Source organism: Paramisgurnus dabryanus, chromosome 17 (genome assembly GCF_030506205.2).
Source record: "Paramisgurnus dabryanus chromosome 17, PD_genome_1.1, whole genome shotgun sequence".
NCBI lineage: Eukaryota > Metazoa > Chordata > Actinopteri > Cypriniformes > Cobitidae > Paramisgurnus > Paramisgurnus dabryanus.
In genome coordinates, this window is record NC_133353.1 from 3,649,807 (window position 1) to 3,938,164 (window position 288,358).

General features: G+C 37.7%; 10 protein-coding genes and 1 long non-coding RNA gene across 24 annotated transcripts in view; 7 read left to right on the forward strand and 4 right to left on the reverse strand.

Annotated features, from left to right (window-relative positions):
• Positions 1-2,463: 2,463 nt before the first annotated feature.
• On the forward strand, positions 2,464-5,151 carry LOC135734129 (uncharacterized). The gene is made up of 3 exons (XR_010527177.2): positions 2,464-4,723; positions 4,856-4,947; positions 5,061-5,151. It is a non-coding gene; the product is annotated as an uncharacterized lncRNA (long non-coding RNA).
• Positions 5,152-13,820: 8,669 nt separating this feature from the next.
• Positions 13,821-32,552, forward strand: wdhd1 (WD repeat and HMG-box DNA binding protein 1). Its single transcript, XM_065244720.2, has 26 exons — positions 13,821-13,981; positions 14,548-14,646; positions 15,078-15,189; positions 15,298-15,449; positions 17,759-17,870; positions 17,991-18,041; positions 18,169-18,264; positions 18,408-18,500; positions 19,523-19,629; positions 21,054-21,207; positions 21,603-21,804; positions 22,037-22,209; positions 23,608-23,792; positions 24,174-24,415; positions 24,743-24,880; positions 27,076-27,232; positions 27,337-27,451; positions 27,532-27,663; positions 27,799-28,016; positions 28,320-28,462; positions 29,249-29,305; positions 29,542-29,573; positions 29,652-29,819; positions 30,050-30,189; positions 31,150-31,285; positions 32,028-32,552. The coding sequence occupies exons 2-26, from the start codon at positions 14,570-14,572 to the stop codon at positions 32,190-32,192; spliced, it is 3,357 nt and encodes a 1,118-aa protein (XP_065100792.2). The 5' UTR covers positions 13,821-13,981; positions 14,548-14,569; the 3' UTR covers positions 32,193-32,552.
• A 2,014-nt stretch (positions 32,553-34,566) lies between these two features.
• On the forward strand, positions 34,567-51,189 carry gch1 (GTP cyclohydrolase 1). Its single transcript, XM_065253025.2, has 6 exons — positions 34,567-35,016; positions 38,445-38,554; positions 42,404-42,459; positions 48,860-48,891; positions 49,002-49,086; positions 49,338-51,189. Exons 1-6 carry the CDS (start codon positions 34,674-34,676, stop codon positions 49,462-49,464), a joined length of 753 nt encoding a protein of 250 aa, XP_065109097.1. The 5' UTR covers positions 34,567-34,673; the 3' UTR covers positions 49,465-51,189.
• Positions 51,190-53,204: 2,015 nt separating this feature from the next.
• samd4a (sterile alpha motif domain containing 4A) lies at positions 53,205-119,166 on the reverse strand. 4 transcript variants are annotated; one of them, XM_065244713.2, is made up of 13 exons: positions 118,564-119,161; positions 117,063-117,620; positions 81,269-81,793; positions 77,470-77,724; positions 76,306-76,415; positions 73,538-73,624; positions 71,195-71,426; positions 69,496-69,581; positions 68,466-68,578; positions 67,536-67,728; positions 65,445-65,571; positions 61,800-61,883; positions 53,205-59,209 (listed from the first exon to the last, which is right to left on the reverse strand). In XM_065244713.2, the coding sequence occupies exons 2-13, from the start codon at positions 117,256-117,258 to the stop codon at positions 59,181-59,183; spliced, it is 2,037 nt and encodes a 678-aa protein (XP_065100785.2). In that variant the 5' UTR covers positions 117,259-117,620; positions 118,564-119,161; the 3' UTR covers positions 53,205-59,180. The 4 variants fall into 4 exon arrangements, with proteins under 4 accessions (XP_065100785.2, XP_065100784.2, XP_065100783.2 ...); XM_065244712.2 differs by having other exon boundaries at positions 67,536-67,731; positions 118,564-119,159; XM_065244711.2 differs by lacking the exons at positions 53,205-59,209; positions 61,800-61,883 and adding an exon at positions 63,044-63,469 and having other exon boundaries at positions 118,564-119,166.
• Positions 119,167-119,902: 736 nt separating this feature from the next.
• Positions 119,903-128,452, forward strand: ero1a (endoplasmic reticulum oxidoreductase 1 alpha). The gene is made up of 16 exons (XM_065244714.2): positions 119,903-120,277; positions 120,557-120,676; positions 120,798-120,881; positions 120,962-121,000; positions 121,089-121,165; positions 122,217-122,290; positions 122,410-122,530; positions 122,619-122,665; positions 122,750-122,761; positions 122,843-122,869; positions 122,953-123,045; positions 124,607-124,853; positions 125,077-125,146; positions 125,228-125,314; positions 125,408-125,544; positions 125,635-128,452. Exons 1-16 carry the CDS (start codon positions 120,191-120,193, stop codon positions 125,696-125,698), a joined length of 1,386 nt encoding a protein of 461 aa, XP_065100786.1. The 5' UTR covers positions 119,903-120,190; the 3' UTR covers positions 125,699-128,452.
• On the reverse strand, positions 128,440-158,882 carry gpr137c (G protein-coupled receptor 137c). 2 transcript variants are annotated; one of them, XM_065253112.2, is made up of 7 exons: positions 157,978-158,882; positions 137,821-137,870; positions 136,194-136,422; positions 135,762-135,911; positions 132,449-132,574; positions 132,103-132,227; positions 128,440-130,278 (listed from the first exon to the last, which is right to left on the reverse strand). In XM_065253112.2, the coding sequence occupies exons 1-7, from the start codon at positions 158,362-158,364 to the stop codon at positions 130,053-130,055; spliced, it is 1,293 nt and encodes a 430-aa protein (XP_065109184.1). In that variant the 5' UTR covers positions 158,365-158,882; the 3' UTR covers positions 128,440-130,052. The 2 variants fall into 2 exon arrangements, with proteins under 2 accessions (XP_065109184.1, XP_065109181.1); XM_065253109.2 differs by having other exon boundaries at positions 128,440-130,281.
• A 176-nt stretch (positions 158,883-159,058) lies between these two features.
• On the forward strand, positions 159,059-181,217 carry txndc16 (thioredoxin domain containing 16). Of its 2 annotated transcripts, XM_065253079.2 has the most exons (19): positions 159,064-159,476; positions 159,564-159,646; positions 160,418-160,491; positions 160,572-160,646; positions 160,728-160,849; positions 160,934-161,024; positions 161,230-161,386; positions 161,485-161,651; positions 161,753-161,813; positions 163,824-163,950; positions 164,299-164,445; positions 164,533-164,592; positions 165,157-165,325; positions 168,299-168,435; positions 170,419-170,503; positions 170,667-170,805; positions 173,885-174,054; positions 174,231-174,421; positions 179,586-181,217. In XM_065253079.2, exons 1-19 carry the CDS (start codon positions 159,323-159,325, stop codon positions 179,804-179,806), a joined length of 2,430 nt encoding a protein of 809 aa, XP_065109151.1. In that variant the 5' UTR covers positions 159,064-159,322; the 3' UTR covers positions 179,807-181,217. The 2 variants fall into 2 exon arrangements, with proteins under 2 accessions (XP_065109159.1, XP_065109151.1); XM_065253087.2 differs by lacking the exon at positions 179,586-181,217 and having other exon boundaries at positions 159,059-159,476; positions 174,187-174,319.
• A 22,044-nt stretch (positions 181,218-203,261) lies between these two features.
• On the reverse strand, positions 203,262-214,099 carry ptger2a (prostaglandin E receptor 2a (subtype EP2)). Its single transcript, XM_065244706.2, has 2 exons — positions 212,659-214,099; positions 203,262-208,083 (listed from the first exon to the last, which is right to left on the reverse strand). Exons 1-2 carry the CDS (start codon positions 213,463-213,465, stop codon positions 207,796-207,798), a joined length of 1,095 nt encoding a protein of 364 aa, XP_065100778.2. The 5' UTR covers positions 213,466-214,099; the 3' UTR covers positions 203,262-207,795.
• Positions 214,100-216,152: 2,053 nt separating this feature from the next.
• nid2a (nidogen 2a (osteonidogen)) lies at positions 216,153-260,449 on the forward strand. Of its 7 annotated transcripts, XM_065253119.2 has the most exons (29): positions 216,153-216,495; positions 217,531-217,833; positions 224,045-224,286; positions 224,366-224,838; positions 225,104-225,253; positions 229,406-229,651; positions 229,926-230,126; positions 230,361-230,588; positions 238,898-239,044; positions 243,321-243,449; positions 244,136-244,261; positions 244,336-244,566; positions 244,884-245,120; positions 245,415-245,651; positions 246,021-246,257; positions 246,545-246,781; positions 247,261-247,491; positions 247,715-247,945; positions 248,169-248,405; positions 248,629-248,859; positions 249,073-249,309; positions 250,141-250,371; positions 250,453-250,622; positions 250,708-250,837; positions 250,976-251,147; positions 257,441-257,598; positions 257,709-257,832; positions 257,923-258,033; positions 260,200-260,449. In XM_065253119.2, the coding sequence occupies exons 1-28, from the start codon at positions 216,286-216,288 to the stop codon at positions 258,029-258,031; spliced, it is 5,895 nt and encodes a 1,964-aa protein (XP_065109191.1). In that variant the 5' UTR covers positions 216,153-216,285; the 3' UTR covers positions 258,032-258,033; positions 260,200-260,449. The 7 variants fall into 7 exon arrangements, with proteins under 7 accessions (XP_065109191.1, XP_065109200.1, XP_073668438.1 ...); XM_065253128.2 differs by lacking the exon at positions 246,021-246,257; XM_073812337.1 differs by lacking the exon at positions 244,884-245,120.
• Positions 260,450-261,771: 1,322 nt separating this feature from the next.
• rtraf (RNA transcription, translation and transport factor) lies at positions 261,772-267,046 on the reverse strand. Its single transcript, XM_065253146.2, has 8 exons — positions 266,879-267,046; positions 266,072-266,196; positions 265,875-265,974; positions 264,175-264,258; positions 263,486-263,574; positions 263,325-263,393; positions 263,188-263,236; positions 261,772-262,216 (listed from the first exon to the last, which is right to left on the reverse strand). The coding sequence occupies exons 1-8, from the start codon at positions 266,937-266,939 to the stop codon at positions 262,062-262,064; spliced, it is 732 nt and encodes a 243-aa protein (XP_065109218.1). The 5' UTR covers positions 266,940-267,046; the 3' UTR covers positions 261,772-262,061.
• A 545-nt stretch (positions 267,047-267,591) lies between these two features.
• LOC135727064 (zinc finger MYM-type protein 4) overlaps positions 267,592-288,358 on the forward strand; it is a 37,894-nt gene continuing 17,127 nt past the window's right edge. For all 3 annotated transcript variants that reach the window (XM_065244698.2, XM_065244699.2, XM_065244700.2), the window contains exons 1-22: positions 267,592-267,730; positions 268,522-268,567; positions 268,649-268,876; positions 269,034-269,135; positions 269,256-269,311; positions 270,470-270,643; positions 270,724-270,775; positions 273,114-273,510; positions 275,461-275,623; positions 277,142-277,348; positions 277,643-277,790; positions 280,774-280,889; positions 283,337-283,633; positions 283,726-283,876; positions 284,033-284,205; positions 284,548-284,689; positions 285,199-285,318; positions 285,729-285,772; positions 285,856-286,003; positions 286,119-286,249; positions 286,822-286,951; positions 287,439-287,630. In XM_065244698.2, coding sequence (XP_065100770.2) covers positions 268,555-268,567; positions 268,649-268,876; positions 269,034-269,135; positions 269,256-269,311; positions 270,470-270,643; positions 270,724-270,775; positions 273,114-273,510; positions 275,461-275,623; positions 277,142-277,348; positions 277,643-277,790; positions 280,774-280,889; positions 283,337-283,633; positions 283,726-283,876; positions 284,033-284,205; positions 284,548-284,689; positions 285,199-285,318; positions 285,729-285,772; positions 285,856-286,003; positions 286,119-286,249; positions 286,822-286,951; positions 287,439-287,630 — 3,184 coding nt within the window. In that variant the 5' untranslated portion in view covers positions 267,592-267,730; positions 268,522-268,554. The remainder of the gene's footprint in view (positions 267,731-268,521; positions 268,568-268,648; positions 268,877-269,033; positions 269,136-269,255; positions 269,312-270,469; positions 270,644-270,723; positions 270,776-273,113; positions 273,511-275,460; positions 275,624-277,141; positions 277,349-277,642; positions 277,791-280,773; positions 280,890-283,336; positions 283,634-283,725; positions 283,877-284,032; positions 284,206-284,547; positions 284,690-285,198; positions 285,319-285,728; positions 285,773-285,855; positions 286,004-286,118; positions 286,250-286,821; positions 286,952-287,438; positions 287,631-288,358) is intronic.

The following is a 288,358-nucleotide window of genomic DNA, read 5'->3' on the forward strand; positions in this document are numbered from 1 at the left end:
TGAGTTAAATCACTCCTCAACTTGGCTCATCTTTGTTTTCACCGTCTCAACCGGAAATACCTATGACGCAGTTTTTTTACCTGACGGGAGGGGTTCTGGTGGACCAATCACAGAGCTTGCGGTCCGCGTAGAGTCGACGCGCTGTTAGGAATTTTGTGAGGTGCGCGTCAGGCTACGCAGAGCTACGCACAGGCTACGGGTAGCACCTACGCACGACTATAAATCGCCCTTTAATTTTCAACACATGACCGTTATTTCCTCAAGAATCTTTCAACGTTTTCTCCGCATTTAACATTATTATTAACATGTAAATCATATGATTTGTAAACATTACGTCTCTGTTCATTTATGATATGTTTTTTAATATAATTGGCGGGTTTAAGTTAAAGCGAGTTTGTCTGTCAGTGTGTTCGTCACGATGTTGGTAAGTAACGTTATTAAATATAGCATTTTGTCATGTTAGAAATACGAATTAATTTACAGATATAAATAATTTTACAGCTAATTCAACCGACACAATAAATTAATTTAATTATCAAACCACTCCACTATAAACTTGAAGGGTGCTTTTGTGAAAATACGTTAATTCGTCTATGTAACGTTAACTTACTCCAAGCAAGTAGGGGCGGCAAGAGACATTTTATTAAATTTATTACATTTTATTATTAATGTTAAGTTAAGCAGGGGCTGTTTTAGCTAACCCCACCAAAATTTAAGTTACGTTCGTGTCTTGTCTTCAGGATTTGCAGCGGCCTGGTTGATATTGGCTTGATAAACTCTGATAAAAATGTAAAACATATAAGGCAATCTATCTTTAGATAAGATACTACAGACATAACATATGTAGGTTAGTTACCTTAATACTGATTAAACTAGTCAGCGTTGCTGCTTCACCTGTTGGTTTTGGTAAATCACAAAAGGTCGAAATTCGAGGTGAAAAAGAGGAAAAATCGGTCTGCGATAGTTTGACACGACGATACACCAAAGCCTCAAAAACATCATGATATACAAACACAACTGGATTAGAGCAGCCCTTAAACACATCTCCAAAGTGTCCGCCTTTATGTAGCACTGCGCAAACCGATATGACATCAAAGTAAGTTACCGCGTGATTAAACTTTTCCTTGGCTTTTGAATGACTCTCGCGGTACTTCGATGTCATGTTATACTGTTGGTCTGCGCATGTCTGCATGAAATCAAACACTCGCACGTTTTTAGCTGGGGTAGCGTTTGTGTGTTCAGTGATTTAGGGTGTAACATAAAAAGATTATTAAATGAATATAATCAATAAATATTATAACAAACCTCTTTTTAAATGAGAAGGTGTCATTAACAAACTTTTATTTAAAACATTAATATATGGTACGTAAATCATGAAATGCATAACATCAAAATTCAATGGGAAAACAAACAACAAAGTATTTTAGATGAGACACATTCAGCATTTATTAATTTTTTGCATTTTTTGTTGATCTACTTTTATCTACAGTAGCCCCTCCACAGTAGACCGAATGTATGATGATCAATTATTAAAATGCACTAGGATTCATAGGTCAGTAAACAAACAAACAACAAAAAGGTAGTGTCTTAATAGAATGGCTATGCATTTTTTGCTTTTGTTACATAGTTCATACATCAAAATCCTTAAATGTTAATAATTATGGATTCCAACTTGTTGCAGCTTGACGACATATGTAGAATTTGAAGGAGAAGGGACAGCTGAGTAACAAAGCAGTGTAATGATGATGGAGACACGAGCCAGAGAATGGGTGGATCAAACACCAGGTCATGAGTCAGGTAAGCATAATGAGTTACACCAGTGATTATCAACTCTGTTCCTGGAGTCCCACTGCATTTTGTATGTCTCTTTAATCTAACAGACAGAGGTTGCGTTGATATACCAGTTGAGTGCATATACACGACAGAAAGTAATTGTGCAAGACTGTCCCATCATGTTAGAAAGCAGTGTTTTCAAACTCCAGTCCTCGGGCCCCCCTCCCAGAATGTTCAGATGTCTCCATATATAAAACACCTGATTTAGTTTATCAGCTTGTTAGGGTGTTAATTTAGGAAACGTTACAAACATTGGCTGTGTCCGAAAGCTTAGGCAGCTGACTTGTTGCCTCGGAGCCTCATGAGGCATAGGCTTCGGTGGCATGAAGGCAGCTCCGGGAAACACTTTCGGACACCATATAACTACATTCAACACTCGTTTTCACTCTTGAGACACTGGGGTGACCACCAAGAACGAGTTACCTACAAAAACAGTAATATTGTGTCGTCAGAAATGTGACGAGAAAATAGTTTGTTGCTGGTATCTTGAATGGTCTGAATAGGACTCGGCTTTAAATGTAAGTTTGTTAACTTGTGAAACTTACTTGCTCCACCATTTACAGCTCCTGTGTGTGCAGATCATCAAACAGATGGTTAAAGTGTTGATCCACCTAACATTCAAGGTAAAAGAGTATTTGTTCACAGCATTATCTAAGACAGCATATCCCTTGATATTACAATATTGATGTTATTGTCTGACTCATACAAAACAGAATTTTTTGTCCTGTGACCCTCGGCTGACCATCAAGAAAGTACACAGTAAGTTAACAAGAATCTGTCCTCACTTTTGATAATTACTAAATGATGGGAGTACATTGCACATTTAAGGACTGTCTCAGTAAAGGGTAACACAAAAAACTCACAGTAAATAATATAAAGAATCAGTTGAAATGCATGAACTTGTTAATGCAGGGTGTTAGATCTGGTCTCCACACAACAGACAAAATAAAAAAAATGATCCAGCCCGGGACACCAGATCACGTCAGAAAATTTAAGTTTACTTGTTTAACAGGCATTTGTCAGTTAAAAGGTTGATCAATCGTTGCTAAAAGAGATCATAAACAGAGTCGTGAGACGGAGGTTTAGATGATAAAATAGAACAGAGTTTTATTGATGGACAGCAGTTTCAGATGCATATGCCTCAATGTTCTATCCAGGAATATATAGCATGCACTGTTATATTACAATTGCTCAGCTGAAACATCCCTTACTGTGCATTCAGACCGCCACCGGCGAGAGCGTCAATAGAAGCTCTGGCTGCCCTGACAACGACGCTAAAGAAAAGTTTTAGTGGACGCCCTGACGCTCAAATGCATTCTCTGAACTCCTCTCAGGCGGAGGTTTCCGCCTTCCGATTGGTTGCCGGTGAACATTTCCGCCTTCCGATTGGTTGCTGCCGAACCGCGTCATATCTCATTACCATAAAGTTGAGCTGATTTCAACTCTCGACGCTCACGCTGTACGACGCGGCGCGCCGCTACTCGCCGCCGGCTTTCATTGAAAATTAATGACTTCTGGCCACTTTGACGCTCTCGCCGGTGGCGGTCTGAATGCACAGTTAGACCTTGGGCTTCCATAAACATTCTCTTTATCTATCTCTGTTTACACACAGACAGAACAGCTCTATGAAACTTCCCAAATGTAAAACTGAACCACCAAGAGACATATAAAATTTAGAAATACAATGAATTAATGAATGATATAATAAAATATAGAAATATAATAATGAATAAATAAATAAAAAACAATAATGTAATAACAAAAATGATAATAATAAAATTGATAATGATAAAATAATATTAAGTAATCAAATACAATAATTAAATGGATAATAACTAATGATTATAAAATGATTATGTAAATAAATGATTAAAGATAAAAAACACAATAATAAAAACATTCTTCATGTGAGGATCTAAGGTAGGATCCTTCAAGTGGTACCCAAACTCTGTCCTGTGGGGCGGTTGTCCTACAGGGTTCAGCTCCAACTCGCCTCAGCATACTTGCCTGGAAGTTTCTATTATGCTTAGTAAGATGTGTTTGATTAGGGTTGGAGCTAAACTCTGCAGGACACCCACCGAATTTGGGTACCCCTGTGTTATAATGTCAGTTGACTTGTAATGATTCAGATGAGTGCTGAAGGTATCATTTGTCTATTGGTCTATTAGAAGGCACTGAATTCATCAGAGAATATTGCAATGTTTCCTTTTAACATTTGTAATTTCATGTTTTAAACAAAAAAATACGTTTAGCTGTAAATAAAAAATTACATTGTACTTGAGTGTTTGCACAAACAGTTTTTATTAAATTTTTTATTTGTATTTATAGACCTTCTTCAGTGAGCTGTCCACGATCCCTGGGACTAACTCCTCACAAGCGTCCCACTTGTGCTTCACAGGTTAGAGTTTTACCAGAGCCCTTATCATAACTAGTGCCACGTTACAAAGTAATTGAATGTGCATGTATTAATTCTCTGTTTTCTGCATTTCCAGCCAAGTGGGACAAAGCTAGTTGAGGAGTTCCCTCCAGGAGGTCTGTTGGAGGCTCGAGTAGGTTCTGTGTCCCGCGGTTTGTCCCGGGGAGTCTGTAAGTTTGAAATGTTGTAATACATATTTATTAAGATTTGAGGGCTTCACAATTGTTCTTTAACTTGTAATTTTTATTCTTGCTTATCAGATTTTGGACAGCCCAATGGGCGAAGGTCAGGCCCGGGCAGGATTCAGTCTGCGAAAATCTAGCAGGTTTAAATTTGATCATAACTAGTTCAATTTTAAGTTAAAAAGTAGTTTAATGATCATTTGTTAATTCTCAGTTTGTTATTTTTCTTGCAGACTGTTACTGTGACATGTGAGGAGGTGGATGCAAGCTTTAGGCAAAGATCTAATGCTCCGTGAGTTCAGCTTTTAACCTTTTGTTTTACTTAATCATTTGTAATATTTGTTTTAGCCATGTTTATGTGAATATGTAAACAGCAATTGGGTAGTCCCTGAATATTTTTATATTTATTTATATATATATATAGACCAGTACGCCCCCTCATATGTCCGGTACCTGCCCGGGTTACCAGACGACCCATGGCCGCTCGTCCGCCGGTCCGGTCCTCAGAGGACATCTGTAAGTTATTAAAAAATTCATTTAAATTTCAATCAGTTTTTCTTATATGCACAATTGTTCTTAAAATCGTAACTTTTAGTGTTACTGACATTATTTTTATTCTTGCTTATCAGGTTCAGCTCAGCCTGAGACTGGGTCCGCCGGTGCGACTGGCAGAGGTCCGCCAGAGGGCCGGCAGAGGGCATGTCCCGGTCGCGCCCGCTCCTCTGGGGGTTGCTCCTGCTCCTCTGGGGGCCGCGCCCGCTCCTCTGGGGGTCGCGCCCGCTCCTCTGGCGGTTCCGGCCCTCAGCCAGTCGTGCCGTCGGCCGGTCCTCAGCAAGTGCTGCCATCGGCCGCTCCGTTGCTTGTCCTGCCGACGGCAACTGCTGAGCAGGTCCAGAACTCAGAGGACATCTGTAAGTTATTAAAAAATTCATTTAAATTTCAATCAGTTTTTCTTATATGCACAATTGTTCTTAAAATCGTAACTTTTAGTGTTACTGACATTATTTTTATTCTTGCTTATCAGGTTCAGCTCAGCCTGAGACTGGGTCCGCCGGTGCGACTGGCAGAGGTCCGCCAGAGGGCCGGCAGAGGGCAGGTCCCGGTCGCGCCCGCTCCTCTGGGGGTTGCTCCTGCTCCTCTGGGGGCCGCGCCCGCTCCTCTGGGGGTTGCTCCTGCTCCTCTGGGGGCCGCGCCCGCTCCTCTGGGGGTCGCGCCCGCTCCTCTGGCGGTCCCGGCCCTCAGCCAGTCGTGCCGTCGGGCGATCCTCAGCAGGTGCTGCCATCGGCCGCTCCGTTGCTGGTCCTGCCGACGGCAACTGCTGAGCAGGTCCAGAACTCAGAGGACATCTGTAAGTTATTAAAAAATTCATTTAAATTTCAATCAGTTTTTCTTATATGCACAATTGTTCTTAAAATCGTAACTTTTAGTGTTACTGACATTATTTTTATTCTTGCTTATCAGGTTCAGCTCAGCCTGAGACTGGGTCCGCGGGTGCGACTGGCAGAGGGCCGCCAGAGGGCCGGCAGAGGGCAGGTCCCGGTTTTTTTACAGCCACACACATTTGATGAGGGGGAGGTTGAGGCAAAAAAAGCCAGAGTAAGTCTCAGTCTCAGAGGTAGAAATTTATCAGAACCCTACACACATCTACTGCCAATTTATGTGTAGTGTAATATACATGCATTAAATCTCTATTTGTTTAATTAGCTGCAAAAGAAGAAAAAAAGAGGAAGGAGAAGACGGGGGACGGCAAAGTCTAAAGCTCAGTAAGTTTTAGCAAAATAACTTTAACATTTGTAACATGCTTTTTATAGGCAGCATTTGGTTAGTGTTGGAATATTTGCAGCAACAGCTCTTAAAAATATTGTTTTATTTTATGTATTTATAGACCTTCCTCTCCACAAGTGCAGGCAGCACCAGCATGTGCGCCCCACAAGCGCCATGCTGATGCTATGTCACAGGTAAACATTTGTCCTAAACAAAACTAAGGTCAATCTATATGTAAAATGTAGTGTAATATACATGCATTCAATCTTTGTTTGTTTATATTTACAGGAGATACAGACTAGAAAAAGGGCGAGAACTACGCCTCCAGCTCAGTATGTTTATCAAATTCTCTCTGTTTTAACTTAAACATTTGTAATGTAATGTTTAACTGTTTCAACATTTTTATAGACAGCAGTTGTTTTAACGTCTGAATGTTTGTAAAAACAGGTGTTAATTATATTGTTTTATGTATTTATAGACCTTCCTCTCCACAAGTGCAGCCAGCACCAGGGCCTTCATCTGTTCTTTCAGAGGTAGAAATTTACCTAAACATATCTACTGCCAATTTATATCTAATGTGTAGTGTAATATACATGTATTACATCTCTATTTGTTTACTTTGCAGCAAAAAAGACGAAAGAGACAGAAGAGAAGGCAAAGGCAAAGACGAAATCGGGCTATTAAAGCTAGGGTAGGTAATGTTTGAGAGCTAGCAAAATTAGAAAACGGCACCTCTTCTAAGCTACACCCCCTCTCGTTAGCACTCTGTCCAAAGCTACGCCCCCACAAACATGAACGCGCATCCACAGTCGGAGTCAGCTGCAGGTGTTGGACTTTAAGGCGTCCATTTGCATGTTCATAATTTAGAGGAAAGGCACAAGATACAAATATCTAAGTTCAAATATTTATTGATCAGATATGAAAAAGTTTAACAGCGCTGGGTCCTCTCAAGTAGCGAACAACCAGCTAAGGAAGTAACATGCTTATTTATAAAATATGTGACGTCGATGTTTCTTCAGAAAATCTCCACCCACAAAGGCCGTTCCCCTCGTCCATCTGACTCCATCACCACACCCAATTTTAGCCTGTAGGCAAAGATGGACACACATAGACAAAGAAAAACAAACTGTTCTCCTCTCATCCCTGGGAGCCCTGCCGTTCCTACCTAGTACTCCTCCAATTCACATAGCATGTTATAATGCTTTCTTAAAAACAAATCATTAATAAAACATTCATTTATAAAAAACATAAGCTGTAAGATGAAAGTGATTATTATGTAAAACATATTTCAATATCATGACATCATTTCATTATTTGTAAAATTGGTTATATGAATAGGGCACACATTAACTTCTTTAGATAGATAAACACATATTAAATCTTTTATTGCAATACTACTTCTAAGCAAACACTTTAATCATTATTAAAACCATCTGTTAGGAAAGAAAACACACACACACACACACACACACACACACACACACACACACACACACACACACACACACACACACACAGGAGATTCTGTTCTTCAAGGTTGAGCTGCCCTGCCCACATTAAGTTATTCTATATGCAACCTTCATTTCATTGGTTAATACAAATTTATCAAAGACAACATCTTATATTTATTACATCAATTATTCAATGATTAATACTGATTAAGTAAGAAATACATTGCATATTTTATCCTGTGAACATTAAGGCATTAGTTAATGACATAGTCGCCTGTTTGCTTTCCCCCTCAGGCCTCTCTCTTATCTTGATCAATGCCAGATGTAAATTCCTAAATTCCTCCTTGCAGCACACACACAAAAACTGGTAACTCTCCACTCTCAAACATAAACACCTCATTTCTACATAATAGCTCAGTGCATATATGAAACACACAATGTTTATAGAATAAAATGATCAATTAAAGAAATATAAAAATGGAACAAAATCAATTTCCACAGTCCTTATTTGGACATCTTTGTAACTTTAACACTTTTAGCAATTAGCAAGATTAATAAAACAACATAAAAATCCCACACAGGTCACAGGAAAACCGAGTATTTCAACACATTATAGGCATCAACCAAACGACTTCATGTCTCATTCACCTGTAACTCAACTGATTTACACCGACAGAGAATCTAATGTTAGCATTGGGCTAATACTAGCTACAAAAATAGCTACGTTGCCTAACGTAACATTTATCATGGAAATAACAAATCCCCCCGAAGCAAAACAAATTATTACCTGTTCAGCAGAAAGACCGCAACCTCGGCATCGCTTTTCAGGCCCTTCAGCTCCCTCAGTTGTCTCCACCGTTCAAATGCTCCACCGATGTTTACGCGAGTTTGTCCTCTGGCTTTATCCTGTACCTGTTTAGTTGCAGCCTTTTCTGCCTCAGATTTTCTTTTTCTAGGTTTTTTATTAGGGCGAGCAGTTACCAGCAAAGCTGGCAGTGGTAGTTTTGGCTGCTTTTTATCTTCCATTGTGCCGGTGCCGCAAACTCCTGCTTACTCGGTGTAGTGTTCAGGGTGACGATGACGTGATTAGTGCACGCAGGGCAGCGCGCGCAGTGGGGCTGGGCCACGAGACATGAAGGCATCTGATTGGTTCTTTACACACGCACCGAATGGCAGTGATTGGTCGGAGTTTTTACTGTCCTGCAGCTGCTACAGAGGTCTGATTGTTTTCATTCCGTTTTCTGAACACATAATGTATTGACTACTCTCAGGATAGAAGGACCATTTCACCCAGTATAATAAAAAATGTATCTGAACAGGATTACCTACACTAGCTTTAAGTAAGTCTCAGCAAAATCTCAGTTTTAACAAAAGTTTAATGTTTGACTATTTGCAGAAATGAAGAATATTGCTGGTCATTAAGAAATGTGTTTTATGTATTTATAGACGTGCATTTCAAGCCGCCCAGAGAAGTGCTCCTACTCCCCAGGCTTCGTCTAACGCTGCGGTCTCACAGGTAAAAATTTACCAGAGCCCTGAATATAACAAGTGTCAAGTTATATTTAATACGTAGAGTGATGTACATGCATTAATTCTCCATTTGTTTTATTTACAGCCTTCAATAAGCAGTGCTATAGACAGCCTAGAGAGAAAGCTGTTTGTTTTGTCCGTTCACAAAAAATGAAGTTGAGGGGAGCAGCAGCAGAAAGCTTCAATGAAGCACCCCCCCCCCCAAATATAATTAAACAATTTAAAGACCTGAAACTTGAGATCATTGGTTTACAACTTTTTAAACTTATTACTCAGCTGGATTTCATTGTTTTTTTTTTTGTTTTTTTGATCTATTTGGTTCTGAGAATCTCATCCTGTAGTTGCTGTCAAGCAACAGATTCAAACGTTAAAACCTGTCCGGGATCAGGTTTAGTTCACCAATAATGACAGCTTATCGGTATCAGAGGTGATAGGGGAAGTCTGTCACATGCGTGTCCTCTCCATGTTATTAAGAGCAATCTGTGGATGGTGTGATATGAAGAGCTTTCTGAATTCAACGTGTAAAATGAGAAAAAAGTTGAGAGAGAGAGAGAGAGAGAGAGAGAGAGAGAGAGAGAGAGAGAATTGATGAGAAAAATGAGAAAGAATTTGACTCAGACAAAAGGTCCTCTATTCTTTTCTAATAGTAACATTTAAACAGGTTAGATTACAGATGAGTACAGTGTTAAAGCTTAAAATCAGGTAAGCAATTCAAGATGTCAGGATCTACAGCCATACATTTTACATAACATTAACATTAACTCATTAGCAGATGTCATGAGTTGCAGGGTTTCTTCTCATGGTTCCCAAATGGCTACAGACAGACAGCTGTATATTCTGTTTGATAATCGTATATCCTCCAGCAATGAAGAAACTCAAAGCTGGACGTTTTATGTGAAGAAGTGACAGACAGAAATACTAATCGTGCATCATGGAAGTGTTATACAGTGAATTATTAATGCGTTTTGATTCGTTTTAAATATTTAATTTTATAAATTTTTTAATTGTTTTGTCGAAAGTTTTGAATGAAGTTTTGATTCCTTTACACACTCGATCAGTCTAAAGACTTGTATGTTTAACCAAGCGTTCACCTGATTTATTGCCTAAACATGTTTTCACTTCAATAGTGAGCTTGACCCGAACCAAACGCACATCTATCTCACTGTAAAACCTGTACATTATATCAGCAGCCTTCAAACTAACTTGTTTTTTCTGCATTTCTCATCCTTTTGTTCCCAAAGAGCCATGAAGAGCGTGACAGACCCAGCTCCGGTTCAGTGTGATGCTCAATGATGACTGCAGCCATAGAGTCAACTAGAAGCAATGAAATATGTGATGATCAAAGCCTTTAACTTTGCATCCCATGATCTGCCGCCAATGAATGTGACGCCATTGCATTCATTTTGTCATCTTACATCCGGCTGAGAGGGACTTTCGGGCACACAAAGATATTCAGATATTGATAATGACTTATTAATCAACATTGGAGTTAGATGTTGTGTGTATACTGGCTTGTTTTTAACTCTCTGTTCTGTTTAAGCATGGGTGCCGTGCCCATCATATATTAATTTTCATGATGTATTTTAAGTACTAATGTAAAAATATGTTTATGGTTTTATTATTTTCACAGATAAGTGATGTGGTGTGAGGATGAGACCTTCCACATGCTCCTGAACTGTGATGCAGAAACGAAATCGGAGGATTTATCCGTCTCTGACCACAACTACACCTCAAAATCACAGCTGAACCTGAAGCCACCTACATCTGATATGACACAACAGGGCTGTTTCCCAGACGGGCTTATCCTAGTACCAGACTAAAATGCATATGTGAGCTGCCATCATTTTGTACTGACATCTCAACATATATCAGTGTCATTGTTTTGTCTCAAGATGCACACCAGTATTGTTTTTAATATTGTTTTTTTAAACTACTTAAATTTGGTCATATTTTTTGTCAACAAACGACATTTAAACCATTTTATTTGATTAAGGGGCAGATTCCCAAAAGAGGGATTAGATTAATCCAGAACTAGGTCTTAGTTATATTAAGACATTTAAGTAGTTTTTACAAACATACCTGACAAAATAACAATATTGGGTGCATCTTAAAACAAAACAATGGCACTGATATATGTTAAGATATGTCAATACAAGAGGTTTTTAAATATATTTAGATTTTTTTTTTTTAAATCATGGCAACTCAAACATGCATTGTAGTCTGGGACTAAGATAAGCCCTGTTTGGGAAACCACCCCTAAATATCTACAGTATCTAACAGGTGGTAGAGCCTCTTGGCCTGTTTAATAAAAATATAGAATTGATGTTATTTCTTGACACTAAACATTTCTGTTGGTTTTCATAGTGAGATCCAAATAATTTTAATGTTGGAGCACACACGCATAAATATTTTGAATGACATTTTATTCATTATGTTTAAACACTTTGTGGTGATTTCCCGGACAGGGATTAGACTAGTCCTAGTCTGTCCAAATTGAGGCACTTTGTTTTGCCCCAAAATGCACACAAGTAATGTTTTAAGTAAAAAAAGCATGTTGGTAACACTTTACAATAAGGTTCATTAGTTAACTACATTAGTTAACATAAACTAATAATTAACTGCATTTATAAAGCATTTATTAATCTTGGTAATGTTAAATTCAACAATTACTAATACTTTATTAAAATCTTGTTGACGTTAGCTAATGCACTGTGAACTAACATGAACAAACAATTTAAGCTTTATTTCTATAACAAAAATGTATAAATACTGTAACAAATGTATTGCTGATGGTTTGTTCATGTTAGTTAATACATTAACTAATGTTTGTTAAAACTAGTTATATATATAGCTTAAGCTAATCCCTTTCCGGGAAACCATCCCTTAGACTTTCAACAAATACATAAACAGTTTATATAAATAAAGTAGATTATTGTAAATAACTTAAAGATTTACTCATATATAAACAAGTAATTTTGGATAAACAAATAAATATTGAAACATTTGAGCCATAAGAATAATTCAGATGTATGTAGGCCTAATATATGGTTATCAGCTGTGCATCTTGACATCAGAGGTGGGTAGTATTGAATTACATTTAAATTGTTATATTTTCTTGAGTATTTGTTTTGTAACTAGTACTTTTAGAGTATATATAAAGATGGATACTTTTACTTAAGTACATTTCTAGTGGAAAAAACTGTAATTTTATTCTGCTACTGTCAAATGGTAATGATTAATAAATATCAATATAGCCACCTGAGTCCCAGCAATTCATTTTTGTCTTCTGTAGTGAACATGAGTTTCAGACCTCTAAGTCAAGCACAATTTGTTCATTTTGAATCATACTGTTCGGTCAAGAGGACATCCTCTGGGTCTTATATGGGGACACAAACTTTCTTTTCAAAACAATGACAGTTGTGATTTTCACATTTTCTAGCAACAAGGGAACTAAGTAATACTTTTCTGCAGAATATATATTTGATAATCATCTTCTTTTTTTTTTCAAAATGAGAGTCTATTTAGCTGTATTTAAAAAATGTAGACCATAATTTCGACCCTTACAAAGCAAAACTTTTATTTGATGTCCTTTGTAGTGGACACCAGAATTTTGTTCTTATGTTTGGTTCACTTAATAGGTAGTAACTTTTATGGCAGATGTTGAGAAGTTTTTAAATAAAATAATTTTTAACACTTATACTGTAAAATACTTATATTCTGGGTCCAAAACATTTCCTGGAGTAGATACATTTTTCTTGTATTCTGTTGCCTTTTCATGTTTTTATAGCCTGAGCTTTGTTTACCTTGTTTTGTTGTAGGAGCGCAACAGGCGAAAGTAGTGAAAACACGAAATGGAGTTTAAATTATATCGACTCTAATGGGCCAAATGGAATGGATTTGCGGAAGCAGCACCGTGAAAGTCAAGGCTGTAGCTAAAACGCGGAACGGAGATTAATTTATTAGATCATTTATTCTTTAAAAAGTGCGTATATGACTCCGATGCGCATTGTTCCAGCAAATCTCTGAAACTCTCACAAAATGTGAGTTAATAAAAACATCTCTATTATGTGTTTGCGTTTTATGAGATGGTTTTAGGGTGTTGTTAATGTCAAGGGGTGAAACAATAAAACAAGAAGCATATAGCCATCATATTTTAGGATATTGGTAATCATCATCTCTATTACATTTACTATGTGTGCTCACATTGGAAAACAGATTCTCAATTGAATGAGGCAGAAGCCATAACTATTGATCTTCTAAACCCAAGGATGTTAAATATTTATGTTCCTGCCATGATCAAATCTTCATTATGAAATTTTACCTTGAGAAATAGTTCATGCTTGTTTGTTTTATCACAGTATTTGGTATTGCATTTCACCCTAAGCAGATACAAACGCTGCTTCCTACATTACATGAGGTATAGGACTAAGTTACATCAAACAAACCCCAGGATGTATTCATTATTAATGCCAGTTTTGCTACAGGCAACCATGAAAATGATATTACATTTAGTTAGCGTCTATAATGGACTTCCAATATTTATAAAGGTATAATGTTCAAATTATAACAAGAGAGAATAATGCTCGTTGATCAATTTTATGGTCTTTAAATTTAGAACAATCTGAAGTATGATATCGGAAACGTCACTTACGTCACACGCGGGGTGGGTTCAAAACGCGCGACTCGGCCAATAGCGTTGGAGAAAACGTAAAAGTTCGTCCCACTTTGCCACGTCATTTTTTTCAGCGCGGGAGATGCGAGCAAGCGCGTCGCATAATACTGAAAGTTGCCGCCAAACCTAAGCTGTAAGTACTGTTTTATGTAAACATTTATGGATCATTTATCGATGTATTGTTGTTCGATGATAGGTGTGTAATCTGATGCGTAGCCAATTATAGACTCGTTTGAAACACGTGTTGTGTGCCGTTTGTTATTGTTAATATGCAGAGAAGGAAATGCGCTGCTAACGTTACATTTAAACCCTCTTTATGCTTCAAATATTGATTTTAATAACGGTCTATAAAGCGTTTCGGTGTAATTTGTTTGTAGAAAAGGTTCTTCGTGTCTTGAATGACTTTCCTCCGCTGTCTTGACAAATAAATTCACAAGACATTATGGAGTAAAATAATACTGAAACAAACCCACGTGACTAAAATGGTGTCAAGTGGAAGTAAAGCTTTTTTATGTACGTTACATTACCAAGTAAACTTCTAGTTATCGTAACTAGATATGTTGTGTGAGTATACTGGAATATATTGTATGCTATTGGAAAATAACTATAGAAATAAGTGTTACCATATTAATATAGTTATGTATTTAAATACATTGCATGTTTGTTGTGATATGTGATTGATAATACACATTCCTGCAGCCATAACTGACCTAAGAACATCATGCCGTGTGAAAGAAAGCCCATGAGATACGGTCATTCAGAGGGACTCACTGACGTTTGCTTTGATGATGAGGGAAAGTGAGTATTTCATTAAAGGGATAGTTCACTCAAAAATAAAAATTCTGTCATCATTTACTCATTGTCATATTGGCACAACGGTTTATACATTTGCTTTGTTCTGATGAACACAAAGGAAGATATTTGAAGAATGTTTGTAAACCTATTCCTTTTCATAGTATTATTTATTTTTCCTACTATGGAAGTAAATAGGGCTCATGATCGGTTTGGTTACAGACATTCCTCAAAATATCTTCCTTTGTGTTCATCAGAATCAAGAAATTTATACAGGTTTGTAACAACATGAGAATGAGTAAATGATGACAGAAGTTTCATTTTTAGATGAACTGTCCCTTTAAAGCTACATTTTAGTCAGTTTTAATTTTAAATCAGGAAATTTAAGGCACCTTTAAGTCAGAAGTTACTTAAATCTATCATTTGATCTTTTCCAGGTGTATTGTCACCTGTGGAAGTGATGGAGATGTCCGCATATGGGAAAGCCTTGATGATGATGATCCTAAATCTATAAATGTCGGAGAGAAGGCGTTTTCAGTAGCCCTGAAGGTTTGTTAACCGGTAATTCTTTAAAATAAGCACATTTTAATTGTAAGCGCTGTAGAAATTTGCAATGAAACAATCATTTTCTAAATCAGTGCTTTTTTTCCCTAACAGAATGGAAAATTAATAACTGCAGTTTCCAACAACACAGTTCAGATTCACACTTTTCCAGAAGGAGATCCGGATGGAATTCTCACTCGATTCACCACAAACGCAAACCACGTCACATTCAACACCAGTGGCTCACGGGTGGCTGTGGGCTCAAGGTTTGTTTTTAAGTTGCTATCAATTACATTTAGGCATTTAGCAGACACTTTTATCCAAAGTGACTTACAAAAGTGAGGAATGATGTGTTCGTGTAGCTCAGTTGTTAGAGCATTGCGTTATCGGCGCAAAAAATTGTGGGTTTGATTCCAGGGACCATTCATGATGTAATGAATACATTGTAATGCATTGCAAGTCACTTTGAAAAAGCATCTGCCAAATGCATAAATGTAATAGGGCTGCAACAACTAATCGATAAGAATCAAGTTTCATTATCGATTAGTTGGTCTGTGACGTCACATGCTCCCACACCACGGTCAGACAGCGCGGACACGCGTCTGCTTTATACAGTGCGAACTGTGCACTTATAAATAAGGTCAGGCGCTGTTTCTTCATACGCTTTATCAGGTGCTGCTGCTTCTCACTGCGCAACCAGCTTGGTCCTGGGCCTTTCAGCGGAATTCTGAATTAGGCTACATTTAAACTATTTCTGCAGGTTTAATTTCATCCTTGAATAAGGTCATCAAGGTCTACACCGGGCTCCAAACTTCCACCAAATGGTGGCATTTTGCCACCAAAATTTAACAGTGTGCCACTGAATTTTACATCCAGTCACACGTGTGCGACCAGTAAATTTGACCTTTTTTTTTGTGATGTGACACTGAAGTTGAAAACAGTACATTGTACTTTCTGCATCTATCATTAAAGTATTTATTAGTAATACAGTGGAAATTAGTAGAAATGTGTATATTTGGTTAGCATGTTGATTTACAGTGTGTGCCCCTAAATTTTCTGGTTGTGCCCCTAAAATTTTCAGTTGGGGCCACCTTGCTCCTAGTGTTAAAAGTTAGTCTGGAGCCCTGCTACAGTGAAAGAATAAAATAAACTTAATTAATCTGTGGGAAAATTCCCTCACCGGCACATCCCTGAAGACTTGTTTGTTTATATTTTGACATTTAAAAATATTTTACTATTGTTTTTTTTTACAAGTTTTTTATTTAAAGGCTTAAAGTTGGGATGCATAACGATTAATCGCAATAAATCTATAGCAGAATAAAAGTTTTTGTTTACATCATATATGTGTGTGACCTGTGTATAATAACTTTGTATAGATAAATAAATGCACACATGCATGTATATATTCAAGAAATGTTTACATGTGTGTGTGTATATACATTTGTATATTTATAAATAATTATGTGTGTGTGTGTGTGTGTGTGTGTGTGTGTGTGTGTGTGTGTGTGTGTGTGTGTGTGTGTGTGTATATATATATATATATATATATATATATATTTTCATATATAAATATATTTTTCTTAAAATTATACATGCATGTGTGCATATTTATATATAGATAATTATTATACACCGTTTACACACATATATGATGTAAACAAACACTTTTATTCTGCTATAGATTAATAGTTATGCATCCCTAGCTTAAAGTATCAAAAACAAAAATATTAGTAAAATTCTAGTAGTGTGGGACTTTTGCACTTTTAAAATTCCATGTTAATACCCTAATTTAGTGCCTTAATAAGTGAAAAATCGAATGATGTAATTTGTTTTTATTCGATTAGTCGAAAAAGAATCACTCGATTAATCGATTATAAAAATAATTGTTAGTTGCAGCCCTAAAATGTAAATGGGGCCATCTCTGTGTTTTGTATGTGCTACATGTTTGTCACAATTTTGTAAATGAATATTATTTTAGTGCTACAGGGTGTCAGATATGACTCATAATAGCATCCCTTTGCTTTTGGCTGGCATCAGTGCAGAAAGCAAACCTCTTTGATCGTTCTATGATTAGTTGTATTTTGGGCTAAATGGCCGTTTGCTGGATATATGGATTGTTTGAAACCTACGCATCACGGGGACGAAGGCAGGAAGCATGTCATAGCATTGATTGAGCGGTTTTATCCTCTGGCGTCTGCTTGAATATTGATGCAGGTGTCGTTGGCAGCTGAGCCTCCAAACAGGTTATTTGATTTCTCTTCGGAAATGAGTTTTCATTTATTTTCCCGCTTCAGATCGGAACGGCCGAGCTGTTGCAGAAAATAGGCAGGGCTCAACATAAAGGACTGCCCGGTGGCCCGGGGCAAGCGTGAGAGACGTTCGGGGCCAGTAAAAAGTATTGTCACTTGCCCGATCGGGGCAGTGCGCCATTAAAATATATTTTCATCAATGTATATTATTTAATATTTGGTAGGGCAAGTGAAAACCTGAACCACTGGCCCGACTGGGCCAGTATAACAAATTCTTTGTGTTGAGCCCTGATAGGGGCTGCTAATTTTGGCATTCTGCTTTCTAGTGACTTCCTGGTGAAGATAGTGGAGGTGACGGACAGCAGCCAGCAGAAGACTTTGCGTGGTCATGATGCTCCTGTTCTCAGTGTGGCCTTTGACCCTTCTGATGAGTTCATCGTAAGTGTCATTGTACCCTGGACCTTTGGAAATGGGGTGCTCCCATCCACCTCTGAACAGTATTTTATGTGTTCTCAGCATTTGTTGTACATTAACACATATGATGTCACTTCCTAACAGGCTTCTTCCAGCTGTGATGGCTCAGTCACTGTGTGGTCCGTCGAATCACAGGTATGAGGCGTAATAATTGAGTCTTGATTGATCTATTCTGAATGTACTATAGGTTTTCTAATGATAATGTCAATACAGCAGTAAAGCATTGTGTATGGTCGTGTGTAAAGGTTATTGTATGTTCTAGGCTCAGGTTGCTCAATGGAAAGTGCTACAGAAGTCAAGTGATGTGAGCAATGCTAAATCACTCTGCAGACTTGCTTGGCAGCCTCGATCTGGACGGGTATTGAAAATTTTGCACACTTTTAAGAAACCTCAAATGTTTTCTCTTGCTTTGCATATAACGGGTATTTCACACAGCAATCATAATACTGAGATTTAAAGAGAAGTTAAACCAATGTTAACATTTTGTGTCTTTCTTTGTAGCTGCTTGCTGTACCAGTGGACGCAACCGTGCAGCTGTACGACAAAAACACATGGGCACAAGTTAGCACGCTATCAGATGATCTTAACACACAGGTCAGTGGACCAATAATCACACCCATTCACTTATTTTAAATGGAGGACAGTATAATTAGATGATTATTATTTGCCGTTATGATTGTGTGTTGATATATATATCAAGAGTTAAAGGATTAGTCTATTTTCTTAAAAAAATCTATATAATTTACTCACCACCATGTCATCCAAAATGTTGATGTCTTTCTTTGTTCAGTCGAGAAGAAATTATGTTTTTTGAGGAAAACATTCCAGGATTTTTCTCACTTTAATAGACCCCAACACTTAACAGTAAATGCAGTTTAAAATTGCAATTTCAAAGGACTCTAAACGATCCCAAACGAGGCATAAGGGTCTTATCAAGCGAAACGATTGGCATTTTCGGCAATAAAAAAAGCACTTTTAAACCACAACTTCTCTTCTTCATCCGGCTGTGTGACGCGCCAGCGCGACCTCACGTAATTGCGTAATGACGTTGAAAGGTCACGTGTTACATATATAAAACGCACATTTGCAGACCATTTTAAACCATAAACTGACACAAAGACATTAATTGGTATCATTTGACATACAACAACGTCGGAATGGTCCTTTTTCTCCACACTTGTAAACACTGGGGCGTAGTTTTGTATACGTCATCCGTGACCTCTTGACATGATGACGTATAATGTGAGGTTGCGCTGGTGCATCACACGACCGGAGGAAGACGAGAAGTTGCATTAAAATTGCATGATTTTTATATTTCTTGCCAAAAATGACAATGGTTTCGCTAGATACGACCCTTATGCCTGTTATTGTTTAGAGTCCTTTGAAGCCGCAATTTTAAACTGCATTAAAACTGTTAAGTGTTGGGGTCCATTAAAGTCTTAAAAAAAGTCTTCTCGACTGAACAAAGAAATATATCAACATTTTGGATGAATGGTGGTGAGTAAATTAACTGGATTGTTTTTTAAGAAAATGGACTAATCCTTTAACTTAGGTATTAGTTAACCTTATTATAAAGAGTTACCATAAGTGTTATTCCATGACTCTCTTTTCTTCAGGTTGTTAATGTTGTGGTCTGGTCACCATGTGGGAAGTTTCTGGCTGCAGGAACGATTGGTGGAAACCTGTTAATCTGGGACGTGGAGGCCAAACTATGTGTCGAGAGGTACAAGTCACATTTTTACGATGTCATTTAAAGGATAATTCCAGTATTTAACACTTTGAGTCTCATTTCTGGTTTGTTTTGGATGAACTACAGTGATGGACACTGAAATTTTGACAATGGGTCGTGTCTTGACTTTTTGACTCGTTTAGAAGCGTCTCTTGACTGCTTCAGAATGGAAGTCAAGGGCCATGCACAAGCATGTCATTAAAACAACACTTAACGTTCATTTTCAAAACTGTGCTACTCACCGAGTGGTTCGTGGTGTTCGTTGATGATTAAAAACAAATATATCTGCGCAATGTATGATTTCAATCCGTGTCATTTGCTAAAGTGGAACAATTTTTTCAGATACCTCACAACCGCGTATATACTTCCGCTCTGTATTTGAGTCTGAAGCGATAGCACACTCCCAACCACTTGATGGCGACAAACACTTTGCCGTACAAGGACATAGCGTATAGACAGTCACAATCGAGCTCAACTTTAAACCTAAAGCTGGTCACTGAGCCATCAAATATGTGAAAAATATCTTCTGAGAGAAACCAAGCGAAAAAACTACAACCACATGTAAACAGACCCCTTTTCCGTTTCCGGCGGCGGAGTGATATATCAGCGAGCAATTGACTTCCAAGAGAAGTCAATGGAGTTTTACAAAATGCCAAATAAAACACGACAGAAACTGTATTTCGCTACACAACTTGTTTTTAATCATCAACAAACACCACGAACCACTCGGTGAGTAGCACAGTTTTGAAAGTGAACGTTAAGTGTTGTTTTAATGACATGTTTGTGCATGGTCATTGACTTCCATTCTGAAGCAGTCAAGAGACGCTTCTAAACAAGTCAAAAAGTCAAGACACGACCCATTGTCAAAATGTCAGTGTCCATCACTGTAGTTCATCCAAAACAAACCAGAAATGAGACTCAAAGTGTTAATACCGGAAATATCCTTTAAGGTTGCCTCCAAACTAGGGCTGGGTGGTATATCAAGCTTTAGTAATATATCATCAGTAATATTTCCCAGCGGGATGAGGCGATAGAGTCCGTATAGGTATGGTCTGATAAATCTAGAAGATCTGTTAGAAATGTACACTGTGGTCAGACGTAAGCTTTCCAACCAACTCACATCTTGTGCTGCTGTATATTTTTTATATGAGGAAAATTTTATTTTCATCATACTCTCTTTTAAAAACTTGTTTTTGACATGGCACATGAGACTTGGATTTATTCCACATACAAAATACAGATATTTATCGTATATCGCCATTCATCCCAAAATTACAAAGATGTGAATCTTGGTCAGGTTTGCCCTGCTCGTATCCAAACCAAACAGAATGTGCATGTGGGTCTTTACCTGAGTAAGGGGAAAATGGTTAAGGACTGTTTCTTTATTTTATTTTGATGTTTATCTCATTGTTTAACAGACAGAAACACGAGAAAGGGTTCACAGTGTGTGGGATGGCATGGCATCCCTCAGGGGGGAGGATCGCTTACACTGACACCGAGGGCTGCCTCGGGCTCCTGGATGGAGTGTCTTCCTCCTCTTCCACCTCCTCATCGACCACTCCAAGCACCAAGGTCAGTCATCCTCTCATCACCGTTTCTTTCCTGCTTATACAGCACCAGAAATGACATCACTTACTGGATGTCAAGAGATGGTTTAAATGAACTTTAGGTGACCTTCCCAGACCATTTTCTGCTTCTGAAATATTGTTTTTAATATAAATTGTGTAGTTTAGTCACTAAGTCTGGCGGAAGTTGATAGGATCTTTTAATGACATTTCGTTCCTGCATCTCAGTTGGTAGAGTATTGCTTTGGCAACACAAAGGTCATGGGACTGATTAACTGGAAATAATTGCTAGTTATTTTGGATAAAAGCATCTGCTTAATCCATAAATGTAAATGTTTAAGTGTTATTGGTTATCATATCTGCATGTGTGATTTTTAAAATATGTTTTTGTTTAATGTTTAGGCAACCGCAGCCAAAGAAACAAATGATTTTGACGGCCTGTTTGATGAAGATGATGACCAGATGTTGGACGATGGCATGAGTGAGTCACGGTCTCCAGTGAAAAAAGCCTTAGTGGAGGAGGAGGATGATGATGACGACCTCATGCCTGCCACGGGCCGAGCACGAAACAGAGGAACGTTTCTAGATGATGACAATTCTCAAGGTATGACAAAAAGAAGTTACTTCTAAGTGGAAAAAATATTTTGAATGACGTTCAAAAAACTTTTATAATTGTGGTAACCACAAATGTTTCCCAATAACCAATAAAATTTATTTGTACAAATGCATATTCATCTATTCGTTAGAACTGCTCAAATATATAGTGTAATTTATTCTGTTTATTATTAACAAATCAAATTGTCCACATAAGTCAATTAATAAATGTGCAATTACAGATGCAGTGTTAGCAAACCTGGATAAACTTCCAGATGATGATGGCAGCAGTGCCATTCTTCCCGCTGTGGTTCCTGCTGTGTCCCGTCCAGTCTATGAGGGTCCCATGCCAACACAACCCCAAAGGGCTTTCCAACCAGGATCTACACCTGTGCACCTCATGCATCGCTTTATGGTGAGAAGAAACCTGAGCTGTTTCCAACTTTAAAAAAATGTGCTACAAATTATTTTATCTGATAGGGTGTCATTATAGGGACATTTAATTTTTTCATTTTATTTAATGCTGGTTAAATAAATTATTTGCCCAAAACATTTACCTCACAATAATAGAATTTAATCATTATAAAATTTAACACTGCATATAGGGGAGAGTGGGCACCTAATGCTTTTTGGTTTTGGCTCAATCATTCAACAAATCTTTGAGTTGGATTTATTATATTTTTACACAAGCAACACACACATCTCTGCTACAAATGAACATTTGACGTTTGTTTCTAGTACTTACCATTCTTGGACAATTACACCAAACGTGACAGAAGTGCAAACGTTACAACTTACCCCATAGGTGGGGTTAATTGTAACAGGCAGGGGGTTAGTTGTAACACTTGCTAAAACTTAAGTTTGCAGGCAAATATTTCAATACTATTTTGTCTATACTTGAAGTGGATATTGTTTATATATCTGTTTATAATAGACAGGTATCCACACTGTATTCATTCACCCAGCCCTTTTCTAACAATAGTTCAATTATAAATGGATACAAATGTCTAAATATGTGAGAAAAAACAGAACAATTATGACAAAACTTTTTTTTTATATGTGACCCAGTCTGTAAAAACCATACTAGAGTTTCAAAAATCAAATTCTGAGGTAATGAGCATCAAAGTCTGATTTTAGCCATTTAATTTTTATTATGATTTCAATCTTTGATGTGACCTTATTCCATCAATATTAAAGATATGAACAAAAATAAATTTGACACACGATTTTTGATAAGACAGGCACATTTATTTTGTTGGGAGCCAACAATCATTCACGTGTAGCCTATTTAAAACAACGGCAAGAATTAAGCTAATGTTAGCGGTTTTCATATCGTTATTGCTGAGGGGTTAGTTGTAACAAAGCGTTACAATTAACCCCGCTGGGTCAAAATATTTTCAAGCCCACCAAAAAAGTTGCTAAGAGCTGCAGACATATTTCAAAACGATGCTATGTTTTACTCAACAAGACACTGATTAATATAACATAGCATTGGATTTGGTATCTTACACACCCAACTTAAAAACCGAAAAAAAAAGATGAAAAAATGTACTTGCATGCCACCAAAATTCTCGTTCATTAATAACTCTCTGGAAAAACATTATACATTTCCAATAATTTGCGGGAAATCGTCTTTTGGCAGCGTGAAATTATAAACGCTCAACCTTGTGCTACAATGTTGTGCAACAGTCCGTGTTACAACTAACCCCGCGTTAGTTTTTGCCCCACGCACCCCTACAGTATATATAGTATGTGTGTGTGTGTAATGTAAAATTTAATGGCCTTTGTTAAAGTTTGCTTTTTTCTCTTTCAGATGTGGAACTCTGTGGGTATCGTTCGCGGCTATAACGATGACCAGGACAACGCCATTGATGTTGAGTTTCACGATACAGCAATCCATCATGCCATGCACCTCACCAACACATTAGGCCACACTATGGCTGACCTTTCCCAGGAGGCTGTGCTGCTGGCCTGTGAGGGAACTGATGAGCTTGCTAGGTAAAACATTCACAAAAATTTTTCGTGTTTCACAGGTCACATATTTTGTATCAGCTGGTCTTTGATCTTTGTTCTGTAGTATTGTTCCCCTTTGCCCTTAATTGCTTGTCTATCTCTGTTTGCAAGGCAAATTTATAATACTACACTACTGTTCCTCTACCTGTGATCCTTATGATCTAATGAGTCAACTAATAACTCCAGTAAAGTTCAATAAAGTGTTCCTATATCTCCGTTTGGGATAAACATTGTGTTAGCATTGCAAAGGTTAATGGGTTTGATTACCAGGAAAGTCGCTTTGGATAAAAACGTCTGCAAAAAGCATTATGTTGATTTTACCGTAAGTATTGGGCACTCATTGTGATCATCTCTTTCTCTTAACAGCAAGATCCAATGTTTGCATTTCTCCTGCTGGGACACGCATAAGGAGTGGATGGTGGACCTTCCCAAAGGAGAAGATGTGCGTGCATTGTGTTTGGGTCAGGGCTGGGCCGCTGTGGCCACCAGTACCCTTATGGTTAGACTTTTCTCCATTGGTGGCGTGCAGAAGGAGATGTTCAGCCTGCCTGGAGCTGTGGTCTGCATGGCGGGTCACGGCGAGCAGCTCCTCATAGTCTATCACAGAGGTAGTTATAAATACTTCTGCTTTCCCGATACAAGCAAATCCTTTACCAGAAGTATTACACTTTGGCGGATGAGTTGTCACACCTCATTTGTGCTGTGTAATGCTAGGGAGATTTTGTTATCATAACAACTGGCACCGTCTGTATAACTTTGACAAAAACATGTGAATCCAGTTTAGACAATGAACTGTTTCACTAAAATAGCTTTACTATTCCCAAAAGTCCTTTCTTTTCAGGTACTTCCTGCTCGGCTTACAGTAAATTCTGTAATTAATTAATGTAAACTTTTTAATGGAAGTGGTTGAAATCAGTTGTCTTGTATGGTTTTAGGTACTGGATTTGATGGAGATCAGTCTCTTGGGGTGCAGCTGCTTCAGCTTGGGTGGAAGAGAAAACAGGCCATCCATGGAGAACCGTTGCCTCTTTCACAGAAGTCTTACCTAGCATGGATGGGCTTTACTGCAGAGGGTGAGTCATTTATAGGGGTGTCACGATTCTCCAAATCTTCGATTCGTTTACATTTTCGATTCTAAGGTCATGATTCGATTCGACGTGACATGGGGGTGTGGCAGCATCGACGATTCCATTTTTTTTATTCGAAGTTCGAGGTTGTGACTTAATTTCGATCAATTTCGATTTAAAATCAAAATCATGACACCCTTAGTCATTTATGGGGTTTATAAACCTGCATCAACGGCTTTTTAGGCTTAAGGTGTCATAAGCATTAAACCTTGTGTTTTTGGTGTTCTTATGTTGTAGCTTATTTACAATAGCAAAGGATTTGGGGAAGTTGTCTTTAGAGGTCTTCTCGGGTGCAAAAAAAATGTACCGACCTGATTTGACCAAATACCTTTTTACCCAACGTGCATAAATAATTTTTTAAAAAGGAAGACCCTACCCCAGTCCGACCCGTCCCAGTGGCAGTTTTTTTTGCGGGGGGGTTTAGGAATCAATGCTCACACATGAGAGTTTTTGTCTTCTTAGGGTTGTTCGGCAAAAACACATTCATTTTAAATTACCAGAGCCTGCTTATATTATACCTGGGTCGGACCTCGGGTTTTCAGATCTAAGTGGACCGCTTGCGGTGTGAAGCGTGTTCCGCACTATTCTCCGAGATGTTTTATCAACTGGCTAGTTATACTCCAGACAGTGACGATCCGGAAAACTTCTTTCTCATTTCGGCCGTGTGGCACGCGCGCCCTCTCGCGGTGTGAAGCGTGTCCGTGCTATTCTCTGAGATGCACTTGATGGCTTTTTTTATGGGACGACCTAGTTAAGGCGGTAGGGTTTCCCAGCTTAGGCGGGCCGCCCAAACTGCAAAGTGCTGCGGGAAACCCTGCCATAACTCTGTCTGACGCATCCACCGCTTGCCTAGCTTAGTACAAAGACTAGAAAATGGCTTCAGCTATAGTGCTCCCAATAAATGACAAAATAATGCCAACATTTTCCTATTTATATGTTGTGATTTGTATAGTCACAGCGTGTACAAATAACAAGGTCATATGAGACACAGCCATCTTTTAACCGTATACATACTGGGAACTATAATCTCAGAAGGCAATTAAAAGATGACTGTCTTATATGACCTTGTTATTTGTACATGCTGTGACAATACAAATCACAACATATAAATAGGAAAATATCGGCGTAAGCTCAATGAGCTCGATTCTGATAAAGTTGGCGTGTTCCTTTAAAGGAATATTCCATTTTCTTAAAAGAAAAATCCAGATAATTTACTCACCACCATGTCATCCAAAATTTTTATGTCTGTCTTTGTTCAGTCAAGAAGAAATAATGTTTTTGAGGAAAACATTCCAGGATTTTTCTCATTTTAATGGACTTTAATAGACACCAACAATTAACACTTAAATCAACACGTAACAGAGTTTCAAAGGACTATAAACGATCCCAAACGAGGCATAAGGGTCTTATCCAGCAAAACGATTGTCATTTTTGACAATAAAAATAACAAATATACACTTTTAAAGCACAACTTCTCGTCTAGATCCGGTCCAGCGCGACCTAACGTAAATGCGTAGTGACGTAGGGAGGTCACGTGTTACATATATAAAACGCGCGGACCATTGTAAACAATAAACTGACACAAAGACATTAATTAGTATCAGTTGACATATAACAACGTAGGAACGGTCCTCTTTCTCAACACTTGTAAACACTGGGGCGTAGTTTCGCGTTCGTCCTCTGTGACCTCTTGACGTCATGACATATTGCATGGGGTCACGCTGACGCATCACGACCGGATCTGGATGAGAAGTTGTAGTTTAAAAGAGCATATTTTTTTTTTTTCTTGTCAAAAATGACAATCGCTTCGCTAGATAAGACCCTTATGCCTCGTTTGGGATCGTTTATAGTCCTTTGAAACTCCGTTGAAAAAAACTGTTAAGTGTTGAGTTAAGTATTAAGTGGTGGTGTCCATTAAAGTCCATTAAAATGAGAAAAATCCTGCAATGTTTTCCTCAAAAAACATAATTTCTTCTCGACTGAACAAAGAAAGACATCAACATTTTGGATGACATGGTGGTGAGTAAATTATCTGGATTTTTCTTTTAAGAAAATGGAATATTCCTTTAAAAACACTGTTATAAACTGAAATAAAAGGATCTTTTAAGGTGTTTCGAAAAGCTTTTCCTTTGTTTTTACAGGAACCCCGTGCTGTATTGACTCTGAGGGGGTTGTACGTATGCTGAACAGAACTCTTGGAAACACATGGACACCTGTGTGTAATACCAGAGAAAGCTGCAAGAGCAAATCTGACCATTATTGGGTTGTTGGAATTCACGAGAGTCCGCAGCAGCTCAGGTACGCCTTTCTCTACTTATTACAAAATTCCCAGCTTGGGTCTGTTTGGCTGCTTAGCAAGTTTAATTCAGATTGAAATTAAATGCAGAGAATCTCTCCCTTAGGTGTATCCCGTGTAAAGGTTCCCGTTATCCACCCACCTTACCTCGCCCTGCTGTGGCCGTCCTGCCTTTTAAACTACCCTATTGTCAGACTGCCACAGAGAAAGGCCAGATGGAGGTACTACCTCAAATATAAATATGACTATAAACATCCTGAATGGAATCAGATTGTAATGCTTTGTTGTGTTTGTTTTGTAGGAGCAATACTGGCGTTCTCTGCTCTTCCGTAATCACTACGACTTTCTGTCGTCCAGCGGTTATGAAATCGACAGCGAAGGTCAGTCTCAGGCTGAGAAAGAGCAGCAGGAGCTGTTGATGAAGATGTTCGCTGTAAGTCATTCATAAAACCGGAAGATGAGCACTGCTCCTGGCTAAATTCATTTCCGTATGCCTGGATTGCATTTCTGATTTGATTGTATTCTGTTTCTTTGATTGCATGCATGCGTGTGTTTGTTTGCCCGGCAGCTGTCATGTAAACTGGAGCGAGAGTTTCGCTGCGTGGAGCTGGCAGAGATGATGACTCATAACGTGGTGACGCTGGCCATCCGTTATGCGTCTCGATCCAGACGCATGGCTCTGGCACAGAAGCTCAATGAACTCGCTCTGGAAAAGGCCAATCAGCTACTGGAGGAGGATCAGGAGGAAGAGGAGCCGGCCTATCAGAGCGTGGGACGGAACTCTGGGTAATATTAAGTTATTTTATTTACATTTTTTTTTTATGTTGTTATTGAACAAATCCTTCTTGCCGTGCTGTCATTATTTTAAATGGTTATAGTTGTGATGTCTAAGCTCCAGAGGATTTCCATGAACTTGAAACCCTAAATGACTTTTAACTTGAATAATATTTCCAATCTCTATAAATTATTTATTTGATTATGCAATAATACCCAACCAGAAGAGTGCTTTCTTTCAGGGTTCCCATACCACAAGCATTAAAAATGTTTAAAAGCTGTGACACTGACATATAAACCGTTTTATGTTTTTAGGTTTAACCATGTCAGTAGAGAATCGAGTCACATGAACGGCAGACAGGTTGATAATGGCTGTGTTGAGGAAGATGATGTGGAGGAAGAATATACACATGAAGAGGAAATGGATGCAGAGGAGCCATCAGAGACCAGGAAATCATGTAAATATTTGCTTTTGTAGATATACTTTACCCTGAGTCAGTCATTTATGGGTCAGTGAAAGTTTGGCAAGATGAGAAATTAAATAAAAAAACTTGTTATAAAAGTGTATTTGTTAATTTTATGCAATAAAAAAAATTACATTTGCACCATTTTTATGAAAAATAAGACTGAATGGACCTGAACATGGCAAATGGTGTAACACCAATTGCTCCAAAAAATGAGAAAAATGTAATATTTTATCCACCTTGATGGCATGTAAGTGTCATTATAAAAAACATTTTAAAATATAATTTTATTAGTTATTTCTAAATTTAAATTTTAATGCCTATTTGTAAATTTGTCTTGACATATGCTGAAAACAGCTCTGTTTTCTAAATAATATTTAACAAATGTTGTAAAAATCTTATTACACTAAACTAGATGATTATATTTTATTCCACATTTTTTATGAATATATTTTTATTTAAAAAAATACTAGTTACACCAATTGACACATACCGGTTACTCCACATTGACATTTTTGCAATTATTCCAAAAATATTCTTTCAAAATGAAATAAAACCAGAAATTTTAGACTTGGTCCTCAAAAAAGAGAATGTATGCAAGTAATCTGAAATTTATTTTGAAATTTTAACCCTTTTACATTTACACAAGATAAATAATCAACGTCTTTGATCCTGTATGTAATGGTTATTGGGATCACATACCTGTTCTTAGTGTACAGAACTACAGATATGCTCACTTGTCGCTTTAGTTTTGTGTTTAAATTTTTTTTGCCATTGCAGGCTTAAATCCATTTAAAAAAGGAGGAAAATCCCCTGAAAGGCCCTCCCCCAAACCAGGTGAGTGCTTTGTAATGAGGACTCGATCGGTCAGTTGAACGATTATGTATAATATTTTAGATAAAATGTATATAATGCCTTTAAATTACAATAAGTATAATTTAGTTACAAAATATATATTTTTAAAAATGCATTTTATAATTAATTAGTATTATTTATCAAGTTTTTTTATTGATTTTTATTTTATTTTTATTGATAGCTAGACCTCAGCTAACGAAAATAAATCTTTGTTACAGTAAACAAGGAAGGACGTGTAAACCCTTTTAAGGTAAGTTTAAGATTTCTGCACAATTTGATAATGATGCACATTTTCTCTTAATAAACAATAAATGTGTTTAATGTGCAGGTGTCCAGTGCAGGAAAACCATCAAGTTCACCGGCTGGTCAGTCCAGAGGGACTAATGTTTTGGATGGTATGACAATGTCCAACAGAAAACCTGTGGCTCTCGGTGGAACATCCAAACAGGGCAAAGCTCCAGTCCTAAAGCCCCTGGCACCCAAAGCCAAGTCCAAGGTGCAGTACTCTTGGCCAATCACAATTGTTCTCCAGCCACACGGTCCTACACACCCCATAAAAACCTGTTCTAAACTCTGTCTATCAGGAATTACCTTGTCCTATCTAGTATTGGGAATCTAGCCACTGGAAATTCGGATATAACATTCTTGAAATGTCAAAGATGTATCCATTAGCGACATTATTTGCTTTAGCTGTTTTGTCTTTATTCATGAGCGTTATTTTTTTAGACCCAGGCCACTTTGCTACAGATGACTACGCCTAAAGGAAGCAGTAAGAAGCTGGAGAGCCAATCAGAAACCGAGACTGTGAAACTGCAGGCTCCTACAGCAACACCTCCAGTATCTGGAGAGAATACAGAAAACAGGAAGTATGAGATTTAAAGCGCTTTTAAATGTTATAAGCTAAATCCTTATTCGAATTTTGAGGGCATAAAAGTTAATTTCTTCATCTTATGTTTTTTTTTCCGATTTCTGATTTGGGTGTGTTAGTCACCAAATCCAAACGCATATTATTTGAATCACACCAATTGAACACCATTTTGAAACATGTCAGCAACTTCTAAAATTGATAGCTGGGATTGAAAATATTTAATTAAATAAAATGATAACTGTTAATACAATCTCAGGGGAAATAATTCACAATTATGATTTTTTTTATAATTTTGCTGCCCTTTAAAAAAATTATTTATATGCATTGATGCACAATACTAGGATGGTTAGATGAAGGATCATGGCTGGATGAATGTTTGTATATCTATCTATTATAGGCAGATATATAAACAATGTCCACCTTTAGCATACAGACAGAATTTTACTGAATTATTTGTGTTTAAACAAAAAAAAAAATTCTAGCAGGTGTTACAACAAACCCTCTGTTTGTTAAAATGAACCCCACCTATGTTTGCACTCCTGTCACTTTTGCTGAAATAGTTTGTGGGACCTACCGTTATCGTACAAATGTTAAATGTTCATTTGTAGCAGAGATGTGTGTGTTAATTGTGTCAAAAATGGATTAATCTAAATTAAAATATTTTTTGAATGATAGAGCCCCGCTCTCCCCTACCGTATATACATACAATTTACCATTTAACAGCACACTGCAAGCTATGCTTTTATACAGTTTAATCATTATTAATGTCGATAGATCTGTTAATAGACCAATCAAATGTAGTTATCAGCAAATAATCTTAATTATTGCTCAATACTTCGGTCTATTACTACTACTTATTTTGTGCATTTTAAATGAAATCATAAATAAATGATTGGTTTAAGCATCTGCCAGTCATTTGTTGTTCAGCTTCTCTGTAACTCCGTTTTACTTCCTTTAGGCCAAAAACCGGCTTTCAGTTGTGGCTGGATGAGAACAGGAAAAATATTCTCGCTGACAATCCTGACTTTGAGGAAATGGATATTATCAAGGAAGGCATGGGGCGTTTCCGCACGCTTACTGCAGAGGAAAGACTAGTAAGTCATTTCCAATTCAATACAACACGCATCTGAAACTGAAACAGGAAATTTAAACCTGTTGTTCATTCATTTAAGTGAATTTCCTTGTTGGCTTTTTGGATGTGTACAAAAATCCACCTGTTGCCTGGGATGCATCCCTTTGGCCTCTTTGAATTTATTTTCAATACTCAAGAAAAATAATACATTTGCTAGTTCTCTTGTTCTTAAACGTCCCGTCACCTAAGTGTGTGCTTCACAAACGAACAATCACGTTCCCCACCTGCACGGAGGAGCTGTTCGTGACCCTGCACCCAGAGGGCCACTCAGTGCAGCTCTGAATGACTCTTCACGTGCTCCAGCCCGGAGGGGGAATGGTTAGGATGCCTGTTGCTCTGGAAACCCTTGATGGGGGTGTGGGCCACGCTCATTGATCTTATGTTAATGACATGGGGGGTGGCATCAGGCAGTGAAAGAGCGTGTTACACTTGTGAATGGCGTGTAGTGGGGACGTGGAGAAAAGGCCCCGGTGCTCATATGTGAAATGGGTCCGGTGACTCATCGTGTCTGTAAATGTTCTCTACCTTTGTTTTATCGTGAACAAATGGCTTGACGGTCCATTTTAATAACAATCACGTAGTGGCTTGTTTAGATGCATGCGTTTCCTGGATTATGAAAAGCACCATGTTAAGCTTGGACAGCATGAGCATGTGTGAAGTTTTCTGCTCCTGGGTTATGTACACATCCACTTTTTCTCTTTTAGGACTGGTCAGAGAAAGCAAAGAGTGAATCCGACCCAAAGAAAAGAAAACGTGAGGATGGAGGAGAGGAAGATGAACAAACAGAGCGGGATGAGGGAGGGGCCAAAAAGAAAAAGCCGTTGGATAGCTCCGCTAAACTCTCAGCATTCGCATTTAACAAAGAATAAATGGTATTTTTACAACATATTTTAATGTCAATTAACCTTTTAAAGTTGTTTTTCATTGATCACTGTAGTTTTGGGCCGTCTTAAAGGATGGCCCATTTTGTTCAGATCTTTAATTTATGTCCCCAAGTTTGAGCTCTTTTGAAATCGTGCATGGCTAACTTCATTTGCATTTCAAATGAAGCGTATGTTCATTGTTAAACATTTCACAATATGACAAGATTGGGATTAACTAGGTCTCCTCTGTGAAATTATCAATATATTCTGGGTATGCTGTTGATTTGTTTTGGATACTTGTACATATGTTTTTGTGAACTTTTCTAGTGTATGTAAACTATTATAATAATAAAAGCCTAAAAATAATTTTGAATGATTGTTTTGTTTTCTGAATGGGACACTTCCATGTGATATGTTTTGTATTTTTGTGTACAGCTGATGAGCGTTCTTTAAATGAGAACTGAAGTTTTTGTTCATTTCTAAGGTCACTGAACTTTATTTTGCAATCACACTGACGTGAAACTGATCTAAACTGACAAGCTTTCCACGTGATCTCCCAATATCAACAAAAGGTCTGTTGAGTCCCTGTGGTGCTTTGATCAGCCCCAAGACATTAATAGCTTATAATGTGAATAAGAGATCCTATTTGTTTTTATTGTTATTGTGCATTTATACAGAAGAACAAGAGTTCATACATAGTCACATTATTAACATTAGTTGCTAGAAAAACACAAATGTTACATGTTTTCATTTTTTTTTGTGTGTGTAGTTTATTCAAAATGGTTTATGTATTAAGTCATTAATAAAATAAATAATGGCAAAGAACCCACTTTTTTATTTTTCCTAGTAAGATAACTGCATAATTTTTTTTTTATTTTTTTTATAAATGTTAGATTGATTTTCATCAGGGGATCTTAAAATTCTATCATAGTATTTAAAGCCGGTCAATTTTTTAGAGACCATATAAAGATGTCAAGTTCCACAATGCATAACATAAACATTGGGGATGAATTTAAAAATTTTTGTTCATGCATATAAAATTTGCCAGCAATAATAGTAATTATACCACGGGTCTGTTGAATGCTGTATTCTGATTGGCTGAGAAATGTTCCGTGGGTATGCATTAATTTCTGATAACCGCTCACCTAACTTGTCAAATGTCTTAAAAATAGGCACTAGAGCAATGTTTGTGGTAACTGTGATTTAAGAGCAATAATTGACTCCGGTTCTTTGAATTATTTTAAAATAATGCACACCCGCGGTGTAACGGCACGACGCGAAGCACCTTGGGTGTGCATTATTTTCTTATAATTCAATGGCCCGTTGTCAATTATTCCTTACATAAACAATAATTTCAAAATCTTTGTTTACAGTGGGTCTCATTCTCTAAGCATGCGTACGCACAAATTTGTTCGTAAAATGTGCGGCCGTTTTAACTTGCAAATCAAGATTCAACAAAAACTTTCATACTAAAATGTTTTTTAAATGTATGCAAAAATGTAAATGTGCGCAATATCATGAACAAGGAAAAAGAACCCTATTATATATATATATATATATATATATATATATATATATATATATATATATATATATATATATATATATATATATATATATATATAATATAAATGCATCGTCAGTTTTGTCTTCGTTTATTACTTGAAAGTTACCAATTTGTACCTGGTCTGGCCCTAATATATATATATATTTTTTTCCTTGTTCATGATTATTGCGCACGTGGTTTGTTGTTTTTACATTTTTGCATACATTTAAAATACATTTTAGTATGAAAGTTTTTGTTGAATCATGATTTGTAAGTTAAAACGTCTGTATGCACATTTTACGAACAAATTAGTGAATGAGACCCATTGCTTTCATAATAATATCTTTTAATCCCTACTGAAAAATCCACCTAAAACCAGCATAAGATGGTTTTAGCTGGTCTCTCAACTTGTTTTTAGCTGGTTTTGCTGGTGTAGCAAGCTGGTCTAGCTGTGTTTTGGTCACTTTTTAAGCTGGCCTAGCTGGACTTAGCTGGTCAAACTGGAAGACCAGCTGACCCGTCAGCTTGACCATTTTTGCCAGGCTGGGAGGACCAGCTTAAACCAGCTACCAGCTTATGCTGGTATTATTAGCAAAATTATGTATGACTAATTTAACCAAAAATAAATGCCAGCAACTCCTCACTTTTGCAAAAAGAGCATAAATCATAAATATCACAGTATTTTAAAATAAATGATTTAACAGGGTAGATATTATGCAAAAATAAAGAGACCTCATCCTCTTACTAGACACAGGTTGCGTGACGCAATCACGACTTCGGACCAATCAGAATCGCGCGGATTATCCGCTGTTTATAAATGTGCCAACGCACGAGCGAAGCTGAGTCTGACAACCGGTGGACTTCACACAAGTTTGTTCATTGCACTTTAAGCAGCGTTTAAAATATTTTTGAGTCAGTCAAACTGCCTATTTTAACCAACCATGGAGCGCTCTAAGCAAACACAAATGAAAGAAAGTGAGAAAGAAACGGCAAGTATGAATGGACTGCACTTTGACGCGCGAGGAAAGATGCCCGGCTGGAGCGCGGGAGGCACCGGTGAGGACGCGAGAGCCGCGACCTCCTCCGTGATGGAGAGCTGGCGGGAAGAGCGCACTCGGAGCGTGGAGGACAACGAGATGAGTCTGCCGAGCATCGCCGCCGCTTACACGACAATCCTCCGGGGTCTCGGTGAGGATCCTCAGCGGCAGGGGCTTCTCAAAACCCCGTGGAGAGCCGCCACGGCCATGCAGTTCTTCACTAAAGGCTATCAGGAAAAAATCATCGGTGAGTTACATGAACAGGTGATGAGGAACATGTATTAATATAAGTGCAGTAAGAGGCTTTAAACTGGTCAGAAGCAACGCTGTAAGTTTATTTTCTATGCTAAGTGTTTCGTAAACCTTACCAAAATTATAACCATAATTTTACTAAAGGCCTACGTAAATTATGTTTTGTGTGGTAAAACCTTAGTTACGTCAAATGTAGGCTATTATTGTCTTACTACAGCTACCATAAACGAATAAAATACTTACTATAAATAAACTATTGTTAATTATTCATTAGGGATAGTAATAGTTATACGTTAACGTTCGTTCATCTCTGTTGTATGCTCATTTGCAGGTTTTCAAGGGACTTTTTAATAAAAGTTGAGCTGTTTTAAGCTGACGCGCCGTCTTAAAAACGCAACGCTGGGGCAGATGCTGTAAATACGCTTGCACGCGACGCATCTGTCAACGACAGAAAAAAATATAATCTCTAAAAACCCTTGCTATCACATACTTTAAAAATGTAATGTTCTCCTAACTTTTGTGTTGGTGTTTGGTTCCCTTTGGGTATTTTTAAAAAAAGCCAAATATTAAGGTTCTTGGGCCGTTCTTTCTAGGTTTTATATTTAACAACCATAAAATAACGTTCCCAGAACGTTGCAGTAAGGTTTATTTTAGATAGATCGTAGAAATAGCTGGTGTAAAACGTTTCCAAATAGTTATTTTTGGGTTGTCTTGTGCAACCATACAATAACGTTATTGGACCTTTGTTAACAATACTTTTTATTCATTCATTGATTTCCAGACTTGATAAATTACTCATCTTGATATTGTTCTGCCTGGCAGCATTGTAAAAACGTGTACAGTACAATATCTCCTATTGATCTGTTCTACTTTTCTCTCAATCTAAATTAAGCATTTTTTAAATGTTTTTCTTTCTAGTCTCATGCAATCTGTTTCGTAACTCATCAATTATTCTTCTTTGACAAATGCACAGTCAAGCATCTTGAGTTAAAAGTATTTCGTTCTCATGCACGTGTTGCATGAATATGATCGACTGGCTCAACAGGTACTCCACCTCAAAGCGAAGGTTAGAGGAAGATCTTACATAATTGTTTATTGGTCAGGCTGTTGTTTAAGTGGTTGAACCGGGGTGCTGCCCACCCATCACCTCCCTAACAACAACATCTGGACCTAGTTTACTCAGCATTTTAGAGCATGTGTGCATATGGACTTTATTATTGTTGCTTTTCTTACCGAAATAATGAGAAAATGTTCGTTAAAGGAGACTTTTGCCCCCAATGACCTCAGGACTTGAGTCTCTTGCACACAGTTTACAATGTTATGTGCAATGTCATGATGAGGTGTGCAATGATAAGACCGTTCAAGAGGAAAGTCCTCCTTCCTGAGACATGATTGGCTGAAAATTTCACCACCCCTAACAAAATTGTAGTTTTGTAAATCTGGTATTCATTCAGTTTAAATGACTGAACCATATTGAGGTGGTTTGATCTTGTGTGTGCCTCACATTAAGGAATTTGTGTGAGGTTGTTGTAGTGCAGTTTTGTGTGTTCATTATAGGTACTGTTGAATAATTCCCTTATAAATAGCTAGAAATAATTTTTAACAGGAACAGGAAGTGCATGATATATTAGAGGTGCACTTGAATCTCATTCAGTATGTGATGTTAAAATTAATTTCTGTATAATGCGTGACTCATGAGCATTGCGCTACTGTTAATACAAATCATAAAAGTTTATATTTCACATAGCTGATACACATTTATATGAGAACCTCTTTACAGGTAAACAAAAGTAATTATATTAATAATATTTAGGTCAGCGAAAACTAATCAGTAATAATTGATTATGAAAATCATTGTCAACAAATGTAATTATTGATTAGTTGGTATGCACATTTAAAGGGGTGCAAGATGCACACCAGTATTGTTTTTTTTTTTTTTTTTGTAAGGTTTGTTTGTAAAAACTACTTATATGTCCTAATATAACTAAGGCCTAGTCTTGGATTTATCTAAACCCTGTCTGGGAAACCTCCACCAAATGTTTTAACTTAAAAATACCCAGATTTAGCGGTATATAAAACTAAAAAAATTAACCTTGTCTTAATAGAAAAACGAATCCTGTTAAGAAACACATCTTCAATTTCATTATCCTCCTAGTTTATGTATTTGTTGTTATATTTGGTTCCAGAAAACCATTTCGCACCGTAAAGCTATCAAGACAAGTGATATTGCTTTATTTATGTCATTATGTAGCTCAGTACAGACTTTGCTGTATTACCCATCATTACGCCCCATCGTTCCCTGCCCCCAACCGCCTGGACGGATGCCTGTCTTTTATTTAAAGGATGCAGAACAAACCAAGCCCTCACCATGCAAACGTTACCCTAAGCCAGAGCTCTTCTCAGTGACATCCTCACAATTTGAAAGGGTTTCTATGGTTACTTATTGTATTTCAAGTGTATGTTTGCTTGGTCCGTAAGCAAATTTGTGTGTGTAATCGAGTGTGGTTGCAGCGCAGGGTTGAAAGATGACTTTGGGTACATGTTGATTTGATTTCCTGGTCTTTTTGTTTTGTGGCACTGTCATACGTGAGACCTTTTCATGTGTCACGGGTGGCTGTTTGTTTAAGATGAGCTTGATGACAGTTTGGCTCTTAACAGCTGCTGGCCTCGGGGTAAATTCAGTGCGTCTGATGCTCAGATCAGCTGCTTTATTTAACCAAAACAGCATGAATGCAAGATGCGCTTGTTTCCTGAAAAGCGCCCTGGTTAGTGTTTTATATCTCCAGAATCAGGTTAAAAATTTATAGAGCTTCTTGGTATCACGAAACCAGATTAATCACCAAGCAGAACACCATAGCTACCCACTAAAACTATTTAGAGCACCACTATATAACATCACTGACATTTTATCCAAAGCCACTTAGATTTTATCAGCATGTGTGTTACCAGGGATCGAACCCATGACCTTTTGTGCTGCTAATGCGATGCTCCACCAGTTGAGCTACAGAGGCAACTTTTGCAAGTCCAGAATTTAGTGATATGATCACATGTGTCTTAAGATCAAATAATTATTAGCGGCTGTCCTGCACCACACAACTCAAAAGTGCCAATAACATATACGGAAGTCACATCGCAACAGGATCCTGAAGCCTCCCAATCAGTTTGCCATGTTTCCACGGAAACCTTCCCGAGATAAACGGCCAGGAAATTAAAAAAGCCCCACAAAGAGGCGAGAGTGCCTTTTTAAACTAGATAAAACAGGATATATTAGAAAAATAATACTAGGTAAAAAAGTGATAGACATGAACAACAGGAACAGTGTTTAAGGTGAAAAACAATGACTTGAGTTTTTACTTCCTAGAAGGTGAATGAAATGATGTAATTGTTTAACTATATCTTGTTTATTGTTTTATCTCTCTGCAGATGTCCTGAATGATGCAATATTTGATGAAGATCACGATGAGATGGTGATCGTTAAAGATATTGACATGTTTTCCATGTGTGAACATCATCTGGTTCCCATTTTTGGTCGGGTAAGACTGATCAGTTTACTTTACACGGTTTACAGATTAAATTTTAAAGATTAACTTTACTATACAACTAATTTCATCCAGCTCCAAACGTATTTGTTTTAGTGTAGCATTGTAGAAAAAAATGGTTAACAAAAGGCTGTCACTGGGGCAGTACCCTTAAAAAAGGTCCTAAGCTGTACCATTTAGGTAAAGATATGTATACTTTTGGTACCAATGTGCACCTTTGAGGTATTGATGTGTGGACCCTTTTTTGTACCAATGTGCACCTTTGAGGTACCGATGTGCACTCTTTGGTACGGATGAGCATAATTTTTGAGGTACCGATGTGCACTCTTTGGTACCAATGTGCTCTTTTGTGGTACCGATGTGCACTCTTTGGTACCGGTATGCACTTTTGAAGTACAGATGCGCACTCTTTGGTACCATTGTGCACCTTTGAAGTACATATGTGCACTTTTTGGTACCAGTATGCATCTTTGAAGGTACCGATGTACACTCTTTGGTACCAATGTGCACTTTTGAAGTACAGAAGTGCACTCTTTGGTACCAATGTGCCATTTTGAAGTACCGATGTGCACTCTTTGGTACCAATGTGCACCTTTGTGGTACCGATGTGCACTCTTTGGTACCAGTATGCACTTTTGAAGTACAGATGTGCACTCTTTGGTACCAGTATGCACTTTTGAAGTACAGATGTACACTCTTTTGTACCAATGTGCACCTTTGAGGTACCGATGTGCACTCTTTGGTACCAGTATGCACTTTAGAAGTAAATATGTGCACTCTTTGGTACCAATGTGCACCTTTGAATTACTGATGGGCACTCTTTGGTACCAATGTGCACCTTTGTGGTACCGATGTGCACTTTTTGGTACCAGTGTTCTCCTTTGAGGTACCGATGTGCACTCTTTGGTACCAGTATGCACTTTTGAAGTACAGATGTGCACTCTTTGGTACCAGTGTGAGGTACTGATGTGCACTCTTTGGTACCAATATGCACCTTTGAGGTAACGATATACACTCTTTGGTACCAATCTGCACCTTTGTGGTACCGATGTGCACTCTTTGGTACCAGTATGCACTTTTGAAGTACAGATGTGCACTCTTTGGTGCCAGTGTACACCTTTGAGGTACTGATGTGCACTCTTTGGTACCAATATGCACCTTTGAGGTACCGATGTGCACTCTTTGGTACCAGTATGCACTTTTGAAGTACAGATGTGCACTCTTTGTTACCAATGTGCACCTTTGTGGTACCGATGTGCACTCTTTGGTACCAGTGTTCTCATTTGAGGTACCGATGTGCACTCTTTGTTACCAATGTGCACCTTTGTGGTACCGATGTGCACTCTTTGGTACCAATGTGCACCTTTGAATTACTGATGGGCACTCTTTGGTACCAATGTGCACCTTTGTGGTACCGATGTGCACTTTTTGGTACCAGTGTTCTCCTTTGAGGTACCGATGTGCACTCTTTGGTACCAGTATGCACTTTTGAAGTACAGATGTGCACTCTTTGGTACCAGTGTGAGGTACTGATGTGCACTCTTTGGTACCAATATGCACCTTTGAGGTAACGATATACACTCTTTGGTACCAATCTGCACCTTTGTGGTACCGATGTGCACTCTTTGGTACCAGTATGCACTTTTGAAGTACAGATGTGCACTCTTTGGTGCCAGTGTACACCTTTGAGGTACTGATGTGCACTCTTTGGTACCAATATGCACCTTTGAGGTACCGATGTGCACTCTTTGGTACCAGTATGCACTTTTGAAGTACAGATGTGCACTCTTTGGTACCAGTATGCACTTTTAAAGTACAGATGTACACTCTTTTGTACCAATGTGCACCTTTGAGGTACCGATGTGCACTCTTTGGTACCAGTTTGCACTTTAGAAGTAAATATGTGCACTCTTTGGTACCAATGTGCACCTTTGAATTACTGATGGGCACTCTTTGGTACCAATGTGCACCTTTGTGGTACCGATGTGCACTTTTTGGTACCAGTGTTCTCCTTTGAGGTACTGATGTGCACTCTTTGGTACCAGTATGCACTTTTGAAGTACAGATGTGCACTCTTTGGTACCAGTGTGAGGTACTGATGTGCACTCTTTGGTACCAATATGCACCTTTGAGGTAACGATATACACTCTTTGGTACCAATCTGCACCTTTGTGGTACTGATGTGCACTCTTTGGTACCAGTATGCACTTTTGAAGTACAGATGTGCACTCTTTGGTGCCAGTGTACACCTTTGAGGTACTGATGTGCACTCTTTGGTACCAATATGCACCTTTGAGGTACCGATGTGCACTCTTTGGTACCAGTATGCACTTTTGAAGTACAGATGTGCACTCTTTGTTACCAATGTGCACCTTTGTGGTACCGATGTGCACTCTTTGGTACCAGTGTTCTCATTTGAGGTACCGATGTGCACTCTTTGTTACCAATGTGCACCTTTGTGGTACCGATGTGCACTCTTTGGTACCAATGTTCTCCTTTGTGGTACCGATGTGCACTCGTTTGTACCAGTTTTACCTTTGTACTTTTTAAGATTTAAGAGTAAAGAGTATTTTAAGGCCATTTAAGATTTTAATGAAGTACATTTATGATAATTAAACACATTTGTTGGCAGTTTCCCAATTGTGAATGCAAATAAACCTACTAATTTCAGTTTAATTAGTTGTAAATATGTAAGTCTATCATGGTAATGTTCGCTTAAATATACATTATGAAATGGGTGCTGATTTTAATAAAAAATTATTAATTAAAATAATTCATTAATTAATATTTTTTAAATGCCACAAATGCATTAAACAAGCTTAATTTTCTTTAAGTAAAATATAATGATCTTCTGTCTATTATTATTTTGTCTATATTTCTATTGATTTTGTGGATTTACCCACCTACCGACAGAAATAGCTTTTTGTGTTTTCTGAAAAAAGTGGATATTTAATGTGTCAATAACTAAGTTGACACACAATTAAACTTCTCTGAGAAATCCAGAAGTTATATCACTTTGGAGATTTCACCCACACGTAATCCTCCAGGTTTGACATTTCGTACCTCCCTCCAGCTTATAGCCCTGCAGGTGTTTGCCATTTAAGACAAAAGAAACACAGACGATCCATTCACCGCACAAATGGTCTGTGATGATAGACTGAGCCATTGATCAAGTGCACGTTTTTCCCCGCCACTTGCAATTTTGTTTGTCAGACGCTGTTGGAGGGCCGGCGTTTCCGCTGCTGCCCCCGCTGATAGCTCCCTGTCGTCAGCGGCGGTCTCTTATCCCTCTCATCTATTTACCTCACCGCATCTACAACAAGATAATGACTCACCAATTTCATTCAGAGGGACGCGTGTTAGTTTTCTTTCATTTCTGGCCCTCTTTCCCTTACGCTTCACTGTCCAAGATCTCTTTGAGCTCGCTTAGCGTCCATCATGGACAACAACGTCCTGCGCTAACCTGATGATCTGAAATGGTTCCAAAAACTCATTTCCAATAAAGCCCATATGCTTTAAAGTTATCGCATGTGCTTTTGGAGAGTGCCGCGTGGAGTTTGGGGATCAGATTATCGCACCAAAACAGAGAGCAAAAGAAAAACGCAAATGAAATCCTTGCATGCCTGCTGATCCTGACGTGCTTGTTGATGTTGCCCTTTCTCCGGGGCGATTCATCAAATCGTTGGTGACATTTGAGTTTGACGGCAAAGTGGAGGTTAGAGGAAAAGGGTGGGAGTTGGGAGTGAGGGGGATGCTGGATGTCAGGTGGATGCCATTTCCATGCACATGCATGTTTTACAGTAATGTCTGGCCTACGTTCACGTGTTTTGCTTTATTTTACAGGTACATATAGGTTACCTTCCAAACAAGAGGGTCCTTGGTCTAAGTAAACTGGCACGGTAGGCACACATAGACACAAGAATGTGTCCTTATTCTTTATGGGTCGGTACATTTATGTTTTGTGGTACAGCGTGCAGCCTTAACTGGGCTTTCGTATCGTTTTTTTGCAGTTGTTGAATGGTTCACACTGTATACCTTCACACAAAATGTACAGAATGTATTCTTCCTGTAGCTCAATTGGTAGCAGGGATGCCAGGTTTTCACAACAAAACCCTCCCAGCATTTTTGGCATGCTTGATCTGCTAAAATTCGCATTCCCAGAACTTATTATCACAATTTTGGGGTCGCTTTAACCCACAAACATGAAAAACAGCCCGCAGCAACAATGTTAAAATAGCCCAATCCTGCGGGAAAACCACATTAATGTGTGTCTTTCCTCAAGGTTGTTGTTTATCTGTGAAATCAAGACACTCTTACGTGTGTTTGTGATGAAGAAGGGAGAGAGTAATTGTCTATAAGAGGATTAGATACGATGTGTGAGTGACAAAGAGAAGCTTGATCCAATCTGACCCTAATACCTGTGCCTTAAGCCCTTTCACTGACTGTGTACCACACGCTTGCATTTCAAATTAAAATTGATCTTTCATAACTGTTAGGATAAACACTTTTCTTTTTATTTAGGTAAAACAAGCTTCAGAATGGCATACGCCTTTTCCAATAATCGCTAATAGTGTTGCAGGGTAGCATGGTCACAGACTAATATTAGCCAAATAAGCTTATTATTTGTGTTCCTGCACCACTTGGCTTATAAACTTCCATGACTTTCCTAGTTGTTTGTTATTATTGGATAATAATTTTTTTGTGTTAAATTTATAGAAATTATTTCACGACTTTATATGATTATTTTTTATGTTCACAACTTTCTCACTCCTGTAAATGCTTTTAATTATAGTTTCTGGTTATCTACAGTCCTTAAAGGGATAGTTCACCCAAAAATGAAAACTTTGTCATTTTTTGTTCAACCTCATGTCATTTGAAACCCCAAATGCTGCTTTGTTAAAAAGTGTTATTTGGGGTTTTCTTGTTACTATGGGAGTGAATGGTGACTCCCTTGGTCACAATCAGAGGCATCATGCCCATTTAAATTGAGGGGGCACGTGCCCTGTTGGATTTTTGAGAAGGTGGAATTGGCACTCTTTTCATCTGGTACTTGTTTAATAGGTTTTGCACTTGTGAACCATGTGCATCATGTGTCTTGTCAAAATAAGTGCCTGCTGCACACGCATCGAAACTGTTTAAGATAAAAGAGACGCATTCACATTAGGGATGGGACGGTATGAAAATTTCACATCATGATTATAGTGACCAAAGTTATCACGGTTATCAATATTATCATGGTTTTGTTAAAATGAGATGGAAATCACACACTGATACACACACTGAAAACATTTTTATGAGTAACGAGTTTTATTTTTGAAAAAAAAAAATTAATATTTCATGTCCCTGAAATTATTTCTGTGGTAAAAAATAAATAAATCTGTCTAATAACAAGTTTACAGTGAATGAATATAATACATTACCCTTAAATGCCTACTTGTGCAAAAAACTATGTTGCATGTGCGCGCCTGCGTCAAACTGATTCTGGCTGGGCGGGGGATTTACAGCGAGTTTTCAAAATCACGGTAATCAAACACGGTTGTAATGATAATTACATTTTAAACGATAATACTAACCGCCAGGACATTTTATCGCGGGTAATCGTGAAACCGGTAATCGTCCCATCCCTAATTCACATTTACAAAATACTCGCAAGACACTCACTTAACTCTTTCCACGCCAGCATTGTTCATGATTTTCACAAAAGTTTAATGCCTCCCAGAAAATGCTCTTCTTTAAATATAAAAACATACAGTTTATTAAATGACACCAAATTTTGCACACAAAGCTGAGATTATTCTATTTTTTGTAAAGGAAATTTGATAGATATCAGATGCAGAGTGATCCTCGAAACTTAGAGCCGTTTCACACCGGATGCGTGGCGTGAGTGTCTCAGCTGCGTGGCGGTTCCTTTTTTATTTAGGCTCCCATGTTAGCAGGTTTGACCGTGCACACTGCCTGCATGACACGCACGTCTCAGGCGCGGCTCGAGAACGCGTGCATGCTAGGAATAGGACCGACGCCTATTTTTCACGCCACACGCAAGCATCTTTGAAGCGTTTCCAGACAAAATAGAACACAAAAAGTGGTTTATATGTCAATTTGACGTTGTTTGACATAAATGCAGACATGTAAATAAAAACCTATTTCCAACTATTGAATCTGTCAACAGGCTACAGAACGAAAGTCTTTGTGTTATCAAATCATTATGTGTATGTTTAACATGAAGTAGCATATTGCAGCAGAGGTGTAAAGAGTAGCTGAAAGCCATACTTGAGTAAAAGTACAAATTCCTTACTGTAAAAATTACTCCACTACAAGTTACAAGTCACCAATTTAAATATGACTTGAGTAAAAGTATTAAAGTAACCCAATTTAAAAGTACTCAAGTATTTTTACTCGTACTGAATGTTGGCTCAAAGATGCACTAGTCCTCAACACAAAGAGACACTGTAGGTCTGGGCAGTGAAAACTAAGAAAGTTTATTTATGAGGTTTTATTTCCTAATATAGAAAAGAAATCAAACACCTCAAAATTTTGACCTGGCAGAACAAACACAGATTAAACATAGTCATAGTCTTCTTTTGACTAAATTTTTATTTAGTTTTACTCATATTTTTGTCATCTGAATTGATTTAGTTTTTTGTCCAATTTTATTCATCTAAATGCCATAAGATTTTAGTCTAGAAATCTACATTAAATTTAATTTAAACCCATTTAATTTTAGTCTAGTGTCATTGTGTACTTGAATGTGCCATGCTGAAAAATATATAGCCTAACTTTGTGATATAAATTTATGGTAACAATTTACAGTGGGGTTCATTGGTTAATATTAGTTAGCTACATTGGTTAACATGAACTGATAATGAGCTGCACTTATACAGCATTTATTCATCTTTGTTAATATTAATTTCAACAATTACTAATACTTTATTAAAATCTTGTTAACATTAGTTAATGCACTCTGAACTAACATGAACAAACAATTAAAGCTTACATTTTTATTAACTAACATTAACAAAGATGAATAAATGATGTAACAAATGTATTGCTCATGGTTTGTTCAAGTTGGTTAATACATTAACTACTGTTAACTAATGAACCTTGTTGTAAAGTGTTACCAAATAGTCTTATATAGGTCTATCCCAAAAAAGATATAATTTTTATATTTAGAAAATTCCAGTAAACTAAAATTACACTAACAGAAATATGATAATGCATATTAAAAACGTGAAGTTGTTCATTTGAAAGATTAATTGTAAACACATGTAGTACGTAACACCACTATATCACAAGTGCACTACATTTCTTCCGTCATGCATCCCTCTTTACAGTAAATACATTACAGCATACTTGATTAAATGTGAGGACAGTGAAATTGTACACTTATTATCAATCTTATAATGTACTTAAGTTAATCGGGCAATCAGTACAGGACCTCGCTGGTTTATTTTGGCTTATATAGTAAGTTATATCAAGTTATGTACCAGCTCAGGTTAGCTGATAAGGTAGCATCAGAATATATAAACATTTGGGCTTGCCTTTGAGTTGCGGGATGACCCTCCTGCAATCGCGCATCACTTCTGTTTTGATTGTAGCATCACATGTTTAACAAAGGGTCCCTTGACTGAAGCAAATGTGATATGCATCCATATGTTTGCTCTTTATCTCTTCTCTCAGACCAGACGCGAACTTTTCTCTACAGTTTATGACATACGCAGCACGCAGATGTCCCGCTACGGTGGCTCAACGCAAGCCATTCAGCGTTTGACATCAAAGTACCGCGAGAGCAGACTTCTCCATATGCATTTGATTCGCTCTCGCAGTACTTTGATTTCATACGATTGCTCTGCGCAGAGCCAAATGAAGTCCCTCAGTTGTGTGTGTCCGTGTAACCTCGCGACCACAGATTCTATCCATCATCACCCTCTGACACTTTCGTCTCGTTTTTATTTGACGAATAAACAATGTAGCGAGTAACGTTAAGTGTCATTTTAAATGTAGTGGAGTAAAGAGTACAAATACCCAATCAAAAATGTAATTGAGTAGAGAGTAAAAGTTGCCTATATTTTTGATACTCAGTACAAGTACAAAGTAGCCCAAAAAATACTTAAGTACAGTAACGAAGTACATTTACTCGAGTACTTTACACCTCTGTATTGCAGGTAGTTCATTTCAGTTCATACGTCTCCCCATACGTCAAACAAGGGCGATCCAAATCACGTGACGTTTTTGTAGTTGAAACCGGACACTTTCAGGTCCGTTTATCAATAGGAAACATACATGTATACAGAATAGGCTAGCAGCAGCAGCAGCGCCGCGTCAAAAACGCTTCTGGTAAGCAAGGGCATAGAAAATGCCACGCAGCTGCCATGCGACAGACACGCAACAGACACGCCACGCATCCAGTGTGAATCGGCCCTTAGACAGACATGCAGCTGTTTTCCCTAGGGCGATACTTCCGGGTTTTATAAATTGCCACCTGGTGGATAATAGCAGTATTGCGAATTGACGAGATAACTCGTCAATGGCGGGGAAAGAGTTAACAATAAACTCTGATTACACATGAGATTAAGCATATATATGGCAAACATGAGTGTCTCTTTTATCATAAACCCTTTAGTGTGCAGCAGGCACTTACTTTGACATGACACGTGATGCACATTCACTTGACGCGCCGAACACATATTTTGAAATGACAAACCACACACATGATGGGCTAAATACATCGCATCGTGGGCCCTTGAAAAAGAAGTCACCGGCCGCCACTGTGGTTAATAAAAGGATTTAATTTAATCCTTTAATATAAGTGAATTTCTATTTGTTTAATTGTTGCTTTCAAAGAAGCTGCTTTCAAAATGCAGCTGCTACCAAAATGTTCAGTTTACCCTGTGTACAAAGATGATGGTTCAAAGTCCATTTCCTAATGTTTATATTTAAATTCACCCCAGGAGGGGGCACAGAATCACATGTTTATGTGCCCTGATACTGAGTTCAAATATATGATGCAATCTATAAAAATCTAATAATTTTATAAAAACATGTTTTATAGGCTAGTTTTTATTAAATAAAAAAACAACAACCACACCCATTGTAATCAAAAAACTTCAAAATAACTCAAAGTGTTGACTTGATATGTAAGTGTCCCGAAGACATTTACATCTCTACTTTCTTATTGTGGATATCGCTGTTGTTTCAGTCGTTACACATTATTAAAAAGTAAACATCCTAAAACTGCCTGAATCAACATTTCAAGACTTTCATCAAATAATGGATAGCATTTAAGTTTGTTTTCACCAAATCCTTTTGTGTGCATTCTGGACATTAAAAATGTACACCAGTAGTCGAGTGGAGATTTGTTTAACACTTTCAGGTCCTTTTGAAACCTAAAGAGGCGTCACCATCCACTCCCATAATAACCAGAAAACGTCCCTGTGAACCAATAGTCGCGATCAACTTCACCTCCGTGTTGTGACGTATTTCTGAGTGAAAAAGAATATCACATGAGGAAAAAAGTGGGTGTGGTTGTGCATTTCACTGCGAGTTGATTGGATATAGAAAAGTAGGCGTTTCATTGAGAAATTGAACTTGCGAGACTGGGGTCTCTGAAGAAATAAGAGAGGCGTTTTTTGGGGCTGAAATGAAATGGGTATTTTTCCACCTATTTGTCTGATTGGCTCAAATTGATTGGGCGATTCCCAAATGCATTTTTGAGAAGGAGGTCCCTGCGGAACAAAAAGAGGCATTTCCCAATGTTGGGGCATTTTCAAACTGAAATAGGTGTTAAAAAATAATGATGTATGGCTTGATTGGATTGTTAAAAACACCTAACCCCAGTTTGAAAACGCCCCAAAATTGGGAAACAGCCCTTTTTTATTCTGCAGAGACCTATACTTCGAACTCGCAGCAGACTGACAGATAGAGGGGGCGGAGTTAACAGATGTTCCCGCCCAAGCCGTCTAGCTGACGTCATCAAGAAAGGATCGCCACAAGGATGAAAGTACATTTTCAGATTTTGATTAAATTTTATGAGGGCACATGAATAAAATTTTTTTATAATGAACACTGCAATATTAAGAATTGTAAGATCTCATTTCATGGGACGTTAAATAACACTTAAAAATCTGCATTTGGGTTTTAAAGAACAAAGAAAGACATTCAGTGTTGACATGAAGGGGAGTTTTTGGGTGAGCTATCCCATTAATATCCCATAACTACTGTACAAACATACAGAGATCTGTCTTGAAATGGTTAAATCTTTCTTAATTGTTAACTCTATACTATGTTTTTTTTATCTATCAGGATTGTTGAAATATACAGTAGAAGACTGCAAGGTAACACAAAAACAATTTGAATCAGTTTTTTGTACACACAAATATCACACACATACTCAAAAGTAGCATGTGGTAATTTTTTTTCCGTGTCTTATTTTGCTGGTGTTCAGTTCAAGAGCGATTGACTAAACAGATTGCCGTGGCGATCACTGAAGCACTACAGCCTGCTGGTGTTGGGGTTGTTATTGAAGCCACGTATGTATATACGCAACATTACTGTCTATAAGTGTTCACAATTAACATAATGTGTGATAAATAATACTATATATGAATATAACGGTCCATTTCATAATACATTTAATAGTTTATATACAGTTCATAAGGATTTTTTTATTCCTACAGATCAGTCTGTACTTTAAAGCTGCTTTGCAACAATGCAAAACTGAAAAGCGACGTACAGAAATGAATTTGAATTAAAAAATGTACTGTATTACATTCTTCACCAGTCACATGTGCATGGTCATGAGGGGAGTTCAGAAGATGAACAGCAAGACGGTGACCAGCACCATGTTGGGTGTGTTCAGAGAGGACCCCAAAACACGAGACGAGTTCTTGACCCTGATCAGGAGCTGAGAGGATTCGTCCCCACCCTCCACTGCCAAAACACTCAGACCAGCCCTCTTCTCAAATGCCTCGCTGGACCTCTTCGGTTCTGCCCTCAGAACAGACACTGCTGCTGTGTCCTGCTCGTCTATGGGGTGGTAAATCCATCTCTACTGTTTTATGTGTGTGTGTGTCAGTGGTTGAGGTTTTGTGCTTTGTGGTTCATCAGGTGTAGACTTGACCGTAAAACTGTCAAGCACCAAACCCACTAAAACGTGTTTATGTCTCTTTCCTGTCGGGTCACATTTGCGCTCTATTTAACGCAATTGAGTGGTGCAAGAAAGAGGTTTTATTTTCACGGGAGGTACTTTGTGTCATTCTGATAATTCTGACTATATGAAAAACATCTAAACCTTTGCATAAGGTACAGGATACTGTGATACAGTGAGGGCATTGGGTGGTAATACTATTGTACTGAATGACTGCCCTTTTTTCCAAATACATGGAATTTCAAAGATTACCATAGTATTACCAAAAAGGATAGTATTACCATTGTACCATTGTCTAAAATGCATGGTACTGAACGATTATCCTATTCAAATACCATGATATCCATATACCATTATATTATTTATTATTATCATTGTATTGATTATCATGGTGCATCATTAAAGTTTTTCTATGTATTAACACTACAATGTCTTTTAATGTAATATTTAATATATTCTCCTGTGCAATTCTGTCCAGACTCAATGTATCATCTGTTCTTATGCTTAATGAGGCAAAGTGTTTATTTCAACGCAGTATTTACATATCGAGTCCTAACATGTTTTGTGTGCAACGTTGTTACTTTTTTCATCAGCTGTCTGAAATGTGTTGGATGTTGATTGTTATAGTGATGACCAGATCCAGCCTTTTAAATGTTCTGTCTTAATGTGATAGATGTTGTTTACACTCTGAAGGTTATCTTTATTTGTTGGAAAAACGACCAAAGGTAAGAGGTGCAGTTAAATGTGCAATGTGGGATTTTTAGCGGCATCTAGCGGTGAGATTGTGAATTGCAACCAGCGGCTCATTCCACACTTCACCGCTCCATTTATACACCACTGATAATATAGTTATTTATATTATATTGCATTTCTGTCAAGAGATCCCTCTTAATGCCCCACATTGCACCTTTATGGTCAATAGTCGATTTTGCACATTTTGAGAGATATACATAAAATACTTGATTTCCGATGACGTGATTTCCACGTACTTCAATTAATGTGAACTTAGGATTTACAAACTTGATAAAAAATATGAAGGAAACCTACTCAATAAAAGTTAAGATATTCTACATTTGTAGAGGATATTTTGTACATTTACTCTGACACGTTTACTCTTCTTCGGGTTCTCATACGTGTGTTTTGAATTACAGTAGAATATTAAATATATAAATATGTATTATTTTAGAAAAATATATATTAACAAGAAAAAATAATGCCTGTGTATTTACTTTTTTATTTTAAAAATGTCTATATAGTTTGAGTTTCTTGTGACTTCAAATGAGAACAGTGTCTGAGATGTTTCATTGTCACGTGTACTTCGAAGCAGTCGAGTCGATTCATTAAGAAAATAAGGACTTTGCTAACTCTAGTGTTATTAATGTGGCCTTCTTTGTAGGACTCAATGCGCCTTTCAGATACTTCATACAGTACTTCACAATTGATGTATCGCCATCTTCAGCTTAAATAAATCTAAAAATGTAAAATGTGTAATTTTTCTTTCATCTTTTTTTTGGAAGTGTGGTGAAATTTTAACTTTCGTAAAACAGCAAGAGAGTAAAGGGTGAAGCAAAAAATGTCATTACATAATGTGACCATGGACCACAAAACCAATCATAAGTAACGTTATAGGTATATGTAGCAATAGCCAACAATACACTCTATGCCAAAAATCATCAGAGTATTATTTTAAGATCATGTTCCTTGAAGATATTTTGTAAATTTACTACAGAAATATATTGAAAATGTATTCATCATTAGTAATCTCCTTCTTTTGGACAACTGTGTAGGCGATTTTATTGCTCCCTCAGATTTTTCCAAATATTGTCCTATCCTAACAAACAATTGAAAGCTTATTTATAGAGGGTATGCAATGACCACACGGGAGCCCTGTTGAGTGGCAAAACATTCAACAAAATGGCTGGTTTCCTGATTTTTTTATACCAAAATGTTACATACCTGAGATATGGCTACTGCTACTGATTTACTTCTTCTGTGTTTACTTCTCCAGTGTTTTTTGCAGTCTGGAAAAAGACCGCTTCACATTATTGTTGAATCTGTTACGCACAGTTGATCACACAACTACTTTTCCCATTTTAGACGCGTTTTTCACGTTATGCTAATGCTGTCGCTCAGACTTTTGGTCACTCAGTGGGCGCGTAACCGCAGTCAATTTCGCCGAAGGTGACGTCACGTGCATACCACCTTTTCAGCCTGCAGATGATATTTAAATATCAATTTCAAAAATTGAATCTTATGGTTTTGTGGTCCATTGTCATGTATATAAATATATATTTAACAATGAGCATATTTACCATTAATTTGCATTGGGCTAATGTAATAGAGACAAAGCGCAGTTATGCTAATTTGAAAACCACGCCCACCGGGGGAAAACAATCCAACCGTATCCATTCAATTTGTATTGCGAGAGGCCGCCTCCTGGTCATTTCTGACTTAACAAAAAACAGAATAATGTATAAAAGCTGCTGTGTGACCGAGTGTACAGCTAACAAGCAAAAAAAAAACAAATAAATTTTTATAAGCTGTCGACCCCCAAAAAACGAGCGTTTAAAGACACAAAAGTGGATCGCTGATTACGTTTCCCTCTAGTGGGCGTAAGTTAGTTCTAATAATAGTAGGAATATGAAAAGTTGCCTGTATCAACTTTTGTGTCTATAAAACGCTCGTTTTTTGGGGTCGAAAGCTTATAAAAACGTATTTCTGTTTTTTTTTTTTTTTTTTGCTTGTTAGCTGTACACCTTGTCACACAGCAGCTTTTAGACATTTTTCTGTTTTTTTGTTATAAGCCAGAAATGACAAGGAGGCGGCCTCTAGCAACACAAGAACCGACAGCTGGATGACGTCAAAATATCGCGAGAGAGTCTGCTTTTAAATCGCTCCCGCGGAACTTTGACGTCATCCGGCTGTCGGTTCTTGCAGCGCCGCATGAAGTCGAACAAGCCTAAAGTCAATAGAGACGGATGGATTATTTTCCCCCCGGTGAGCGTGGTTAAATTACGTGAAAAAAATCTAAGTGAAAAAATGTATATAATACCACCTTAAACATTATGTAATATCCTACATCATGATATGCATAGCTCTGCAATATTTATTACACAAAAAATTTGAATGGTCCTAAAATAATCTTAATGCAAGATTTTGATAGGCTAACATAACACAATCCATGACAGAGATTTCTGGTAAAACTCATTAATTTAAATTGATTTAGGGATTTAAAAAATACAACTTAAAAATATATAAATAATTGTGATGAACAATATTGTCCACCTGTGTGATAGTTTCTTTGGGCCATCATAAATTAGTTTATTAAAATGAGTTAAAAGAGAGCAAGTGACTCAGCATTTGTTTGATTCTTCAGAAAGCTCTGCCTCCACGATAAAAATCTGTTTCAAGCTCTCTGATTGGGTGAAATCGAGAGGAGGCAGTAAATTCCTTTCTGAGGTGGCTCCACATCAGAAATCATAGTAAAACACAACATCTTTTTCAAAAGTTACTCTTTAATACTTTATGTCTGTGGTTATTACAAAGATGTCAAGCATTTGACACAGACCCAATAAAACACATTCAATGGACATACACAACATCACAAACACACACAAAACAGTACAATCTCCCATGTTTATCCCAAGTCACAAAAATACACAAGGCTCCACGAAAAAGCAGTCACTGACCGGTCAAACATTTGACTGAAGTGAAGCTATTTTAGTGAAGACACTTGTATTAAAGATGAGCGAAGAACGGCAACATGAGCTGTGACTCCTTCCCTTGGGTATCATACAACAGATAACAGGAAGTCTTACATGAAGTCATTCATGCCATGATGCATCATTGTCTATAAGGATATATCTACAAAATTAAAAGACAATCTGGTTTCTTTCTCATCTGAATACACAGCGTCACATTCACACACACACACACACACACATAGAAAACAAAAACATATACATCTGTGTGTTGTACAGACAGGTAAAATTCATAACTTCATATCAGCACTGAAAGTACCTAAAGCATACAGATGAACCACCGAGCAGGCACATTAAAATCAGCTCGCATGGACTTTGCATGTTTGGATGTTTCGACCATCAATGCGTCTTGCTTATCTCTACATTTAGAGCCATAAAAAATCATTTACATTTGGGGTAAATGTCTGAATACAAAAAAAGGCACTGCCAGTTATTCTAGATACTTTAGATATGACTTCCCAGCCTCTTGCATGCATCTAAAATATAAATTACTATTTTTTGTACTTTTTTTATCCGTTTTCATTTTTTAATTGTTTTTTTTTCATAACCATAGGATTCTTTTAAAATATATAGATTTTTATATGTATACATACGTCAGCCTGCACTCAATACAGGACATCAGATCTCAAAAGTAACAAAAAAACAAAGTAAAGCAAAAAAGACCCTTGTTACAGTATAGATGCATGTTTACAAAACCAAAAACGATATAAAAAATAAAATAAAATCGATCAGCATCGGATACGTTCCAACATGCTAATGTGCAGAGCCTATTACAAAATCTAACAATAAAGGCTTCATCATCGCTAACTAAACACTTGTTTTTTTTTGGAATATAAAGGTAGCATGTATATGTTAACACTGTTACAGCACTTTTTTATTTTTGCTGCATGGTTGCAGTCGAATGCATGTGGACAGAAGCGCACAAAACCTTAAATCACACGAGAATTATATTACACATCATATGGGATGGAGATGCGAAGACATTTAATCCTGGACTTTTGCTGTCACTTTTGGACAATCCAGAGCTGAATATTCATCAAACTCAATGAGAAAATAAGAGCGAGCAGCATTCTTGTTCAAAACCATTAGATTTGCTGCAATGGGACTGGATGCATTTTGGCATCAAATATGTGACCTGGACCACAAAAGCAGTCATAAGTAGCAGATGTATATTTGTAGCAACATTTTATGGGTCAAAATTATTTTTTATTATTAAGTTTTTATGCCAAAACATTTGGAATATTAATGATGTCCACTCTGCAAAAAATTATTTTCAAGAAAAAAAAATTCTTAGTATTTTTGTCTCGTTTTCAGTAAAAATATCTAAATATTCTTAAATTAAGATGCTTTTTCTTGATGAGAAAAATGACCCAAGAAAATAAGTCTAGTTTTTATACAAAAAAAAAAAAATCAAATTTAAGTGATTTTGTGCACAAAACAAGCACAAAAATATGCCAATGGTGTAAGCAAGAAATCGTGAAAATTTTTCTTAAAACACTAAATTCAAGAAAAATTCAAGAAACATTTGCTTACCTCATTGGCAGATTTTTTTGCTTGTTTGATGCACAAAATTACTTAAATTTGATATTTTTGGTCTAAAAACTAGACTTATTTTCTTGGGTCATTTTGCTCTTCAAGAAAAAGCTTTTTTTATTTAATTTATTTGTAGATATTTTTACTGAAAACAAGACTAAAATACTAAGAATTTGCATTAAGATATTTGTACATTTCCTACCATAAATTGATCAAGAATTTATTTATTATTAGAAATATGTGTTGCTAAGGACTTCATACACTGCAAAAAATGATTTTCAAGAAAAAACATTTTTAGTATTTTAGTCTTGTTTTCAGTAAAAATATCTAAATGTTCTTAAATTAAGATTTTTTCTTGAGCAAAATGACCCAAAAAAAGTCTGGTTTTTAGACCAAAAATATCAAATTTAAGTGATTTTGTGCATAAAACAAAGGGGTAAGCAAATCTTTCTTGAATTTAGTGTTTAAAAATTTTTTTAAGACAAAAAGCTTTTTTGCATTGGCAGATTTGTTTTGATGGTTTTATGCACAAAATCACTTAAATTATATGTTTTTGGTCTTAAAACTTCTTGGGTCATTTTGCTCATAAAGAAAAATAATTTTAATTTAAGAATTTTTAAATATTTTAAATATTTTACTGAAAACAAGACAAAAATACTAAGAATTTTTTTCTTGAAAATCATTATTTTTTGCAGTGTATAAAGGCGATTTTCTCAATAATTATATTTTTTGCATCCACAGATTTACAAATAGTTGCCAGATACTTTCCTATACTCACAAACCATACATCAATAAAAATCTTGACCATTATAAATGAGATTTTGTGGTCCAGGGTCACATACTGTATATATCGTAACAGCCGAGGTGGTCAGACATCAAGTACAAATTTTTCAAAACAGCAACAGAATAACAGCAATAAAATTCCCCCAAATCTGGCTCTTTACATGCGACAAAGTAAAAAACAAAACACTTTCCGTAAAATACGCCATCCAGGGAGAGGGTTAGCAAAATATAAGCATTTATAAGTAAGTAATCAAGAAAGCAAACAAAATATTAACAAGAAACCGATCAGGTACGATTTTGAGATAAAGCAAAGAGTCAAAAAAATAACTAGGTTATTTGAGATGTACTTATGGTTACCAGCCATAGCAAAGTTAATACACAAGGTATCTTAAATAATACATCTAATGAATACAATCTCTGCAACAATAATAGAAAAACAAGAATAAATAATCATTTGAATCTGCTAATTGATTTCATTCAAATGGCAGTGATGAGTGGCTTTTTATACACGCAGACACACACGATGGTTTCTCCAACTATGCCAAACCTTTCGCTAACATGCTTTATTACACTGGCTACCATTTCATGCACTTTAAAAGCACTCACAAAGCTGATACACTGCGCGGTCAACCTATCTTTGAGTGGCACACAGTACACCAGACATTCTTTAAGGCAATGTGTACATGCGTTTTCCTCGCCTTGATGCCTGCTGTTCATCATCATCATCATTATCTTAAAATAAAACCACTTAACATATGCCAAAGTGCCTTTAACCATGTGCTCAAGAATACAAAGATAAAACGCATGAACTTGTTTCTTTGGAAGCGCATACAAACATTTTGAGGTGTGGGCACGTGTGCCAAGTTGCCAGTCAAACCGAGAGCGATCCGGTTCGGGGTCACAATGTCAATAGCTTTCCTTGTACATCACATGCACACGTCACCATTATCTGTGTCCCATCCCACGCCGCTAATGAAAGTCTATTGCACGTTGCAAATTCACTTTTGATGATTTCAGCAAAGATTCACAGCACCGAGGGCAAAAAAGCAAAGTTATATCGAAATAAATCACCCTCATAAAGGACGTCAATGTCCCAGATTAAAACCACTTTTAGAGCAGATTTCAAATCAAGACCCTTTCCATGCAGAAAATCAGATAAACTAGTACGATTCTTATTGTAAACAAACTACGTTTATACCTGGCATGATTAACTAATAATGGCTGATATTAAGACAATACTGTAGCCTCATTATGAAGAACTATATTAGAGGATGTGCAGTGGCATTAGTTTACCACCAGGTGGTGCTCTATAACCAATCACTGGTGGATTAGTGTTGTTAAAGAGTACAGTAACTTTTCTCTCTTGATAAAGCACGAGATTGTGACATATAGTCACATACTATCGACAGTTTACATTCTGCAGACAAAGTGTACCACGTGTTGAGATTTCCCAAATCTTGCACTAAAGAGTACTAAAAAGATACATTGCTTTCAAATATTCCTAAATTAACTGTTAAAGGGATAGTTCACCCAAAAAAGGAAAATTGTTACAAACCTGAGTTTTAAGCACCATTGACTTCCATAATAGAGTTTCTTTTTTTACTACGGAAGTCAATGGTGCTTCCGTTTCCTGCTTCATTACAAATATTTACACTGCAAAAAATGTATCGTAGTATTCTTGTCTTGTTTTCAGTAAAAATTAAAAAAATTCTTAAATTAAGATGCTTTTTCTTGATGAGAAAAACGACCCAAGAAAATAAGTCTAGTTTTTAGACCAAAAATATCAAATTTAAGTGATTTTGTGCATAAAACAAGCAAAAAATCTGCCAATGGGGTAAGCAAAAAAATCTTTAAACACTAAATTCAAGAAAAATTCAAGAAAAATTCAAGAAAAATTCAAGAAAAATTCAAGAAAAATTTGCTTACCCCATGGCCAGATTTTTTTTGCTTGTTTTATTTTGTTTTCACTTAAATTTGATATTTTTGGTCAAAAAATTTCACAAATTTTCTTTGGTCGTTTCCCTCATCAAGAAAAAGCATCTTAAAGAATTTTTTGATATTTTTACTGAAAACGAGACAAAATATTTTTTTTTCTTAAAAATCATTTTTTGCAGTGTATTTTTTTATTTTGTGTTCAGCAGAACAATGAAACTTATACCGGTTTGTAACAAAATAAGGGTGAGTAAATAATTCATTTTTGGGTGAACTATCCCTTTAAGCATTGTAAAGCAACTTTAGACCTACTGTACAGAGAATCACATTTTTGCATTTCTGAAAAGCTTTACACATCCACCAATCCTTCTGCGTTTATCTACAATAAATTATGGCTAATGTGATTCCTTTCAAGCTAAAATGTAACATGTTTGACCATGTTTGCATGCACTCCACAGGCCCAAAATGAATGCCAAAAATGACCTCTAAATCTCCAACCTTGCCTCGACCTTTACATCTACTTGCATTTGCTGGTATTTCTCCCATATGGACTAACAAACTCATGCTCATATCTGTCGACTCAGAGCCAAACTATGACCTACTGATTTCCCTCAACCTTTGCACTTTACGTCAGTATCCATCTGTGACGTTCCTCGCTCCTTCACATCTCCACAGACATCTACACCTCTTGCATCACTTCCTGTTTTCCCATCCAATCACATCATCTAACCTCTGCTCCATCACTTTCTCTTGCCATTTTTTTTTTTGGAGTACCATCCGTAGCTCCGTCTCTGCCTCGATAGTGCTGCAAAACAGCTTTCCAGCTGGCACAAAAAACAACATAAACAAAATAATAAACAACAATACAAATGTAAACTATGAAGGCCACGTAGGAAACTAAAGCTGTATACCGTTGACACTCGCATCTGTTAAAAAAAAAATCACTGTCCCGATATCTCTGACAGCATTATGTGTAAACAACATACTATTTTGTCATATTTTTAGGCCACGCACAGACTGACTTCATTTCATAAACCTGTTGGCAGTTAACAGAAAACGTGTAACGATATGTCATTGAGCTGGTTTTGTCTGCTGGTTCTGATAAAGCGACTTCATTGACAGCTACCTGAAGGTCTCAGGGTGGGCCGTCACGCCTGACGGACCGTCATCACAATGAGCCTTTCCTCGGAGGAATTAAAGGTTTTGAGCGTTAAAATTCTCCCAAAATCCAATGTAAACACACAGTAGTCATTGTGACAGCTTGCTTGGGTGAAGCCGTCCAAAATATGATGATTGGCACTGTGTAGACCACGCCCCTACACCGAATACCACCCCTACCGTCGGCTGTGTGGTGGTAGATGAACAGGTGGAAAGGGAGGGAGGGGGTTTTGTAGACAGAGGGGCTCGTGACCTCATGATGATCTTTCCCCTGTTGCCAGGCTTGCCGCCTTCGTTCTCCGTCCTCCTTTCAGATGGTTGAAGTTCGATCGACACCATCTATAGGAACAAGTGACATCAACGAATGTTACGCTGCAGACTTTCTGTGTTTTAACCAATCAAAGGTTTAACAGAGATGGATGTCTGCTAAAAGCATCTGCTAAATGAATAAATAAAATGTCAAATGTACTAGTAGTAGTTCATCCAAAAATGTAAATTCTCTCATCAGTTGTCACCCTCATGCGTTTAACACATGAGTGACAGTGAAGCAGTGAACATTTTTCCCGGTTCACCGAAACAATCTGGTGAAGCAACTTGAAAATTCCTTAAGTTGTAATAAAACCTTGTTGTACAAATTACTTCTGAACACCGATGAAGATATTCTGAAAAACGTCTGTATTCAATCTCATCTGGGGCACCATTGACTTCCATAGAATGAGAAAATAATACTATGGAAGTGAATGGTGCCCCAGATCAATTTAGTTATTAACATTTTTCAAAATATCTTAATTTGTAATTTTGTTCAAGTAATTTATAAAGGTTTTTACAACTTGATGGTGAGTAAATGACAGAATCTCAATTTTTAGGTAAACTTTCCCTTTAATTACCTGTACCAAGCAACTAAACCAACTTAAAGGTGCAGTGTGTAATTTTTAGAAGGCTGTCTTAACAGAAATGCAAAATAATATACAAAACAATATCATTAGGGGTGTATAAAGACCTTTTTATAATGAACCATTATGTTTTTATTAAATTTTTTTATCTACATACACCGAGAGTCATTTACGTGGAAGTCGCCATTTTGTGTCGCCAGTTTCTACAGAAACCCTTAACGGACAAACATTTTTACCAAGTTGTCTTCAATGATGACATGGTTTTTCAAAAGTGGGGGGTGAGCAGTGGACTGAACCGTTGGTTGCAATTCGCAACCTCACCACTAGATGCCACTAAAATTTACACACTGCACCTTTAAAGGAAAACACCACCGTTTTTCAATATTTTATATGTTCTTACCTCAACTTAGACCAATTAATGCATACCAATCTTTTTTCAATGAGTGCACTTAATCTTTGTACAGCGCGTTGTGAATGTGTTAGCATTTAGCCTAGCTCCATTCATTCCTTAGGATCCAAACAGGGATGCATTTAGAGTCACAAAAAACCTTCCATGTTTTCCCTATTTAAAGACTGTTACATGAGTAGTTACACAAGTAAGTATGGTGGCACAAAATAAAACATGGAGATTGTTTAAGTGGATAAAAAATGAGAACTATGTATGGCGGAAGAGCACTCAACACTTTGACTTCGGGCACAGTAATATTGATGGAAGGGGGAGTAGTCAGGAGTGATGATGTTACTGCGCACCGAGATCGAAGTGCAGCAAACTAAGTGCTCTTCCGCCATACAATATAATTCTCATTTTTTATCCGCTTTAAATAAATCGCCACGTTTTATTTTGTGCCACCATACTTACTCATTTAACTACTCATGTAACGGTCTTTAAATAGAGAAAACATGGAAGTGTTTGGTGGCTTCTAAATTCATCCCTGTTTGGATCCTAAGGAATGAATGGGGCTAGGCTAAATGCTAACACATTCACGATGCGCTGTACAAAGATTAAGTGCACGCATTGAAAAAAGATAGATATGTATTAATTTGTCTAAGTTGAGGTAAGAACATAGTAAAATATTGAAAAACGGTGGTGTTTTCCTTTAATAATCAAGTAGTCAGGGGCACACAAAACTCCCAGACACTCCGGAGGAGGTGGTGCGAGGATGGAGGAAGGGGGAAATTTTAGGGGTAAGGTGGCAAAAGAACACTACAGGCTCTGTTGGCAGTCGTGGATCAAGCAGGGCATTCCTGAGCTCACCGCACTACTTCTGTGCGTCTCTCTGAATCAGCCTGTCTGTCTGCCTCTCCTGTCTGTCTTTTTATGTTCCCCTCACACAAAGCTGCACTTGTCCGGCGCCAATCCGGTCAAGTTCTGACCCACAGCGAAAATAAAACGCTCTTTATGCGAAGAACTTCACACGGAGGTATTGCATTGATCCTGAAACGTGCCTACACAAAGATGTGTTCTGTCATGTCTGGAACCAAGTGTCACAATATTTTCTGTCTTTTGAAGATTGTTGTGGCTGAGTTTTTTAGTAAGGGAATACTTCAAAAAGTCAATTCAGTGTTGTGGAGTGGAGAAAACGCAAGGACAAAGCCTTGTTTAGAGTTTAGGCACATCAGAGGGCTTTTTGACCTTTTTTAAGAGGGTGTCAAGAGAGGATGTTCCTCATTACAGAAATGTTTTCCTGTGGGCTTTCATGATACTGCTGTAGTCACTTAGCACAGATGCAAACCGTTTCCTCAAATTCCGCTCTCATGGATCAGAGATTCAATCGGAGGATTTTACTTCTGTCCTTACAAAGATTAGTAAATAATCATTATGTTATACTAATATTATTGTTAATCTTTAACACATACCGAAACATAAATACAGCTTATGTACATATACATTTTCCTTGGGATTGAACCCATCGCCTTTGTGTTGCTAACTCAATGTACTACCATGTTTTCAGGGCAGTTTGAGTTGGATGTCAATATCTTTAATGAATAATATGGAGATGTTACAGGTGGATTTGAGTATACGTGGTATGACGTACCTCCGAGAGCGTGTTCTGTCATACTGAGACATAAAGACTCCAAACGGTTATTGATGTCAGGCTCAGTCACAGGCACTTGCAAATCTGTAAAACAAAAGACAAATGATGATGTCAGCTTTACCAGATTACAATAAACATAAGTTGTTGCAAGATGTAGGATTATATTTAGCTATCTAGATGTATAGCTGTACTTGATATACATCTGCACTTTTTATTGAAAGTCCTTACTACCGTCCAGCTATCAGTCTCCCAGAGTTATCTGGTGGTAAGAGGTGTTTGCTAAAAGCACTATGGTGGTACATCATACATAACCCGTTGCCGGGTTCGAACCTTTAAACATCCCGTTCAAGCATTGGGCGGACACTTTAATTCAAAGTGTATTCAAGCTATAAATTTGCGCAATGCACAACCATTTGATCTACAGGAACACGTACTAAGAACTATACAGTGCACATCATACATAATAGGTCACAGATTACCCATTACAATCTGATATAGATAAATGTGTATACTTTAAATTTAGTTAAAGCCACAATATGAAGATTTTCACCACTAGAGGTCACTATTACACAATAAAACAACACAAAAGGCAAAGTTTAATGATGCGGCATGAAGTGAGGAGTGATGGGAGATGTAGTTTTCAATTATCCAGAGATGTATGGAATTTCCTAATCATTTTCATGGATTGGGTAATAATGTACATTTGATCACATTATTTCTGTCATATTTCTAGGTGACGTCAGAGGTATTCAGGCCAATCACAACGTACAGACACAACAGGGACACAGCGCTTTTCAAATCGCTAAGTTTTATACAAAATCAGTGCGTTTCAGAAAGAGAGTGAAATCATTAGCTACAAAAATGTACTTTATGTGGAAAATAATGTTTTTTGAACCATAAACAACGCAAACACAATGTATTTGAGCAAATATACAAAATAACGTTTTTTTAGGAATGAAATAAGTGCACTTAAAGTCACTAAAAGGCCGACAATTACAAGGGAGACAAGGTACAAGCAATTATTTAAAACAGGACTTTACAGATCCTTGGGAACTTTTGGGATAGTGTAAGTAAACAACTGCATTAAGGATATCACACTGTGCAAGTGGTTTTTGGATATTTTATTACAAAAATCTTACATATTGTGGCTTTAATGAACTCCTGGTGACGAATATAAAAGATCCATTTCAAACTTTCTGAAGTTCAAACATTGTCTCCTATTCACACAAAAGTCATCACATAAACAACAACCATTACCTCAAATCCAAAGCAATTACATTCTGCAAATTACACTTAACTGATTGTAAACCTCTGGAGTTCACTGGTTCACATCCGCCAAATTTTGCATCACCCGTATGTTCATGTATGAATAGCAGCTTATTTAACCATGAGGAACACTTCACTTACAATTGAAAAGTTACGTTTTCCGTACGGAGAAATCTTGGCAGAAGCTATGGATCATGCGTGTTTTTCTCACATACTGTGAGGTTTCGGACATACTACTCATTTCCTATTTTCCTCAGCTATACAAGTAGGTGATTTTGAAAGCAGGGTTAATCTCTGTGGAGCAGATTTCAGTTGTTCTGAGCTCCCGCAGCGCTGCTTGGGCTGGGCTGGCCTTAAATGTTTGTCTTTAGCTGAGTCAACAGCAAACAGGCCTTTGAAAATCCCTTGTGGGAAAGAAGAGCTGAGTTAGGCAACCACTGGCTGGACAGAACGGACAACCTGCTATTTTTAAGCAGCAAATCCTGTACGTCCCCTCCATTGGGCCTTCAGAAGCTATAATCAAAGCTAATATGAACACAATCAGATAAGTTGCAGCGAGGGCTTTCACACTGACAGTTTACTTTGAAACAGGGCACAGTTCGCATGAAAAACTTGTAATGTGAAAGTTGTCATCATGTGGACACTGTCAAAAATAAAGGTACAAAGCTGTCACTGGGGCAGTACACAGCAAGGCTGTGCGTTCGAGCGCACACGTAAAAAACAAACTGTACTCCAGGCTTAAAGGATTAGTCCATTTTCTTAAAAGAAAAATCCAGATAATTTACTCACCACCATGTCATCCAAAATGTTGATGTCTTTCTTTGTTCAGTCGAGAAGAAATTATGTTTTTTGAGGAAAACATTGCAGGATTTTTCTCATTTTAATGGACTTTAATAGAGCCCAACATTTAATACTTAACTCAACACTTAACGTTTTTTTTAACGGAGTTTCAAAGGACTATAAACAATCCCAAACGAGGCATAAGGGTCTTATCTAGCGAAACGATGTCATTTTTGACAATAAAAATAACAAATATACACTTTTAAACCACAACTTCTTGTCATGTAGATCCGGTCGTGATGCGTCAGCGCGACCCCACGCAATATGTCATGACGTCAAGAGGTCACAGAGGACGAACGCGAAACTCCGCCCCAGAGGACCGTTCCTACATTGTTGTATGTCAACTGAAACTAATTAATGTCTTTGTGTCAGTTTATTGTTTACAATGGTCCGCAAATCTGCGTTTTATATATGTAACACGTGACCTCCCTACGTCACTACGCATTTACGTTAGGTCGCGCTGGACTGGACGTTAGACGAAAAGTTGTGGTTTAAAAGTACATATTTTTTATTTTTCTTGTCAAAAATGACAATCGTATTGCTAGATAAGACCCTTATGCCTCGTTTGGGATCATTTATAGACCTTTGAAACTCCGTTGAAAAAAACTGTTAAGTGTTGAGTTAAGTATTAAATGTTGGGCTCTATTAAAGTCCATTAAAATGAGAAAAATCCTGCAATGTTTTCCTCAAAAAACATAATTTCTTCTCGACTGAACAAAGAAAGACAACAACATTTTGGATGACATGGTGGTGAGTAAATTATCTGGATTTTTCTTTTAAGAAAATGGAACTATCAGTGCATTACAAGCTATACTTTTTTCAGTATGTGTGTTCCCTGGGATCTAATCCACAACCTTTTTGCGCTATTAACACCACTGGAACACTTTTATACAATATTTTACAATAACTTTCTTACATTATTTTTCACTTGATAAAAGCCATGTTCACAGTCACACATCACCAGAATACAGTTTTCAGTTTCAGTATCTGAGTCCTTAATATGGTTGCTTTCATGAACACTTACTGAAGTTATTTACGTACAGAAGATGAAGATAACGACAAACCGTGGTTCAGAATTGCTTTGTTATGTTGTACAAAGCCTATCTTCTTCTTACAACAGCTGTGCTATAACGCAATATGCAACGCCAACTCTCGTGTGTAGACATACTGCACGCATCTGAGTGTTTTTTGTTTTTTTTATATTTAGTACAATGTCCACATATGATCAGTTCGAAATCAAAAATATAAAGTAAATCTGATCATTAAGAAATGTCACTAGGATAGTACAGGACGATTAAACAGTTAAGTTAAATAGTCAATATTAAGGATATATTTACATCTCCTAACCGACATATGAATATAATCGATAAAACAACCTCCTGTTTACGTTTAAACATCAGTATGGTTTAAAACCCAAACCTCTACAAAATGGCCAGATTAAAAGAGGGAAACGTGTCAAAACTGGCTCTGATATGTCAAAAATGACATCACACGGATGTGTCCTATCAGACTGTGAGTTTAATACAGCTCGTTTCTTACCTGTCTGCTGGAACATGGCCAGGGTTTGTGGGTTGGTGTGGACGGGAAGCGATCGAGTCCTCTGAACTGAGCTGTGGGTGCGGCTGGGCATGCTGTTGCTGCCCCCCGGGTTGGCAAACCACAAACCCTAACAAAAAACACACATGTCAGCCAAAACATCACGTCATTCCACAATCTGTGCTCACATGTGTGAATGTTAAAAACGAATGACATAATAGGATCGGTCCCCCAAAAATGAAAAATCTTTCATCATTTACCAAGCTTCATGTACTCCAAACCCAAATGAATATATTTTAAAAATGGTTGTTAACCGCTGGCCCCTATTGACTTAAGTGTATAGATACAAACCACTGAGAGTATATATTTTGTGTTACACGTGTTTTGAACAACATAAGGAGAAATGTTTTTTTAAATGTAAAGAGACTTTAAGGATGACAAAGAAAAAACAGGACGTTTTCCTTTGAGATAAATTCAAACGTATACCACATGCACTTGCACTGAAAACCTCAGTTGAAGTTAAATGCATAACAAAAATAAACACTTACAGTTTTCTAATATGTGACCCAATGTAAAAACCCAGCAAAAGTCATTTTTTGGTGTAGTTTACATAAAATCATCCCACAAAATGTAAACAGGGTTCCCACATCGTAGTTAACTTCAAATTCAATGACCTTTCAAGGACTTTCCAGGTCTAATACCCTCAAATTCAAGGACTAAATGTGGGGACACATTTCAAGTGAGAGCAAGGTTACATCGTGTTACTTTTTAAGATACATTGTTACAGTTCCCTTTCGAGGGAACTCGCGCTGCGTCACTGCAGTGACACTTTGGGGACGCCTCCAGGGGTAAGTGCGTCTGAATGTGTATATCAAATTCAACCAATGGTGAGGGTTAACGACAAAGACAGGGTGACACGAGAGCCAGGAAGTATATCGCTATCTGAAATATTGCCAAAGATGGCGTTACAGGGATGCAGGAAGTATGGCAGGGGAGACGCAGCGTCTCGTTCCCTTCTCAGGAAACAACAGTTACATACGTAACCTGAGACGTTTTCATGCAACAACTATGCAAAAAAGCATTTTGGTATGAATCAACATTTGCATACTGAAGATATAAGCATTTAAAGTGAACAGTTTATCACGTGTGCTTAAAGTTTAGAATTTTTATGATATTATCCTACACTAAACAGGGAATAATATGGATTTTTTTTTCAGAAAACTTCTTGCATAAAATAGATTCAAGCACTTTCAATGACATGTATCTATGTCAGTATATTTTCAAAAACTTCCCAGGGCCTTGAATTTTTTCCCCCAGATTCATAAACTTTCAAAGATTTCAAGGACCTGTGGGAACCCTGTCCAAGATTACAATAAATGCCAAACAAATGATTGAAATCAAATTTTGATGCTACTAAACTCATAACTAGATTATGAGATTCCAGCCTGGATTTCACAGACCGGGTCACCTATTATTAAAACCCCCTTTTCCTGCCTCTTGCTTTAAAATTAGGCTATTGTTTCTCATTCATACAGTATAAAGCAGTGAAAATATGACTTTTCCTAGCACGAGCCAATGACAAATGCTTTCAAACCCAGAGAACCCCTTTTAACCTGCAATCCTGCTTTCATTCACTCTCTCACTCCCTTCATTTGACTCCCTCTTCCCCTTTCCCGGCCCTCCCGTACGGAGCAGCAGGGAAAAACAGGAAATGCCTGTGCACTGTTCTCACTGCCTCTGTTCGGCTCCGTCTCTCGAACTCTCCATTTCTTTCCCTTCTTCTCTTCCCTCTCTCTCTTTTCTCCCAAAAATATGACTCATCGCACCTAACCCACCATCTACGACTCTGATCCAGGGAGGCAGTTTGGAACTTCCTCCCATTGTAGAAATGCCAAGGAAAATGTTGTGGCCGACACGCAAGAATGCCAGGTTATCTCTATGTTTCCAAAAGCGGATCCTCGGTTGTTCCATTGAGCAGTGATGTACGATTTCAGGAATGCTGTAAATTGCCTACGGTTTCATTCTCCCTGTCATTTTTAAGGATCATTTACGCTTGGGGTGAGGGTAGTAGGTCATGTTTGTAAAGTGACAAACCTGTCTTCCCTGTTTCAGGCCGGTCGGTGTGCTACTGCCACTCCTGGGGGTTGGTCCGAACAGCCCGGTGGTGCCCAAAAGGGGTCTCACGCAAGACAAATTTCTCATTTGATACTGGCGCAGGTTCCTCCGGGTGGGAACGCCGCTGCCCACGCAGCCAGAGGATGGGAGGGAGTTGGATTGGCCGTAGCGGCTACTGGAAGGAATTAAAAGCGAGCAACGTTGTCAAATACCTCTTCGATTATATAAACATCAGCATCTTATCACGCTGTGACATAAAACAGAAACACATTCTCTATTTAGATCATGATGCAACGTAGGAGAAAATGACGACACGCGTGCTGACTCACGGCGAAAAACACTGTGTGGTCGGTGTGCTTGCTGATCACAAACTAGTTTTAGCTTTGAAAAGTGAAAATACAGATGGAAAGAATTTGACCCTTGTGTTTCAATCAATCTAAGTATTTGACAGGGTAAAGCTCAAATGGATTGCTCTTGCCTAATGCCTGGCTGCCTCCAGCACACTGTATGATCTAATCCTGTAAGAATTACGGCATTACAACAAAACTGGTTTTGCCAGGATGACAAAGCTGTGATGGAAAGTAACATTAAGTCATCCGTTGAAACTTTCGGATATTGTAGTATGAAGCAATACGTTGGCGAAGACCCACAGCCAGGCTGTCGTACTGCAAAAGATGTTTATTTTGCGGTAATGAACGGCTAACTGTACAAAATCCCAGTTTCATGGCTAATTTATTTTCGAGAAAAAACATTATGTAAAAAGAAAGAGGCAGTTTGCGAGTAATGAGCTATGTCGAAAAACAGTCAGCTATACAGTTTAAAAGTCTTAATGACAATAAAGGACTTCGACTGTACAAAAAACATACTGTATATAATCGACCAATCAGAATCAAGTATTCAAGTAATCACCTTCGTCTGGGTCCTGTTAGGTCCAGCAGAGTTTTCCGCGAGATTGACCGAAACTGCACCTGCACCTGCTGTTTCCATGACAACAACCTCTTCTTCTGCGTCTCCGTGAAGGCCTGAGTGATGTAAGAGAGGTGGAGCGGGGACAAAGGGTGACTCAGGCTTTCCATTACAGTCGAACGCTGCTCACCGTCTCTTTATTTTTAATGGAACATTACACCTCATATCTGATCTTTCCAGAACTATGCCTAATGGGATTATTTCTGGTTATTCTTAAACAGTGCTAGTGATTTGTTTCATTAATAAACAAGAAAGAGAACTGGATGCTTGCAATCTTTTGATCAGGACTTTCATGTCTTAGATGTGAAACTAAAGAAGAATTTTATTTAGATAATCAGGAGAGCACTTAAAACACGTCTCAAATAAATCAGCACCAAAGGACCACCAAATTTATATGCATCCGTTTTAAAGGTGCAGTGTGGGACTTTACAAAGGATGTCTTGACAGAAACTATATTATAAGTGGTGTATAAAGACTTTGGACAATGAACTGTATTGTTTTAATTACCTTACAATGACTCGTTTTTTATTGCCATAAACCGTGGGTCCGCTTACATGGAAGTTGCCGCCATGTTTCTACAATAGCCCTAAACAGACAAACTGTTCTACAGAGCACGTTTCAACCCTACGTTGTCTCAGACGACAACATGTTTGTCTTGTGTAAGTTAAACGTAGTTTCACTATGCCTTTCGAAAGAGAGAGTGAGCTGTGGACTGAGCTTTTGGTTGCAATTCGCAATCTCACTGCTAGATGCCGCTAAAAAACCCACACTGTACCTTTAAATGTGAGTCCTACAGATATGCACAGTTAAAAGTCTTACACTTTTTTTATACCATAATACCACCTAGAGATGTGATTTTTATGGTAGTGACATAAAATACGGGATATTGGCCATTTAAAAACAACCCATTTAAAATAGTCTCAGGTCTGTTGTTTGGTAATAAAAGGTACTGTCAGTACTGTCGAACACTCACCTCGTGGATTAGGCATTTATCAATAAGCTGTAGGTAGGAGCTAATGTTCTCCTCATCTGATCCGGAGACAAGGAGTTGTGTGCAAACTGCCAAAAAGTGAACAAAAATAGATTAAGTAACAAAACAAACACAAGAGACACATCCAATATATACACATATATGCATATTGAAGAGTTTGGTTCCAAAACGCATTAAATCCATTTTGACTTATTTGGGTAAAAACATGTTTTCTATAGCAAGAAAGTTTGATGTTTTGGTGTGAGAACAAGCAACAGCCGGCATTTTCCCTTCGCCTAGTGGCTCTATTGTAAATTATTAGATTTTTTATGGCTTACATTTCTTCCCTGCCACAGAAAACCACCACAGGTTTATCAATGCCATTAAAGTATAATTTTTTTGTTTGTTTGTTGATCACAAAGTAGATGAGGAAAACTGGGATTCTGTGTGTGTTCAAAGCGCTGCCATTGTTGTTTACAATGCGTGGAATAGTGCGCTGTGATTGGTTAAGCAGATTTATTGCATTCTGCAGAGAAGGAAGACTGGCGTTTATCGCATTTTGAAAAGATGACAGTATAACAAGGCGGATATCGGATTTTGCCTAAAATGAAGAATTGAATTTTTAATACTGACCTGATACAATACAGATTTTAGCGGTAACTTTTTTTTTAAATGGCATTTATTGCGTTTTGGAACCAAACTTTTCATTTACATATACACGCAAGTATGAGTTTAGTCAGGGAACTCTTATGGAAATTACTGCCAGAATTTACAGAGCATTATCAAGCTGGGTAAATATATGCAAAATTTTCAAAATTGAAATTTCTCTTTTGCACACACTGTAAACATTCCTTGTTGCACATAACTTTTTAAGTTGAATTAACTTGAATTTACAATTCATTTCAACTTTCTAAACTAGTGAGGAGTGGAGGTCTCAGGGCCAAAGAAAGGTACCTGACTCGAAATTATCACTTTTTACAAGCTTTTTTTTTTAAAAGACCAGACCCTAGACAAACCAGAGAAAATTAGAACCGAGTACCCGAACCTGGACCCAAATGTAAATGGCACCAACGTGTGTGTATCCCAGCATGCACCAGTCAGACAGAAAGTTTGATCCGCTGCTCCATTAATTTTTTCTTTGTTATCTGACAACGGCACCAAGGTAACTACTAAAATGTGTAGTAACTCTTAAAACATTCACATGATGTTGCAAGCGCTCTTGGCAAACCGGGGGGGGAGATTGGGGTTGGAAAAGGAATCAATGCACACACGCAAGATAGTTTGTGTTGTTTCTGGTATGTTTGGCAAAAACACATTCATTTTAAATTACCCGAATGCCCCTAATATTACACTCGACCCGTGTCCGTCACATGTTTAACTTTTATACCCGAACCTGCTCAGACTTCAGGTTTTCGGATCTAAGTGGACACGTAAAGAGATCTAGTGCGGAGTTGCTATAAATTATAAAAATAACTAAAGCTAATTCAACTTTATTTTTATAATTTATAGCATGAATTGTAAATTTAAGTTGGTTAAACTTAAAAATTTAAGTGCAACATAGAATTTTTTACAGTGTAACCTATGTTTTCCTCTAACCCAATTTTTTGGTCTGTTAGAAACTGAGGTGTGTCACTGAAAACTTTAACCTAAACATTCCTAAAAACCTAAAAGAATTGTTAAAATACAAGAACTATGTGTGAACCTTTGCCCATGACACGGGTGAATTGAGCAGGTATGTCCCCCTCGGCTATGACCGTAGAGCTGCTTTCCGTCTCTCCTCCGCCGAGATGAGAACTGGCCATGGTGCTTTTCCCTTCAGCGCTCAGCGGGTGGCGCTGTGACGACTCTTCTGTGCTGCAGGCCTTAATGGGGGTCTGGATCATCTGGTGGAGCTCCTGTAAAGGAGCACGTAAATTCCCTCCCTCCAGTATGTCCTGAGAAAGAGAGATGAAGAACGATGACAAATGTGTAGCATTATTTTAAAAGCGTACATAAATTCAATCCAAGCAACTGTTAAGGATATTTCAGACTTCATGTTATGAGGTGGAAAATGACATGCGAGAACAAAATAAAGGTCTACCAAAAATACGTGCATGTTTGTTTCTCCGTCGTGCTGTGCGACTAGACGGGCCCGACACATGGCACATTAAAACTTTAAATGGACCCGGCTATCGAGAGCAGGTGTCTGATTTCTGGTGCTACAAATGTATCGAGATTGAAAGCTTGATGAAAAGGCTGTTCTGAAATTAGATGGCATCTGGCTCCTTCCTGTCTCTTGTTGTTTCATCCGTTCCAAAGATCGCATCCTCACCTTAAACTGACTGCCTTTTACTATGAACAAGAATAAATGTGTATAAAACTGAAAATTTCAGATTTTGGCTACTTTCAAAAGAGCCAGGAAAGAACTTAAGTGCCAAAGATAGTCTGTGTGGCCTGGCTATAAAGGCTGTAGGTTTGGACATCAAGATAATATACTGTTGGATAAAACATGTAAAATAATTATCAATATATAGTTGGGAAGAAACTAGGGGTGACCCCGAATAGTCGAAGATTCGATGCATCGATAGGAGAAGCCTGATTCGACTACCAATCTCATAGTCGAATCGTCGCAGATGTGTTATGAAATGAGGATCATTTAATTTTGGCCGTATGGGTGCACACATTATCTGATTTCACATATAACAGCTTTCTCACAATATATTAATATACTGCATATTATGATAATGCTGCAAATAATATGTGAAGTAGCAGCTTTCAATAAATATTTTTAAAATGCGTTAATAAATCCAACAACCCCTGTGACCGGACTTCACGTCCATAAGAGGTCTCTATGTTAATAAAGCCTTGCCTCTTTGTTTCGACATTTAAAAGACAAAGCTGGCAAATTAAACTATGACTTTCGTTCTTTTTATAATTTCTATATTTTATTTTATTTATAAATCACTTTGGGTTATCTGAGTTAACTATTTGGCTTGTGTTTTGTTTCCGTGCACTTGAGGCATTTTGCATATTTGTTCTGCACTTTGTTACTTCTGACCTTATTTTATTAAAAAAATGGTATTTATTATAAACGTAAATTCCGATCTTATTTAAGTATGTAAATTTTGGATAGCTTTTCGTTGTATCGATGTTGCGCTATTGCGTGCTGGCCATGCTTGCGCCTGTAATTTAGCCGAACGGGTTAGGTGCTCTGCGTCTCATATTTAGGAGTTCATCAAACTAAACATTAAAAAACGGATGTTTTTCGACGAGTATAAGTTTTTAAAATGTATTTAAAACAGAGTGGTTATATTGTCTATCTTAAAGTTAAACTACAAAACAGGTAAGCCGTTTTTTTTATTTCGGTGATGAAACTGAAACTAGTATCTGCACCGAACCTATTTCTGCCTGACACGAATGTCTTTCTTGTGATTTAATATTATGGTCAGTCGGTGTTCACTTTCAAATGATAGCAAAGAGATTCCTGAAATAAATAATATCATTCGGTCTTTCTGTATCTAAAGTGAATACAGAGATGATCATTTCTCATTTGTCGGGTTTTTTTGGTCATGACTGCTTTGACGCACTATCTCCAAATTAAATAAAAACACTTAATTGTAGCCGGAGTTTCCAAGGCAGGATCATCTTTGTTATTTTTTTAGGTTTAGTTATCAAAATGTATTTTTGTGTGATGTTCTGTAGATCGTGGCTTTAAAATGTTATGAGGAATAATTAAACAAATGTTGCCTTACATTTTACCTTAAAAAAATATATATAAATGCATCGCCAGTTTTGTCTTCGTTTATTACTTGAAAGACAGTTTTGGTCACTTTAACAGAAAGTTGTTTATGTGTGCTGCTTGTGAAAGAAAATAAAAGTTACCAATTTGTACCTGGTCTGGCCCCCTCCCAACCCATGCTCACAAACATAGATGATTCGACTATCGGTCGACTATGGAAAGATTCGAAAATTCTGATTCGAATATGTAAATCCTTAGTCGAGGACACCCCTAGAAGAAACAAAGATGAGATGGAAAAAACAGAGATGAAGTTGGAGAGCTTCTGACCTTCTCTAGACAGCGGAGCATATTTTGTCTGTCCTTCAGCTTCAGAATACTGATGATGATCTTGTGTCGCGCCCCTTTGGTAACTTGCTGTAGTATATGAAAAAAATATTATTTAAGACACATAATATTATCAAATTAAAACAATCTATTAAATCTGTAGCTGAGAGCTTGATCTCTAAAAGTCTCTGGTCTAAATTTTTTGCACAATTACACTGCGCACTGTAAAAATATATACAGCATTTTTGTCAAATCAACTAAATATTTTTATGTTACTTTAACTTAAAAAATTTAGTTAAACAATTTCAACTTGATTTTATAATTTATTTCAACTTCTCACAAGCCAAAACTTAAAATAGTAGGTTGAATTGACTTGCAAAACCAAGTTGTTTTAACTTCATGTTGCATTTTTTAATAGTGCAGGTGAATAATGTACTGTAATGAACTATTATGTGTCTCATAGTGCAAATAATATTGTTTTTTATTCTTTTTCATTTAACACACACAACATAACGGTTTCAGTGAAACATTTACAAGAATTGTAAACTAAATATTACCATTAATATAAATTAGCATTTGGTCTGTACGATTGTATAAGAGGCTGTTTACGCCTCAGGGCTCAACGCAAATAATTTTTTATAAAGGCCCGGTCGGGCCAGTGGTTCAGGTTTTAACTTGCCCTGCTAAAATTTTCACTGGCCCCAATAAAAAAATGTTAGTGTCACATATTTAAAAATAATAATTCAAATGTCAAATATAATTGTATACATATAATACAGACATGTTCCAACGAAAAAAGGCTCCCAACTTTTCTGCTTTACCTGTAAACTGACAGCAAACTGTGAAAAATATTGCATTGTTTCTTTTGTCGTGTTTTACCCAAGTAAATGTCTGCTTCCAAGATGTTAAAGGGGGGGTTCAATGGTATTTCATGCATTCTGACTTATTAACACAGTTATAGAGTTGTTTCCTCGTGCTAAACGTAGGCAAAGTGTCAAAAAAGCAGTTGGACGTGTTACAGAGTATTTCTGTGCCGAATGCACTTCGCCAGGGTTCGTACAAGTTTCGGAAAGCTTTTTCCGATTACAGGTCCAACTGATGTTTCAGGGGTTTTCTATACGTATCACTTCTTTATATGGGCACCTCCCCCGGAAAACCCCGCCCACCCGTCAATCAGCGGGAGACGCTAGAACATACAAACATTCACATCACGCGACAGCTTTGTTTATTTTCAAAACTTAACAATGGCACGAATGAAGAAGTGTGCTTTTGGATGTAAGGAGAAGAAATCCAGCCTTATGAAAACAATGGATATAGTTTATTATCCGGGGTAGCAGCGGAGTTTTGCGTGTGTGTTTGATGCAGTGGATTTTCCCAACCGGGTCACGAGTTCTGTCTTATGTTGAAAATAGTCGCGTGCATATTATATAAATGACACAAACATGTAGTGAATCATAAGTTATAAGTGTTGTATAGTGTTGCATGACTCGTACTCGCTCCACCCGCGGTAGTAACTCCTCTTTCTTCATTTTTTCGTACGTTATCGGAAAGATTCGGTAAAGCTTATCTTTCTTTTATAAATCTGATTAAACTAAAGACTCTTCGGAGATATAAAGGATGTCATACTACTCTATAGGTACTCCAGATTTACATCAGAAATGCATATACATCAGAAATGCAGAAATTATTCATGTTCATATATTATTGGCCTTAGAAAAAGTGCTGAATCAATTGCTTAATTTTATGTAATAATTTATCTTTAATTTTTCCTGAAATGTTGTGTTAATTTTCATATACAGCAATATGTGATATTGATAAAGCTGCAGTAAGGATGATAACTGATATCATTTAAAGGGGACATATCACAATGCTTTTTTAAGATGTCAAATAAATCTTTGGTGTGCTCAGAGTGCGTATGTGAAGTTTTAGCTCAAAATACCATATAGATAATTTATTGTAACATGTTAAAATTGCCACATTGTAGGTGTGAGCAAAAATGTGCCATTTTGGTTGTGTCCTCATAAATGCAAATGAGCTGATCTCTGCACTAAATGGCATTGCCGTGGTTGGATAGTGACGATTGAAGGGCGGAATTAATCCTTTCTGAAATCACAAGGGGAGCCAAATTTTAATGACCTATTTTTTTCACATGCTTGTAGAGAATGGTTTAACAAAACTAAGACACTAGGTTGATTTTTTACATTTTCTAAGTTGATAGAAGCACTGGGGACCAAATTATAGCACTTAAACATAAAAAAAGTCAGATTTTCATGACATGTCCCCTTTAAAGTGAGAAACTCCTATTGAAGTGTAATGTGCAGAATCATTAAAGGAATAGTCTACCCTTTTGCCATATTAAACTATGTTATTACCTCAACTTAGACGAATTAATACATATCTATCTTTTTTCAATGCGTGCACTGTACAGCGCATCGTGAATGTGTTAGCATTTAGCCTAGCCCCATTCATTCCTATGGTACCAAACAGGGAAGCCACAAAACACTTCCGTGTTTTCCCTATATAAAGACTGTTACATGAGGAGTTATACCAGTAAGTATGGTGCCACAAAATAAAACCTTTTTTTGGTACCATAGGAATGAATGGGGCTAGGCTAAATGCTAACACATTCACAACGCGGTGTACAGTGCACGCATTGAAAAAAGATAGGTATGTATTAATTCGTCTAGGTTGAGGTAATAACATAGTTTAATATGGCAAAAGGGTAGACTATTCCTTTAAGTGACAAACTGTTTACAGGTCAGTAGACAAACCTGAGCTTCCAGCTGCTGCTCTGTGAGTGACATCATCTCATCATAGTTCATGGAGGAAAACAGTGCAGCATACTTATGGAGACGCAGACTCTTCAGCCATGATGGAACATCTGAAGACAAATCACAGTATTGCAAGTAAAACATATGTGACCATAACTTAAACATAGCATCATTTTGAAATATGTCTGCAGCTCTTAGCAACTTTTTTGGTGGGCTTGAAAATATTTTGACCCAGCGGGGTTAATTCTAACGCGGTGTTACAACTAACCCCTCAGCACTTACGGTATGAAAACCGCTAACGTTGGCGTAATTCTTGCCGTTGTTTTAAATAGGCTACACACAAATGATTGCTGGTTGCCAGCAAAATATATGTGCCTGTCTTATTAAAAAATTGTGTGTCAAATTTATTTTTGTTCATATCTTTAATATTCATTGAATAAGGTCACGTCAAAGATTGAAATCATAATGAAATGAATGACTAAAATCAGATTTTGAAACTGTAGTATGGTTATTAAAGACTGGGTCACATATACAATTTTTTTGTCATAATTGTGCTGCTTTTTTCACATACTGTATTTAGACATTTGTACCCATTTATAATTGAACTATTGTTAGAAAATGGCTGGATGAATGAATACAGTGTGGATATCTGTCTATTATAGACAGATATATAAACAATATCCACTTCAAGTATATAGACAAAATAGTATTGAAATATTTGTATTACAACTAACCCCCTGCCTGTTGCAATTAACCCCACCTATGGGGTAAGTTGTAACGTTTGCACTTCTGTCACATTTGGTGTAATTGTTCAAGAATGGTAAGTACTAGAAACAAACTTCAAATGTTCATTTGTAGCAGAGATGTGTGTGTTGCTTGTGTAAAAATATAATTAATCAAACTCAAATATGATTGAGCCAAAACCAAAAAGTGTTAGGTTGTGCCACGCTCTCCTCTATACTTTAGCATTTACTATAGTAAACTATACTATAGTACAGTATGTATGACAGCTGGAGTGGATACACAACATTTTGAGCAGGTATGTATAAAAAAACCTCAACATAAAGAACAAACAGCTGTTTACCTGGACTAAAAGCTTTAATACAACCCCACCCCATCTCATCTCATCTCATGCTTGAAAACACACACAAAACGCCGACTCGCCTCTCATTCCGCTTCCCTCCTCATGGAATGTACTCCGGACGGCAGCGTGTTCCTCCAGATGCTCGCTGCCTCCGCTGCCCGAAGACGCCACGCTGCTCTGAGGAGAGAGAGGGGCGTGGTCAGGGGCCGGCCCGCGGGGACGCAAGTCCTCCTGAGAGAGCCAGCCGTGCCCCAGAGGCTGATTCGATCCGCCGCTCATCGGAGGGGTCAGAGACACCGAACGCCTCAGAGGACTGTGTTGCCCGCCCGTCAGCACTGGGAAGACAAGAATGCATGTGATGTGATCCTCGCTGTAGGGGCTCTTCTTCTGACAAGTTCACTTCTGGCAGCTTTTAATCTTTAAAATGACAAGTCTTATTCTAGTAGATCTATTCTGTCACTGTTTATTTTCTGTCTAGTCAGGGCAGACAAATCAGGGCATAGCGTATTAAAGGGACAGTCATGCTATACTTTAAACGTGCAAAAATGTGTCACACAATGGAATGAATGTTGAGCAGCAGGATATGAGGTCATGCTCCAGAGATACTATTTTGATTGTGACCCTGCCTGTGAAAACTCAGAAGTCAAATCATTTTGTGATTTACTGTATTCTATATACAGTAAAATCATCAATGTAAAGAACATTCGGTGAAAATATAACCTTGATATTTTTCATATGACTGAAATTAAACGTTAAATTCTCCAAATTTCATTATGAGACTTTAGCCTGGACTTAAAAAATATGCAGGTCTTTAATTTTACATAGGCACTTATCCAAAACATCTTACAAATAAGAAAGCATTTAACATTTTGTACATATTCGTGCTTATTTTAACTTAGTTCTTAAAATAATTCCCAAAATTTGTAAGCTGTAACCAAAATATTTCCTTGCATATTCCTGCATTCCCACATCTACATGAATAATATGAATAAAAGTGTGAATGCAACCCAAAGTACACGCGGGTGCGGACCAGTGAACAACTTTTGCGTCAATCAAACAAGCCTGACGTCAAACAGAATCAAAAGATCTAGTGTGAAAGCACATTTATATTACGCTGCGTTAATAAAAAAAAGCCCGGCTGACAGTTTGTGGAGAACTACGCTGCTTTAACCAACACAAGCTTATTTGTTTCATCTGGGAAGGGCCAAATAAGCTCGGACTCTTTCCCACTGCAAATACACATAAGCCTGTCTTCCTTAACATTTTATTCCATCGTAGAGAACTGGATGAGGTACAAAACAAAATGAAAAAACAAACAACACAAGATGAGGTGTGTTACAAGCCGTGTGATGTCCGTTCTCTCCTCCTACAGTATATGCGGCTGTAGATGCTTTGACTATGTATAGGTCTTCGCGGGCTAGTTTAAAATAGGTGCCCAGCTACCATTACAAGTTCCAGTCCCTAAATATTAGCCATTTTCCCTAAATACAGACCCCACAAAGGATACCTTACAAGGGAATAGATGCAATGGCATGTGGTGCCTAGCCAGGGAGGTACCATGGGTGTGACAGCCTGTTAGTTTTATTCAGAAACGATCTTAGATCATATCTCATTTTATGAAGGTGCCATTGACTATTGATGTTTGTTTCACAATCACGCTTGAAGCTGAAGGTCTCATCATGTTTGTCTGCTTGCTTTGCATTGACCAATATTCATAACTATGAATTTATCATGCATAAATAGATGCTATGGTTATGGAAAAATGGCATTATATACATAAAAATAAATGTTCCTATTACAACCAAAAAGAGTTTACTGCTCAACAAATGGTTGTTTTTAAGTTTCACAACTTGGCTTTGGAAAGCCATTTACGGTATGTAAACCAGTGGTTCTCATGGGGCCCCCCTTGTATATGATGCATCCCTACGTGGCCGCCCGAAAAAAAAAGTTAATATTTAAATTAAACGAAACATATTAAATTACACAATGTAGTGCTGTTGGTTAGTAGCCTTATTTTTCTGAGATTTAATTGTATTTTATTTTATAAAATATGATAAAACTGGGCAGTAAACCACTAAAGATGCTATGCTATATCAAAGGGACCACGTAACCAGATCCCATTTAATACAATAGATCAAAGGGAACAATATCATTTTGTCCAATTAAAGGGATAATTCACCCAAAAATGAAAATAATGTCATTAATGACTCACCCTCATGTTGTTTCAAAGTCGTAAGACCTCCGTTCATCTTCGGATCACAGTTTAAGATGTTTTATATTTAGCCCGAGAGCTTGTTGACCCTTCATTGAAAATCTACGTACGGTATACTGTCCATGTCCAGAAAGGTAATAAAAACATCATCAAAGTAGTCCATGTGACATCAGTGGGTCAGTTAGAATGTGTTGAAGCATCGAAAATACATTTTGGTCCAAAAATAACGACTTTATTCAGCATTGTCTTCTCTTCCGCGTCTGTTGTGAAGCGCATGCATGAGACTTAAAGGGACACTTCACCCATTTGCATTAAGCTTTGTATAGTTAGAACCCCAGTCATGTTTTTGAATGGTCATGCACCATTTTCTCAGTTGCTGCTGAGACAGGAGAAATACAGATTTCAGTGTTGCACTTCCTTCTTTCAATGATGTAAAAAGCATCATTTTGCATCATTGAAAGAAGGAAGTGCTATATCTTTGTTGAGGGAGTGAGACTACAAACACCCCTTTTCTCTGTCAAATATGCACCAAATACATTTCGACTACAAATATGATGCACTTTCAATAAAGATTAATGTTTCAACGGGTGAAATGCTCCTTTAAGTCATGTGACTGCAGTGACGTGGCTGACGTGTTATCTGGTGCGCCCCAGCTGTTTTTTGTGCGCCCAGGCTTCGTTTACAGTGTGAGGGAGACGCACGCTGTAAGTTCGAAAAAACAACAACTTTGCAGACATGTCTGAGGATAACACGTCATCTGCGTCACTGCACTCACGTGACTTTAGTCTAGCGAAGAGAAGACAATGCTGAATAAAGTTGTAATTTTTGTTATTTTTGGACCAAAATGTATTTTCGATGCTTTAACACATTCTAACTGACCCACTGATGTCACATGGACTACTTTGATGAAGTTTTTATTACCTTTCTGGACATGGACAGTATACCGTACGTAGATTTTCAATAAAGGGTCAACAAGCTCTTGGACTAAATCTAAAACATCTTAAACTGTGTTCTGAAGATGAACAGAGGTCTTGGAACGACATGAGGGTGAGTCATTAATGACATTATTTTCATTTTTGGGTGAACTACGGTATACCTTTAATACTGTTTAAAACATTTAAGTGTATAACCTCACGTTGTGAAATCATTCCTTTGTGCCGTTGAAAGTCTCTAAGCAGTCAAAAATAAAGAGGATCTGGTGGACCAGTGCTTTAAATGCACCCTTATTTTTATCCCCAGCTGTCTCCTTCATCAGGAAAAAAGATCCTTGCATTCTTAGCTAGAAATACCCTGCTCTGACCACAGATATGTTCAATCTGACTATCTTTGTTACGCGCTCGACACGGCAGCGCCGCATGTTCGCATTTTTCCCTCTTCATTTCGCTCCTGACGTTGAGGAGATAAACCTGAAGTTGTGAGCATAAAGTCTCGTGAAGGGTTGTGACCTCTATCTCCAAAGGAAATGGGTGGGATTTGAGAGGTGTCTTTGATCATGTGCAGAGGGTAATGTCAGGTCAATTTGCTGGTTTCAACCATCCTAATCTCTAAACCGCAGACAAAATAGTTGTTAGATTTAATGAAACACCTGTGGTTATGGACATGCTAAGCAACTGGAGTCAGTCAGTCTTAAACCCCCACCCACCCACAATAAGTAATAGTCCACTTACTTGTGTTGGTCCCACTGCCTGTACCTACGGCGTTGATAGTGGAAGGAACAGAGGATGATGGGTACAGCAAAAGATGCCCGTTTTCACAACCCTGTTGTTGCTGCTGCTGCCAACTTCCCAGCCCGGAGCCCCTTGAGCTCTGCCAGCCGTTAAGACGGTCATCTGAGCCGTAGCGCTGGTGGTGGGTGTAAAGGTGCGGAGGTTGCCCGTGATGAGATGAAGGCGCCCGCTCCAAGGAGTCTCCAGCTCCTCGGGCGGCCGCCCGTTCTTCCAGGTGGTTGAGCCAAAGGGCAAGGTTTGCCCGGTCTTCGAGAGACGTCGCCGGGTGGATGAGAGCATACGACAGAAGCTGCCGGCTTTCCTCCAGGTGCCGTCCATGTTCGATGGTGTGGCTCAATATTTTGGGGAGCAGACTCATGTATTCCACCTTGGCCTCTGCATTGCCCGGTTTAAGGAGAGGCAGATGGGTCAGAACCAGAGAGATGACCCGCTCCTTAGGTTCGGTCTGCCACTGACTTATCAACACTGCCAAAATAAAAACGAGGGAAAAAAAGAGGGAAAGGTTATCACAAATTATAATATGTCCCATAACGTCCAAACTCCAAATTTGATAACACTTTACTTAAAGGGGTGTTCATAAAACTGACATGACATCTTCAAAATCATGATTCAATCAGGAGATTTTATGCAAGTATATGGCAACTGTCATTGTTGGTGCACATTTAAGTTGTTTTGCACGCGTGTTTTTTCGTCGTACTGTTTCCTCTTGGCTTAAATAATTAAACAAAGTATAATAAACTTTCAAAAGTCCAAAAATAAATTCGGATATGCCAATCCATTTATTAACATAACGAAAAGTAAAACATTTCTCAACAGGGACGTGCACAGGATTCTTTAGGGGCAGTTGCTCTGACCTAAATAAAGGGCACCCCCACCCTAATTTTTTTTTTAAACTCACGGCCTATATGAAGGACTGAGAATAACAGGGTCTTTATTAAAATCAGCAAACATTGACTAATGCCTACCAAAAAAATTGTAGCCTAGGCTGCTTGTCTGCAAGCTATGATAGCTAGCTGCTATCTGTCTGATTATTTAGGCTTAAACGTGGCAAACTCAGCCTAGATTCATGAAGATTTTAACAGAGGTGGAAAGAGTAGCCAAAAACTTTACTCAAGTAAAAGTACAAGTAACTGAATAAATAATTACTCAAGTAGAAGTAAAAAGTATGCAATGAAAATAATACTCAAGTAGCGAGTTACTAGTTACTCATGAAAAAATAAATCTAGATATACACATGCAAACACACGCGCACACACACACGCACACACACGCACGCGCACGCGCGCGCGCACGCACGCACGCACGCACGCACGCACGCACACACACACACACACACACAATACAGTGCCCTCCATAAGTATCAGAACTGTAAAGACAAGATTTTTCTGTTTGCTGTGGAGACCAGAAATTGGTAAGATAAATATCAGTATGTCAGAAGTTTAGAATGTCACATTTTATTAACCTTTGTTTATGTTTCAACACATACATGCTTTAACAACAAAGAACAACAGCATTAAATGCTGACTTATGTTGTACACAAATGCACATAAGTGAATCAAACTGATCCTACACATTTTATGCTTTTCATGTGTAAACAATCAGGACACAGCTAAGTGACCATTAAAAAAAATAATGTGACAGATTCTGTAGTTTTGTCACATGTTCATCTTTTAATGTTTAGACATGTCTTGACACAACAAACAGAAGAATATTTATGAAGGGCACTTGAACAGTATGTGTAAAACTGCAACAAACAGTACAGAAACAAAAAGAATACAAACACAGAATAGACAAGCATTTCAAATTAACAAATTAACTCTAGTCTCAATGTTGATGTAGCTTATAGCTGAAATATCAGACAAGTAAACTGACAACAGTTTTGCATATGTATAAAGTTAGAAATCTCCTGAGATGGTCTGAGGACATGTTGTCATGTCACGTCACGTGTGTTTTGTGAGAATCACTTACATCATACAGTACAGTATACAGCGAATCAGATGTCAATCATCGATGGATTTTCTTCAATCTGTGCTACAATGCTTCTGGAGGTTGCACGCGTTTAACTGTGTCTGACGACGAACAGGTCGCGTGTATGTATTGGCGGGAACATGTGTGAAGTTTTGCTTTTAGTTAAAAGATTGGTAAATTAATTTCCACGTCACCCAACACTGGTTATATTCTGCGTGTTTCTACATAGGTTACGAGTAAAACAGCTTCGGACGATTCCGTTTTTGCAGCGATCTGAACAATTCATTCAAACTGATTCGCGAACCAATTTTAAACGTTTGGCCCATTCGCTTTGTAAAGAAACGACTCAAAAGACTCATTTATTTTCAACACTTTGTAAGGACTCGACTCAAACGAGTCATTAATTCGCGAATGCGCCAGAAACACAAGATAGCAATTTAAAAATAAAATACAAATTTTGTAATTAATTAAAATACAGTAATGAAGGTACGCTGCATAGTGTAAACAAAGTAAAAGTAAAATTTATTTTTTTCCACCTCGGAAGGGCAACTTGAGTCGAGAAGGGCATATGGGCAGTTGCCCGGGCAACCTGAGCAACCCCCCTGTGCACGTCCCTGTTTCTCAAAATAAACGTAACTCTCAGTATCCATGATTTGCCTATACGCCGTGTCTCATGGTTAAAAACCATGCACCTCACTGTGCGCCACACCTGCAATAATTAGTCTTAAGAAGACTTGTGGCACAGCGCCAACCCATGCCAATACACATAATGACTCCAACAGTCATTAAGTGTCATTCCCTTAATTATGTTATTTTAAATGCAAAGATGACATTGTTTGAGATGTCTTAGTTATGACAACTTGACATAAACCAATACATCATAACTTGTCATGACAACATCAAAGGTGCACACAAATGTAACATTTGTTTCAAAAACGGTCTACATTTACATTAATGAAAATGAAATGAAACAAATAAATATTTGGATATCATCTACTAACCCTCAAGTTGTTCCAAACTTATTAAAATGTCTTTGTTCTGCTGAACAGAAATGAAGATATTTTGAAAAATTATTTAAAACCGATCTTGGGCACCATTCACTTCCATTGTATAATTTTTTCCTACTGTATTGAAGTCAATGGTGCCCCAGATTTGTAAAGAAATGTATACAAGTTTGGAATAATTTTGGGGTGAGTAAATGATAACAACATTTTTATTTTTGAGTAAACTATCCTTTAACACATTAAGTAGGCACTTTTAAAATTAAGTAGGCACTTAAAATCTACACCACTTCTAACACAATGCTCTACCAATTGAGCTACAGCAACACTTATTAGGCAAAATTTGGTAGGAACATTTACAGAAACCATAATAATTTATATAACTACTACACTATATAATCCTAAACCATCCAAACTTGTTCACTATACCTGTACAACACTGATGCCAATACCTAAACTCAATATAAGCAGAGGACAAATCAAAGTCATTGCTGTTTTTCCCCTCTTCAGCTGCCGCATTTTAAATATTTGTTGAGGACACTATTCATAACCAGGGTCATGCATCCTAATGTAACATGCCACAGAAATGAACTATTGGAACTATAGATACTTTGAGGTCACGACAGAGGCTTTGTCCACCACCAATAATAGAGAATGCTGTCCGCGGAGTGAACTTTTGGCTATCCCTGTCTATGGTCTATGACTCACTTGATCTTCGAGCCTGAGGCCTTAACCTAAAATGTACTTGCGGCTAATCATACCTGGTCATCATGGGTTGTTTGTCATGTAAGGAACATTAACTGTATATAGTGAATGTATGAGGGTAGCATTATTTCTACCATACATGTGGTGGTGCTGTTTCAATGATGTCACTTTGGAAGAGTGTCTGTGTGTGTGTGTGTGTGAACTGGGATGTTTTAGGAGGTCCTCTGTCTTGTTTAGTAGGACATTCTGCTTGTTTAGCGCTCATACCAATGTCACCCTAAAGAAAGACACATGCAGACTCTAGGACGACTGGATTGATGATTAAGTGTCTCTCTGGGAGTCTTTTTCAGGCGCTTCCATTTTTACTAATGGACCACAAGGCTTACAAGGGGCAGGCTGACGCTTTAATCCAATGCAACTTAATATAATAAAAAAAGACAAAGCGATTAATACCAAGAAGTATTTGAATAGCTATACAAACATACATTTATCCATTTATCCTTTATCCAAAGTGACCAAAGCATTACTACAACAAACTATACATTTTATCAGTAGGCCATGCGTTTTCTACCCATGACCTTTGGTTTGCTTAATAATGCAATGCTCTACCAATTAACCTACAGGAGCACTGTATGAAAGCTTCAACAATTGTTAGAGACAACACCTGTTGAAATGGAAAGAAAAAGAAGGGGAGGAAGTTTTTTTTAAACTGTGAACGTTCAACATGTTCCTGTCAAGTATTCACAGAAAACATGTTACGGCATTGGACATCATTCATTTTCATTGGATGGACTGAGGATGCCAAACTTTGCAGTGAAGAATCACAGTCATACGAGTTTTAAACAACATGATTGACAAACAAAAGTGCTGAGGTTAAGTGGGTTGTTACCTGGGTCAGTGATAAAATCGGTTTGGCAAGATGAGAAATTGAAATAAAAATAAAAAAACTTGTTTTTAAAGGACGCATCAGGTTTATTTCAATGCACATAGGGGCGGTTTCCCGGACCAGGATTAGCTTAATCCAGGACTAGGCCTTAGTTTAATTAGGAAATATAACTAGTTTTAACAAACATGCCTTACTAAAAACATTACCTGTGTGCATTTTGAGGTAAAACAAAGGGCACTGATGTATTTTAAGATATGTCAGTGCAAGTTATTTTCAGTTTGGAGAGCTCTTACAAGTGTTTAAGTCTAGGACTAGTCTAATCCCTGTCCGGGAAACCGCCCCATTGTGTATTTGTGTTAATTTTATGCAATAAAAAATTACATTTGCACCATTTTTATGAAAGCTCAGACTGAATGGACCTGAAAATGTCAAATAGTGTAACCGCTAATTGCGCCAAAGAATGAGAAATATTAAATATTTTATCCACCTTGATGGCATGTAAGCGTAATCATCATCAAAAAAAAAATCTATTTAAAATATAATTTTATTGGTTATTTCTAAATGTACATTTTAATGGCTTTTTGTAATATTTGTCCTGACATATGCGGAAAACAGCTCTGTTTTCTAAATAATCTTTGACAAATGATGTAAAAATGTATGTAAAAATTACACTTAACTAGATGATTATAGTTTATTCCACATGTTTTATGAATATATTTATATATTTTAATTAAAAAAAATACTAGTTACACCACATTGACATTTTTGCAATTATCCCCCAAATATTGTCAAAAGAAATTTTAGATTTGGTCCTCAAAAAAAGAGAATGTATGCAAGTAATCTGCAAATTTATTTTGAAATTGTAACCATTTTACATTTAATTGAACCATATGGACACAAAATAATTAATAGGGCTGTGCAAATATATCGATACAGCCAACTATCGTGATACTTTTGGCCCACGATAGCATATCGATATTTTAATCTCCACTATCGGTATTTTAAAACAACTAATAATCCCTATGTGTGCGTCAAACAACCTTCTTCGCCACTGCTGTAGTTGTCGCTGTCCAGTTGTCTGTTATATACAGCCAATGTCTCAGAAGTTAGTGGGAGTGAAAAAATGGCTAAAAATTTAAAAACACCTGCAGCTTTCGCGTGAACGCCCTTTGGCTTTTTTACATTTTTGATAAAAAAAGCATTGCAATGCATCATAACGTGTAACGTATTGTGATACAGTGTATCACGGCACGTATCGTATCGTGAGGCCCTTGCCAATACCCAGCCCTAATAATTAACGTCACGTCATTGACCCAAAACTTCCCCCGGGCCCACAGGTGGGCCCAAATTGTTCATGTAACTATTACACCAATAATAGCTTATTCTAAAAGTAAAATAATCTTGACAAACGTTGACAAACTATATATCGTTGAAAAGTTATAAGAATTAATTTTGTTCCATATTTCATCACCATTTTGAGAAAAGAATCAGATAGTGAGAGCAATTTTCTAATATATCAAGTTGATATTACATTTTTATAACACTAATGTCCTATTATAAAGCTCATTGCATATATATCATTGCAAAGCTCTAAGAATCTAGTTTTATATTTCAAAACCGTTATGCAGTTATAATAATGCAGTGACATTATTTATTACAGTATTTTATCAACAACTAGAGACACTTTTAAACCAAAGCATGCCAGACTTATATTAATTTGAAGGTGCACATCAATGGATGACAGTGATTAAGGGAACAACAGACCACCCCTCCAACCCTGCAAACCTTGACTTTAAACCCTTAACCACTTCACATCATAGTTGGAGAAAACACCAGCTTTCATCAGCCATGAAAGGTATGTTTTAGAAATATTAAGTATTCGAGCCTCTAACCAATGAAACTCCAAGGAAACGACATTTGCATGATGTTGAAAGATTTGTGACAGAAGACAAACTGGTTGAAGTTTTCCACCGAAATAAAATTAGACGAAACGCTTAGTCAGAAACATTGTTTATAAATTACATCCACCACTACGTGTCACCACTCTGCTCTATTCGGTTTCGGCCTTGCCAGAGGTTGAGATGAGTTTATCTAATGAAGTCCTCATGACCCTTAGTAACACTCCACTACTAAAATTAGAGCCCAGCATTCAACTTGGCCACGTTCCTGCTCTACCTCACTGGTTGCCAGCTCCTCTGGAGCAAAAAACTCCCACACTACTCCATCATTACACAGTTCTTCCTTCGCTCCACCCATCCAGCTGGATTTAGAGGGAGCGCTCCTGCCGAAACAATGCAGCCTACTCATCTCAGGGATCTTCTGACTTCCTCTACCACCATCCCCCCGTTCACTTCCTTAACAACCTGATGGTAGAGCTTCCAGAGAAATGTTCTCACACATTAAAACACTCTCCCTTTCTTTATGGGTCATCAATGAATCCCAGTGATGTTTTGCAGGAACAGATGCATCAGATTTTGCAAAACCATAAAATGTCATCTGGTGCTTTGTTCAGAAATGTACTTTCATAAAAAAATGTGTTCAGGAATTAACGTATAAACTTTTAAAAACACCTACCATTAGTTAAACTATGTTAAATGCTTCAGAAGAAGTCATATTTTAATGCTTCTACATATTGTGACCTAGTCTGTGAAGTCATTTTTGTGATGTACTGTTATAAATAAAATCACCCTACATGATATAAAAAATATTCAGCAAAAATATAACCTTGATATCTTGACTGAGTAAGGTTGGCAAAACACGTGAAAATTTTAAGCCCAATTTGTCCCCCTCGGGACATGACCAATTAGTGTTTTACTGCAGCTGACCCCCCCCAAAAAAAGTTGATTATTTTACTGCTCCCGATCGCGTTGGAGCCTTCCCAATCCCAAATAATTTGTTAGCCAATCGTCTTATGTCATTTCGCCCATATAGCACTGAGACCTGCAGTGCTTTGACCAATCACAGAGTCCGAACCAGAATGGGGAAGAGCAAGTGTTCGGCTCCTTTGATGGGAAGCTTGTGTGTGTTGTAATAGTGGATCACTTCAGGGATGGTCCCTATTCTGACCCAAAACGTAGCGTCCGTCTTTGGACTTTGAGAATTTAATGTGCATGAATACCTGGCAACCCCAAAACGAGTTTGATATGTACGACTCTTGATTGGGCTGCCCCCGACTGTCCAACATGACGCTGCAACAACAGCCAATGAGAGCGTGCAAGCTTCAAATGGATGTTGTGTGCTTTGATAGCTGAAACAAGATACCCACAAAAATGAAACATTAAAGAGGTGTATTGAGAAAGAAAATCGACTTGTGCAACAGTACAAGTGCTTTTATAATGCGTCATGCAAGAACTACCACATGTGTTTTTCTTAAGTCACTTTTAATCTGGCGTTTCTCTGAGATCTCGTGTCACTTTGAAATCGTTACTACAGTCATCACGTGTGTGTGTGTGTTCTTGCGGTCTGGTCGAATCATCCAGTGTGTGCGTTCTGAGGATTGTGTTTAAAAAATCGTTTGACACTGTCCCTATGTCTGTGGTCCAGTGTATCCCAGGCCTACAGTCATGTCAAAGATTGAAATAGAAGTAAAAGTGATCAAACTTTTTACAAACTATTTTTTGCAACTTTAAAAGTAGACAACACATTTGAGCGAAGTATGTGAGCAGGAGCGGAGTGATTTTGACTTTAAAAGTCAAATTTGTTCTTGGTTTTCTCTTGCTTTACTTCTACTCCATCATCATGAGCACAACTCATGCAACTTTATTTTAACATCTATTCATGTGTCAAGCAGAGTTAAACCCCACTAACAGAAAGTTGGATTTTCTGAACACAGTTTAAGATGTTTTATATTTAGTCCGAAAGCTTGTTGACCCTTCATTGAAAATCAATGTATGGTATACTGTAATAAAAACATCATTAAAGTAGTTCATGTGACATCAGTGGGTCAGTTAGAATGTGTTGAAGCATCGAAAATAAATTTTGGTCCAAAAATAAAAAAAATTACAACTTCATTCAGCATTGTCTTCTCTTCCGCGTTTGTTGTGAAGTGCATGCGCAAGACTAAAGTCACGTGACTGCATTGACGAGGATGACGTGTTTCCCTCAGAATGTAAACGAAGCCCAGTGCACAAAAAAAACAGCTGGGGCGCACCATATAACACGTCATCCATGTCACTGCAGTCACATGACTTTAGTCTAGCGAAAAGAAGACAATGCTGAAAAAATTCCTATTTTTTTATTTTTGGACTAAAATGTATTTTTGATGCTTCAACACATTCTAACTGACCCACTGTGTTACATGGACTACTTTTTAAATGATGTTTTGATTACCTTTCTGGACATGACCAGCATACCGTACATAGATTTTCAATGAAGGGTCAAGCTTATAAAACATCTTAAACTGTGTTCCAAAGATGAACGGAGGTCTTACGAGTTTGGAACGACATGAGGGTGAGTCATTAATGACATTAATTTCATTTTTGGGTGAACTATCCCTTTAAAGACAATGAAACAAAAATGCACCTTAAAAGGTTATGACAACAAATGACAATGTGTGTCAAGAAGACATGATCATTTATTGGCTTGTTGTCACTGACTAATAAAGCAAGGTGATATATTTTTTTGCATTGTGGATTGATTTTACATTGTGAAGTGTGTGATATTTAAAGCTCAGGTCAATGCAAGGAATTTTAAGAATCAACATAAAAAAAAAGAAAAAAATACACAAGAATGTGCCTACACCTCCCTCTTAAGACTTTCCTGTAAAGGTGCTAACATCATCCAAAAGACAGAGAAAAGAGCAGACTGGTACAGAACGGAAACATTGGGTGGATTTTTCTTATATTCCTCCCCTCCCAAAGGCCCAACCCTTCCTCTGTTTCCATCTTTCCCAGTTCCCACTCCACCAAAAATGTCCTTTTCATTTTTGCATTTAGCTGAGACTTTTATCCAAAGTGACACTGCATTCAAAGCATTCATTTCATCGCCATGCGTGCTCTTTTCAAGTTAAACCCACAACCCTACCAGTTGAGCTACTGTACAGGGAACGACAGAAACCGAATAATAGCAACACTCTGAAGGGAATCTGTGAATCACGGTTGATTCACCGCGGTTAGCGTGAGGAAAGCCCTTCTTTAGTGTCATTTTTAGAAGGTCAAACAATGGGTTTTAGTGAACTCCACGTGGCATTCGCTCTCAGAGAGCAGAACCGTTCATTGAGGTTGTAGCTTTGAAACATCCCAGCGTTTGGCTGTAATTAGCATTTCCTTCACCCCTTCCACTTAACCTTCCTGTCGGCTTAAAATAGAGGTCGGCACAATATTTACTACTGCACTAGGACACAAGCTTTTGCCTTGTGGTGACAAGGGCTCTTTGCAACTCCAAAGATTTGAGCAAAACTTCAGACTACAATTTGAACCCTTGACCTCATGGTCAGCTTCACAATGGCACCATCATAAAACATAGACACGGCCTGCGTCTAATCAATGTCGCTATAGACGGTTTCATCCGAGGCACGTGTGGTGACGCGATTACATGCCTGGTCGGAACTTTATTTCCAGTTTCTGTTTATTTAATAGACTAAACTGAACTCTTGAACAAATTCCACATAGAAAATAACGTTTTGGTTTCCTAGGTAATCTACATGTTGTTTATTTTATTGTTATATAAATAAACTACTTTAAAAGGACTTTGTTGTTATTTATCCTTAGCAGAGTTTACCGGAAGTTACGTGTTGACCGCGAAAGCCGCTTGTTTATGTTGTTACTGCTGAAACAGTCTATAGGGATGTAACAATAAAGCGATATGGATTGATTCATCGATATAATTTCAAACGATACAATGTATCGATTCCACACATAACATATCGATATGAGACACCAGGGTTTCCCGCAGCACTTTGCAGTTCGGGCAGCCCGCCTAAGCTGGGAAACCCTACCGCCTTAACTAGGTCGTCCCTAAAAATAAAAAATAAATTTTGCTGCACAAAAGGATGTCAAGTGCATCTCAGAGAATCACACGGCCGAAACGGTCCGTCAGCGTCTGGAGGATAGCCAGTTGATAAAACGCGTGTCCGTGAGAACTGTAAGTGGACTTATGTTTTGGGTTTATTTAAGCCTGTCTATAGTTCTTGCAAATTTAAAGTAAGTCTTGCTCACGTTATTTATGTGCATTATTTACATGCTACAGTAGCAGCAAGTGAATGCAATGCAGCAACAAAGCAGTTGTAGTAGCGAAAACACAGCGAAAGAGGCAGAAGACGTTGGGACTGCTATCAGAAGCAAAGAAGTGTGTTTGGAAATATTTTGCATTTTGAAAATGGACTGGAAAAACAGATAGGCAGAAAACCTTTGCCAGCACCAGACTTTGACTGTTGCCATTATAAGCTTGATTTTATGTGACATTATTTATTTTTCTTTATTTAAAATAAATGGCTTTGTTGTTATAAATGTCCTAATTTGAACAGAGATTGTGCCATTTTCAAAAAGTTTAATTAAACGTACATGTTATATTTTTTGGTTGCATTCGTAAGTTATTAAAAAATGTAACTGCCAAACTAGGCAAGTAATATTGAAGTATCGATAAATTAATCGAAACGAACTGTAATTGCACCAAAGAAATGTTTGATGTATCAGCAAATATATTTCGCTGGTGGAGAAAATTGGCACGGTATCGTACCGCAACAAACTGTCCAATTCACACCCCTACTATTCAAGTGCATCTCATTACATTACATTACATTAATGCATTTGGCAGACCCTTTAAATCAAAGCGTCTTACAATACATTCAAGATATAGATTTTGTACTTTTGCAATGCTAACACCGGCTGAGTTCACTGTGATCTCCTGGAAAAGTGTCAAAGATGCCATTATGTTAGATACTGCAAGAGATGAAGATAACTGCACAATAAATATAAAACATGAGCAGAAACAAACCACCGTGACCAGAAACACAGAGATGAGGGGATAAACCCATGCATTTGCACATTAAAGGCTGTTTAGACATTTACCCCCTTTAAATCCACTTTTTAAAGTCCCCCCTTAATCAGTGGAATATATTATGCTAAAGAATAATGGTAAACTAGTGTGCTCCAAAACATTGACAAGATATAAACTTTACAGTCTTTCACTTCTGCTAAACAGATCAATATTTTTATGACATCATTCTGCACTTCAGCTTCCCATCCGATTGCAGACTGTGAGGTAGAATAAACACTATTGGCTATTTTAAAACGGGAGGGGCCACTTAATATGTCCCACCCTAATTTTTTTGATTCAGTGGAAATTACATTTACCCATTATTAAACAAGGCAGTGCATTTCAAGGCACTTCAGTTGGTCTTTAAAGAGAGACCAAATATTAACCCCTTCACATGATCATTTTGACCTGGATAGAAAGCTTGGTGACAGACCACCGCACACGATCAGTGGCTGTTGAAAACACACGCACAGTCATGCACACACCCATGTCTGCACGGGAGGAGATCTGTTTGTCAGACACATGATTCTCCTGTTCTAAAAATAGGTTGTCCAAAACACCAACTCGAAACACCAGTGGTCTGGTGATAACGCCCTATTTATATGAGACCAGCGGTGGATGCATCATGTGAACCACACACACCCAATGCTGACACAGTGTGCACCAAGTAGGGCAATTAAATATGTTGTCTGACCTAATTTTCACCTTTGTCTCTTAAAAAAGGTACTGTGGTGGTTAAAAGTAGTACTTCAAATTGCACACGGTGTAAAACATAAATGTAATGTTAAGGTAATAGCATGGCGTCACAAGGTCATGTTGTGGCTGCCCCTGTTGTAATTACCCTGTTGAGTTAAGCTATTGTACAACATTTGTTTTGTTAGTACAATAAACATAGCAAGTGGTGGTTTACAATGGGATCTTTCTGTATTTTAAAGTTGTTGAGTCAACATGGCAAGGACACCGTTTGTTCCTGGGATGATGATGCACCGCTTTAAAATCTGCCTGGTGGCGGCAATCTCAGACTCTAACTTTGAACGACCCAAAAACAGATCGAGAAATAATGCCAATGTACACCAGACACAGCTGTAAAAGAACCACGTCTGCTGTATAGCACATCCAGACCTTTTAGAATGGAAACCAAGAAAGAAATGGGCTAGAAAAATTAGGCTAAAAGGTCTGTCTGTACATTTTTCCCCCTATGAGGGGAAAAAGGAACAGTGCAGCTGGTCTGTGGACACAAAACTTAAATCAAGATTTTCCAGGAGGAAAGTGGGAAAAATGGCCTATTTGGAAAAAGTGTCTACAAAGAGAGAGAGAGAGAGAGAGAGAGAGAGAGAGAGAGAGAGAGAGAGAGAGAGAGAGAGAGAGAGAGAGAGAGAGAGAGAGAGAGAGAGAGAGAGAGAGAGAGAGTGAGAGAGTATAGTATGCCCCACCCATCCCTCAGGCTGCTCGCTCCAGCTCAGCAGTGCGGAATGTGCTGGCATACCACAGGACCAACAGAAGAATGCGCAGTTTCCGACTGGGGTGCGTTGCATCCGAAACGGGGCTGGTTAGACACATACTTTCTTTTTGAGATCATCTGTGCAAACACTTCCTTAAACGGGCTCCCCGACATCTAATGCATTCAGCAGAGTAGGGGGTGGAGAGAAATACGGAACGGGACATCAATGATATGGAAGGAAAGACAGACACAGGAAGAGAGAAATACTGAATGGATAAACCAAACACCATTCCACCTATTGGCCAGTGGAAACGGTTTCATGTGAAGCACAGAGCCCTATTGAAAAGACTCCCGTGAGTCTTGGCCAGTCTGCAATAAGACACTCCTGTGAGTGGGACGTTGAGGAAAGTCTTCAGATGACGCTCCAAGAAATAACTCGGGAAGAGGAAAGAATGAAAAGATGACTGAATCAATGAAAAAATTGTGTGCTAGCATCCTGAAATGACACCAACAGGGAGTGTGAGTAAGACTTTGGAGAGGCTGACACTACGTTTGGCAAAGAAAGACCCTGTTCGCCTGTATTGGCCCCACCTATCCTCTACAGCAGCTTTAACAGGCGATGACTTGGTCTCTACAGGCCTGTACAGGCCCGGATCCCACCGGCACCCTGCCGGGGGTTTGCAGAGCACCTAAAATACCACGTGTACAGTAACTGGGGCAAGACGCACAGATGAGAAGAATCATTGATACCCCTAATTCACTTGCAAGGTGCTGGTGCTAAATCTGGCCCTAAGTTTTCACCAAAGAAATTGGGATCCAGGGTGGGAATATCTGGATCAGCAATGACCTCTATAGCTTGTCTGTGTCAAAACTGCATAAAGCAACATTTTAAATTGATAGTGAATGGCCTTTCTGTGTCGAGTTTGCATGTTCTCCCTGTGTCAGCGTCGGTTTACTCCGGGTACTCTGGTTTCCTCCCACAGGCCAAGTTAGGTTGATTTGAGACACCAAATTGCCCCTCCCCTAATTTATGTATGATGGTTCAACTGTATATGGATTAACCAGTTCCCGCCATGAATATAGCTTAGATGCTGGAATGGTGTGAAGAATAAATAAAGTAAGTATGCGTGTTCCCAGGGATAGAATCCACAACGCCAATGAAGCCACAGAAACACTGCAATTTTTACTCCAAAGGTTCAAAGGACTGGGTCACCTTACCGCCCTCCGATTCCTCTTTGAACACAATCACAAAATGTTACGTCTGCTGACGAAATTAGAGAATGAGACCGACAGTTCTAATTTTGGCCTGGCAGACGCTTCGTGCCGAGAGCTTGTCTGCGCATACGCGTAGAACTTTCTTCCTCTCTTCCTTCGAGCCGGTTATATTTACGGCCGCTAATCCTGTTTGGCTTTGGAAATAGCAGTGCAGGCTAACTATCCATTGAGCTCAGCTGGACAGACAACAAAGTGGGAAACACCTGCTTCTGTCAGTAGACCAATCAGTCTCGGCGGCTCCGAGTCATTCCTATTGTTCGGTGCTAGGGATGATGAGCTCTCCCTCTCAAAGACAGGAAGCTCGTGGCGGCTCACATGCGAACCCCAAGACCCATTCAAGAAGTGCTACGTGTTAGATTAAGGAAAGACCAGACAAGATTTTAACCTGTTCGACTAAGATGCACCAGTTTCACCTTGACCCAAATATGTAGCAGTGATAAACAGGTTTGGCCTGGTCATGAGTAAAATAATAGTAAAAGGAATAGTTCATCCAAAAATGAAAATTAACTTACATTTTTCTCACTTTATTACCACCCTAGATGTACATGACATAACTCTAATTGTGTTTGGCTGAAGAAAGGATATTAAAAAAATATCCACATTTAAGTGTAAACTCATGTAGAAGACTGAATGCTAAATGTCTAGTATAGTAATGGCGCTTTTCATTGCATAGTATCCCACGGTTTGGGTCGCGTCAGCTTACTTTTGGGAGCTTTTCCACTGGGTGCAGTATGTAGTTCCCGATACTTTTTTTAGTACCACCTCGGTTGGGGTTCCAAACGACCCGAGCTGCTACCAAACGTGATGCAAAAAAATGGTAGATCAGAGAGAATCGTCACTACCAGCGTCATCGCTATAATGTAAAAGATTAGCTTTACCTTTATGCTAGCTTGCGCTGTCTCAAGCAAACATGTGGTCATTAGTGCTTTGCTCTAAGTTCCCAAACTACCAGTTTTTTCCAGACTTGCAGTTTGTGGCGGCACATTCGCAACTCACCTCCGCATTATATGCAATTTAAATGAGGCTCAGCTGTGCTCGTAGACCGATGCCACCAGTGTTTGTACAGAAACTGTCAGGTGAGACAGAGGTAGTGATAAACGCAATGTGCAAACATCTATTTGTGGTGGCCAATTTTAATTTTGTGATGGACTGAGAAATAAATGAATGTATTCCAACAATTCTCTCACTTGTATGATGTCACAACAGTAGGCAGCGCAAATATAACGACATGCCTATTCACTGCGAAGTGTTACTAAACTCGATGGAAAAGCTAACCAAGCCAAAGTGAGGTGAGCTGACCCGACCTGACCCAAACCAAACTGTGGGGTACTTTGCAATGGAAAAGCGCCATTTGTAGTCGTATGAAACATGCAGTCATGACACGCAAGTAACCATGCAGCTGGCATTTTGCATTTATTTAATCTCTATGTGCCTAAATTCAAACACAACACATTGATCGCTAAAAACACTGAAAATGCAAATTTTCACTTACAAAATAAAAGCTTCGCTTCAGAAGACATATATTAACCAAGTGGTTCCCAACCCATTTTTTTCTACATAAAATTAACTAGAACTTGGAATGATTAGACAGATGTATATTCGCAACTAAAATTACTAAAAATATTTTTAAAAATATAAAATTTTTGCTTGTTTTAGCTTATTTTAATGCTTGTTTTGTCCAATTTTAAATCATCTTGAGGGCCCCTTGGAAATCTGCTAAGGCCCCCCTGTTGGCCCAAACCCCCTGGTTGGGAAACCCACTGGAGTCTTATGGATTACTCTCTGATGACAGGCTTCAATAAACCCATTCAATGTATTAAAAGCTTTGAGAACCAGTTTATTTAAAGCCCCACTGTGGGAAATCTGGTTTTTATTGTTGTTTATATGTCTATGTGGCATTTTTAACATGTTAAGACAAGCCATGTGCAAATTCATCATTCAACACCATTGCTGAGTATTTTCACCATAAAACTGGAGACAGTACAATGTAACCAATCATATTAACACAGTTGAACGGGTGGATCAGTTGTTTGACTTATAGATATTATGTTTGTATACCGCATTAAACGCGGCACTGACACGATTGCAACACAGCTGCTTCAGCTCCGCTTCGGTGCTGCTCACACATCCAGGGTGAGTGTTGTAACCCAGTGGTTCTCAAACTGGGGGCCATGAGATGGTGCCAGAGGGGCCCCAATTTAGTGACATTTTATAAAAAAACATTTATTTATCATAAATTCTGCGTAATTAAACCTCAGAAAAATAAGTTGTCATACATTTTCTTTGGAGGGGCCACGAAGGGATGCACCACACACAGGGGGACCTCATGCTGAAAAATTTTGAGAACCACTGCTGTAACCTATTAACATCAGCGCTTAAAGACAAGTGCTGCAAATGCGCAATTCGCGCATGCATTGTGTAAAACCAAATTTAGCAGTTGTGCATCTGAAGCTGCCGAATGTAGCATCTATTTACATATCTTTATGGCCCGAGGTGGGACGAAAGAGTTGAGGTGGAGTCTAATTTGCATATTCATATCTATGGTTCGAGCTGTCCCATGTGAAAAACAGTACACTCCCAGGATGGCATTTCGAGGAGTTATTTTTGGGTGAACTATTCCTTAACAGCAACAATACAAATATGTAGACAATAAGTTATTACTCCATAATTACATTAATAAATAACCCAGTCATGTTTTTTATCTCTTAATATGAAGCACTGTGATATTATTTTTACGGTTTTACCACACAAGCAATCTGTGAGGAAACCCTAAGGCTTCAGCCCCAAAACTTGCTCTATTCATGACCCCAGACGGGCCAATCTCTCTCAGGAAGTTACATTGTAACCTGATGACTGTACCGGCCGTAAAAGCCGCGCCGGACTGGAACGGTAATTTAGTCTACCTGTGGAAGTGCCAGGGGTTGTGTTTGTACGGCGCAGAATGTCACAGCCGGCAACTATTCCTGGAATGTGAGCCTCAAGTCTGTGGATTCGAATGAAGAAACCTATTTAAGGAAATGTCTGGGCCCCTGCACTAGTCGAACCCCCTCTCCTCATTCATAGAAAACTGGTCATTATTTTCCTATTTGGAATACATCTTTAGTTCCTTTACTACCTGCAGAGAGAAGCATTCCTCTGAATACCAAAAATAAGAGCCAGTGTCCAAAAGATCCATTTAGGGCCAGTGGTAGGAACACGTCTTCTCCGATTCGAATACAAACCTAGCCCTGCTTGGCAACTGTCTGGAGAGAGAGCTGACACAGAAAATAACTTGTGGGAGGGGGGAATCTCAGTCTGACCTCTTAAAAGCACAATCAGCAATTTTGAACAAAGTGCTGCATTGTGGCACCATGATGCAGCTGCCTGCGTTTTGCATTTACCAGCTGCAGAATAACACGCGTTAAACGGCGGCAGCAGAAAGACTTGACACCGGACTCGCCAAAGGGACTGCAAGACAGCATTCGATACAAAGATAACAGACTTGTCAGTTGTGTGTAATAGCGAACGTGCTTCTTCAGACGACCCGCTCTCAGCTGCTGTCGAGCGTGCGCAGACAGATAGCAGTGTGTGATGCAAGCGACCGAACCGGTCCGACGGCGTGGGAGATAATCATGACAAGCATGCACCGGAGGTTGAAGAATTTGCTATTTTCGCTAACAAATTATTTTACGGACCCCATGGCTAAGCACTGAGGACCACCAGGGGTCCCAAGACTTTTAGAAACCCTGCTTTAGGGTGTAAGATGAGATCTGAGCAATGCCATGAACTGTACACAGATCTGCCAAGATAATTCTGCAATTAAGAGTCACAGATTACAATATAATCTTTAAAGGGGCCATGGCACAAGACTTTTAAAAGATGTCAAATAAATCTTTGGTGTCCCCAGAGCACATATGTGAAGTTTTAGCTCAAAATACCATATAAATAATTTATTATAGCATGTAAAAATTGCCACTTTGTAGGTGTGTGCAAAAATATGCCGTTTTGGGTGTGTCCTTTAAAATGCAAATGAGCTGATGAAATTCAAACACTGATCACAATGATGGTGGTTTGTTGCAATTAAAACTCAATTGTGCTTTTCTCTGCACTAAATGGCTGTGCTGTGGTTGGATAGTGCAGATTAAGGGGTGGTATTGTTATAATAAGAGCTCCTTATGACATCATAAGGAGAGCCGAATTTCAACGACCTATTTTTTCATGTGCTTGCAGAGAATGGTTTACCAAAACTAAGTTACTGGGTTGATCTTTTTCACATTTTCTAGGTTGATAGAAGCACTGGGGACCCAATCATAGCACTTACACATGGAAAAGTCAGATTTTCATGCCATGGCCCCTTTAAGAATTAAATTATTGGAGCTATAACATTAACACTATAGCTCTATGCTCTTACTATTCCAATGAAGAAACCTTTTTAAGGAAATGTCTGGGCCCCTTCACTAGTCGAACCCCCTCTCCTCATTCATAGAAAACTGGTCATTAATTTCCTATTTTCTTTAGTTCCTTTACTACCTATTTACTACCTACTACCTACTGCATGTCAATATGTGTGTTTTTTCTATTTGTCCTAAGCAGTTTTTCAAAGACAAAGCTAATACTTCAAATGAGAAATCTATTTAATCTCCAGAGCCATAAGAAGCAACCTCTGAGAAACAATATTAGGACGGATAATATTCATTATAGGATATGATAATAAGTTATTAATGTCTAAAAAAGGTACTAGTAAAACTGAACGTAAGAATTTTAACAGCAGACAGACAAAGGAAACTTGTGCTACTCAGTAAAGATGATGCATCGTATGCCTTTCAAGTACCTGCATGTTTTTCATTCCTTTATGCTGAGATAAGCATTTTTTGCCTTTCATTAAAGACAAGGAACAGAAAAGGTGATGTATAAGTTGTTACAAAGAGCGACTCAAGTGCTGATGTCATCTAAGCTCAGCATTTTTCTGAGACACCTTAGCAAGCTTAAAACCAGTGCCAGGGTTTCAACACCCTAAGTCTGTGTCATAGGGTAAAGCCAATACTGACCATACTAGGCTGTGCTTTCATCTCTTAAAAGTTTTGCAGTGTGCATTCTGATGTTTTGCATGCAATTGAACCATATAATATTTTGCCATTTGGCTAACATAGTGAAGGTCATACAATAGCACTTGCTATATAATAGCAACATCAGCTGATGGATGGATCATAGAGATTTATGAATATTTAATACTTTTAGGTAACCCAGAATGAGGAACAAGATAAAATGTAATTGATCTAGGGTATTTATATTGATATATTTATATTGATTATAAATTAATGGTTGTGTCATGAATCATGATGTGAATGCATTACATTATTTTAGGACACAAGGAGACTGATGGTTCTGATTAAGTGCGACGATCAATACTGACAACTGCGTTTCATGAAACCATTACATGGGCTTACCGTAAAGTAATTAGGGATTGATAAAGACTAATGCAGGAAATGTTCTCTAAATCTATTCTCTCTATCAGAATAATGTTTGAAAGAATGTTACACAAAAACTACAACAGCCAAAGGCCTTTTCAAGATAAGATAAATACAGAAATAACGCTGCTTTTGGCTAATGTGATCATAAACGGCTTACCCACAACAAGCCATAAATCACAAGAGCCTAAAATACCTGCTGAACAAGAAGAAGAGGGTCTGCAGGTCTGAAGACTGGGAGGGACCTAAAAAGTGCAAACTTTGGTGAAGAGATACTGAAACTCCCAAGTAGGGATGTAACGATTCAATCGCGTGTCCGATTAAAAATGTTTGTCTGAAATCGATTCTGAATCGCAAGACTGTGATTCTTTGTTTCATGCACAACTTGTGCGTGTACTACGACATTTGGTCAGTACGAAGTCCTTATCAATCTAAAATCATTATAAGTCATTTATAATGTGCATTTAAAAAAGCAACACTTGTTAAATAAAAATCATTCAAAATATTCTTTATTATCATGAAAATACCTGAAACAATTTGAAGAACAGCGTAAAAATATTCCTATTGACATTTCCAGAAATAGCGTTTGTAATGCTACTTCTTCTGTAGCACAAAGAGAGTTTCTGCATGGGAGCACCCCCTGGCGTTCGGATGTGCCGGGATTTCACAGTAATTCATTCAAATTCATTCAATTATAAAACGTGCATTTGCACAGTTAATAGTTACACCCCTACTCCCAAGGTATACTCGGGCCGTCCGCATGAAGTAATTATCGTCATCAGGAGGGTCCGCGGTCGTCCACACAACCCGTCCGCGTGCAGTTCACTTTTTGAGACCGCACAAACTGAACGTGTACAACAACAGCGCATTCGCAAGAAAATATATATAAAAAATTACTATAAATAACATGCTTCCAAGAATAGAAAGCTAAGAAGCATTTTCTTCCCCATGATGTACTTTCCCCATAATGATTGCAGATCACCGCAATGATTGCACATCTCTCTAAAAACACAAGGGGGAGCTGCACACCTGAATAAACGAGACAGTATCAGATTACTTTTAAATATGTGTTACGTGTACTAATATTTACTGCCAGATAAACCTTGCAAAATATTTAATTTAAATAAATACAACAATGTGTGAAAATTATTTCATAAACAAAAAAATGTATGAGAATTACATGTCAAAGCAATAAAATTGCTATTTGGCAGCTGATCTGTAGTAAACATTCAGGGTTTCCCGCAGCATATTTCAGTTAAGGCGGTCCGCCTAAGCTTGGAAACCCTACCGCCTTAACTAGATCTTCCAAAAAAAAGAAAAAAGGCCGTCAAGTGCATCTCGGAGAATAGCGCGTACGAGCATCAAACAGCGAGCGGGGACACACGCCACATGGCCGAAATGAGAAAGACGTGGTCCGGACCATCACTGTCTGGAGGATAAGCCAGTTGATAAAACATCTCATAGAATTGCGCAGACACTACACACTGCGAGCGTGCAAGCGCACCAGACGGCCGAAATGAGATAAGACATGCTCCGTCATGTTTGGAGGATAGCCATATCCGTGAGAACTGTAAGTGGACTTATGTTTTGGGTTTATTTAAGCGTGTTATTGTATAAGTCTACAGTTCTTGCAATTTTAAAGTAAGTTAGCTGGTGATTTTGTTGTTTGAGCAACCTTCTAGGGTTTCACGTGCCTGTTGATTAGATATAATTGTTGAGCGCTCTTGCTCACTTTATTTATGTGCATTATTTACATGCTAAAGTAGTAACACTCCTTTAAGATAATGTAATTAATAGTGGGAAATAATCAGTTTTTACAATTTTTGCGCTATCTATCATCGTTCGCCAGACGTTCTACAACATCTGCTTTAGTTTGTGTTTATTAACCCTTTAGTTTCACTTCATCACGCAGCTATTCCTGTTAGAGGTAAAAACATTTAATTCATTAATAATCTAGTATGTGTTCATTTTTTTGTCATAGTTTCAAAATCAAGTTTTATTTGAGTGTTTTAAAAAGAAATATTTTATTAATTTATTTTATTAAAATATTTAAATTTTCATCATGACGCATACGCCCCGCCCATTTGATTGCCACGCCCTCAGCCCCGCCCACCCGCCCAACCCTACCACCTTAACCAACAAATTTTCTGCAGGAAACCCTGACATTGTATACATTAATTTTACACAGTAACGTTAGCACAGTGTAGTTTTTATACACTTTAGCTATGATTTAACTAAGGTAATCTACTTCTTGTTTACTTTGCTTGTTATCACAAATAAACTCGAAAAAAGGACTCTGTTGTTTTTATTGATTCTTTGCGGAAGTTTATCGAAAGTTACGTTTGTTCCACGAAAGTCGTTTGTTTATCTTGTTACTGCAAAACCATCTATACTTTAAAAGCTGTGCTGACGTGTGCACGAGACCAAGCGATTAAAAGAAAAGTACTATAATAAACTCTAAAAAAATATGTGCGATAAATACAAAGCAACAAGCACTGTTCCTAAACATCTCAGAAAACTGCTGCAAATGTTAGCAAGGAAACCAAGTTGGTGGTGGATAACTGGTGAAACAGCAAGGGAAACCCTGAGTGAAACGTCACCATTGGCAAGCCAGAGTGCTGTTTTTTAAATGGTCAAGCCAACAAAGAGGATTCATGATTCATCTAATGCTTTTAGATATGGCCATCAGAAAAAGGATAAAAAGCAGTGCAAAATAAACTTTTTTGGCAGGTCCCTAATGGCTATCCCCGCAGTGGCGCCCCCAGGATTGTTTTCATGGGGGGGCACAAAGGGGCCAGCACAAATCTTAGGGTGGCACAATTAAAAAATGTATTATGCCTGAAAATGGTCAACAGTTTTCCCTTTGCTTTTAATGCTACTTGGACTATAGTTATTCTTATTTATTACTAGTATATGATTTACTAGAGACAAATAAAAATGCAAATAATTTAAAGATCAGATGGTGGAATAGTATTAATCTATCAAAGATGAGTATCAACCGATCACCGTTTGAATTGTGTATTTAAAATACATTATTTTATTAAACTATACAATGAGTTATATCCAGTGTTATCCAGTTAACATACTCTAATTAAATGAGTGACATACTTTAGTCCTTAACACGTCTCTAGTCTTAAGTTTTCTCGACGTGGGCACCAATCTTACCTCTCTCTCTCTCTCTCTCTCTCTCTCTCTCTCTCTCTCTCTCTCTCTCTCTCTCTCTCTCTCTCTCTCTCTCTCTCTCTCTCTCTCTCTCTCTCTCTCTCTCTCTCTCTCTCTCTCACACACACACACACACACACACACACACACACACACACACACACACACACACACACACACACACAAAGACGCGTTTGAAGGGAAAAGCGCGTGTTTTCAGCAATTGCGCAGCCCAATTCGCGTCATTCGCATCCCCCCTTGCAAGGACGCGTCTGTCTGATTGCGTCTTTGCATTGACTTTGTATGTAAGCTACTCGCGCAAATCGTTGAACTTGCGTTTGGTGAGTATGCCCAATAATGAATGGAAACACATTATTCCCTTCGCGGCACCGCAGGCAGCGAGTGCACACGCACAAGCGCAGCAGGTACACTGGCAAGAGTAGAGCGAGACCTTCAGCCTATGTGCCGGGCAGGGGCGTCATGCACCATTTTTTTTTAAGGGGGCACAGTGCGCACAGCTCACAGAAATTTGTGCATACACAGACATCAAACGAAATATTATAGATTCTTCAGTCTTTTCCATGGCACTTACATTTCTAACAATCTGAGCGCCCCATGCTTTCATGCAAAAACCTCCAAAATAAATGTGTTGACTAACTTTTATATGAAATACTATTCAATCGGAATAATGACATATTGGCATCATATTTACATCTGAAACGGCATGTTTTATTTATTTACGTTTTGTTTAATGACTTTAATTGTGTCATTAATGCATTTTGCAAAACAACTGCATTATCCTATGAAATTAATGTAATTTTAAATCCATAAAGTATATAAACAACGAAAATGACATAAGCTTTAGCCACGTGATTGGTTTTAATGTTCAATAACGATTTAAAAAAATATGTTTAGATAAAATTATTAGAGGAACGGACTTTTGCATTAAATGTTACCTCGTATGTGAGCATGTGTGATTCCGCGCCCCCGTGCCCGTGAACTCTGGCGAACTTTGCCGTTGCACCAAGAAGATGAATCTAGAAATCTCTACTAATATAACGTCGAGACGGTCACATTTTAAACTATACATTTTCTACACAGAGGAGGTTAACTGCACATTACCGTCCTGGGGTTTGGAAATGTTGTGAGTGTTTCTTAGACGTTTTAATTCCTCAGAAAGCCAAAGGCAACAGCAAAGCTCATGAGCGCTCTCAGACGCTGATGACGCCAGAACAAAGAAATTTAACATGATCAAAACGGCGAAAATCTCCGAAAAGTGACAAGGATGCAGCACAGAATTTATTATATTGCGCATATTAAACAGATTAAAAGACTAGTAACAGATTAATGGATGCTTCTGTGAATTTGAGGTTGCATGCAAAATCCAGTTGGCTCAAAAACGGAGGGTCAGTTTGAATGGGCATGACGTCTCTGGTGCCACAGCCCAATTTAAACCCTGACAGTGATTAAGCTTGGAACAATATGCTTTATATAACCTATAATTAACTGAGTTTTACTTACTAGTTTGTGAGTTTCTTCTGTAATGCATCCAATGGCTGAACAGGAGCGAACAGGACGTCACGTGTACGTCACATGGATGGCAGTGCGGCTGCGCGTACTCACGGCTTTGCGGGTAAAGGTGAGGGGAGGGGTTAAGATCATATTCTATTTAACACATTATACAAATGCATATTATTTTTTTACATAGTGCTTTTAGTGTACATTTTAATGAATACATATTACTACTATTATTTAAATATAAAAATCTCAAAAAAAAAAATTTTTTTTTTTAAATCTCATTCTGTTTGGGGGGGCCACTGGGGGGGCCAGTGACTTTTATGGGGGGGGCCGCGGCCCCCCCTGGCCCCCCCTTGGGGGCGCCACTGTATCCCCGGGGTTGCGCTTGAGTACATAAAACTTAACCCTCTGGGGTCTAAGGGGTTTTTAGGGCCCTTGGGAAGTTTTGACATGCACTGACATTTGTGCTTTTTTCAGTTGCTTAAAAACACAATAATGGCAAAAGTCTCATAACACTGTGTTCATCACAAACTGGGCTACAATATCATATAATCACCATGTATGTACATGTTTGTATTTTTGAGAGAAAAATGTTTATGCGTGGTTTTTGAAAAAGCAAAATTTTTAAGTCACTGATATAACTCCACAAAACTCATTCTAAACATGTTTTCCCAAGACTTTCCAAACTGGATCTAGTAGTCTAGAGTTTTTTCTTCAAAATGATGTGAAAATCATATGGCCTACTCAATCACATAAAGCAAGATATTGATTTACAATTTCTAAGACACTTTTGCTTGGGAAAGGCTGTATGCATGGAGGCAGGAAAGCTCCTGAATAATCAGTGATTGACAGCTGAGAGACAAAAGAGTTGAATAATGAGCCACTAATGAGTAGGGATGGGTACCGAAACCCGGTATTAAACTGGCCCCGGGGCTAAATTATGAAAGACCGTAGTATCAGTAAGATCTGACGCTATCGGTTCTGCTATCGGTCCTGGAGAAAAAAATAAAAATAAATGTACTATGTATTCTTGCTTAATAATGTTTTCGTGCACATTTTATCTCACCAAACATTTCTAATTTGCGATTAAGACGTTTGTCTGTGAGACCTGCGAGATCTCTCATGCGCGCCGCGGAGGCTGGCTGTCTGTCAAACACAACACAACAACGAGCGCGGCGCACGCACACGCATAACAGCACGAAAACTACCGCTTAATACAAAGAGTGACGATGGCGGATAGAGCAAAACATTCAAAAGTGTGGTTATACTTCACTAGAGTTGATGCAGACAACGCTCGTTGTCATACAGGTAAGTGCAACAAGATGTTTGCATGCAAGGGCGGAAACACAAGCAATCTGTCAAAGCATCTTTCAAAAGTGTATTACGTGCAGAAAGAAGCTGTGTCCCAATTCAAGGGCTGCGACCTTCTAAGCATACAACCTTAAAAGGGGAGCACTCTGTCTTTCAAGGTGGCAGCCTCAGAAGTCCGCGAAGAGAACTGAAATGAGACAGTCTAACCCTCGGAGGACCTATAATTTGCGTCACCTGTTGCACGCGCCCACCGCGCCTGTCAGCAGGACACAGCGGAGACGTTTCTGACTTATTTAAATAAATATGGAATCAGAAAAATATTCATTTATTTTAGAAAATATGACACGTTGATGTAGATTAAACTATTCAACAGTATATAAAATTAATCAACCTTAGAAATACGCAACATAAACAGAATAATATTAACACAAGTCACAGCCTCAAGTCGCGCTGCTGTGACGCAATCGTTCTTAAAATACGTCCTTAGAAGGTCGCAGCCTGCAAAATTCAACCATCATCTCTGGTGGTTGCCGCATCAACGTCAGGCATGTATGCTAAAATCATGTTGAATCAACATTGTTCACGTCATTTAAAATAAATGTACAATCTCCCTAATTGGTTTGCTTACCTTACGTTGAAATTCTGTTGATTTCTTTTGGGAGAATATATTTTCTACTTCTTTTTAAAATCCCAAATGAAGAAAAATCAGCATGTTAACATTTATTTAGACTAAATATCCTATTTAGAGTATTTTTTCTGCAGCTTTCACGCTGGTGCATTAATAAATATATGTATAATATTTAGAAATGATATCCAGAAATTAATTTGTAATAATGAAATGCAGACACATAATTAACTTAATCATGTGAACATAGGTGCGTGATCAAATGTTAACATTGGCCAAAGTACCGATAAGAATACCGTTAAAGCACCGGACCGTTAAGCAGTACCGGTAAGAGTAGTAATACCGTTAAAACCTTAACGATACCCATCCCTACTAATGAGCCTTGTGTGGATGTTCAACAGGAATAACTTTCTCTGTAGTAAAACCATGATAAGGTTTACTTTTCAATATAATGTAAATACACACACACACACACATTATATATATTTATATATATTTCTATTGAAATATTTTCTATTAATTTCACAAGTATAAGTTACCTTTTAAAAACCATAGTAGCTTAATCATGGTAAAGATACTGTTTGGCCATCTTAACATGAACACACTTCAACCCAGGGTTAGTGTTTGGTTGGCCAGCGAGAGGTTTACTTTTGTGCAGTAAAAAGCTCAAAAGAACAACTGCCTATCGTTGTCTGGACTCTTATTTGTGTATTTGTAATCATTATAGTAGAAACACAACAAGGGACACGCGTGGTAAACGTATCAATGTTTGTTTACAACCGCCGCCATTACCTCACGTGTTGATCATGAAAGCAGTGAATGTGTGCACACGCGAGTGATCCTGTGTTTAATAAACTTGCTGTGCGGACATATGCGCTTAGACGCAACTAAATAAGGATTGTACTGTTTGGAATCGCGCATTATATAAGAATACCAAAAAGCGCGTCGAGTTTTCTGACTCGCTTGTTTGTGTATGTGCGTTCCAATCGCGTGAACTGTTTGACGGAAGAACAAAGAAAACACTCGCGTCTGGAGATACTGACACACATACGCAAGGAAATAAGGATTTATGTCATGTTTGGTGCAATCGGATGGAACAACAAGGAATGGAGAGACTGGATTGTGGATTGCGTATGATCCATTGACTGCAGGAGGCACGAGTCATGCATATGGATGTTTCTGCTCATTCACTTCAATGGCGCGGGGGTGTGGCGATCCGATCTCATTACAGATAATGAGGTAACTGGCGAAATACGGTACTTCTCCTCCTTCTCATACAGTTTACACCGAATGACAATATCTGTTTTCAATTTCACTTATATCATTTAAAAGGAGACATTCCAAGCATTATGTAGACATTTATCTTTTGTTTCTACACCAAGTATTCGTTAAGTTACAGTTTATTTTTCTGACGCGTTTCTGAAAGGACTTCACTGAGGGAGAGAGAACAGAACGTGCATCATGTTTATTTTCTTAATTTTGCGAAAAGCACAACATTCTGTTTTTATTGGGAGTGGACAGAAAAAAACTAGACACTTTAACGTTTGAAATGATGTATAAATCATATCTGTATGTCAAAAATCAGCAGAGTAATTTAAGTCTCTTTGCGGAGTGATTGAAATATAAAGAGTTTGCGGCGCCCGCGCCACCGTCGACCCCAGAGTGTTAAATAAACATTTTGCTGAAGCGTGGGTGTAATGTAACAGTCCAGCACCCAAACAGGCACCTGCTTTCTCAAATAGTCCGGTGATGTTCGGCAAAAGGCAACAGATACAGACTCAGAGATGAGGAGAGAGAGACAGTGGTCACTATAAAGAAAGTGTGTGTGTGAAAGTTACTATGAAAGTTTATGATTTTACATTCATATATAGCTTATATTGCAACTCAGCAACAGTTTCGTTATATAGCTTAGCTGGTTTAACATTAAATGTGTTGTGCATAAAAGATATGCTAAGATAAAAATGTATCTCATTACCTATTAAAAATGAAGTGAGTATGTTGTTTAGTGCTATTGGTAGTAGCAGGGCAGTTTAGTTGAAATACATTTCTGAAGGAATATTACACTGTATCTCAAAGAGAGGCCACCATGTTGGAAAAACCAACTCCAGAGAACTTTCTCCATGAGCTTGGCCGCCACACACATATAGCGGTATGAAGTCAGTCATTCATAACAACAGTGCCCCTCCTGTCCCAACCCGACTCTGCCTTTGGGCTGTGAGGTGGATGAGTGGAAAAGGACCAAGGGTTAAACACCAACCTTCTCTCTCTTTCTCAAAAACACACACTTTACACTTTATCTTACTGTCCACACTAGGTGAAACGGTCGAAAAATTTACAACACCAACAACAAAATATACGTTGGCTGTATGAAATTGTGCATTAGATTCACTTAATTGCCAAAAACACAAGACTAATTACTGTAAACCACCGCACTGATAGACTAATGTAATTTAATTATTTTGTATTTATATAATTATATGGCATTATTGGTTTTAGTGTATGAAGCAATGCACAAATAAAAAACGAATCTCCATCTACTAAAATGCAAAAAATACATACCGATTTCGTTACAGTGTGCGATACTTAGATCAAATAAGTTGCATCATTTGGGTCAGGGGAACAAGGCAGCTCCTTCACAGAGAGAAATAAGTAGGTCATTGAGGATTGCTGTCATTGGAGCAGTTCTTTCCAAACAGTTGCATCTTTCCACTCAACTTCCAGCTGTGAGTTAACTCTGTATAAGCCGCTTTAACAAGCAGCGATGTCTTAATGTGGTTATTTACTGGCTTGTAGAATAAAAGCTCTCTTTAATTTCGGAGAATAGATGTGAGGACTTCTTCCAAAATATATTTTCAGTCCCTGTTCATTCTGAAACATTCCCTAAACAAGTTCACAACCCTTGGTATATAACACCTTTATACCATATTTACTTCACATCAATGCATATGGCAGACGATTTTATCCAAAACATTTCCAAGGAGGTATTTTTATTAAAAGGTGTTTTCTAGGTACAAACTAGGCCTATAATCTGTATCAGTACTGTAGATAAAAACAATTATTCCCATTTAATGTCACACACCTTAAAGGGATAGTTCACCCAAAAATGAAAATTCTGTCATCATTTGCTCACCCTCATTTTGTTACAAACCCACATACATTTCTTTGTTCCAATGAACACAAAGGAAAATATATTGACAAATGTATATAACCAAACCATTCGTGGACCCCATTTACTTCCATAGTAGGAAAAAGTATACTTTGTAAGTAAATGGGGTCCATGAATGGTTTGCTTACAAACATTTCTCAAAATATCTTCCTTTGTATTCATCAGAACAAAGTAGGGCTGGGACTAGTGTTGTGCCGATAGACGATAGTATCGTGTATCGACGATCATCCGACATATCGCCAATGGCAGGCTTTCATGGCGATAGTCATGACGATAGTTGGCGAATGGTTGTTATTATCATCATCATCATAGTTTTGCATGCTTTTCCTCGCATGAGGGTTTGTGCTTCACTTTACGCGGAGAGCTTGTAGAGAGAGAGTTCCTTCTTGCACGCAGATGCACTTAATGCGCGCGTCTCGGACTCGTTCTAGCACCTAAATCCGCTCTCGCATCTGTCCGAAGTCTAAACATAAACTGAAGTAGTAATCCTTATGTATTTGTGCGGTTTAATGCGTTTCATGCGAGCTGAGGCAAACTATTCCTTTTGTTTAAAATATAACCCGCTGCACAGAGCTGCGCTCTGTCTGAACTTGAAGTCAGATAGTAATCCTGTTTATGATATGCTTTTCAAGGAGTTTTAGCAATACATCCCTCGTGTTTAAAATATGATTGTGTTCCGCTGGACCAGTGTGTTTAAAAAGGCACCTCTGAGAGCACCACTGCTTGACACGTGTAACCTTCTGCAACAGCACTAAACAAATGCATTTAATTATTTTTATGTGCGCTGCGTGTGTCTGCGCAGGTGCATGTTTTTACAGTCATTAAGTAATCGTGTTAAAAATCAGGATTATGATTTTTCCCATAATTGAGCAGCCCTATCTCTGACATTTCCTTGCACTAGAGAGGTTGTTAGCGCGCAGAGGGTTAAAACCAGCGCGTGTCCTGTTCTCCCTCTCTGGCACGCAAAGAGCGTCTGGGCTTTAATGACGCACTCAGATTAATGGCATTAGTTTTAAGAAAGATGCATTCATGACGGTGTTGCTCTTGTTCTTTTTTCCACAAATCAAGTCTTGTCATAAATGAACAAATAAATAAATGAGTAAACTACTGCCCCGCCCCCCGATACTATCGTGTATCGCCGATCTCACAGGCTGACGATAGGACGATCTCAAAATGGGGCATATCGCCCAACACTAGCTGGGACAACGCGTCGACGTAATCGACGACGTCGACGCAAAAAATACGTCGACGCAAAATATGCGCGTCGATTCGTCAGACCCAAAAGGCGGCGCAGTAGTAGCAACGCGAGTGGCTTCAGTCCACGCCGGTTTCACACAGCAAGGGTGAGCAGTGCCTGCGGCCGCGCGGCGCGTGGTTTTTTCAGCGCCCATGTTAACAAGCATGCACCCCGCCGCATGAGCAGCGCGAGCTCGCGGCTCGAAACGGATATAAACGGAGGTCGGAGCCAGCTGCAAATACTTGGGCGGCTCTGTAGCAACAGTGCTGCAATCGTTTCTGCGTGGTTCTGCTGCGCTGCTCACGCTCAATTAAAGTGAAAGTGCTTTGTTTATGGTTTAAATGCTCGTGGATTTACGCGAAAAAGTGTCATTTTACCATAAAATCATGAATGTGATGCCAAGTGTGTTTTAAACAGTCATTTGAGCAATTTAACAGAAAGCAATGAAATATGTCACTGTTGCCAGAAGACTGCGCTTTCATTCACTCTCTGTCCAGCAGTAAATGAGTCCTAATCTATCTAAACAAACTTAAGAGAAAGAGATTTAATAATATATGTGCTTCTTAAGTCTATAATAAGTCTATCTTAAGTCTATCTTAAGTTTATATCTGTCATTAAATGGACTAGAACAGTACGAAAACAATGTGGATTAAACAAATCTAGTTATAAAAATAACACAGACCATCAAAAGGCACATTGAAGAGGTTTTGCTCATAAATGCATGTAAAATAAAGTAATTTGAACTTGAGATTTTTATACGGTTACTTAACTGCACAGTATGCACTGCAAATGCTTTATTGAATGCTACCTCTGTCTAAGAATGCATTATTTTGCACTTGTATAGTCTTTTTTTATTTTGAAATTTTAAGAGCAATAAACATATATTGAAATGTTTACATTCAGATATGTAAATCAACATGTATAACTTGCTATTAGTTAATTAATGGGGAGATAATCGAGAATCGAATCGAATCGGACTGACAAAATGAATCGTTAGATTAATCGATGCATCGAAAAAATAATCGCTAGATTAATCGTTAAAAAAATAATCGTTTATCCCAGCCCTAGAACAAAGACATTTATACAGTTTTGTAACAACATGAAAGTAAGTAAATGATGGGTGAACTATCCCTTTAAGCGCAAATTCGTAGTAGGGATGGGCACTCGAACGTGGCATCGATAATCGATCATGAAAATGATGATCATGTGGGTTTATTTATTTTTTGTGGTTATGGCGGCATTTGGATGTTTGGATAGCATTACAAGCGCCTGTGGTAGTAAATAGGGCTGAACGATACATCGAATATTCATCGTCATCGCGATATGAACTCACGCGATGAACACATCGCAACAGACAGCCTTGACGTGATGAATGAAGGGAAAACGGTTAGCGCATGTAATAAACGTTTGACCTATCACGTTTAGTCCTGAAGACATGCCCTGTGTCCCAAACCGCATACTTCCATACTATATAGTAGGCGAAAAGCACTACTTCTCGTACTCTTTGCATACTATATAGTATGGAAGTAGGAAGTTTGGGGTGCACGGATGGTTTGCGCGTTCATGCTATTAGGCCAATCAGGGGAACCCCCACGCTCAGATTGATTTGTGAGGTGTTAGTTGCGACGCTGTGCCTGTTAACAAAAACGATGGAGGAGAAAGGAGATAAGAGTGAGGAAAATGTGTTGTCAGACAAAGACCTTGTGGTGAAAAGGAACAGCACTTCAGCTATATCATGGAATTATTTTGGATTTAGGAGAGATGAAGCCGCAAACACATGTACTGTGGAAGTGGTGATTCACATATTGCGTCTATTGCACGCTCAAGTTATTATTTTAAATGTAGGCGCGCAGTATGTGCGCTCTGGAAGCGCCGCGGTTGCGACTCGCACGCGTTGCGATGCGCTCGTTTTTCCAGGCTTTTAAAAAACATTTTAACTTTTCAGAATGACACAAGCGCAGCGTGCATATCATGTGACAATAACCTACGTGTCTAGTGTTTTCCATGCGTTTTTAGGCGCGACGTGTGAATGGCCCCTAAAACATGAAAAAAATATAAAATATTTATCGCAACTCACATTGTCATCGCAACATTAAACAATGTCACCGCACATTGCAACTTTTTTCTCACATCTTGCAGCCCTAGTAGTAAAGACTGGGCGTTGTGTTGAGCTACACAGACTGACATATGACATCAGTAATGTTACCATACATTATTTAAAAATAAAGTCCACCGCGGCAACCCGCCGACCGTGTAATGCTGTGAAGCCAATGTGTTTATTTTTCTGTCATAGTTTCTTCAAAATGAAGTTTTGAGTGTTTTTATTAAAATATTATCTTCACCATTATGTTTACGCCCCGCCCCTTTGATTGCCCTGCCCCAGGTTATGGCATGCGCAAGACTAAAGTCATGTGACTGCAATGACACGGATGACGTACGACACGGCTGACGTGTTATCTGGTGCGCCCCAGCAGTTTTTTTTTTAGGCGTCAGGGCTTCGTTTACAGTGTGAGGGAGACGCACACTGTAAGTTTGAAAAAACCTTGCAAATATGTCTGAGGATAACACGTCATCCGAGTCACTGCAGTCACGTGACTTTAGTCTCGCGCATGCGCTTCACAACAGACGCGAAAGAAAAGACAATCCTAAATAAAGTCGTAATTTTTGTTATTTTTGGACCAAAATGTATTTTCGATGCTTCAACACATTCTAACTGAGCCATGGCCTACTTTGATGATGTTTTTATTACCTATCTGAACATGGACAGTATACCATACGTAGATTTTCAATGAAGGGTCAACAAGCTCTCGGACTAAATCTAAAACATCTTAAACTGTATTCAGAAGATGAACGGAGGTCTTACGAGTTTGGAACAGCATGAGAGTGAGCCATTAATGACATTATTTTCATATTTTGGTGAACTATACCTTTAATAAAAAGGTTAAATAAATGCATGTTTTCAAACTCACAGAGTAATCGTGTTAAATAACCACGGTTATGTTTTTTATTTAAATAACCGTGATTATGATTTTGCCTATAATCAAGTAGCCCTACATTTTACTGTGATTAAGTTCTTACTCTTTATATTGGAAATAATAACATTATTGGTCTACAAGTAAACCTAGTCAATGACAGCAGAACTGAAGTTTGTACACTAGTCTGCACTTCTAAGAAGTAAAAAGCAAAACTATTGGCAGTTGTCATTCTAGTAATCAAATATCGGTATTGGCTAGGGATGCTAAACAATTAATCGCGATTAATCGTTAGCAGAATAAAAGTTTTCGTTTACATCACATATGTGTGTAAACTGTGTATAATAAATATGTATATATTTAATGTGTATATAAATATGAACACATTCATGTATAATTTTAAGAAAATGTATATATTAAGTATTTATATTTATATATAATATAAATTATACATAAATATACAAATGTATATACACATGTAAACATTTCTAAAACATATACATGCATTTGTGTACATTTATTTATACAAATTTATTATACACAGTTCACACACATATATGATGTAAACAAAAACTTTTATTCTGCTAACGATTAATCGCGATTAATTGTTTAGCATCCCTAGTATTGGCACAGAAATTTTGTAGCGGTGCATCCCTATTTCAAACACATATGCAATGCTCGACCAATTAAGCCACAGGAACCGTTTTTATTTCTGTATAGTAATATTACAGTAAATAAAGAAAAATCTCAAAGATAGAATGACAGATTTGTTAGCCTTTTTACATTTACATTTTTACAATACAGTAGAAAATGATGGCAACTCCCCACATCACTTACAAATACAAAACCACGCCCGAGTTAAAAGATTCGAAAACTATGTAAATATCAATATCAGGTACAGTAGGTTAAGAGTTGGCTGAGCTAAACAAGTCGAAACTCAACCTTCACATAAAAACCCACAAAAAATATTGCCTAAAGTACGTTCTGTTTGATATACTTAATAAGGGCTGAAGCTAAACCAGACGTCTGCCTGAATGAATGAAAACATGCTGATTAACCAAAGAATCCTTCTGTCTGGTGAGTAATAGTAAGCTGACATAGGCACAATCACATTGCCTAAGGTCAATACAGCACAGGTAGGCAGGCACAGACACACACACACACACACACACACACACACACACATACACACAATGATTTTCACTGCATTCATTCCAAAGGTGACAACCAAATACGCACATGCAAATAAACCCTGGCAATAACAACATAGTAACTCATTGCCATGGAGAAAGCAAGTAAGAGTCCAACAGCAGAAATGCACCATCCAGATTTTCACAAGAGATCCTGATACGGGTTGTACCCATCACACAGCTTTAATCTCAGTAGGCACACCAGCACTAGGAGCAAACCCCTATAAAGCTTAAAACTTCAATTCACCACAATGTCCATGCGACTTAACATGACCCACCTTAGCCCACAATGCGACCCACATGTGTGTCCTGACCCACCGTTTGATACCCTTGTGTTATAAAATACAAAACACACTACTGCAAGATAAAGTTGGTCATTTTATGTTTCCTACTATAAATCCTGATTGGTTTCCCATGTCACCCTAAATTCATGTATAAGATGGAGATGTCAGAAGTTAGCACATTGTTAGTCTACTCACATGCATAAGTAAATCCTATACATACTCTTGGTTTATTTGGTTACCAAGCTACTTGTTTCTATAGTCACCCACCTCATGCAACAAACCAGATTGAAGCCCTACCTTAAATTGAGTTCTTCACCACAGAAATCTGAGATATGCTTTTAAAGTACAGGTGGGGTCAAAATAAACCGACCAGCTACACAGATCCAAAAGTGCCATCAACCCCTCATCACCCCTATGGGTGCAGCCAACACTTAGGAAAAAGAAGAACGACCCATGAACCAAGAAAGCAGTAGCAGTATTGGTGCACCTGTTCTTCACCTATGTATATAGCCCGAAACCAACTGCTGCCATGGTGTCAGTGCTAGCGAAGAGAAGGGACCTCGGTACTGACCTGGGTTATTGGCTTCTCTTTCCAGAACATGAAGCTCGGTGCAGTCGGCCAAGGAATGCTCCAAACAGAGCTGCAGGAAGCGCGCTTGGGTACGACTGACGCGCTTGAGGAGCGACAATAACGCCACCGTCTGCTCGCATTCATTCCACCCCTTAAACCAGCCGGCGAGGACTCCCACTTGGTCACGAAACATCATGATCTAGTGGGGTGGCACGGGACACCAAGACTGGGTTTTCTAGAGACGGAAGATGGCCAAGACTCTCTGGATTCCTTCCTAAGCGCCTGTGATTCCTTGCAGCTCAAAGGAGTCTCACCATGGAGATGTATCCAAAAATAACACTCGAGTTTCCCTTTTTACTTTGAGGTTTATATGAAAATAGCCATCTGAGATGTTACTCTATTGGGTTCCGATGTGTCGCATCTTCGTTCTTCGTTCTTGGGTCTTAGGCTTGGTGGTAGGGAATCCCTATGGGCTTACAAACTATTCCTCAGCTTTCCTCCAGCATGCAGTGTCTGTCCAGATGGCATTTTCAACAGAAAACATCTTTTATCATCCACCTGTGAAAGTAAAACGGACTTCAGAAGAAACATATACACAAAGAAGTCACACATACTATACACAGGACGACATACATAGTCTGTACTTCAGACGAAACAAATTCAGAAGTGTGCTTCTACTTCACCCTAAAGGACTCTTTATATATAGGACGATTTCATAACCCATGCCTATGGGATCCCTGTTGCTTCAGCTTTCAAGTTTAGACGGCACCCGATAACGATATGGCAAATATCGTGATGTTTAAACCAAACAAAATCAACGAACCCACTTTCCCCTCGTCAAAAACCAGAGGTTAAAATAAAACATCACTCAGTATTATTCACTAATACTGTGGAGTGACGAATCGATCGTCGGTTAATAGCACGAGCTTACGTTGATCGACGATAAACCGCGAACTCCGCATTATTGCAGCTGTACTACTATCTTTAAAATGTGACCCCAATGACATGCACTTAACTACAAATGCGTTTAATAAAAAACTCAAATGTAAATACAAATCTTAAAAATAATAACAAAAAAATAAATAAAAGAAACCGCTGTCTTTCAGTTTGTGTGACGCGGCGGGATTTAACTAGTAGCCCGAACTACTCATATAATAACTGGGAGTGAATCCCAGGCTGTCCAGAACATTCCCAAAAGTGTTGCTTGCTGCACGAGTGTTCCCTAGTCTACACACTGTTCAATTTTAGTTTTCATAACTCCCAGATCTTGTGTTTCCCACTCCGGGTCAGCAGTCCGGATGGTAACTTATCCCATAAACGGAACCACACTCCAAATTCTTAATAATTATAAACAAGCGAAAAACTTTTGATACAAAACTTTCTGGTTTCCATTTTTATAAACCCCCATACGCAATTTGTATCAAAGTTACAGTGTAGGCAAAAACTGGCTCTACTAGGTTGCAAATTAGGTTTTCCTAAAAATAATACAAAGTAAACTCACCTAAAGGCGCAGTTGCATGGGTGCTGATCGCAGGACGGGACAAGACGGGACGGGGAGCGGGTGTCCCTTCACTCTGGGTCAGTGTGTTTTGCCATCATGACGAGGTTTTTCTCCCCGCAGTCAGTCGCTCTTGTTTAAGCAGCAGAGGAGAGTCTCGGCATCACTTCCCACATGCTAATAATTAACACGGAGCATTACGTCAGGGGCTTGGCAGCACAAGGAAGCACAAAAATAGAGAATAGAGTTAGGAGGAGATCGTGTTGCCTGTCCTACAGGAGACGACGGATCAGGGAGTTTTAGGGAAATAGGTTTCCACATCAAACCCGACGATATTGGAGCGAAGGTTTAGTTTTGTTGACAGTGTTTTAAGAGAGGCACGGTAGCTAAAAAGTTTAGTCCGTCGATGATCTGTTGGTTGTAAATAGTTTAGACTTACACGCTTGTTTTTGCTTTAAAAAGTTACATAGTAACTTTGCCTCGCTGATGAAAGTGGGTTACAAAGTGTCGAAAAGGAAACGGGGATACATTTGATTCCGCCCTTGAATTCTTGAACTGCAACGAGGCGCGTTGCAGTAGTAAATACCGTCCATCAGATGGCGCTTCTCCTTTACAGGATAGATAGATAGATAGATAGATAGATAGATAGATAGATAGATAGATAGATAGATAGATAGATAGATAGATAGATAGATAGATAGATAGATAGATAGATAGATAGAACCAATATTAGAGATTATCTACATTAAAAAGATTTAAACATTTGTAAGCTTTACAAATTATATATTTAATATCCAAAATAAGTTTCACATAGTTGTTTATCTAGTTATATTGCACTGCAAATAGTCATAAATATTTAATACTTTAGTATTTATATTTCGTGCGGCTTGAATTTTACTATATTTACTATAGAAATGTACTATCCTCAAGGTTGTTTCATTCACAATATTGACGCCACACGGGCTGTATACAAAACATTAGCGTCATCTTGTGGACACTTTAATGTCGTGCTATATTCATGTATAGGAAAAAGTAGGGCTTACTAGTTGGAATTATTTATAGTATTTTACTTCATCCTGAAAAATTTCATCTGTCGAGATGAGTTCAGAAAATCTGGACCGTGCCTTCGGTGTTCAAATAAATCTGCGCCATTGTGCTTTGTTGTGGCGTGGCAGTATATGAAGTGTAAATTATAAAACAATATATTAATTTTGTTTTAGTCATATTTTGTAACAGACGATGTTGACAATGACTAATAGAAAATTGACTGTCAATTAAAGCGCATGGTCATATCGCATAGTCACGTAGTTCACGTAGCGTTTGATTGAATCGGAAGTGATCTGAGAGGTGACGTGTGATCGACCTCATGCGGTGCTGCGCAGAGGCTTCGGCATGCTACATCACAGTATCGCGAGAGCGAGCCAGCTGAAGTGCTCTCGCGGTACTTTGATGTCGCAATCAGATCGGTTGCGCAGCATGCAGTGAAACAGACCTCCAGTGACGCTATATACAACTTCCAGTGAATCACTGGAAGTAGATATTACACAAAACGCGATAGACCACATCCTCACAACGAGTTTTTGAAGACAACAGTGGACTAACAGATCAACATTTTCTTACAGAATTAATAATGAAATTCTTTACGTTGTTGGCGTTTGCGCTGGCTAGCATCCACGTGACAACAGGAGGGTCAGCTGAGAACAGGTGTTTCTGTAAGGTGAGAGTTTATCATCCACAACAACAGGCACGATATAACACATCATTTATTTCTCAAAAACGGGAACGTCGTATGTCGTGGTTTGTTGGATATGCGTGGTAGTAGCATAGCATTCTTTAAAAAACAACTTTTGTATTCTTTAAAGTACCATATAGATACCACGTTACTGAATAGGGCAATCATTGTGTGCTATGGTGTATCAAAATATAATAATACAATGTGATACAATCTCAATACCACTTTCCTATGTGTAATAGAGAAATATAATGTTTGTTGCAGGTTACTGGAACCCTGGATGACTGCGCATGTGATGTTGAGACCATTGACAGTTTCAACAATAGAGAGATCTTTCCCAAACTGCAAAAACTGCTTTCATCTGATTATTTCAGGTTTTACAAGGTTGTTTTCACGGACATTATAACAACATTAACAAAAATATTTTGTGTGTGTGTTTTTTGTTGTTGTTTTGCCCTCTTCCTGTGATTTTTCAGTGTCTAACATTTGGTAATATAATCACCAGGTGAATCTAAACAACCCGTGTCCATTCTGGACCGATCACAGTCAGTGTGGACTTAAATACTGTGCTGTGAAACCATGCACACCTGTAAGCTGTTTTTATTGTATCACTTTATATTATATTAAAGACTTTGGAACAAAAGATGAACCGTGTCTCTTTCTGTTTAGGATGAAGTACCCGAGAGCATTAAATCCAGCAGTTATAAGGTAAGTGTGTTCACTTTAGTGTAAATAAGAAAGTGATGTAGTGTATTTTCAAACATGTTAGTGCTGAATATTTCCTGTTTCATTATAGTATTCGGCAGAAGCCGATCAGGATGTAGAACGGTGTGAGATGGCAGAGAAACTCGGAGCTGTCAATGCTTCCCTAAGGTATTACATATGTTTCTTACATGCTGTTTGTTATTGGTTACTGCAGTGTTTCCCAACCACTGTGCCGGGGCACACTAGTGTGTCGTGACCGCTTGTTTGGTGTGCCGTGGAAAATAACACTGCCACAGTGTTTGAGAAACCGCTCGAAGCTAACTACCAGGTTTCTGAGTTGGTCACAGATGTGTGTCACAATTTCAGCCAGGATATCACCTTTGTGTTCATCAAAACAAGATCAAGTTTCACATTAAATGCGAGTACTAAATTTAATACAGTATAATACTCCCGTTTAACAAATCATTTAAAGGGGACAGAGAATGAAAAAAATTTTTTACTTTGTCTTTGTTAAATAATGGTAGTTTACCCGCATTCACGAACATACAAAAAGTGCAGACATGCTAAACATCTCAGTCTCATAGAAATTCCTCTTTTAGAAATGTCAGCCAGAAAATGGCCCGATCTGAAAAACTGATGCTTATGACATCACGGGCATCTCACTGCCCCTCCACTTTAAAATAATTGGCTACATTTTTTGAGTGGCAGCAAAGTCAGCCAATCAGTAATGAGATTGCAAGTTATTTGCAATAACACTTGTTTAAAATCCCCCACCGTAATAGAGCTATCTGAGAGAGGTTTTTAGGAAGCTTCTAAGGCATTACAGACCCAAACTAATTTTTTGTCTACATGTCACATCACAGAACAAGGATAAAGACCCCGTTCAATCATTCTATGTCACCTTTAAGCATTGCAATACAGGTTTGTGCAGTTCTGTTAATGCTTATTATGAAAGTGGTGTGCTGTATGATTTTTTTTTACTTATCAAAACTGTGCCGTGGCAGAAAAAAGGTTGGGAGACACTGGGTTACTGTACAACTTAAAAGGACAGTTTACGCAAAAAACAACAACTTACGCCAAATATATTCAATAAAACAGGAGCTGGAAAATGAGCATATTTTCAAAAAAAGTTTTTTTTACTGTCCATACACCCAGAATACTCTTAGTTTTATCATGTTGCAAAATTATGTGAGTTCTTACTCCGTGTTTGAATGTGTAGTGATGAGACGCGTCAGGCGCTAAGTGAATGGAAGAAACATGATGATGAGTCTGACCGTTTCTGCATGTTGGATGGTAAGTTGGTAACTTGCTTTTAATCTGTTGTGTCTGATAAATAGCAAATACATACCATACCATATCATTTGTATGTAAAAGGCAGCAAACATTGATTTATTTATATATTTATTTTTTAGATGAAGACTCCCCTGAGTCACAGTATGTCGATCTCCTGTTGAACCCTGAGCGCTTCACAGGTTATAAAGGACCAGAGGCATGGAGGATATGGAACAGCATATACGAGGAGAATTGTTTCAAGTAAAACGTCACGATAACAGCTACCATAACATTAACCTTTGCTCACAAGTCCTGTAAAAATCACCATTGTGTTTTCTTAAACTTACAGACCGTATTCAGTTAAACGTCCACTGAATCCTTTGATGTCTAACAGCGGTAAGCATCTATTATTTATATGTATTCTTGGCATTTTTTTGTCTTTTTCGCAATCTGATCTCTCTCTTCCCTCTTTTCCTTTAGGAGACATTGATGGTAATATTACATTTCTCCAATACAAGGTTTTGTTATTTCTTCAGCTAGAAACTGACAAGCATACTTCTTATTTACTGTAAGGTCAGGGATTCCACCGTTGGTTGGAAGGTAAGTTTCTGCACAAAAAGTAAGTTTTTTTCACTAAATCAAGTTTTTATTTTGTAATCATTATTCGTTGTTGATTTCTCTAGGTTTATGTGTCGAAAAGCGAGCTTTCTTCAGGCTGATTTCAGGACTTCATTCCAGTATAAACGTACACCTGAGTGCCAGATACCTTCTAGATGGTGAATCCCTTATTTTCATTAAGTTCTTTTATCAGATAGAAACAAACTAAACATTTTGCATTGTGTAACTTCTAGAAGGATCTCTTGACAGACATCCAATAAAATATACATAACTTTATTATTAGTGGTGTATAAAGACCTTACATAATGTTACATAACACAGTATTTATTACCTTAGAATGAGCCGTTTCTATTTACAGTACATACATACACTGCAGGTCCCCTTACATGGAAGTCGCTGTTATGTTTGTACAGAAGCCTTAAACAGACAAACTATTCTATAGAGCATGTTTGTCATTATGGCCCTGTCCCAAATGGCACACTACGGACTTGTGGTCCTCCTCAGAGTCCACACTTTGATGACATCATAGAGTGCAGACTATAGGGACCCTTAATGCGAGTCCACGTGGGTGCACCAGAGTCGTATTTTGGACAGACTCGAGCGTCACGCCGGAAATAGGACGAGAAGTTGCCCGTCAGTGTGAACTCCTCCCTTCCATCGTCTGATTGCTCTGATTGCTCTTTCGCAAGGATTTCTGGGTTGGTAAAGTGTGCAAAGCCATCTGCAGTGCATCAAAGGGGCAAAGGGGGCGCTGATGAGCACACTTCAAAGCATAAAAATGACAGATGGGACACCCTACGGACTCATAGACTAAGTGAGCATGTGCAATTTAAGGCCACAAGACCGAAAGTCCACATGAAGTGCGCCATTTGTGACAGGGCCTATGTTGTTTTAAACGACAATGTATTTGTCCTGTGGAGCCCACTGTAGCTTCTCTATGCGTTTTGAAAGGAGAGGTGAGCTGTGGACTGAGCCTTTGGTTGCAATTCACATTCCCACCACTAGATGCCACTAAAAATCTACACAGTGGATCTTTAAAGATGACATATCATGAAAATCTAACTTTTTCCATGTTTAAAGGTGGGGTGCATGATCTCTGAAAGCCAATGCTGACATTTGAAATCACCTAAACAAACACGCCCCTACCTCAATAGAATCTGGACCTTCTTTTGATAGACCCGCCTCACACATACGCAACCCAGGCAACGATGTCAGTTAGTAGACATGCCCCTTACTGCTGATTGGCTACAAGTGTGTTTTGGTACTCGGCCCGACTCTTTTTTTTTCAAAGTGTTTTTTTTTTAATTAAATCATGCACCCCGCCTTTAAGTGCTATAATTGGGTCCCCAGTGCTTCCATCAACCTAGAAAATGTGAAAAAGAACAACCCAGTAACTTAGATTTGGTAAACCATTATCTGCAAACGTTTAAAAAAATAGATAATTGAAATTTGGCTCCCCTTGTGATGTCAGAAGGGGATAATACCGCCCCTTAAAAAGTTTCCTATATGGTATTTTGAGCTAGAACTTCACATATGTACTCTGGTGACACCTAAGATATTACATGTTAAAAAAAGGATTTTGAAATGTCCCCCTAAATTCAAGATTCTATTATTGATAGAAATGCCACTAGATTTTCTCTAGAACCTTTGACTAAAAGTAGACACTTGAAATCACTTTGTGACCTTTGTGTCTGAAATGTTTTGATTTCGATTGCATAGAGAACTGGTTCGAGATGCAGTGGGGTCACAATGTCTCCGAGTTCCAGGTGAGGTTTGACGAGGAGCTGACAAAAGGGGAGGGGCCAAAGAGACTACGTAACCTCTACTTTCTGTACCTCATTGAACTGCGTGCTCTGGCAAAAGTCCTCCCTTTTTTCGAGCATCCCTCCTTCCATTTCTACACCGGTCAGCCAGTGCAGGATGCAGAAAACAAGAAAATGCTTTTAGAGCTCCTCCAAGTGGCAAAGTAAGAGAATTGCATGAAAAGTATAAAACCACCAAGGTACAAATGTGACCCAGCCTGTCATCGTATACAATATAAATTGCATTATGTAAAAATATAACCTTTTTATCTTTAATACTATGACCATGTAAATTCAAACGGATAATCCTTGTATCATAATTACATTACACACAGGGTGATTTTAATGTTTAAGTTGAATATTTTATATCTTATTCTTTATTTATAGAACGTTTCCACTGCATTTCGATGAAACCACACTATTTGCGGGAAATACAGAGGAAGCTATGAAACTAAAAGTGAGTGTCTCTTGAAACATGCATTAACCCTGTCACATAAATGCATATGTTAATAAAGTTGCTTCTTTGTCCTGGCATTAGGAGGACTTTAAGCTCACCTTTAAGAACATCTCACGGATCATGGACTGTGTCGAATGTTTTAAATGCAGACTTTGGGGCAAATTGCAGGTAATATAACAATTTAACTTGCTTGTAAAAAGAGTGTTTGAATGTAACAACCAGTTGCATTGATATGTGAACGACTATGAACGTCTATTGTAGACACAAGGCCTGGGAACAGCTCTGAAAATCCTCTTCTCAGAAAGGCAAATAGAAACCATGCCCAGCACAAGCAACACCAGTCCCTCTTTTCAGCTCAGTCGGCAGGAGATCGTCTCTCTGTTTAATGCTTTCGGAAGGTACATCATTCAGAAAATAGCTTTTCAGAGATCATTACGTGTTCGAATGGCTTTTGGTAACATTGTTTTTTGTTGTTGTTGTTGTTTCAGAATCTCCACAAGTGTCAGAGAATTGGAGAATTTTCGATCGTTGTTGTCAAAGCTGAAACAGTGACGGAAAGAAATCAAGCACACTTATTAATCATGACACAGTTGTCGCCTTCAGGATCGATAAATGTTTGCCCTTAGAAACGGGTTTTATAGATGAACTCCTAGATTTGTTGTATCCTGAAGGAACAGAGCACTTTAGTCTCAACACTGTTATGTGGAATTATTCTGCACTATTACACATGAAAATATATGTTTGTTAAATGTATTACTTGCATAGGAAGGTATTGTATTTGGCATCCCAAAGTGAAAGTTTACAGGAACTCAAAAAGCTTTCTTATTCATAATTATATAGTTCAAAATGGTTTACATTCATCACATTTGTATCAAATTTTGACATCACAATTTATCACAATGTTTGTATATTTTGCAGATTTTTTAAGTTATTTCTTCATTGAGATATGACTGAAATATTCAAGTACATCTATTAAAGTACAAAATTTAAAGTGCAATCATATTGGCTTTCGTTTCAACTTATTAAAAACATAAGAGTTGAGTTGAAAACTAAGTAAAAAATTGAAAATGCTTAACTTATTGAGAAAAGATTATATAATTTAAAGGGATAGTTCACCCAAAAATGTAAATTCTGTCAGGTTTTTAACAATTATGAGAGAATTTTTATTTTTGGGTGAACTATCTCTTTAAAAAAAAATGTAATATTTGAAAATATTAATAATAAGTTGTATTAGCCAATTTGATTGTACTTTAAAGAAGCAAAATATTTTTTACAGTATATTTACTGAACTATGTGCATTATTATGTGCATCATAATTGATTTTCATAAACATTCCTGACTTTTTTATGCTCTTGTGTTTTAGTCTGTGTGTTGCATCTCTGTATCACATCTATTTGTCAGATTTTTATTTAAAGTGACTGAAGGTACACATTTCATCGGTACAATATGTGATTTCTGAGTATGGAGTTCATAACCTTAGGATTGTTATCGGCTTACTCTTTAGTCTTAAGATTCAGGGTGTAGCATTTAAAAGTTTAAGGGTCAGTTTCCCAGACAGGGTTTTGTTTATTCCAACACTTTTTTACAATAAAACATTACTGATGTGCATTTTGAGATAAAACAATATGGCACTGATATATGTAAAGTTGTTAGTACAACTCAAATGAGCATTTTAGCCTGCTACTAGGATAAGCTCCATCTCAGAAACCGCCCCTAAATGTTTTAATTTAAACCTGAATTCATCAGCTCATAATTTATATTTTTGCATTTGGCTGATGCTTGTGACTAACAGTGCATTACAAAGTAGACGTTTATATCAGTGTGTTTCTTGGATTCAAACCCATGACCTTATGAGCTACTAAAGCAAAGCTCTTCCAAAGGATTATAATGCAGAGCGAAATCAAACTTTGACATTGGGATATTTTCTCTGGACAGTAGACCTCTGATTCACAAGGAACTCTGCCCTAATTTATTCTGTTTCCAAGGATTCAATTTGACTTAACCACTACAAATTCAATTGTGGCCAGAAGTTCAGCCAAGAAACAGAAACACAATTAGAGTTGGGTTCTCCAGAGAAATGCACGCTGGAATTTTAAAACAAAAACACAAGATACAGGAATGTTTTCGGTTTTAGAGTTTAAAAATGTGCTATAAATCGTAATTTTTTAACAATGTAAACAAAATTTTTGGTGTTTAATTTTTTTCTGTAAGCTTGGTTATATTTAAGGTGTACTTTTGTTGCAAACTTTTTTTTTTTTACTTGTAATTGTATTTTTTATTGATATAGCTGCAACATACACTACTCAACAACACAACTGTAGTCAGTTACGCTGTAAATTAGTTTGCTTCTATTTTTTAAGTGTTATCAACTTGGATTCACAAGTAATTTCAACTTAAAGGAAAACACCACCTTTTTTTCATATTTTACTATGTTCTTACCTCAACATAGATTAATTAATACATACCTATCTTTTTTCAATGCATGCACTTAATCTTTGTACAGCGTGTCGTGAATGTGTTAGCATTTAGCCTAGCCCCATTCATTCCTTAGGATCCAAACAGGGATGAATTTAGAAGCCACCAAACATTTCCATGTTTTCCCTATTTTAAGTCTGTTACATGAGTAGTTACACGAGTAAGTATGGTAACACAAAATAAAACGTTTGTTTGGATCATAAGGAATGAATGGGGCTATGCTAAATGCTAATACATTCAAGAGGCCCTGTACAAAGATTATGTGCACGCATTGATAAAAGATAGGTATGTATTAATTTGTCTAAATTGATATAAGAACAAAGTAAAATATTGAAAAATTTTGGTGTTTTCCTTTAAAGGGATACTCCAGCAAAATATCAAAATTACCCCTTTCCAATAATGGGAGAAAACTGGGAACAACTTCTGACTAAACCCCCCTTCACAGAAGTAATCCATGCATCTCCAAGGGGTTAATAAAGGTCTTCTGTGGGTAATCAAGGTGATTGTGTAAGAAAAATATCCATATTTCAAATTTTATAAACTATAACAACTAGCTTCCGGTAACAACGCCATCTTGGACTCACGCGATTCACTGGAGTCACTGCTCATGGCAACAAGGGCTCATTAAACTGGCATGAATGCAACATGGCGCTGATACAAGAACTTATCACTAGTCAAGATTTAAAAGGTTGAAAGTTGAATTTACTTGTATATCCAAATTGATTATACTTAAAAATTATATGTATTACAGTGAGTTTAACATAAAAAACAACCAAGACAATGAGACAAATACCTTTTTTAAACAGTGCAATAAAACATTTTTTAATGGTAGCACTTGTGTACATCTTTAATAGTTTATGACCACGGGTAAACAAGTTACATTCATGGGCCACGAACAAAACATTTTTTAAAAATCATAATAAAAGGCTTTACTTGCTCTTTCGCAAGACACAAGAATCATTAAATTTCACAGTAACATTTTTTTCAAACCAGACTCGCATTTATAACTTAAAACTCATACACAACCTCTCGTTTATGCCAAGAAATGGCGCTGAATCATGTCGAATGGACCGCAATCCCTTCAACTATAAATCAGCATTGATCTCTCACAACTGTTCAGTCCTACCTGAATATCTTTACACACATGCTACACAACAGCTGGAAAACAAGTTAGGGAATAAAGTGTTTCGAGGCGGACTTAAAATATTCAATAAAATCATTCACCACTTTTTCATACCAGATAAACAAAACCCAGCATGATTACAGTTAAAATAATACAGAAACATAAAAACATCCAATTTTAGAGCAGATGTGTAAGTCTGGGATGGATACAGCTACGGGCAAAAATTTGACAGATGAGTGCTGTTTTCATCCTAATCCTACCGCCAAACCTACCCTTAAATCAAAGATTAGCCAGTTTTTGGCCATAGCTGTATTCCATAGCCATTAACAACTTATACATTGTATGTAATATAAGCTCTCTAAAACATTGAAAGTGAAATGGACCCATCTAATGATTGCTTTAGCCAAATGATTGTTTTTAAGCAAATGAAATGATAAAATTAGCCCAAAAATATTTTTCTTCTGCTAAAAAACTAAACAATTCATTTTCGGGGAAGCCAGATGAAATACAATCGTAAAGGAATGATGATGTAAAGCTTATAAATCACGATACAAACATCGATTTTGTGCAACACGTTTTCTCTGAGAAAATTAAATGATGGCACCTTTCGAGAGAATGATATGTTTGATACAGTGAACTGGATATGCATATCACTAAATATACGCGGGTAGTCGGTTTGAAATGATCTTCACTGAAAGTACCTCAACGTTAGACAGTGTAAGTAGAATTAGTCTTCTATTCGTGCCCTATACATTCAAATACACCATAGGCGTCAGTCCAGGACAAAATCACAATGCATTTCTCACCTCTCACGTTCTCCACATTTAGGAAATCTGCTGAGGATATTTACTGTAACATGGAGGGAATAGCCTGGATTTAAACGTGGCTCTTTGGCAAAGTAATTACATGTCAAAAAAAAAAAAAACATTAAAGAGAGAATCACATGAATTTCATGTGTAGTGCACATATTGGGTCCCAGTACCACGACACCAGATACAGAAAATTACGAATTCTAGGACGTTCTGTCACTTGGTCTTCAAAAACCTTGAGGCTCTTTCACAAAGAGTGCGTACAGTATGTACAAAGCGTTCAACACCTGTTATCCTATTCCTCCAAATATGAAATACAGGCCCACAATAAGTGCAAAAACCACATCCAAACTCGCAGGAGTGTCCATGTGCCGAAGTTTTAGATCGCTGCGCTTGCTGGGCCAATGCCTCGTAGAGGGCGGGTCAATTGAATAAAGGGGAAGACAACCACAAGCGCTGCTCAAAGGTGTCCTGTGGTCTTAGAGCCATCTCCTCAGCGTTAATTCTGAGGGGTGGCGTAGTGTGTCTGGGTGGGCGAGTAGTAATTTTGGGGGGTGGAATAGTAATTGTGGTGTTGATTGGTCTGAATGTTGCCGTAAGCGAAGAGGAGGGGGGCGGTTGAGGTTTGGGGTCCATTCAGCAGGTGAGGGATCCCCGTCAGGCTGCTGTTCCTCTTGATCGAGCCGTACCAACCTGGACCCGTCTGCGGCGTGGATGACGCGATACTGCTGGAAAACAGAAGTGAAGACATATTTAGATCACCTAATTTTCAGGATGTCAAAGTACATTCGGATTGACCTGAGCATTATTTAATGATGAATGAATACATTTTTACACGGACACTCGTAAAAGAACACTCATAAATTAAAATAAAGGTGCTTCATGATGCCACAGAGAAAGTACTTTGGGCTAAATGGTTCCATAAAGAACCTTTAAAGCAATACTCTAGCCCAGGAGTGGGGAACCCTGGGTCCTGGAGGGCCACTGTCCTGCAGAGTTTAGTTCCAACCCTCATCAAACACACCTGAATTTAATTTCAAAGTAATCCTGAAGACTTGAATTAGATTTTCAGGTGTGTTTAATTAGGTTTGGAACTAAACTCTGCAGGACAGTGGCCCTCCAGGACCAGGGTTCCCCACCCCTGCTCCATTATACATGTGTCCATCTCCTTTCAGATTAACACATTTAGAGTTATTTAAGTAAATGTCCTTGCCCAAGAAAGTGCATCCATTCTTCACAGAAATAATCCACACAGCTCCAAAGGGGTTAATAAAGGTTTTCTACCGGTAATCGATGCGATTGTTTTAAGAAAAATATCCATACTTTAAACTTTATAAACTAGCTTCTGGTAACGATGCCATCTTGGAGTTGCGATTGGCGAGTGTCACTATGCTAAAACTCGTGCGAGAATCCAAGATGACGTCCTTACCGGAAGCAAGTTATTACAGTTAATAAAGTTTAAAATATATATTTCTTACACAATAGCATCGATTACCTGTTAAAGATCTTTATTAACCCTTTGGAGCTGTGTGGATTACCTCTGTGAGAGATGAATGCACTTTTTTGTCAAGAAGTTGTTCCCTGATCTCAAATGTGCTTGCTTAATGATGGACATATGTATCTTGGATTGCTTGAGGTTGAGTAATTTTGATATTTGGCTGGGGTATCCCTTTAAAGGGACAGTCCACTTTTTAAAAAATATGCTCATTTTCCTGCTTCCCTAGAGTTAAACATTTGATTTTCACCGTTTGGAATCCATTCAGCCAATTTCCGGGTATGGCGGTACCACTTTTAGCAAAGCTTAGCATAATCCATTGGATCTGATTAGACCATTAGCATCGCGCTAAAAAATAACCAAAGAGTTATTTAAAACTCGACTCTTCTGTAGTTACATAGTGTACTAAGATTGACGGAAAATTAACTGTTGCGATTTTCTATGCCGATATGGCTAGGAACTATACTCTCATTCTGCCGTTATAATCAAGGACTTTGCTGCCCTACCATGGCTGCAGGAGGCGCAATGATTTTACGCAATGCCCGAAAATAGTCCCCTGCTATTGAAAGTTACCAAGGGGACTATTTTCGGGCGCTGCGTAATATCATTATACACGATGTAACTACAGAAGAGTTACGTTTTAAATAGGAAAAATATTAAAACTCTTTAATCATTTTTGAGCGCGATGCTAATGGTCTAATCAGATTCAATGGATTATGCTAAGCTATGCTAAAAGTGGTACCGCCAGACACGGAGATCGGCTGAATGGATTCCAAAACGGTAAAAATCATGTGTTTAAATCTAGGGGAGCTGGAAAATGAGCATATTTTCAAAAAAAAGTGGAGCGTCCCTTTAAAGTAATGTTTATCTTAAAAAAGATAAGAAAGAAATGGTTTTTCTATGGCATAGCTGTGAAGAACCCTTTAAACACCTTATTTATAGAACCATGACCTTTATGCACTGCTAATGCAATGCTCTACTAATTGAGCAACAGGAAATTCCTAATTACTTTTACCTGTTCATTTTTTATTCATTTGAATTTATCCATACAAACCTGCATCTCTCCCCTCGTGATGACGCGTTTCTAGACAAGTCATCGTCACTATCGTAGCGACGAGGGTTGTCAAAGAAATACGCCCTGGAACTGAAGCTGTGACTGCTGATCATACCACTGGGCGTCTGTGGAAACAACGCATGCAAAATATAAATAACTGCAGGATTTATTTTATGCAAACAGGCATTCGACTGAAGCAGACCTCTAAATAAATTCTATCTGACAGGGAAACAGCTTTTCCTGTGGGGCTTTTAAAAGCCGATCACGGGCTGTCGTCATTGAGTAAATGTCCAGCTGTGATATTGACGGTCGGGTTTAGAGACGTGAGACAGGATTAGACTCTCACCAGGTTCTGATTGGGTCTCTGCACTCTGAAGAACAACACGACCAGACTGGTGGGCAGCAATTCCCAGAAGAACAAAATGACACCGAAGACCACGTAGGCTTCTCCATTGATCTTCTCCACATCGGCCTAAAGACAAAGACACAAAGTTAACCCAGAGAACTTTCTTATTCTAATCATATTGATGGATTGGGAGATGGTGAAATCGATAGATCTTGCAAATGAAAACAAGACAGTAATTGATTGAAACGCAATTCGTTTGGTTAACAGTACTACTGAAAAGGTGAATTGTGTAATATATATTTGTTAAAAAACCTCTCTTAAATCAAGTATTATGTGCAGAAACTGTAAGTCAACCAAATACTGTATTTATAATATCTTATTATAAATCTTGAAATCATAGCATTGGAAAGCTCTAAGAACATAGTTTTTATACTTCAAAACCTTTTGGCAATAATAATAATCCAGTGACAATAATTTATTAATTTCTGACAGTAGTATGCAGAAATCCAATGACACCTAGTGGCCTTTGATGGTAAAACCACTAAAAGTTTGACAAAAAACCTATTTTGTCATTTTAAAGGCGGGGTGCTTGATTTTGCTTGTAGCCAATCAGTATTAAGGGGCGTGTTTACTAACCAACATCATTGCCTGGGTTGGGTATGTGTGGGACGGGTCTATCAAAAGAAGGTCCAGATTCTATTGGGGTAGGGGTGTGTTTGTTTAGGTGATTTCATGTCAACATTGGCTTTCAGAGATCATACACCCCCCCCTTTAACTTGAAATTTGGATTAGAACTAGTTGAGATTTATGGCTTTATTTTTATAGCATTTTGGGCATTTGATGTTTTCAGTTTTATCATTTTTAGATATAAACTATATACCTTATTGGTATTGCATAATTTTTACTTATTAAAATAAACTTTAACTTCTATAACTATTTTTTATTTAATATTACTACAGACACTTCAGTGAAAAAGTTCCTTAAAAAGAGAACACGATTAGGCTTCTCGACCCTTTTTAACCCCCCCCCAAAAAAAGAGGATTTAAGTTAAGGGATTAAAAACATATTAACAATACTTTTGCTATATAAGAACAACATCTAGGTGCAGAATAGTTAGACATGATGACTATTTCAGCCTCGCACACATCAATACAATATTCTTAATAAATATAGTATCTATGAATAAAATTATAAATAATAAACAAAGTCTACTATTTAAACGTAAAGAGCAATGCACAGCTATTGGTCTACGACAAACATAACAAAGGATAAACACTAAAAAATAAGCAAAAAGAGCCAATTCAAGACAAGGAATGTTGTAAACAATCCCAGACCTAAATCCATACCAGCAACACACAAGGAATACCGAACATATCCGAACAACGGCTTTACAAGAGATGAACAAAATGGCATTATGAAAAACATAAACAGACAGGCACCCAAACAGACCCAGCTGAGTCAGATGACTCGACAGGAACCTCGTCTTCCCGTTGGCCGATCTCAGAGGTGAACCCAAACTAGGTCACCATCAGACAGTCAGCCATCCATCCGCCGGCTTACTGCACAGCAGCCTTGCCTGGGCTATTTATAGCAAAACAAAAACCTTTCCCCCGCAGAGCTCATATCCGTCTAAATCCCTCAAATGGACTGTTTCAGTCTGGCAAAATAATCTGTGTTTAATTAAGCAATTGATACGGAATTAATTGTCTTTGACACTGACGTAGTGTTTGAATTAATAAAGTTGGAAATGCAGTTGTATATGTGGAGTTTAATATCACACTACTAGGATATTCAATATGCAAATGAGCAATAAGACGAATAATAGAGTTACACATTTGCACTTCTTACACGTATGAGAAAACAACATTGATTATTTACACAAACAGCTGCACTGTGCTGTCAACAGTGATCTCTCGGATGTTTATCTAGGTCAGTTAAAGTTCAAAAAGTTGACCAACTTTATGCCATCTACTGTATGAAGTCTTCATATACTGCAAAGATTTCACATACACACTCATCCAATGCATGTATGACCCTCATCTCATTCACCATCAACACTATATCTATATTCAGTACTGTCATACTTCTTATCACTTACTTTTCCTTGAGGTTAAAGGGAATAATTTACTTTAGAAAGATGATTTTTCATGCATTTTAGACCCTAGATGAGCTGCTTTTGCTGCTTGGTCCAAGAACTCATGTAAACTATGGGCTATGGGATACGAGTTTAGTTTTAAACTGCCCCAGCGTTCAGTAAAACCTTGGTGGAAAGCTTCCATTCATACTGAAATGCCACTCACAAGCGCGTTAAAGATGCCATGTGTGATTTTTAGGAGAATCTCCTGAGAGAAATGCAATATAATATACATAAATATAATTTCAGTGGTGTATAAAGACCTTACATTTTTCTACAGAGGCCCTAAGGGGGTGTGCACACCAAACAGCTGAAAAAGACAGCCGGACGCCGACTGCCAGCTTTTTTTTAGTTGAGCGCTTTTAGTTGAAAGAGTAGCTGGTTGGTTGTTGTGATGTTTATCCCTATCCCACCCCTCCTCCACTGTGATTGGACGGCCAAGTGAGAACTGACTTTGATGAGCTGAGCTTTTCACCCAAAGTTGAATATTTTTCAACTCTCGGCGTTCAGCGCTAAGTGCGGAAAAACCGCCAGATGCTGCCTTTTTGAAAAGCGCAGAGCTTTTATTGGAAACAATTGAACGATGGCCACCAACTTAAAAACGGCTTGGTGTGCACGCCCGCTAAATGGGCGAACTTTTCTATAGACAGTTTCACTGGATGCACGTGTGGTGACGTGATACGCGCCTGGTCCAGACTTTACTTCTGGTTTCAGGTTTTTTTTTAATGGTCTGACTAAACTGACTGAACTCATGAAGAAATACCTAGTCAAAAATAACAAATGTTTTGGTTTCCTAGGTAATCTACGTGTTGTTTATTTTGCTTGTTATATAAATGAACTACATTTAAAGTACTTTGTTGTTGTTTATTCTCAGCAGAGATAACCGGAAGTTACGTGTGGACCATGAAAGCCGCTTGTTTATGTTGTTACTGCTGAAACCGCCTATAGAGTCGTCACTACGTCGTCTCAGACGATGACATGTTTGTCCTGTGGCAGCTACCGTAGCTTCTTTATGCGTTTTAAAAGGGAGGGGTGAGCTTTTTTAAAACTTTTTTTAAAGTTTCAGTATGTTCTCATGGTAACTTGCATTATAATTTCTTGTGTTAGTTAAATTATCTACTTGATGTTTTAGTAAAAGTATTTGTTATTGTTTATGGATTATACAGTAGTATGACCTACCTGGTCAGATACATTGTACCAGCCGTAATTGAACGGGCTGGGTCGATCTTCAGGAGAAAGAGCCACCACCACCAAGTTATAACAGGCTCTGGAGGTGTAAAGGAGGATGACCGCCGCCCCAATTGCCGTGGCCTGACATACAGATGTCCCCTGGATAAGTGTCACGAAAATGTTCACTTTTAGATTGTACTGACAGAATAATGACTACTGTTTTACCATTCAAAGTAATCAAACAAATCCCAATTAATACATGGTAAATGATGGTAATGTCTATGCAAAGTAAGCCACCATATTAGCTTAAAAACAAGACAGTGGTATGCAAATCAAAATACAGATATGGTCCAAATGTCTCATAGTATACAAAATAGGCTGTTGTCAAGTTTAAAAACCCCAAATCCAGGTAGGAACAAAAGAGGATCTTTGCCCACTGACCTTTGACTCCAAGTAGACATTGGCTGAAGACATTTTAGCGATTTTGAAGATACAGACGGCGAGCGAGATGGCACAGAGCACAAAGAGGCTGTCGTTGACCAACACTCGTGCAAGTACTGCATCTTTCACCTGGCTCTCATCTGCACCATCTTGAACCAGCATGGCACACGTTACATTCACCACCAGGAAAAAAATACTCGCCAGCAAAAAGCCCAGACGCAAGGGCACCCTGATGGAAAGAAAAGTACAGTCAGACATGAATAAACACACAACCCTGAACAAATACAATAAATTAAATCATACGTATCTGATTCCAACAAACCGGCATCTACACATCTATTTACAAATATATACAAATCAAGACTAACTGCTCTATGGTTTCTCCTCACTTCTCTATAAAACTTGTATCTTCACGCTAAAGGTTTATCATATGTGGAGGTCCATGCATGCCAACGTAAAGTTTAATGTGCTCTGCCTGTGCTCAATGCCCAAACATACACAGTACGCTGCATGTTCTCTAGAAATCAGTAACCTTTGCATTGCAAGTAGAAATACGACACATCATGTGTTTTTAAAGCATCGGAAAAGCACTTAAAGCAAAGCATTGGAAAAGCCTCTAAATGACATACTGATGAGCACAATAAAACCGTTGCTAAGCGCCGTCTGGTTCGAGCTGTGTCAGTCCTGCACTCTTTCCCCTCCATGCCATCACATGCACATCCCTCCGAGAGACCAAACTGGGCAGATTCATCTCCAAGCTTTTCATTCACCAGACTCTAATCACCCGATCAAAGCCCGTATTTATACAGACTGATGGTCCATAAAATAAAGAAAAATGCTTTATGAAGGCTTCTTTAATGTTCTGACATTTGTGCAAAAGAAACTCTAAATAGGAAACAGCAGTTCACCGGTTTTAACTTCTTGACTAACACCATAATTTCGGCATGATTTATTTTTATTTCACGGAATCAGGTTGAGCACAATTTCCAAGCTGTTTATTTCAATACACTAAAAAGGATTGAGACTCGGGGAGGTTAGGCTCCCAAAGGCGCCATTAAAAGTCAACATGACTCATGTGCTATACAGTATTTCAAACCGCAATAAAGTCACAACACGCGAGGTAATGTTTTCGACTTACCGTGACACATTTTAATGAGGCATGTTTAAATATGAAACAAGATTAAACAAGATTTGCGTACTAAGTTGTGGGTGGACCAGTGTTTTTGGGAATAAAGTCAGGCTGTTCCACACACACAAAAGTCGTATGACATCAGCATGCCTGAAATTAGGCATGCAAAATCATATAAACAACTAGCCACCTTCAAAAAACAACCCTAAAGGCATTTTTGAAGCTCGAAAGCTGTCGTGCCCATTCACTTGCATTCAAAAAAAACAAAACCAGAACTCTCATGAACTGTGCAACTTAAACAACAGTGTGTTTTGGATGAATTATTTATTTAAAATAAATGTGTATATTGAGAATAGTACACTTAAAAAAAGTCAAAAAATGCAAAATTGAGCAAGATTTCAAGAAGTCAAGGCTCTTCATGGCTTTATTTGTTATTCAACCGTCACGCTTATAATTTTACTGTACACAACACTCGAGCAAGAAAAGAAAGTCTCTTACTTGTACTTGTTAAGTTCCGGGGAATATTTTGCTTTGGCTTTGAATATCACCTGCGGGAGAGGACAAAAAAAGATTTATTACAAACATTTGAGGAGCGGTTTTATTAAAAAGTTGTTTTCGCCAAGCCTGCTATCTGTTTTTCAACCATGCTCACAAACCATGTGATGACTGGCCTGTGCAAAAGATAAGATGACCAAGAACCAAAATATTTTTAATACGTAAATATCTCACAGTTACACAAACACACCTAATAACCACTGAAAGTTTAATGGGTTTTTTTAACAGGAACTATCTCCTACCCCTTAACAGGATAGTTTACAGGAAAATGAAAATTTTATTACAATTTACTTTGCCTCAAACCCGTATAAATTACTTTGTTCTGCTGAATACACAGAAAGATATTTTGAGCAATATTTGTAACCAAGCAGATCTGGGGCACCATTGACTTCCACAGTAGGTAAAAATAATACTATAGAAGTAAATGGTGCCCCAGTTTTGTTATGAACATATTTTCATTTTTACAAGTTTGGAACAACTCGAGGGTGAGAAAATGATGACAGAATTTTTTTTTTTCGCTGAACTATCACTTTAAGCAGGATTGGATACAAAAACTTGTACAGCCAGTCCACAGAATTGCATGGACCAATTTTAACCAAATTCAAACAGAGTTCAGAACGTCCATTAAGAGATGATGCACACTATACAAACATATATGATAACATACGCTGCTCAACACTTCATAGCTGTGATATAGGACACAGGATTAAGCTTGGTCATGCTCTGTACTGTGGGTTAACAGACACAGCAGAAGTGACACAACAATACAAAGTGGAACAGATACTAAACCTCAGCTTTGCTTACTGCACCTGCTTGCTAAAAATGTTATTGGCTTCACAAGCGTGTTCAAAATAAACGTATAAACAAAAGGCAGACATAATACTAATTCAATAATACATAATTGAAAATGTGCCCAATAGAAACACAGCAATTTCGCATAAACTCCTATATATTGCACAAAGGTTTTTACGCTTAGGTGAAGGTTTTTTTAGCCAATTCGAGAAAGGAATCCCTCGCAAAACTGCAAGGCAAATAGTAGGCTTGTTCAACTTCATGCAGCGCCGGAACCGTCAGGCGGATGACGTCAAAGTACCGCAAGCACGATTCGAGAAATCATTCAGAGAAATCTAATTTCGACTCGCTCTCGCTGTACTTTGACGTCATCCACCTGCCAGTTTTAGCGGTGCCGCATGAAGTCGAACAATAGATTTAAACATGATCATTATGTTTGGTTGGAGGACAAGACAAAGAGATATGTTTAACTTCATGTGGTGTCAACAAACACATGATATCAAAATACTGCAAGAGCGATTGGACAGTCAAGTGCTCTGTATGCTTTCGAGTCGCTCTTGCGTTATTTTGATGTCATCAGGATGTTGGTCTGCGCGGCGCCATATGAAGTCTTGGTTTTTGGAATGGCTTATCGCGAGACAACAAAATTAGGTTTTAAGGTACATTCACATTATAAGCGACTTTGTCGCTGTGTGTCACTCGTCTCTTTCAAAAGAGGCGTTTCTAAATCTGGTTGTCATAAACAAATGAGTAACGTCCACTCCAGTAACTGACTTTGTTCTCATTGGTAGTCGCTCCCGAAAGTCACTAATAGTTTGCATAAAGTTAAACATTTCTCAACTTTGTTACACGACTGGACACGCCCCATCCAGTCGCCAACGGTCACTGTCGCTCGTGTTGCCAGAAGTCGCCAATCTTACATAGAAATCAATGAGATCGCATCGCTCTGCTACTGCTAGTCGCTACTAGTCTGAATGCAGCTTTAGTCGCATAAAAACGCTTAATGGAAACGCTCTCATTTTGCAATAGTTTTTTTGTTGACATTTAAAAAATAACGCTAAAGTTTTGTACAAATCTTTAATTAAAATGCAGCTAGCTTCAAACACAGATTTTTTAATGCACTTGTTCAATAACAATTTTTGTTTATTTTTAAAGAAAGTTATCAATTGCCGCTTTAATTACAAAAAAATATACAGTATGTATTGTCTACATAATTCTTCAGCTTTGTAGAATTGCTTTGATTTAACGGATATGGTACTATTAGCATCTTTTTGGAAGTGACTAAATAAAATGGTATTAAACTTTATAGTGTTTGCATGTGCATGCATTGAAATTTTGCCAGATACACAAAACACACTGCAAATGGACAGTGGTGAAATTTCAATAAGGCAACAGATAACAAGAATTTACTGCGTTCCTTACTTTAAGAAACAACAGAGAAAAGTCTCACTTCGTGTCGAAATTCCTTGTCACACACACTGAAGATTGTAGTGCTGAAGCTTTCTAAGTTAAAATGCTTTCAACAACATACTACACATCAGTCAGAGACCACAGTGAAAAGATCAGACCAACAAAAAAGACACTTTGATATATGAAGACAAACCTGCCAAGAAAACACACTGCCTTTTAATCACATTATCCGTTATGGAAGTAGGAGCTCTCAGCAGAAGCAAGTGGGCTCAGGTGGGGGAGCTGAGAGCGGAGCAGACTGGAAAACAGTGAACACAGCAGGAGCGTATGGGCTTGTGTATTCAACACAGGCTGTGTCTAACACATATCAGTGGCACATGTGAAAATTAAGAACAGATGCTGGACTTGTTAGCATGTAGAGCCTACTTGTGTTTCTGCATGTATGCAATGAAAGATTAGATGATGAACTTACTTGAAATTCATAAATAAAGGGAGCCGTCAAAAATTTCATTTACAATGATATTACGCAGCGCCCGAAAATAGTCCCCTGCTACCAAGGGGACTACTTTCAGGCGCTGTGTAATATCATTGCACCTCCTCCAGCCATGGTACGGCAGCAAAGTCCTTGATTATGAGGCTGTTTACACTTGGCATTAACATGTGTTTTCGTCGATCGGATCACAAGTGGACGACGTTAATGCCAGGTGTAAACGGTGTTCAAAACGTTTTGAGCTCGTCCACTTTCGACCACTTTCAACCACATCCAGAGGTAGTCGAAACCACTTTCAATCGGATCGCTTTGGAGGTTGAATGTGTTCGAACAGCCAAACGCGACCGCCTTCTCTCCGCCCATTTATCTAATCTGAGGTATTAAACACAAGTTTTACGTCTTTTTTTGACTTCTGGCATGAACATACGGTGAACAGCGCTATTTTTAGCCTTTCATTGATAAACAAAAGCGGCTGATCTCCGTAGTTTTATTTTGAAAGCGTTTGAAAGTTGCGCGATCCTATTTCATCAATTGCGCTGAAAATTCAGAGAAAGCTCTTACATAAACACGTACAAAACTCTGTGCAGCATGTTTACTTGCTAAACAAGCAGCGGACTCCGACATAATATTAGTTTGCGTCCATATAAACTCATATTACTCCCACTCGGGTATGAATGACAGCAGAGAGATTCGCCCACCGTCTCACAGACCACCCCCTCACAGTATTCAGGACAGATGCGGTAGAAAGTGGACAAAAGAGACGGATTTAAATACCAGGTGTAAACGTAATGTATCTCTCTCGTCCACTTGTGATCCGATCGATGAAAACACATCTTAATACAAAGTGTAAACAGCCCCTTTTATGCCTGAATGAGTATAGTTCCTAGCCATATCGGCCTAGAAAAGCGCAACTTTAAATTTTCTGTCGTTCTTAGTACACCATGTAACTACAGAAAAGTCAAGTTTTAAATAGGAAAAATATCTAAAATCTTTGGTTATTTTTGAGCATGATGCTAATGGTCTAATCAGATTCAATGGATTATGCTAAGCTATGCTAAACCTAGGCTACCGCCAGACCTGGAGATCAGCTAAATGGATTTTAAAATGGTAAAAAAATCAAACGTTTAACTCTATACTCATTTTCCAGCTCCCCTATTTTCAAAAAAAGTGGAGTGTCCCTTTAAAGGTGGTATGTGTACATTTTTGCGGCATCTAGTGGTGAGATTTCAAATTGCAACCAACACCCATAATTTCAAAACGCATATGGCAGTCACTACAGGACAAACATGTCATCGTCTGAGACAACGTAGTGACGAAACGCGATCTGTAGAACAGTTTGTCCATTTAGGGCTTCTGTAGAAACATAACAACGACTTCCGTGTATTGGGGACCCACGGTGTATATAAAATGGCTTATTTTAAGGTAATTAAAAACAATATAGTTAATTATGTAAGGTCTTATACACCACTGATAATATAATTATTTATATTATATCGCATATGTGTTCTAAAAGTTACACCATGCACATTTAACTCTTTCCCCGCCATTGACGAGTTAACTCATCAATTAAGAGAAAATGCTTTCCTGCCAATGACGAGTGCACGTAAAATTGGACTTTGGCGTATGTATTGACAATTCAAAAGGCTTGCTATTTACCGGTATACACAATTCATGAGAAAGGGCTGGTTAAGCAGCATAAAACTAAACTGAACATAACATAACAAAAAAAATACTTTAATTAAATGAATAAAACATTTTTAATAAAAATGTATGATAAGCACAAAGTGCACAAAACTGATTTAATTTAATCATTTAATGAGGTGACTAATACTGTCATTTTGTATAAGCAATTTACAATTGCAGTGAGTGAGTGTAATGTAAAACTATAGTAACGTGTATATAGTAATGTTTCTTTGTAATGATCCTATAGTTTAGATTAAGTTTTTCAAAATGAAAAGTATGGCGCAAAATTAAGAATACTAAACTTGCTTAACGTATTTAACAAAATTATTTGGCCCAATAAAATATACTACAGCATTTCAAGAAAAATATTTATCTTCACTCTAATATACAGAAAAATTGATTTAAAAAAAAATATCACAGAAAATGAAACATTCATTGACTACAATTTTATCAGTTATTTATATTTTGTTGGTCATTCTTTGGCTATTCTCTAAGTCCTTGACAATAAACTTTGCACATGTGTTGGACTTGTATTCGTAATTTTTTGCTAAACTCTCTTCTTAAAGCTGAGTTTTAGTTTACACACCAAGCACAACTTTGCAAAATGCATACAAAATATTGAAAAAAAACCTACAAAGTGCTACAAAGACTACAAACAATTTATTAAATTTGAAACCAGCAGAGACAATACACATAGTAAAAAATAGGCACTTGCGCTTTGGTGTAAAATGGTAAAATTCATATACAGAAGAACTGATACCAATGTGTGTCTTTATGTTCACGCATCACTTTCACGTGCATCACTGTCAGCAGACTCCACCAGGGCACGGCACACACCACAATGCCAAGCAAAGCAGAAGAAAGTCTCCCAAAATAAACACAGAAACTGTGCTGTATGTTTGCCATCTCCCGAGAGAGTGTCAGGCCCAGGGGAACGAGTCATGCAGCCCCGAGCGCTTTACTTTGACAAAGACAACCGAGACAGCGTTAAAAGCTCCTATCTATCTGCTCTCTGCTCCCCACCCCAAACCACACAGACTTGCATGCAAAAACAAGGTCAGCCCACTCAGCATTTAACACATACTGACTGCATTTAGATTAGATATTGCATTTGTTTGTTTGTACAGAAAGTGTTAAGAGTAAGAATAACTATAGAACAAGATATTTGCATTTCTGAGCTTTCACATTAGAAGTGGTTATTAGCAACATGCTGTGCGGTTTCTAGGGTGTCACAGGTATATGCGAGGACCGCCAGTGTAGTTGTTAGGTGGCTGCATACATGCCAGCATCAAAAGTGCCCACCTCCCATGCCTCCATGATATACTTAATCCTGTACAGATTGGATACAACATACTGTTTAAGTTTACTAAAACTGGTTTCACCCAATTTATCAACCACCACCAGGCAAAATCATACCTCTTATTGTATGAAGTTATAACAGCGCTCTTCAAGTCACATGATTCGTATAATGTATTTTTGTCAAACAAATGGTATGAAACTATTTATGTGTCAAAGATTTATTCTAATGCTAAGTACACACCAAACGCGGGGCATTGCGTTATTCGCTCTAGATTACTCTTGGGATTTTACCTCGTGTAATGCGAATTTTTCAAACGAGTTGAATATTTTCAACTTGGGCGAAGATGCTTTTGAGGCGAATTGCGCATGATTTCACGTCTGATTGCGCCTTTGCATTGACTTTGTATGTAATTTACACGCGCGAATCATTGAACTCGTGTCTGGTGTGAACCCACAGTTATGCTAAGTACACACCAAACGCGTAGCATCGCGTTGCTCGCTCTAGATAACTTGTGGGATGTAACTTTGTGTTTTCACTTGAGTTTAATATTTTCAACTTGCGCGAAGGCACGGGTTTTCGCGGCAATCGCCCTGCCCAATTCGCGTCATTTGCATCGCCCCGCGCGAGGACGTGTCTGATCGCGTCTTTGCATTGACTTTGTATGTAATCTACTCAAGCAAATTGTTGAACTCGCGTTTGGTGTGTATGCCCCATTAGGGGCGAAAGATTTAGAAAAAGTCAACAGTGACCATTGGTGACAGGATATGGGCATGTCCAGGTATGCAACAAAGTCGAGAAAATATCAACTTTATGCAAATCCTTTATGGGATTAAAGTATTGGAGTTTGTGTTACCTGTCTTTCTTCAGTTACTGAAAGGATCTTTACTCATTCGTTTTTAATTGTTACTAGGACAACCACAATTAAGAATGCCTCCTAAAGGTAAATTTATATAATAAGCGACTTTGTCGCTTTGTGTCGCTTGTCTCTTTCAATGAGGTCGTTAGGAGGCGTGTCTAAATCTGGTTGTCATAAACAAATGTGAGTACCGTCCGTTCACTCCAGGACTGACGAGAGATAAATGACGTGAACTCCACTGCTTCATTCTCATTGGTAGACGGTCCCAAAAGTTGCTCATAATTTGCATAAAGTTAAACTTTACTCAACTTTGTCTCGCCACTGGACACATCTCATCCAGTCACCAATGGTCACTGTCACTCATATCGCGGGAAGTCTCCAAGCTTCCATTGAAATCAATGAGATTGTGTCGCTTTGCTACTGCTAGTCGCTTCGAGGCTGAATGCAGTTTAATGCTTGGTGCACACCGCCGACTTCCAGCAACACAAGCGACAGTAACCGGTGGCGACAGGAGCTGGGCGTGTCCAACACATTATTTGGTGCGAATGTTGATCTGTATATAAATTCCCTGCGTCAAAGAGCTGAAAGGTAACTTGTTGCGATCATGCACGAGTTCTCAATACGACACACACCTTTGTTCACAACGTACACATTTTTTGTGTGACTCCATGTTTATGGATTAAAAAAAATAATCGGATAGGGGAAGCACTGGATTCGTGTGGTATTAATCAGCTCCTTTTTTTGTCCACCAATCCAATGGCTTGTCATAAATAAGTAAAAAAAGATCAAATAAATAAATGAGTAAACTATTCCCCCCCCCAAAAACTATCCTGTAACAACAATCTCACAAGCTGACAAAAGGAGGATCTCACTATGGGGAAAATTGCTCATCATTTGCATAAAGTTAAACTTTTCTTAACTTTCTCACATTGTTGGACACACCCATCCAGTTGCCAACAGTCACTTTTTCTTGTGTCGCTGGTAGTCGCCAAGATTCCATTTAAATGAATAAAATCATGTCGCTTTGCTATTGCTATTTGCTGGCGTGTTAATGGGGCGTAAGAATTACGGTACATTCACGTTATTAGCGACTTTGTCGTCATTCGTCTCTTTCAAAAGAGGCTTTTCTAAATCTGGTTGTCAAAAACAAACGAGTACTGGCCACTCCAGTAACTGACGAGAGACGGATGACGTGAACTCCCCTGCTCTGTTCTCATTGGTAGTCGCTCCCGAAAGTCGCTCATAATTTGCATAAAAATTAAACATTTTTCAACTTTGTCATGCAACTGGACATGCCCCATCCAGTCGCCAACGGTCACTGTCATTCGTGTCGCCAGAAGTCGCCAAGCTTCCATTGAAATCAACGAAATCCCGTCGCTCTACTACTGCTAGTCGCTGCTGGTCCGAATGCAGATTTATTATGGTGAAGAAAAAATGAAAAAGAGAGAATAAACAAAAGTAATGACATGCAGGTTTTAGTTACCCTAAAATGTAAATCCTTGTAAAAAGTTTTGGCAAGCAACATTTAAAAACTCAAAATGGTCATAAATTTTCTTAAGGGAGTGATATATAGGTTGTTGATCCCTTTCTCAGAGCAATGTGCAAACATCAGTTTCCTTTCCTTTTTTTTTTTACATCCACATTACGCCGAGTCATATTTTTAAAAGCGCAGAGCACTGCGGTTCAGTGTCATGAGACTTTCTGAGACCAAGACATCTTCCTCTTTTACTGTTGGTGTGAAAGGTTAGCGTTACTCGTCGTGACGCACAAGCGAGATGTTTTTTATGATTAATAGCCACTTAATATATCTTACATCTCTATAGCTACGGATTTTGGGTAATGCAGATCTGTTTACTTGTCATAAAAATCAAACTGGTTAAGTCCAGAAAGCCCTCTGTTGCGTAAGGAAACCACGGGAGCAACTGTACACTGACTGGAAAACCACGAAAGTCTCTCTGACAGCAGATCACATGAACTGCTCAGTGCATATGACTGATTTACCAAAGCCAAAGAGAAGGAAAGCTTTTATCTGCACGGACGCTGAGGCCTTCTGACATCTTTACATCATTTCCTGTTTTCCTTTTCTGTAATCAGAACGCAGCCCAGCGAACAAACGCTTTCCCCTTCAGTGCCTCATGTCGAGAGACCCTGAGGAGGTTTTTAAAAAACTATGATTCATATACATGCACTGGGTGACAAAACTGGAACACTTTTTAGACAGTTTGGTGCTTGTTTTTATATAAGATTTATATATTTATTATATAAAAGATTTAAAATAACTAGTTAGAGCAGAAACTCTTTATCTATTGTGCAGGTCAAAATAATACTGAGTAAATGTAGCCTACATTCAGTACGAGCTGCTGCTGGGGTCGTTAAAGGAATAGTCAATTTTCTTTAAAAAATCCAGATAATTTACTCACCACAATGTCATCCAAAATGTTGATGTCTTTCTTTGTTCAGTCGAGAAGAAATTATGTTTTCTGAGGAAAACATTTCAGGATTTTTCTCATTTTAATGGACTTTAATGGACCCCAACACTTAACAGTTTTAATGCAGTTTAAAATTGCAGTTTCAATGATGCATAAGGGTCTTATCTAGCGAAACTATGGTCATTTTTGTCAATATGCACGTTTAAACCGTTACTTCTCTTCTTCCTCTGGCTGTGTGACACGCCAGCGCGACCTCATATAATTGCGCAATGACGTAGAAAGGTCACGTGTTACAAAAAGGAAATGCACATTTGGGGACCATTTTAAACAATAAACTGACACAAAAGACATTTATTAGTATAATTCGACATACAACAACGTCGGAAAGGTCCTCTGTCTCCACACTTGTTAACACTGGGGCATAGTTTCGCATGCGTCATCCGTGACCTCTTGACGTGATGACGTATTACATGAGGTCGCGCTGGCGCATCACAGGACGAGAAGTTGTGGTTTAAAAGTGCATATTTTTTATTTTTCTTGCCAAAAATGGCAATCGTTAGAGTCCTTTGAAACTGCAATTTGAAACTGCATTAAAACCGTTAAGTGTTGGGGTCCATCAAAGTCCATTAAAATGAGAAAAATCCTGGAATGTTTTCCTCAAAAAACATTATTTCTTCTTGACTGAACAAATAAAGACATCAACATTTTGGATGACATGGTGGTGGGTAAATTATCTGGATTTTTTTTTTTTTTTTAAATTGACTAATCCTTTAAAGATGTGTGCCCTTTAGTCCATCTCTACAAGCTTTACAACAATCTATATGCTAGTGTAAAAGTTCACAGCTTCCAGATGACATGTGCATTTAAAGTTTACAGTCTTTTATAAAGAAAAAGGATCAAAATATTGACAAAAAAATATTGCATATGTAAGGAATAATGGGCCGTTGAATAATTAGAAAATAATGCACACCCAAGGTGGTTATCCGGCATGAAGCAAAGCACAAACATTGCTCTGGTTGTTATTTTAAGACATTTGACAGTATAGGTGTGCATTTGTCGAAAAATAATAAACACCCGTGGCACATTTCTCAACCAATTAGAACAAAGCATTTAACAGCCCCGTGGTATAAACAGTTATATACAGAGGGTACAGCTTGTAGTCAAATACAGGTCTGGCCAGCTTTCATAGAATGTGCAAGTAAAACATAATGCAAACGTGATAATAATAAAATACAAACAATAAAATAACTAGTGCTGGGAAAAGATTAATCGCGATTAATCGTGTACAAAATAAAAGTGATTTTTTTTAAATAATATATTAGTGTGTGCTATGTGTAATTATTATGTATACAGTAAATACACACACATTCATGTATGTATTTAAGAAACATTTATTTATTTATGTGTATATATATATATATATATATATATATATATATATATATATATTTATTCATATTTTTATATATTCTATATAATATATAAATAAAAATATCTGAAATGACTATATCTATGTGTGTGTGTGGTTGAATATACATAATAAATACACTCAGTACACACACACATATTATGCAAAAATATTATACTTTTATTTTGAATGCGATTAATCGCGATCAATCTTTTCCCAGCACTAAAAATAAGTATAATAAAAAGTCTATTAGCTTGATTATTTATAAAGAAAAGACAATTACTTTAGTTTATCCTGTCCTACCATACAGTGCAAAACTAAAGGTTAAAGAGCAATCGCTTAAGGGATGGCAAATTCACACCCAAACCACAGGGTTTAACAAATTCACACCCAATACCAAACAGTACCAAACATTGCAGGACTATAACAGGACCTTTACACCTAATCCCAGTTTATTGAAAATATACCAGACATTGAGGACGGATTCAAAGAAACCTGTTTGTCAACCCGGGACACATTCGCTCTTGTTTATTTTATTCTGAATGGCTTGCAATCGTCCAAGCAGGCAAGCGTGTGTTTGGGGAGCAGAACGATGCCGGATCCCGGAGTTTTTCTACGAAGCCTGAACTGAATGAGTCATATTCTTCATGTCCCCGACAGACCCAACGTTACACAAACACTTATATAACATTCACATGCAGAAAACATGAGGCGAGGATTCCTAAAGGTAGCAATAAATCTAAGACAATGCTGCCTTGCGTAACTGTAGCAATAAAAAATACATACACAGATGGTATTTATGTAATACTAAATTACTAATATTTTATCTTGACTAATACTACAAGTGGAATTGACCAAAATTCATATATATGGTGGATAAGTGGCGATAAACATTTTGATATTCTCTACAAAGTGCAAAAAAATTAAGTTTACATGCAAGTCAAAGCTTGATGTGAGATGTCACAATCATCATTATGAAAAAAACTTAAGATAAAAATTTAAATCAAAAGGCAGGGTTTTCCACCCTGTTTGCAAATATACACCTGCACAACATGTCAGCTGGTTGGAACGCTCACGTCTAACCTCAGTGTACATGTCTGGCAGAGCTTCTGTTGCAAAGAAGAAGGATATATAGATAATATCCTACTCGGAAAAACATTCCGACATATAACCAAAACTCAATAGCCCTAAGTTCAGGGTAAAAACAGTACTACAACAGTGTGGCTATTTAATAAAGTGACAGTATATTAGTTACATTTAGCTGACATATGTTGTGGTAAAGGAAAAAAACCTGTATCCACCAGAAACAAACAAGTGGCTAATTCAGGAAGCATGCAAAATAAACGTCTGTTTTCCTTCAATGCCCCTGTGGACTGTCCTCCTTACCTACTTCTTTACATTATTAGACAAGCAGGTCCACCGTTTCCCTGCCAAAGAAACTGTGACCTAGTTAAAGATTAACAACAGCAGTCCTCCTAAATCTCTCCTGACACAACAACACAACTGCCAAAATCATTAGCAGACAAAAAATGTAGCTTCAACTTCCCAGAGTCAGCTGTTAAAGGGCAAATTAGGATTTATTCTTGTGAGAACAGGCCAAAGAACAAGGCAAACTGGTGCTTTGTTAGATATTGTTTATCAAACGAGTTGGGTAAGGTGGCAAAGTTCGGCTACAGATAAGCTTATGGAACCACTGGAGATCCCAGCTCATTAATAAAGGAGATAGAAGAACCATTTTTGGCTGAATGGTTTCAAAAAGAACCTTTAAAAGGTCACGTTCTTCCTGATCCCATTTTTCAAACTTTAGTTAGTGTGTAATGTTGCTGTTAGAGCATAAATCATACCTGCAAAATTATAAAGGTCAAAGTTCACTGCCAGGCAATATTTCTTTTAACAGAAGTCCCCTTTCAAAGTCTACAGCGAATGGCCGGTTTGGACTACAGCCCTCTATTTCCCGATTGAAGAGTTTTTGACTAAACTCCGCCCATAGGAATACGTCAGTCGCCAGCTAAGGCCGGTGACACACTGGCTGCGTGGCGTTTCTTTTCCGTGTCTTTACACACCAGAACCGTGCCTGATGCGGCGTTGGCGCGCTGTTGCTGTAGGTGACATAAAGGGAGGCTGCCGACAGACCAGTCATAAATATAACGCCTACTGATAGAGAACACAATCAACAGTATTGACGGCAAAATAGACTATGTTTGACAGGTGCAATATTTGAAAATCTACACTGTAAAAAAAAATCCGTAGTTTTTACGGTGAAATACTGGCAGCTGTGGTTACCAGAACATTTCTGTAAAAAATACAACGTAAAACCGTAAAAACAACACCACCACAATTGGATGCATTACAGCGAACTTTTGTAAATTTTACAAATCTTACCTGTATACAGAATTTCTTTATTAACTGTTTAGAAACTCTTATTTTTTAATGGTAAAATGCAGATGAGATTGCCAGACAACCACCTTAAAAATTATGAACATGTAAACAACTTTTTGTATTTCATTACCTAATATAATTTTATTCATTTTAATCTAGGTGATGGAAAAGACAGCTGCACAAAGAAACAAAGTTTGTTGTGAAATTATTATAAATTGTTTTCTAATTATCTGCCAACAACTTGAAAATAGACAGTGAACATACACAAAGATTGTATCATACAAACAAATACAAAACAACATCAGGGTAAGTTTTCAATGGCTCAGTGTCTACATGAGTCCATTTTACAAAGTTAAAAAGTGACACTTAAATAATGACATGATGAAATAGAGAGCAGTCAAAACACAAGTACAACTGAACTACAGACAAAATCTTAGATGAACATTAACTGTATAAATATAACATATAAACACATTCAATCGCTCAAGATCTCACCAGATGAGAATTAAACACAAACACCATTAACATCCACACTTAATACAAACCAGTTTGACTTTATTTGGTTTGTTTGAAGTCACCATTATGGAGATCATTGTTTCCTTAAATGGGGCAGTTGGCTCGTAGGTGTTTCGGTTAAGCTTTCTCTGACTGTTAAAATAATGTGTCAATGCACATAAGCTATGATCTAAGAAGCTGAAATAAATGAAATCAAGTGATGTTGGTAGAATTTTAATGATGGTCTAGTCATCTTAAAGTTTACCAAGCAGGTGTTCTAAAAAAAAACTCTAAATGTGAACATTAAGTTTTTTCTCTTCCCCATACAAATGTTTTCTTGTGGGATGATGTTACGGTAACACTTTATTTCGATAGTCCACTTTAGACATTTTACTAATTATAAGTAACTTTGCAACTACTTATCAACTACCAATCTTTAGAGAATTAGTAGATTGTCTGCCTAATATCTACTAACACTTTATTGTGATGATATCTCAACAGACATTCAACTGACTATAAGTATCTTTGCAGGTGCATGTCAACTTATTCCACTAACCCAAACCTCTTCCCTAACCCCAACCATTAGAGTCTACTAATACTCTAATGACAGTTAGTTGACGTATAGTTGCAAATTATTGAAAGTTAGTTGACATGTAGTTGCAAAGTTGTTTATAGTTAGTAGAATGTCTAAAGTGGACTATCAAAATAAAGTGTAACCGATGTTACAGAGTGGCAATGGATTTAAATAATTAGACTTATAAACAGTAAAAATAATGTCAGACGATTCTGTGACTAAACAAAGTTAGTCTAGACATCAAGAATCAGCATACAAATCACAACAACGGTGACCCAAAACATGAAAGCTGCATGCCGCAATGCATGATGGGTATTACGATAGTACAAACTTATCTGTTATGCATTGCACTTAATCTGAATTAGTTTTTTGATGGTCACCACTATTGAGCTTTGTAGGTTGAATCTTGATATGAATATGAAGTGTCAAAAAACCTTTTTAACCAGTCCCAAAACCATTACTTTACAAAACTTTTTCTAGCCCAACAGATATTTGCAGAACCTACAAACACCAGACATTAAACCAATTTCTCTCTTACTATAACTACCAGTCAATCACAACTTTCATGTGGATAAATCAAACCACTTAACAATAAAGAAATGTTCGAGACTTGTTTTTACAACCCCTTTCATCATCAATAAGTGCTCTGTGTATCCCACTAACACAATTGACAAAAAGAAGAAGGAAGTAAGTAACCATTGAGGCTCAAGACCCCAACTAAAACAACCACTGATCACCGTAATGGTGACTTAAAACACAACATTTTTGATAAATCATCAGCTAACCCTCTGTTAATTCTCAATAAGAGATTATGTAATTGTATGACTGAAATAAGTCAAACTGGTTTGTAATAAGTGTAGATGTTAATGGTATTTGTGTTTAATTCTCCTATGGGGAGATCTTGTCTCATTTTGCCTGTAGTTCAGTTGTACTTGTGTTTTGACTGCTTTCTATTTCATCATTAATGTTCATTCATCATGTCATTATTTAAGTGTCACTTTTTAACTCTGTAAAATGGACTCATGTAGACACTGAGCCATTGAAAACTTACCCTGATGTTGTTTTGTATTTGTTTGTATGATACAATCTTTGTGTATGTGCACTGTCTCTTTTCAAGTTGTTGGCAAATAATTAGAAAACAATTTGTAATAATTTCACAACAAACTTTGTTTCTTTGTGCAGCTGTCTTTTCCATCACCTGGATTATAGTGGTTTTCTGCATATATTAAAATATGAATAAAAATATATTAATTAATGAAATACAAAAAGTTGTTTACATGTATATATATTATTAAGGCGGTTTTCTGGCAATCACATCTGCATTTTACCATTAATAAAGAAGAGTTTCTAAACAGTTAATAAATCAAAGAAATTCTGTATACAGGTAAGATTTGTAAAATTTACAAAAGTTCGCTGTTATGCATACAACTGTGGTGTTGTTGTTTTTACGGTTTTAAGTTGTATTTTTTACAGAATTGTTCTGGTAACCCCAGCTGCCGGTATTTCACCGTAAAAACTACGGATTTTTTTTACAGTGTATATTTTTTTTTTTTTTTTTTTTTATTAAATTTATATTTTAATTTACGTCAAGACTTTCAAACACCAAAATGTCATTAATATGTATTTGTGTACAAAATGACATATAAACATATTTTCCTATACTATTTTGCCTGGAAACGCTTCATGTCGCGTGAAAAATAGGTGTCGGTTCTATTTCTAGCATGCACGCGTTTCTGCATTCAGGGGATCTGTTACCACTACTTAATTTAAAGGAACAGTATGGAAGAAATTTATATCAATTAATCATAAAATGACCCTGATATGTCACTAGACATTAAGAAATCATTTTCATTTCAAATATTTATATCACTGACAACAGTGGTCTGGCCAGGATATTGTCAACTGATGTTTATGTTGTCATTTTGTGTATTGGCTACCAGTTGTGTGATTGCAGAACCAGTTTTAGCCACAAGTTTTGTGATTGCAATACCAGTTTTGGCCACAATCCTACATACTGTTCCTTTAATGGATTGGTGCAAGTTAAAAATTCTTATTTATTGCTTTAAGTTGAAAACATTATTTTATTGATGTTGATACTTACATGAATATGACATTGTGTGTAACGTCAACTTAAATATCTGTGATAGTTTGTTTAAACATTATTTAACTGATTTAACTCCATAATAATTTTCTAAGTACATCTAACTCAATAAAGTTTGTTGGTTGATCTCAGAATATGTATTTTGTTGATTCCACACAATATTTTTAAAGTTCACGTATCTCTCTGGCCTTGTTGTAGTTTCAATTTGGCTAAATAATCTTAAAATGTTCACATTTTCTCTTAAAAACATATAATTAGCTTTAGAACTAGACCTATATTAACCCATTGGAGTCTGGTTTGTAGCTTTACCATGTTGAGGACCATTAAATTATTACAATTTAAAAAATTATAAAACTATTAGGTACATGGTCCCTAACAAGGTAAACATTCTCTGAAAGCATGTGAAAAAATAGGTCATTGAAATTTGTTTCCCCCTGTGATGTCAGAAGGGGATAATACCACCCCTTAATCTGCACTATCCAAGCACAGCACTGCCATTTAGTGCAGAGATCAACTCATTTTAAAGCATTTAAAACACCAAAAAACAGCTAATTTTTGCTTACACCTAAAAAGAGGCAATTTGAACATGCTTTAATAAATTATCTATATGGTATTTTAAGCTTAAACCTCACATATGTACTCTGGGGACACCAAAGATTTATTTGACATCTTAAAAAAAAGTCTTGTGAAATGTCCCCTTTAACGCCCTAATGATCCATACCAAACAAGCATACAGTATAGAGATGGTTTATCAGGACAAACAAAGAGGCTTACAGAGTGCTGGGATTGTACAGAATAAGAAAACAACATTCCAGTAAGCTCTTACAGGCCACATTTACAGCTGTGCGGGGGTGATGCCTCTATTTTGCTGGGTATTAAAAGGATTTCTTGGCAAAGTGAATTAATAAAGATTACAGCTGATACTGCTATACAAAACAAGCCAAAAATCATCTTAATCTGATGCAATTCTTCACAACTTTGGAAATAAATCACTTGAAACAACTTTTTATACCTATTAGATGAATTTCTTTATTAAAAAACCTAAACAAGTTAATCAGTTTTACCATACAGTAAAACTCTTTCCACGTCACCATGTTGCACCTACTTGGTGTAGGTCGAAATTTCACTATGCTGCAGTTCTTAGGTCTGATGAAGAGCCTGCGTGCTCAAACGTCGCATCTATGCTATGCAATAGTTTTTAATAATAAAAATCTTTGATAATTTTGGAGCTTTGGTGTTGCCGACTTTGCATTCTTATACTGCCGTTCTTAGCCATGCCTCCGGTGGCTTCTTGTCTGAACAGCGATAATGGCAAAAGTGATGTTCAAAATAACCCCCGAATGGTCCTAGAGGAACCGAAAACTGCAGACCAACTGCAGTAACAGCAAAAAACAAAAATATGGCCCTTCGTTTTTCTCTGCACAGCTTAGCAGATAAGCTGCCATGTGACGCCCACACCTACATGCAGAAATCACAGGCGTTATTCACAGGGGAATTAATGCTTCACGTAAACAGTCGGTGCTTATGCCACACTCCTTTAATGTGCGTCCTCCGAGCAGAGATGCTTATAGTGTACTCTGAAAAATTAATTGGTCATCACTTTGGTAATTCCCCAGTGACACAGGAAGAAGAAAAAAATGAAATATGACATAAGACTCATAGGAAATAAAACACATGATTTACAGTATTGCATGTGCAGTAATCTACAGATTTCAAATGTGAAATAAAAGTAATTTTGAGCTTATGTTTGACACACTTGACTGACTACTTACAGTATAAAGCATATACAGTATAGCATCCCTTTAAATCGAGCTACTCCATGTCTATCGTGATCCTCGTTAACCCATGCATCAACTACTTGATCTTTATATAAATCTTATAACCAATTACCATAAATGTTGCATGAATCAATCATCACCTGACACACAAAGCACTGAAAGCCCATGCAGAGGTCAGTTAATATGCACCCCATGCAGGTAACACAGCGTCATGCTCCACCGATCCGGCATGTTTCGACTGACAGATCGAAGTTTGGATGCTTCCTGTCTTTGTCTGCACAGCGGCTGCTCTCAGAGCAGAATGCTGCACACCGCTTTTGTTGTGCCTGGAATAGAACAGGGTGATGTAATGTTCTTGCAGCAGGTGCATCTGATTGGCCTGCGTCTTCAAATGCCAACTCGCTCAGTTCAGGCAGCGTCTGTACGGTGCCTACATCTCAAACGGATACGCACAAACAAAAGCCAAGTCTCTCAAGCGACCCTACGCAACTCAAACTGAGATTTAAGGAAAGGCTGCAGACGTGGATGCATAAAACAAAAGCCGCCAATACATGAGAAAGTATCGCAGGGCCTGTCATTCAGTTTGCAGTGTTTAACTGCCCTGCGTGCTGACTATGGAAAAAATAAAATGCAATATAAGCAAAGTCAGGATTATATTAAAGCTGGGTTGATTTCGGATGGGACAGAAAGGGAAAAGCACATATTTGTCGGGCTAGGAGATTAATATAGAATTACAGCCAACTTAAGTTGAATCCTGAACAATTGTGATTGCTTCAAAAACCATATTACATTCTCAAACACATTGTATTGCCTTTTATGGGGAAAAACAGCAAAGGATCAGCCTTAATCATTTAAAGTGACGCAAGAACACCACAGCAACAGGCAACAAATAACTCGCAAATCTTACAAAGCATCCACACTGATAACAACATTTCAACCTCTCAGGTTCTCATTAAGCATTAGTCTTCAAGCATATTAAAGCCATTTAGCTTCCCCAGACAAAAAATAAACTAGACATTGGAGATATGACAGGGTTATGCATTCACGGACGGCCAAGACTTCAGCATCCAACAGTGGGTGGAAAGACAGACCAAAGTCTCTATAATAGACCTCATTCAGACTTTACTGTCAACTAATCTGTTGTGGTCCAGCAGAGGAGCATGGGAAAAGAAACTGTTGACCTCCAGCTGCGCTCATGTCCCAGTTTTATAAAGCTGGTGAATGCATGAACATTTGATGTAAAAATATCATTTCAGAACTGCATGATTTGAGAGCATAAACAAATGCATTAATTGCATACAGCATATAGAGTCAGTTATATGAAGTAAACTCATTTGATGGGAGGGAGGGATCTACCTTACAAAAAACTTATAAACCATAACCATTAAAAGCACTACAAAATTCACCTTATGAAAATTAACCATGGTTTTACTACAGTACAGATGGTTACGTAAGACGTGAAGGGATAGTTCACCCAAAAGATAAATAATAGTAAGTTGACATGACTTGTAAATCTGAGTTAAAATTTAAAGTTGCAAAGATTTTTTTTACAGGGCACCTTTAGATCCAAATGGAATAAGGCCCAAAACAGACCACATAAAAGACCTTTAAAAAAATAAAAAATAACTTTATGTAGTTTAAATGTTTTTTTGGCATATTAAAGGCAACGTATAATTTTCTTTGTTATGATGAACACAAAGGACATTATTTTGAGGAATGTTTGTAACCAAACCGATCATAAGCCTCATTCAATTTTCCCTACTATGGAAGTGAATGGGACCCATGATTGGTTTGGATACAAACATTCCTCAAAATATCTTCCTTCGCGTTCATCATAACAAAGACATTTACATAGGTTCCTAAAAACATGAGAGTGAGAAAATGATGACATAATTTCAATTTTTGGGTGAACTATCCCTTTAATATGCCAAAAAGCATTGTTAATGCATGAAATAGTTAATTTCATAAAGGTCCTTTATGTGGTGTGTTTTGGGCCTTATCCCATTTGAATTTAACACTGTAAAAAATCATGTCTGCCTTAATTTTTTGTTGAGTCAACTTACTTTTATTTATCTTGACAAGAGATAAGTTACAAAAAAGTCAGATAATAGTTGAAATTACTTTTAAATCTGAGTTGATTCAACAAAAAAATTAATGGTGTGTTCTATTCATTTCCATCATTACCAGTACAGACACAAAGAGACTATTATAGTCCCCAATACAATTTTCATTAAACCCTTTAATCCATTCGAATTTCTGTTTCTATTATTTTTTTATTAGCTTAGTCGTGAAATAATCAAAAGACAATGGGTCCCACTAGAGACTCATTCTCAAAAGCCAATTTTGTCTGTCTGTAATATGCATTTCACAACAAAAAACACATTAAGTGACACAGTGGGACTCACCTGCGCAAAATACAGGTTGAGCAGACACAGTGTGAAGAATTGCAGGCAGACTGGAAAACAATACAGGAGCCAGAACGGTAAAGACTGCAGCTGGTTCGCCTCCACAACATTTTTAAAGTAGAAGGAGAAGAGTGTGGTCCTCAGTGCCGACCAGAGCAGGCAGAGGAAGAGAAAAACAGTCTGGTAGCTCAAGCGCTTGTGTCCGTAGTGCAGAATCAACCAGAGCTGCAGGTAAACAAACGCAAACAACAACGCGTACAGGACCGTGAAGAGGACCGTGAGCCCGAGCTGGACCGATCGCGGGACAGCAGCCTGGATCTGTTCGGGTGATGATGTTGATGATGGGTCCGTCCAGACACTGACCTGGTTTTCAAGAAAAAACAACATATCGACGGGATGCGCGCGACTTCTCCAAAACGCACTACCGTTTCCCTGTCGTGTGATATAACTGCCCTAAACTTTTCATGTAGACGTTTTGAAATGAATACAAATTTGAAAAACGCCAAACTTAATTGCAAATGACATTTACGTTAGTTAGACATTAATTATACGGACTCTTCTAAGTTGGTATCGTACCGGATGAGCGGATAAAAACAAATTCTGTTCACTCTGCAGGATGTGATAAACAAACAAGTAAAAAACAAACAGAGACCCCAAATCTCTGCAAGACAGCTTCCTCCGAGCAAAGAAAAGCAACTCTGGAAAAAAAGCGATCAAATGTAGGGAACGATCAGCTGCTGCTCGGGCTCCGCCCACTGACCAATGAGAAGAGGCTGGAAACTGACACACTTGCGTCGCCATGTTGGCTCTTAATTGAATGGTCGCGAATGGAATAATCCAATTACGTTTGAGTCGGAATGGCAGTTTCTTCAAGGACGTTGGCCGATGAGCACTATATGCCCGCCCATTATGTTCATAAACCAATCGTTTGCCTTTAAACGTGCCTCGCCTCTTGTTTTTTGATCTCTCATTGGTGCAGATTTTGCGTTCTGGCCTACCTGATTGGTGTTCAGCGTACGCTTTGAAATTCCAGCAATTTGATTGGCCATTGTACGCGCATGTGTGTTTGTGTGTGTTTGCAAGAAGTTAGCGTTGGAGTAGATTGGAATGAAATAATTAACCTGATTTACTTAGCTGAAAGATCGTAATTTATTGTTTTATAGAGTGAGATAAAACTTACATGCACAATTTAATATTAAACTATGGCTTTTGTATTCAATAGCACAGCACAGGCGAGCGGCTTTGATACAGATTGTTTTCTTGGAATATTAACAGCGTTTATGACTGGAAACAGAGATATACAGTTATATAAATAGATGTCATACAACGTGTTTAACAAAGCACAATGTGCATCATATGTTTAGTTGCATTTCTGTTTTGCATAACAGCCGTGCAATGTTCTTCCTCCAACACCTCCAAACTGATAGAAGATTCCGGCCAGAGCTTCATGGAGAGGATGAACATGGGAAAAACATCCTTCATTTACTTTGGAAATGATGGTGAGTGGGAGAAATGTTGAGCACATCTGTTTGTGATGAATCTGATGGACTGAATCAATGTCAAATGTCATTCATTTATACATGCAGTCAATCCAACCATTAAACAGTTCCTGGATCAGCTGGAGATGTCTGCAGATGCCCTGGAGGACTATGGGATATCTGTTGCAAAGGTAATTAATAGGGGAGAGTGGGGCACAACCTAACGCTTTTTGGTTTTGGCTCAGTCATTCAAAAAAAATTTGAGTTGGATTTATTATATTTTTACACAAGCAACACACACATCTCTGCTTCAAATGAACATTTGAAGTTTGTTTCTAGTACTTACCATTATTGGACAATTACACAAAATGTGACAGAAGTGCAAACGTTACAATTTACCCCATAGTTGGAGTTATTTGTAACAGGCAGTGGGTTAGTTGTAACACTTGCTAAAAATTATATTTGCATGCAAATATTTCAATACTATTTTGTCTATATACTTGAAGTGGAATTGTTTATATATCTGTTTATAATAGACCGGTATCCACTATCTAACAATAGTTCAATTATAAATGGATACAAATGTCTAAATATGTGAGAAAAAGCAGCACAATTATGACAAAACATTTATTTAAATGTAACACAGTCTGTAATAAGCATATACAGTTTCAAAATCAAATTCTGAGATATGAGCATCAAAGTCGAATTTTGTTTGTTTCTTATTCAAACAATATTAAAGATATGAACAAAAATAAATTTAACACTTATTCTTGAAACTTTGGCAAAAACATGTCCCACTAAGAAAAGTGCTAATTCTGTTGGAAATTAATAAAATTTTCATGAAGAAAAAGAATCAATGTTATAATCAGGGGGTCCTTTGCACACATGTAAGGTTCCTTTATAGGTTTATTTTTATTTTTTATTAATTTAAATATTAATATAAAAGCTGACTGCTTTTACAGGTGAACTGTTCAAAGGAAGCTATAGCCTCTTACTGCACAGATGAAAAGCTGATGACAAAGGCATATTTATTCAGGTACAAGTCTGTATTATGAAAATGTCTGTATTACGCTTCCACCTCTTGCAGCATCATGACCACATGGCTTATTTTTCCAGAGGTTCTGAGGTTCTAAGGAGCTTTGACATTGATACGGTGTTTGACGTCAATGCAATTGTTTCTCACGTTCTGTTGTGAGTTTCACCTACATTGTTTCCTTAAAGTATTTCTTAAATATCTTGACCTTTATGACTTTTCACCTGCTCTTCATTCAGCACTGTTCTGTTTAATGAGGTGCGGTATGTCCACACACCATCTGAGCTTCTGCTGGTGGAGAACGCAGCCAAACAAATGAGAGATGTTGTGGTTGGTCACATACCAGTACTTGGGCTTCCAGGTGGGATTTTTCAGATCCTTTTTCATTAAAGTCTGTTTAAAAGTTTTGGTTATGAGCATTCATCTTTTTCTTTTGTTTAAATAGAGCACCGGGCTTTAATGGAGGCAGCGTTTGTGTATGGGAGCAAATATCAGTTTGTTCAGACGACTGGAGCACCGATCTTGAAACACATGGGGTGAATTTTACATTTAGTTGACTGACGATGTATTTTGAAAGCCTGTTTAAAACAAAGCCTCTCTTATAATGCTGTAAATAAGTTAGCGATGTGTTTGGATATTTGACCTGCATTCCATTACGGCTGTATTTTGGTCTAAACATAAACTAAAATTAATTCTTAAAGCTCTTCATTGTCTTAATCTTGGGTTTCTATTTATTTACAGGGTTGATGATCTCTCCTCTTCCCAAACACGTCTTTGGTTTATGCACTGTAAAGATGTCTCCAACCAGATAGATCGCTGCCCGTGCACTCCCATGAGGAAACCACTCGACACCATCAACATACACACATTCCTCCAGCTGATGGAGGCACCACTCGTTGTGAGAATGTTTCCCAAACATCATCCGTATCGGCATTTTAAGAGCCATATCGCTCTGTTTTGTGACGTAGGCTAATTCGGAGCTTGTTTTTATGACAGACAGAGACAACTGCTGACCCTTCTGAGGTAAACGTGATTCATAACCATCTCAGTGTTCCCGTGCTCTATCTGTTCTCTCAGCCCCAAACTAAGCACCTGGACGGGGTCACCGCTCAAACTGTGGCCCTGCAGCTCCGCGGAGAGGTCGGCGTTGTGCTCGTTCATCGGTACTGATGAATTAGTGATGATGATAGAAACTGCATTTAAACACTGTTTCTATCTATCTAATAATTAGATAATTTCTGGCTTTTTCTCTTTTGTTTTTTAGGGACAGTGCTAATGTTAAAACTCCATTGCAATACAATGCTGCCTACCAGCTTCCACAGGAGGTCAGTTCAATTTTAGAACATTTTTAAAGGGATAGTTTACCCACTTTGTTTTTACAAAACCTGTATACATTTCTTTGTACTGATTAACATAAAGGAAGATATTTTGAGGAACCAAACTGATCATACACTCTAAAAAACAAACGGTGCTATATAGCACCAAAACAGTTGCTTTGGATCGTAACGATAGAAGAACCATTTTTAGTGCCATATAGCACCGGTGAAGAACCAGTGAAGCACCAGTGAAGCACCAGTGAAGCACCTGTGTAGAACCATATAGTGCTATGTAGAACCATATGTGGTGCTATATGGCCCCTATATGGTTCTACACTGGTGCTTCACTGGTGCTTCACTGGTGCTTCACTGGTTCTTCACCGGTGCTATATGGCACTAAAATGGTTCTTCTATCGTTACGATCCAAAGCAATTGTTTTGGTGCTATATAGCACCGTTTGTTTTTTTAGAGTGTAGGCCCCATTGACTTCCGTAGCATTCTTTTATCCTACTATGGATGTCAATGGTGCCTCTGATCGGTTATGTTAATTTAGAACAAAGAAATTTATACAGGTTTGTAACAACATGATAGTGAATAAATGAATAATTAAAATTCTGTCATCATTTGCTCCCCCTTTAAAGGGATAGTTCACTTTAAAATGAAAATTCTGTCATCATTTACTCATCCTCATGTTGTTCTAAAAAATTTCTTTTTTTCTGATGAACACAAAACAAGATATTTTGAGAAATTATGGTAAACACACAACAGTAAGTGACCATACCATCATTTATCAAAACATTTTCTTAGTCTTTTATCACAATACTTCCAAAATATTTTTTTCCTACTATGGAAGTCTATGGTCACTTACTGCTATGTGTTTTCCATAATTTCTCAAAATATCTTCTTTTGTGTTCATCAGAAAAAAGAAATTCATACAGATTTAGAACAACATGAGGACGAGTAAATGATGACAGAATTTTCATTTAAAAGTGAACTATTCCTTTAAAGGGGACATTTCATGAAAATCTGAATTTTTCCATGTTTAAGTGCTATAATTGGGTCCCCAGTGCTTCTATCAACCTAGAACATGTAAAAAAGATCATCCCAGTAACTTAGTTTTGGTAAACCGTTCTCTGAAAAATTTTTTTTTTATTCCAATCTGCCTCCCCTTGTGATGTCAGTAGGGGCTAATAGCACCCCTTAATCTGTACTATCCAACCACAGTACTGGCATTTAGTGCAGAGATCAGCTCATCTGCATTTAAAAGGACCCAAAAAACAGCAAATCTTTGTTTACACCTACAAAGTGGCATTTTTAACATGCTATAATAAATTATCTATATGGTATTTAAAGCTAAAACTTCACGTATGTTCTCTGGGGACACCAAAGATTTATTTTACATTGTTTAAAAAGTTTTGTGAAATGTCCCCTTTAAGTTTTTTCAGATATTTTTTTGCTGAACACAAATGTAAGATATTTAGAAAAATATTTCTAACAAAGCAGATCAGAGGCACCATTGACTTCCATTGTAGGAAAAATAGTACTATGTAAGTCAATGGTGCCCCAGTTCCATGTTTGGTTACAAAATTTTTCTAAATGTCTTCATTTGTATTCAGCAGAACAAAGAAATTTATAAAAGTCGGAAAAAAACTTGAGGGTTAGTGCATTTTGACAGAATTAAAATTTTTCCGTTAAAGGGACACAAGGCAGCATTTTTATGTTAATAAATCATCTTCGTAAGTCGGTATATGGTTAAATGACTCATTACATGACGAATGAAGACTCTCTCGCCCGCCTCTACCGTCTGTAGGAAGAATACCCCACTTGCAAGTTCGCTGTATCCGACCCGGTGTCCTTCAGTCTCGTATAGTCTTAGATATAGAACGCATTTACTCCCAGACACTAGGGGGAGCTAGTAGACAAATAATACTCAGACTTGCCTTGTGTGCCTTAAACTATCCTTTTAAAATGATAAAAAATCAAGAAAATCAGTCTTTAAGAGGGAATTTTTTTCAACAGGATGTGAAATACATTACTGTGAATAGTGCCGAAGAGATTGTGAAACATTTTAAAGAAGAACTTATACAAGAAAACAAGATGATAGAAGATGAAGAAGAAAATAATGAGGAACATTTGTCCGACCTCGGTAGGATGCCACCTAACCAAACATTGCTTACGACTGTAGGGGCTTTCATTTCCATAAATACATGGGCTGATAAATGTATGCCTTCATAAAAATTTTAAAATTTCTATAACTAAATTAACTACTGTTTGTTAAGATTTCCCATGACCCCTTCTGCATGCTAAGGTTAAGAACGTCTATTTCATATGGTACAGGCTTCTTATTGGACCCATGGGAGAGGAAGCCCACCAATTAAAATGTTGCCTCAGGCCTGTGAATTTTAGATGTAACTCTGACTAGTTTTGTGTTTAGATAATACAGTGTGCCATATTTACTGTGAAGATCTTTATTTTGTTTTTCCTTGAATTTTAGATATCCTTGATGATGAGGTGTCCGAGTCTCTGTACAGAGACCGAGATGTTATGTTGGATCTGGAGTCTGTTACAGAGCTCACATCAGACTCATTTCAATCTGCAGTCACACAAAATAAAATCACGGTGGTGCTGTTTTATTATAAATGTGAGATTTACTTTTTAACACTATTTTTTTTCCTGTAGGAATGAGGATTTAAGAATTAGTTTTGTAATTGTCACTTTTGTCCACTAGGGGATGCTGTGTGCATGGCTTTCATGCATACATACATCGAAGTGGCTGATGCACTTGAAGGTATTTACTCAAACATTACAGATTTATTTATTTTTAACCTTTTGCTTTATATATCGCTAATATTACAAAGATCCCCCATTATTAATATCTTTGCTTTAGTGGCCCAGAAAAGTATATTGATACTTAAAATGTGTGCATTTCATTTGATTTAATACAAATTATCTAAGTAAGAAGCATCAGCAGACAAATTATGCTGGAACTTTTAACTTTTGCATGTTTATTATATTAACTAGTTCATTTGTTAAGTTCATGGAAGTTATTAGTTTAATTAAGGTCATAAGGTAACATTTACAACTAGAAGTTGGTTCCTTTGTCTTTTATTTTAGAATGTATAATTACAGTTTTACAATTTAAAAACAATCTCTAACAATAAAAACTGCTTATAAAGTGTGTTTGTGCTATATACATAAAGGGAAATTTCACTCGGTTTGATATTTTGTTATCTAATAATACCATGACATTTAAAAAATGTGCTGTGTTTGCAAATGCATTTTCAGGGCCGCTGTATGCTGTTGTCTATATCAGCAAATACTAAACACAAAGTCTCTTTTATCTCTCTCTCAGATGTCAATGGGTTGGTGTTAGCAGCGGTAGATTGTGGTGAATGGACAGATATCTGCAGTGATCAGAATGTCACTTCCTTCCCCATTATTATGATCTACCGGCCCATAGAGGCCTCTCAGGTCTACAGAGGCATGCTGGGAACCAACAGCCTACAGAAGTTCATACTGCTGTGAGTACCGAGTGCCCTGTAGGCACACAAGGTCAAATCCTTTGGGTATTATTTAGCCGCTGTCACTCAGCGTTAACCTGAAACCAGGCTGTCACTGGGTTAAATTAAAGGTTCGATGATTGAAGCGTGCAAGAGCAAAGTGCTTCTTCAGGATGTGACTCTACTCTAACCTGCTTCTATATATACTTATGTATGGGGTAAAGTTGTTTGTGGTTTCTTATCTATAGAGCACCATCAATTAACAGATGTTTACTCTTTGGTGTAAGTAAAACACACAACCTTGATTCCCATCCTAAAAGCCAGCATTAAAGGGGTCTTAGCGTCAAAATCTGACTTTTCCATGTTTAAGTGCTATAATTGGGTCCCCAGTGCTTGTATCAAACTAGAAAACGGGAAAAAATTAAACCCAGTGACTTTGTTTTGGTAAACCATTCTCTGCGAACATGTGAAAAAATAGGTCATTTTGATTTTGCCTGTTTTGTGACGTAGGTAGCAAATCCAATTACAATTATACCGCACCTTAACTCTTTCCCCGTCAGCGTTTAAAAAAAAATGGTCAGCACCAGGTTTAAAAGTTTAATACCTTCCAGAAATGTTTCTTCTTTAAATATATAAACATAAAATATTTCAAATTAAATGAACCCTCTGCTTTCAAAAAAAGTGTCATCCTATCTTCATTTGCTCTCGTTTTATCACCTCTGAAATATGGATAGTTTTTTTTCTTCAAAAATACAAAATTTTAAGCAAAAAGCTGAGCGCCACCTTGTGGATAATAGCGGTATTACGGATTGCCGTAAAACTCATCTTTGACAGGGAACCGTTTTTCTTAAAGGGATAGTTCGGCCAAAAATGATATTAAACCCATGATTTACTCACCCTCAAGCTGTTCGAGTTGCATATGTCCATCGTTTTTCAGACAAACACATTTTTGGATATTTTAGAAAATGTAAAGTTTTAAATATGGATATTTCTACAACAACACCGTGCGGATTACCCTCAGAAGACCTTTATTTATCATCCTGGAGCCGTTTCGATTTATTTTGTGAAGGATGGATTCACTTTTTTTGGACTTGAAGGTCGTGGACCCCGTAACATTACATTTAATCAACTGAAAGATCTAAAACATTTTCTAAAATATCCGAAAATGTGTTTGTCTGAAAAACGATGGACATATGCAACTCGGACAGCTTGAGGGTGAGTAAATCATGGGTTTAATATCATTTTTGGCCGAACTATCCCTTTAATTGACGAGTTAACTTGTTTATGGCGAGGAAATAGTTAAAGGGATAGTTCACCCAATAATGAAAATAATGTTATTTAAGACCACCTTGTGGATAATAGCGGTATTACGGATTGCCGTAAAACTCATCTTTGACAGGGAACCGTTTTTCTTAAAGGGATAGTTCGGCCAAAAATGATATTAAACCCATGATTTACTCACCCTCAAGCGGTTCGAGTTGCATATGTCCATCGTTTTTCAGACAAACACATTTTTGGATATTTTAGAAAATGTGAAGTTTTAAATATGGATATTTCTACAACAACACCGTGCGGATTACCCTCAGAAGACCTTTGTTTATCATCCTGGAGCCGTTTCGATTTATTTTGTGAAGGATGGATTCACTTTTTTTGGACTTGAAGGTCGTGGACCCCGTAACATTACATTTAATCAACTGAAAGATCTAAAACATTTTCTAAAATATCCGAAAATGTGTTTGTCTGAAAAACGATGGACATATGCAACTCGGACAGCTTGAGGGTGAGTAAATCATGGGTTTAATATCATTTTTGGCCGAACTATCCCTTTAATTGACGAGTTAACTTGTTTATGGCGAGGAAATAGTTAAAGGGATAGTTCACCCAATAATGAAAATAATGTTATTTAAGACCCTCATGTCGTTCCAAACTCGTAAGACCTCCGTTCATCTTCGGAACACAGTTTAAGATGTTTTATATTTAGTCCGAGAGCTTGTTGACCCTTCATTGAAAATCTACATACTGTATACGGTCCATGTCCAGAAAGGTAATAAAAACACATCAAAGTAGTCCATGTGACATCAGTGTGGGTTAGTTAGAATATGTTAAAGCATCGAAAATACATTTTGGTCCAAAAATAACAAAAATTACGACTTTATTCAGATATTGTCATCTTTTTTCGCGTCGGTTGTGAAGCGCATGCGCGAGACTAAAGTCACGTGATTGCAGTGACGCGGATGACGTGTTATCCTCAGACATGTTTGCAAATTTTTTTTTTTTTACTGACAGCGTGTGTCTCCCTCCGACTGCAAACAAAGCCCAGGCGCACAAAAAAAAAAACAGCTGGGGCGCACCAGATAACACGTCAGCCACGTCAGTTCTGTCACGTGACTTTAGAAAAAAGGTTATTAAGGGCAATATAAGCTTAAAGAAGATATATGTAAGATTTTGACTTTACTAAATAAGAAATACTATCTATATCTGTAGATATTTTGGAAACATGCCAAGTTCACATATCTTTTTCTCTAAAAAAAATGATTTAGTCAGTTATTTTTGAAATGTGCCTTACTGGTTGCTTGAAATGTTTTTGTTTTGGTTTGTGTGATCCTGCCCACTGCCAATTTACCTAATACTGTATTTTGACAGCTTGGTTGCTAGTTATTATGGTTGCCTAAACGAGACCGCAATGGGCCATTAATGCGACCCCCGTTGCATGACCTCCTCCTTTACATCATGTAAAATTATTTCATATGTCACAGGTGACGCAGATCACGCAGATTTACGGGGTCTTAATGGTATGTTTGTGAATGCACGCATAGATTCCGGAAAATCGTTGGCAGTGTGAATCAACCAAAAATCTTAACGATCCCGGAAAAATCCTGGGTGCATTTTCTGTAATCTCTAAGGGCTATTATGCATAACCGAGTTGCTTAATGCTCATGCATCCTTCTGTCAGGCTTGCCTGGGTATCTCATTCTCTTTCTCTTTTATTTACAGGAGTCTAATCTCAGGTCCTGTCTCTCTCTCCTCTTCGGCTGAGGTGTTGTCCTTTTTAGAGGGAGATTTATATAGAAAACATGCAGATTTGTCTTCGATCAGAGTGCTGGGCCTTTTTACTTCTGTACACGATGCGGGTAAAAACCTACGCTTGATAAGTAACACTTTTTCTACACGCAGATATGTGACACTGGAGGCGTATTACCGAAAGATCGTATCATTAAGATCTGGTAACCATAATAATGTTATTATATACTAAACATCATAACAACATTTCCTAAGTGCATTATCTTATCTGCAGATAGCAAATGGGGTTTTCAGAAGCATCCGGACTTGACAAAACATCCTAAAAACGATCTTAATTTTAGGGTAACCCCACAGGTGTCCTAACTGAAACTGAAATGCACGCCAGCTGTAGCAATCACATTATGATAGACCAGCGGGAAAATGACATTACATTTTTTAACAATGTGCAGGATGAAACGGCAAAGGTTTTGGCCACGACATCACTCCCATTATTTACATTCAGGGCCCTATCTTGCACCAAGCGCAATTGACTTTGTCAGTGACGCATGTATCATTCGTATTTTGCACCGGCGCACCGCGGGTTTTTCCCTCCACAGACGCACGTCGGCAAACTAGGGAATGAACTTGCGCTCCCTGGGCGGTTCAGCGCAAAAAAATAGGCGTGTTCCGGCGCAAACCATCCCTGATGCTATTTTTTACAGTTTCAAAAAACAATTGCGCCACTGACCAGAAAAAACTAGTCTAAAGTCAGTGGCGCATTGCGTGTTGTTCATTATGCTATTTTAAGGGCGCATGCTTGACCATAATGTCTAGCGTGCACAACGCGCACACACTTTGCTTATCTAATCAGAGATGCAACAGTTATTTTTGCAAATCATAAATTGTTACAATAAAAAATATTAACACATGAGATAAGGGAAATCATTGTGGTGAGCATTGTGGTGATAGTTTTTATTTATTGTGTGGCTGCGTTAAAAAATTCTCATGCAAATAACGATTAAAATATTTTCATAAGTTTGTTGTGTGGCTGTATTACGTTTATTTTATGTAAATAATAATTAAAATGTTTTCATAAGAAACCTTAATGTATGTAAACTTGATTTGTAAGTGTACTTTGGGGTTGGACTGCTTGCGTTTCTTGGCTTTCAGCGGTGAGGGTGGACGCAGCGATGTCCTCTGCAGGCGTCAGGTCCTGTGTAGAGATCCACCTCCCGTTAAACGGCGTGCCCGATTTATGCTGGCAAGCTTGGGATTCCCCCGTCTCCTGATATCATTGTTAGCGCTTGCGGCGCAACGTCCTGGGGATGCCAGCTGATGAGACAATTGTGGCTATTTCCTCCCACGCCTGTTTAACCGACGCTTATTTGGGCGGGTTTCTCCTATCCTTATACAAAACAACTTCTCTGTCTTTGACCGCTCTTACAAGAACGTCGGTCTGTGAACCGCTCCTGGCGTGCGCCTGGTAAATCCGTCATAATAATAGCAACCCACCATGGAACTTGCGCACTTGTGTTTAAAGGGAATGTTGGACAGTGTTCTGATTGGTTTATTTGACGTTACGCCCAAACCACACCTATGAATAATGAACCTAATTCAGACCAACCCCTTATTGATTTGCGCCTGGCGCAAGAGTTATTTCTCCCGCCGGGAAAATAGCAACAGCGCCCAAGATCCGCCCACAAAGTCACTTGCGCTTTGCGCTTCGCACTTGCGTTTCAGATCTTTAAAATAGGGCCCTTAATGTTTATTACTAGTTGAACGATCTTCCAATGTCTGTCATCTGTCATTATTAAAAAACAGTTAAGTTATCTTATCTGTGAACACTTGATGGGATCATAATGAATACAGTACACACTTGACTCAGCATCCATTTCTTCTCATGGCTTGATTAAATGTTGAAATGTACAGTAGTATCCTAGCACTTACATGACCTTACTCAGTAAATATTAAATATATCAAGTTTTTTTTACAGATTGATTTTATGCAAAACACTAAATCCCAAAGAAATGACACTAGCTGAAAGGGTCACATATATTACATATTACTTGATAGATCTGACACAACTAGGTAATTACATCCTCTTTATGTTTTAGGTGTTACTGCATTTGAAGAAGCTGCAAAACTCCTCAGGGGAGAGACAATTATTGGCCTTTTTGCACACAAAGAGGCAGAGAAATGGTATCTGACAGATGTTCCTTATATTACTGCAACTATCTTGATGACGTAATGCATCATGCAAGACTTGCTGATACAGCGCATCTTAACAAGATGATACATGTCTGGATTGTTCGGTCATGGATGAAGGAAAATGTATCAGATGAATGTGCTTGTGTGTGTTTAGGGTGGAGGGGCTGTCGGTGAACCTGCCGGCTTTACTGGTGTCCCGTGGCCCTCAAGTTTCTCGTGAGGCTTATTATCTTCCATCCTCATCAGCAGAAGACCTCGTCTCGTTTATCCAGAGAGCAGTTTTGGATCCTTTTGTAAGTTATTTGAAACTTCTGCTTAAGGGCCGTAAAAGCTAATTTACCCAAGTCTGCTGCGCCGTGTTTTACATGGAGACTCCGTGGTACTTTAGATAGCAATCGCATGCGTTCTGCTGGAGGACATTAGTTGATCTGTGTTCGTTATTTATGCAATTAGATGGCACTCTATTGTTCAAACAAGATTCATGTTTCTGAATGCATTTGACGCTTTTAAATTCTCCATTAGTGACAAATCCTCCTGGGACTGTTTGCACAAAGTGTGAATTTCGCACAGAGATACCCCTAGGGACAATCCCTACAGACCCTTTCACATAAAATGCAGAAATGTAGCCTTTTCACCACATATGTGAGAAAGACAGCTGTCCAATAAGATACAAGGCTTTAGTTTCACTATAAAAAATTTTTTTTAAATTTAATTATTTTTTTTTTTTTTTTTAATCACTATATATGCAACTAGAAACATTGCAAATAATAAGATTCAGAATGTAAACATGAAGAAACTGAAGCACACATTAGTGGGTGCTGTTGTCCATGTGACTGCCACGTTGGGTTGTATTTAGGTCCAAGTACAAACAAGGGACACAAGTTTGAACGTGATCCATGGCGTGCATCTTCCGTCCACTTCGAGGACTTTGTAAAAAAAAATTGATTTGGCATTTAGCGCCAACAAAGCAGTATTTCTCAACGGCCTGAGGCTGGGATTAAGCGGATATGAAGCAAAGGTATTTGATGAACATATAATAAGTGTCAAGATCATTCGGTTTATATCATTTCATTTTTTGATGGAGGTGGCATTTGCAATATTGGAATGATCCAAGCCCATCCGTCAGTATTTTACATGAAGTTTACGGTGTCTGCAACTGTAGTTATAACAAATGTTATGTGCCGTTTTGTTAACCAAAACATTACCATCGTTGGGGAAGTTACTTTTAAAAGTAATGCATTACAATATTAAGTTACTCCCCAAAAATGTAACTAATTGCATTACTTAGTTACTTTTAATGGTAAGTAATGCTTACGTTACTTTTAAGTAACTTTTGCATTACTTTTTCTTACTCTTTCAGGCCTTGCAGGTGTTTTTTATGATTGCAAAAATGTCAAGCTCTGGCCTGCCATCTCCGTTTCTCACTCAAATTGTTCCCGCTGAGATGCACAGAGTGCGTAATTCTACGTTAATATGTTCAGTTTAATTCAGTACATTATTTTATTTTTATATCAAAGGGGACAGAGAATGAAAAACCATTTTTACCTTGTCTTTGTTGAATAATGGTAGTCTACCCACATTCACAAACAAACAAAAAGTGCAAAACATGCTAAACATCTCAGTCTCATAGAAATTCCACTTTTAGAAATGTCAGCCAGAAAACGGCCCAATCTGAAAAACTGATGCTTATGACATCACAGGCATCTAACTGCCCCTCCACTTTAAAATAATTGGCTACATTTTTTGAGGTGGCAGCAAAGTCAGCCAATCAGTAATGAGATTGCAAGTTAAGCCATTAGGGGGAGCCAAAAAGGTGCAAAACCACTTGTTTAAAATCCCCCACCCTAAAAGAGCTATCTGAGAGAGGTTTTTAGGAAGCTTCTAAGGCATTACAGACCCAAACAAAAAAATGTTTGTCTACATGTCACATCACAGAAAAAGGATAAATACTCCGTTCAATCATTCTATGTCACCTTTAAATTAATTAAACTGAAAAGTAACTTCCATTACTTTTTTAAAGTAATGCGTTGCTTTACTCATTACTTCAGAGAAGTAATATTAGTACGTAATGTGCGTTAATTGTAATGCATTACCCCCAACACTGAACAATTACAGCTGATAAACAAACACAACAAAATGAGTGTTATCTAACGCAACATTAAAGGGTGACCATCATTTAACTCATTCCCCGTCAGCCATTTTTTTGAAAATTTGCCCGCTAACATTTTTTGTGATTTTTACCAAAGTTTCACAAAATGCCTTCCAGGAAAAGTTTCTTCAAAATATATATACACGTATATGAAAATATATCAAATCGGGACAATCAAACAAAACGGGAAAAAAGTTTCAACCATATATTATTTTCTCTGCATATAAGCTCTTCAAAAATCAATTTTTTTTAAAAAAAATATATATTTTTTTAGCAAAAAGCTGAAATAATTGCATTTTTGTGAAGGAATTTTGTTAGAGATCAGATTCAGAACAATTATCAAAACATACACAGTGTTTAAAATCAGTAAATAATTTTTATGCGTCAGCTTTTTTATCAATTGAGTAAGTGCGCCATCTAGTGGTATTACAGATTAACATAAAACCTCATCAGGAACACGTTTTTTTAAAGGGACTGTAAGTAGGATTTTAAGTGTTTTATTGATCAAAATCATTGCCTTTATTCATAAATATGTCCTCCTTCGCTTTTCTTACATTGAACGGCTTAGTCCAAGGAGGCTTTCATGTCGTTCCGCTATATTGATAAACTATAATAGCAGAGAGGGACAAAAAGCACTTGCCTACCAATGTGTTTCCACAATGCGTTTTCATTCAGAATATGTGAACCAGCTGAAACTGACACAGAGATCCGTGAGTTCATAACGGCTACCGTAGTTTCAACACGCATTTAGAAAAGCGAGGCGCTAGAGAGCACTGTTTGTTTGAATGCAAAATACAATTTCAGCATTAGGTGGAGGTAAATCCTACTTACTGTCCCTTTAATGCAAATGTTTTTCCTTAATTGATGAGATAACTTGCCAATGGTGTGGAAAGAGTTAAAAACCAGTAATGTAGAGTAAATGCGTATAAAAACACAAACCAGAACATTCACATCTATGAAACGTATTGCCATTTCTTTGGGAATTTAAATCAAACAAGGATTTTTACAACCAAAAGTTGAGCAATATAGTATCATCTGGGAAAACCCATTGGAAATCTGGAGCATTCCAAAATGGTATTTTCATATGAAGAGTTCAGATGCCAAAGCCGCTAAATGTTACCTCTGTCAAAAATGAGATGATGTTTCTAACCGAATGTTTGCATCTGAGCCCTTATATGCATTTCTAAGATTTACCCCATGCACTGATCTGTCTTTTTGCCCAGCCTGAACTGACAGTGGAGAATCTGCCCTGGCATTTGCAGCTTGGAAAACCCTTGTTATTGCTGTTCGTTGGAAAGTATGACAGCACGGAGAGTACAACATCTTTAGCAGAGATGAAACATCTGCTAAGCTCAGGACAGCTGCATTCCTTCTTACCCTGCTGGATTCATCTGTAAGTGCATCTCATCCTGCAGATAAAAGTACATTACAAACATTACATTTATGTGTTACAGTGCATTCAAGGCAAAAGATGTATCGCTGGGAATTAAACAACTAACCCAATGCTCTTCCAATTGAACTACAGTTAAACCCATGTTTATAAAAGCCTGTGGAATTTTGTTGTTGAAGAGGTCGGACACCCATTGGGAGGTCGGTCCTGGAGAAGTTTCTTGGGTTTGTACCTCCACTTCCAGCTTTGGTAATATCACAGTTAAGCGCTGGAGGAGAGGTGTTTCTGTTTCCTCCAGGGCGCCCCCTAAAGGCTGAAAACATCCTGCAGTGGCTGCGTGCTGTGGAAAAGAGAGATGAATACCCAGCAGGTTAGTTTTCATTTTTTTTAGGAATATATTTATTTATTTAGGCATTTAGCAGATGGGTTTATTCAAAGCAACTTACAGAAGTGAGAAAAAGAGCAGAGCGATTGTGTCCTGTAACAATTAATGATGTCACAAATGAACAAACTGTTGTCCAGATTTAGATCCCATCCCAATACCTCCCCTTTATTTTCTGTAAAGATGCTTTGTTATTGTACAATGCAAAATTGTGAAAGCGCTATATACATACTTGGAACGGACAGAATTTAATTTATGACATGCACATAGCTGACACGGTGTTTAAACACGAAATAATAAATATTAAATCTCTTCCTTGTTTATCACTTAATCTTCCATGTTTTCATAACTAGATGAAAGTTTAATAAACATTATAATGGTGTTTGTTAAAGTGGTGTGTGCTGAAGGCATGAATAATGCTTCATATTGTGGTGCAGGATTGATGTCAGTAATATCTTTTTGTATTTTCTGGAGCTCATCATTTGAAATCAATATCGAAATTTGTCTGACACTCTGCTCATTTTACAGAGAAAACATTTTAACAATTATTTTGTTTGTGTTTTTATAAAAAAAATACTATTATTGTTTAGAAATGGGATCCCTACTGAAAATTCCAGCTAAGACCGGCATAAGCTGGTAGCTGGTTTATAAGGTGTCAATAGCTGGTTTAAGCTGGTCCTCACAGCCTGGCAAAGCTGGTGCGTCAACTGGTCTTCCAGCCTGACCCGCTAAGTCCAGCTTAAAAAGTGACCAAAACACAGCAAGACCAGTGGCCGGTTGCATAAACATAGCCGTGACGTTAAGACTGCGTCTTAAGAATGATTCTGACTAACTAGCAATTAGTTAGGGCTAATCAGTCTTATTATTTGGATTTAAATTAGACCAATCTACCTTTCTATGTAACATACTTAAAACAGTTATGATCAGTCTTCAAGAAAAAAATTCATGACTAACTTTTAAGACTAGTCTTAAAGTTTTATACAACCGGCCACAGCTTTCGACACCAGCAAAACCAGCTAAAACCAGCTCACCAGCTTATGCTGGTCTTAACTGGATTTTTTAGAAGGGAATTGCTTGCATTTACTGAAAATATAACAATTTACTGTTTGGGAATGTCTGCTGTATAATGGCTCTCTTAGGTTATGTTTATAAAACTAAGTACTGAATATGTATTACCCATGACAGACTGGCAGTTAGCGTAGTCACATGATCCCTGTTAACACACATGCGCATGACATCACAGTTTCACAAATGTGCATTTTTACACAGAGATGCTAAGTTTTCAAAAAACTTGCACTTTAAAAAACCTGTTTTCGATTTTTCAAAATGCCATGCTTGTGTAAACACGGCAAAAATAATCTGTTTTCCATTTTTAGTTGAAAATAGTGTCGTGTAACGGCCCCAATCAATCATCACGTGGATGTGTGGAAAAGCTGGCACCACCAAATAGTCATGCACAAATGCTCTTGAGATCACACCCCGTCCATTCAGAACCTCTTCAACACTTTTTCCTCATAATACGAATCACCATTGTTACTTGTAATACAAACAAACCCCAAATCCCTTAAATCCAGCACTCAACTCTGTTAAGACCGTTTCCAAATGGTGCTCTCACAAAGATCTCCCTAAAGACGCTCCGGTCCATTGCACTGATAGTGTCTGAGCCGCTCTAACCTTTGTGGGCACTCGGCTGGCTTCATAGTCACTTCTTAGCATCTCCCATCTGCTTCCTATGAAGCTGTGAGGAAACTGTATCCTTTAATTGTAACCCTTATTTCCCAAAACCTTCTGATGGACTCTGGGGGCTACAGCTTGTTTTGTAACTTGTCATAACCAGCTTTTGTGCTTTGGAAAATTTGTATCCACGTCGTTAAAGTGTAATTTATAAGGAAGCATGAAGCATTTTATTCTTGGGAAGATTACATTACATTCATCATTTAGATGAAGAGGAAATACAACACATCATTTGAATTATATGTAATTGAAATGGTGTTTGACAAAGTATTGCTATGCTGTTTTAAAAAGACACTTTTTAAAAAAAAAATATGCTCATTTTCCAGCTCCCCTAGAGTTAAACATTTGATTTTTACTGTTTTGGAATCCATTCAGCTGATCTCCGGGTCTGGCGCTAGCACTTTTAGCATAGCTTAGCACAATTCATTGAATCTGATTAGACCATTAGCATCACACAAAAAAAACCAAAGAGTTTAGATATTTTTCCTATTTAAAACTTGAATCTTCTGTAGTTACATTGTGTACTAAGACCGACAGAAAATAAAGATTTGCGATTTTCTAGAGATGGTCCTCACTGCGGAACACAACATCCAGGGGGCGGGGTTGGATCTAGATCCAACTCCTCCCACTTTATATACTTTGTTCCGCCAAATGAACCAGTATATTTGCGTTGTTGCAGCCCGCAATTAGTTGCAACCTGTGGTCGCCAACGTTTGCTCTTATCAATTTAAGTGTACGTTTGATTAATAATATAGTTGAGAAAGATTCATAATTTAGAAAGTATCACAGTTAGGTGTAAGGAGAGGTACGGACATGTTCCCGACAGTTTGATATCACTGAAGGGATTTATTTGTACATTATCCCACTTATAACACAGCTATTCCTATACGAGTAAATATAAAAACAAATTTATTTGATATCTTTTATTAGCAAATAAAAAAGTAAACCATCTACGAGGGAAACCTGTTTCCTGGCTGTAAGAAAAGACGCGTTAAAACAAGTTCAAAGTCCATACAAGATAAACATTTAATTTATTAATTTCTAAAAAACATGCCATAGCCTATATATTTTTATAATTATGCATATTTAATTTATACTGTATCCATTAATAGGTCTTAAAATGCATGTGGTAAGATTACTCATAGAAGGCTTACCCGAAATGTTTTACTCCAAAACATTATAGCAAAAAACTTACATTTCACCCTAAAGGCACTACTTTTATTGTAGTCATAAGTAAAGTTAGTTTTTATGTCAAAATAATAACTTAATTTAATTACGACTTAATGCGGAACTGGTAACGCAGCAACACATGTATGACGTGTCTTGTGGTAAAACTGCCGACCAATGGGATCTCTGGATCGGGATCCAGCTCCGCCCCTGGATCTAAATCCAACCCCGCCCCCTGGATGTCGCGTTCTGCAGTGAGGCGCTACTGATTTTCTAGGCAGATATGGCTAGGAACTATACTCTCAAACTGGCGTAATAATCAGCGACTTTGCTAATGTAACATGGCTGCAGCAGGCGTAGTGATATTATGCACTGCCCGAAAATAGTCCCCTTGGTTACTTTCAATAGCAAGGGACTATTTTCAGGCAGTGCGTAATATCACTACGCCTGCAGCAGCCATGTCACAGCAGTCGTCATTGATTATTACGCCAGTTTGAAAGTATAGTTCCTAGCATATCTGCTTAGCAACTTTTAATTTTCTGTCGGTCTTAGTACACAATGTAACTACAGAAGATTCAAGTTTTAAATAGGAAAAATTATTTGGTTATTTTTTAGCGCAATGCTAATGGTCTAATCAGATTCAATGGATTATGCTAAGCTATGCTAAAAGTGCTAGCGCCAGACCTGGAGATCATCTGAATGGATTCCAAAACGGTAAGAATCAAATGTTTAACTCTAGGGGAGCTGGAAAATGAGCATATTTTAAAAAAGTGGAGTGTGCCTTTTAAGGGATAGTTTAGCCAAAAATGAAAACCTTGACGTTATTTACTAACCCTTATGTCGTTTCAACCCCTATCATCTTTGCTCTTCTTTGATTTAGTTACTGTGGTGCTAAGTTGAAGGTCAAGACCTCTGTCACACATGTTTTTAGCAGGGTTACAGTGCATTCAATCTATACATTTTATCAGTATGGGTGTTCATAAAGGATCGAACCCGCGTAATCAGTTGAGCTATATGAACACCCAACTTAGTCATCATTCATGTCTGTAGGTGGAGCAAGTTACACACAAAGAATGTTTAAAAGAAACGTGACAGTCATGTTTTCTTTAGCGAGCACCACCAAAAATATTTTTAAGATTAACGACTTCCATTTTGAAAATCATCCAGATGTCTGAATCCAAATGTTTTTCCGGTAAGTTGTGCAATAACAATGTTGTTACTATGGATTTCGTCAGTGTACTGAACCATTACAGTGGCCTGAAACTCCATTACACAACGCTCGTCCGTGTTACCAGGATATCACATCATTAAACATCACACATCACTGATTTAAGAGGAAACCTGAGCGTCGGGGTGTCAGTGTTGGGTGTCTTATAAAATCTTTGATATGCATGTTAACGTTTCTAAAGGTCTTTATTGTGCATTAGTGACCGTAACCATGACGTAGAGCAGATTTGAGATTAAATACGTTATTATTTCGGACAGTAATGCTATGAAAATTCAATTGTTTACTCAATCTACAAATTTATGCAAACCTGTATACATTTCTTTGTTCTGCTGAACACGAAAGATGATGTTTTAGGCAATGTTTGTAACCAAAGACTATGGAAGCCAATGGTTCTCCTGTTTCCTCTTGAATACAATAACTTCCTTTCTGTTTAGCAGAACAAAGAAATGTATACAAGTTTGTAGCAACTTAAGGGTGACACATTTAAAAAAATCTAAACATTTTCTTTATTTTGCGATTCTTTCGTAACATGCTGCTTGTAAGCACTTGTGGTAGATCAGTTTACACTCGCATTGGCATCTGGAAGCAGTTGACACTTTTCATTAGCAAACCCCACTTTAGATTTCCAGGTATTTAAGCATCAGTAATTCAGGTCTCATGTTATAAATTGTGTTTATACAACCTGGTTGTTGTTTACTTCGAAGTTCCGCTAGATGATGTTGTGATGTTCCATGACTGTTTATGCATTACTGACTTGACACTGTTCTGTAAGGTAGAGTAAGTTATAAAGAATTAACCCTATAATTGTTTAATTTGACATTTGGGTTAACTTTTTAATTTCTAAATATTAACCTAATATTTTTATTGTTACTTACTGTTGAGAACTTGATGTTTACTATGTTTGAAATGTCTTAGAATATCGTTTCCGTTATCTTACGTGCTTTAAAGAATAGTGATTTCATTAGAATTGTTATTGACTTCTTAAACTTTCAGTAGCTTGACAACTCTGCTTTTACTGTATAGGTGTGATACCTGACAAAGAATGGGGCCCTTCAGTTCCATTTTATGACTTTTTGGCAATAATGGACCAAGAAGCACCGGGTTATGCATCTCAGAGGGGTCCTAAAATGAAGACTGGGTCCAAAGAAAGCCACAGAGAGCAGAAGGACAAGGGTTCAAATCAAAGACAAACAACACATTCGTCATCAAACCCCCATAAACCTCACAAACACTCCGAACTGTAGAGTCAAAGCAGACTCTCAAGGGCTTGACTCATATTGAAGTGATGTGTAAGCATTTCACATTCAGACTGTTTGATATCTGACATCTGCCCATGTTTCTAGTGAGATTTTTCGAAATATAGACACTTGTGTGTGTTTTTGAATGCTGTTTGTTGTTTTTTATTTTCCGATCAATATCATGATCATCTTTTTTAAATTATTATTATTAGTTCAGTTTTCTGTATATTATTCATTGTATACACTGTTTGATGAAAAAATTGACAAACTTTGTACTTTCCTGAAAATTAAAGGAAAAGTTGACCCAATAATAAAAATTATTTCATAATATACTCCCCTTCATGCCATCCCAGATGACTTCCTTTCTTTAAAGCTGGATGTGGTCTCGGTTTTGACTCTGACTCAACACTTAATCTCTGGTCTTGGTTTTGATTCTGACTTTATACAGGTTTGGAAACTCAGGGTGAGTAAATGATGACACATATTCGTCATTATTTGTGGGTGGGACAAGAGTGAAGACCCACCGAGTTTTTAAGATGAATGATATTGGACCCACTTACTTTTTCTGTAATTTAGCACATGTCTGTCCACTGTCATTGACATCCATTTCACTAGAGGAATGCCCTAATAAATTATACTCTGTTCAATGTTTTAGCTACAGCCTTGACTTCCATACTTCTGCTTCCTTAAATCCATTTTCACTTGCCTCATTTATTGTCCACAACATAATTTAAACTCCATTTCGAGTTTTAAAAAATTTCACTACTTTCGCCTGCCATGCACACCAGGACAAAACAAGGTAAATATCATTTTTAGACTAAAAAAGCAATTTGTTTTGAGGAACCAGAATAAGAGAAAATGGCGTCTAACGTTACTCCAGTAAATGTTTTGGACCCACCAACTTTTTGTTGGCTTTCGACGCCCACGTGATGAAAGAATTTTCATCTTTGGGTGAACTATCCCTTTAACCCTCATAAGCCCCTATTTTCCTGTATACGTTAGAGTTCCCTGTGGGTAAAAATGACCTCAGAAATTAAAAGGGTGATTACAAAAAATATATACATTTTTTACTTCCCATCTATACATTAATGCTGTGTTTTGGGGGATATTAAGTACTTTTGTACCTGTTTACCACTCAATTCCTCAACTACACCATAAGCTTGCTTGTAAAATATCAAATTTTTATGAAAAATTCATATAAATTATCTAAATTTGATATAAATTGTTTTTAGATATTGATCTAGATGTTATGTGTTGAATTCGACTATTTGGTGGTTAGAAAAAAACAGTTTTATGGTTACAGTTTAGGAAATAAATCATTTTGACCAGCAGATGCCCAGAGACCCATTCATTTTACTGTGTGTGGCCAACTGCGCAACATCAATACTTTAGTGAAACATTTTGTGAATTTATGTTTATATAAACATTAGAAAGGACATTGTGTGTGTGTGTGTGTGTGTGTGTGTGTGTGTGTGTGTGTGTGTGTGTGTGTGTGTGTGTGTGTGTGTGTGTGTGTGTGTGTAGTTTACATCTTTGTTTTGCATCTGTGGCTGTATGTATTTTTTTTGCATGTATTTTCTATATAACATTTGTGCTCTAGTACCAGGCTACCTTAATGTGTCAAAAATGTCAGATTTTTTCTGGATGTATTGATTTTATTTGATGAATTACAAAAAACAATTTTTTTGCATTTCCCATTCATTTTAATTCATTTAAATTCATTTTATTTTTAACCCCAAAGGGCATCTTTTGGTGAATTTTTTCACACCTCTTTAGAACGACCGAATCAAGCCCAGTTTTTTATATGAATCTTGACAGATAATCTGAAAAAGTCACAAAATCTTATTCCACTGAGATGAAGGGAACCATGTTTTTAAACTAAATAAAACTGGCTTGGGGGTAAGATTGACCCCAAGGGACTTATTAGGGTTAAATCTTTTATTTTTCTAAATCACAAAAGTTTTTTAAAATTAGCTTTACAATCCCAGATTTGTAATTTTGGACTCCAATGTATATAAGAAGGAAGCCAAATTATCTCATGTTTTGATTTAATACTTGGTCAATTATGTTTATGTACAAATACAGAACTATGATATTGGATCCATTCATGGGTGTGTTGTTTTAGTCACGGAAGACAAGGAATGGGAAGTTTAACATGGAAAGACTTACGTCAGGCTGAATCCTTGGTTGCATTGTTAAGACAAATTAGCGTCACATTTTACAACAGTATGAAACTACACCCTAACTCAAACAGAAGTTTTAAACGAGTCCAATCTGCTGCGTGACGCTTGGATCTGAATCCGGTATGTAAACCCTCATGCAGTTGTGTTTGGGAAACATTTTAAATCCCACATTTTTGGGAAGTTGATCACCGTGTGTGGCTCGGTGCACATGCACTTTCATGCGAGTCGTTCACATCATTATCCGGGCCTGATCCAGTGAATACCATAAGGATTTAGTTAAATTTCTATTTGACTGTTCATGTCTGGTTTCCATAAAGGATGCGGTTAAAAAAAAGTGTAAAGTTGACTGATGTTTTGGAACAGAACTATTTAGTTTGCTGAAACTTGAAATCTTCTCTCAATCGCATAACAGTTACGTTTGCCCCCAAAAAAGCGACAAAATCAGAACCCTGTTCTGAGATCAGTCGCAACGCTTTCTGAAAGTTTATATTTAGTCTGACTTCATGCGCCACTGACAGGCGGTTGACATCAAACTATCGCGAGACCGATTAAAAAATATACTTCTCCGTATTATTTCTCGAATCGCTCTCGCGGTATCTTGACGTCAGCCGCATGAAGTCGGACACGCCTAATATAAAGTGATACAGCTGGTGGGATTTCCCCGACGAAAAATATTATATTTTGGGTGAAAACCTCAGCTCATCTTTGTCATCACAGTGGTGGAGGGGCGGGACACATATCACAACCAGAACATCGTTCAACAACTGATAAACAAAGCAGAAGAAGCAACCAAGGCCCTCAGCTGGAAAAACCTAGCGTCCGCCTGGCGTTTTTAGTTCGTTTAAATGCTTTGTTGTGACACCCTCTTAGCCAGTAGTTTTGATTTAGTTTATTTCTGGCAGTCTATCGTAAGGATGTTTTCACTACAGTTGTTTATGCGGCCTTCCTGAGTTTACCAAGTAAAAGATGTTTCTTAATCAACATTGCTGTGACAACCTCCTAATCGACCAATGAGATTTGAGGGGTAAGTTTAAAGTTAATTTGATTCTTTTTGGATCCATTCATCAGCCCCAAATGGTTCTCCTGTGGCTTTGAGAAGCACCTTTTTTATTTTAAAGTGTAAATAATAAGGCAAGCGCTATAAGATCTGAAGAATCAATGATTACTTTAAATGCAGAATTGCTTAGTGTGTGCTTTACAATAAAATCTGCATTCACATGTTTAAATGCGTGAGATTTATACAGTAAGTCTAAGAAAGATATTACTAAATGCTCTTCTCATAAATGTTTTGTTATTAGATTAGCTTTATCATCACATCTAAAGTTTTTCGCCTAGAAAGTTGTTGTTGCAGTTTACTCTGTGGTTAAAGGTCAATCAACTTTCAGAATGATTGTTGTAGGCCTACTTCTTATCATTTAAGAGGAGGTTTCGTTCACTTATTCCTGTGAGAAACATTGGTTGTCATCAGGCAGCAAACCTGTCCTGTGTTTAACTCTCCAGTGAGCAATAGAAATCTTTTTTGTAGTAAGGCTGCCACTAAAATATTTCACTTCAAGTGCTGCAATGATTTCTGGGAAGAAAGTTCAAGTTTCAAATGTAACAGGAAGTGGATGAGTGTATCATTTCAAGTGTATTTATTTCACTCAAGGTTATGTCATCTGTAGACATCGCTTCCTGTTTGTAAGTTTTGTCTAATTTGTTTTTTAATTGAAAAATAAGATAAAGCAATAACAACCGGTAACAATTAAAGTGATTTCAGTTAAAACTAGATAGAAAAGTTCGTCGGAACAAACTTTATGTTGGCTTGAGAAAGCCTAGTCTGAGAGTAGAGTTTGACAACTTAGCATGAAGCTATCATGATTTAAGATAAAGCTAGCATGATTTAACATGAAGCGAACATGATTTAACATGAAGCTAGCATGATTTAGCATGAAGCTAGCATGAAGCTAGCATAATTTAACATGAGGCTAGCATGATGATAGCATGATTAGCATAAAGCTAGCATGATGCTAGCATGATTAGCATGAAGCTAGTATGATGCTAGCATGATTAGCATGATGCTAGCATGATTAGCATGAAGCTAGCATGATGCTAGCATGATTAGCATGATGCTAACATGATTAGCATGAAGCTAGCATGATTAGCATGAAGCTAGCATGATTAGCATGAAGCTAGCATGATGTTAACATGATTAGCATGAAGCTAGTATGATTAGCATGAAGCTAGCATGATGCTAGCATGATTAGCATGAAGCTAGCATGAAGTTAGCATGATTAGCATGAAGCTAGCATGATGCTAGCATGATTAGCATGAAGCTAGCATGAAGTTAGCATGATTAGCATGAAGCTAGCATGAAGCTAGCATGATGCTAGCATGATTAGCCTGAAGCTAGCATGATGTTAGCATGATTAGCATGATGCTAGCATGATTAGCATGAAGCTAGCATGAAGATAGCATGATTAGCATGAAGCTAGCATGATGTTAGCATGAAGCTAGCATGATGTTAGCATGATTAGCATGAAGCTAGTATGATTAGCATGAAGCTAGCATGATGTTAGCATAATTAGCATGAAGCTAGCATGAAGCTAGCATGATGTTAGCATGATTAGCTTGAAGCTAGCATGATGTTAGCATGATTAGCATGAAGTTAGCATGATGCTAGCATGATTAGCATGAAGCTAGCATGATGTTAGCATGATTAGCATGAAGCTAGTATGATTAGCATGAAGCTAGCATGATGTTAGCATAATTAGCATGAAGCTAGCATGATTAGCAGGAAGCTAGCATGAAGCTAACATTTATTGCGTTGCTAGGGTACTAAGTTTGGTTGCTAGGGAGAAAATTGCCATCCCATAATGATCACCCTTCAAGCCACAAGTAAAACGGTCCAACCCCCGTGTCTCTACAATGTTCTGATGCGGAGATATAAGGCTTTGTTTATTCCGTTGCTAGGGTACTAAGTTTGGTTGCTAGGGAGAAAATTGGCATCCCATAATGATCACACTTCAAGCCACAAGTAAAACGGTCCAACCCCCGTGTCTCTACAATGTTCTGATGCGGAGATATAAGGCTTTGTTTATTCCGTTGCTAGGGTACTAAGTTTGGTTGCTAGGGAGAAAATTGGTATCCCATAATGATTACACTTCAAGCCACAAGTAAAACGGTCCAACCCCTGTGTCTCTACGATGTTCAGATCCAGAGATATAAGGCTTTGTTTATTATGTTGCTAGGGTCTTCATATTTTGTTGCTAGGGGCGTGGCTTAATACCTCAATAAGAATCCCAAGAGACTGATTGGATGCCTGAGTAAAATGAGCCCACCCCTATGTCTCTATGACACTCTGGTGCAAAGATATCCATCTGGGCTTTTTATAATGGTAGTCTATGGGAGATGTTGCTAGGGTACCCAAAATTGTTGCTAGGGGCGTGGCTTAATAGCTCTGGGGTGATCCTAAGAGACTGATTGGATGCTTGAGTAAAATTAGCCCACCCCCATGTCTCTAAGACACTCTAAAGTGAAGATATTCCATCTGGGACGCTTTTATTCCCTTTTATGGGCATGTTTCCTGCCCCATTATAAGTCAATGGGAAATTTTGGGGGCCCCTTACACCCCAGGGGTACAGCTTACACCCCATTGTGAGGTATGTTCTTACAGAGCCTGTCAGCCTCCTTAAATGTGGTAAGCCACAAGTTTCTACAAGTTTCTCACTCGCAGCTATGACCCGTCAAAGTTTGTCTCAATGTTAAGTCAATGGAAATTTTGGGGTGTTTCAGCGCCCCGTTTAGGAATTCGGAAGGTCCCATCAGTTAGAAAAGATATAGCAACTCGAGTCAGATCAGACCGAAGGTATGTCCAAAGTTTGATGGCTGTAGCTTGAAAGCTCTAGGACGAGTTAGAGTTAGAAATTTTAGTCTCAGAAGAAAAAGAATAATAATAATAATAATAATAATAATAAGTTTAAGTGCAACAACAGTATGTTGGCTTTCTCAAGCCAACATAATTCTTGATTGTTCTTTTTTTGGTTGCCTTCGGGGTTATAAGGGAAATAAATGATGGATGCTGTGAAAATTGATGGACAGGAAAAAAACTTTTATTGACAAAACAAGCCTCCAAGGCTTTAATGACATTTATTAAGTCATGATTTATAATTATTTTTTCATGTGCTGGTGCCTCAAGCTGCTTTTTTATTGGTTTAACATAAAAGGTGTCAAATTAGTGTCTGCATTACATGCATTTATAAAGAAAAAAGAGCTTTAAGGAAGCCAAAACACACAATGCAATTTTGTCTGTTCATGATTTGATAATGTGGTTTGTTTAAGGTGAAACTGTGGACATTTGTTGGTGCAGTTTGCGTGAAGGAAACGTCTGATAAAAATCTTTCATTCTCTCTTATTACCACATGCAGATTGCAAAATACTATACGTGCAGCTACAAGCAAACTCGGTAGACTGGTTTACATCATTTAAACTTTAGCTGAATAGGATTTTTGAACACAGATGTTAAGAAAATCCCTTCCTCTGACAATGTAGGAAGGAAAAATGTCAGTTTTTCACAAATGCAATCAAGATTTTTACCTTTTTATATTGCATAATAATGAACGTTGAACACGTTGAGAATGCTAATTAAGTTGGGGATGTATAGGCAGCCGGTTGTAATAGCATAAGCCCCTTTAGTGCAATCAGGACCCTTGGATCTTGTATTCGTCGTTCTAAAGAAGTGCATTTTTTTTTTTTTAATAAATGGGAAATGCAAAAAAAAAATTCTTTTTATTTGTCAAAAAAAAAAATCAATACATCCAGAATAAATCTTAAAATTTCTTCAACTAAAGTAGAAATGCAATATACAAAATAGATGCTCAATCACACACACAAACACACAGAGAGCAATTTTTACAGAATTTGGCAAAAAACAGCCACAGATGCAAAACAAAGATGTAAATTGGTGGGCTAAAATGCTCACACACATGCGCGCACAAACACACACAGGCTCACACACACACAAAGTCACAGTAAAACTTAAACACACATAAAGACACAGACACACACATAAAAACACAAACACACATGCACGCGCACACGTGCACACACAGAGACGCACACATACTTACATTTGGACAAATTTCTGTGTCATTTTGTAAAAACAAACTTTTCAAAATGCATCAAAAACTACAAAAAAATATAATATTTATTTTTAATGTTCTTTCTAATGTTTATATAAACATAAATTCACAAAATGTATCACTAAAGTAGTGATTTGAGTAGGAAGCCACATCCAGTGAAATGAATGGGTCTCTATGGGCCCCTCATGGTCGAAATGATTTATTTCCTAAACTTAAAAAAAAATTCCTAAACACCTGATGGCCGAATTCAACACATAACATCTAGATCAAAATCTAAAAATATCTTAAATCAAATTTAGATCATAATTTATGTGAATTTTTCACAAAAATGTGATATTTTACAGGCAAGCTAATAGTGTAGTTGAGGAATTTAGTGGTAATCGGGTATAAAAGTACTTAATTTCTCACAAAACACAGCATTAAAGTATAGATGGGAAGTAAACTAAAAAATATATATATTATTTGTATCATTAAATATGTATATATTTTTTGTAATCACTCTTTTAATCTCTGGGGTCATTTTTACCCCCGCGGAACTATAACGTATACAGGAAAATCGGGTCTTATGAGGGTTAAATGAGAATCCAGGATATTCTTAAAAAAACTCAAGTAGAAACATGTCAGATGGTTTTTGACATTGAAACTAAGGGCAGATGTTTAGTATCATCATCAAAACACACACAGAGTTTGTACAGACACAAGTAGAAACATGTCTCTGACATCACTATAAAGTTAAGGGGCGATGTTTATCTAGCATCACCGGGCCTGCAGCCAGCCAGGCATCCATAAGAAACCCCTTAACCTTTGATTTCCCGCTCATGAACAAACATTATGCTCACATCAATATTCGGCTGATATTCTCTAACACAATTTACGGGTTTACAATATTAAATAATGATGCTTTGGACTAATATGATCCGAGATGAAAGGCAGATGAGTAACAGAATGCCATAATCTCTACACAATAAATATAAATGCTTGCAGGAAAACGCTGATGTGCTGATCAATAACAGTAATTAGACAGCCAGTTTGTGTTATGTGATCTTTCTCATCCTAGATTTTGCTATTCACGTCACTTAAATCCCACATCCTCACCACTTTAAAAAGTCATACTTTTAAATAATTCAGATAATTGTGCATTTAAGCAGATGCATATCTTATTTGAAGTGTGTATTGTTGACCTGAAATGAACTTGTGTAGCCAGAATCATCAGAAATGCTGATGATATTGGATAATTTTCCTAAGCTTGTCCATAGCAGACATACATAGGATTGGACTTTTAAGTGCACGTTTTGTTCAAACTGGATACATAAGCACAAAGGGTCGGTTTCCCGGACAGGGCTTCAGTTTAGTCCCAAACTAAAATGCATGTTTGAGCTGTCGTAACTGACCTGACCTGACCTGTCAAGTGTCTTAAAATAAGAGCAATGTCTATGGTAACCGTGGTATAAGCGGAATAGTTGACTCCGGTCCTTTGAATTATTTGATAATAATAATGCCTCCAGGTGCATAACCACAATGGGTGTGCATTCATTTTGAATAATGCAACAGCCCTTCATCAATTATTCCTTAGATCTATCAGTGCCATTGTTTTGTCTCAAGATGCACACCAGTAATGATTTTTTTGCAAGGTATGTTTGTATAAAATATTCAAATGTTCTAATAATATTAATGGGCCATAACTATTTGTGTCTTCCCGAAGATGAAAAAAATGTAACTTGAGCGAAAATTTCGCCTGACCCAAGGTAGAGTGCAACGAGTAATGCTGTATTCACACCAAACGCAAAGCATCACGTTTCCCGCTTTAGATTACTCGCGGGATTTAACTTTGTCATTCAAATTTTCCTCTTGAGTTGAAAATTTTCAACATGCTGCAAGACACGTTTGAGGTGATTTCCAATTTTGTGGAAATCGTGCCGCCTAAATCGTATTAATCGCTTCGCATCTTTGCAATGACTTCTTTAATGTAATCTACTCGCACAAATCATTGAATTCACGTTTGGTGTGTATGCCCCATAAGACATACTCTTGGATTAATCCAGTGTTTCTTAAAGTGTGGGGCGTAAAAATGCAAAAACAAAGATGTAAAATACTCACACATGTGCGCACACAGAAAGACAAAGTCGCACACACACACACACACACACACACACACACACACACACACACACACACACACACACACACACACACACACACACACACACACACACACACACTTGCATTCAGTCACATTTCTGTGGAATTTTGTAAAAACAAATGCATCAAAAACTACAAAAAATTCTACTATTTGAAATAATATTTATTTTAAATGTCCTTTCAAATGTTTATATAAACATAAATTCACAAAATGTTTCACTAAAGTATTGATGTTGAGCAGTTGGCCACATCCAGTGAAATAAATGGGTCTCTATGGGCCTTTGCTGGTCGAAAGTGATTTATTTCCTAAACTGTAACCATAACACTGTTTTTTTCTAAACACCAAATGGCTGAATTCAACACATAACATCTAGATCACATAAAATCTAGATCTAAAAACGTTTTAAATCAAATTTAGATTATAATTTATGTGAATTTTTCATAAAAAAATTATATTTTTCAGGCAAGCTAATAGTGTTGTTGAGGAATTGAGTGGTAAACGGGTATAAAAGTACTTCATATCTCCCAAAACACATCATTATTGTATAGATGGGAAGTAAATGAAAATATTATTTATATCATTAAAAATTTATATATTTTTTGTAATCTCTCGTTTAATCTCTGGGTTTATTTTTACCCCAAAGGGACTATAACGTATACAGGAAAATCAGGTCTTATGATGGTTAAACCAATTTCAAAAAACACAAAGTGATTTTTTTGTGATTGTTGCGGGCAAAAATCCTTGATCTTGAGGCACGTTTTCTTAAAAAATGCGATGGAATATGTAGGATATTTATGCAATTTTATGCGATAAAAATTGCGGGAACTTGCAAAAACTGTTTGCAGCTTTTCAATTATGTTCACATCACATAATCACGTCACTTCATAACGTTCCCATGGCAACAGGGGACATGGCTGCGCTTGTGTGAAGTAAATGCAACATTTTTTTAACTTTCTGCTAAGATATATGTGATTTTTGCTACGAAAATGTGGGGATTATGAAATCATGCAAGCCCCGCATATTATGCGCACGGATGTCTGCAATTTATGCTGCGAATGTGTGGGGTATTTGAAAAAATGCGGCCCCCACATAAATATGCGGACTTTGGCTGATTATGCGTTGAATCGTGCGATCGCATAATCATGTTTTTCTGGAGAGACTGTTAAAGCCTACTTGATTACCATTTTGTTGGGACGATTGGGGACAGGTGGGGCTTAGAAGCCTTCCCTACCTCCAAAGTGGGGAATGGCAGAACAAGTTTGAGAAAAGCTAGATTAATCTAAACCCGGTTTAGGAAACTGCCCATGGTGTATATCTAGTGCTGCAAAAAATCAAAACAATCTGTCAAATGACTCAAATGTATAGTAGGCTACATGTATCAGAGCTTTTGTCGTAGTCAAAAACTAATTGTGACCCTGCTTTGAAATTTCGGATAAAGTCTCATAATCGAATTTTAAGATTAGAAGCATCGTGCTAAACATCAACTATGTAGAACCTGTGTAGCACCTGGGTAGAACCATATTGTGCTATGTTAAACCATTAGTGATGCTATAGTCATGCTTTAGCACCACTTATGGTTCTACAGAGATGTGCTTTTTAATGCTTAAATGGTTCCCCTAAGATTATGAGCATTTGGTACTATTTAGCACCATTTATTTTTTAGATTGTTGCCTTAATCAGTCATTATTATAGATATCAACCTTATATTTTCATTTATAAGTCAGTCACAAAAAATAAATGTAGTTGGGTTTTCAGTCTGAGTCACAGTTACACAGTCAATGGTAAAGTTCATCCCATATTTCTTTTGACTCACTTCTGTCTGAATTTGTTTGACTGCATCCCATTGATGTCAACAATCTTTCTACACGAATTAAAACAGTATGTACTCTATTCTGAATCTTCAACTCTTATTAACACATTCACGTGTAAAGAGGGTGAAGTCTATAACCTTTGTACTAATCTGGCATAAACAGCTTTCAGGTTATAGGTCCAGCTCATCAGAAACAATATTTCGAGGCACTGGGTGAGGAGTGATATCCGCTTCTGAGATCCCAGAAGAAAGGCAGAGAAAGCTGTTATGAAATCACACATCTGCTGTGCTCGCATTAACCACAAGCGTGCTGTCATAGACTTCCTCACTGACTGAGTCCCTAGAGACCGATGTACATTGGTATTTACAATGCCAAGTAGATCAGTGCTGATGTCTAAGTCGAATGTGAACCGTCTTCACATGGGAAATGCGTGTTTTACTAGTAAAGCTAAAAACATAACATCCTATGTTTACTTTCTGCTTCATCTAAAGCAGACTGGGCAATTCCAGCTGTTGACAGTTTCTGTATAAGTAATTCCAGAGAATTGTTTCTTAACAAGTTACAAAGACTGGGAACTAGTACTGGATTGTAAAGTTGTGCCATAAAACAGTTTTTCCACATTCCTATGTTTGTTCAGAATTATTTGGGCGGGGCTAAAATGGTGGCTCGATGACATACTGGAGCCACCGAGAATGGCCCCGCCCCTAATACAATTGTGAGAGAGTTGAGAGAGACAGCAGAGTCCCGCAAGTGAGTGTGGTTTCAGCGCCGACACCGGACACGCACCCAGCGTTTAAGAATAGAAAATCCTGCCTGTTTTTCCAAGAACTTATTTTATTTATTTGTCGTCTTTTAATCATTAAAATTTAGCTGGGTGGTTCATGGGAACACATTTAATGTCAGACTTTACACGGACTTTAAAGGAAAACACCACTGTTTTTCAATATTTTACTATGTTCTTACCTCAACTTCGACAAATTAATACAAACCTATATTTTTTCAATGCGTACACTTATTTTTTGTATAGCGCGTTGTGAATGTGTTAACATTTAGCCTAGCCCCATTCATTCCTTAGGATCCAAACAGGGATGAATTTAGAAGCCACCAAACACTTCCATCTTTTGCCCCTTTTTAAAGACATGAGTAGTTACACGAGTAAGTATGGTGGCACAAAATAAAACGTGGCGATTTTTTTAAGCGGATAAAACTATATTGTATGCCAGAAGACCACTTTGTTTGTAGCACTTCAACCTTGGCGCGCAGTAACATCATTACTACTCCTACGTAACTATGTATAACCAGGGATTTCCTAGTTCAATGGTCAAAATATCATTAAAATCTTATTTGTTACCAGTAAAAAAACAGGGACAAATTTTTTTTGACTTTATATTGTTGTGGGTTTGTGGAGGACAGAACACCAAAAAACGTGACTGTCTCCGGAAAACGGGTACATCTGATCACCTTTGGTTTCAAGGATGTGTCACATTCTCCATTTATCAAGATTTAATTTCATTCAATGGCTTTAGACTCTTCAGGCTCCAGGCCAATGTTGTATAGATGTCATTTGGCCATCGGTCATATAAAAAGAGTTATAGTCTAATACCATCATACGGCAGAAAGGTCACAGACTGTTAAAAATAACAGGGTTTGTGTATTATTAACAGACACATGGCACCCTTAGGGACAGGTTAAGGTTGTTGTGTTACATTACAACAAAGGAAATGTTGACCTATTAGCATCAAACTGTCTTATCACATTATCAGTGGACAACAGTGGCTTTTAATATGTGGGTGGGGAAATACAGACAGTTAACATACACAGGAAATATTGTGATAATTTACTCCTATCTGTGATTTGACCGGAATAACTTGAGCAAGAAAAGACCAGAATCTCTGCATATGAGAACGGTTAACTTTCCCCTTAGAAAGGAAAAGAAAAAGGGTGAAAATTGGTAAGCATTCAAATAAAACCGCAGAAAAACATGTCTGCACTGCACAGTGCCGTCCAAACGTCTGAGATCATAGGAATCATAATATTTTCTCGATTTATTTCAAATTATTTTAAGGATTTGTTATGTTTCTTCTGTGCTGGAGTCAGACTTTTTGAACAAAGGTGTTAGATTTCTGGTTTGTATGTTTTTTGGTTAGAAAAGTAAAAGTGCATAATGTAAAGGTGAAAATGCAATAGTGCCGAATTTTAAAGATTTACACTGCAAAAAATACAATAAAAAAATACTTCAATCGAGATTCATTTACTGGAGAAGCAAAATGACATAAAAAAATTAAGTCTGGTTTTAGAGAAAAAATGGTATTTCACTTTCATAAAAAATCCGGATAATTTACTCACCCCTATGTCATCTAATGTTGATGTCTTTCTTTGTTCAGTTGGAAAGACATTAAGTTTTTTGAGGAAAACCTTCCCAGATTTTCTCAATTTAATTCAATACTTTACTGGACCTCAACAGTTCACATTTTCAATGCAGTTTTAAATTGCAATTTCAACACAGCTTCAAAGGGCTCTAAACAATCCCAAACGAGGTATAAGGGTCTTAACTACTGAAATAATGCAATATGCACTTTTAAACCATAACCGGTGATTTTTCTTACCGTAAATGACTTTCGTTTCGCTAGATAAGACCCTTATGCCTCATTTGAAATCATTTAGAGCTGTGTTGAAACTGTGAACTGTTGAGGTCCAGTAAGGTCTATTAAATTGAAAAAAATCTTGGAAAGTTTTCCTCAAAAAACATAATTTCTTCTTGATTGAACAAAGAAAGACATAAACATCTGGATGTCATATAGGGGTGAGTAAATTATCAGGATTTTTGTTTTTATGAAAGTGGAATATTCCTTTAAGTTCCACCTCTTTATTAATAACTTATTATTTTCTTGTTTTAAAGGTGCATTGTGTGAGTTGTAGAAGGTTTTCTTGAAAGAAATGCAATATACATAACTACATTATCAGTGGCGCATTAAGACCTTACGCAATGACCTTACGCAATGAACTGTATAATTTTAAATGATACATTTTTATCTACATATACTGCCGGTCCCCACATGGAAGTCGCCATTTCGCACTTCCATGAAGTTTCTAGCCTTAAATAAAAAAACTTCTCTACAGAGCACCTTCCGTCACTACGTTTGCTCTTTCTCAATTCCAAGAACACAAAGAACGGACTTGCGTTCTCGTGGAGATCGGTCTTGCCAGACAACCTTGGAAGAATGAACTCAGAAGGTCGCGAGAACACAGAACGCACTTGTGAGAAATTCGATGTGTGTGATTTTCCTATTGGTCACCTGAACTCCGCCATTGTTTTGCATTTGCCACAATGACTTTTGGGGCATGAAGCGATTTCAGCGCACATGTCTGCACTCAATGCATCCTCGATATCAAGAACACATCGGAGTATTTTCATGCATCCTTTGTACTTGAGTTCTTGAGAATTGGAATTGAACTTTGATGGTTAATGATGATGTAGACTGAGAACACAAGGACGCAAGATCGCTGAAGAACGCATATTGAGAAACAGCCATTAGGTGTTTCTCAATGTCAAGGATACTTCCTTGGCAGGACTGGTCCTTACAAGTCACTCCCTTCAGAACCTAGACGAGGCTCCTCTTTAGCATTCAGAGAACTCTTAAATGGAACAGGTTAGCAAAGGCACATTGCGTCATTACGTCAGTGAAAAGGTGTGCTTTCGGTGCGGCAGGCATAGGATTGTGAGTGATTTGAAAGTGCAAAGAGCGCGAAGGCTACACATATGTATCCTTTCCTGTTAGGGCTGCACGATTTGGGTAATTTTTCCCATTGCGGTTATTGATGCTAACATTGCGATGTGCGATTGCGATTATAATAAATGGTATCATGAGTCAACTTGATGGGTTTTAAGGAAAATCCACACACAGTTTAGGGATAATGCTAAAATTGTGTATTTGTAAAACTAGAAATGTTTTAGTATTGCCACGTGATGTAGCAACTGTTCAGTGTCAGTAATCCTAAATCCAAAATACCGCCATACGATACAACAGACGTAGAGTTTTTTTTTCAGCTACCAGATCACTGTCAATCTCCTCTGCATCCATCTTCGCTTTGGTATTTCCGCGCTGCGCACACACAAGTGACAACGCACGTCACACACGCATGCCACACGTGCACTGCCTTTTTTGTTAGTTTTTCTTTCTTTTTTAAACAGCAAGAAAAATCATCAAACAGAAGGTTTGTGTTAACAAGGCCACACATTTATTTATTTAATATAATTGCAACATTTTGCTGTCATATAATCGCACAGGCTGACATCGCGATTGCGATTGCGATGCGATTAATTGTGCAGCACTATTTCCTGTATATGGGATATTTTTCGAATTGAGGACTCAGTCCTTGGTTGAAATTCCGAGGATCCTTGACATTAGAACAGTCCTTTGACGGATGTTGATGGTGTAGCATCCTCGAAATTCTGGCTTCCGAGGATCCTTCCTTAACATTGAGAAACAACTATTGTCTCAGACGAAGATGTGTTTGTCCTCTGGTGGCTACCGTATCTTCACTATGTGTTTCGAAAGAGAGGGGTGAGCTGTGGACTGAGCCGTTGGTTGCGTTAACATGCATGTACAAAAACTTTTAATATGTGTTTGAAGGAGGAATACAATTTAAATACACTTAATAGACAGTTTCATGGGATGCACGTGCGTTGTCGTGGTTACGCGTCTGGTCGGAACTTTACTTCCGGTTTCAGTTTGTTTAATGGCCTAATATAAACTCTGGAACAAATACCTCATCAAAAATAACAAATGTTTTGGTTTCCTAAAGACGAGGGAAGACAGCGGTCATGAATCACTACTATGCCAAAGAAGTTTTGGCAGCCGGTTTGTAGTTAACATTGTATACATTATAGTACACATTTTAAACAGCAACGTTGGCTCAGTGTCGTATTTATACGCTTAAGCTATGAATTATGAAATACTACGATAATCTACTTGTTGTTTATTTAGCTTGTTATCAGAAATAAACTACTCTAAAAGGACTTTGTTGTTATTGATTCTTAGCGGACTTTACCGGAAGTTACGTGTGTTCCACGAAAGCCGTTTGTTTAGATCGTTACAGCTGAAACCATCTATAGTTGCATCTAGAATTAGCACATAGTGCACTCTAAGCATTCTGGGTTATTTTAAAATCAGTTTGGGGTCAAAACCGAACCAAAGCCCAGCCGCTGGATTAAATTAACCTTGAAAATGTTTTTTACCCAACAATGGGTTAAAACAACCCAGCATCGGTTACAACCCAATGCCAGGATTCTTCCATTTTGACCCAACACTGGATAAAAAATATCCCAGCATTTTTGGTGTGCATATAAAATATTATGTAGTTGATAAATGGTGAAAATGAAACCTGCCTTTATTCTGCAACACACGGTACATGAAGGTACACAGAGGTTAACCCCCCACTCCTGATGGTTCTGGTTGTAAAAACAAATAAAGTTAATCAATCCAGGCAGACTCAAAGCGTTTCCATCTTGAAATAACAGCGTTGTTATTAGGTTCTTTGTTTTCATTACCTTCCAGCAGTTATCAAGCCCTCCATCTCAATGTGTTGCTTATGCAAGTAACAGATGGACCTCATTTCATGTTTAACTACTAATACTAACCCTTATTTTCACGTGAGAGGTGTATCGTTGGACGCGCTGGTTATTTGCTTATCTCTTTAAACAAGTGAAGGGTGTCAATACATGTCAGAGGACAGGACTCAGGGTTCCTTCTGAAGGCTTTCAAAGCATTCAACCCGCCAAGCTGTCAACACAGTTACATCACTTCAAGGTGAAATGTGTAACGTTGACGTGAAAACTCTTTCTTCTTTTTCAACTGAACGTGCAGAAAAGAAACCAGGTTGCTAGGTTGAGTTTAAAGAGTGTAAACACTGTGGCTTTGTGGCATTTTTGAAAACATTGTTTTGTTTGTTTTAGCGGACTGACATGATAATTGTTACATAACCAGTGGGGTATGGTTGAGGTGTGACTATACCTGTTTGGTTAACTGGAGTGAAGGTCAGAAAGGGTGACAGAAGGGAAAGGAAAAGGGCTGTTGCCATCATTTAATATCCCTAACAAAAATGTTTATGCTAGTTCTTCGACTATAAATCATGCATCACGCTCAATTTGTCTCCCGTGTGTGATTCAGAGGAAGATTCATTCTGTCATGCAGTTCAAAAATGTCTCCATCGTCCTCTGCCAATGTCGTCTCGCCAGAATTTCTCATGGCCGGGCTGAGCTTTCCTCTCTTGAGGTTTATGCTCATCAACCATAAGCCATTACAGAATTACTCAGTAGTGTTCCAAGTTATTTTTGGAAATTTGGAAATTCCTAGATGTTCGCTGTAAGCCTGGTCGGTGTCCGGCAGATATCATCATGACGAGGGCTGAGATGAGTTTACATGTCTTCCCGTATGCACTGAGCCATGTCATGTCTAATCAACCCAGGCTAATTTGTTCTTATCTGAAACAGAAGGTCAAGTAAATGTCATCAAAGTGCATCTATACAGAACTGGTAACTTGCATAGGGCCTACTTTGTTAGCAAAGTTTTCTAAATTGCACTGATATAATGATAAGCTATGGTTTTGATGGTGGTTGTGTGTGACATGTACAGGTTAAGTGCAATTTGTGGTTACCAGATTCAAAATTAAATTCTTTATACGTTTTTTTATTTAAATAAGTATTTTAAGTTTTCCCACAGGAAATTGAGCTCACGAAGCACAGACATTAATCTTGTATCCCAAGATTTATACGTAATTAAATTTGCATGTATGACAAACCCAGTAAGTTGATAAACAAAGCTCCTTTTTTAAATCTGCTTTGTATTGATTTGTTACTAATATATGGAAATAGCCTACAAAATAGGAGTTTTGCGGTTTTTACTCTGTGTTATGTGCAGTGGTAGACTGTTGCGTTAACAGCACCAAAGGTCATGGGTTTGAACCATAGACTGTAAAAAAGATGGACGTCGCATCCTTTTATTGTAATGAATTGAAGCCAAAAATGTACAACCATTGGTGCTGCCATGTTACGTAAAAACGTCATTTTGGAGCCAGGGCATGCGCGAAAGGAATCGTCCGTGGAGCCAGAAGCGGAGCCGCGGAATCAAACTTCCGCCTAAACGCTCGCATGCCAATTCAACCACACCAATCATAACAACACGCCCTGTTTCTATAGCATCAAATTACTAGCTAAAATGAAACTTATCACAAAAATTAAAAATTGAACGTATACCAGCGTGATAAAAACTTCTTTAAAGGACCAAAAGCATATTTCAAAAAATTTTATTGGAAGTGTAAATAATTTTTTATTTAGAGCCGAGTCCCGTTTGTTTGCATGGAGAGGGCGGGGTTTATGACTTTTATTCCAGCCAGCCACCAGGGGGCGGTCAAAGAGCCAGCGACTTCACATAAGATGCATGAGCGGCTTCACTCAAGATGTATGAGGCACACCCGGTTTGAACCCACCCATAGCCTACTGAAAAAATGTATATCTTGCTTTGGATAAAAGTAAATGTCAAATGCGAAATTGTTTGCTCTCTTTTTTTAGCCTGGCTCCGCCCTCCTACGTGCTTCCGCTTAATTTTCATTTCGCTTCAGTACTACGTCTGGGAACGCTGTGTAGAGTTTCGTTTTCTTCTGCCAAAAATCTGCAGGTCCAATCAGCGAACAGAGGGGGGTGGCTAAGAACGATGACGTTGAGGTCGTGCGTCACTTTGAGTTGTAGTTCAGTAATGGCAGCGGAGAAAGACGTGAGAAAAGCTATTCGGTCCGTTGTTGCAAAACTGCCGAATATACAGAAGTTAAAGCCGGAGCAAGAACAATGTTTGCTAAGTTTTGTTGGTCTGATCATTTAGACTTGTTGTTTCCGGCCGGTTTAGGCGCATGACATACGTCACGACCAAATGTTAGCGATTGGTTATAGCAGATATAGAGTGACTCTGGGCAGATCAAATAGTTTTAAACTTCAACAGAGGAAATGAATGTACGAGAGTCTAGTTGGACCAGGCTACTCTTTTTTTTACACTGCGCTCTAAAATGCTTGATTCTGATTGGCCAGTTGCAACATTCCAAGGTATGTTATTCTGAGATAACAACTACTCAAAACTAATAAACACACGGTAACCCAGATCCTGCGAATCACTTTGACAGATACAGTTTAATATTACACAAAACATTCACTATAAATGTCTTTTAAGTAAGGAATAATTGATTAATTATTCAAAAATTATGCACGCCCAAGGCTTGTAATGCGGCACGACACGAAGCGGAATCTCATTACACCGCAGGTGTGCATTATTTTCAAATAATTTAAAGGACTGGAGTCAATTATTCCGCTTACGTTAAACACAGAATTTATTCTGATTGTTATTTTAAGACATTTGATAGACCAGGTGTGCGTTTTACAGAAAAAAAGAAACACCCATGGAACCAATCAGAATAAAGCATTCAACAGCCCCGTGTTATAATAACATTTATATTTAAAAATTAAAGGAAATAGCATATTTGTGATATTTGAAGGTCTTAAAATAAACAAGTTTTCCTTGGAAAGTCTGCATTCATTAAAAATGAGAAAATAAAACATTTCAAATCAATATTTAATGTACCTTACCTTACCTATGAGGTAAATAGCCGTGTAATAAGCAGGAAAATGTACAGGCAGCTAGTTGTAATCTCAAAATAAGCCCATTCAGTGTGATAGAAAACTTTTTGATTTGGGTCCTGATCACACTGCTGGGGATAATTTCTGCGATAACAACCTGCTGCCTATACATTATCACTTACATAAGCTACTCTTATATGCACTCCTAAAAGTTTGCAAAAGAAAGCATTTACAATCTTTCTCTTGTAGGATAAAAACTTTACAAAAATGACACCACCAAACAAGCTATGAAATCATTGTTTTGCCAGTCTGTGATAAAAACTACATACTTCCCCCCTCCTTCTTGTTTCAATAGAAAACAATCAATACAGGACAAAAACACATGATGCTCATGCACAATAAGTCTCGCTTAATCATGACCTAATACCAATATATTGAATGGAAATGTATTTCTTTTCCAAGTGAATACTTTTAACAAATGCCTAAAGGGACAAATGTCTCATTTGAAGCTCCCAAGCCAGTAAATCCAGTGTAGTACTGTTATTATTTTTCACTGGATAAATTGAATTCTTTGCCCTGGGTGAGAAATACAGGATTGTGTAGTGTCTGTGTAGGGTCAGATATGTGTGGTCATTATAAATGATAATGGTTCTTCAATAATGTGTGACATCAGCTTTCTCCCATGAGATGAGCAGCTGTTTCCTGCAAGTCATCCGCTGGTATCCTGGAGCTGCGAGATAACGTTATAGCTCACTGAAATAAACTGAGATGGGTCCTGCATTTGGAAAAGAAAACCAATAGAGTTGTGTAAACAGGGTTAGATGTGATTACATTCATAATGGAATTTAATGAGCCACGCTGCTGCAGAATCTTCAGTCTTTATTATCATCATTCATGTTGATTAGTATGTTGATAACATTCATTAGCATTTGTGTAATTGGATAATTCTCAAAAATATAGGACAAGGTCACTTTTCATTTTAAAATGTAAAAAAATAATTGTTAAATTTTACATATTTAAGGAAGACTTTTTACTAACCTGTATAAAAACATTGTTAAATACAATTACTCTGGTAACACTTTATAATAAGGTTGTATTTGTTCACCTTATTTAATGCATTGGCTAACATGAATTAAAAATGAAAAATACTTTTACAGCATTTATTCATCTTAATTCATGTTAATTTCAGCATTTAATATATTTTTAAAATCAAAAGTTGTAACTGTTAACAGAAGTGAATGCACAGTGAACTAACACAAACAATTGTGCTGGCATTAACTAGAGATTAATTAAAGATAAATAAATGCTGAAAACTATATTGCTCATTGTTAGTTCATGTTCGCTAATGCATTTAACAAAAAGCCTACGACCTTATTATAAAGCGTACTTTACATAAATTTTCATGAATGCAAAGCACTATGACCGGAGGTGGACAGTAGTGAAATATTTTTACTTTTTGCATTAAGTATACATTAAGTATTTTTCTTTAGAAAACATACATTCCAAATCATAATATCATATTTATATATATAAATTTTGTTTTACACGTAATATTTTAATACATTAAACATCTAGTACTTTCTTACTTTTACTTAAAAAGTACATTTACTTGAGTAAGTACGAAAGCATACATTTTTAATGTTATTAGGTATGAAATACATTTTAATATACAATATAAAGGAATAAACAGTAGGATATGCTTTAGAATGTAGTCAAGTAAATGTTTCCCAATAAATTTTCCCAAGAAAATGTAACTAAAAATACTTAAGTACCGTCCACCTCTGACTATGACAAATGGTACCCTTGACCAAAAAAACCTTAATTCGAACAGCAGCATTTCCATGCTGGTATGGTGATGGTTTAGCTGGTGGTCCCTAGCATACCAGCACCAAAACACAACATATGCTGGTCTTGCTGGTATGACCAGAATGGGATGCTGGGGCTGGTAAGCTGATGACCACCAGCTAACACCAAACCAGCATGCACCAGCATGGAAATTATGCTGGTCTATAATGGTGGTCAGCAGCATACCGGCACCAAAACACAACATATGCTGGTCTTGCTGGTATGCTGTTTTTTCCAGCAATGAGGTATATTTGGACAACTTTAAAGACGATTTTCTCAATATTTAGATTTTTTGGCAGTCTCAGTTTCAGATTGTAACTCAGCCAAAACATTTTCCAGTAGGGGAGAGCGGGGCACAACCTAATGCTTTTTGGTTTTGGCTCAATCATTCAAAAAATATTTGAGTTTGATTAATTCTATTTTTACACAAGCAACACACACATCTCTGCTACAAATGAACATTTGAAGTTTGTTAGTACTTACCATTCTTGGACAATTACACCAAACGTGACAGAAGTGCAAACGTTACAACTTACCCCATAGGTGGGGTTAATTGTAACGGGGTTAGTTGTAACACTTGCTAAAAATTAAGTTTTCAGGCAAATATTTCAATACTATTTTGTCTATATACTTTGAAGTGGATGTTGTTTATATATCTGTCTATAATAGACAGGTATCCACACTGTATTCATTCATCCAGCCCTTTTCTATAGTTCAATTATAAATGGATACAAATGTCTAAATATGTGAGAAAAAGCAGCACAATTATGACAAAACAGCCTGTAATAACCATTTTAAAATCAAATTCTAAGATAATGAGCATCAAAGTCTGATTTTAGTTATTCATTTCATTATGATTTCAATCTTTGACATGACTTTATTCAATTAATATTAAAGATATGAACAAAAATTAATTTGGCACATGATTTTTGATAGGACAGGCACATTTATTTTGTTGGCAGCCAGCAATCATTTGTGTGTAGCCTTTTTTAAAACAACGGCAAGAATTATGCTAACGTTAGCGTTTTCATATCGTAAGTGCTGAGGGGTTAAGTTGTAACACAATGTTACAATTAACCCCGCTGGGTGAAAATGTTTTCAAGCCCACCAAAAAAGTTGCTAAAAGCTGCAGACATATTTCAAAACGATGCTTTGTTTTAGTCAACAAGACACTGATTAATATGACATAGCATTGGATTTGGTATCTTACACACCCAACTTAGAAACCGAAAAAATATAACTCTCTGGAAAAACATACATTTCCAATAATTTGCGGGAGATCGTCTTTTTGACAGCGTGAAAAAATACAGGAAAAACAAAACGCTCAACCTTGTGCAACAAAGTAAACAGTCCGTGTTACAACTAACCCTGCATTAGTTTTTGCCCCGCGCACCCCTTCTAATTGTGTCCTCTCTCCCCTCTCATTCAAACTCAGCCATAGGAATTAATGGGCTACACTAAATGCTAACACATTCATGACGTGCTGTACAAAGATAAAGTGCATGCATTGAAAAAAGACCGGGATTAATTATTGTGAGGTAAGAACATAGTAAAATATTAAAAACAGTGGTGTTTTCCTTTAACAGTTAAACATTGCATGCAATGGATTTTTTTGACATTGGGGTAGTATGACCTCAACATCTTCTTGACATATTTAAGATTATTAATAGCCCAATTATTTCTAAGAGGACAATGCACTTAACTAATAATAAAAATAAACACAGAACCGGATATTCTCATTAATTTAGGTCATACCAGTTTATTTTGAGTGCCATATGGAAATACATAACAGATCATTTTCACAGAGCATGACCAGACAGTTCCTGCATATGGTTGACTAGATAACAGGAATTTAACTACCCTATATTTCTTAAACAGCTTGTGAAGCGATTTTAATGAGAAGTGAAGAATGTAAATAAGCCATTCTCAATTGATAGGATGGATCAATAGACATTCAACACACATACTAAAACATCATTTTAAAGTCACGACACAGGCAAAGGACGAATAATCATACATCAAGAGAAACACTGCAATAAATCACACTGACACCTCATTGCTTTTGTACTACTGATGCTGAATATAAAAGGCCTTTAAAGGCAAGAACACTATCTATCTGTAGAGAAGAAAAATCATGAAGCTTCCTGTAATATTTCAGTTGTTGTTGTTTTTTGGAAAGCGGTAGGATTAGATCGAGCCCAGAAGGAGATTGTCTGAATTTCGTTTCAGAAACAGACACAGAAATCCATATCTCTGGGTCCAGTCGAGAACTCAACAAAGTTCAGATATGCACAAAGGTCAAATACTGAACTCATATCAAATATTTTTTGACCCTTTTTCTTCACTGCAAACAAACATCTGTTTAGAATTAATTACATGATCTGATACATTAAACATATTCTTCACTCCTTAAATTTCTTGTCACATAACTGAACAAACCGCAGGAGATTACAGTTTTCGCAACATGTGTCAGAGCATCACTGGTAGCTGCGGTTTTAGCGCCAATCACGTTACCATGACAACTGAGGTTTGTTTGAGTTTCCTCCAATTGATTTTAAGCCAGATCAAAATCTGTGTTTGCTTCCCACAGTCCCAGAGGAGAGCCGGTGTCATGACCGTCAGACCCGTGATGTTGTCAAAACATTCGCTATACTGCATTTGCCTCCTAAAAATCTTATGTTCCCACAACCACACTTTTGATCTTCTCCGCTCAAGATAAGGGAGTTTATCTTCTCCATAATTACTTTCATCAGATATTCAATAATTATTATTGTGCGTGACATAAGGCTGGGTTGTTTTGTTTATTTTAGATCAGATCAGTGTGTGAATCCAACTGGCCATGAGCCACATGCATTATAAATCACATAACTTACAGACGAGGACTATGAGTCCCTAAAGCAGAAGTTACACGGCATCCAAAAATGCTGTGGGATGGTGCCTCGCAAGATAGTAGATAACATAAGATATTAACCAAACTTATGCTAAGCGACTTGACCAAATGTTGTTTTTTAACTTTAGAAATACACTCACCTAAAGTATTATTAGGAAGACCTGTTCGATTTTTATTAATGCAATTATCTAATCAACCAATCACATGGCAGTTGCTTCAATGCATTTAGGGGTGTGGTCCTGGTCAAGACAATCTCCTGAACTCCAAACTGAATGTCAGAATGCATGGGAAAGAAAGGTGATTTAAGCAATTTTAAGCGTGGCATGGTTGTTGGTGCCAGAAGGGCCGGTCTGAGTATTTCACAATCTGCTCAGTTACTGGGATTTTCACGCACAACCATTTCTAGGGTTTACAAAGAATAGTGTGAAAAGGGAAAAACATCCAGTATGCGGCAGAGCGAAAATGCCTTGTTGATGCTAGAGGTCAGAGGAGAATGGGCCTACTGATTCAAGCTGATAGAAGAGCAACTTTAACTGAAATAACCACTCGTTACAACCGAGGTATGCAGCAAAGCATTTGTGAAGCCACAACACGCACAACCTTGAGGCGGATGGGCTACAACAGCAGAAGACCCCACCGGGTACCACTCATCTCCACTACAAATAGGAAAGAAAGGCTACAATTTGCACGAGCTCACCAAAATTGGACAGTTGAAGACTGGAAAAATGTTGCCTGCTCTGATGAGTCTCGATTTCTGTTGAGACATTCAGATGGTAGAGTCAGAATTTGGCGTAAACAGAATGACAACATGGATCTATCATGACTTGTTACCACTGTGCAGGCGGTGGTGGTGGAATGGTGTTGGCACACTTTAGGCCCCTTGGTGCCAGTTGGGCATCGTTTAAATGCCACAGCCTACTTAAGCATTGTTTCTGACCATGTCCATCCCTTTATGACCACCATGATCCATCCTCTGATGGCTACTTCCAGCAGGATAATGCAGCATGTCACAAAGCTCAAATCATTTCAAATTTGTTTCTTGAACATGACAGTGAGTTCACTGTACTAAAATGGCCCCCACAGCCACTGATCTCAACCCAATAGAGCATCTTTGGGATGTGGTGGAACGGGAGCTTCGTTTCCTGGATGTGCATCCCACAAATCTCCATCAACTGCAAGATGCTATCCTATTAATATGGGCCAACATTTCTAAAGAAGGATTTCAGCACCTTGTTGAATCACGTAGAATTAAGGCAGTTCTGAAGGCGAAAGGGGGTCAAACACAGTATTAGTATGATGTTCCTAATAATCCTTTAGGTGAGTTTACAGGTCGAGTTCCACTATAGCAGATTCAATTTGGTTTGCACACCTTCAAAATAACCACAACTGCTTACTTTTGAATTTCCCAAAAAAGATCACATTGTCAAGATTGATTTGATTTATTTCTTCTTTTTTTTCCAATTCAACCAGATCATCATGTTTTTCAAGTTCCTTATTAAGCTTTTTTCGCTTCGTTTCAGTTCAACTCACCAATAAAACGAAACTAACTGTTTGCATAAAGAGAAACCACAGTCTAAGTAATAAGCAATGCAATGCAAGAATGCTCTTTAAGGGGATAGTTCACCTAAAAATTACAACTTTTTCACCTTCATGTTTTTTAAATATTCTACAGAACCCAAATGTTAGGGGGTTTTTGGTTACTAAGGGAGTGAATGGTCATCACCTCGATCACCATCCACTCAGACAGTAACCAGTAAACCTTTCAAGCTTTAAATAGACCCAAAAACTCCACTCGACTTCTATTTTAAAGGGGACATTTCACAAGACTTTTTTTTAAGATGTCAAATAAATCCCCAGAGTACGAATGTGAAATTCTAGCTCAAAATACCACAAAGATAATTTATAATAACATATTAAAATTGCCACTTTGTAGGTGTGAGCAAAAATTTGTAGGTGTCCTTTTAAATGCAAATGAGCTGATCTCAGCACTAAATGGCAGTGCTGTGGTTGTATAGTGCAGATTAAGAAGCGGTATTATCCCCTTCTGACATCACAAGGGGATCCAAATTACAATAAGCTATTTTTTCACATGCTTGCAGAGAATGGTTTACCAAAACTAAGTTACTGGGTTGATCTTTTTCACATTTTCTAGGTTGATACAAGCACTGGGGACCCAATTATAGCACTTAAACATGAAAAAAGTCAGATTTTCATGTTATGTCCCCTTACGCCTCATTCTTTCTTCTTGTGGATATCAATGTTGTGTCAGTTTTTACATGTTATTTATAAAGTTAACATCCTAAAATATCAGTTCAGACACAAAAAATGTGCACTGGAAGAGATGCAACACTATAAAATAAAATCTGCATTGGGTTCAACAAAAACAAAAGACATTTGTTGATCAAACCAGATGAGGGTGAGTAACTAATAATGACAAACTTTGATTTTGGGTAAACTGTCAACAACAGGAATAGATTACATGCAGGCATAACACATCACATTATTTCACAAGTCAGTGCATTCAAAATCTTCATAGACATGGGAAAACAAGTACACAAACACAAACAGCCTTTACAATTACACATTTACACCCACTGTACAGTACGGCACCAGCATATGTCATGTTCATAAAAAAAATTATACTCTTTCACATGAAAGAAATGATTCAATGATCATTCAATTCTGCCTGCATACCACAGATATGTGACATTGTCATACTGTTGTATCAACATAAATTAAAGCACAATAAATACTGTATGCTGATATTATAAATACAAATAGACCTGTACAAGTGTTTCTCTGGAACACTGACAATTAACGAACTGCTCGACTTGAAATGCAGGAAACAGCATTACACGATCCACTGAATAATAAACATATCCAAAGTGGCAAATTGCATGGGAGATGTTTAACCTTCGACCCCAAAAAGCACAACCCCAGTGAATCTTAAATGAGCAATGATTGTGAAATAATAGCTTCAGCTCATTTTTTACTGAGTATCTGTTTATATACAGTCCTAAACAGACCATCCCTTTGAAACTGGGGAAAACTTATGAACTACATTGCTCCACGAGCAATCTGCCCATAAACACGTTCATCGTGCAATTACAGTTCACAGGGTCCTTGGTCTCTAAATAATTGCAACCACTGGAGGAACACAGAGCATTCTTCCTTTTGACCTCACGGTTGGGTTTGTCTGACTGTCCCAGTCACAAGCAACCTCAAGGGGTTACTAAACCCCTTAATGAAGATCAGCCAACAAAACTGAAATAGCCCATTTGTTCAGTTAAGACGTTTGGTTAGACAGGTCCAATCCTAGATGCACAAGGATACTGTGATCTCCATCATCACTGGACTATCGTGTCCTTGTCATGTCAACCCATCTAAACGGGCTTGTTGAGATGACTGATCTCCACAGAGGTGGAGGTAGGTTGGAGCAGCTCGATTTGGCCTGGCGGGTTTTTGGTAAGGGACGTTTTGAACAAAGAGTTTCTGGAAGGCATGAAGGAGGTCTTACACAGCGCCCCCCAAATGAAACGCAAAACCGAGGGGCTGAAAATGATAAACACCCAGGGATCAATGATGGAGTTAACTGAGATGAAACGCAGTGCTATAAGATCAGTCTTGTCACTGTATTTGCGCTCGCCAGTGGAATTGATGTATACACGGATCTATAGAAAAGAAGAGCATCATTCAGAATTAATCACATTTTTAAATATATTTCATACATTTACATATTTCATACACTTAAAAAGTCTGTTGAAATGCCTTATTTTCACAATGTCACATTAGTATTTCATTTATATTTAACAAATTTGGATGTCTTTCTCTGCAAAGGCCTCTAAGTACATGCAAGAATCTCCACTTCTCAAAAAGTGGATTAATACTCATTAAAACTTTAACTGGGTAAAAACAACTCGTGCACCTTGACGTATACAAGCCATTGTTTATCTAATTCTTTTTCCATGCACTTATGGCGCTTTTCCATTGCATAGTTCCCCCATGGTTTGGGTCAGGTCAGCTCACCTCCATTTTGGCTTGGTTAACTTTTCCATCGAGTTTAGTAACACTTCGGAGTGGGAGGGATTATAGGCACGTTGTTATATTTGCGCTGCCTACTGCTGTGACATCATACAAGTGAGAGCGTCGTTGTAGCCATACATTCATTTATTTCTCAGTCCGCCACGAAATTAAAATTGACCACCACAAATAGATGTTTGCACATCTCGTTTATCACTAACGTTACCTGTATCTCACATGAGTTTCTGTACAAACACCTGTGGCGTCGGTCGACGCGCTCCGCTGAGTCTTATTTAAGTTGCATTTAAGCAGATGTGCGTGTCACAAATGTGCTGCCACAAACTGCAAGTCTGGAAATGGTTATGGTGTTCCTGATTCTCAACCTGTGGATGTTTTTCATCGCTAAAAGAGAGTTTATCAGAGCACAGATGACAACAAGCTAGCACTAAGGTAAAGCTAATCTTTTACATTATAGCGATGATGCTAGTAGTGACGATTCTCTCAGATCAATCAGTGACCTACAGTGTTTTCGCCTCACGTTTTTGGTATCAGCTCGGGTCGCTTGGAACCCTGATCGAGGTGGTACTAAAAAAAGTATCAGGTACTACGTACTGCACACAGTCGAAAAGCTCCCAAAAGTAAGCGGACCCAAACCAAACCGTGAGGTACTATGCAATGGAAAAGCGCCATTAGTGGACTTTGCTGAAAAATAGCTGTGGCCTTTAATGGATTCTGCCCACAAACCGGTATTTATTAACTCTTTCCCCACCAGCATTTTTAACAAAAGTTGCCAGCGCCTACATTTTTTATGAATTTCACAAAAGTTTAATGCCTTCTAGAAAAGTTCTTCTTTAAAAATCTAAACATACAATGTATAAAAAATGATCTCATGGAAATTTGTATGGATATGTGGTGGCTAATTAGTATGAATTTGTTCAACCAAATGTTTTTCTACATTTTTAACCCGTGACATTTGGGGTTAGGGCTTGGGTTAGGGAATTATTAAAAATTGTAATTCAAATAAAAGTTTTTTATGCGATTCACTTTGAACAAATTAGGTAACTTGATAAATATGTACACATTTCTTTGAGATCAGGTTAATATACACTATAAAACAAATTGGTGTTGAATAAAAGCATGTAATCCTACACTGTTAAAAGTGAAAAGTTGGACCAACTTTTGGTAACACAAAAAAATTCATTTTTTCCCAACATATTTAAATTGAAAAAACTTACTTTTTTGATGATACCAATTGAAGTAATTTTTTAAGATGACCCAACTTTTAACTTTTTATGGTGTATAGGAACCTTTTTTAGTGCTATAGCACCAATACAGCACATATAAAGAGGCATTTGTATTATTCTTTATAGCACCTATAGAACCAAGAGTTGCAACCCAGTATCACGAAATTGCGTGACTATTTCACGCATGGACCAGCGTGACAATGTCACGCTTTGCCGCGTTTGAGCGTGAGCATGTCACGCTTTCTGTTTGTGTCACTGTCACGTATTGGTTACTCAAATTTTTTGTCCTAATTTCTTACCATTGTCGCTTCGGTTTAGGGTTAGATTTACATAAAATGACACCCTTACCTAAACAAACTCTAACCCCAACGTCAGGTGACAATTGGTTAAAGTTTAGAAAATATAAAAGAATAAGTATTGTATCTTTTTTTTATATAAACCAATACTTAAAGTGACAAATACTTAAAGTGACATATAACACAAGCACCAAATCTAACCCTAAACCGAAGCGACAATGGTTTGAAAATAGGACAAAAAAGTTGAGTAACCAATACGTGACAGTGACACACACAGAAAGCGTGACATGCTCACGCTCAAACGCGGCAAAGCGTGACATTGTCACGCTGGTCCATGCGTGAAATAGTCACGCATTTTCGTGATATAGGGTTGAGAGGTGATATAGCACCACTTATGGTTCTACATAGCACCATATGGTTCTTTACAGGTGCTACATAGGTGCTGTATAGCCCTAAAATGCACTTTTAGTGCTATTTATAGTCTGTAGTGTATATATAAATTATGTTTTTAACTTTATTAACCTGGATTTTCATCAATTAATTATGTAAAAATAAATATATAAACATTACATAGAACAACAGCATAAAAATATTCTGCAATTGGCACGGACAAATGTATATAAAACCTCAAAAACTGACCTTTTTGTAAGGGGCTAACATGGTGACATAATATAGTGTAACTATTACCTAGTTATTTGGGGTCAAGAAGATTCTTACAGACATTTGTTGAAATTAAGTATTACAAAATTCTGATGAAAAAAATCATGCATTGCCTTTCACCAGATTGGAGCTTTAAATATTTGGTAACTTCCACAATTAAAGGCACAGTTTACCTAAAAATAGAAAAATCCTTCAGTCTTTACTAAATCTAATGTTGTCCCATGCCTATGACTTTCTTCTATTACACAAAAAGGGATATTTTAAGCAAAATGTTTTAGACTGATAGGCTTAGTTCCTTATTCACTTTCACTATAGAGATAAAAGTGCATTGAAAGTGAATGGTGAGAAATCATAATCATAGGTATTGGAGTTTATCATATCTAAATAACCACATCCTTCATGTTGCCCTTTAATAAACTCAAACCAGTGAATAAACAATAAGTGTGAAGTGAACTTTAAACCAGAGGGAACCATACATGCTAAACTATCTAATAAATTATTATAATCTCACCTACCATTAATCAGTATCTTTAAATTATTAACATGACTGCTGTTGTTGCAAGCAAGGGGTGTACATTTAGTATCTGGTCTCAGATGGAGAACAGCATGCAATGTTAAAACTTTTTTACAATGACAATAATTTTAGGAATCTAAAAATTTATGTATTTGTTGTTTTAGAAGAAGAAGATTGTGATCGCTCCAGGGAAGATCGTGAAGCGATCATAAAAGCTGCTTAATGTGCCACGAGGGTCCTATGTTTATTGCACAGATACACAAGATCTTAATGTGTTGTTTTTAAATACTTCCATGCACTAATAATTCAGTTTCCATGCAATTTCCTATTATGCATACCGGCATCTCCACAATTAAAACCTTTAGATTTTTATAGCCACTTCTGACTTCTGTTAATAAATTTGCACATAGAAATGCGGTTACTTAGAAACCATAACATAACCATGCGTGATAACATGAGCATATAAAATGAAAGCTCTCCTAACCCAGTTGTTTGCTCCTGGAAAACTTCATCTTAATTAAATCAACATGCTTGTTAACCAACACGATACACCATGCTTTCTTTAAAAGGCATCAAGTTACAAAGACAGACATGCATGCCATACTTTCTCCTTTAACCAAGGGTTTTATGAACACTGCATTTAAACCAACTTGTGGCTTCACAGTGACAAAAAAAGCTATATTTTATAATAAACCTTTGATATTTGTGAGGAAAATTAGGAAATTGCTTTTAAAGTCTGATAATAAATCAAAACTGTCAAACATCAGTCACAATCCAGTTCTCACGGTTTAGCTAAATAAGTTTGTATTTATTTTCACATTCATGTTTAGATTTATTAAGTCTGCTTTTATTCAAAACATCATGAATCTGTCATTTATCCGTCCACTGTAAAAACATCTTGTAGAAATTACAGTATTACTGGCAGCTGTTTGCCAGTAACATACTGTAGATTTAAATGCAAGTTATTTATTGGGTTTTTGTTTAAAGTATAATGAACATTAAAAATTAACAAGTCTTTATCTTTACCAAATAAAACTAAAATAACAGCCTCATGCAAAGCATTCTGGGAACCAAAATCTGAAGGAAAAAGGCAGATGAGGATTTCTGGTTCCCAGAATGCTTTGCATGAGGCTGTTATTTTATACTTTTATTCTGTAAAGACAAAGACTAATTTAACTTTTTTTTTTACTGTTGCAAGTAAATAACATAAATTGAAATCTACAGTAAGTTACTGGCAAACAGCTGAAGCACATTGTTTACATTGTAATATAGCTATATTCACAGTTATAGGGTGAAATCAGGTAAATTGGGCCACTTTTTGAAATTGAGTTTGTACCTTTTATAACCCTTTTTGACTTCAAGAACCCAACAAAAAGGTTTGTTAGATGTTTATGGATCTTTATGCAACAATTCAAGTAGTAGAGTGCAACCCCTACTTTATTGGTCCCAAAAGGCTACTATCAAAATATGATTTAGGTTCAATGTGTGCCCTGTCACGTACTGGTAACTTACCATTAATGGCAGGGAACATATGACAAATATGGCTGTCATAATGACCAGGAGAATGAGATGTTCCACCTCCTCTGCCCATGAGAAGTATCTTCTGTCCCGTTTACTCCGGGTGTGCACGGATCCTCGGTTCTGTTTGCGCTTTCGGTACATTAACACCAGGTGATAAACTACAAAACAGTTGCATGCCACTATTATCGTAACAATAAGAAGCAGGACCGTGGCGTAAACGTTGGCATACGCCCTGTGCTTCGGAACTTGAGGATTCATTGCAATAAAACACCACGTGCCGGGACAATATTGCACATATTTCCCAAAGCCTGCAAAAGGCATTATACAGAAGATAAAGCAGGCTAGATATATAGAAGGGATGGTGATGTATCCACAACGCTTGGTGACATTTCTGCCGTAGTAGTACGGGTACCCGATGGAGATGCACCTCTCCAGCGCCATAGCGAGTAGGATGGAATGTGTCGAGAGACTGAAAAATGTCATGGCGAATCCAAAATATTTACACACGGAACCCGACTCGCTCATACCGACAAGTGTGGTATTAGTAGAATATGCGACATGTACCACGGGACTGATCAGACAAGTCCCAATTAGGTCCGTAACGACCAACGTGGTCACCAAGACATGGAAGAGAGACTTGCGCTCTCGGTTCCTCTGTTTCCTCCTGCGGAATTCCAGGAGAAGCAGGGCGATCAGATTCCCGAGCACACCGAGGGCGAACATTATGGCACTGATAGCCGGACTCTCGTTCTGCTCCACAGTGTTTATGTCGTAACAAGTGTCGTTTTCACTTCCCATTTCTGCGGTGCGGATGGATGCACTTTAACTCCTGGGTCACTTGAAGCACTCCAAGTGAAAAGTTTTTTTGAACGAGTTTAGGTCGGCATATTTAAGAGGACCCCAATCGAAAAGAGTTATTGTAGAGCATTGTGTTACCAGCGCAAAGATTGTGGGTTCCAATCCCAGGAAACGCACATACTGATGAAATGTGTAGCTTGAGTCCGAATGCGTAAAAGTGAGAAGCGCGTTTCTTGAGAATAAGTCCTTTCTCGTAACCAAGATTCAAATTGTTGGAAGGTAGTAAAAGCATGGACTTAGTTTGAGCATTGTGTTCTCCAGAAAACAGATCTGCAATTGCCCGTCTCTGTCTTGCTCTTGGTGAGGGAGTGGGAATATGCGTCGCGAGCCATGAGTTCCTCCGTTGAATGAAGTTGACTGATGAACGTCATTGTCTTGAAGCCACACCCTCGACACGAGTTGTTCAAGACAAAGCAAAATACATTTTTTGAGTAACTTCCTAGAAACCTTTGCATCTTAAAAATGTTGTGAATGACTTCCCACAGAAGCTCATGCTTTACGCGTAAAATTTATTATTTCATTACTAAAAGCTTTTAAAATGATCTTAATACGCTGAAAAAGATATAAGGGGCTACAATAATAATGGTAACAAAAGATATAATTGAGTAAATTGATTGTATGTATATGTTTGTGTTAATAAAACATTTGTTACACGTTTTTACACTACAGTGTTCTTCAGTTCTTTTTAAGCAGGTAAAAACTCTTTAGAAACATGAGATGCGCTGATTATTACAAGTCTCTACATGTTGTCTGTTTTGCCAGAAGGGATTTTATTTTTGCGCAAAAACGGGCTTCCTGCTTCCCTGTATGCAAACATGTGTATGTGTTTTGTTTTAATGGTATGAAACAACATACAACTAAACAACTTTTTTAGCTTAGTCTGACTTTTTAATTCTCCTCTACTAACTTTTTTTTGTGTATTATTTTGGCAATGGAAGCGCATACCTGCATGACCAAAAGGTGTTCTGATGTCATTTGGTGTTTCAGGTGGTTTAATATGTTACAACACGTTTAGTTGTTCGTGTTGATAACAGATAAAACTTTATATATTTTATTATTTATTTGATTAAATGTAGCCTACCCGCCAAAGCTTATAAAACTAAATTAAAGTTGGTTTTCAACATAAATATTAAATCTTTTAACGGGTGTGATACCCGATTAAATTTATTGGGCTCTTGCGCCCTCTGGAGGCTAAATAAACAACTGCCTGTTTATTACATTTAGGTCTTTATATTTTAGCACTAATTTATGTTTTCATTAATTTATTTAATTAGACAATAATTAATAAATTCTAGTCGACAATATTACCTTTGAACTGGGGGTAGGTCAAATATTTGATGCGGCATACACTGCGTACTGTGCATTTTTTTACAGTCTACTGTGGCATTGAAACAAATATTATATTTTAAGTGTACGTTTTGCACGTACGTGTCTTATTACCTACATTACTACGTCAGCCATGTTTGCACATTACTCGTATGTTGATCTGTACAGCCACCGTAACTTACAGTTTTCAGGTATTTGTTTTTTTACTTTTTTCATGGAGCGCGCGGCTCCTCCGCTCGCATGGCATTATGGGATAAAAAGGTGTTACATCCATACGCGGCGTGCCTACTTTAAAATCTGTTTTTGCTCACTTAATGATATTTGTATAATAAGAATTCGTAATTAGAATTATAATGTAGTAGAAAAGTCGGATGCAGCGATAAAGAATTTTATTATTGATCCGTTTTAAACATAAAGCAGGTGACGGACGTGTCTGTCTTTGGCTTACTTCATTCACAGCAAACCCTAATACAATTAAAATCGTCCAGTAGAGTGCCGTGCATAATAATTATTTATTATTGTTCAATTATTTTAATATTTTTCCTCTTAAAGTCGTTTTCAAAGTTTAATGCGAGCCAGTATTTTTTTCTCTTGTCGATCGAAACGATTATATAAAATAAACTGCTTATTTCATCCTAATTTGGAAGACGTTAATTGTCGTTGACATGGACATTATTTAATCTTTATTGTTTTTACAGTATCAAATTTATACTCAACATTACCTCAGAGTGGCCACAAGATGGCACCACAAATACGTCTAAACGTTCCTCTTTCCGAAAGAATTGATCTGTTCTAGATAAATATACTAATATTTAAAATATATAATAAATATACAGTGATTATTTGCATAATAATTTGTACAGTAAGTAGTTAGTATTCACAAGCCACTGAGTGATGAGTGAAGTCGAGTTATAATTAGATTGAACTGAAAAAGAAAAAAACAAACAGCAACAACATGGAACAACAACATTAAGATAATATAAAATATAAAACATACCTAAAATAAAAAATAAATCTACAAATGCCAATTTTTCCATTACATTTGCTGATAACTTTTGAATATGCGTTTACTTAACACTCAAATATCTTTTAAACAACAACATTTTGGGTATCTCATGCTTTTGTTTAAAATGGGGCTGGGCTACCATTAAACTTTTATTCATTTATTTTTTATTTTAACGAGCTTTTTAATATACGAAATATATATATTTTTTTCTTAGATAAATAGTATCTGCTCTATTTAATTAAATCCAGATGGTTTCCAGTGTATCAGTTATGTAGCCAATCACCGTCTCCGCGACCTCCCACAAACCCTCCCGTTAAACTCCGTGAGGGCGCGGGTCCGTAACTTCCCACCTTCATTTCCAACATCCCAGCGATTCTCATTCATAAGAGTCCGCTCCCAGTTTACACGAGCTGAATGTGTATCTGCTGATGAAAATGACGTGGGATAAAATAGCGGTTTTCTTTCTGAAACTTTCCTGGACACTTTATCATGTCACAGCCATTGAAAGACAAGACATGTATCCATACGGGCTGTTTTACGGCGATGTTACTCTGCAGGAAGGAGACGATGAGACCTCCAAAGTGATCTATCTCACCAAACCCATGTACTTCTATGAGACGTCCTTCGACAATTTATATGTAAGTACAAGGCATATGGTCTTTTTTCCCTTTATTTTGCTAAGTTTAAGTTTTTTTTTTCTAAAATATTTGAAAATATAGTAAAGAACTCATAAATTGTTTCTTTTTTATTTATATGTATCGATATAATAGACAAACGAAAACATCCACCCTCTTGTTTTTAATATATTATTTAAATATTTTTATTTATATATTTTACGTATTTATCTATATAAATAATAAAGAACTCCTAAAATGTTTATTTTTTATTTATATGTATCGATATAATAAATAAATACAAAAAACATCCACCCTCTTGTTTTTAATATATTATTTAAATATTTTTATTTATATATTTTACGTATTTATCTATATTAATAATAAAGAACTCCTAAAATGTTTATTTTTTATTTATATGTATCGATATAATAAATAAATACAAAAAACATCCACCCCCTTGTTTTTAATATATTATTTAAATATTTTTATTTATATATTTTACGTATATATTTATCTATATAAATAATAAAGAACTCCTAAAATGTTTATTTTTTATTTATATGTATCGATATAATAAATAAATACAAAAAACATCCACCCTCTTGTTTTTAATATATTATTTAAATATTTTTATGCATTTAAATGTATTTATTTATCTATATAAATATAGTGAAGAACTCCTAAAATGTTTATTTCTATCTAAATAATAACATATAAATCTAGAATTATCTAAATATATATTTGTCTAGATAGGTAGTTACAGACAATGATGTGATAAACTTTTCCAATTTACCTAAACTTATCTAGTATAGATGGATAAATAGATGGATATATAGTACAACCACCAAATGTGATACATTTTTATTACATAAAGTAATTATAAGAATGTTAAATAAAATACTTGTCAACTAGAAGACTGGTTTTCAGTTATAAATGTCGCTTATTTGTAAATATAAGAATAACTACGTTTACCAAAAAGTTCTGCACAATTGTAAGAACATGAGATTGAGCTCCATTCATTCGGTCCCTCCATTTATGTTATTTGGCTTGTTCCAGGTGGCCACCAATGGAATCATCTCAACTCAGGATCTTCCCATGGAGAAACAGTACGTGGACGACGGCTTCCCCACTGACTTCCCTGTCATCGCCCCCTTCCTGGCTGACATTGACACCAGTAAGGGAAAAGGATTCATCTACTACAGGCAGACGGAGTCCCCTACCGTGCTTGAACGGGTGGAGGCGGATGTGAAGAAAGGCTTTCCAGACGCAGGCTTCACCCCTAGCCATGCCTTTATCGCCACCTGGGTGAATGTGTCCGCATATGAGGAAGTTTCCCGCAGCTCTAGTGCATCCAATCGGGTAAGACCCTTTTCATGGAGTGATACCAAATGTGACCCTGATGCTCTGGCCCTGATTTCCCTTAAGGCAGAGGTTATCAAAGCAGGTCATCTGTGGTCTGTCCCAATTTAGTCCAGCTCTTTTAATCTAATCTTAAGCCTGGAGGGCATTTGCACACACAATGATGTTTCCCAATACCTGCTAATCTATCCCAGAACCCCATCAGCCTTTAATGTTTACCTATTGTTTGAGTTTTTGGAGGAATGAAGGGAAACATTTATAGTTAAAATTCCTTTTTAAGACCTTGTTTAAAACTTTTTATTAGATGTATAAGTTTATTAGATCCATCAGAAGTATAAAGAGGTGGTTGTTTGTGAAAAGTCATGTTGTTAAGTGGAATTATTTCAGCTGAGATGGAAAGAAAACACATTTCTGAGGGTCACCAGTGTATTCTAATGGATATTAATGAATGGGCTTTTCTTTACTGGTGTAAGTTTGGCTTCCTCATCCAGTCTGCTGAGGAGAGACAGCTGCACGGCTCATAAACTATTATCCTTTGTTATTCATTGGTTCCAGAAAAGGCCTTATGTTAATGCAGATATTTGTTTACTTCATGTACACTAGACTCTGTGTTATTCATTAGCCTATTAGTCAAAGGTTTGGGAGTATCCACCCTTAAATTACCTACATTCTAAAATAAGACCGGGTTGTTTCAACCCATGGTTGGGTGAAATATGGACAAACCCAACCGTTGTTTTAATTTAACCTAAAAAAGGCCTAGGCATGGGTTGTAACAACCTGCGCGCTTTAAAATGCAGGATTATTTTCAACCCTTTGCTGGGTGAAAAGCAGACAAACCCAACCCACTGGGTTGCAATTTAACCTATGCTGGCTCGTTTTAACCCAAAATGCTGGGTTGTTTTTGCCAATATAAATAAAGTTTTTGAAAGAATGAAAGGAAACATTTATAATAAAAAAAAAATATTGTTCATTGCTAAATTTCACTGAACTAAATTAACTTCTTGGGTCTCATAAAGTCTATATGTGACCCTGGAGCATAAAACCAATAATAAAGGCTAAAGTATAGTACATTTTTTATGTGTGTGCGAGGGTCCGTCTTCAGTGTGCGCGGCACTTTTTATCAGAAGAGTATCCGCAACGCCAGATTTTTGAATATCTGCGTACATTGTACATGCCGCACGTGCGCCTATAGGAGAATGTCGTATGTAGCCCAAAAGATGCATCGCATTTTGTTGCAATTCACATGGGTGTTTCTCATGAAATCCAAATTTAGAAGGTTTCCAGAATCAGAATTTTTAAAAATCCCTTTAAGCTAATTTTAATTTTAAAAACGATTTTAAAAATATTTCCTATAGAATTATTTAAATTTTTTAGATTATCATTATCAAAATTATCATTACTGCAAAATGATATTACATTAAATATATGCATTTACAAACTCATGTTTTGGTAATGAGAACTAAAAAGTTGTCTAGGTACTATGACAAACAAAATTTAACTTTTATCTGGAGAGAAAAAATAAGAACTGCTTACCTGGCAGCCATCTTGAGTGTCACAGTCAATTATGTCCCTTCCAACTATTTTTTTTTTTTTTTTTGAAAATGTTAGTTCCTTGAGGGCTTAAACAATGAATGAAAATTGTTGCGGAGGATGAGAAAATTGGTCTTGGACACATTTATATTCCTTATTATTGTCTCTACATTTACCAATGATCACCAAAAACCACATGTTTCTTTACTGTAAATGTTTAAAGTATAACATGCACTGAAGCTTTTTATTTTTTAGATTTTTAATTATAAATATTTCCATGTCAAAGAGTCCAAATCCAGTTATGGACACGTTGCGGTAATGAAAATTTCCCCCTTAAATGTCGAAAAAACAACAAAATTGGTTTGTATGATGTCATTTGAAATCATGTGCAAAAAAATACATTAAGAGATGTTTGTAACTTCTTATTTTGATACTCTTACTTTGCATTTATTTTTTATCAAAATGTTTTATGACACCTCATTCGCGAGAATCACCCACATGCGTCAAACGTCTGTGTTCAGGTATGGGTCAAATAAACTATACTTTGCAAGGCTGTGCGTTCGACCGTAAAAAAACAGACTATACTTTGGGCTCAAAGGTCAATTTTTTTAAAAATTGAAATGTATACATAATCTGAACGCGATGATGTATGATTTCTTAGGATTGGACTACTTGAAAATCTGGAATCTGAGGCTGCAAAAAAATAAAAATATTGACAAATGTTAACAGCGTTTAAAGTTGTCCAAATTTAGTCTTTAGCAGCACATTACTAATGATAAATAAATATTTGATCTATTTACAACAAAAATCTTCATGTAACACGATCTTTACTAAATATTTTAATGATTTTTGGCATTAAAAAAATTATTTTATTACCCATACAATGTATTTTTGGTTATTGCTACAAATATAACCTTGTGACTTACAACTGGTTTTGTGGTCCAGATTCACATATAAACATTTTCTGTGTTAATTTAACCCAATAACTGGGTTCGACCGTATTTAACCCAATACGGGGTTGAAAATAACCCAGCAATTTTTAGTATAGCATTTTGGATTAAAGCAACCCTTAGGTTAATTTAAGCCCAATGGTTGGGGTTTGTCCATATTTTACCCAACAACGTAGCAATGCAGTGTAGATATGTACAGCCATTTGCGTTCCCTCAACAAACTTCATGAGGTGCATCTTGGGGTAAATGTGTTATTTTAATTACATAAACACAATTTATATTTGTCCAAAAAAATTTCAAGACCCCTACCACAAGCTTTGAGACAAAAGTTTTTTATGAATGTTTCCAGCATATTTCATTGGTGGTGTACACCAAAATGTTCTCTGAAGATTCAGTGTGATCATTCATTGCAAATATCTACAATAAATCGATGGAGATTCGAAAAGCAGAGACTTTAAAACTGTGCCAAATTGGCTTAGCTGTATTGTTCTCCCAGTGGGAAGTCAAACAATGCCGGTCCTCCTCAACATTATTTACGCAATGTTTACTTACTAAATTTCACTTGATTGCAAAAGAAAGCCTTTAAGCAAACTCATCGAGTTGATTTACTACGCTTCCGGTCGGTCTCTCCATAGAGAGTTTGGATCAGAAGGTCCTTGTGGTGGAAAACTCTGCGTGTTCCCTTGTGTTTTCCTTAGATAAACATGCTTTATCTTTACTTTATCTTGCTCTGTGTCTTCTCCAGCCCCTAGATCCTCTGCCTAGAAAGAGTAGACAGACAGTTATGAAGGCGTTACTTCATGAATAGTGGAGATCCCCGTGCGTAGCCCGACTGAATGGGGCCCTAATTTTTTTGTACTATAACATCTTTAAACAATCTTGTTTATGGGTGTGTATCTTCGCTGTGGTTCTGCAATTAGGAGTTTGAAGCTGAAGGCCATAGAGTTGGGTGAGGGGATGGTGTTGAGGTGGGAAGTGCAATGGGTATTAGGGAGCCTGGGGCTCGAGAACAGATTTTAGGGAATGGGGTGTGGGGTGTTGATTACTGGAGGTGATAGCTTTTTACTTAAGGACAAAGTCCTCTGTGTGTGTACGTGTGAGATGAAGAGAGTGGGACGGGGAGGGGGTATGGGGACACCTTTTGATTTTTGTGCTGAAATGCATTAGACGTTGTACTAGAAACATTAAAGTTCAGCTAAATGGTCTTTTATCAACACACAAAATAAATGTCTACAAAACACCTCTGAAACAGACCAGCAAAACTTTATTGTAGCCACTTTCATAAGTGTCATTAATGTTCGGTTGGGATAGGGACCTTGTCTTTAGTGCTCTGTTAAGTGCCTTATAAGTGTGAAACACAACTGGACAGGGTCAAAAGATAGTATTAAAGTGACAAACTCTTTGTCGGGGGGATGTTTGGTATGTTACAAGTCCTTGTAAAATCAGTAAAGTTGTTGCAAACACCATATTCAGGCTTCCTTTGAAAGTTTAGATGGTAAAGATTACCAAATGTTATTGCAGCTCATCATGTAGACAACATGACAATTCCGTCAGAAAGCCATAGAAAGTTTTTGAAACTAAAAGGTCTTAAATAGATTTGGGGGCCGTTAACATGACAATGGAAAGTTTTTATACAAGAAAAGTTAGAGTTTTAATCCGGTTTGTATGTTCCTTAAATGCTTATGGGTTTGAAAGTGCAAGTTTTTAAAAATGACGCCTTATCATCTCAAACTTTTTTGGTGACACTTTAGTACAGGGAACACTAATTAATTATTAACCATGACTTTTGCCTCAGTAAACTCCTAATTTACTTCTAATTAATAGCTTATAAGGTAGTTATTGTAGCGGTTAGGTTTAGGTATTGGATGAGGTTAAGGGATGTACAATATTGTCTAGATCAGGGTTCCCACAGGTCCTTGAAATCCTTGAAAGTTTGTGAATCTGGGGGAAAATTTCAAGGCCCTGGGAAGTTTTTGAAAATATACATACATAGATACAGGTCATTGAAAGTGCTTGAGTCTATTTGGTGCAAGAAGTTTTCTGGAAAAAATCCATATTATTATCTGTGTAGTGTAGGTTAATATCATAAAAATTCTAGACTTTTAGACACACGTGCTAAACTGTTCACTTTAAATGCTTATATCTTCTGTATGCGAATGTTGATTCATACCAAAATGCTTTTTTGCATAGTTGTGTTTGACACAAGAAAACGTCTCGGGTTACATATGTAACTGTTGTTCCCTGAGAAGGGAACGAGACGCTGCGTCTCCCTTGCCATACTTCCTGCGTCCCTGTAACGCCGTCTTTGGCAATATTTCAGATAGCGATATACTTCCTGGCCCGCGTCACCCTGTCTTTGTCGTTAAGCCTCACCATTGGTTGAATTTGATATACACATTCAGACGCCCTTACCCCTGGAGGCGTCCGCAAAGTGTCATCGCTGTGACGCAGCGCGCGTTCCCTCAAAAGGGAACTGTAAGGCTGCAGTCACACCAAAAGCGCTTTAAACGCTTGCAAACGCAAGGCGCGACGCACTGCCTTTTTTGAAAAAAGAGCAGTGCGACGCGGCTTTTCATATTGCTAAGCAACCACCGAGTCAGCTGTCTTGTCAATCAAATATTGAAGCGTGAGCGCTCTTTTGCTGTTAACTGTCATATCAGCAGAAACTTTAAAAAGAGGACGCTTGCTCTGACCTTGTTTGAGGGTGAGAGGTGCACAAACACACAGGAGAGAGTGAGCGAGTGGTGTCCGGTTCTTCAAAGCAACTGTAAACTTCCCTCACAACAACGTAAGGCCCGCCTCTCCCCTCATTCGATTGGACAATGGAAAGACACGAATGACGTCGGGCGCTTCTCCGCTCTCAGCGCTCCTTCAAAAACGCGTGCGCGGCAGGCGGCAAAAAAACGCAAGGCGCTCGGCGCGCATAAACAGCGCGCAAACGCGCCCTGCCCATAGAATATCATTTAAAAAAGGCGCCTGCAACTGCCATAAACGCTTTTGGTGTAACTGGCCCCTAACAATGTATCTTAAAAAGTAACATGATGTATTTATGATGTTGTACCTATACTAAAGTCTTAAAAGTGTTTTTGTGTATACTTGTAAATTATTCTTATTAAAAACTTTTTGAGATTACAGTGATCATGCATCATACTTTGTCTGAAATTAAAACACTGCTTATTTTACCCCCGAAATAACAACGTTTAAAGAGAACCAAAGCTTTAATTACAAAAATAACCATTTCAATAAATAAAACACAACACATTTTTTTTAACATCAATCTTAAACTGGTGATGGTCTTCATCTTTTCCGCTTACAAACTCTCTGCCATGTAAATAGGCAAACCACCTTGGCGGGAGCACAACTAGTTTTTAAAGGGGATGAGAGATGAGACTTTCATTGCTTTATTGAACGTCATGCCCAAAAAACAACCATTACTTATTACGAGAATAGGAACAACCCTTTTAGACTGTGTGCCAGGCGCATAGACCATTTTCCCTTCATTAAACTAGCAAAAGTGGATTTGGACACACCCTTTTAGACTGTGCGGCTTGCAAAATTGTGGGTACATTTATGCATCTGGCCAACACTTTTACCTAAAGCACCTTTACAAGGTATACATATGTGTATGTCTGTTCCTTTGTAACGAACCCATAACTATTGAACTGCTAACTACAGGAACTACTGCGTAGGCATTAGGACTCATGTTAATGGTTTTCTATTCTTTCTTCTAGGTGAACACGTTCCAAGTGGTTATTGCATACAATGAGAAAGATACATACGCTCTCTTCCTATACCCAGAGGATGGATTGCAGTTTTATGGGACTCGACCTAAAGAATCATACAACGTTGAAATTGAGCTTCCAGCACGTGTGGGGTTCAGCAGAGGAGAGCTCTCCTTCTTATTTTTCTCACGAACGGAGGGTCCTTACTACAGCGTCACCACCAATGAGCAATCCATCAAGAACCTTTATCAGTAAGTGAACCTGAATTTTTTATTCAAACTTCATTTGTTCGTTTCTACTTTCACATTTAAATACATATTCTCTACACAGGATAGGAAATACAGGAATGCCAGGAGTTTGGCTCTTCCACATTGGAAACAGAGACTCCTTCCAGAACGCTGTTTCTCCACAGCATGCGGCAGTTTCAACCAAAGCTCCCCCCGTTCTTGAGTTCCCCGATGAAGAGTACCCAGATGAGGATGAGGAGGAATACCATCCAGACTTCCAGGATCCCACTACAACAGAGTTTATTGAGCCAGAGCAGGACACATCTTTATTGGAAGATCTCAACCAGCACACATCCCTTGATAATTCTCATCTTGAGCCTTCAGTATCTAGTCCAGAAGATGTTCCCGAGTCGGAGCACCATAATCTACCCTCGGAGGACGTGACCCAGCCGCAGCGGCCGCATCCGAAACATGCAATCCTGCAGGTGTACCCAAACCGTATGAAGGATGTCCCACCACACACCTCTGGTGTTCAAGTATTCAGTGTTGATGAGAAAGTCGACTTTGACTCTGGAGGTGAGATCACACTTTTGTGATAAGGATTTATCAATCATTTATTGTAAGGGTATCTACCTAAACAGCACACACATACATTTTATCAGTATTAGTATTTTATGGCGATCAAACCCATGACTTTTTGCGGTGCTAATGCAATGCTCTACCAATTGAGCTACAAAAACTTAAAATGTCTCTTAATTTATCTCTTCTTCATTTACTTATAATTTATCCAAACATTTTTATGAGATGTTTATATTTATTTCTTTTTGTATCTTTTCTACAGTGATCCAGTATTCTACTGATAATAAGGAGACCTGCGAACGCTTTCAAACGCAGTGTAGTCAGAACGCACATTGTACAGATTTTTCTACCGGTTTCTGCTGTGAATGCAACTCAGGATTCTATGGGAATGGTCGTCATTGCCTGCCAAACGGTAAGACTGGTGTGGGTATCTCCGAAAAAGAGCTGTTGGGAAAGCCACTACAGGTACCTAGAGTTGCCATTTTCATCTCTGTGTGTGCCGTAACTCTGTCTGATGCACCCACAGCTAGCCTAGCTTAGCACAAAGACTGGAAGTAAATGGCTCCAGCTAGCATACTGCTCCCAATAAGTGACAAAATAATGCCATTTAAATGTAACATTTAAATTATTGAATTATTAATTATTAAATTAAATTAATTTGACATTTAAATTATCTTCGTTCATATATCATAACTAACGTGTATCAACTACTACACTGTGCTAACGTTACTGTGAAAAATGTATGTATACAATGTTAGCCACAGATCCTTGAATTCTTGCTTGGCTGCCAAACCTCTTCTCATAGCAGTGAACGTCTCCCCTCGTCTTTTGAAAACCCAAACATTTTTTTCCACAAGGTATTTGTTCCAGAGGTCAGTTAAGTCACTAGCCAGACCGATAAACAAACACAGACCGAAAGTTTACTAAGTTCCAGGTGCTTAGACGCGACAATGGTTGTGCATTCAATGAAACAGTCTATATAATGTCATATATGTTATTAAAAGACACATTTATCATTTAGGGACATTTCACAAGATATTTTTAAGATGTCAAATAAATCTTTGGTGTCCCTAGAGTACATGTGAGGTTGTAGCTCAAAATATCATATAGATAATTTATTATAAGTAATCTTTGGTAACGCTTTAGATTACAGCCCGGAAAGTACTGCGTAAGAACAGCGAATTTACAGCATATGTTTCTGTAATTATAGTATACTTATGAAGTACGTATGTGTAATTATAAGGGAACAATTTATAATATTTGGGGAAAAAAGGGGTAACAACCAGGAAAAATACAAATAATATATGCAGTAAAGTACTGTGTAAGTACAGCGAATTTACAGCGTATGTTTCTGTAATTATAGTTTACTTATGAAGTACGTACGTGTAATTATAAGGGAACAATTTATAATATTTGGTGAACAAAGGGGTAACAACCAGGAAAAAAACAAATAATATATCCAGTAAGTATTTTATAACTAAGGGCTAACTATTTTAATATTACATGGTATGTTTGACTTTTCTGCTAAAAACGTGGGAAATTACAAATAATTTATACAGTAAGTAATTCATAACTTCAGACTAACGATTCAAATATTAGGCCTACGTGAAATGGCGTAGGCTACATGCAAAACAATCTTATGTTTAAGAGTAATTTAGCGAGAACACACACATTCACTGAATTGGCTCGATCACACTCCTCTCAACATATAGCTTGTGTGTGGTGATCGCACTGGCGTCATACCATGGCTGCTTTCATATGGATTCTGCAAACTGTGGGTCTTCATTCAATCATAGTCATACACCACATATATTTTTGGAATAATATAGGTAGGCAATTAAAAAATATTTAGGCATAGGCTAAGTATTTTTTTAACCACGGGGCTACATATTTTATCATTTCATGATGCATGATGATGGAGATTACTAAACAATAAAACTTAAAATACAGTTAATGTGTTTATGATATTTATTAGTACGATAACATTTATTTAGAATTTTCAATAAAGGTTACCTACCTTAACAAAGAAAAAGAGTACAGGAATTTGTTGGGTCATCAAGCAAAATTAAAAATAGGCAAGGCAACTATGGTGAAAACAAAGCAAGCAAAACTAGAACTATTTTCTGTAGTTACTGTGTAAATATACAATTGTTTTGTGTTGTTACAGTCTAAGTCAAATTTTTTTACCCCCATGTTTCACGTAGTAACAGAGTAAATACAACATCTGCGGGCTGTAAATTAAAGTGGCACTTGTTACCCCCTTGTTTCACGTAGTTGAAGAGTAAATACAACATCTGCGGGCTGTAAATTAAAGTGGCACTTCTTACCCCTTTGTTCCCAAAATATTATAAATTGTTTCCTTAAAATTACAAGTATGTACTTTATAAGTACACTATAATTACAGAAATGTATGCTGTAAATTCGCTGTACTTACGCAGTACTTTACTGCATATATTATTTGTATTTTCCTGGTTGTTACCCCTTTATTCCCCAAATATTATAAATTGTTCCCTTATAATTACACGTACGTACTTCATAAGTAAACTATAATTACAGAAACATACGCTGTAAATTCGCTGTAATTACACAGTACTTTCCAGGCTGTAATCTAAAGCGTTACCTAATTTTTTTCACATTGTCTAGGTTGATTGAAGCACTTAAACATGGAACAAGTTTTCGTGTTCCCTTAAAACTGTACCTGTTAAAATGATTTGCAGCATCCTTGTATTGTGTGTTATTAGTTTTGGGCGGTTGTTATCTAGGAATAACAAACGTGCAAATGTTGCATCCGGCCAATCAGAATCAAGCATTCCAACAAGCCGTGTAATAATCCCAGATAACAACCAACTGAAATTGATAACATATACTTTTCTGAGTCATTTATCGCCTAGCTTTAAATATATGAACTCTGTGAAATCATCATTTTTCTCAGTCAGCATTTCTCCTTTCAAAAGCAGATGTTTGAAACGTGAAGGAATTTGTAGATCAAATTTAGCACAGATGTGATTTGTACTAATTAGGTATGCAGTTATTTCCTAGATCAGCAGCACCACCGATGAAGCCCCGTCTCGCAGCCCAAAACCGCGACATTTACAAACTGTAACATTTGCGTGCATAGCGGCTGCTAATTGTCTGTAATTGGTGAACATTCCTTTAACCACTACCCACAACTAGCAGTGTTTTTCTTCAAAAGTTCAGACTGACACTGTTTTTGTGTGTGGATTTATGTAGGAAATACTTGAGTTTTGAAAAGGAATTCCCTCACGAATCATTCAGCGGCCCGTACGAGGTTTCGGTAACGAGGGTCTTCTGAGTGCAGTGATGTCACATTGGCCATGCTGGCTTTTAATGTACCTGTGAAGATTCTTTCAAAGCCTGTTTGTGAAAGACAACTCAAGCCTAGAAGTGAAACGTCTGGCTGGGTTGTGCTGAATGATAGACATTTGTGTCTGAGAGAATATATTCAGTGGAAAAGCCTCATCAGCTGTCAGATATGCATGTGTACAGTGGGAGCTTTGTGTGCTTGGAGAGAGAGAGAGAGAGAGAGAGAGAGAGAGAGAGAGAGAGAGAGAGAGAGAGAACCTGGCTGACACTAAAGCATTTCTGTCAGGACAGTGTTGCCATTTTCTCTGTGTGTGGCAGAAACCCCCTAAACCGCTAAGTAACTGGACTGTCAGCAGTTTACGAATTTACTGGGTATATCGTACAATAAATTAACATTCTTGAAACATTTATTTAACTTTATGTAACATAAAAACTGAACTCTTTATATATTAGAAACAAAAGCGATCACCGTAAAAGCAATCTATTTAAACAAATAGCATTGTTTAGAAATAAGGCATAATGTATATTTCATCATAAAAGTTTCAGCCTGTGGACATTTAAAGGGATAGTTCACCCAAAAATAAAAATAATGTCATTAATGAATCACACTCATGTCGTTCCAAATTTGTAAGACCTCTGTTCATCTTCTAAACACAGTTTAAGATGTTTTATATTTAGTCCGAGAGCTTGTTGACCCTTCATTGAAAATCTAAGTACGGTATACTGTCCATGTCCAGAAAGGTAATAAAACATCATCAAAGTAGTCCATGTGACATCAGTGGGTCAGTTAGAATGTGTTGAAGCATCGAAAATACATTTTGGTCCAAAAATAACCAAAATTATGACTTTATTCAGCATTGTCCTCTCTTCTGCGTCTGTTGTGAAGCACATGAGCGAGACTAAAGTCACATGACTGCAGTGACGCGGATGACGTGTTATCCTCAGACATGTTTGCGAAGTTTTTTTTTCAAACTTACAGCATGCATCTCCCTCAGACTGTAAACGAAGCGCGGACGCACAAAAAAAACAGCTGGGGCGCACCAGATAACACGTCAGCCGCGTCACTGCAGTCACGTGATTTTAGTCTCGCGCATGGGTGAGTCATTAATGACATTATTTTCATTTTTGGGTGAACTATCCCTTTATTAATTACAGACTAGACATAAAACATAGTAAGTATTGAGTAGAAAGATAAATAATAAGTTTAACACAAACATAACATTTGTCTTCATATTATCAGGTGCACCTCATCGAGTGAACGGAAAGGTCAGGGGGACTTTAACGGTGGGCGGCACTCCAATGCAGCTGGATAGCATCGACCTGCACGCTTACATCGTGGTGGGCGATGGACGGGCGTACACTGCAATCAGTGAGGTCCCAGAGCCGATCGGGTGGGCCCTCATGCCCGTAGCCCCCATTGGAGGTCTGTTTGGTTGGCTATTTGCCCTGGAGCTGCCTAACAGCCATAATGGCTTCAGTATCACCGGTGAGGCCGTCATAATCTTTTGCTTATTTTATGGTGTTGCATATTTTGGTTTGGTTTCAAGGTGCAAAATGTACTCAACCTCTTAACCACATTTAAGTCAGGTGCTCTGTGTTTTAACGTATTAAAAGTAAAACACCTGTTCATCAAGCACCATTAAAAGGTTCATATCTCACATCTGGATGTTATTTTGCGCCTACAAAATTTGTGGTTAAATGCATCAGCAACAATGAGCTTAAACAACCATTAAACACGCCAAATTAAAACATTTTTATAGGTGCTGAATTTACTCGCCGAGCTGATGTGACCTTCTATCCCGGTAACCAGCGGCTCAGTATCGTCCAGACGGCCATGGGTTTGGACACCCAGAACTACCTCAACGTAGACACTCATTTAGAGGGCAGTGTACCCTTCATCCCTCCTGATTCCACAGTGCAAATGGAGCCATTTAAAGACACCTACCAGTATTACCCATCATGTTAGTCCTTTTCTTCTTGTTCATAAAAAAAAAATCTCATTTTATTCATGTTAAGTTGTATAAAATGAAAACAAGTTTTTAGGCTTTAATAATGAAATAAACACTGTCCTCTTCTCCTGTCTACAGTATTTCCTTTCATAGGAAACCATGTCTGATGTTGGTGCACCCTAAACAAAAGCTTCTTTGTGTATTTTGGCATAATTGGTATTTTTCCTTATACTTTTCTGTTTTTAGTGATAACCTCCACGTCGGCACGCGAGTTTACAGTCGTGTCTGCAGAGAATGGAGCAGAGACCTTTACTCTCCAGGTCAAACAGAACGTCACATACAGAGATTGCACTCACGGACCACGCAGCAATCTCGAAACGCAGGAGTTGAGAATTGAGCGCATATTTGCATTGTTCGCCAAAGAGGAGCGCATCCTTCGATATGCTATAACCAACAAGATCGGTCCTGTGGGAGGTATGTTTCCAACACAATCACTCGGTATGAAGGTCCTACTGAAATCCAGGCTAAAGTCTTATAACATAATTATAAGATTAGCACCAAAGGTTGATTTCACAATGATATCATTCTTTCACATGACCTTAATGACTAATGACACGCCATGAACCATCTTTGACATGACCTTCAAGATATCAACGGTTAAATTAACACAGCATGTTCTTTACATTATGTAGGATGATTTTATGATAAAGGTCACCTATTGTCCCATTCACTTTTTTACATTTCCTTTGGTGTGTAAGTGTGTATTACTACGTTAACAATTTGCAAAAGGTACAAACCCCAAAGTAAATGATGGCGTGTGTTATCGTTTTCAACATAAATCTCTTTTCTTGGACTTTAACAAACACATGGATTGTAGGCAACAGTTTACTTCCTGGGCTTGTTGACGTAGACAAAACTGACATTATCATAAATCCTCCCGCTTTGAATCACAGCCTGCAAGTTAACCTTGCATTACGAGCAAATCCTTCAAACATGGTAACCGTGGGTTCACACCAGTCGCGTTTCAAGCGTCAAATTTGCGTCTACCGCATCTAGTTTGCCGCCTGAACATTTTGAGTTTACTTTCTTCATTCACGCGTGAAAGCCGCGCGTGAAACTCTAATCATGGAGACATTCACGTGGAAATTCGCGTCATGGGAGGGGCTTCTGCAACTCTTCTCGCTTCCTGTAATCACGCCACTACTAGAGCAAGCTCCTGATTGGTTAACGTGGGGCGTTTTTCCGACAAAGTTCAAATTTTCAACTCACACGTTTCACGCTCAATTTGCGTCATTTGCCGCAAGACCTCCAGGCGCACGTCAACATGTCTTTACATTGACTTAACATTAAAATCACTCGCGCTTGACGCCTCTATCGCGGCTGTTGATGAACGCAGCATAAGGAGCGTCAGATTTCCGGCTGACGTTAGAGGTATTCAGGCCAATCACAACGTACAGATTAGCTAGCCAATCAGGGACACAGCGCTTTTCAAATCGATGAGTTTTGTAGAAACTCAGTGCGTTTCAGGAAGACAGTATTCTGGATTTACTAAAATGTACGGTATGTGGAAAATAATGTGTTTTTTAAACCATAATCCACGCAAACACATTGTATTATACCAAATACACAAAATATTGTTGTTTTTTTAGCAATGAAATAGGTGCACTTTAAATATCACTCCTCAACATCTTTATTTTTACCGTCGCAAGCAGAAATGCCTTATGTAGAAATGTGATGCAGATTTTTTTTACCTGATGTGGGGTTCTAGCTGACCATTTACAACTCCTGTGGTCCGCGTAGATCAGACGCATTGTTAAATTTTTGGAGAGGTGCTTGTCAGACGCACAGCCTATGCCATAGGTTCCTACGCGGGACCATAAATTAGGCTTTCACATTTGAGCTCGTGATATATTGTTTTTAAAATGCTGGTTAACAGGATTACATTAACTAACTTTTTAAGTAAAAAAAATCCCATATGTTGTTTATTTTGGTTTCTTTGATTTCTTAGTTGATTCTTGTGTAAAATACACAATGAATTCATGAGCTCTTTGCACACTCCTCTATACCCCCCGCGTATGGCCTCTTCCTTCGTTTATACTCCTCGTCATTTTTAGCATAGTTTCTTTATTAACTTGCTGATAGACATAGCAATGAGAAGTCTGGCTTTCACACAGGGCCCAAATTTGGCTCGAATTCAGCTGCCTTTTCTTAATGCAAATAGGTCTAAGAGAACCACCCTGAACCACCTGCTGCTTTCTACCACGGTCTGGCATTAGACAGCAGACTTAGCGGATGGCAAGAGAGCGTTGCACTTAAAATGATCCGCGTCTGTGAAGTGATACCAGTGTTGAGCTTGTAGTATTTTATGAGGCTTGTGTTAGTAAGAAATCCCTTTAATCCAGCAAGTCCCCTTATGGAATAAATCAAACATTTCTATTTTAACCTATGGATTTATGTCCTTGTAAGGCAGTGTCGTTCCCATGAGAGGTTTTAATGGGACGGCTGTGTGGTTTATATGGCCCTGTAAATGTTGACTTTAAGATGATAACTGGAGCTGGGATGCGCCGATCCACAGCCGTTTTGTATCTAGTTTATAGGCATAAGATTGTATCGTATCTTAAAGGACACTTACATCATATGCCTCAATCGTTGAAACTGGATGTGGCTTTCCTTTCTCTTGTAAACATGTTCTAAAGTTGAGGTTTTTATTCACTGTTGAGACTCTGAGAGTATTTAGTGCATATTGGATTGTACATCTCTTCCAGATGTTATTGTTTTGTTTTGTTAGTATTCCCTCATGACACTTTTTTTTTGGAGGAGAGGAGATATTGGAGGAATAGTTGCAGAATGATGTTGTGGGAAACGAAGAACACCCCGGAATCCTTGTACCCAAGAGATCCATGCATCTCTATCCATACGGGACATGACCCATGCCGGAAAACAGCTGTCACTGTCTGTCCGAGATTGACATTTGTGTAATCAGGTGACACTTCATCAGATCTGATGACATGGTTATTAGATTAGAATGTGAGGTACCTTCATGGATGACATTCACACGCTGGTATATATCACCTTGTGATGATCTTGATGATTGTGAACATGAAGTGGTTTATGTATATAGATTCTTTGGCTGGGAATACCAGCTTGCTATTTATTGAATACTGCAAGGCATTCCTAATACTGGTTGTCCTGTCCACTGCTGATTGCGGGCGCGTCTCAACAAACGGCCGAGGCGTTTATAGTTGACACGCTCGCTGTTGGACTATTCTTTGAAACGACAGGGGGCGAAAATAAAAGTTTTTTTATTTTATTTAAGAAATTAAAAGTTTTTTTAATTCAGTGGAACAACCATGGGCTGCGTCCGAAACAGCCTACCATATTTTCTGGACTATAAGGGCGCACTCACATTATCCAAACCAAACCAAGCCCCAGCGCGATTGTCACCCCTCCCTACTCCCCCAGATGCACGCACTCACACTGTACTTCTTATCGATCCGAGTCCGGGCGCGCTTTCGTCATTAAGATGCGATTGTTTTGAAAAAAGCAGGAAGTATAGCTCTCTCTTAACACTGGAACCCACCGTAATGATAAGTCTGTGTTTTTTATTCTGAGTCATTTGGTGCGCGATTACAGACAGCCCTCTCACATGTCATCATATTGCTTAGTTGATCTGTCACTTATGCAGCTCGGACATTCACGTTACCCCGCTGCTCGCAGCAAAAGGTTTTTACGGAGGCCGATGAACGTGAGTGGTCGCGCAACTGACGTCTTCACCTTTTGAGCGCGATTGCGCTCACACCACAGCCTTCAGCGCCTGAGCCCAAGTGAACCGCGCTCCGGCCCACCTCTGCAACCCGGCCGCGGTGCGATTAACCAATCCGCCCCCGGGCACGGAACAGAGCGATCACACTAGTCAAACAAACCAGGCTTTGGGGGTCAAACGCGCCCGAGCGCAGTTGGTTTGGATAGTGTGAGTCGCACTTTTTTTATAGTTTGGCTGGTCCTGCGACTTATACTCAGGCGCGACTCATAATGTTGCGTTCACACCAGCAGCGGTAGAGGCGACAAAAACACACTATTCCCGTGTAGATGGACGCTTGAACATTTGAGTTTACTCGCTTCATTCGCGTGTGAAAGCCGCGCGTGAAATTCTAGTCATTCGAGACATTCACGTGGAAAATCTCATCATGGGAGGGGCTTCTGCAACTCTGCTGAGACTCCGCTCGCTTCCTGTAATCACGTCACTACTACAGCAAGGTTCTGATTGGTTAACGCGGCGTGGAAATCCGCCGAAGTTCAGATTTTTCAACTTGCGCGTTTCCCGCGGCAACGCTCAATTCGCGCGGAACGATGCCTAATCGCATCGTTGCATTGACTTAACATGTAAATCACTTGCGCTTGCCGCGTCTACTGCGTCTGGTGTAAACGCAGCATAAGTCAGTATGAATTAATTTTGAAATATATGAACCAGGAGACAACAATACCATATACAGCCGCGAGTATCTGCTATATGCTGCTCCTGTATTTATGTAATTCAATGCATTCAGTGATGTGGAATGACAAGCCTGCGAACTTGATGCTTGTTGGCTTGTTCGGTTAATTTAGCCTATCCAGCCTTCCAGGTATGTTCAGTATGCTATTGTATATCATGTAAATAACAGATAATTTTACGTTAACTTAAATCTACGTAAATCTATTCAGCCTGCTGTTCTGTGTGCTTTTGTTTAGTTGAATAACTTGCTTTTCCAGATTAAATGTCTGTTCTCCGGCTTGGATTTTGTGAAATAATCTTTTAAATAAATGCGACATGTAGTCCATTGCGACTTATTTGTTTTTCATCTTTATGAAGCATTTTTGATTGATGCGACTTATACTCCGGAGCTACTTATAGTCTGGAAAATACGCATACTTCCATACTATATAGTGGCGAAAAGTAGTAGGCAAGGGGAGTAGTATGTCCAAATTCATAGTATTCCAATAAAAGTAGGCGAAAAATTATCCGGATTACCTACTACTTCCGGTAACATTCCAAAGTGTTCATTCAATGGACTCTTTTACCATTCCGTGAGCCCCCAGGAGAGGAGTTATCCAACAAAGAAGATGTTTTGTCGCAATGCGTTGTTTTATTCAAAAATGTCTAAAAGGAGTAACACGGCTCTTTTCAAATACAAAAACATATATTAAACAGCTGTGTTAAATTGTGGTTAAATTGCGCTAGTTTAACGCTATTCCAATAATCGACTAACTACTTGTTATGACGATGTATGTCACGTGATGTATCAACATGGTCTGAATTAATTTATACTATACATATTCATACTATATAGTACCTACTGTTTCAACAGTCAATGAGAATGTATTTTCGAATGGGGAGCCGTGCGCGTGGTTACAAAAATTGCCGTGCACACCTCCATGTGAAATAAGGTCATGCGCACCCAACGCGCACTATCGCCCACTCTGCATTGAAGTAATTTTGTTGCGCGCACCAATGTGCTCATGCGAACGGGTAGAGTATAAACAAGCTTTAATAGTCCATACTTCCTTACTGTGCACAGTGTACATAATATACAACAGAAATATAACGAGTAGAGTGGAAGTACGCTATTATTAACACAGCCTCATTTCTGATCAGCTGTTTTTCAGAGGTCTTTGATGGTGAAGACTGATGAAGTCCAAAGCAGCTGTTGTCATGTTTAGTCTATATTTGCAACACAGATTATGTGAGGAATTTACACTATGTGTTACAGTATGTTTAATGACCTGTTTTAGCAACTTCAAATGTCCTTACAAGTTGGTTTCACTCTATTAATGAGAACATTTGCTCCTTAAACACCTAGTACGTACACACACACCTATGTGTTTATTTTGTGAGCCAAGTGAGGATTGTTCCTCTCCAGGTCACGGCTTCAAAGTCTAAAAAGAGCTCCGCCCTATAGGTCTGTCACTGTCCCTTTAATTAGCACCAAGTTAAAAAGAACCAAGGACCCCCCTCCTACTCAATTTGGCAATGTTTGTCCTGTAGTTTTTCTGCACTTTCCCCCTCCCCTGTGGAGTCACTTTAAAGGGGACCATCTCTCTCATTCTCTCTCGTTCAAACAAAAGTCTTCCTGTCTGCCTTTGATAATTGGCCAAATTGGTCCCTGGCCTGGGGTGAGGAAATCAAGCCGTTTTTAATGTGTGATGAGGGGGTGAAGCGTCCGGTGGGGGTGAAGGCCCAAGGGTCTCTCAACAATGGATCCCTCATGCTATTTTGTATAGGCTGCCGAAACATAATGAAGTCCTGTTGTCGTGGTCTATTAGTTTATGTAATGTCGCTTGTAGCTACGGTGCACTAGGTGGTCTGTCGTAATGCGGTGTGAACCACCCTGTTGTTTTAAAGGTTTTGTGTTTTCCAGGTCAAGTGTTTTGACCCCCCAAGGTCATTTGAAGCAATGCCTTTACACCTCTCCATGTGTTAACATCTCTGAATGAGCATCTTCACTCATTAGTCAGTCTCTGAAAGCTGTCTGCAGTTCTATAGCATCATTCAGTATAACATCATGTCTGGTCTTGGTATTCAAGACGACTTACATGTTGTGCTTACTGTAGTGAGGTAGTTTTTACTGGCTTTGGGATGTCATGGGTTATGTGACAGCTGGAGTGACTCATATGCATCTGTGAGTCAGCTTTCCACTGTGCATTTCCCATTGTGGTAATGAAGTCCAGCATCTGGATTCGGCGCACTACAATTACCGTGTTGTTTTTAAACTGCTATCAATAGGTTTGTGAATAAGTACACACTCATAATATCCAAACCAAACCGCGCCCTGGCGCGTTTGACCCCCAAAGCCTGGTTCGTTTGACTGTTTGTCCAGAGAGTTATTGATGAACGAGAGTTTTGGTGGCATGTAAGTAAATTTTTTCATCATATGTTTTTTTTCGGTTTCTAAGTTGGGTGTGTAAGATACCAAATCCAATGCTATGTCATATTAATCAGTGTCTTGTTGACTAAAACAAAGCATCATTTTGAAATATGTCTGTAGGTCTTAGCAACTTTTTTGGTGGGCTTGAAAATATTTTGACCCAGCGGGGTTAATTGTAACGCTGTGTTACAACTAACCCCTCAGCACTTACGATATGAAAACCGCTAACGTTAGCATAATTCTTGCCGTTGTGTTAAATAGACTACACACAAATGATTGCTGGCTGCCAACAAATCAAATGTGCCTGTCTTATCAAAAATTGTGTGTCCATTTTTTTTCATATCTGTCACTCTTTCACCGCCAGCGTTTTTAAAAAAAGTTGCCAGCCAGCGCCAGCGTTTTTCATGATTTTCACCAAAGTTTAATGCCTTCCAGAAAATGTTCTTCTTTAAATATATAAAGATAAAATATACCAAATGAAAGAACAGACCCTCTGCTTTCAAACAAAAAAACCTGTTTGATCCTACCTTCAGTGGTCCTTTTGTAATCAGCTTTTGAATATGGGTAGGTTTCTGCAAAAACACCACATTTTGAGCAAAAAGCAGAGATAATTCCATTTTTGTGACAGACTTTTCATAGAGATCCCATTCAGAGCGATCTTTAAAACAGACACGGACATGCAACCGCCTGCCATAGGGCAATACTTCTGGGTTTAAAAAGTTGTGGAAGGGCGCCACCTGGTGGATAATAGCGGTTTTGCGGAAAGACGGAAAATCTCGTCATTGGCGGGGAAGCGTTTTCTCTTAATTGACGAGATATCTCGTCAATGGCGGTGAAAGAGTTAATATTGCTTGAATAAGGTCACGTCAAAGATTAAAATCATAATGAAATGAATGGCTAAAATCAGACTTTGATGCTCATTATCCCAGAATTTGACAAATAAATGTTTTGTCATAATTGTGCTGCTTTTTCTCACATATTTAGACATTCGTATCCATTTATAATTGAACTATTGTTAGAAAAGGATGAATGACAGTGTGGATACCTGTCTATTATTGACAGATATATAAACAATATCCACTTCAAGTATATAGATAAAATAGAATTGAAATATTTGCCTGCAAACTTAATTTTTAGCAAGTGTAACAACTAACCCCCTGCCTGTTACAGTTAACCCCACCTATGGGGTAAGTTGTAACGTTTGCACTTCTATCTCGTTTGGTGTAATTGTCCAAGAATTTGTAAGTACTAGAAACAAACTTCAAATGTTCATCATTAGTTCATATTTAAGGAAGAATTAATAACTTGTTCTTTAGTAGATTGTTGTTGTGTAAATCTACACTTAATAATAAAGTTTAATCACTTTTAAAAGTGACATTTCACAAGATTTTTTAAAGATGTAAAATCTTTGGTGTCCCCAGAGTACATATGTGAAGTTTTAGCTCAAAATACCATATAACGTAACAATTGCCACTTTGTAGGTGTGAGCAAAAATGTGTAGTTTTTGAGTGTGTCCTTTTAAATGCAAATGAGCTGAACTGCACTAAATGGCAGTGCCATGGTTGAATAGTTCAGATTAATTGGATGTATTATCCCCTTCTGACATCACAAGGGGAGCCAGATTTCAATTACCTATTTTTTCACATGCTTGCAGAGAATGGTTTACCAAAACTAAGTTACTAGGTTGATCTTTTTCACATTTTCTAGGTTGACAGAAGCACTGCGGACCCATATACAGCAATTAAACATGGGAAAAGTTTTATTTTCATGATATGACCCCTTAAATGCATTACTTTTTAATAAAAAAAAAAAAACTTTTGGCTCCTTAATAGATTATATGAGATTTCATAAACACAGAGTTGTATTCTCATCTTTTTACAGCTGGGGACCCAGAGCCAGAAAACTTAAACCCCTGTTACACTGGAAATCATGATTGTGATACAACAGCGCAGTGCGTGCCGGGCGATGGAGAGCTGTTCACATGCCAATGCGCCACAGGTTACAGAGGAGACGGTCGCAACTGTTACGGTAAAAGACTGTTTTGAATCTTCTTGTGCCTTCTCCCCAAACACGTACGCTTGAGCTGTAAATTCATGTCGTGGTTGTTTGACACTATGTTTAATCTGTTGAGGGTCTGGAGTTAGTACTCTGGTAACACTACACGTTCATTAAAACCAAGCATCTGCGGAACATCAACACCACAGTCAGAGAAAAAAGTGGGGGTCATCACGACCGTGCATTAGCACCACCAGCCGTTTGTTATCCGATGAGTCAGATACAAAGTAGAGGAAACCCAGGGTCTTTTCTCAGTCTAATGTCTCTCATCATCTCCCTCCCACTGTTGCCAAACCACACAATACGAAAGACCAGACAGTGTTTAGATGGATTTTGGGAGATGTGTAGGGCTGTGGTGCGCCTGGGGAGCATTTGCAAGCAAAGACATCGTAGTTTTGTTTGAGACATACAAGCGGTGACCACATCCTCATCTGTTTGTTGGATGGGGAGCACTTAGGGCCCAGATGTGTCCTTGATTCAGAATAAGAGAGAAAATCACACCTCATTGACAAGAGATGTTGTCATGCAGATGTGTGACCTCCTTGATCTGTGTTAGCTAATCCTGTTATGACAGAGCATTTATTTGTTTACTTTCATCTTTAAATGTAGGATTTCATATATCATTCCTTTTATATTTCTTTTTACATCAATTTATATTTAATTGTTAATCTAAAAATATTTGTAATGCAGTGAGCAATAGCGTAGGCCTATTAATATATTAATATGTAATATTATTTTATATTATTAAAAGTGTGCTGAAGATCGAACACATTATATTATTTTGAATATCGAGTAGTGCTGGGCAAAGATTAATCGCGATTAATCGCATACAAAATAAAAGTGATTTTTTTGTGCATAAAATAAGAGTGTGCTATGTGTAGTTATTATGTAAATATAAATACACAATAAATTATGTATGTATTTAAGAAACATGCACATGTGTATATATATTTTTTTATATTTTTATATATTCAATAGGGCTGGGCAAAAAATAGATTTTTCGATTAATCGTTTTTTAAAACGTGGTCTCAAAGGCCATGAATCGTTTTTTTTTTTTTATGAAATAACCTGATCCTGTTTGATCAAGGAATGTGACTGTTTTGACTTTTTTCAGCATACATTTTTCATCTTGCATCAAAATTATATTGTATTTAACAAAATTGTACGCATTTGAAAATTAGAGATGGGTTCTGTTTTAGTGTACCTAAAATATAAAAGTGTAATATACAGGTTGGTGGCTCCTAAATTATTTTAATTAATTACCCATTTGTAAACTTATGTTCACTGTTTTTTTAATAAATAAAGTATTTGTATTAAATCTATATTCATCGAACAGAATATAATATAAAAATCGCTCCGTGAATCGGAATCGAACCGAGAACCGAAATCGAATCGTTCTGATAGCTTATGAATCGAAATCTGATTGATCCGGAACATCTGAATCGATACCAAGCCCTACTATTTAATATTAAAATATAAAATGAATAATGTGTGTGTGTATAATAATAACACGCAGTACACACACATATATTATGCAAAAAAAATCACTTTTATTTTGTATGCAATTAATCTGGATTAATCTTTACTAAACACTAATCGAGTAATCTTGAAATTAAGATCAAAAAACCAAAATACTCTCACGAGTAGTGCAAAGCCTAAATCAATTATCCAAATCGATTATTCTCAACATTTGTAAGTATATCGAAATGACAAATTTTAGGAATATCACCCAGCCGTTCGCAATTAAAACATGTGTACATGCATACGCCAATTGTAAAATTCTTCGTTAACAGAATAATACGCGCGAACTGTTCACGCATCACTGGATTTTTTTAACCGGTCCTATTTGCGCATGCATGCGCATACAGGAGTATTTAGTAAAGGCCATGAGAGGTACTGCAATTTGTTGCAATGCGCATGCATCAAAAACCTGTACCTGTAATGTACGAGTTAAATAAAGTATACTTTGTAACGCTGTGCCTATTACTGTGGGGTGCACTTGCATACCTGTAAAAAACACATAGGGCCCTATTTTAACGATCTGAAACGCAAGTGCGAAGCGCAACGCGCAAGTGAGTTTGTGGGCGGATCTTGGGCGCTGTTGCTATTTTCCCGGCGTGAGAAATAACTCTTGCGCCGGGCGCAAATCAATAAGGGGTTGGTCTGAAGTAGGTTCATTATTCATAGGTGTGGTTTGGGCGTAACGTCAAATAAACCAATCAGAACGTCATCCAACATTCCCTTTAAACGCAAGGGCGCAAGTTCCATGGCGGGTTGCTATTATTATGACGGATTTACCAGGCGCACTCCAGGAGCGGTTCACAGCCGAGGAGACCGACGTCCTTGTACGGGGGAATCCCACGCTTGCCAGCATAAATCGGGCACGCCGTGTAACGGGAGGTGGATCTACCTCAGGACTTGACCCCAGCAGAGGACATCGCTGCGTCCACCCTCACCGCTGAAAGGGTTTGGGGGCTTTGAAATCGGACCCAAGAAACGCAAGCAAGGTCCAACCCCAAAGTACTCTTACAAATCAAGTTCATATACATTAAGGTTTCTTATGAAAACATTTAATTATTATTTACATAAAATAAACGTAATACAGCCACACAACAAAGTTATGAAAATATTTTAATCGTTATTTGCATGAGAATAAATAAAAACTATCACCACAATGCTCACCACTATGATTCCCCTTATCTCGTGTATTAATATTTTTAAGTGTAACAATTTATGATTTGCAAAAATAACTGTTGCATCTGTGTAGATTAGATAAGCAAAGTGTATGCGCGTTGTGCACCCTATACATTATGGTCAAGCATGCGCCCTTAAAATAGCATAATGAACAACGCGCAACGCGCCACTGACTTTAAACTTTTTTTTTCTGGTCAGTGGCGCAATTGTTTTTTGAAACTGCAAAATAGCATCAGGGATGGTTTGCGCCAGAACACGCCTCTTTTTTTGCGCTGAACCACCCAGGGAGCGCAAGTTCATTCCCTAGTTTGCCGACGTGCTTCTGTGATGGGAAAAACCCGCTGTGCGCCGGGGCAAAATACGAATGATACATGCGTCACGGACAAAGTCAATTGCGCTGGGTGCAAGATAGAGCCCATAAATATATTTGGGCCTTAAAGGTAGAAGTATAGTTCAGTTTTCACGCATACGCGAGAGTCTGAGTACATTGTGCGTGATGCAAATTTCGTCAAGATTATATATTTATATATATGAAGAGTTTCGTTGCAAAACGAGATAAATCCGTTTTTAACATTTTTGTCAAAACATGTTTATTATTATGTTATCATATTATTATTTTGTTTTATGGTGCTGCTTAGCTGGATTTTTTAAGTTATGAAGGTTTAAATCAAAACAAATCAAACTGCAGTTGAATTGATATTAATTGGAATGCACAACCAAAAAACTAGATTTCTTAAAAAAAAAAAAAACGGAGTTATCTCGTTTTGCAACGAAACTCTTCATAATGCAAATAGACTATGCTTTGCAAAGCTGTGCGCATACGTTCGCGTACACGTTAAAACAAACTATACTACAGGCTTAAGCCACATTAACCCTTTAGAGAATATATCACACCTCTAAAGTAGTTGAATTTAATCTGGATAGAATTACATAGAATTATTTTAACTCTTAGGTTACATAATATTTACACAATTGTACATTTTTTTAACTATTGCTTTTTTACCTTTTTTTCTTTGGAACAAATCAACACTAAACTAAATCAAACATCCTAATCCAACACAGAAAGGTAATGTCTGTGTCTGGTTATGTGTGGCTATGAGTGTGTTTACAGGCAGAATGTTCCTATTAGAGGATCATTTCATCACCTGTCTCAACTCCTCATTCTAGAGAATACAATAAAGGGTTCCAAGAAAAGAGAGCAGAGAAAAATCAGGAAAGAAAAGAGGGTGGGGGAGTTTTTTGTAACCCTCCCTGTAATTAGCAATGATCAAAACCAGGTCTCCTGCTGACCAACCCGTAACCCACCCGAAGCCTCGGGCCTGTTCTCACGCACTCCGACAGGGACGAGACCCCCGCTGTGTCCTTCTATTATCACAAATGTTAGGATCTCAGGGCATGGTTTATCTCTCCAACACCTGAAGACATGCTTGACACACACCACACCACCTTGTAATGCTTTTCACATACACAATGGCCAAAAGGCATGCATAGAGGTGTTAGAAGAGGAATACTGCAACCTGGTTTGTTAAAATCGTGTTTTTCTTTCTCATTGTAGATATCGATGAGTGTGCAGAAGGTCTGAGCTCCTGCGGACCTCACTCGCAATGTGTCAACCTGCCCGGAAGCCATCGCTGTCTGTGTGAAAGTGGATTTGAATTTGGATTTGATGGACGAACATGTCAGGGTATGAGACTTGCTTGTGACCTCGGCCTTACTTGAACATTCCAGTGTTCCTATTTATCAGTCAATTCTTAATATTTACACATCTGGCAGACTATTTTATCTTAGATACGGGAACAATGCATTAAATCTAATATTAGTTAAAGATTAGGCATTTCTGTCTTTTCCTATTTAAGAAGACTACATGACTAAGATAACGTCGAAGGCTTTGCAAACACACGGTCACCGAGTGGCACGACTTTGACTATGCAGTAAGCATCATGCTTTCCGTCTGAACACAGCTATGGACTCGATCTATAAGGGTTGCAACTAATGTGTGTAACTCAGGCTGTGTTGTGTTTTGTCAGTGGGATGTGAAGTGTTGCAGAGGCTTAATGTTGGCAAAAACCCAAAATCATTCTCTGATTGCGGAGAGAGGCAGAAGTAACCAGAGACGTTTGGGAAGGGGGGTATTTTGAAACAATGACCCAATGTCCTGATTTAGGGAATGTGCGTAGGAGACTCGCAGCTGAAGAACACGAGGGGGTCAGAAGATAGTTAACTCTTCTTCTTCCTGTTCAGCTCAGGATTGTGGCGTCTTGTGCTTTTCGGCTAGACTCCCATTCTAAGGGTTGTGGTTAATGTTTGATGTGGAGTAATGCTGAGAAGTTAGATTTGTTGACTTACAGAATGAGCTTTTTCTTTGTGCAGATGTAGACGAGTGTCGCAACCAGCCGTGTCATGCTCAGGCCTTGTGCTCCAACGCTCCAGGATCTTTCTATTGCCAGTGTCAACCCGGATTTCATGGTGATGGCTTCCAGTGCTATCCTCAGAACGGTAGGGTCATATCTGGTTTTTAAGAGGAATTGGATCTTTGATGCAATCTGACTTTGTCTTGTTCTTCTATATAGGAGGTCGCCCCAAGACCCAGTGCGAGCACCATAGAGACAGCGTTCAGGGTGGAACAGATGGTCTTCCTTTAGTAGGAGCCTTCATCCCTCAGTGTGATGATGAGGGTCAGTACAGACCGCTGCAGTGTCACGGGTCCACAGGTCACTGCTGGTGTGTGGACACTACGGGTCAGGAGAGAGCGGGCACTCGCACTCCACCCGGAAGCCCACCGAGAAATTGTGATGAGCCGGGTAAGAGATGACTACCTGACTACATTTAAAAATAATCTGGAAATGTAAGGGATGTGATGTTCGAGAAGCAGAAATTGTTTTATTGGTTAGGAAGTATCCCTGGTACAAATTCGACAGTTGGCCAATAGCATTCAGTTACAGTTTTCTTTGCTCTATGATGTGTCTTTGCATGTGATATGTAAGATATAAAATGCATAATGTGATGAACAATATTAGCTTTTACAAAAAGTATGATTTTACAGAAAACTGTTTGGGAGTTTTGTATTGGGAATATTTTGGGATTAACATTACGTTCTCTCTCTTTTGTGTATTTCAAGTTCATCCTATTCATCCCAAGACCCAGTGTGAGCACCATAGAGACAGTGTTCAGGGTGGAAGAGATGGTCTTCCTTTAGTAGGAGCCTTCATCCCTCAGTGTGATGATGAGGGTCAGTACACACCGCTGCAGTGTCACGGGTCCACAGGTCACTGCTGGTGCGTGGACAGTACGGGTCAGGAGAAAGAAGGCACTCGCACTCCACCCGGAAGCCCACAGAGAAACTGTGATGAGCCGGGTAAGAAATGAGCTACGTGATTGTGTTTGGATACAGTTAGGAATGGATAGAAATGTGGTGTTCAAGAGGCAGCAATTGTTTTACTTGTTAGATAATATACCTGGTACAAATTCAAGATGCAACTCCACAGGTGGTCCATAAAATTCTGGAAAAAACTATTTCTGATACTAAAAATTTAAGGAGGATTAAATTCATCCATACTTTTTAATGAAAACTGCAAGTTTTGTATTGGGAATATTTTGGGGTTACATATTTGGAAATAACATTCTGTTCTCTCTCTTTATGTATTTCAAGTTCATCCTATTCGTCCCAAGACCCAGTGTGAACATCACAGAGACAGTGTTAAGAGTGAAACAGGTGGTGTTCCTTTGGTAGGAGCCTTCGTCCCTCAGTGTGATGATGAGGGTCAGTACACACCGCTGCAGTGCCACGGGTCCACAGGTCATTGCTGGTGTGTGGACACTACGGGTCAGGAGAAAGCGGGCACACGCACTCCGGCTGGAAGCCCACCGAGAAACTGTGATGAGCCGGGTAAGAGATAAGCTGGCTATGTTTCGAATATAATTACAAAATGGCTGGAGATGTAAGGGATGTGGTGTTCGAGAAGCAGCAACTGTTTGATTGGTTAGAAAGTATCCCTGGTAGAAAATCCAGATGCAACTCCATAGGTGGCCCAAAGCATTCTGGGAAAACAAGCTGTGATCCTAAAGATTTAAGAATTAAATTCATCCATATACTGAGCAATGCATTTGTAATGAGATTCAACTTATTCTGTTGTAGACACAAGCTGCATTCCTCTCTCAAATGAAATTCCTCTCTCTTGCTGGTTTTGTATTGGGAATTTTTGGGGATTACATATTTGGGAATAACATTCTATTCTCTTTTGTGTATTTTTTTAAGTCCATCCTATTCGTCCCAAGACCCAGTGTGAGCACCATAGAGACAGTGTTCAGGGTGGAACAGATGGTCTTCCTTTAGTAGGAGCCTTCATCCCTCAGTGTGATGATGAGGGTCTGTACAGACCGCTGCAGTGTCACGGGTCCACAGGTCACTGCTGGTGTGTGGACAGTACGGGTCAGGAGAGAGCGGGCACTCGCACTCCGCCCGGAAGTCCACAGAGAAACTGTGATGAGCCAGGTAAGAGATGAGCTACGTTGGATACAGTTTAGAAATGGCTGGAGATGTAGTGTTCAAGAGAAAGCAATTAATTTACTTGTTAGAAAATATACCTGGTACAAAGTCCAGATGCTTCTGCACTGGTATATTATAATAATTTGCTTCACATTACAATGGGTTGAACAATATTTGCTTTTACAAAAAGAAATGATTTAACAGTAAACTGTGGGAGTTTTGTATTGGGAATATTTTGGGATTACATATTTGGGAATAACATTCTATTCTCTCTCTTTTGTGTATTTTTCAAGTTCATCCTATTCGTCCCAAGACCCAGTGTGAACATCACAGAGACAGTGTTAAGACTGAAACAGAAGGTGTTCCTTTAGTAGGAGCCTTCGTCCCTCAGTGTGATGATGAGGGTCAGTACACACCGCTGCAGTGTCACGGGTCCACAGGTCACTGCTGGTGCGTGGACACTACAGGTCAGGAGAAAGAGGGCACTCGCACTCCACCCGGAAGTCCACAGAGAAACTGTGATGAGCCGGGTAAGAAATGAGCTATGTGATTGTGTTTGGAGACAGTTAGGAAATGGCTGGAGATGTGGTGGATGTGGTGTTCAAGAGGCAACAATTGTTTTGCTTTTTAAAATATATACCTGGTACAAAGTCCAAATGCTACTGCACTGGTGGCCCATAGCATTTTTGGGAAAACAAGCCAGAACCTGAAAATTCAAGGATTAAGTTCATCCATATAATGAGAAACAAGCTGCATTCTTTTCTGAAATGTTGTATATTTTTAGAGAGTGTCATGTTCATCTGCCTCTATAGTTTTATTTGCTCTTTGCTGTGTCTTTGACGGTAATATATAAAATATAATACTTAACATTACAATGCATTGAACAATATTTGCTTTTACAAAAAAAGTACAATTTTACAAAAAATATTTAGAGTTTTGTATTGGGAATATTTTGGGATTACATATTTGGGAATAACATTCTGTTCTCTCTCTTTTTATATATTTCAAGTTCATCCTATTCGTCCCAAGACCCAGTGTGAACATCACAGAGACAGTGTTAAGAGTGAAACAGGTGGTGTTCCAGGAGCCTTCATCCCTCAGTGTGATGATGAGGGTCAGTACACACCGCTGCAGTGTCACGGGTCCACAGGTCACTGCTGGTGTGTGGACGCTACGGGTCAGGAGAGAGCGGGCACCCGCACTCCGGCCGGAAGCCAACCAAGAAACTGCGATGAGCCGGGTAAGAGATGAGCTACCTGACTATGTTTTCGATATAATCAGGAAATGGCTGGAGATGTAAGGGATGTGGTTTTAAAGAAGCAGCAATTGTTTTATTGGTTAGAAAGTATCTTTTTTACAAAATCGATTTTACAGAAAACTGTTTGGGAGTTTTGAAATGGGAATATTTTGGAATAACTTTTTTGGAAATAACATTCCATTCTCTTTCTTTTTTGTATTTCAAGTTCATCCTATTCGTCCCAAGACCCAGTGTGAGCACCATAGAGACAGTGTTCAGGGTGGAACAGGTGGTGTTCCAGGAGCCTTTATCCCTCAGTGTGATGATGAGGGTCAGTACACACCGCTGCAGTGTCACGGGTCCACAGGTCACTGCTGGTGTGTGGACGCTACGGGTCAGGAGAGAGCGGGCACCCGCACTCCGGCCGGAAGCCAACCAAGAAACTGCGATGAGCCGGGTAAGAGATGAGCTACCTGACCATGTTTTCGATATAATCAGGAAATGGCTAGAGATGTAAGGGATGTGGTTTTAAAGAAGCAGCAATTGTTTTATTGGTTAGAAAGTATCTTTTTTTTTAAATCGATTTTACAGAAAACTGTTTGGGAGTTTATAAGTGGGAATATTTTGGAATAACATATTTGGAAATAACATTCTGTTCTCTCTCCTTTGTGCATTTTAAGTTCATCCTATTCATCCCAAGACCCAGTGTGAGCATCATAGAGACAGCGTTCAGGGTGGAAGAGATGGTCTTCCTTTAGTAGGAGCCTTCATCCCTCAGTGTGATGATGAGGGTCAGTACAGACCGCTGCAGTGTCACGGGTCCACAGGTTATTGCTGGTGTGTGGACACTACGGGTCAGGAGAGAGCGGGCACCCGCACTCCGGCCGGAAGCCAACCAAGAAACTGCGATGAGCCGGGTAAGAGATGAGCTACCTGACCATGTTTTCGATATAATCAGGAAATGGCTGGAGATGTAAGGGATGTGGTTTTAAAGAAGCAGCAATTGTTTTATTGGTTAGAAAGTATCTTTTGTACAAAATCAATTTTACAGAAAACTGTTTGGGAGTTTTGAAATGGGAATATTTTGGAATAACATATTTGGAAATAACATTCCGTTCTCTTTCTTTTTTGTATTTCAAGTTCATCCTATTCGTCCCAAGACCCAGTGTGAGCACCATAGAGACAGTGTTCAGGGTGGAACAGGTGGTGTTCCAGGAGCCTTCATCCCTCAGTGTGATGATGAGGGTCAGTACACACCGCTGCAGTGTCACGGGTCCACAGGTCACTGCTGGTGCGTGGACACTACAGGTCAGGAGAGAGCGGGCACTCGAACTCCGCCCGGAAGTCCACAGAGAAACTGTGATGAGCCGGGTAAGAAATTAGCTACGTGATTGTGTTTGGATACAGTTAGGAAATGGCTGGAGATGTAGTGTTCAAGAGGCGACAATTGTTTTACTTGTTAGAAAATATCCCTTTTACAAAGTCGATTTTACAGAAAACTGTTTGGGAGTTTATAAGTGGGAATATTTTGGAATAACATATTTGGAAATAACATTCTGTTCTCTCTCCTTTGTGCATTTTAAGTTCATCCTATTCATCCCAAGACCCAGTGTGAGCATCATAGAGACAGCGTTCAGGGTGGAAGAGATGGTCTTCCTTTAGTAGGAGCCTTCATCCCTCAGTGTGATGATGAGGGTCAGTACAGACCGCTGCAGTGTCACGGGTCCACAGGTTATTGCTGGTGTGTGGACACTACGGGTCAGGAGAGAGCGGGCACTCGCACGCCGCCCGGAAGCCCACAGAGAAACTGTGATGAGCCGGGTAAGGAAACCATTTGCAAAAGACTAATGTATTAGCTGGTTCTAATGGAAAGTATACAAGTACTAATGCAAACTTACAGGAAAACTTAGTGACTTGCTAGGCTGATTACAACAAAAACTCAGAACATAAAAGAGATTTTGTCATGCCATGCATGCATGGAAGTCTAATAAAATTTATTCAGATTCATTGCATTCGTGTTTTATAATGCACACCATGTTTTAGATGGCCACATCCAACGTCTGTTGTCAAAGTTTTAGCGCTGCTTGCAAATTATGGGCTTTCTAATTTGCTAAGTAGTTTCTCATCATGTGCAAGTAATCATTGTAATCTGTAGCAGAGCCCAGAGAGTCCAGCCTGGTCTGTGTTTGTATGAGATTACAGAGCAGAACGAATAGCAGAGCAGTTTGGGCCATGTCAACGCTGTCCATGAATATATTCCACTTCACCGCAGTTACAAATGCCTACTATTTTTGTTTCTGTTATACTGCCAAAAAAGAAAAAAAATGAGCTTTCAAAATGAGCGGTAAATAGAGACAAATTACATAAATAAACTTCCATGTCCTGCTGCAGACAAGATATCAGGGTTTGCTCAGAATATCTGTTACTGTAGACTTAGCAATGCCAAGGTCCTGGATTCGATTAACTGTGTATCTTGAAGTCAGATTGTTGGAAGTTTTTACATAAATTATGGTTTTCAGGTGAGGGGGGTGACCATAGCTGCCACCAAGAACGTCCTGGCACCACCATGTCTGCTAACCTACAGAATAATTTGCAAAACTAAATAGTTTTTACTGACAGGATTACACATGTTCCTTGTTTCTCTCCCCATAGTAATCGTGCCACCCACCCAGCGTCCAGAGACGGTCTGCGAGCGCTGGAGAGCCAGTCTATTGGAGCACTACGGAGGTCAACCTAACTCTCAACGCTATCTGCCACAGTGTGACTCTGCTGGTGAGTTCAACCCACTGCAGTGCTACGGAGACAGCACCTACTGCTGGTGTGTGGACCGAGACGGACGTGAGGTACCTGGAACCCGCTCACACGATGCTGTGACACCTGCCTGTGAGTACCGCACAGTGTCAATTAATTTAATTAACATTTTGATGCTTCATGACGTCACAAATGCGTCACCTTCTTTGATAGGTATACCTACTGTGGCCCCTCCCACCGTGCACCCTTTGCCACGCCCAGATGTGACCCCGCCCCCAACCGGCACATCCCTCCTCTATGCACAGGGTCAGCAGATTGGAGTTTTGCCTCTTAATGGCACACAGATGGACAAGCAGAGGTCTTCAGTGTTGCTTGCTCTACATGTGAGGCTCTTTATTGATAATAAAACCAAAATGTGCGGCTTTCTTATATACGCATACTAAATCTGCTCCGTGTTCTAACTCACAGGGTTCTATAGTGGTCGGCATCGATTACGACTGCAGGGAGAGAAAAGTGTATTGGACAGATCTGGCAGGGAGGACCATTAATCGGGCTGGTCTGGAGTCAGGATCAGAACCTGAGATTATCATCAACACAGGTGCTCTTATTCTGCAAATAAAAGCTATGATAAACATACAATGCATGGAACCTCAACATATTCAAGATAGGCAATACATTACTAGAAAATATATTTTGTAAAAGTTGTAATGTTTTTATATATGTCAATCTTCTTTAGGTCTGACGAGTCCAGAAGGACTTGCTGTAGATGTTGCGCGCAGGAAACTGTTTTGGGTGGACAGCACACCAGATAAGATCGAAACATCAAATCTAGATGGAAGTGATAGACGAGTTTTGTTTGACACAGATTTGGTCAACCCTAGAGCCATCATCGTAGACTCTCCTACAGGGTATGTACTGCTCGAAAATCATCATTATGAGATCTACACTCTCAAAAATAAAGGTACAATAGTTGTCACTGTGGCAAAAAGCACACCTTTGTACCTAAAGAGTGCATAAACTAAGTACCTCAAAGGTACATATTGGTACCAAATCTACACATATCTGTAAATAAAAGAATGCATATTATTTCCTTGTACCAAATCTACTCATATCTGTACCTTAAAAGTGCATATTTGGACCTCAGAGGTACATTTAGTACCAAATCTACACATATCTGTACCTAAAGGGTGCATATTTTCCCCTTTAAAGGTACATATTGGTACCAAATTTGCACACATCTGTACCTAAAGGGTGCATATTTGGACCTCAGAGGTACAAATTGGTACCAAATCTATACATATCTGTAGCTAAACAGTGCATATTTGGACTTCAGATGTACATTTGGTATCAAATCTACACTTATCTGTACCTAAAGGGTGCATATTATTCCCTTTAAAGGTACATATTGGTACCAAATTTGCACACATCTGTACCTAAAGGGTGCATATTATTCCCTTTAAAGGTACATATTGGTACCAAATCTACACATATCTGTACCTAAGTGGTGCATATTTGGACCTCAGAGGTACATATTGGTACCAAATCTATACATATTTGTACCTAAAGGGTGCATATTATTTCTTTTTAAGGGACATATTGGTACCAAATCTACACATATCTGTACCTAAAGGGTACATATTTGAACCTCAGAGGTACATTTGGTATCAAATCTATACACATTTGCACCTAAAGGGTGCATACTATTCCCTTTAAAGGTACATATCGATACCAAGTCTATACATATCTGTACCTAAAGAGTACATATTTGGACCTCAGAGGTATATATTGGTACCAAATCTATACACATCTGTACCTAAAGGGTGCATATTATTCCCTTTAAAGGTACATATTGGTACCAAATCTACACATATCTGTACCTAAAGGGTGCATATTTGGACCCCAGAGGTACATATTGGTACCAAATCTATACATATTTGTACCTAAAGTTTGCATATTATTTCCTTTAAAGGTACATATTGGTACCAAATCTACACATATCTGTACCTAAAAGGGTGCATATTTGGACCTCAGAGGTACATTTAGTACCAAATCTATACATATCTGTACCTAAAGGGTGCATATTTTCCCCTTTAAAGGTACATATTGGTACCAAATTTGCACACATCTGTACCTAAAGGGTGCATATTTGGACCTCCGAGGTACAAATTGGTACCAAATCTATACATATCTGTAGCTAAACAGTGCATATTTGGACTTCAGATGTACATTTGGTATCAAATCTACACTTATCTGTACCTAAAGGGTGCATATTATTCCCTTTAAAGGTACATATTGGTACCAAATTTGCACACATCTGTACCTAAAGGGTGCATATTATTCCCTTTAAAGGTACATATTGGTACCAAATCTACACATATCTGTACCTAAGTGGTGCATATTTGGACCTCAGAGGTACATATTGGTACCAAATCTATACATATTTGTACCTAAAGGGTGCATATTATTTCTTTTTAAGGGACATATTGGTACCAAATCTACACATATCTGTACCTAAAGGGTACATATTTGAACCTCAGAGGTACATTTGGTATCAAATCTATACACATTTGCACCTAAAGGGTGCATACTATTCCCTTTAAAGGTACATATCGATACCAAGTCTATACATATCTGTACCTAAAGAGTACATATTTGGACCTCAGAGGTATATATTGGTACCAAATCTATACACATCTGTACCTAAAGGGTGCATATTATTCCCTTTAAAGGTACATATTGGTACCAAATCTACACATATCTGTACCTAAAGGGTGCATATTTGGACCCCAGAGGTACATATTGGTACCAAATCTATACATATTTGTACCTAAAGTTTGCATATTATTTCCTTTAAAGGTACATATTGGTACCAAATCTACACATATCTGTACCTAAAAGGGTGCATATTTGGACCTCAGAGGTACATTTAGTACCAAATCTATACATATCTGTATCTAAAGGGTGCATATTTTCCCCTTTAAAGGTACATATTGGTACCAAATTTGCACACATCTGTACCTAAAGGGTGCATATTTGGACCTCCGAGGTACAAATTGGTACCAAATCTATACATATCTGTAGCTAAACAGTGCATATTTGGACTTCAGATGTACATTTGGTATCAAATCTACACTTATCTGTACCTAAAGGGTGCATATTATTCCCTTTAAAGGTACATATTGGTACCAAATTTGCACACATCTGTACCTAAAGGGTGCATATTATTCCCTTTAAAGGTACATATTGGTACCAAATCTACACATATCTGTACCTAAGTGGTGCATATTTGGACCTCAGAGGTACATATTGGTACCAAATCTATACATATTTGTACCTAAAGGGTGCATATTATTTCTTTTTAAGGGACATATTGGTACCAAATCTACACATATCTGTACCTAAAGGGTACATATTTGAACCTCAGAGGTACATTTGGTATCAAATCTATACACATTTGCACCTAAAGGGTGCATACTATTCCCTTTAAAGGTACATATCGATACCAAGTCTATACATATCTGTACCTAAAGAGTACATATTTGGACCTCAGAGGTATATATTGGTACCAAATCTATACACATCTGTACCTAAAGGGTGCATATTATTCCCTTTAAAGGTACATATTGGTACCAAATCTACACATATCTGTACCTAAAGGGTGCATATTTGGACCCCAGAGGTACATATTGGTACCAAATCTATACATATTTGTACCTAAAGTTTGCATATTATTTCCTTTAAAGGTACATATTGGTACCAAATCTACACATATCTGTACCTAAAAGGGTGCATATTTGGACCTCAGAGGTACATTTAGTACCAAATCTATACATATCTGTACCTAAAGGGTGCATATTTTCCCCTTTAAAGGTACATATTGGTACCAAATTTGCACACATCTGTACCTAAAGGGTGCATATTTGGACCTCCGAGGTACAAATTGGTACCAAATCTATACATATCTGTAGCTAAACAGTGCATATTTGGACTTCAGATGTACATTTGGTATCAAATCTACACTTATCTGTACCTAAAGGGTGCATATTATTCCCTTTAAGGGTACATATCGATACCAAGTCTATACATATCTGTACCTAAAGAGTACATATTTGGACCTCAGAGGTATATATTGGTACCAAATCTATACACATCTGTACCTAAAGGGTGCATATTATTCCCTTTAAAGGTACATATTGGTACCAAATCTACACATATCTGTACCTAAAGGGTGCATATTTGGACCCCAGAGGTACATATTGGTACCAAATCTATACATATTTGTACCTAAAGTTTGCATATTATTTCCTTTAAAGGTACATATTGGTACCAAATCTACACATATCTGTACCTAAAAGGGTGCATATTTGGACCTCAGAGGTACATTTAGTACCAAATCTATACATATCTGTACCTAAAGGGTGCATATTTTCCCCTTTAAAGGTACATATTGGTACCAAATTTGCACACATCTGTACCTAAAGGGTGCATATTTGGACCTCCGAGGTACAAATTGGTACCAAATCTATACATATCTGTAGCTAAACAGTGCATATTTGGACTTCAGATGTACATTTGGTATCAAATCTACACTTATCTGTACCTAAAGGGTGCATATTATTCCCTTTAAGGTTACATATTGGTACCAAATCTACACATATCTGTACCTAAGTGGTGCATATTTGGACCTCAGAGGTACATATTGGTACCAAATCTATACATATTTGTACCTAAAGGGTACATATTTGGACCTCAGAGGTACATTTGGTATCAAATCTATACACATTTGCACCTAAAGGGTGCATACTATTCCCTTTAAAGGTACATATCGATACCAAGTCTATACATATCTGTACCTAAAGAGTACATATTTGGACCTCAGAGGTATATATTGGTACCAAATCTATACACATCTGTACCTAAAGGGTGCATATTATTCCCTTTAAAGGTACATATTGGTACCAAATCTACACATATCTGTACCTAAAGGGTGCATATTTGGACCCCAGAGGTACATATTGGTACCAAATCTATACATATTTGTACCTAAAGTTTGCATATTATTCCCTTTAAAGGTAGATATTGGTACCAAATCTACACATATCTGTACCTAAAAGGGTGCATATTTGGACCTCAGAGGTACATATTGGTACCAAATCTACACATATCTGTACCTAAAGGGTACATATTTGGACCTCAGAGGTACATATTGGTACCAAATCTATACATATTTGTACCCAAAGGGTGCATATTATTCCCTTTAAAGGTACATATTGGTACCAAATCTACACATATCTGTACCTAAAGGGTACATATTTGGACCTCAGAGGTACATTTGGTACCAAATCTATAAATATCTGTACCTAAGTGGTGCATATTTGGACCTCAGAGGTACATATTGGGACCAAATCTATACATATTTGTACCTAAAGGGTGCATATTATTCCTTTTTAAGGGACATATTGGTACTAAATCTACACATATCTGTACCTAAAGGGTACATATTTGGACCTCAGAGGTACATTTGGAACTAAATCTATAAATATCTGTACCTAAGTGGTGCATATTTGGACCTCAGAGGTACATATTGGTACCAAATCTATACATATCTGTACCTAAATGGTGTATATTAGTACATCAGATGTACATTTTTTTACCAAATCTATACATATCTGTACCTAAAGGGTGCCATCCCATCCCAGTAACTTCTTTTGTACCATTTTATCTGTGAGCATATCAAGTCAATGTAAGTTATTTGCTACACACATTGGTGCCAAACCATGAAAGCCTTATTATAATCTTATTCTAAGGATTTGATGTTACTAAATTGACCAAAGCTTGTATGTTTGGCTTTACATTGATGCATTTGGCAGACACTTTTATCTAAAGAAACCTTATTGATCAGTTAAGGATTGAACCCATGAACTTTTGTACTTTTACATTAAATATTAAAGGGATACTTCACCCAATAATGATCTTAGATGTTAATGACTTCCTTACTTCAGAGTTTTTCTTTATAAATTGTCTTTCACCTCCTGTTCATATATAGGACCTGTCGAAGCCCCAAAATGTACATACTGTACATCCATCATTAAAGCAATCCAAATGACTAACAAACTATTTCTTCAAGTATCAATGTCTGGGCATCTCCATTTAATTAACCCTCATTTCCTCTTCCTCATTTCCTTCCCATTTGTCCCTACAAGTACACTTCTACCCTCGTACCAAAAATCTGTTGTGCATAGTGTAGAGTAAGAAAGTTAGCGCATGTCAAAGGACGAACGAGAGAACAAGACAAGGTACAAATTGAGAGATTGAGAGCGAGCGAGCGAGCATGACGAGAAAATTAGAAAGCAATGGTACAAATGGGCCCAGATGTTCGTGTTGCTTCGGTGTCTGGCTTGGCTCTCTAGTCTCAGGGGAGGCCAGGCAACGTGTGGGCCAGCAAGTCCAAAAACACGACATCTGGAGCTGAACGCCCCAGCTCGGGTGGAGGACAGAGATATAATACAAACCTCATGGGCCATGAGAAGAACTACACATGCATGTTTTATGTTTGTTGGTGCGGAAATTTACTCCTCGGGCTAATTAGTTTTTCGTGTTTGCGCATAAATGACCGAGTGCGTGAGGTGATGGTTTAGATTAACCAGCTATCTAGATGGAAGTTTGTTATATTGAAAGAAAACTAACAAATCTTACAAGAAGTCATGCGAGACTGCATTTAGAGCCAACATGTAAGCTAAGATGTTTTTGTTTTATGTATCATATGTCTCAAATAGTGTGAAATTGTGATTTCATGCTTAAAAATCTCTAGGGATGGAACGGTATTAGCTGTCCTTTTAATACGGATTCAGGATAACCGATAACTCTTTCAGGAATAATGGTACAAAAGTTGAAAAAGTACCATTTTGGTATGGATATGTACCAATATTTTCCCTTTAAGGTACAAATGTGTACCTTTGAGGTATCAATATGCACCTCTTTGAAAAGGTACCACCCTAGTGACAACTTTTGTACCTTTTTTTTTTGAGTGAAGACCTAAGGTTTTATTCACTGTTATCAGGACATCATTTCTCTCCCAGGCTTTTGTTTAAATCAATGCTAAACAACGCAGAGTAGTTTGTTAGTTTCTAGATTTAGTTGTAAACTATAAAGGTCAATCGTTGGCAGTCAATCCTTTTCACAAAACCTGGTCTTCTTACAGAACCCTCTATTGGACCGACTGGAATAGAGAATCTCCTAAAATTGAAAGCTCCACTGTGGATGGGCACAACCGACGAGTTCTGGTGCGGGATGGCATCGGTTTGCCCAACGCTTTGATTTATGACACCACCACACGACAGGTCTGCTGGGCCGATGCAGGTACGACCTTACAGACCCACAATAAAGTTAGACCCACATACAGTAACGTTTAATTTTTGGCTTTTTCACTATGTGTGCAATTTTGGATATTTTATTTTTGTGATGGACAGGAACCAAGAGGCTAGAATGTATATCACCGAATGGGACTGGCAGACGTGTGATACACAGTAATCTAAACTACCCATTCAGCATGGTGTCCTATGCCAATCACTACTATTACACAGACTGGAGGAGGTATCAGTTTTATGCTTTTTGTTTTTTAAACCTAGCGATCATTGTACTGTGATGTGTTTATTTCATTCTTTTGGTTGTCTTATGTTTCAGAGATGGGGTTATTAGTCTTGGACGTGACAGTCAGTTTACAGATGAGTTCCTACCTGATCAGAGATCTCATCTGTATGGAATTACAGTTGCTCCTCCGCACTGTTTATAAAGGTATACGGTTGTTAAGGATTGATGTCTGTGACCCTGCTTGTTAAATTCAGACTACACTGCAAAAAATTATTTTCAAGAAAAAAAATCTTAGTATTTTGTACTAGTACTTGTTTTCAGTAAAAAATATCTAAAACTTTTTAAATTAAGATGCTTTTTCTTGATGAGCAAGAAAATAATTCCAGTTTTTACACCAACAATATTAAATGTAAGTGATTTTGTGCATAAAACAAGCAAAAAAAAATCTGCCAATGGGGTAAGAAATAATTTCTTGATTTTTTCTTGAATTTCTCTTCTGCTTACCCCATTGGCAGATTTTTTTCTTGTTTTAAGCACTAATTCACTTACATTTAATATTTTTTTTGTCTAAAAACTAGACTTATTTTCTTGGGTCATTTTGCTCATCAAGAAAAAGCATCTTAATTTAAGAATTTTTAGATATTTTTACTGAAAACAAAATACTAAGATTTTTTTTTTTTGAAAATCATTTTTTGCAGTGTAGTCTCACACTGTAAAAAATTACTTTCTTACTTACTATTTTTGTCTTGTTTTAATTAAAAATATCTAAAAATTATTAAATTAAGATGTATTTTCTTGATGAGCAAAATGACCTTGGAAAATAAGTCTAGTTTTTAGACAAAAATATGAAATGTAAGCGAATTAGTGCTTAAAACAAGAAAAAATCTGCCAATGGAATAAGAAACTTTTTCTTGAAATAAGTTTACTTTTTTTTATAAACACTTAATTCAAGAATATTTTTCTTATTCCATTGTCAGATTTTTTGCTTCAGGTAATTCACTAAAATTTTATATTTTTTGTCTAAAAACTAGACTTTTTTTCCTAGGTCATTTTGCTCATTAAAAAATACATCTTAATTTAAGAATTTTAAGATATTTTTACTGAAAACAAGACAAAAATACTGAGTAAGAAAATCTTTTTTTTTTGCAGCGCATAATATAATTATGAGATTAAAAGCATCAAAGTTTGATTTTACTTATTGATTTCAATCTTAAACATGACCTCAGTCAATATTAAAGATATCAAGGTTATATTTTTACATTATGTAGGATGATTTTAGGTAGAAAACTTAAAGGAAAACACCACAATTTTTCAATATTTTACTATGTTTTTACCTCAACTTAGATGAATTAATACATACCTATCTTTTTTCAATGCCTGCACTTTTAATCTTTGTACAGCGCTTTTTGAATGTGTTAGCATCTAGCCTAGCCCCATTCTTTCCTATGGCTCCAAACAAAAGTTTTATTTTGTGCCACCATACTTACTCATGTAACTACTCATATTTAAATAGGGAAAACATGGAAGTGTTTGGTGGCTTCTAAATTCATCCCTGTTTGGAGCCATAGGAATGAATGGGGCTAGGCTAAAAGCTAACACATTCACGAGACGCTGTACAAAGATTAAAAGTGCATGCATTGAAAAAAGATAGGTATGTATTCATTTGTCTAAGTTGAGGTAAGAACATAGTCAAATATTGAAAAACTGTGGCGTTTTCCTTTAAGCTGGCTTCTCAGACTGGGTCACATTTGTATTCAATGCAGAGGTACTCTATAAAAAGTTCCTACTAGACTAAACTTCTAGAATATTGCAAGCCAAGACAGGATTTTATCTGAGTCCAGCGTACCCGTACCTGTGACAGTACCCGTGCAGACATGTCTAAAAGTGTCAAATGTTGTGACAAGTTCATCATGCAGGCAAAATATGGGTAACCTTTTCTTTTTAAGCAAATGACAGAGAACAAAATATCTCAGACATGAGTTGTCTGCTCCTGGCACTTAAGAGAAAAGTAGAAGGCACCTGCTTTCAAATCACTGTAGTTTTGAAAGAGGTGACGAAACATCAGTGTCGCAGAAACACTTCAAAGCATTTCAGATCTTTATAGAGTTAAAAACAGTCTAAGTTGTTATACGTGAGTCTCAAAAATAAAGGTACAAAAGCCGTCACTGGGACTGTTTCTTTTTAAAGTTCCTAATATGTACATTTGAGGTACTAATATGCACCCATGCTTTTTAAAAAGGGTACTGCACCAGTGACGGCTTTTGTACCTTTATTTAGTCTCAATTGCTTGTAAAAAGGCAATTTTCCAGAGCAGAAAAGATAAAACGTGGCTTTAAAAACATCTATAAATGTTTTTTTTTTTTGTTATAGGGAGATGCTAATGACAGAGCCAATATTACATGGTGCTATTTTAGGCAAGTCTTGAAGTACTTGCGGACTGTGGGAATCTCAGAGGAGATGAAAGAAGAGAATCCCGAGTTTCATCAAATGTGCAAATTTACAAACGTGAACATGAATATTTTTTTTTCAAAATAGTTTTGTAAATTTGTTTTATACCTCATTTCTTTCTACTGTACTTTTGTATGTGACTTTTTGTTAAAAAAATAAATAAACCCAAAAACATAAGAACCCCAGAGTTAAGTTGTGTTATTTCTGTTAATAAATAAACTAAAGTGCAATTTTTAAAAATTGCACTGGTCTTTAATCCAACTATCCTTTATAATCATGTTTTATATTTTATAAAACACATTAAAATGTGATATGTGACCTGGATAAGGGTCACATTTTTTTAAATTGAGATTTTAACATGAATAAATATGCTTTTTATTGATGATTTGTTAAGATATGACAATATTTGGTCGAAATGCAACAATTTAAAAATCTGAAATCTACGGGTTAAAAAAAAATCGAAATATTGAGAAAATCACCTTTAAAGTTGTCCAAATGAAGTCATTTGCAGAATAAAAGTTTTTGTTTACATCATATATGTGTGTACTATGTATAATAATTATGTATACATAAATAAACACACATGCATGTATAATTTTAAACTATAAATATTTATATATTAAGTATTTATATATTTTTAAATGTATATAATATATTCCAATATTTTTTAAATATACAACATACATGCATGCCTGTGTGTGTGTATCTTTTATATATATATATACACAAATACATATAATTAGTTACTTATTAATCGTTATGCAGCCCTATTAGCGACAGATATTTCTAAAAGTAAATAATTTTTTTATAAAATTATGCCAGAAATGTACTTAAAGGTGCAGTGTGTAAATTTTAGCGGCATCTAGTGGTGAGGTTGTGAATTGCAACCAACGGCTCAGTCCACTGCTCACCTCTCGCTTTTGAAACACATAGAGAAGCTACGGTAGCCGCCACCGGACAAACAGGTCCTCGTTGGAGACAACTTAGTAAAAAACTTTGTCCAGTAAGGGCTTTTGTAGAAACATGGTGGCACAAAATGGCGACTTCCATGTAAGGGGACACTCGGAGTACGTAGATAAAAACGTCTCATTCTAAGGTAATAAACACATAACGGTTCATAATCAAAGGTCTTTATACACCCCTGATAATATAGTTTTGTATATTTTTTTGCATTTCAGTCAAGAAATCCTTCTAAAAAATACACACTGCACCTTTAATATCCTAAAGATTTATGGCATAAAAATGTATAATTCTGACCCATACAATACATTTTTGGCTATTGTTACAAATATACCCGTGCTACTTATGACTTTTGTGGTCTAGACTGAGTCAATAAAATTAAATAAAATTGGACTGACAATGTAAAAATGTCTGTTCACAGAATGTTTTAGACTTTTTGGCCCTGCAAAGATTATTTTCCTAAATATGCACAGTATGAGAGATAAACTAATATAAGGTTAGGATTTTTTGCTACAGTGGTAAAACAAAATATGGTACAGTATGGCCATTACGTTTTATTATGCAACAAAAGCATGTAACCCATTTTTGTGTAATCCATCTGACAATTCATAAGTGCCTCCACATTCAGAGTACAAATTACTTTCCCAACAAATCTTTGCATCTTTAAATTACAGGGCAAAACAAAAATATAATAAAGAAAAAAAACTGTTTTTGTTTTTTCCACTGACTTCCCAGGAAATTTCTGTGGCGCGGTTAATGAAAACAAGCATATTTCACAAAGCATCTCATGTGGAGTCTTTCCATCAAAGTCCAGGCAGATGTTTTTATCTGCCCACCTTTCCTAGACGGTGGTCTGTCTTGGGGTCAGCAATAATAGCCTGAACCGCTACAATGGCTTCGTTGATCTTGGTTTGTAGCTCTCTGAGCTCCTCGATGTGAAGTAAGCGAAGGATCCTGGCTGCTTCATTCAGAGTCGCATCTGAAACAATCACATTTTTTGCACTTAGGGGGCCGCTTACACGTTTTTAACCAGAAATGGGAAACTTTATGCGGTTTGGCTGCTCGTTTACACGACAAAGGTGCTTTAAGCCCGAAGTATAGTTTTTTTACATGTACGCAAAAACGTACATGCATGGTTGAACGAACAGCTTTGCAAAGCATAGTTTATTTGAATCGTACGTATACACAGATGTTTGATGCATGCACATTGTGACAAAATGCAAATGCATCTCCTGGGCTACATACTACATTTTCCTTTACGTGCATGCACGACCTACGCAGGCAAAGCAAAACAAAAATCTGCTGGTGCACTTCCTATACCGATTATGAAATTTGCATCACGCACATTGTAAGCGGACCCTTATGTATGCGTAAAAACGGAACAATACTTCTAGCTTTAGGGTCCTAAAAATGTACAAATTTTTTGAAAAACTTCAAAGACGTCTAAAACGCAAATCTGTAAATATTGTGACGTACAGGCATGTAGTGTTTCTTAACAAGGTAACATCGCCATCTAATGGCCTGGCACACATAATAACACAGCTTTTTTAAGTTATTTTCGTGGATCCTTTTGACAATGTTGTCATGTGTGTAAAAAGAAAAAGTGTTTTGTTTTTACACTACATCACTGATGTGTAAACGTAGCCTAATGCTGTGTACACACCAGAAGCTAATTAAAACTCAATGTTTTGAACAGATTACATACAAAGTCAATGCAAAGACACAAGCAGACGTGAATGTGTGCGGGGGTGACGTAAATTGCGCGATTTGGGTGACGTGATTGGCGTGAACAGGCACTACTTGCCTCAAACGTGTCTTCTGCGCAAGTTTAAAATATTCAACAAGCTGAAAATTTGCATGATGCTATCATTTTTGGTGTGTAAGCAGCATAAGTTTCATAATGGTGCACTGTATCGAACTTTGTGTGAATATATATTAAAAGCCCCGTACCTCCAGTATCAAATCCTAAAATATGCATGTCCAGAGCAACAGGTAAACCCTACAAAGACCAGAAAACAAATTTGAAACAAATGTATGCACTCGAACAGATTGATTTCATTATATTAAAATGCTTGTAACACATTTACCTCTTTTGATTGACTGGCCTTTGCGATTGCATCAGGGGTCAGACGTTCCTGTATCAGAATTCGAATGGCCTATAATAACAACAAATACATTAGTTTATTTTATGATTTGGACTAAATACAAAAGAACCTTTCAAACTATTTACTGCTTATATAGTACTTACTTTAAGCAATACTAAATAGTCATCGTGTCGTTGAATTTTAAGAAGATTTGCAAGGGCCAACACGCCAGCCTTAAAATCTGGATCGTTACCTAGAAAGAATATTCACAATATTTACATTGCAAGAGATAAATGTTTAAAGGGTTACTCGTGCAGGAGTACAGATAACCCTCTATAAACTCAAACACAGAGCCTGCAATTCATTTACTGTTCCAAGAAATCCTAAAATCTAATTTTTTTAAAGAATAACAGCTCTTTAAACCAATCAATCAGTTGAATTAATGATGACAAGCAAATACATGATCGCTGAAAACAATCTCACAACATGGGCTACTGCCACAGCGTATTTACTCTTATATAAAAAGCCAACAATACCGCTTACAAACCATGACTATAATAGTCATAGTGCAAAAAAACAATGAGTGTGATTCAAGTAATGTCTCTTAGGGTTTTTTTTGTGGGCCTATTATAATCAGCATACAGACACTAGCTGTGGGTCACTGGCTCAGTTCAGCCCACTTATTGAGGGTTGTGGAGAGAGGTGGGTGTGTGTTCGTTTAGTTCAGATGTACTTGAAAAGCCACTTTAGGGCTCAAACTGGTTTCTTTAATCAGCCTCCTCCAATTCACAACAACAGGAGACTAAACATAATGCATAGGAGATGTAGAGAGAGAGAGAGAATGATCACTCACTGTCCAAATTTATCAACGGGTCGGCAGGCTTCTGAGCATCATTGGCCGCCTCCTTTTTAGGTTTGCAGTTTCGATATTTCTCAACTGTTGGAAAGCCAAATAAATCAAGTGGTCATTGGAATGCAGGATAGAAAGCATTTTATAAGTTATCAAACTTACACAGTTCATAAAGAGATATCATAAACATCATCATTCTCTACCTAGAGAAAACTGTTTTAAAGGGAACATTTCACAAGATTTCAAATGAATTTTTGGTGTCCCCAGAGTATGTATGTGATGTCCTAGCTCAAAATACCATATAGATAATTTATTATATCATGTTAAAATTTGCACTTTGTAGGTATGAGCAAAATTGCGCCGTTTTGGGTGTGTCCTTTAACATGCAAATAAGTTGATCTCTGCACTAAATGGCAGTGCTGTGGTTGGATTGTTCAGATTATGGGGTGGTTTTATCCCCTTCTGACATCACAAGGGGAGCCAAATTTCAATAACCTATTTTTTCACATGCTTGAAGAAGAATGGTTGATCTTTTTCACATTTTTTTGGTTAATAGAAGCACTGGGGACCCAATTATATTACTTAAATCATGAAAAAGTCTGATATGTCACGTTTATTCTAACCAGAATCTTTAAAGATAAATGGGTTAAAAATATGCAATCATATGCTGTGTAGGTGTAATTATCTGTACTGTAAAATTGCAAACTTTGCAAATACTGCCATCTAGTGGTCTGTGTAAGAACAATTTCTAGAACGCTTCCAGAAAGGAACATAGATAGGTACTTTATTGATCACACTAGGATAAAGATCCTACTCATTGATCATTTTCACACAGAGATTACGGAAAATACACAGAAAACATGTTCGGGATTTGTCTGGTTCATTCACACTGCCAGTGTTTTTCCAGGATTTATGCGTGCATTATTAACATACATACAGTAAAGATCCCGTAAAGAAACGTGACATATTGCACGAAAGTTCTCCACTTGGTAGTTTTTTCCCACAGTGTCTGAACTTTGCTGATTATCAATAATTTCTCTCTCGAAAAACCACGCTCGTGCATTTTTGTTTCTGACAAGATCATAAGGAGCGCGTGATGCGCTGTTCTGTCATACTACTGAATGATCTCAGCTTCAGCGCTGAATCTGATAAAGACAAGCTCCCTGATCTCTGCTTCAGTCCAGTTTGCCGACATTCCTTGTTGTGAATGTTGATCTGCGTTTAAATCCCTGTTTCAAGGAGCCGAACCATAAATTCGTGTTGACGCATCCTCACTACGGCACACCCCTTACGGCATTGTCTCTGCCTCTTGTTTACACAGGATGTGTTCTGTGAATGTTACGGCAATGTTACTAGATCCTCTTTACAGAAGCGATCCCAGAACATTTACATGACGTGTTTATGTTCACACAGGAGCCTCTCTGCCAATTTTAGGGAAATTTTCTTGGACCAAAGTGCTGTGTGAATGGGGTTTAGGATAAAGACATTTATTGATCCCACTAGAATAAAAATCCTACTCATTGATTCTACTCAATAAAGATCCTACTCATTGGTCATTACACTATACATTTACATTTCTGCATTTTAGAGACTCGTTTATCCAAAGCAGCTTACAGGGCATTCAGGATATACATTTTATCAACATACATTTTTCACTGGGAATGGTCAAATATTTATTATTATCCCCATTAAATGAATCATACCATTATCTCCATACTCAAAACGAACAGCAAGACCCAGAAGCCAGTCAACGATCTCCGGTCTTTCTTTACCGCTGAATGGACACTTCAGATCTTGAAGGTACTAGAAAGCATGAAATAAACATTACACATAAATAAAAAAAAATTATATTTGTCACTGATTTTAGGATATATATATATATAATAGGCTTCCAACTCACATCTTCCAAGTATTTAGGCCAGTCTGAGCTGGGGATGTTTCTGAGGTTTCCTCTGTCCTCGATTTTGTAGTGACGGATTTTTTGATCTTCCAGCCAAACTATGAAATTTCTGAATTCTGTTTCATCTGCATGGGGTAAATTGCATAAACATTAGAAAACTCTCATTATAATATTTACATAGAGCACAGTCACAAGTATAACAAGAATTATTCTGGCCAACAAATTTGGGTCATTCTGTGTCAAATCAACCAAGTTTCCCAGTACAATAAATTATCCGCTATCTGTATATGTAAAGTGGCCGACAATTGGTTTTTTACTAGTTTGCATGTCTGAATTGTCACGTGGAATTGTAAAATTACTCTACTAATAGATCTAGCACTGAGTATGTATTCATAAAATAATGATACTAACATCTTTTAAAAATAAATTTCACCTCATTTGCCCTTCAGATTTTAGGTGAAATTGACATTTTGACACCCCTCTACAGAATCAAGTAAAGTTACTCAGTAAATATTCATCTATGAAATTTTGCTTTTCACACCATAAACATATATTTTATGAGAAAATAATGATTAATATAAACATTTTGACACGGAACTCTCTGGTTGACTTGACACCGAATAAGCCATATTGGTTTAAACAGGAAAATGACGGACTAGTCACTTTAAACGCTTTATTTTGATCAGAACTGACAGGTTTACTTTATTTAAAGTTTTTAGTATAATAATGCAGATACATGATCATGAACATGAGGTGGCCACACGTCATTGAAATCTTGACGTCTTTTGGCTGTCAATTGACTCCTACCTTTACAATCAAATCCCGTCGGGTTGTGGTACTCTAAAGCTGCAAGCTTTCTGCGAAACATCCCTTTGCGAGACAAAACGATTTATAAACGTGTCAATATTTAAAGACTTCAGATTAAACTGCCACAACCTGCTCAAGTCTCCAAATATGCAGCGCTGGGCGACCGGAAGTATTTTAACAAGAGATTTTGCTTTCAAAATAAAAGTGTGTTTGTAGCGAAGCAAATTAAGTTAACTAACTTAAGTAAAAAGAATACGTAAATGCTGCATATGATCCCTTTCTGAAATTAATTTATGCATGGTTTAAACGCGTTTTTTTAAATTGCTAATCTGTTCAGATTCTGTGCTGTCAAATACATTTTGTTACATAAAAATGTTATTATCTTATTAAAGCTTGTTATTTGTAATATTTATACGATTTAAATATGTGTTAATATTTACAGACTTCAAAAATCCAATACCTGCTAAAATCTTAAAATGGTCAGCAAAGAGCAACCGGAAAGTACCGAAATGTTTTTTTTTTTATAATATATTAGTCAATGTCTGTACCAAAGCAAACATTATTTCTAAAAAGTAAAATAACATTATGATTTTAAATATTTAAATAATATTTAACGACAGACGTTTTTATTTATTATGTTTTTTTTATTGTTTCACTGCATTGTGTCCTCCCTGACACTTGGGGGCAGAAAACGAAGTGCGGGTTGTTGGGAAACCAGTAGGAGGTTGATTCCCGCTGTTGCTTCAGTGAAAGGCTTTGTACATACGTACACACAAAGTCAAGATTTCAAAGACATAACAGATTGAGAATACGCATGCAAGTCCCCATTTGACAATCGACACTTATTTCTACGTAAGTATATTTAAGAGCACACTTCTCGTTAGGTTAGAATAGCCTTTCTCATATCTAGCCTGCTAGCATGCGCGTGTGTAATGCAGGTCTATGAGCGGAATGTCGATGATCAATAGATTTATAGTCAGAATGTATGTCCAAAATGTAGTAATTAATAAACGTGTGCACGGATTTGGCTAATAGAAGAACATCCGGCGTGTTATCAACGTAGCAGTGTCAATCATGCATGAGGCATTCCTAAATGCAGATGCCCGCAAGCGTGCAGGGAATCTGCATAGTGCATCTCTCAATGCACATGCAGTGTAATCCCATTACTTTTTATATGTTTTATTATATAGTAATAAAGACGTATGTGGGATAATATATTTATGTAACAGTGCTGAAACTAACAATAAAATACATTTACACTAAGAAATGTATACAGTATCAGTAATTATGGTCTGTTGGGTCGCATACACAGCCAGGGAACGGGAAATACGTCACCTTTTCATTATCACTGTCGAAGAAGAATGAGATTTGCCTCCAAAATACTAGAAATTGCTGTTTATAATATAACATGTAGCGCAATATTATTTTGGTTAGCGTTTCCTTTCAAGCATAGCCATGTGTATCTGTCAAACATAAACGGGCTATTCCTGCTGTGCAGTACATTATATTTTGTATGATATGTTTTAAAAAAAAGAATACATCTTTTGATCAGATTTTTTGTTTATTACAATATCATATTTCGAACAGTGGCATTTTATAATAGAAAACCAAACTGAAATTTATTTTTTTGTTTTATAATTTAGCAAGTCAACCTGCTGTTAGTGAATTTGGAGTAGATGGAGTCATCAGGTACCTCAGACACTTTTACCTTGATAGTTTAAAGTTAAATCTCTCATGCCGGTATATTTAATTTTGTTTTATGTCTTTTAGAACCGGAGGTTAAAACATCGAAGGGTCAAGCTCCGTCTGAGGACCCTAACATGGATGACGAGCTTGATGGACTTCCTGTCTTTGGGGCAGATGAAGATGATTGGGAAATGGACAGTAGCTTTAAACAGCAGGTTTACTCTCAGTTAGAAAGAAACAGCGATGATGAAGAAGGTGTTGGTGATAAAAATGAAAGTCAAGATGGAGTACCAACTACTGGTGCAGATGCAGGCAAGTTTGAATTTCTGGAATCATTTACTAAGAAAACTATTTTGGTGAACTAACTCTTTAATTTACTATATTGTACTAATTAAATGAGTTAGACTTAAACTATACTGTAACTTTAAACTGTTTTTAATGCTTAAAATGTGTTTCTCTCTGACTGTAGACGAACACAGTTCCTCTAACAGTGCATCTTCAAAAACAGATGAAGAGCAAACAAAAGCTTCTGAGGAAAATTTTGAAATTCCCTCACCCGACACCGTTATAGGTACAAATGACCATAGGAAACCGAAATAAATCTTTTGAAAATCTTTATTATTGTTTAACACAGGCAAGCAGTATATGAAAGTGTATGTCTTACTTTTTTTTTTACTTTTGACTGCATCAGATATCCAGGAAACACCGTCACAAGCTGAAATTAGGACATCTCCGGCAGATACCATTGTAAGTTTGGGTAAAAAGAAGTTTGGAAAACTTCTGACTGCTTTGCCGTTGCATATTATTGTCTGTGTGAATACCCCATTAAATCACATGTCTTCTTTAGTCTTATGTTTGAAAGGATAGTTCACCCAAAAATGAAAATAATGTCATTAATGACTCATCCTCGTGCCCAAACTCGTAAGACCTCCGTTCATCTTTGGAACACAGTTCAAAATGTTTAATATTTAGTCCGAGAGCTTGTTAACCCTTTGTTGAAATTCTATGTACGGTTTACTGTCCATGTCCAGAAAGGTAATAAAAACATCATCAAAGTAGTCCATGTGACATCAGTGGGTCAGTTAGAATGTGTTGAAGCATCGAAAACACATTTTGGTCCAAAAATAACAAACATTATGACTTTATCAAGCATTGTCTTCTCTTCCGCGTCTGTTGTGAAGCGCATGCGTGAGACTAAAGTCACGTGACTGCAGTGACGCGGATGACGTGTTATCCTCAGACATGTTTGCCAAGTTTTTTTTTTTCAAACTTACAGCATACATCTCCCTCAGACTGTAAAGGAACTCGGCGCATAAAAAACAAACAGCTGGGGCGCACCAGATAACACGTCAGCCGCGTCACTGCAGTCACGTGACTTTAGTCTTTGCTTTGTCGTGCGCTTCACAACAAACGCGAAAGAAAAGACAATGCTGATAAAGTCGTAATTTTTGGACCAAAATGTATTTTCGATGCTTCAACACATTCTAACTGAGCCACTGATGTCACATGGACTACTTTAATTATGTTTTTATTACCTTTCTGGACATGGACAGTAAACCGTACGTAGATTTTCAATGAAGGGTCAACAAGCTCTCGGACTAAATATAAAACATCTTAAACTGTGTTTCGAAGATGAACAGCGGTCTTAAGAGCACTTCCATAATATTTTTATTCCTACTATGGAAGTCAATGGTTACAATCAGCTGTGTGCTTACCATCATTTATCAAAATATCTTCTTTTGTGTTCATCAGAAAAAAATTCACACAAGTTTAGACCAACATGAGGATGAGAAAATGATGACAGAAATTTCATTTTTGGATGAACCATCCCTTTAACAATAGAGATGTATGATGCTGTTTGAACGCGGTTGCCAGATCAAGTATAAGACTGTCTGTCATTTCCAGGTACAGAAGACTCCTCCACCTGGGCAACGCACAGATAAAGAAACCCATTTCTCACCTGTAATACAAATTAAGGACGAACCTATAGATGAGGATTATGATAAAGCGTTATTACCCCAGACTGACACCAGCAATGTTAAACAAGAGATTGAAAGTAATGAAAACGAGGAGAACGAGGTGAGATTTTGTTTAGTCTTCACTTCAGTCTGTATTGAGAAGTAGTGTCTTGTAATAAGAAATGTTATGTCCCATTTCAGGCCGCCTCTCCTTCAGATGAGCTGAGGATAAGCTCTGTGTTCTCTGTTAGAGGTAACAAAAGTGGTGCAGTTTTTGATCATAACATTTGCATTTTTGCAGATGATTCTCTTTCTGTAAAGACTTTTAGTATCTGACAGCAGATTATTAGTTAATATTATTTTTGTGAGTGTGACTTTTGTTCAATCATACAACTATCAAATAAGACAAGGTAGGCTACAAATGTTTAGTAAAATAACTTAAAGGCGGGGTGCATGAATTTTGAAACACACTTTGGGAGTCGGGCAGACTACCAAAACACACTTGTAGCCAATCAGCAGCAAGGGGCGTGTCTACTAACCATCATCGTTGCCTGGGTTGCAAATGTGTTGGGCGGGTCTATCAAAAGAAGGTCCAGATTCTTATGGGGTAGGGGCATGTTAAGGTGATTTTAAATGTAAACACTGGCTTTCAGAGAGCATGCACCCCGCCTTTAAACAGTAAATACTTTGTTAACAACAATATGTGACCCGTCACGGAAACCAGGGACACAAGTCGGCAGCACAAGTTTTGAGAAAATGAGAATCAAAGGTTTTTTTTTTCAAAATTTGTGATTTTCGTTTTATTGCAGAATCTGTTAGTTGAGATCACAAAGAAGCCTCTCCATGTTTGAGATAGCAGTTTATGTATATTTAAAAGCGTACATTTTGCAGTTGAAATAGGCTTGTTTTTCCGGAGATTCTAGCGTGCAGCGGGGGGCGTCATTGTCTGTGTGTATATTTACATACTGGATAAGCTTGTGTTTTCGCCTCCACCCCCAAAGGGAACAGCGTGACTACTGAATAACGGATAGTTCGCCCAAAACTGAAAATAATGTCATTAATGACTTACCCTTATGTCATTCTAAACTCGGAAAACCTCCGTTCATCTTCGGAACACAGTTTAAGATGTTTTAACGTTAGATTTAGTCCGAGAGCTTTCTGTTTCCTCCATTGAAAATCTATGTACGGTTTCCATGTGCAGAAAGGTATTAAAAACATCATCAAAGTAGTCCATGGGACATCAGTGGGTCGATAAGATTGTGTTGAAGCATCGAAAATACAGTTTGGTCCAAAAATATCAAGAATTACGACTTTATTCAGCATTGTCTTCTCTTCCGGCTCGAGCGTGAAGTCACGTGACTTGTAGTGACGCGGCTGCCCTGTTCCTCAGACATGTTTGCTTAGTTTTATTTATTTTTTTCAAACTTATAGCTTGCGTCTCCCCAGACTGTAAATGAAGCTCGGGCGCACAAAACAAAAGAAAAATAAAAGAAGCTGGGGCGGAACAAATAACAGTCAGCCGCATGGTACGTGAGCCGCGTCACTGACTTTATTGGGCGCCGCAGTCAGATGACGTCAAAGCCCCGCGAGAGCTCTTCAAGAAATCTTACGGAGCAGTTTAATTTCGACTCGCTCTCGCTGTACTTTGACGTCATCTGTGTGTCAGTTCTTGCAGCACAGCATGAAGTCAAACACATATAAGTTACACAGAGATCGCTGAACTCTTTATATAATTGGTTACATGTTTTGTCTATCAATATTTTCCATGAAGTCATTGGCTAATGAAGGAACGAGCGAGCGATTGGTAACATCTCTAAAGGACGTCATGTTTTCGACGGTTATGTTTTTGGATTATACTACCTCACTAAATACAAAATTTGAAGACGGGTTCATGTGTTTAACGGAACGTAAATACCGTAGTGTAATCATGTTACGATGTAAACAGTCCTCAGATTGTATATTATATACAATTACCAGAAGTTCATGCGAAATCTTATGTAAACAATAGACTATATATCTATATTTCACGGATTATACGCATTTGTGGACAAAAATCATCTGAAACAGACTGGGTTCGACTTGTGATCCCCACAAAGGTAAAAGTCCTGTTTATTTTTGCATGTTGTTCATTCGGACTTCTGTAATAAAATACTACATATGATGTAGAACATCTGTATCTCAAAACGGCTTTACAGGGGGTATGGCTTAGGTAAATGAGATGTAAATGAGCCCTATTGTCTCTCCAGGCAGGGAAAAGGGAAAGTGTTAACTTTTTTCTTTCTCAAATTTCTCAGCATTCTCTTTCTTGAATGTGTTAAATTCAAATGGCCACAACTTCTCCAAATCTTATCAGATTTCCATGTGTTACACATCGTTAGAAAGCTTAGAAACTGCCCTTTCAGAATATATGAATAACTCAAAATGCCCCAGATCCGACTTGTGTCCCTACTTTCTGTGACTGGTCATATATAGCTACATGGTTATTAACCGCTACATTTGCATAAATTTTGCCTAAAACATTTTAATGCACAAAACATGCCATGCAGGACCTTCCAGTTCTTCTAACAAATAGTTGTTGTTTTTCACCGCAGCCTCTGTGGCACCCGCCCAGCCGACTTCATTTCCAGTGATGACCCAGGCTACTTCACTCAGGGGGGCTTTAGTTCTTCCGCCCCAAGCTCAGCTTCAACTGCGGCTGCAACCCAACGCCCAGATGCAGCCTCAAATGCACACCCAACCTCGGATGCAGCAGCCAATGATGTCGCAACCTCGCCTCCAGCCCCCACCGCAAATCCATGCCCCCCCACCCACTGTCCGGATCTGCTGCTCTGGCTGCTCTAAAGTCCTGCAGAAGGGTCAAACTGCATTCCAGCGAAAAGGCTCTAACCAGCTATTTTGCTCTACCGTTTGCCTGACTAGTTTCAGTTTACCCTCGGTACAGTTTACCCCAATTATTGCACCTAAGAAAACCTGCCACCTCTGTCTTAAGTGAGTATTAGTTATCTGCTTTAGATTTTGTCATTGAAATCACTTAAGGGGCACCGATTTCATTGCTAAAAATAAACGTTAGTTTGTGTATTTGGTGTATTACAATGTGTTCGCATGGTTTATGGTTCACAAAACAGATTTTTTTCCACATACCGTACATTTTTGTAGCTCCAGATATCCCTGCCTTCCTCAAACGCACTGATTTTGTACAAAGCTCACTGATCTGAAAAGTGTGGTCGTGTGCCTGATTGGCCAGCTAATCTGTACGTTGTGATTGGCCTGAGTACCTCGGACGTCAGCTGTAAATGTTACACTCCTTACCATGTTTAATAGATTTGCTCACATTGCAACGCTAACAGGAGTTAACTTACAGGCTGTGAATCAAAGCGGAAAGAATTATGATAATGTTGGTTGTGTCCACATCAACAGGCCCACGAAGTAAACTGTTGCCTACAATTCGTGTGTTTGTTGTAGTCCAAAAAAAGAGATTTACGTTTGAAACGATAACTCGTGTCGTCGTTAACTTTGGGGTTTTTACCTTTTGCATGTCTTTAACATGTACTAATGCACCCTTACGCACTAAAGGAAATATATAAGCGTAAATCAGACAATAGGTGCTCTTTAAAGGAGTAGTTCACTTTAAAAAAATTATAATTCTGCCGTCTGTTATTCAGTAATATTTTTTGTTTCTTCATAATATTTAAATATTTTTTCATAAAGGGATAGTTCGGCCAAAAATGATATTAAACCCACGATTTACTCACCCCCAAGCTGTCGGAGTTGCATATGTCCATCGTTTTTCAGACAAACACATTTTCGGATATTTTAGAAAATGTTTTAGATCTTTCAGTTGATTAAATGTGAAGTTACGGGGTCCACGACCTTCAAGTCCAAAAAAAAGTGCGTCCATCCTTCACAAAATAAATCCATACGGCTCCAGAATGATAAACAAAGGTCTTCTGAGGGTAATCCGCGCGGTGTTGTTGTAGAAATATCCATATTTAAAACTTTATTAACATAAATAACTACCTTCCAGTAGCGCGCCATCTTAAGGGCGATTTATAGTCGTGCGTAGGTCCTACGGCGTAGCCGCGACGGCGTAGGTTCCGCGTCAGTTTTCATTTATACTTTGCGTCCCCGTTGACGTGCAAACACACGCGAAACCGCTGGTTCGCAGTAATCACGCGTGTAACCACAGTAGTCACAGAAAAAGAAGCTAAGCAAGTTAACCCACAAACGAAGAAGAAATAGCAACTTGTTGTGTATAATTTGAGACCAGCAATGATGGAAGTAAATAAACAGCGAATTATGTTGCAGTTTGAGTTAAATCACTCCTCAACATGGCTCATCTTTGTTTTCACCTTCTCAAACGGAAATACCTATGACGCAGTTTTTTTACCTGACGGGAGAGGTTCTGGTGGACCAATCACAGCGCTTGCGGTCCGCGTAGAGTCGACGCGCTGTTAGAAATTTTGTGAGGTGCGCGTCAGGCTACTCACAGGCTACGGATAGCCTACGCCGTAGCTACGCCGTAGGACCTATGCACGACTATAAATCGCCCTTTAGTCGCGTCCGCATTCAGGATGAGAACTTACGCAGCCTACCGAGGCTACTCTGCTGCTGCTCTGTGCCCCCGCCCTCCGAATTTGTCATACGTCACTAAGAAAAGTGCGTACACTAGGCTTATAGTCTCTCCTGAATACAGAGGAGTCTAAGAGGGTGGCGCTACCGGCTAAATAGTTTTATTTTTCCTTTTTTTTTCTTTGGGCAGTCACGTGACACTATTTGCTTTATTTTTTTGAAAGAATAGATAAAAAATGTACATGTACAGAAACTTTAAATATTTGAAAGTATATAATTTAGGACTATTAACATAACTTAACATAACTTGTCAATGTTTCAAATAATGCTAATGTGTTAATTATTTTTTTTATTTTTTTTGTCCAACAGGGTAATTGTAAATCTAAAGGACTTGATAACCATTCCCGTGGGCTCTATGAATACACTTAAGGAATTCTGCAGCCCAGTTTGTTTAAACATTTATAAAGACAGATATGAAGACGCACCTCCGGATCAATTAACACATTGCAACGTGTGTAAGCTGGTCAAAGAGGTAAGACAGCTAAAAACATTCTCAAAAGAGATATAATGTATTTTTTTTTTTTTGAAAAAAATAAACATGCTTTTGGTTGTTGCACGGGTATATTTGTAGCAACAGCCAACTATATATTGTAGAATCAAAATGATTTTTTTCTTTATGGCAAAAATCATTATGATATTAAGTAAAGATCATGTTTCATGAAGATGTTTAGCAAGTTTCCTACTGTAAATACATAAAAATGTATTTATCATTAGTAATGTGTTGCTAAGGACATCATTTGGACAACTTTAAAGGTGCAGTGTGTAAATTTTAGCAGCATCTAGAGGTGAGTTTGCAAATTGCAACCAACAGCTCAGTTCCCAGCTCACCCATTACTTTTGAAATGCATAGAGAAGCTACGGTAGCCAACACAGGACAAACATATCATTGTTGGAGACAACTTAATAAAAACGTTTGTCTGTTAAGAGCTTCTGTAGAAACATGGCGGCACAAAATGGCGTCTTCCATGTAAGGGGACCCTCGGTGTATGTAGATAAAAACGTTTCATTCTAAGGTAATAAAAATATAACAGTTCATTATGAAAGGTCTTTATACACCCCTGATAATATAGTTTTGTATATTTTTTTGCATTTCTGTCAAGAGATCCTTCTAAAAGTTGCACACTGCACCTTTAAAGGCGATTTTCTCAATATTTAGATTTTTTGCACCCTCAGATTTTCAATAAGTTGTGTCTCTGCCAAATATTGTCTTATCCTAACAAACCATACATCAATGGAAAGCCTAATTATTTAGCTTTCAGATGATAAATAGATGATAAATCTCAATTTCAAAAACATTGACCCTTATGACCCATTTTGTGTTATGATTAAAAAAAATCTTGATTACTGTATTTTCCGGACTATAAGTCGCTTCAGAGTATAAGTCGTATCAGTCAAAATTGTGTGTTTAAGAGGAAAAAACATATATTAGTCGCACTGGACTATACGTCACATTTATTTAGAAAATGATTTCACAAAATCCAAGCCGAAGAACAGACATTTAATCTGAAAAGGTAAGTTATTAAACTAAACAATACCACACGAACAGCAGGCTGAATAAATGTCTGTACATGTTAAAGTAACATAAACAGTTATTTACACGATACACAATAGCATACCGAGCATACCTGGGAGGCTAAATAGGCTAAATTAACAAGACAAGCCAAATCTAGTTCACCAAGCTCGCAAAGTCGTTCCACATCACTGAATTCATTGAATTACATAAATACAGGAGCAGCATAGAGCGGACTCTCGCGGCTGTAGACGGTAATGGTTTCTACTGGTTCATATGAATTAATTTTGACATATAAGTCGCACCTGACTATAAGTTCCAGTACCTGCTAAACTATGAAAAAAGCGCGATTTATAGTCCGGAAATGAGTATTTGCCTGTAGATAATATGAAAAATAAATGCATCCAAGTGCTCAAAATAAAATAAGTGCCCTCCGTTAAATGGCAATGCGATTTGAAATGTGAATTTTTATCATTACAGATTCAACATGAAGTGACTCATCTAGGTGTTGTACACAAGTTGTGCAGTGATGAATGCTTTGCACGCTTCAGATCTTCTAGAAACCTCTACATGAGCTACTGTGAGAACTGTGGCAATTGTACCGCATCAGGAAACTATCACCTGGTTCAGATAGAGGATGGTATTAAAAAGTTCTGCACCACTGAATGTATCACAACTTACAAACAGGTACATCAGCACTACCCAAAATTATACTATACTACATATTTATAACAACTGTTTTTAACCTTTGATTGAGCGGCTAGCGCTTGTGGTTTAAATCTCTTGTGCTTTGATGCTAAAGTGGAAAATGCAGGTTTGAATTTGTTCCTAGTATTGCAATCCCATTTTCCTTTTCTCGCTTTGAAGGTTTTCTGTCTTCCTGCTTTTGTGATCATTGAAAGTCGCAAAAGCCAAAAGAATTACTAAAATCAATTTAATAGACTTGAGACTAATGCTTTTTCATATCTCACTTTGTTACAGAAAAGTGACAAGAGGCTTCGCTGTCCCTTTTGCCAAGAGATAAAACTTGTAGATCAAATGATTGATGGCACGAACATACACGGTGTCACAGAATTCTTCTGCTCACAAAGATGTGTGGCCATGAGTCAAGCGTCTCCCAGTCTGACAGGTAAATCTTGTGTTGTATTAGGGACCGTTTACACGACAACGTTTTCAACTGAAACCAGGAAAGTTTTGAGGTCATGAAATCGCAACCTTTTGAAGATTGGTTTCAAACTACACGTTTTTGAAAACTTCGTCTCCGTATAAACTATGAACACAGAGCAGAATTGATTTTAGATAGGTCTTTTTAATGGGACACGCGATTTATTGTTACAGCCCTACTATTGAGTTTACACAGATGTTTTATTTTACAGCATTGTCGTTTGTACGTTGTGTGTACATTAGGGCTGCACGATGTGAGGAAAAGTGGCGATGTGCGGTGACATTGTTTAATGTTGCGATGACGATGTGAGTTGCGATAAATATTTTATATTTTTTCATGTTTTAGGGGCCATTCACATGTCCAGGGGTGTGATTCTTCCGGATAAATCCGGAATTCCGGCTTTTCCGACCTGAAAATGAGGCTTTCGTGAATCATGCAAATCCAATTTTTTTGTGTGTATGTGGGGGGGGGGGGGGTTGCAAGGCACCGTTATAAATGACCTCATATCACTCCGCAAGTAGTTTATTTATTTGTCACGATCGAAAGCAGAGCTCACCAAAAAGCTTGCAGTCGGATCACCGGCGTGTGGTGTTGGCTGCGAATTAAAAAAAAATCATGCGTTCGCCTACAAATAGAATGAGAGAAACACATCTTTCACTCTCAACCAAACTAACAAACTAGCCAATCAGAGGTAGAATGGGGAGGGGTCTGTGATGTGTGGCTGAGATCCAGCTGCAGATGCCGCGCGGCTGCGGAAAAGTCACAACAAGTTGTCAGCAGGATGAAGATTAAGTAAATGAAGCCTAGCCTAGGTAAGACGACCTTATATATAAAGGACTTAAATCAGTGGCGCTGGGCTTGGATAGAAGGAATAGGCAGAGACAAACAGCAAAATTAAGAGAACCTGCCAGGTGTTTGCTGCTTTGACAAAACTGTCCGTTTCAAATCAAGCTATGCCAGTAATGTAAATATCAGATTTCTCGTCGAGGTGAAATGCTGTCTCGCAATATCAATATAAAGTTGCGTTTGTGTCAAAACGTTTGCTTGCATTATTATTCTGTAATCACTTACGTTAACGCACGCATATACACGAATCAGATCCAACGTCATCCTGACGAACACATGCCTGTATTTGCTCCTCTTAATGGTTTGTGAATCTTGCGATTACAGAATAATATAATGACAAACAAACACATTCATGGATCTGGTTTGCCCGTGTGCGTGCGTCTGTGTGTGTGAAACGCGTAGCTCAACTGTGCCAAAAGAACTATGCAAAAGACAAATGCACTTGACTGCCTTTCCAGAAAGTCACAACATTTGAATAACTTTAGTGTTACAGTATCCACTTTAAATTCAGCGTGTTGTAATCAATAATTAATCTGTATTAAATGCCCCCACTAATTATTCTATAAACATTAAACATGTTTTGACCAATGACAAATCTCATTTATCAAGTTGTGTATGTGGCTTGTGTGCCTTATTATTATTATTACCATATGCAACCAAAGATTTTACTAAAAGGGCACACATTTATTTACAAAAACATAAAAATCCTCATAGATCTAGTTACTTATTTTTACTTTTAAAATGCACCACACTGATATATTTACCTTTAAATGCACAAAGTGACTGATTTTGTTCAGTCTGAAACAGTGGCAAGGCTACATAATGGTCAGGGTGGCACTTGCCCACGCAGATTGACGATTGGCCACTCAGATCAATCAATTTTGAGCTCAAATTATATTTCAACTGTATTTCATTTTATAGTGTGTGTGTGTGTGTGTGTGTGTGTGTGCGTGTGCGTGAGTGCATGCGTGCATGCGTATATATGTCGCCACGTCATGGTAGGTGTGCCATATATTTTCCTGCTTTTTTGTCCTTTGCCAATCACACCTATGATGTCGCGCCTAAAACGCGTGGAAAAACGAGCGCGTCGCACCGCGGCGCTTCCAGAGCGCATATACTGCGCGCCTACATTTAAATTTTAAAATAATGAAGTTGAGCGAGCAATATGTGAATCACTGCTTCCACAGTACCTGTGTTTGCGGCGTCATCTCTCCTAAATCCAAAATAATTCCATGATATAGCTGAAGTGCTGTTCCTTTTCACCACAAGGTCTTCGTCTGACAACAAATTTTCCTCACTCTTATCTCCTTTCTCCGCCATCGTTTTTGCTAACAGGCACAGCGTCGCAACTAACACCTCACAAATCAATCTGAGCGTGGGGGTTCCCCTGATTGGCCTAATAGCATGAACGCGCAAACCATTCGTGCGTCCCAAACTGCCTAATTCCATACTATATAGTATGCAAAGAGTACGAGAAGTAGTGCTTTTCGCCTACTATATAGTATGGAAGTATGCGGTTTGGGACGGAGGGCATGTCTTCAGGACTAAACGTGATAGGTCAAACGTTTATTACATGCGCTTACCGTTTTCCCTTCATTCATCGCGTCAAGGCTGTCTGTTGCCATGTGTTCATCGCGTGAGTTCATATCGTGATGACGATGAAAATTCAATGTATCGTTCAGCCCTAGTGTACATTTTTTCAAAAATGTATCTATTTTTGTGTTAACATAGACTTGGAGTACCAAAAGTATTTAGCAACCCTTGTTGCATTTACAAATATAAACTATGTCTAGGTCACTGTTCACCCCAAAGTTTAATTTATATTAATAAAATCAAGCCTATTTTTAAAACCATAAAAATGTTATGCTTTTGATGTTATTTTCATGATTAAGTTTGACGTGTAATTTGCACATATTATCAATTTAATGATTTGAAATCTTATCAAGATCTAAAATAGACTTCTAAACTTCATTTAATCTTTATGCAATATATAACTTTATTTTGATTTGGGGTGAAATATCACCCAATCATGTTCTTTACAGATTCTTGTTATATTTACCCAAAGAATGTTAATTTTTTGTTCCGATTTTGCTTTACTTAGGCACCTCCTTCCCCTGCACAAGCTGCAAGAAATTGGCTGTTCCTCAGTATCACCTCGCCATTGCTGATGGATCCATTAGAAATTTCTGCTCATTAGATTGTGTGGCCAAATTTCAGGTATTTACATGACACTCATAAAGTTTGTTGAATTCTGTATATTTTAAGGTAGTTGACTAACTTTTGTCGGTTTCACAGACCAGGCTTAAGGCTAGTCCTAGACTAAAGGGGATCGCACACCGGCCGCGCCGTTCTAAAATAATCGAACACATTGTTTTCTATGAGTATACGCACACCGGAGCTGCCAGGTGACGCCTGTCCACGCCGCCCAACTATGACTCAGGAAGTTGCTCAAATCCCTGTCGCGCCACTCACATAGTTTAACATTAAATAACATCCTATTTGTCCCAAATCATTAACAATTAACATTGGCTGCTAAGGTATATTTTGCATTTTTAAGTAGACGTTATCTGACAAAGCTGGCGCTATTTAATGTGCACTTCTGATTTACAATACGTCCGAGTTGTCCTAGACGCGACGTGACGCTGAGCTGCGTGGCCAGTGTGCGATCCCCTTAAGACACACGTTTGAGCTGTCTCAACTGAAAATACCTTGCACTGACAGATCTTTAAAATATGCCAGTGTCATTTGATTTGTCTCATGATACACAACAGTAATGTTTTTTCTTAGGGCATGTTTATAAAAGCTGCTTAAACATTTATTTTAGCTAAGGCCTAGTCCTAGCTTTAGCTTTAAACTTGTCTGTGAAACCAGGCCTATATGTCGTTTATTTGTGCTTTTAAAAATGTATTTGTCACACCACAAGACAATTTTTTTAACTCCAAAAAATCAAAAGAGAATTTAAGGGTGGGTTGCACCAACAAGGATTAAATTAAGAAGAGTTTAGAGCTAATCTAGGGTTTGTTGATCTCAGTTTAATTTTAATTCGAGTTGTGTTGCACCACTTAAATTTAAACACAGATTAACAAATCTTAGATTAAAACTTTAAACTGTATTAAACCCTTTATCTGAGATTTATTTTGTCCGCCATGTTGAATTTTTCGGTGTAATTAAACAGCAACAATGTTGACATTGTCATTCAAAAAGGAAATAAACAGTTTATGCAAGCGAATGTAATGTGATTTTTGTATTATAAATCACCTACATACACCGGTAGGCTAATCTAAAGGTCTGATTCAAATAAAAACATTTGACAATCTTTTAAAACAATTGTACTGATAAACATATCAGGAAATATTGTGACAGGAAATATCGCAAAGCTCAGATATTGTGATATAATGAACAAGATGTGTCGACGCATTTGTCATTAAGCGCCACCGTGTGTCCGTTCATTCACTGTCTTTCGTCTGACTGGAGCGCGCGTGACAGAGGAGAAGCACATATGAGCATCGGTAACTTTTTGAACCGCCAAACTCACTTTGTTGAGACGTTATAATAAACGCATCTTTGAATAGCGCCACCACGCTCGCGATATGTGTTTCTAATCATTTAGCCAGACATTTAATTATAAAAAAACATATTTAAACCTCCTCATATGCAAGTTTAAAGTTAATCCCTCACTTAGATTTAAAACAGAGTTTAAAGTAATGGAGCAACAGGATTAAAGATAATCTAGATTTACTGTAAGATTTAAACCTTGATCAAAATGACAGTTTAAATTTAAACCTGTTTATTTTTAAACAGGTTTAAACTTTGGTGCAACGGAATTATTAAATAAGCTTTGATTTAAACCAGATTTTGGCCTAATCCTTGTTGGTGCAACCCACCCTAAGTGTTTAAAAACTTGGTGACAACTAGGGGTGTAAATCGTCATAGTCTCACAATTCGATTCCAATTCCAGTGACAACGATTTGATTTGTCATTTTTTTACAGTTTATTTAACTAAATTCTGGAAAGCATGGTCATTTAATCCAACCAATCAAGGCAAAGAGGTCTATATATAGCTGTCTCTCGTGTGAACAATAATTGATTGGTTGTTTAAATAATCGACTGTTTAAATAACCAATCATTTTGTTTAACCAATCGTTTGTGTAAATAATAGTTTGTTTGTGTAAATAATTGGCCGTTTGTTTAAATAATCGGTCATTCGTTTAAATAGCATTTGTTTAAATAATCGATTGTTTTGTTTGAATAACCTATCGTTTTGTGTAAATAATTGATTGTTCATGTAAATGATCGTTCGTTTAAATAATCGGCCGTTCTTTGAATAATCGGCCGTTCGTTTGAATAATCGGCCCTTTGTTTGAATAACCGGCCGTTCGTTTGAATATTGGCCGTTCGTTTAAACAAGCGATTATTTGTTTTCATGCATTGATGAGGTAATCGTTCACATCAGCATCGTAATGCATCATAAATATTATTATATTCAACAGTTCTAGTGGACCATAACCCTATATTTTTTAAACATTTTACAGCTATATACTTTCAAACCTAGAAACGTAATTTTAATAAAAAATAACAATTTACTGATTATTAGAAATTCTTTTGACCTTTTTAAATCATTGTTCATTGTTAATCAATTAATTTTTGTGCGTTCTTGTGTGCAGGACAAAATGAACACACCTGAACCTCATAACCAGATAAATGGGAACTCGCATGAACCTCAAAATGTTGCACCATCGCAGCCACCCACCGAGCAACCCCAGTCCAACCAGACATCTTCATCCACTGTGCCTGGCCCAAGTCAAAATCCAGTTCCACCTCATGTGCCAGGTCAGGTAAACCCTCAAGATGCCATGCAGCAGGGGCCTGGCAAAGCACCCTCAGCCCCTTACAAAATGTATCTTACCTGCAAGCAGTGCGATTGTCAGTTTTACGAAAAGCCTGAAGTCTTTCAATACAAGGTGTGTAAAGTGGCATGTTTGTGCTTTGTGAAATGTAATTCGATGTAATTAATTATATAGTTGTAGTTCATTGCATTGCTTATTCTCTTTAGGGTCACTCGGGGATCTTCTGTACTCGAGCGTGTTGTGAAACATACAAGAGAGAGAATAATGTAAAAGCTGTTTGCGAGTATTGCAAGCTGGAAAAGGTGGTCAAAGATGTCATCACTTATGAAAAGCAGCAGAGATATTTTTGTTGCGAAGGTTTGTCAAACTTCCTTACTTGTTTCATGTAATGTTTTAACTATTATATTACTGATCTAACTCGGATCTGTTTTGACATCAGTAGAAATAATTCAGATACTATTTTAAAGGAGGCTTGATATAAGTTTTACCCTGTATTTCCCTCTTCTTTAATAGGCTGTAAACTGCTTTTTAAGCATGATCTGACCAAACGCCAAGGAGTTCAGTTCAGGTTTTGTGCAAACTGTCAAAACATGACCCACAAGACGGTTCAGAACTTTTTTGGGGGCAAGCTGGAGGAGTTTTGCACAGAAGACTGCATGTCTCAGTATACGGTGCTCTTTTATGAGGTGAGAAACACAGAGGATTTATTTTTTGCATGTGTATATAACATGGCAAAGATGAATGCACATTTATATATTAATTCAATAGATTTAAAGCATTTTGCAAAAAAAAAATGGAATTTTGTGGAAAATTCTGTTTTTTTGTGGAAAAATCCATTTTTATAATAAATCTTTAAAAAATAAAATTATGGATTTGAAAACAAGTTTTTACCGAAATTAGTCAAAATGGATTTGATGTATCTGTGGCTTCATGACAGGAACAAATGTTGAAGTTATTGCTTACTGAAATGCACACATGCTATATAAAAGCACACACAGTTGTCAATAAATAAAACCTTTGTGTTTCAGATGGCCAAATGTTATGGCTGTAAGAAGCAGGGCTCACTTAAGGAAAGCCTTATCCTGTTTGGACAAAAAAAATATTTCTGTAAAATGAACTGTTTGATGCTGTTCTGCTCAAGGAGCGTGCTAAACAATAAGCGTCCAAACAGTACGTATCATTTTTCATCTCCGATTGGGCTATCAGGTTCATGTAATCATAGTTAAAGTCTGTGTAAAGTCTGATATTAAATGTTTTCTCAGTTTGGGACACCACAGAAAAATGTGAATTTGAATTAATAAAAAAACTCAGTTAACTTGAAGTTATCAAAATCTTGAAAAACCAGGCAGGATTCACACCTCTCAAACCAAGCTCTCTCAACTTTCGAATGGATGATCGCGATTTTGTTATGGGCGTGGCCGTGCTTGGTGGCTTCAGTGTGTCATCGAGCCACCATTTTAGCCCCGCCCAAACAATCCTGAACACAGATATGTGGAAAAACTGTTTAACGGTATATCTCCACAATTCAGAATGTGTTTCAGCAAAACATTTTTAACATTTATCTGAAGTGACTTTACACGGACTTGAACAATTTCCTTTAAGCTGAAATTGGTTGTACAAATGACAATGCAAACGTTTACCTTTTTTATTTGCTAATTTTTTTGTCTTCATCACTGAAGGTACTGTATCAAACACCACCACTACTGTACAAGCTCCATTATCTATTTCAAAGGACATGCCTGTTATTGGTGGCGTAGTGTCACTGGCCTCAACATTACCTGGAAATACTGCTGTTACAGGTATTTGTGTTTTGTGAATTAAAAATCATTGCATTAATACTCGTGTTGTCCAATCCTACATGTAAATTGCAGTGCGTAATATCACTACGCCTGAAGCAGCCATGTTACATCAGCAAAGTTGCTGATTATTACGCCAGTTTGAGAGTATAGTTCCTAACCATATCTGCCTAGAAAATCACAACTTTTAATTTTCTGTCGTTCTTAGTACACAATGTAACTACAGTAGAGTCAAGTTTTAAATAGGAAAAATATCGAAACTCTTTGGTTATTTTTTAGTGTGATGCTAATGGTCTAATCAGATTCAATGGATTGTGCTAAGCTATGCTAAAGTTGCTAAGTATGCTAAGTTTTTACATTTGTAAGTTGCAATGTATAAAAGCGTCTGTAAATGAATACATGTATACTTGCAGGAGCTCTCCCTACCTCAAACGCCAGCTCAAAAAACATCGGGGAAGTAAGTATTTAATGTTGTACTTCACTTCTAATATAAAAAGTGAAACGTTTGAATCTTAAATTATGCAATCATTCCTTAAATAGGCCAGCACACAGACGGATGCTGCAGTGCCCGGGACTCCAAATCGTAGAATGTTGAAGAACAAAGCTCTCATGTGCCGACCCATCACTGAAGAACAAGGTGTCCAGTGTCAGCCAGAACATCCAACACCTCCAACTCTTGCTGAAACAGGTTGGCTCTGTCCGCCTGTCTGGCTCTGAATATCCCTGCTGAAAGCCATCTCGACCATTTAATGAACAAAATATGTAGAAATGTAATGTTACATTTGCACTTTCCTTTTCTGCAGTGATTGATGAAAACGGAGAAAAAGTGAGGTTGGTGCCGTTCCCGGTTCCCATTCCCATGCCGGTCTACATTCCTGTGCCGATGCATCTGTACACCCAGTACACACCGTTTCCACTCGGAGTTCCTCTGCCTGTGCGTTCTGTTTCCTTATGTTTTTTTGCAATGGTCTCTTGAAAGCAGGGTTATTTTACTAAACAATGGGTCTCATTCATGATTCCATAAAAACGTTAATACCAAAATTTCTTCAAATTGTACGAAAAATTCAAGAACAACGAATACCATACATATGCAATAAGCAAGTAAGCTATAATCAAATACAAGGCTTTAATTATAATGTATATAATAATGAAAATAAACAAAATGTACACTATTATATTTTTTATTATTATATAGGCTTTATATTTTTTTTGTACACATGAAGATGATTTAATTACAATTGCGTAATAACAATCTTCACACTTTTTAAATCTCTATGAAAGCGTTAATGCCTAATGGAAACGTAATATAATGTAATGAAAAGTCCAAACGTCAATACTTGATCACTTGAATCACTTTCAGAGATCATGCACCCTGCCTTTAACACAACTGTGTGATGGAAAAACAGACTTCTCATAACTGTTATCTAAATACGACTTAATTTATACAACATCCAGTGTTTTAGAGCTTATCATAATATTTCCCTATTTTATACTGTTAACATTCAGGTGCCTGTACCTATCGTCATACCTGGATCCCAAGATGCTGCTGAACCAAATGATCATAAAAGTAGCCTGCCTGCTCAGAGCTCAGTGGAGGAGGATGAAGACAAGGGAAAAGACAAGCCTGTGTCACATGGTAAATGTTTTCTTACTATTTGATCATTTTTTAAGCTTTGCAGACCTGACAAGGAGGTCTGTAATGGCTGTATAAAGCTATTCGTGGCCATCTTAATAGTAACTGTTTGGCTTGGGTGTTTGTCAATAGTAAAGAAATATTTTATTCAGGCTCTGCTGTAGTTATGGCATCTACCACCAGGTGGCCAAGTCGGCCACGCTAACCATCCAGACTGTTATTCCTTAAGCCAAAGATATATTAGGGCTGTCCGCATGCGTGCACCGTCCGCATGACGCCAAAATTTTGAGACCACACGGACAGTATGGTAATTTTGTGTTATTATTACACAAAGGCAATATACAGCATTTGCACACGCACCCCATTGACTTTTCTTTTTTTTTTTTTTTTTCAAGCTTACCAGCCAAACTTTTACCCATTATGGGGTAGGCAAATCCATTTGTAGAATCCAAACTGCTGCAATATTTGCTAACAATATTTTCTTCTTCAGACCAGGGCAGCACATACAGTGGAGATCTGGAGTCAGAGGCCAGATCAACACCCCTCTGCTGGGCAGATAATGAGGAACCCGGAGCCAGCGGGAAACAGTTGGTGCCATCATCAGAGCAAGAGGAGCCACAAGTAGCTCCTGCAACATCTGCATCTCCAGAACATCCAGATTTGGAAGACGACATTCCTCGATGTAAGTATTCCTTCATCTGGACGTGGTACCGCAGATGGTGTAATATGTGACCCTCTTTGTCAAATCCAGCTAAAGCCTTGTGAGATTAGGAGCATTGATTTTATCGATTGATCACATTGATTTCAATCTTTGACATGACTTTACTCAGTCAGTGTTATAAAGGTTATATTTTAACACAAGGTTCTTTACATAATGTAGGAAATGGTATAAAAAATTACATAAGCTGGGTTTTTACAGGGAGGGCCATATATGATAAGATCATGGTGTGTGTTGGTACAAGTGGCGGCCAGTGACTTCTTTTTTTGAGGGCACTTGATGCGAAATTCATCACAACGTGTATGTAGCCCGTCATGTGTGTGGTTCGTCATTTTTTTAAATATGTGTTCGGCGCGCCAAGAACACATATTGTGCATCACGTGTCTTGTCAAAATAAGTGCCTGCTGCAGACGCGTCTAAAGGGTTTATGATATAAGAGACACTCGCATTTGCCAGATACTTGCTTAATCTCATGTGTAATTAGAGTTTACTGTTACTGTTTACTGTCTTGCGGGTATTTTGTGAACGTGAGCGTTTATTTTATCATAAATGTGTGCAGCAGACACTTATTTTGACAAGACATGTGATGCACATGGGACTGTCCAATTTTGAGATCGTCCTATCGTCAGCCTGTGACACTAACATCGCTGATACACGATAGTATCGGGGGGGCAGGGCAGTGTTTTTTTTTT

Bases quoted from the DNA above. Each gene is read 5' to 3' on its own strand.
- wdhd1 (XM_065244720.2), top strand. From the start codon at position 14,570: ATGCCGTGTGAAAGAAAGCCCATGAGATACGGTCATTCAGAGGGACTC. The intron at 19,630-21,053 runs GTACAAGTCACA...ATTGTTTAACAG, and splicing joins GCCAAACTATGTGTCGAGAG to ACAGAAACACGAGAAAGGGT. The intron at 24,416-24,742 runs GTAGTTATAAAT...GTATGGTTTTAG, and splicing joins CCTCATAGTCTATCACAGAG to GTACTGGATTTGATGGAGAT.
- gch1 (XM_065253025.2), top strand. From the start codon at position 34,674: ATGGAGCGCTCTAAGCAAACACAAATGAAAGAAAGTGAGAAAGAAACG. The intron at 42,460-48,859 runs GTAGGCACACAT...TTTATCTATCAG, and splicing joins GGTCTAAGTAAACTGGCACG to GATTGTTGAAATATACAGTA. The intron at 49,087-49,337 runs GTATGTATATAC...ATTCTTCACCAG, and splicing joins GGGGTTGTTATTGAAGCCAC to TCACATGTGCATGGTCATGA.
- samd4a (XM_065244710.2), bottom strand. From the start codon at position 117,258: ATGATGTTTCGTGACCAAGTGGGAGTCCTCGCCGGCTGGTTTAAGGGG. The intron at 68,579-69,495 runs GTGAGTGTTCGA...TACATCACTCAG, and splicing joins ATAAATGCCTAATCCACGAG to GCCTTCACGGAGACGCAGAA. The intron at 63,470-65,444 runs GTAAGAAACGAG...CTTTCCCACAAG, and splicing joins GGCCATGTTCCAGCAGACAG to GGATTTTCAAAGGCCTGTTT.
- ero1a (XM_065244714.2), top strand. From the start codon at position 120,191: ATGAAATTCTTTACGTTGTTGGCGTTTGCGCTGGCTAGCATCCACGTG. The intron at 122,291-122,409 runs GTAAGTTGGTAA...TTTATTTTTTAG, and splicing joins CCGTTTCTGCATGTTGGATG to ATGAAGACTCCCCTGAGTCA. The intron at 123,046-124,606 runs GTGAATCCCTTA...TCGATTGCATAG, and splicing joins TGCCAGATACCTTCTAGATG to AGAACTGGTTCGAGATGCAG.
- gpr137c (XM_065253109.2), bottom strand. From the start codon at position 158,364: ATGTTGTTTTTTCTTGAAAACCAGGTCAGTGTCTGGACGGACCCATCA. The intron at 136,423-137,820 runs GTAAGAGACTTT...TCTTTCCATCAG, and splicing joins CCGGAACTTAACAAGTACAA to GGTGCCCTTGCGTCTGGGCT. The intron at 135,912-136,193 runs GTCAGTGGGCAA...ACACTTATCCAG, and splicing joins ATGTCTACTTGGAGTCAAAG to GGGACATCTGTATGTCAGGC.
- txndc16 (XM_065253079.2), top strand. From the start codon at position 159,323: ATGTGCATCATATGTTTAGTTGCATTTCTGTTTTGCATAACAGCCGTG. The intron at 165,326-168,298 runs GTGAGTACCGAG...TTTTATTTACAG, and splicing joins CTACAGAAGTTCATACTGCT to GAGTCTAATCTCAGGTCCTG. The intron at 170,504-170,666 runs GTATCTGACAGA...GTGTGTGTTTAG, and splicing joins CACAAAGAGGCAGAGAAATG to GGTGGAGGGGCTGTCGGTGA.
- ptger2a (XM_065244706.2), bottom strand. From the start codon at position 213,465: ATGGGAAGTGAAAACGACACTTGTTACGACATAAACACTGTGGAGCAG. The intron at 208,084-212,658 runs GTAAGTTACCAG...TCTTTTCTATAG, and splicing joins TATGTTCCCTGCCATTAATG to ATCCGTGTATACATCAATTC.
- nid2a (XM_065253119.2), top strand. From the start codon at position 216,286: ATGAAAATGACGTGGGATAAAATAGCGGTTTTCTTTCTGAAACTTTCC. The intron at 246,258-246,544 runs GTAAGAGATGAG...GTATTTTTCAAG, and splicing joins GAGAAACTGTGATGAGCCAG to TTCATCCTATTCGTCCCAAG. The intron at 257,833-257,922 runs GTATCAGTTTTA...CTTATGTTTCAG, and splicing joins TATTACACAGACTGGAGGAG to AGATGGGGTTATTAGTCTTG.
- rtraf (XM_065253146.2), bottom strand. From the start codon at position 266,939: ATGTTTCGCAGAAAGCTTGCAGCTTTAGAGTACCACAACCCGACGGGA. The intron at 265,975-266,071 runs GTGAGTTGGAAG...CATGCTTTCTAG, and splicing joins GGCCTAAATACTTGGAAGAT to TACCTTCAAGATCTGAAGTG. The intron at 262,217-263,187 runs GTACGGGGCTTT...TGATTGTTTCAG, and splicing joins TTTAGGATTTGATACTGGAG to ATGCGACTCTGAATGAAGCA.